Source organism: Canis lupus, chromosome 5 (genome assembly GCF_048164855.1).
Source record: "Canis lupus baileyi chromosome 5, mCanLup2.hap1, whole genome shotgun sequence".
Taxonomy (NCBI): domain Eukaryota; kingdom Metazoa; phylum Chordata; class Mammalia; order Carnivora; family Canidae; genus Canis; species Canis lupus.
Genome location: NC_132842.1, coordinates 65,158,743 through 65,398,534, shown reverse-complemented (window position 1 = coordinate 65,398,534; position 239,792 = coordinate 65,158,743). Strand labels below are relative to the sequence as shown.

The window sequence follows — 239,792 nt, the reverse complement described above, 5'->3', positions numbered from 1 at the left end:
AAGGAGGGTGGCACAGAAACGCGGGTCCAGGGAACGTTCAGGAGGATCTGCCCAATCTTCCAGCTCTCCACCCTCCATCCATCATCTCCTGAAGGACTGGGGCCGTGTCTGTCCTGTTTATGCCCATCCACATCCCATGCTGTGCCCAGTGCCCAGCTGTCAGTCCTTAGTGGGTGTTTTTGAGGAAACGAGGGATGCCACAGGAGGTGACAGAGTGGGCTGTGGCTGGGGGTGTCCAACAGGTAGGTAGCAGAGATATCTGTCGATCACCAACTCTCCACATGCTTCCTGTGTGTCCCAGGCCCCCTTGAAGCTGGTTGGGGCCACAAGGCTAGTTTTGGCCAGTGGACGACAAGGGTGCAAATGTTTAGTGTCTATGCGGGTTTCGTCTATGTGGGTCTTTCCAGTTCCCTCTGCCCCAGAAGGCTTGGACTGAGACAGCACACCCGTAAGAGCAAAGCAGCCTGGTCTGCTGAGACATTGCATTGTCCCAAAAGTCTCCCGACTTGCTCTGGGTTTTGTGAGAACAGGAAAGTTACGAGTCATATGTTAAGCTACTGAGATGTCAGATTCGTTTGTTACTGCCACAAAACCCAGCCTTATCCTGACTACCTCGAGGCGGAGTTACTGAACTTGAGTCAGGGACAGAGCTGCAGTCGGGGATCTGACTGGCATATGATCCTAGCGTGTCACGGTAAAGTCCACCTGGTGGACCTCTGCCCACCACTCACGCCCCTTGGGCCGTGCCTCCTCTCTCTGCCCATCCTGGCAGGCTGCTGCACGGGGTCCTCAGAAGGGGACTGAGGCAGATGAGCCCCGAGGAACTTGGCAGTGATGGCTACCCCTAGCCTTGCTCTCTGGCTCGGTGCGGGCCCATGGGAGAGGCGTGGAGGTCCCCGTACCAGCCTCCGTAGCTGCTGAAGGTCCCTGAGACACTTGTGAGCAGGAAAGATTAGTAGCTGGGTGCTGGGCTCCCCACATCTCTTCTTGATAGTAAATACCTTCCTCTCTTCACTGAGTATAGTTAATTTTTCGAAATGTCCAAACCAGTGGTGCTAAAGCTTTGTGCAGCATCAGAATCACCTGGAGGACTTACGAAAATAAGAATGCTGGCCCTACACCCAGGTTCTGATTCCGTATGTCTGAGGCAGAGCCTGAGAGGATGCATTTCTAACAAATTGCCAGGTGACCCTGATGCTGGCTCACAGACCACACTTTGAGAAACATTGGTCTGGGGTATCTATGGCCCTAGTTCCTAGAAGGCCAGGCCCTTTTCCAGGGGCACCTTGTCCTGGCATTTGTGCCCATCCCGTGCATGCTGTTTTTTTTTTTTTTTTTTTACCATGTCTCCACATTGCCAGTCTCCCCTCCCACTGCTTCTAGGGACTCTGACCCACCTGGATAACTGGGGAAGTCCATGGAATGCCTGAACTTTCCATGACAGGTCTTTTTCCTGCCTCTGGGGCTGGGTGGGTACAGTTGTTCCTTTTGTCCCATATACATGGCCCCTCAGAGATTTGAATGCAGCTATATAATCAGGGCTCTTTGGGTTGTGACAAAATCCTGAAATAAATCCTTTTTTAAAAAAAAGATTTTATTTATTCACAAGAGACAGAGAGAGAGGCAGAGACATAGGCAGAGGGAGAAGCAGGCTTCTCACAGGGAGCCCAATGCAGGACTCAATCCCAGAACCCTGGAGCCAAAAACAGATGCTCAACTGCTGAGCCACCCAGGTGTCCCCTGAGATAAATCTTGAAGGAGGATTTATTAGCTCTTGAAATTCCAAGAGGTAGATCTAAGGCATTCAGGCATGGCTGGATCCAGGATCACAATCAATGTTATGAGTGGTCAGTCTCCCTCTCTCCTAGCTAGAAGGTTAAGTGCTGAGTGTGTGTCAGGATAAGGAGATGAGAGTATCACATGTTCCTTGTCCCTGCTGCCTCAGTCTCTGAAACTATAAAATGGGATTGTTAAATTCTGGGAGAGTGATTATAGGTTATAGGAGTCACAAGGCTGTGAGGACTTTTGATCCATTCCTCTAGGCTGTCTCCTGGGTGGGAAGATACCCAGGCAGAGACAGCTCCAGGGGTGTGACTTATCCTAGAACTCTCTGTCTATAACCCACTTGAGTGAGCCTCAGTTTCCCCAACTGAACTTGCGCCCTCCAAAAGAAACACAGCAAAGTGTTGGTGTGTGATGAATGTGAATGGAGCTGAAATTGTGTTTAGAAATGTGATGGAAGAGGGGTGCCTGGGTGGCTCAGCAGTTGAGCATCTGCCTTCATTCAGCTCAGGACATGATTCCGCAGTCCCAGAATCGAGTCCCACGTCGGGCTCCCTGCACGGAGCCTGCTTCTCCCTCTGCCTGTGTTTCTGCCTCTCTCTCTCCTGTCTCTCATGAATAAATAAAGCCTTAAAGAAAAAAAGAAATGTGATGGAAGAAATTATATCTGTCAGATCCTTGGGGATAGGGAGGGGTCACGGTAGGGAGCAAGGCACCTGAAGACACATGTTCAGATGATGAAAGATGATCATGAAATGGCCGTCTTTTGTAACAATGAAAGAAAAAACTCAGCAGTTGAAGCAAAAAAAGGCGTTTCCTGTGTTCGTATTCAGGTGTGGTTTGATCTAGGAGCTTAAGCTCTTCACGACTCAGTGGGCCATTTCTCTCTCCAGTTTTGGGCTCTATTTCCTTAGTTCCTTTTGGGCAAACTCCCCGGCAGCTCCAGGCTTACATCCCCATCTCACCAAGACCGGTCACAAGTGCTGTCCTCCCTCCTAGCCCTCGGTCCCCTTGGAGCCCCATGATTCCCTCTCCATGGTTCTGATTGGTTCACATCCCCACTATGGGGCCAAATGAATAGAAGACTCCAGTGGGCCAGGTCTGAGTCACATACACAGTCCATAGCTCCGTGGAGCTGGGGCTGGAGCCATGCCTCCTGAACCAGATCATGGTGGAGGCAGGGTGGTTATTCTAAAGTGAAATTGGGATGCTCTGCCCAGAAGGGGAAACTCATGCTTGGGAGGCCCACCCAACTGATGTCAACCCCTGGCGCCAAATTATCAGCCTGCCTGAGGCCCCCTCCTCCATCCCTGCCCTAGCCTCTGCCCTTATCTCTCCCCTGCTTAAATCCTCAACGCCACCCAGCCCAAGAAGCTCTGCCCTGTGATCCTCCTTCTTCCGGGAGAGAGGAAGGGGGGTGGCAACCACATTCTCTCATTAGTCTTTCTGACATCTTTTGTCACCTATCAGGGGAACAAGCAGGTCCTTTGATCACAGCAAAAGGAGAAAGAGTATTTAAAACACGGCCTGTGAAGATTTGCTGAGCAGAAGGTGGGAAAGGCAGTCAGTGGCAGTTTTCAAAGCAGGAACATGATTTCCAGTCTCCAGACCTGCTTGTCTGAGGATTGCTAAGGAGGATGTGCCTGCAGCCTGGGTTTTTTAATGGGCCAAGGAGCCCTGATGTAAGGGGAGAGGGGTCCCTGAGGGACTTGGTGAAAGGGGGTTTCTGGGAGGAAAGTGACAGCCCAGCCTTTGATTCACCATGAGTCACAGGCGTTATGAGTGGTCAACTGGAGTCACCGAAGGCCCTCTGTGGGACTCCAGACACATCCCCACCCTGCTCTGAGCCTCAATGTCCCTTCTGTATGAGAGCCGGGACCAAAGTTCGGAAGTGCCCCTTTTCTCTCCGGAATCCCCTACAACTTTCGCCATAGCCACTGCCACCTTGCTACCATTTCCCTTTTCCTAACTTAAATGCTTTCAACTGAATAAGAAATATTTATGTCACCAATGTAAATGGGGAAAAAACCAAAACAATAGGTCCATAGTAAGAAAAAATAACCATGAAAAGAAATACAGTGACAAGCAACATGTCATCAAATCCTAGCTGGATCATGCTGCCTGCCGGAAGCAGCAAGACCACAGCAGCTCCTGCTCTTAAAATCAGAGCTTGGCAAGAGGGAGGTGGGTTTCGGGGAGGGTTGCTCCCGGCCATGATTAGAAGGAGAGAAAGGGGCTGACATTGCTTTCTGGGGTTCAGGTATTTTAAAGAATGAGTGGGCTGCACCCCACTCAGGGATACTAGACCCAGTGAGCTAGTGGCCCCTCCTACTGCTGGTGGCACAGGTGCACAAGTGTGCAGGCCTGCACCTGGCCATCCAGGTATGCCCTGCACAATGAGTGAGCTCATCATGTGGGTGCCTGAGGGGCCAGGGGAAAGTCAGGGGGGTTCCTGCAGCCCGTCTCCTCCTCCCCCTGTCCCACAGCCCTTCCTGGTTGCAGGGCGCTGTTATTGCTATTTCTGAGGTGTCTTCAGGGATCCAGGGGCAGAGGCTGGAGATTCAAGTGGGCTTTTTGTCCTACCCCGCTCCCTACCCCACCCTCCCCAACAATCTCCCCATTTCTGCTTCTCTGCTTAATTAAGATTGGATAGGATCTAGGCCTAGTCTCTAAGAAGGAGATTGGAGGTGGGGGTGGGGGTAGGGGAGGGCAAGGCACAAAGTCTTCCCGCCACCAAGGACTCCATTCAGTCATTATCTCCTGAGCACTTTCTATCTACCAGACACCAGGACAGGTTACATGATTTAAAAGGCCTGGTGCAAAATGAAAATATGGGACCCTCATTCAAAAAGTGTTGAGAATTCTGACAGTGACAGCGGAGCCTTATACCAAGCCTGGGGCCCTTCTAGGTAGGGGTCACATGGGACTATAGAGGTTGACCACTTATGACACCAACTCTGCCACATGCTCCTCTAGATACTGAGGGCCAGTGCCTGGTGGGCTGTGCCCCAGAGGGACTCCCTCACAGTAGGTAGAGACAGCAGACCCCAGGGTGATTTCCACGGGGATACAGGCTGTTAAAGAAATAAGCGGGAGATTAGTAGGGTCTCAAGACAGAGAGGTGGGCTTTGAGCCAGGGAGTGAGATGATCCATTTCTGTTTGGAAAGTTCTCTGTGATGACAGGAGGTGCCAGAACAGCCAAAGGGTGTTGGGGCCAGGCGGGAATTGTGGGGGCAGAGAAGGGGTAGGGTCCAGGGCATATTTGGAGGGCAAACCGAAAGGATTCCCAGATGGATTCAAGGCTTCTTGTCCACTCGCTCACCCCCCACCGCCCCCCGGAGTGGCCCCAGGTGCCCAGGGTGAGATAAGGAAGAGACAGACCCATCCCCATCAAGAGACTAGCACAAAGGACTAGAAACCTGCTTTTAGGGGGAGCCCACGTGGGTGCTGTGGGGTCCCCCGTGGTAGACCTAGTGGAGATGAAGCTGGTAGACTGTCATTTGGTTGGGTTTATTTCACATTCATTTCAAAAAAATCCCAGGAGGCCACTACCTAGTATGCACATAACTCATTTATGTTGGGGGGTTGAACTGCATCCCCTGGAAAGATATGTTCAAGTCCTAACCCCTGGCCCCTCTGAACGTGCCCTTGTTTGGAAATTGGGTCTTGGTGGGTATGATCAAGATGATATCTTACTGGACTGGGATGAGCCCTGATCCAATGAGCGGTGTCCTCCTAAGAGGAGGGGAATCTGGACATGGACACACACGTGACGGACAAGGCCATATGAAGATGGAGGCAGAGGTTGGAGTGATGTATGTATAAACCGAGGAAGCCCAAGGATTGCCACCAGAAGTCCAGGGACAGGCACTGCCCTGGTTCCTCAGCACTTCAGAGCGAGTGTGGCCCTGCTGACACGTCGATTCCAGACTTCTGGCCTCCAGTACTGTGAAAGAAGAGATTGCTGTGGTTTTAGCCATCCAGGTCATGGTGATTTGTTACAGCAGCCCTAGGCAATGAATACAACTTAGCAGCAGAGAACCTGAACCCCAGCAAGTGGACGGGGAGCCTCCAGGACAGCCGGTGCTCCAGCCCATCCAAACTTCATGGACTGCAATCGGGGATCAGCAGCCCCCCCAGAGAAGAATAACCAGCTGTTGTTTCCAGAAGGAGCCGGGCAGGCAAAACCCAGAGACATCCAGTGCCAGACTCTCAGCTCTGTCCCTGGTCCTCTCTGGCTCCCTCTGGACCTGGGGAACACTCCGGAGCATCTTCTCTCATCTGCAGACACCTGCAGCCTGTCCACCCCCCTAGGAGGTAGAGGAGGTCGTGAAGGCACCAGAGCAAAGCTGCTCACATGGGTAGCTGCTCTGCAGGGAGCTAGCTACACACAAGGACTGCGCAGCAGAGTGGGAGGGTAAGAGTCAAGGGAGATGATCCCAGGGAAAAGAGGGCAGGGTCCCAGGGGACCCCCAGCTAAACACAACAAATTGATAAAACAGAGTCTTGAAATTTCATGATTGAAACAATTCTGTCCTAGTGATGAGGTGAGAAGCCAAGTGTGCCATTTTGAAAAATGGATGTTAAAAAACATCTGGTTTATGCCTTTCTTTTTGGATTTTTTTTTTTTTTTTAATTCCTGAATGCTTGGAACAGAAGAGCAAGCCCAGGGATGGGAGGCAGGGAATCTGAGTTCAAGTCTTGGCTCTTCTATGCTAGTGCTCTATGACCTTTAGATTCTTACCCATCAGCACAATGACCTGACTGGCTCCTCAAAGTGGTTCTCAAATAGCTCTCCGTAGAACCCCAGGGGTACCCCCGGGTCTGAAGTAGAGCGCCCTGGCCTCCCAGCCTGAAGAGCTTGGCTTTGGTCTTCTTCATATATTGGGTTTCTGTATCAAATTTCATTTGAAAAAGACTCTATGGCTTTAAAAAAGACTCTGAAAGTTGAACTGGATTAGCTCTGAAGTCCCTTCCAAGCCAAATATTCCAAGATTCTCTGTCAGAATAACAAACTCTCTTTCCATAAACTTCAGCCTGTTTAGGAGTTATTGCAAAGCGTCCTTTATGCTGTTTCCTATAAATTGGCATCTTGTTTACCCATAGGAACCATGTTCTCCTGGGACATGATTGCTACTGAGCACAATCTTCATGCTAAGGTGTCCTGAAATTGGGAAAGTGCTCTTAGGGGCGCAGGTTGGGATGGGCAGGAGGATAGCACAGGTGAAGAAAGCACAGGCTCTGATGTCAGATTACAGCTCTCCCTTATGAGCCATGTGACCTGGCGCTAGCCAACTAACCACTTGTTCTCAGCCTTCTTACCGTAAAGCAGGGGTGGTAACAGCACCTACCTACCTCGTAGGGCTGTTGCAAGAGTTAAGTGGGTTAGGAGTGTACGATGCTAAACCAAGGGCCTGGCAGGAGTACTCTTTGCATACCAGGCATCAGTAGCCTCAGTGGTGATGATGAGGTGAAGGCTGCTTGGAGCCTGGAAGGGAATTCAGCAAAGCTGGGAGTGTTGGGCAGACTGGCACGGATCACTTCCCAGCCTGGGCATCTCCTTTCAGGACCCTCTTCCAGACCCCACAGCTATCTACAGACAGAGTATCAGTTAGCTATTTCTACATAACAAACAGCACCCAAATTCAGTACTTTAGAACAATTTATTATTCAAGTTCACAAATCACACGGATGAGGGTTGGCTGATCTTGACTGAGTTTGCCCACATATCTGGGAGTAGCTGGCTCTCCTTTGGTCTCAGCTGCCCTCAGCTCTGCATCTGGAATCTCTCATCCTCCAATAAGATAACGCAGGGCATGTTCTTCTCATGACAATGGCAGAAGCTCAAGAGCACGAACGAAGAACACCAGGTCTCTTGGGGCCAAGGCTTGGACCTGGCCTGCTGTCCCCTGTGCCACATCATACTGGCCAAAGCAAGTGTCCAAGGCTCAAGGGGTGGGGAAACTGACCCTGCGTCTGTACTGGGAGGAGCTGCAGTGTCATATAGTAACGGCATAGAGTCGGGGAGGGGAGATGAACGGGGCCATCCCCCCAGTTGACCCACACTATTATTTTAGTGAGGCACCTGTAGAGATCTCTCCAACCCACTGGCGGAGTTGTTGCTATTCCTGAGTGTCTACCTTTCTCGATTCCTCCCTGCGGCTTAGGGTGAGTGTAGACTTAAAGTCAGAGCATCCCACTAGCTGAGTGGGTGTGAAGGGTCTTAGCCTGTGCTGTTCATTAGTCTAAAGTCTGAAGTTCTCGTAATCACCCCACCCTCACCCCATGCCCAGTGGTTTAGCACAGGCTGGGGGTGGAAGCCTTGGGTTCAAATGCCAGCCCTATGTGCTACCATATTTGGTACTTAATAAATACCGAATCCATATTTGCTGCATACATCCATTCTTTTATTGAAATATTTTTATTGTGAAATATAATGCAAATGGAAAGCCCATAAATATAAGTGCACAGCTTAGCAAATTATTACAAAAAAAAATCCTTATAACCAGCATATAAGACTAAGAACAGAACACGACCCACAGGCTGAGATCCTCACTGTCCACCCCCATCCTCACCCCTGGAAGTAATAACCACTATCTTGACTTTCATATTAACCCCTTTTGCTTTTTTTTTTTTTTCTTTTAGGAGTTTTGTGATCTAACTAAGCATCCTTTTCTTTTTTTTTTTTTTTTAATCTTATTTATTTATTCATGAGAGACACAGAGGCAGAGATGCAGGTATGGGGAAGAGCAGGCTCCACGCAGGGAGCCCGGCTTGGGACTCCACCCCAGGACTGTGGGATCACACCCTGAGCCAAAGGCAGACGCTCAACTACTGAGCCACCGAGGCATCCCTAAGTAAGCATCTTTAACCATCATTTAGTTTGTCTTCTTCTTGAACTTCATCCAGTGGAGTCATACAGGCTGTATTCTTTTGTGTCTGGCTGCTCGCACTTGGCCCTGCTTGTGACATTCTGCTGCTTCATGGTGTATAAGTGCTATTTGTTTTCATGGGTATATAATAGTCCAGCTTACAAATATAAATATAAATACACCACCATCTACTGAACTATTTCACTGTTCGTGGACATTTGGGTTGTTTCTAGTTCAGGGATATCCCTGGGAGTAGTCCTGCTGGGAGATTCTGGTTCATGCTTGTGGTGAACTTGCTTGCCTCTCTATCTGTAGGGCATGCCCCTGAGAGCCTAATCGATAGATCCTCATGCAATAGTTTATGGTCAGCTTCAATCGATGGTCTTCCTTAGTGGTTGTACCCATTGCCACTCTAACAAGCAAGGTAGATTTCTCTTTTCTTTTTGCTCCCATTTTGTCTCCCTCTTCCTTCCCTTTACTTATCCATCCAAGTCATTGCATTACCCACCACGTCTGGTCGGGGCCCTGGGTAGGTATCTAATGCTAAAAAGAAGTCCAAGTGCCTGGCTCCTCTTCTCCCCTAGTTCAATAAGCAGATGGATGAGAACCCCTCCGCAGCCCCGCCCCCAGGTCTCCAAAGGTCAGAGGTGGCACCCAACCCTTCTCTCCTGGGAAGCCATGTGGCAAGGCTTCTGCGGGGGGGGGGGGGGGGGGGGGGGCCTGCACCCCCTCCCCTGATACTGGAGAAAGGGCCCTGCCCCCATACCAAGGAGGCTTACTCCAGCCCCCTCCCTCAGGAGCCAGCAGGTTAAACCTCTGACCACAGGGGGTGCATTCCTGGCCCCCCCTTGCTCCTGGAGCTTCTGCATGCTGCCCTGTATTTGTAGGTAGCAGGTGCATTTTCATTGGTTTCCTTCTGATAGCCCCTGGAGGTGGGGGGCGGCCGCAGGAGGCCTCCATCCGCGCCTTTGGGTCTGTGTACTGCGGAAAGAGGATGCGGGAGCACTAAAGGGAACCCCAAGTGGGGATCCGCCCTGGGACCCCCAACCAACAGTGGCACGGGGGCTGGAGGAGCGGGGAGACAGGTGGCCGCAGTAAAGAAGGCAGCGAAACGTCAGAGCCTTCCCAGCAAAACTTTCTTCTTAGTATTACTTCAAACCGCTTCAAACAGTTTTTTTTTCTAAGTCTTTTTTTTTTTTTTTTTGGAGAAATGCTCTCAATTTTCTCTTCTCGGCGCTCCGAGGAAGCTCCCGGAGCGGCCTGTGTGGCAGCGCCATCTGCTGGCCGCCTCTTAAATTGCGTCCTGAGATCCCGCCTAGGTCCTGCTCCCCCGCAAGTGCCTGATGCAAGCGGGGGACCGAAGAGGTCAGTGCCCTTCGGTACAGGAGTGACCAATAAGACTCTGGCCCATGTTCATTCTTACTAAGAACAGTGGAAGGTACTTTAAGCCGTGGACACCACGTCTGCTCTTTCCCAAGTGCAGTCGTTTCAAAGTGTTAACATCCCGGGGATACAGGAGGTTCCCAGAAATGGGCATCTCTGTGCTCAGCTGGGAGAGGAGGGACTTAGCTCTCCTGGAGAGAATTCAATAACATCAAAACCATGCAAAGTGTTTATGAATCCGGAACACCACAGTTAGTAATTGCCTCGAGGTTGTACACATACAAAAAGACACAGGATCCACGTTTGCAACAGCGCCGCCTGGAATGGGGAAAATGTGGAATGTTAGAAGATGGTTAAGAGAAATTAAAAACAATGTGGAAAAATATTATATATTATAGGGACGTGCTCATGACATAAAGACAGAATTGAATCATACTCCAGTCATACTTTAATTTTATTATACGCAGTATGACACTATCACGGTGGATACATGTCAAGGGGGGTTACGTTCAGCCAAAGCCATAGGAAGCACACCACGGCGAGGGAGCTGTAATGTCAGCTGTGGGCCCCGGGTGATGGCGATGGGACTGCACAGGTTCATCAGTTGTAACAGATGTATCAGGCTGGTGAAGGATGTGATCGTGGGGGGAAGCTATGTGCATGTGGGGACAGGGGCTATGTGGGAAATCTTGATTCTCTCCACTCCGTTTTGCTGTGAACTGAAAACTGATCTAAAAATAAAAGTCTATTTTAAAATTTGAAAAGCAGATTACAAAACAATATGTTAAGACTTATTTCTGTTGAAGGCTTGGGCAAACTAACTATGGTTGCCACACTTGGGGGGCAGGATGTGCCCTGCTGGCCCCTCAGGAAAGGCCCTGGGGGTGTTTCCTACGTATCCTGCAGATAAGGGGCTTCACGAGGCCCTGGGGGGTGTGGGGGGAGCCACTGGGGTTGCCAAGAAGGGCGCTTGCTGTGAGCCCAGTGTTGCTACAGCCATCTTGTCACCAGGAGGAGGGCTTGTCGGGAGGAAGCTGCGAAGCCAGGAAGCAGAACAGAGAAAGAGAGAAAGTGTAAGTGAGCGAGGGACCAGATGACAAGGTTTGATTCTTTGGATCCAAGTTGGCTTGGAGCTCGTCTATTCCTAGACTTTTCAGATAATAAATTCCTCCCCTGGGTTTCTGTTGCTTGTAACCAAAAGGGTCTGTGCTCCCTAAACACAGGCTCCCCGCTTGCTCACTTTGCAATGAGCCAGTCCCTGGAGATGGATGATGACACACAGGGGGCTGGCCGGGCATATCTGGCAGCCCTTGGAACCCTTTCTCACAGGGCAGCCCTGCCAGGGTGGCACATTGGGGAAGGGAGCGCCCTGGGCCTGCCCCCTTTCTGGGCCCGGGGCCTCAACTAAGGGTCCCCAGAGATGGAGGAGGCTCCTGCCACAGGAGAGCTTCTACTTTACCTCGGCCTAAAACTCTCGCCTCCCCACGCTCCAGTGACTTCCCCCTTGGCCTCTGCTGTGGCTCCTTTAAACACCTCCTCCTCTAAGGAGCCTTCCCTGATTATCTGGCTGAGTGAAACCAATCTGTCTCAGCTTCCTTTTACTCTGCTCGGTGAATGACTCCCTTCTAACCTCAGTGAGGTTAGCACTGGGGCTGTGCCGTTTCACTGCTGTGTCCCCAGTTCTCAGCAGGGTCTGACAAATAGTGAGAGTGTCATCAATTGCTGTTTACCAAGAAGATGAGACTAGGCACAGATTGATGGATAAGGATGATGGTAAGAGCCTATTCTGGGTGCAGGGCCTCTTTGGGGCAGCAGTATTTTCTTGCTCATACCAGGGGGAGCACGTTGACACCAACCAGAGGACATGCTGAAGGTTTGGGTTTTGACTGAGCTAGAATTTTCCTTCTAATTGAGGGTCTGACCTGAAATCGAGTATGAAGCCAGGGGCTGAAGCCTAGGTACTGCCTCCCCAGTGGGGTGTGGAGATCTGAGGATGTCAACCAAAGTCAAAACCAGGCCCCCCACTGAGGAGCTGGAAAGCCAGCAGGGCTAAACACAGGGCTGAGGGTGGGAGACCAGGGCCACTGGCCAAGCAGCAGGGAGCAAGACCCCAGAGGGTAGGGGCAAATGCACAGACAACATTGAATGATCCAGTCCACATGGTTAGAAACTTCTTTTCTTTCCTCCTGAGTCCATCAAAGAGAAGGCTCAACTTGGGGATAACGCGTCCCAAACACCCATCTCTCTGTCTCTTTTCACAAAGAACCTCTGGCAGCCTCACATTCAAGGCCGGCCTCAGACCAAGGCCTGTGAGGTGTACTAACAGCAATAGGTTTCATTGTGTTGATTTTTATAGCGATCTTTCTAACTATAGCAAGTGACTCTGAGTTTCCATTTAGAGTGGTAATCAGTAATCGGAAGAGTCTTTTTCAAATAAATTTACATAAGTGCAAGGGGGACTGCTACCAGGAAAGTAGCAAGTGGATGACAGCACAGGTGGCGGCATTGTGGGCCCCCAAAGGGTGGGGGTGTGTGGCTGAGTGGGGAGGATGCTGGGAAGGCAGCTCTTTGCAGTTGCTGCAGGAGGGACAGGAAGCATCTGGAAAGCTCCTGAGCAAGTACCCCTCCCCCACTGGCAGGTGGGCTTGGAACTGGTTTTGTAGCTCCAGGGCAGAGTTACAGCCAAGGGAACATCCAGAGGGAAGGGCATGCTGGCCCAGCCCACCGGAACTGAGCCTCCTGGCTCCCTGGCCCTGGCCCCAGCCTTGAGACTGACCCCATGCCGCCAGGTCCAGTGGGGTGACCTCCCCCACCAATGGTCTCTTGGAAACCCAGTCCGGGATCATTCTGTCTGCCCTTCCTGGAGCTGTCTCTGTCTCACTGCCTGTTTCCCACCTAGAAACAGAGAGGAGTGAAATGATCTCTAAGGGCCCTTTAAGGATGAGAGGACCAGGGACATATATCCCTACCCCCACCTCTCCCCTCTCCCCTCCAGAGTCAGGCTCAGGGAGGAAGACACAGGCTTGGGGTCATCACACAGGCCTGAGTTTAATTTCCTGCTCTCCACATTGTTAGTTGTGGGACCCTGGGCAAATCACTTCACCTATCAGGGGTCACTTGTAAAACGGGATGAGTATCTGCTGAACAGAGCCAGACAGGCAGTGATGAGGAGAGCCCTGGACACACAGTTGGGCTCCAGAAATGCTGAGGGACCTCTGGGTTTTTGTGCATGGGCAGCCACTGGCAGTGCTGTCTTCCCATCCTGGCTTGGGGTAGGGTGAGAGACCTGCATCCCAGGCACAGAGGCTCCTCAGGTCACCTGATCTCAGCTGATGGGAGGCCTTGCATGGAACAAGCCCCCTCCACTTAGGGCCCAAGTGCCCAGAGTGGGGTTCCTGGGTGTGGGTGAGGCTGGCATAGTGCTCCCACTCGGAGCTCCCTGGGTCCTGGGCTGGGGGGCACGTGGACAGGAAGAGGCCTGGGAAGGGAGAAGACAGGTGAGGCTTATGATCTCATGGACTCCTTCTACCCCATATTATAGGCTTTATTTTTTAAGATGTCATTTATTTGAGAGATAGCAAGAGAGTACAAACAGGGGGAGCAACAGAGAGGGAGAAGCAGACTCCCCACTGAGCAGGGAGCCCCATGTAGGGCTCAATCCCAGGACCCCAGGATCACTCCCTGAGCCAAATGCCGATGCTTCACTGACCGAGCCACCCAGGTGCCCCCATATTTTAGGCTTTTAAAAAACTTCTATGTACTACACACACATCAGGTATATGTGATCTTGAGACACATGCTCCCCCCATCCCACCCTGTTGCACCTCTGGAGTCAATGACTTTCTCCCTCAGTTGGCCTGAATCCATGTTGACTTCCCTCAGAGAGAACCTGTTTTTGAGGTGCCAGGTACAAGGAACACCTGTACTGGAGACCACTATACCATGACCTCTCTGCTTGAAGTACTTTGGGCCACACTGTGTGTGTTCAGATGCCAAGCCTTATAGTTCAAATCCTAGGAGGAAAGTCCCACCCCCTGCCTTGCACCAAATCTGATTTCCTCCATTTCCTGATTGTCCCTTTCTCTGTTTCTGGTTTCTTCCACATTGACCCTTACATTGGGAGCTGCCTCTTTTCTCTCCCAGCTTCTGACTGGAAATCCCTAGGAAACTTCCTGTGATGGGCATTTTTTCCCCTTCTGAGGGCATATTTGGGGCACCTGATAGTTGATGGTGTTTTTCCATTTGATGAAATGACTTACAAAATCAGCAAGGTTTCTTCACCATCAGAAATAGAGTCACAGCCTTTTATATTTCCACCGAACACTTTAATTTTCTCTATGCCCAGAGGTCCAGCATTTCCCATTCAAAGTGTCCTCCTCCCTGAGCAAATTGAGAGATCCCAGGCTTTCTCTGTCGCAAGTGTCAGGCTGTTTCTCGCCTCCAGGGTCAAGCCTGATTGCCACACAGCTGCTGCCACACAGTGTCGCTATTGAACTCATTCTGGTGCAGTTTGGTGACTGCCCAGTCACTGCTACAGCAATCTCCTTGCTGAGCTGGATCCCTGTACAGACCAAACTGGTGCTCCATTGCTAAGATGTCAAGTTACAGGCTCTTTATTTCACTCATAAGCTCAGCCAGATGGTTTAGGTCTTTAGGGACTTCTGGAGTCAAACACATATTGCCCCAAACCAGTCTGTACCATTAGCTCCAGTGTTGAACCTAGGTTATAGGTCCAGGCTCCTGGTGTCCTTTCCTGACAGTGGACTTCAGTCAAGGGCAACCCAACCCATCAGAGAGGTTCCAAGAACATTGCCCCTCAAATGGGGAGGCATTAAACATTCAGTCTCTGTTCTGTCCAGAGGCTCCACTGGGTATCATCTCCCACCTCCCTCCGAGGCTCTGTCTACATAACTCAAGGAGCCCCTTCAAGGGCCAGTGCCTTATAATTGAAAACACACCTGGACAATGAGTTATGGCATCCTAGCCAGAGAATTGTTGGCAACTTCCTTTCCTCAAAATGCCTTGTTTCACAGACTCTTATGACAGGATGCTGTTCTGGCCCAGCATCTTTCTACCCTTTCAAGGGTGACATACCTCCCATCCCAGGGATGAAGCTGGCTTTGAGGAGCAGTGGGTGAGCTTCTGCTTTGCTGAGCCAGGTCCACAGGCTAAGAGGAAGAGCTGGAATAGTTAGGATAATGATGGGGATCTTTGCAGGCAATGTCAAGGAAGGAGGAACAGAGAGGAAAGACAGGACAGCTGGAGAGAGCCATCTGTAGGAAGGGGGTTAAACTTTGTCCATGGCGTGCAGTGTAAACCTTCCCTCCAGCTACCCACAAAAGCATCAGAAAGCTGGAGCTTACTCTCCAGCATTTTGCCAGCTGGGTTTGTGGTTTTGCGGTGAAGTGAGCTTGGTATCAAAGGGACACAGGACACAAGCAGAGGCTTCCAAGTCCCCCAACCCCCCCGGGGAGGGGCACTTCTGTTCAACACAGATGGGGACATGGAGGACCAGGGGAGGGGCTGGGCCAAGGTCACTCAGCAAGTTAGAGCCCCAAGCGGCTCCTCCCACCAAACATGAACCCCCAAACAGCCCGCTGAGCCATGGTGAGCCCCAATCTCCAGCCTGCCTTCCCAAGGGGCTCAGTACAGATATTCCCGCACGGTGAGTTCCTTCAGGGTGAAGCCCCAGGGGCTGGGCTTGCGGAGCTGGCACTCCTGCAGCTTCTCCTGCAGCGACACGAAGTCCTTGCCCAGCCCATAGGCCAGGCGGATCATGGCCTCCAGCAGGGGCGCGTAGTAGCGGTGGCCCTCCCGGGCCTGCAGGCACTGCAGCGCCCTCTCCCCCGCCGCCAAGGCCTCGGCTGGCCGCTCAAGGTCGCGGTGGCACACCAGCATGGCACAGAGGGCCGGGACCACCATCACGGGGCAGTGGGCCGTCAGCTTCTCCTGCAGGGGCACGACGCGCACCAGGATGTCCAGGGCGCGGCCGTACTGGCCCCCGCGCAGGCAGCCGAAGGCCTCCCGGAGCTCGGGCCGCGTCAGGAAGTCGATGAACTCGCGGGAGCGCCGGACACAGCGGATGGCGTAGAGCAGGCTCAGGTACTCCTTGAAGGCCAGCTTGCGCTCGGAGATCATCTCCGCCGTGAAGTTGCCCATCAGGTGCTTCTTGGGGAAGACGATGTCTTCCATCTCTTCCCGGAACGTCTTGAGGAGGTTTTTCTGGAGCATCTCAAAGTCTGAATAGCGCCGTTCCAGCACAGCTTTGTTGCTGTCAAAACTCCCTGTCTGGATGACGACGATTTGGTACATCTGCGGTGCAGAGAGAGAGAGAGAGAGAGAGAGAGAATTTGACTACATCCTAATAGAAGGTTGTAACTGACAGAGTGAGCCCCGGCAAATAAAACTAATGATGATGATCATTTAAAGCAGATCGGAAAACAGGTTATCGTTACTTGCGATTCTGTTTTAAATTGCCACCAGCTGCTGCTGAGCTATAACTGCAGCTGGTGACAAGAGGCCGCCCGAGAATAACAAACAGGGCAGCATGGAGGCGTCTCGGGGGACCAAGACCACAGGAATAGGTGGTGCCGGGGGTCTGGGGGTGCTCCCGGCTTTCCATCATCAAAACTGGACCTCGGGTTCCTGTACCGGGGAGCTTAGGTTAGATCTGCATTTCCCGAGTGTGCGACACTTGAGGGGTGGTTTTAGGTGGTATGTTGGCGGTGATGTCCCGTGGTAAGAAAATGATTGCTTTTTCAGATCTCTTCCAGTTAGAGAATACTGGTTAAGGGCACAGGCTCTTTGGGTTATAATTCCAGTCCTGCCGCAGTCTAGCTGTGTGGTCTTAGGTACGTTAGCCACTATGGGCCTCGGTTTTTGCATCCATGAAATAGAGATAATAACAGTACCTCACTCCTCGGGGTGAGGATGCCATTATAGTTAATGCACTATAATGAGGGGGGCTCTGTTCAACACGCAGTCAGCACCCAGTGTCAGCTGTTGTTATTTCAGTCCCAGTTGAGGGAGCAACGCACAGAGAAGGGTTGAGCGTGGCTCCTACTTGGATGTGAATGCCTTGCCCCAGCACAGGTGGAAATTCTGTTTCAACAAAGAGAGTAGCCCCTAAGCCCAGCGCTTGCCACCAGCCGTGGCCTAACCAGCTGGAATCTAATGACAGCACTTAGCTTTCCTCGCATTTACTCTAACGATGACCTTCTCTTTATGCTATGAGATACCGGTTTCCTCTCAAAAGATACTTATTTCATGTTTTTAAAAGGTGATCTGATTTAAAGAAAAATAGGCTAATGATTATTATCTATCATTATGTTAGATAATATGTAATTATTAATAATATCAGTGATTGGTGGTATCAACTATCGTGTTGAAGGGACACATAGATGGCTAGTTCTGGATGACATGGAATTCATCTGGGTTAGTTCCTTCTCAGGATTAGGGACCGTGACTCACACATCTCTGATTGCCAGTACTTCACACAATACCCAGTGCAAAATCTTGCTTTTTGAAGCCTCTGTTAGAACTCTGTGGGTCCAAGGGCGTTGGGCCCATATCACAGTGGGGAAGGCTAAGGCTCCACCGACTCACCCAGAGTTGGGAGGGAGGTGGTGCAAGGCACACCATCCCCGCCTGATCTTACCACAAACTTGGAGACTTTTCTCTCCTCGATGCGGGCGGACGCGACCTCGAAGAGCAGCTTGACGCGCCTCCAGCAGCGCTTCTCCTTTCGCCAATACTCCTGCAGCTCCCCGGTGGTCATGCTGGAGTTGGGGCTGGGGCTGCTGTGGGCGTCTGCAGAGGACAGCACCCTTTAGGCACTTGCACCAGGTCAGTGCATTTTGGGGACAAGGGTCTGGGGAGACGGCTGGGTCTGTCTGGGATGGGGGTGTCCAAATCTGGAAAAGCCATCCTACCCCCTCCCCCACCCCGCCCCCGCCCGCCCAGACTCCTGCGCCCACCTGGCTGCAGCACAACCTGAGAGCCCATCCTCTCCCCCCCGCTGGATTCTCCATTGCGAGATGCGGTACATTTGTGTTGCACCATCCACTTCCAGCCTGCAGATTGGCCCCTGGTGAGACCCACGCTCCCGACACCCAGCACCCGAGGATGGAGGCTTGTTGCTTTCTGTACGCTCTGCTCCCTATGGCACTGACACGGTGTGGCCAGTGTGGCCGCCGGGCTCCTGAGCACACATCAGCGACCAGTGGAGGGAGCTAGTGAGGATGATGGGCTCCAGTCCCACCCCACCCCCCCACCCCACCCCCAACTCCCAACTCCCAGTGGGATCCTCCCTACTCTCCTCACCTTCTCGCCACCCCGTGCTCTTGCTTGCACCTGCTACTCTTTCTGCCTTTAATGCAACCTTCCTATTTGCTGACCTGGAAAACTGTGTTCCTTAGACCTCACTTGGCCATGTGCCGCTCTGATCATCTTGGGAAAGATTAGAATCCTTCCCCAGCGAAATGCACAGATCATTGTGCATTTTATTTTCAGGGAAATGGGCCCAGGGGCCCTTCTCCACTGTGTCCTTCAAAACACAGCCCTATGTCACTTTAACCCCTCACTTCAGAGTCAGGGCCTCCCACCTACCGGTTTTGTGACATCTCTAATCATTTCTCACAGAGCTGTTTCCCCACCACACCGAAGGGCAGCAGCATTGGATTTGTTTCCGTTTCCCCAGGGCCAAGGACAGAGCAGGACCTACTGAAGGGCTGCATGAATGAGTACATCAATCTGCTCCAGGAGATGACGCTACTGTGGCCACCGTCAGCGCTGGGCCGTGCTGCTTGGCACTCACTGCTCTGAAATGTCCCACTGGCTTCCTTCCATAACTCTCACTCCGAGGGCCTTCTCCAGCCAGAGCAGCCTGTTCTGGAGCTTCCCTTGGAGGATGAAGGATGGGACTGGTGGGTAGTAGTAGTCTGGCCTCCTTGCCTCTTGGATGGGACACCCCGAGATATGTTTCACACGTCTTGCAAAGGACCCCTGTGGGGACTGAGTCCAGTCACCCCACAGCAGTAATCAACACCTTGTCCTGGCCTCCTCCCCTTCTTTTCCTCGATTTACCACTCCCCTGCTATGATGCCTGGGACCATCTCCCAGAAAAATAATTGGCACCGAATTCTCGTGTCGTTAAGAAAGCTGCTCCCTCACCTGTGGCACCTCTCAAAATGCCCACATTTGTATTTCAAACATCTTCAAACCTCTATCTCTGACCAAGCCCCGAGCCTCAAGCCCACCTAAGTGCCCTTCAGATCCTGGACACGGGAAGTCTTGGCCAGCGGCTGATGCTTCCTGCGTGGCCCCCACAGTGCACTTGGCTATGGGTCCTGTCCGTTCAGGGCTCCCGGGGTGCTCAGGACTTGCCATGCTCCAAGGCTGCCAGGGGGACAAGAGACAACAGTGAGTTCCCAGTCACGTTGGGGTTCCTGGGGGGCCCTGGGGTGCTAGGGTCTATATCATAGTCCCTACTACCAAGCCCTCCACTGCTACACTTAGCAGTCCACCCAGCTGCCACACACGAGGCCTGGGTCTGCCCCTATACTGGACTGATTAGCCCAAGGCCTTCTCTTCTTGTTACGATGCTATCATCAAGTTTTCTGAATCTTAAATGTGGTGATTTCAAGCAAAGGTAGTGGCTTTAGGGATTACTCGGGAGAAAGCTGCCAGCTTGTCCTGAAGAGCATCCCAACACTCCATTTTATGTTCAGGTGTAGATAAAATCTCAGTGCCCATAGCAAGGGTACCAGGATGTATCCTTCCCATTTCCCTCTCCCTCTCTAAGCACACCCTTACTGACGACTTGTTGCACACACTTCATATTGCACCCAGGTTCTTCATATCCACTTATTTCACACCCACAAAAATCTGTCGTGACTCCTAATCACAGAAGAGGAAACTGAGGTTTAGTTGGCCCCAGGTGACACTGCTGATGAGCGTGTCCCACAAGCAGAGCCGAATGTCTGTGATGTGTCAGCTCGTGCGCTCAGCACTCAACACCCACTCTCTCACTTAACTGACTCTGTGTGCAGAAGGACTGTTATCTCCATCTTATGATAAAGCGACGGAGACTTGGAGCCACCCACGATCCGACGGCTAGGAGTTGGTGGGCAGGACGCAGAGGGAACCGTCCTCGGGGCCAGGGGGAGGGCAGCCAGCAGGAGTGCTGGGGCAGTTTATGCAGGAGCTCTGTCTGTGACCCAGATCCATGAACGGGATGACCTGGTGCTTGCACTTGAGTGTGCCTCAGTTTTCTATTAAGGTGGGTACAAGAACGGAACCTGCCTTCACAGGGCTGGCATGAGGGTTAAGTCGGGGAGACCACGCAAAGTAGCAGCAGCTCAGCACTCCGCACGTCCCAGGCGTGGTACAGTAGCCCCTGCTATTCATGCCTGACACAGGACAGTACTTTGAGAAATATTGGAAAAGGCAATGACTCCTCATGAGGGTGTGAGTTGGAATAGAATTTAACACGTCTGAGACAAATTGGAAACCGGGATGCTGGGAGCGCCTGGGTGGCTCAGGCGGTTGGTTCACCTGCCATTCAGCTCAGGTCGTGATCCTGAAATCCTGGGATCGAGGCCCACATGGGGTTCCCTGCTTAGTGGGGAGTCTGCTTCTCCCTCTGCCCCTTGCTCCTCTCTCGCTCACTCTCAAATAAAATTTTAAACATACATACACACACAGACACACACACACACAACAGGACGATGGAAATACTAGCTCAGGTGGAGTGAAGAGCTGGGGCACTGCTTTGGGACAGAAATTCAAGATTAGAAGGGTGCATGTGACCTTAACCCTCTTTTTTCACAAGATCTGAGGACACCGCATGGGGCACATGGGGCAGAGCTGGGACTTGAACCCTGGTCGCCTCAGTCTGCTGCATTCCCACCCTTGTCTGAATCCTTCTGCTGACTGTGGCCTAGAGGGGCAGGACTACTGCTGCTGTAAGAGCCCCAGCCCTGTCCCTGGGCTGAGGGCCTCCTGGACAGGCCTGGCCTGGGGAGAGCTGAGGTCATCTGGGAGCTCAGGTGAAAGGAACCCAGGGCCATTCTCTAGGTGGCTCTGTGCAGTTGCCCAGTGCATGTCTCTCCTCCGTCCAACCTTACTTTACACAGATGGGAAACTGAAGCGACCAGTGAAGTAGGGGCATGGCCCCGGGCTGCACACACTTGAGTCTGCTAGAGCCTACACACCTCATTTGCTGCTTCTCCCCTTAAAGAGTCAGGCCTTCCATCCTGACCAGTGGTGAGTCTGTCTGCAAGTTATTTAGTATCTCCAGGCCGCAGGGTCCCTACCTGAGAAGTAAGGCCATAAGCCCAGTCATGGCAACAAGACTATGGATGATGGGGGACGGTTTCTCTATATACTGGTAGGTGCCCAGGAAAGGTGGTGAGCGGTCTACATGCTCTCTTCCCTAATGTGTGCTGGGTGGCCAGGGTTTGTGGAAGCCCAGTGTTTCCTGTGGGCACTCCCATGTACCTGCCTCAGTTAGCTCATCTGTAGAATGGGTGATGGCGAGCCTCAATTGTCCCAGCCCTTCCAGCTCTGCTATCCTGATCAGGCCACACTAGTGCCAGGTCAGTAGCAGGGCACAGTTTACCCAGAGACCCAGTGAGAGCCCAGGAATCATGGTCTTGGCTGGGTGCAACAGCAAAGCTCTAGCAATGCTGAGTATGAACCCAGGGCTTTGGATAAAAATCAAATTCAGCAACCAAAGCCAGTTCCCTTATGTTTTCTCTTCCAGGGTTGGCTGGGAGTCACCATGGGTGGAGGGGGGGGGGGGGATGTGTGTGAAAAGAAGAATGGTAAGCATTGGTGCATGCGTGGAGTCTTGGGCATCTCTAGGCCTCAGTCTCCTCATCTCTGAAATGGGAAAAACAGTCTGTCACTCCAAAAGCTCTTTGGGGGCAGCCCGGGTGGCTCAGCAATTTAGCACCACCTTCAGCCCAGGGTGTGATCCTGGAGACAAGGGATCGAGTCCCACATTGGGCTCCCTGCATGGAGCCTGCTTCTCCCTCTGCCTGTGTCTCTGCCCCCCCCCCTCATGAATAAATAAAATCTTAAAAAAACAAAAACAAAACAAAAGCTCTTTGGAACAACCAGACATGAGGTTCTAAGGTTACTTCTCTCCCCTCTCCATACCCTGTATAGCAAAGGTTTCTAGATTTTATAAGAAAATCCTATACATGTTGGTGCTCTGAGGCGGGGGTCCCGTGCATGGCCCAGGAGACAGAGCGGCTTCCCAGCCCCCTCTCGGTCCAGCTGTGTACAGACATTCTGCTCCTTCCCTCTCGGGCCCTGAGCACCACTCCTCCCTCCGAGACCTGCCTGCCATGGCCAGGCCGGCTTCTGATAGCAACACTGAGCTGCCTTCAGAGCCCATGCTCCCTTCCTGGAAGGGCTCCACAGGACTTTCCATCAGAGTGAGACAGAAGATCCTGGACACTGTGGGTGGGCACACATTTGGGAATCTCCCAGGCGGGTTGGGGTGCCAGGAGCTTGTAACAAGCAGGTTTCCTGGCTCTTGACATCATAGACTCCCCTCTGGCCGGTCTGGGGATGGGCCCTGGATTCCACATTTTGCACAGGTTCCCCCAGGCTATGCTGACACAGGGGTTCCCTGGCACCACTTTTTGAGAAACGCAGGTGCTGTGATTCATTCCCCATCCTCAAGAGGAGTTGTAGAAATATCCCAAAAGAACTGAGGTGATGGAGGGTCAGGGAGCTGTTTTCTGCTCTATCCCAATGAGCTAAGGAGAGCTCCACACATCAAGGCTGTACGGACCCTTCTCTGTCCTGCCCTGCCCCCAACAGGTACTAGGGAGGGCCACAGGAGGAGGGTGCTCAGGCCTCAAAGGGCCGGGGCCCCACAGAGGTTAGGATCAAACACTGACCTGAGGCCTGTGGTCCTGTGTGGGTCCAGGGATCCGAGAGGAGTATCACATAGCTGCCTTCAGCTCTCCCCTCTCTTCTAGGCTCCAGCAAGGCTGCCGCTTCTAAGTTCCCCGTTTGAAAACAGGAAATAGGCTGTGTGACCTGCTCCTGGTGGCCCCAGCCCATTGGCTGGTGACAGATAGTATACTGAGCCCCACAGACAGGCGGGCCCCACGGGGCAGGGACAGGGCAGGATGGGGCAAGGCAGGGCCAGCCCCGAGGGATCCGGTTCTGAGGGATCCCGTTGGGCTTCACACAGCCTTGCAGCTAGCTTGGCTGTCCCTCAGAGTCCCAGATAATCTCTGGCATTCAAACAGCGTCTCCCACTCCTCTTTAACATTCAATATTCTACCCTATGAGCTAGGCCTGATGGGGGCCCTCATGCCCCATGAACGGATGGGGAGACTGAGCTTTGGAAAACAGGGCTGGTGGGATGCAGAGCCAGCATGTGATGTGGAAGAGAAATGGGGTAAACTCACAATTCCATTTGGTGCCTTTCTCTGGGCAAAGCTGCATTCAACACTCCCAACAGAAAGTACCAGGGAGGGACGCCAGGGTGGCTCAATGGTTGAGTGTCTGCCTTTGGCTCAGATCGTGATCCTGGGGTCCTGGGATCGAGTCCCAAATCAGGTTCCCTGCTGGAAGCTTGCTTCTCCCTCTGCCTGTGTCTCTGCCTCTTTCTTGGTGTTTTTCGTGAATAAATAAATCTTAAAAAAAAAAAAAGGAAAAGAAAAAGAAAGTACCAGGGAAGTCAGCCCAGAGGTCTGTGATGTGGTTCACAGCCACTAGGTGTGTATGGCGTGAGGGCAGGAGACTGGGACAAAAAAAAAAAAAAAAAAAAATAGAGCCTTGCCAGCCCCCAAGAAGGCCATCATGTTTTTCTTCTGATCTATGACCCCTTCTTCCCCATTAGAGACAGTCACACTCCTAATTCTGATGGGGGTCACTTCTTTGCTTTCCTTTGTAAATTTATGACCTATGAACAGGACACCTTTCCCACTGAAACAACAGAACTTAATTTTAATGATTTTGGAATGTTAGGTAAATTGAGCCATGCATAGTGTTTGTATGCTTTGGTGTCTTGTTTCCTTCATTCAACATTTCTGTGTATAAGATTCCTCAATTTGTGTGTGTGTGTGTGTAGCTGGAGATTTTCGTTTTCGTTGTTGTGTTGCTACATTATTTGAATACATCATTATTTCTCCTTTTTTGGGGTGTATGTGGGGGTCTGTGAATACACATTCGGGTTGTTTCTAGCTAGAGCCATTGTGATCGAGGCTGCTGGGAACATTCTTACACATTTATCCAAGTGCACATGTTCATGGAAGGTGAAATCCCTAGGTTTTAGAGTATGATGAGCTGAAGAGCTTTCAAGTGTGCTGGATTATAAAAAATGTTTCTCCCAGTGACCGTGTCTCTTCCTGCTTCCACCCACCGCAGCGCCTGGGTGTTCTAGGCACTCTACGTCCCCACCTACACTTGATGAGGTCAGTATTTTTTTTTTAATTATTGTAGCAATTCCAGTGGGTGTGTAAGTGGTGTCTCATCATGATTTTAAGTTGCATTTCCCTAATAAGAAATGATGTAGAGCATCTTTCCATAGTCTTATTTTCTGTCCTTATATCCTCTGTTCAAGTCCATTGCTTATTTTTTTAAAAAAAGATTTAATTAATTAATTTAGTAGAGGAGGGACAGAGGGAGAGGGAGGGGGAATCTCAAGCAGATTCCATGTTGAGCACAGAGCCTGATGTGGGACTCGATCTCACGACCCTGAGATCGTGATCTGAGCTGAACTCAAGAGTCGGATGCTTAACTGACTGAGCCACCCGTGTGCTCCCCATTGCTTGTTGTTTGGCTGCTTTTCTTCCTGGTTTGTAGGTGTTTTTCATACTTTCATTTGGGTCAATGTGGTTTCCAGTATTCTTTCCCAACCTGTGTGGCTCGCGTTGTACTCTCTAAATAGGGTCTTTGCATGAATAGAAGTTGCCAACTTTAAAGAATTCAACTGTATCAGTCTTGGCTTTCACAGCCCATGTCCTACCTTAAAACCACGGAGACTTCTCTTCCATTGTTCTTTCTCGTTGCTTCTGCAACAACTTTGCAAGCCACCGAGAGGCTTAAGCTGAGTCACTACATGCAAAGCACTTAGAACAGTGCTGGTCCCTAGCACCACACGAGTGCTGGGAATTCCTGGTGTTCTCAACGCCTTTCCAGTTTGCCTTTCTCATTTGGGGTTCTCTGATGCCTTAGAGTAGATTTTCATGTATGGTGTGAGGTAGGAGGCTCAGTATTTTTCCCTCCATGGTTACCCCCCGGCCTTGTTTGTTGAAATGGCCATCCAATTGCATGGCTCGGTAGTACCATCACTGTTAAAAGGGCATCCACGTATGTCAGGGTCTGGGGTGTGCCAGGGGAGTAGTCTGAGCAGTGTCCCTCTGGTCTGCTGGCCCGTGAGCTGGAGAGCAGGGGCCCTACCTCACTCACCCCTGCTCTGCCCCTCCCCGCAGATGGCCTGGCATGGCTGCGGGACGCTGGGTCTGTGTTGAGTGAGAATGAAAGTCCTTCTCCCATCTCCCCCGGCCTGGAGTCTTCAAGCCTCTCACCCAGCAGCCAGCGAATGGGGGGAGGGGTGTGTGGAAGCTACTGCTTCCTCTTCTGGGGGCAGGAGGTGTTCTTTGGAAACCCCCGAACATGTTGGGGTGTCTGGCTGGCGTGGGAAGGACCTAGCTGGACCAGAGTGACCGTGGCTGGCCACTTGCCAGGTGTCAGCTCCTCTGCCCAGTGCAGAACTGTGTATGGTAGAGGAGAACAGGCAAGGGCGAGCGGGGCCCCGCTGACATGAGTGGGGGGGCACAGACTGGGCTGTGCCAGAATGTAAGGAGGGGCCCCACAGGGAAATGCTGGCATCTCAGGGTCTGGGTGTCTCTTCCAGAATTCAAAGGGCTTGGACTTTTCAGTGATATCCTCCGGACTCCCTCTGGAGGCCTCCTGACCTGCCACTTGCTCGCTTCCTGACCTCTGTCTGTGCCACTCCCAGCATTGCCACACGCCAGCCAGCCCGGACTGTCTCTCTACCTCAGCCTGCCCTGTCCTGGCCTGTCCTTGCAGTTCCTCCAGCCAGCAACACCCCTCTCCTGGTACTTGCCACAGCTGGCTCTTTCTCATCCTGCAGCTCAGCGTGCCTCCTTGGTGCAGCCCCTGACCCCTCTGTTAAGACCTACCATTGTTTTGGCTTCTTTGTTTACTTGTTTATTGCCAGTCTCAAGTGCCATGGTGACGAGGACTCGCCTGTGTCAGCATTCTGGCCCCAGTGCCTACCGTAGTACCTGCCACACAGAGGGCGCCCGGCAATTGTGCAATGCACGAGTGAGTGGCTGTGTGCAGAGAAGGGGTGATTCGACCCATGACTCACCGTGTGACCTCAGCAGGCCACCACCCCTCTCTGAACGTGGTTTTCCTAATTGCACCATGAGATGAAATTCAGCATCCTCCTAGCACCACCGGGGCAAGTATCTTTTGAAGAGTGGCAAGTACTGCTCACCACTGCACTGGGTGTCTGACAAGCTTGAGAATCCAACACCAACCTACCCCCTTGGATAAAGTCAAGAAGTGATCACTCACGGGGGTGTCGCCACAAGTGTGGCAAAGAAAACCTATGAGGTGTTTGTTCATAGATGATGCCAAATCTGGTCATGTCAATCTTGTTTTTCCACAGCTGAGTGTACACACATAAACCCTTAAAAAATACTCAAAGGTCCTGGGGCACCTGGGTGGCTCAGTCGAGTATCTACCTCTTGGTTTTGGCTCAGGTTGTAATCTCAGGATGCTGAGATTGAGCCTCGAGTCCAGCTCTGCGCTCAGTGCAGAATCTGCTTGAGATTCTCTCCCTCTCCTTCTGCCCTTCCCCCCATTTGTAGGTGTGGTCTATAAATGAATGAATGAATGAATGAATGAATGAATAAATAAATAAATAAAAATCTTAAAAAAGAAAACCCAAACAACTCTCAAAGGTTCTGCTACCATACGATCCAGCAATTCCATTTCTGGGTATTTATCTGAAGACAATTAAAACACTAACTTGAGGGGATCCCTGAGTGGCTCAATGGTTTAGCGCCTGCCTTCAGCCCAGGGCATGATCCTGGAGTCCCGGGATTGGGCTCCTTGCAGGGAGCCTGCTTTTCTCTCTGCCTGTGTCTCTGCCTCTCTCTCTGTCTCTCATGAATAAATAAATAAAATCTTAAAAAATAAAAATAAAAAATAAAACACTAGCTTGAAAAAAGATCTGTGTCTCCATGTTCCCTGCAGCATTATTTACGACAGCCAAGACATGGAAACAACCTAAGTATCCATGGATGGATGAATAAAGAAAATGTGGTATCTACATACAGTACAATATTATTCAGTCACAAAGAAGAATGAAATCTTGCCATTTGCAGCAACATGAGTGGATCCTTCACATACAACATGGAATAGCTCAGCCAAACACTGCACTATCTCTCTTATATGTGGAATTATCGAGAAAAAAAAGCTCATAGATACAGAGAATGAACTGGTGGTCACCAGAACCAGAAGTTGGGTGGGTGAAATGAGTGAAGGGGGTCAAAAGGTACTAACTACCAGTTATAAAAGAAATATATCATGAAGATATAAAGCATAGCATGGTGACTTCTGTTAATAATACTGTATTATATATTGGAAAGTTGTTAAAAGAGTATATCTTAAAAGTTCTCATCACAAGAAAAACAAATCTTTGGCCATTTTTCATGACTAGATTTATCGCAGTGATCATTTCACAATATATATACAAACACTGAATCATTATATTGTGCACTTGAACCTAATATTATCATAAAAATTATTTTAAAAAATCCTTGAAGGTTAATACTGTGGGATTTTAAAGTTTGTTTGTTTATTTACTTACTTATGTAATCTCTACACTCAACATGGGGCTAGAACTCACCACCAGGAGATCAAGAGTCACATGCTCCTCTGACTGAGCCAGCTAGACACCCCAATACTGTGGGATTTTAAATTTTTTTTTTATTTTTTTTTTATTTATTTATGATAGTCACAGAGAGAGAGAGAGAGAGAGAGGCAGAGACACAGGCAGAGGGAGAAGCAGGCTCCATGCACCGGGAGCCTGACGTGGGATTCGATCCCGGGTCTCCAGGATCGCGCCCTGGGCCGAAGGCAGGCGCCAAACCGCTGCGCCACCCAGGGATCCCTACTGTGGGATTTTAAAATTGGGGCTACAGACAGAATGCATCAGGGAGGCACTGCTGTGGTTGTCCTGAGACATAACAGGTCATAAAGATCCACACCTATACTTACTTTCAAGAGTTTTTTATTTTAGCTCTTACATTTAGGTCTTTGATCCACTTTGAATTAATTTTTGTATAGATGAGGTGGGGGACCAAATTCATTCTCATGCATGTGGCTGTCCAATTTTCCCAGCACCATTTGTTGAAAAAATTACTTTCCTCCCTTACCCTGTCTTGGCATTCTTGTGGAAAAGCAACTTACTTTTAAAATTTAGCCATATATTATGGTGTCTTGCCATGCTGAAAAGCGTACCTCTGTAGCATCCTTTAAAAATAAATTTCTATTGAAATATAACAAGCGTAAAGGAAAATGCAAATGTCATAAGTGTTTAGCTTGATCAGTTTTCACAAGGTAGTCACATTCATGTAACTGCCACTCAGATAAAAAAAAAAAAAAATAGAACATTTACTAGCACCGCAGAAATCCCCTTTGTCCCCTTTCCTGGTCACTACCTCCAACTTCTTCCTTAGTTGTAACCCCTGTCCTGGCTCCTATCACTGTAACTTAGTTTTTCCTGCTTTTGAACTTTATATAAATGATATTCGACAGTATAATACTTCTGCATCTAGATCCTTTCACCCAACATGATGTTTATGAGGCTGCAGCTCTTGTGGTCTACAGTAGCTCAATCACTTTCCTTGGTTATTAGAATATAGCATTATTTTTGCTACATTCACGTAACAGATATTTACTGCACGCCAGGTCCTATTCTAGACCCTGGGACAAGACAGGAACCAAGACAGAAAGGTTTCTGTTACTTTGCAGTTTATATTCTTTTGGGTGAGAGACTAATAGCAAAGACAATAAATAAGGAAATATATTCCATAGGTTGTATACAGATAAGTGTGCTGGAGAAAAATATAAAATAAAGCAGGGAAAAGGATGTGGGGGGAGGGGTTGCCACTGTGCATAAGACTGGCAGGGAAGGCCTCACTGAGAAAGTTACATTTAAGCAAAGGCCTGAAAGAGGTGAAGAAGGGAGCTATGTAGATTTCTAGAAGAAAAGCATTCCAGGCAGAAGGGACAGCAAACAAGAAGGCCCGGCAGTGGCAGCAGGCCTGACATGTTCCAGGAACAGCCAGAAGACAAGTGTGGCTGGAGCAGAATGAATGAGGGGGTAGTTCAATTAGGGCTCTAGGTGCAAACATCAACTGTAAGGACCTCCACTGGGCTTTTACTTTGAGATGGGTCTCATCAGACAGGTTTCAGCAGAGGAGGAGTAATACAATCTCACTTTTTTTTTTTTTTTTTTTTAAACAGACCCACTGCAGCTACTGTGTTGAAGGAAGACTGTAGCTGGAATCATGGAGAATGCCTGGAAACTCTTGCCATAACCCAGGTGAGAGATGATGGTGATTTGCACCCAGGCGGTCATGGTGGATATAGTTAAGAAGTGACTGCATTCTGGATCTGTATTGAAGGTCAAGCTGGAAAATGTGCTCCCAGGTTGGATATAGGGTATAAGAGAAGATGAGTCAGTTCACTTCCAGGTTTAGTTACTCTGGCAATGTTCCTAAGTAATCTGCTATTAGCTGGCATTAGGCTCCCAGCTTTTCACTCTTACAGATAAGATAGTGGTGAACAGTCCTGTAGATAGATCTGTGCACCACCTGGAATGATCTCCCCGGGGTAGATACAGTTCTTTTAACTCAGCATTCCCCAACCTGGGCTACTGTGCACCATCAGTGCAGGTATTTACCTGGAGGCAAGGCGGGTAGTGGTGAGAGCCAGAACTTTGGTGCCGGATGCCTGAGGGCAAATCCTGGCTCTGCTGTCACTAGATAGATAACTTTTTCTGTGCCTCAGTTTCATCTATAAATTTTAAATAATGATAGCCAATGCCCTGTAGCTGAGATTAATTGGGCAAATGTAGGTAAAACCTGGCACATAATAAGCATCACGTAAAAATGTCAGTTATTTTCCTTTACATGAAAAAATTTCCAAATACCAGTGTTTTAGAAGGAACATTTCTATTAATACCTTCAGTGGAAAACCGGTGTCACTTGCTCAGGAGAATTGGAAACCATAAAATAAAATAAATTTAGTTTAATGGAAACAAAACAGTGCTGTTAGATTCTAGTTAGACACTGCGGCAGAGCCAAGTAGACCCGGCAGTGTTAGAGAGAGGCTCAAGGCCCATTAGTTCCACACAGAGAGGGCTTGCTTCAACTTAAACAGAAGGCTTGCAAGAAAAAGGAAAAAAAGAGGAACTTTAAACGCCCTGTCCACTCTCACCAAATATGAAACCCATCACACTCTGGAAAACACTGTTCTGGGACTTCACAGTATTAAGGCCTTAGATGACTATGGACTTACTGCTGTCAAAGGGCCCAGGGTTAACACCTGCTCCCACAGCTTTCTTAGCTTTTCCTTCCACAGGACGTCTGGGGCGTGTGTGTCTCCAGCGGGGGGCTTGCCCTGAGAGACTCTCTGGTTCCCTCCACCAGAAAGGTGGCTCGTTAAAAGTGGGACACACTTGGCCCAGGTCCTATTAGCGGGCCTCCCGGGCCTGTGCCTGCCCGTCCTAACCAGGCTCCTCGGCTGCCCAGGTGCGGGCTAGGGTAGGGCGCCCCGACCCAGGGCGTGAGGCCCGCTGCGCAGGGGCGGGGCGCCCGGGCCGGAGGGGCGTGGCCCGCCAGGCTGGGGAGGGTGGGCACAGCGCGGGGCGCCCGGGCCGAGGTTTGGGGCCCACTGGGTGGGCAGGGCGCGGGGGCGGGGCGCCCGGGCCGGAGCAGGGTGGCCCGCTGGGCGGGGTGGGTGGGCGCGGTGCGGGGGCGGGGCTGAGGCCCACGGGGGGTGCGTGGGCGCGCAGAGCGCGGGGGCGGGGCGCCCGGACAGGAGGGGCGGGGTCTGAGCGGATTCTGAGTGAGAGTCGGAGCCAGGATATTTGGGGCCAGACGGAGCGGAGGAATTGGGGCGCAATTGACTGTGCGGTGAGTGCCCTCCTGTACCCAGCACGGGGGCCGGGGAGGGCCTAGGCGCCGAGGGGAGCTGCCCCCCCCCCCCCCAGTCCCAGACACTTGGCTTTGGAGCCGTCCCGGGTGCCGGGCTTGGGGGTGGGGATCCCTTGGTTTTCCCTTTGGGAGTCCCGGGGTCTAAATAGAAGGTAGTAGGAAAGGGGGGCGGGAGCCGCGAGGTAGCGGACCCCCTCCTCCCGCGGGCAGGGGCTACAGAGGAGATTTAGGGGTGTGAGCAGAACTTCCTGCCCTCTGCCCCCCAGCCTTTGAGGTTTGGAGAGAGGTGATCCCGACGGATTTGGAGGGAGAGCCTGAAGGATGAGAAGTCCTGAGGCACGAGGCTGGCCTGGGAATGAGAATTCAGTTCTTAGAGGAGGCTGCACTCAGTCGAGGCTCCTCCTCTCTCTGGGCCTCAGTTTCCCCGTCTTCATCATGCCTGCAAATGGGGGGGAATAGGCGAGAGAGTGCGTGGATGATCTCTAACCCTGTTAAGACTTAGGGGGGCCTCCTGCGTCCTTCCCTCCCTTGGTGGGTATCCCCGTCCCTTCCCACACTGGCCAACAGCAGGGCCTGCCCAGCCGCGCATCCGCTGTGCCTTCTTCCCTCGCCTTTGGTCCTCCTGTTGAGGAGCAGCCATCTGGTCCTATTTGCTTTCTAGAAAACTAAAAAGCCTCCCCGAATCTTCCTCTCCCACGGGGGCCTCCTGGCTGTATGCCTGCTCTTGCTTCTCCCTTGTGTGGCATCAGTCTCCCTCTGGGCTGTTCTTGTCTCCATGTCCCCTGTCCCCTTGGTGAAGACCAGAGTGACACTCCCATTGCCTCTGTTCTCCTGTCCCAATCTCTCTGCCTCTTAAGTTTGTTCGTTGCTCAGATCCCCTTTGCCGGTCAGGGATCTGAGGCTGGAGGGGACCCTATCCAGTCCACCCACCTCCCACCTGGTGCAGGATCCCTCTGCTGCGTATATATGCTCGGTGATGGTGACTTACAGGGTACCTGTTCATTGTCCTGCAGCTCGTCACATTCATCTAAAATCAGCAGCTTGCAGATTTCCACTACTCTGTTCCACTGCTCTGTTCTGCCTTCTGGAGCCATGCAGAGTAAATTTATTCTTTTATTCATTCAAATGATCTTTATCGATACACTAGGTGAGAGACATCAGGCTATAGTAATAAATAATTAGACAAAACTTCCTGCCTTAATGGAGTTCATATGCTAGGCAGGAATAGGACAGCAATCAAATTTAAAGTATACACATGATCTCTCAGGCAGTGAGAAATTCTGTGGAGAAGAACAAAGCAGGAAAGGAGGGTGAGGGCTGGGGTTGGGTATTGCAGTTTTATATAGCATGGTCAGGGAGGGCCTCTTGGAGGTGGTGACAACTGAACAAAGCCTTGGAGGAGGTGAAAAGTAAGTTATGTGAGTATCTGAGGGGAAGGACAGTGCATCCCTAGAGGGAAGAGCACAGAGCATGTACAAAGGCCCTCAGGCAGGGGCATGCCTGGTGGGAGCAGGTCCAGCTTGTTCTGGGAACAAGGAGGAGGTCTGTGTAGCTGGAGCAGGGTGGATGAGGAGCCCATGAAGGGTTAGTAGGAGATGAGTGCAGAGAGGTAAGGGGTGGGAAGGTGGGGATCCATTGCATGGGGCCTTGAAGGTGGCTGTGAGGACTTGGCTTTGTACTCTGAGTGCAGTGAGAGCCACTGAGGAGTTTGAAGAGAGGAGTCACCTGCTCTGACTCAGGAGTTAGCTGACGAAGTCACACTGTAGGGAGGTCAGGGCAGAAGGTGGCGGGGGGCAGAGATGGGGTCACTGTTGTCATTCTGAGGAGGGACCCTGGGAGCTTGCACCCATGGCATAGAGGCTGTGGGAAAATATCGGATTTTCCGATTTGGGGTGTAATTTGAAGGTAGGGTTGGGAGGATTTGGATATGAGAGGTGGAGTCAGGGATGACTTTGAAGGTTTTTGGCCTGAGACTCTGAAAGTTTGGAGCTGGCCTCTCCTGAAATGGGAGCTGTTAGGGGGAAGATCTGGACTGCTGGTTTATGCTTGTTATGTTTGAGTGCCCATTAGGTGTCCACAGGAAGATGCCTAGTAAGCAGTTGGGAAAGTTTAGTGGGGAGGTTGGAGCAGGAAGTAAAATTTGGGGCTGGCATTTAGAGCTGTAAGAGCAGGTGGACTCCCTTAGGGGAGAGGGTGGTATGGAGGAGAGAGACCCAACCCAGGAGCCCTGTGGCTCCCAGCATCAGGAACCAGCCAAGGAGACAGAAGGAGCAGCCCCTGGGATGGGCGGAGGAATCAGAGTTGGGGTGCCCCCTACGGCAGTGAGGGGAGTGGTTCGGCGGGGGGGGGGGGGGGGAGCCGTTCTGAGAGAAGTTTTTGGCAGACCCAGCTAGTCCTGGGCTGAGAACCCAGCTGAGATAAGAGCAGTATGGGGGACCCCCCAGGGGGACACGCCTGGAGGGGATGGCAGGGAGGAATTGAGGAGTCCTGCCATGAAGGCAGTCAGAGAATTGGAGTTGGAGCCACCAGAGGAAGAGAGGGCTCTGCTCTCCTGATGGAGACAGTCCAGTCTGTGTGCTGGTGGGAAACGGTCTCCCAGAGAAAAGCTCAGGGAAGGAGGGGGAATGGAAGAGGCACAGGGATGGATCCAGTGCCTGGGCTCTGGAGTAAGGGAGGGCCCATGTGGGTTGCCCCCTTCCACTTGACTCTGTTTCATGCTTCATTCTTGGCATAGGCTTCACCTTCCTCAAGGAGAGAAGGCTGTGTGGACTCCAAAGTTGTAACTCAAGTAGAGAAGAAGACAGTGGATATGGACTGATTTAGTCAATCTGAAGAGGGGAGATCTGAACAGGTGATAAGGGGGCAGGAAGCAGGATTTTAGAGACAACATTTATGAAATAGGGGATGATTGGTCATCTGTTTTCTCTCATTCCCAATTGAAGCTATAGCAGGAGAAACTTAAGTTAGACATGATGAAGGACTTCCCAAGCTGTTTGTTTGAAGACCGCAGCGAGGCCAGGTTCTCCCCCTGGGTGTTTAGACTAAGAAAGGATAATGCCAGCTCAGAGACAGGGGTCAGACCAACTTTGTCCTTGAGGATTTTTCCTGCTCTGAGGTTTCTGGAAGGAGGCCAGGGGAAGAGCTGGGACTTTCCAGCTGCTGGTGGGGGGACAGAGCACCAACCCTTAAGGCTCCACAGATCCTTGATGTCACTTGTTGGGTGTGTGTGGCTCGAGCATGTGTCGGCTACTCTAGACTCGGTGTGTTTGGGAAGGGCCCCTCCTTACTCACAGTGTGGCCCCTTGTGGGTGAGCACAGCTGAGGGCATGTCTCAGGTCCAGGGCGTCTCTCGGTGCAGGTCACAGTGATGCACCAGGCTTTGCACCAGAACTGATGAAAATTTCCTAGTTCTGCACAGTAGCTTGGCCAACTCTGGCTTCCAGACCATCCTTTGGGGACTTCCCCGGAAGGTGGAGCCTGTGGGCAAACCTAGACCTGCCAGTCCCGTGCCTCTCGGCCTTTGCCGTCCTGCTCAAGGCCTGCCCACAGGTGACTTGGCTGTGCCTCCCCCACTCCAGCCTAATGATCTTTGCAGGGGGAGAGGGTGGTCTAGGTTCTCCCTAGAGAGGGGGCAGTGGTCCATCCTCAGGCATCCTCTGGGTGAGAGGTGTAGGTGTTGTGTAGTCTCATGCTAACTTCGGCCACACACATGCCCTCCAGGCTTTGGGTCAGAGGGAGAGCGCCCACCTCATATCTGGGCTGTTCCCAGAGGGAGGGGCTGGTGGCTCTTTTCCCCAGGTCCTGGGTGGGGATTGCAGGGGGGCTGGGGTTTCCAGAGCCAAGAGCCATGCCAGGGCCAAGTCCAGAGCTTTCCTACCTGTTCTCTCCTCTCCCCCTCCCCATATCTACCCTCCTGACTCCTCTGCCTGACAGTGGGCACAGGGCGGAGGCCTGCTTGGCCAGAGAGAACTGCCTTAGAGCAGCCTCTGCATCGGGGATGCCCTCATAAGCTGCCTGACATACAGGCGACCTTGCCTTGCCTTTGTCTCCTCACCTGGCCAGCCCAAGGCTTCCATCCTGAGTGCTGGCAGCAGTCTGAGTCGGAGATGTCTCCTTTCACTTCCTTTGGCTGGCACATGAGGGCAGGCACAGAATGTTCTAGCCCCTCCCTTTCCTTGGTGGATTTTTGATTCATGAGCATTCCCACCATGCCTCCCTGAGGCTCAGCCCTGTGCCAAGCTTAGGGATGCCAGGATGAGTAAGACCCAGGCTTCTACTTGGGCCAAGAAGGGGGAGAGACACATAAACAGCAAATAGGAGAGATGCAAAATCTCCAAGCGCCTTGGCATCTGCTCCCTTGAGTATTTCAGTGTGTCCGTATTTTATAAAAAGAAGGAGGTGTTCCTCTTTTTTTTTTTTTCCTTTTTGCTTTCACTTTCTCTGGGCACTGCACTTGTTCACCTCCCTGGGTCCTATGACAGTTGCAGAAGGGACTCTGCTGAGAGATTTTCTGTCCTGCTTGGGGACCCTCCTGGGGCTTCGAGCTTGCAGAAATCCCTTCCCCTCAAACTCCCAGAGCCCAGAGTCTGAAAGCTGAGCCTAGAGCAAGCCAATGACAGAGGTGACAGCATGTAAGCTCTAGTGGTGAGGGAGTGAGAGGGAAGTGTGGGCCTGGGGGCTGTTGGGAAGGAGGTAGTGACAATTGGGGTCTGTGCTCCCTTGAGCTTTGAAATGACTTAGGGTGCACTCTGATTTTTGCTTCACCTGGGTTGACATCTTTATAGCAATGATCTGGTCTGCCCTTGGGGGTCGCAGGGGGTTACCCTAGCAGGCATGGGCTTGGGGCCCCTGTGGGGGAACCCAAATATGGGGGAATTACGGGCATGCATTCTGGAATCGCACTGCTTGGGCTCAAACCCCGGCTCCACCTCATCTGGCTGAGAACCCTTGTACAAGTCACTTGGCCTCTCTGTGCCTTGGTTTCTTCATCTGTAAAATGGGACTGATCTAGTACCTATTTCAGAGTGGTTGGGAGGGTTGAATGAATTCTCATGTGGAAGCACTTAGAATGGGGCCAGCACGTTGCAGATGCTTCAGCTGTTACAGGAAAGCACATGGCCATCAGCCTGAATCTAACCAGCAGTGGGGAGCCCTCTCATGAGGTCCCAAAGAGAGTTAGTTTCCAGATCCTTTGGGAGACACTGCCCCGACTATCAGCTCAAGCCTTACTAATAAGCCTTTGTAAGCCAGGGATGAAGTGCGGATGTGGAAACCAGGAGCCTTGATTGAATTCCTGGCCACTTCAAACTCTCTGTGGGAGCTCAAGCCAATTTCTTTCTTTCTTTTTTTTTTTTTTTTTTTTTAAGATTTTATTTATTTATTGAGACACAGAGAGAGTCAGAGACACAGGCAGAGGGAGAAGCAGGCTCCATGCAGGAAGCCCGACGCAGGACTCGATCCTGAGTCCCCAGGATCACGCCCGGGGCTGCAGGCGGCGCTAAACCGCTGCACCACCGGGGCTGTCCCCGAGCCAATTTCTTGCCTTCTGTGGGCCTCAGTCTGAACATCATACAATGAGGAGCTTGGACTGGGGAATGTCCCAGTAGATCCATGGCCTCTTCAGACTTGGGGTGGGGCTGACTTGTTACTCACCCCCCTCCACTGCCCCTGCCTGCTTTCACTTTCTCTGGGCACTGCACTCATCTACCTCCCTGGGTCCTCCCTGGGTCCGGCACTGACCACACTCTCCTCCCCAGGTTATGAAATGTGCACACAGGAGGCTTTCCAAACTCAGAGGAGCCAGCTGGTGGGGCTCCTGGTCTCGGGGTCCCTGGAGGGCTTCGAGAGCATCCTGGACTGGCTGCTTTCCTGGGAAGTCCTCTCCTGGGAAGACTACGAGGGCCTCAGCCTCCTGGGGCAGCCCCTCTCCTACTTGGCCAGGCGCCTCCTGGACACCGTCTGGAATAAGGGCACTTGGGGCTGTGAACAGCTGGTCGCAGCTGTCCGGGAGGCCCAGACTGACTGCCAGGCTCTAGAGCTTTCCAGCTGCTGGGACCCCCACTCGCCCCACCCAGCCCGTGACCTGCAGAGTCACCGGCCAGCCATCGTCAGGAGACTCTACAGCCACGTGGAGGATGTGCTGAATCTGGCGTGGGAGCAGGGTTTCATCAGCCAGTACGAACGTGATGAAATCAGGTTGCCCATCTTCACATCCTCCCAGCGGGTAAGGCACTTCTGTCTTGGGTAATCAGAATTCACGGGAAAAAGGTGCTTAGTCACCAAGACTGGTTTGTTTTTGGGGAGTCAGCCCCATGGGGAGACAGAGGTGATGGCATTCCCCCTAACAAGATAACTGGCAGATACAAGTTGTTCAGGGTCTGCTCTCTGTGACTTTGGGGCTTCTCTATGGAAAATCTCCCTCCTTAATGTCCCCTGTCTCTTTTTCTCATCTGTGAAACATCAGTAAGGTTCTTGGGAGGAGTCAGGGGGTTGATTCATGTAAAACAACAGTGTCTAGCACAGAGGAACCACTCGTTCACATTCCCATTGGCCACCATCAGTTGTGTTATCAATGATATTCTGTATTTGTATGCTTTTTGGCGTCTTAAATTAACAGCTCAACAGATTAAATTGTATTTGTATTCCGTAAATAATTATTACATTGTTTTTATTTTTATTTTTTTTCTTTTTTTAAAGATTTTATTTATTTATTAGAACACACACACACACAGAGAGAGAGAGAGAGAGCGAGAGAGAGAGAGAGGCAGAGGGAGAAGCAGGCTCCATGCAGGGAGCCTGACGTGGGACTCGATCCCAAGTCTCCAGGATAACACCCTGGGCTGAACCCAGGCTAAACCGTTGAGCCACCAGGGCTGCCCTATTACATTGTTTTTAATAGATAACTTAACATTTATTTATTAATCATTAATAATTAGTATACCATGAACTAATGTTTAAATGTATGTCTTGGATTTTTGATACGAACTTGGATTGGCTCATAGACATTTCAGAGTTGGGGTATAACTCCCTCTAAAAATGCCATTCCATGAGACCAGGAAAGTGTCTGTTGGGTGGTTTTGAAACTCTTTATTAATTTTAGCCCAAACAGCCATCCACAGGGCTCTGTGATAAGATGAAACAGTCACTGACATTCCACTTTATATATTGGAGAACTGGTGCCCAGAAAAGTGGTTTGATGGCATGAAAGTGCCCTGTTGGACCCAGTACCTTGACTCATTCACTGTTAATTTATTCATTCATTTATTCAGTCAGAATCTATTTATTTATTTTCATGTTTTTAAAAGAGTATTTATTTGAGAGAGAGAGAGAATAAACAGAAGCAGGGCAGGGGGCAGAGGGAGAAGGAGAAGCAGACTCCCTGCTGAGCAGGGAGCCTGATGTGGAGCTTGATCCCAGGACCCTGAGATCATGACCTGAGCTGAAGGAAGATGCTTAACTGACTGAGCCACCCAGGTGCCCGTAGGTCAGAATCTATTGAGATACCTACCGTGTACCAAGCTCTTAAAGTTTCTTGTGCTCAATAAATAGGCACTCAATAAATACTTGTTTTTTGTTTTTTTTTAAGTTAATAAATACTTGTTAATGAAACACATCAGTTATTGAATGAATGAGTGAATGAATGAATTGGAATTAAATGGCAGTGTTAGGATGGGCTGGACTGGGGGACTTTCTAGTTTTTATTTGTCTATTAAAAAATGTATTTGGTGTTTAGGTGAGTCTACCTTGAGACAGAATAAGCTAGTGTGTCCTCAAGGCTGTTTTAAAGCTGACTCGAGGTGGTTGGGTATTTATAGAGCACACGTGATGTGGTCCCCTTTGTTACTCATTAGTGCACAGGAAGCTTACAGTTCTACCCTGAGCACCAGCTCCTTGAGCCTGGCCCTGTGGGGATTACAGAAAACATACTAGCTGTTACACCTACCCTGATGTCTTTTGTGATCTGTTGTGGAGATCAAATCAGCCCATATGGGAAGGTTAAGGATTGTGTCTTGTCATCTTTGATCAAGTGCTCAACAGTGTGGTCTGGTCTGGATGCTCTGAGCAGTTTAGGGAAGGCAGCCTCAGGCCTAGGGGCGATAGGGCATGCACAGAAGAGGTATTTGGATTAATGAAACAAGAAAATAGAGTAACGCATAGGCCAAAGAAGAAATCATAAAGGAAATCAGAAAATATTCAGAACCAAACAGGAATGAGAATCTGATTTATAAGAATTTATGGCATACAACTAGAGTAGGGAACATAGAGGAAAATTTGTAACCTTAAATACTTATATTAGGAAAGAAGAAAGGTTGCATTTCCATGAGATAAGACTCCATCTTAAGAAAGGGCTGGGTGGGGGGCACCTGGGTGGCTCAGTGGTTGAGCATCTGCCTTCAGCTCAGGGTGTGATCCTGGGTTCCTGGGATCAAGTCCCACATCGGGCTCCCCACGGGGAGCCTGCTTCTCCTTCTGCTTGTATCTCTGCCTCTCTGTGTCTCTCATGAATAAATAAATAAAATCTTAAAAAAAAATAAAGGTCCAGTGGATAGCAGAAGTGCCAATGCCTGGGGCTGTGAGCAGAGCATGTGGTAGGCAGTAGATCTGAAGGTTGCAGGGGTTTACAAAGGGACTGGGCTGGCTGAGGTTTACGTTTTTGGAATCCAGCTGTCTCTGAGCCTTTTTTGAGGTATTGTATGGTTCTCTGGCATCCTGTGGTTCTCTAACTTGATGGCTTTCCTTCAGTGGCTGAATTTCTGATTTAGTGTGGGTGGCCCTTGTGGTATGTCCAACTAACATATCCCCCCAACCCGGAACTGCTTTGTTTGCTCTCATAAACTGACCTTGTAATCTCCTATAAAGAGGTGGTTGTCATGGATTGGAAATTGGGGATTTAAAAATGCTGTGGAATGCAACAAAATGCAAGTTGAAGAACTATATCCCTAAAATCCCCACTGTTGCTATTTACTGAGTGAGTGCCTGCCACATGCCAGGCACTGCCGTAGCCCTTTACAGTTATCTCTAAGCCATACCACGACCTTCTAAGGGTGTAGTGTTGGCTATCCTGTTTCTTAACAATGAACAAACCACCCATCTGGGAGGTGGCCCAGCTAGAGTTTGAATCCAGGCCTGATTGTCTCCAGAGTGAATGAATGATCTTCTCTTTCTGACATGAAATGTGGGGATTCATGTGGCGAACTCTCACAGGTGGTGTAAGGGTTGCTAACAAACCTAAGGCTAATAAAACCAGCTGCCCTTCTGTTTCCTGCACCTGCTGAAGTTGTTAGGGCCAGGTATCAGACTGAATTGCTTGACTCTTCCAATATTCCCTCTAACACCTTTAACTTGGGAAATGTAGCATGCCTGCAGAAAAATGTAAAATTTCCTATGTTGTGGTATAAACATGTTCCCATCACTCACACGAACACATAGAATGTTACTAGTACTTTTCTCCATTGCCACCACTAGCCTGACCTTTGTGTTCAGTCATTTCTTTGCTTCTCATCATAGTTTTACCACCTTATGCAATAATTTTCCAAACAATGTGTTTTGTTTTTAAAAGCTTCTTACAAGCACTAGCATAATGGTGGCAGGAAAGGGTGGTCCTACCAATCTTTCTTGGATGCAGGCTCTGGGGAGCAGGGAAGCTGAACAGGGCCTCAGGGAGTTGGTCTTGGCTTTACCTTTTGGAGGCTTTATAAGGGCTCATGCTGGGAAGTCAGTGGGCAGGGTTATTGAGTGAGTCCTGAGAAATAGAGTATTCACTATAGCTGGAGGATCTGGTACAGTGAGTATGAGTCAGGGGCCGGATGTCCAGCAGGAATACAGTCAGAGGAAACGGGCCGCTCTGTATATTCAGTTGTAAGCTTGTCAAAGGCTCTCCAAACTCCCAGGAATAGGGCAAGGTCAAACACTTCTGTGGGATGAAATGGGTGTCCTCAGCTGACCTAGGCCACAGGGATTGAGAGAAAGAATGATATTAACCTGTGGTACAGACAAGCCAAATATAGATAAATATTAGAGCCAGGTCTACCTGGATATCTAGGAAATATTTGCCCTTGTCTGAGTCTTGAGTCACTTTGCTCCAGTCCACCTCGACTGACAGCCCTCTTATAATAGAGCAAACATACTGAGATTTCCCTTCATAATCCTTTTTTTTTTTTCACAAGATTTTATTTATTTGACAGAGAGAACAAGCAGGAGGAGTGGCAGGGAGAGGGAGAAACAGGCTCCCTGCTAAGGAGAGAGCCTGATGTTGGGCTTAATCTCAGGAGCCTAGGATCAAGACTTGAGCTGAAGGCAGATGCTTAACCAACTGAGCCAACCAGGTGCCCCTCCCTTCATAGTTCTCTTACATTGGTTTTCCTCTATCCTGAGTGATATGTCGTCCTTTTTCTTGATTTGTTGTTCTATTCTGGAAGATAATATCTCCCTCATACTGTAAAATGAGTATGTTGGAGCTAAAATTTTAAGCTAAAAGTTTCCTCATATTTGATCAGTTGTTTGGCTGGGTATAAAATTCTAGATTGGTCATCATTTTCCTTCAGAATTTTGAGATGATTACTCCCTTAACTACCTTCTTCCATGGAAGAATTGCTAGAATTCCAAAACTCTTTTTCTAACTCTTTCTGGAAACTTGTGAAATTTTCTTCTGGCCCCCTAACATTCTGAAATGTCACAGTGATGTGCTTTAATGTTTTTCCATTGTACTGGGCACTTGAGGGGTGCTTTCAATCTGAAAAATCAGATTCTCTTGTGTTCTGGAAATTTTTGATTACTCTATTGGTGATTTCTTTCTCTTTTCTCTTTTTTCTCTTTATGAAACAACTATTTGAATTTTAGGACTCCTGGACTGGTTCCCTAATTTTCTTCTCTTTCTCGTCCATTTTTTATCTCTGTTGTCTTTTTTGCATTACTTCGTCTATAACATCTTCAACGTAATCTTTAAACCCTTGCATTTTTCATATTTTCTATCACTTTTAATTTCTAATAACTATTTTTAGAAAATATTTTATGTTTTTATTCATGAGAGACACACACAGAGAGGCAGAGACACAGGCAGGGAGAGAAGCAGGCTCTCTATGGGGAGCCAATGGTGGGACTCGATTCTAGAACCCTAGGATCACACCCTGAGCAAAGTCAGACTTTCAACCACTGAGCCACCCAGGCATCCCACCAAGAGCTGTTTTTAAATGTTTCTTATTATAGCATTCTGTTCTTGTTTTATGGATGCAATTTCTTTTCTTACTTAAGGACCACACTGATACAGTATTGTTTGTTTGTAAGTGGAGGGCAGATTTTTTTCTACCTTGCATAACCTTTTTATCTTACAAGTTGCTTTCCCCTTCCTCACTTATTTGTCCTCAGTTTTCCATATAGATGCTTTCTTTGGGCATATGACCATCCTTAGTTGGCTGCTCATGACTGAAATAGACTCTCTGAAACTTACTGGAACTCAGAGCCTCAGGTAAAACTTGTCTACCTTGAGTTTGAATGTATACATTTCGGGAAGTAAGGGTATTTGTCTCCTAGGTCGGTCAAGTGACCAGTGCAGACTTCACAGACCTCCAGCCTGGAGGTAAAGGTCTGATTGCCAAAGTTGCAGGAGCCCAGTGAGTAAGAGGGCTGGGTGGTGGTAGTGGTGGGGAGAGGTCTCTGTGTTCAGCACTCATTTTGCACATGGTCATTTAAACCTTCTTTTGGGGAATGACACTCACTGCTTTTACTATGCTTGGTGCCTCCCAGTCCAGGGACCCTGTTTTAGCCTTTCCGGGATACAAATCTCCACACTTTGCCATGGCAGCACAGGGACAGTTGCTGTTGGCTTGGAGTGGGTAAAGGGAACCAGAGATCTGTATTATAAACCACTTTGACTCAGCCCTCCTTAATTTAATCATCCCCTTTGGTTCTGGAGGTACCCGATGCTCTTAATTCCAAAGATCTTTATAGATTATGAGATTATATTATGTGGTTTTCAGCCTGCCCATTTGTTGGTTTAGGATTTGGTTTTCTGGGCTCTTCTATTACTATTCATTCATTTATAAGTCCTTGAATGCATGCTCTGTGCCGTGCAGTCTTCTAGGTGTTGAGGGTATATCAGTGAACAAAACAGACAAATATCCTTGTCCTGAAGGTGGACAATAAGCAAAAGGAAGCAAATGACAGAGTACATTGGAAGGTGACAACGTGTGCTGTAGAAAATAAGTAGAGTGGATTTGGGGGTTGAAAGTTATAGGAGGTAGAGGTAGCGATCACAATTTTAAGTAGAGTAGTCAGGGAGTTCTCAAGTAGGTGATATTTAAGCAAAGGCTTAAAGGAGGTGAGGGAATGGGTCATGTGGATCGCTGGAGGAAGGGCATTCCAGGCGGCATTGAGGAGGGGACAGCCTCAGCAAAGGCCCAGAAGTGGGAGCATGCTTGATATTTCCAGAGAACCCAAGGCTGGTGTTCTGAGTAGAATGAGTTGGGGAAGAGCAATAGGATGTGAGGTCAGAGAAGCTAAGCAGAATCCTGATGGTCACAGACAGTACTTTTGTCTGTTTGGAGCCTTACTGTTGAACTTGGCTTTTTGCTCTGAGAAAATAAGGGAGGTGTTGGGCCATTTGTACACAGGGGAGGTATGATCTGGCTTTTATTTTTGAAGAATAACATTCTGCCTGCAGTGTTGAGAATAGATTATGGGGACAGAGACAGAAGCAGGGACACCAATTAGGCAGCCTTTGCTATTTTCCAGGTGAGCAATGATACTGGCTTGGATGGTGGCATAGAGGAGGTGACAAGAAGTGGCAGGGCTCTCTAGCTGTGCATTGAGTATGGTAGACACTGGCCACATGTGGCTCTTCAGCACTTGAAATGTGGCTGGTCCACATGGGATTCTCTCCCAAAGACTTAATATGAAAGAAATAATGTAAAATATCTCATTTTTTAATACTGGTTACCTGTTGAAATGGTCATATTCTGGCTTTTGGGCTAAATAAAGTATATGATTAAAATTGATTTCATTTATTTTTTACTTTAAAAATATGGCTACTAGAAGACTCAAAATTACAAATACATCTCTGGTTTTTGTGTCTTGCATTATCCTTCTATTGTGCTGTTCTGAAAATGTGTTCAAGCCAACAGGATTTGTTGGTGGATCGCAGAGGAAAGACTTCAAGGGTGATTCTGAGCAAGTGGAAGGGTGGAGGGTGGAGTTGACATTAACTCGAAGGAGGAAGGCTGCAAGTTGAGGGCTGGGTGTAGATTATGAGTTTGGTTTTGGGTACGTTAAGTGGGAGGTGATTAGGGGACATCTAAGTAGCGATGGTGGGTAGGCAGTTTTAGATGTGTATGTCCAAGTTTCAAGGGCAACTGTTCAGATTGGAGATGAAAATGTGAAAATGTGAGACTCGTGCTGGTATTTTAAGCCTTAGGGCTCCATGAAATCATCTCTCTTCCAAACGATTTCTAGCATCCAGCATTGTTTTTTCTAATTTTAGTATATGTGCTGCCGAAGCGAGCACCAGCATTGTTTTTTCTATCCTTGCAGGTTTATAGATTTATGTCTTTTTTTCTTCCTGTTTCAGTGGGAGCCAGACCAGGTAGGTGTGTACCACGCAACACCATGGTGACTTCTTCAAACTCATCTTGCTGTTTGGGTGTTTTTCTGTCCTTTTGTTGTGGTGGAAGGGAGATGAAATTGTAGTAATCGGTAGAAACCTTCCCACTTCATCTCCACCAGCTTTTCTGGAAAGATACTGACTCTTGATCTCCCCATAGGCAAGGAGGCTCCTCGATCTTGCCACAGTGAAGGCAAATGGGTTGGCTGCCTTCCTTCTACGACATGTTCAGGAATTGCCAGTCCCGTTGGCCATGCCTTCTGAAGGTATATATATATATATATGCATATATATGTTCTCAGTTCATCAGAAAGGGGAAGAAAGGCTATAGGGATTCACAGTGAAGAGCAAAACTCCAGAGCAAGATGCATCCATTAGAATTTCACTTACGGGCTGTTCAAGCCTCCCTAAGACTTAGTTTCCTGATTTCAAGGATAACGGCACCACTGACTCACTGGGCTATTGGGAGGATTGAAAGGATTACCATGTGTAATATTAGGGTTAGCTTTTATGACTTCCTGAGCTGCACAGTGATAACTGGAGCCGACTGCGCACTGAAGCTAATACAGCTGTTCCTCGCTAGCCAAACTCTTATTATCTGTCCTGAAAAGGATCCACTTTTGAGATAGGGTTGTTATCTCTTGATTTCTGTAATTTAGCTACTCACTATCAGAAACTCCAGGACCAAATGGATTTAGATAATGTGGTATCTCTCATTGCACATGGTCAGCAACCCAACCCAGGAATCGTGTGAGGTGGTGGTGGTGGGGGCTTGGATACCACAGCTAGAACATTGCAGGCATCCTGCCAGGTGCTTTATTCACGATATCTGTCCTTTGTGGCAACCTTGACAAATCGGTGTCATTTTTTTCCACTTTACAGTGGAAACTGGGGCAAGGAGGGTGGGCAACGAGGTGGGAGGATGGATCTGGTTTTATACTGTCTCCACTGCTGCTTTCCTTTTCTTGGGAGAAGAGATTGTCAGTTGTCAAGAGAAGGCGCAAGCCTGGCATATCTCACTCCTACATCTTTGTAGGGATTGCTTATTGGCAGTGGGCACCCCCCCGAGTTGTGGGTGGTGCTGGCAGGTAGATTTACCACCCTGGGCTCTACCCTCTGGGCAGCAAGCATGCCTGTGGGAAGGATGGCTAGAAGCCAGTGCTTGGCACTTTGGTGTGCACCACCTCCCTGAGAATAGAGCACAGACGTCAGTGTCCCAGCAGGGGCTCCGCAGCACAGAGCACAGCGCTTGGGTTGGCCCTTGGTTAAAGTTTGCTGTTGACATCATCAAGCACAGCCAGCTTTCATGTGTTGTAACTCTATGACACAGTGTCAGATTCCCCAGGGTGACCATTCCAAAATTGACAATTGACGTGTGCCTGTTTTTAAAATGAGAGAGATTTTTTTTTTTTTTTTGAGAATTTTATATTGGTGGTGGTGTCTGGAAAACCTGCATTAGAACTCAGGGTATTAGAAAGGAAAGTCTATATTTTATGGTATCCATTCAGGGCTCCTGGTATCTCCAGAGGGCATTAAGAGCAGTGATAATCATCAGCTCTGAGAACAGAAGATGAAACACAAACACAGGGCAGGTGCTTTGGATGACCATAAATATAGCTTTGGGATGTTGTGTGCTCTGTGAGAATTACTTGTTAGCTTTGAATATTTGTTTGGAAACAGTGAGGCCATGATGCTCTAAGGTCCCCCCCCCCCCACCCTGGGGGCTCTGGACTACCACTTCCCCATTCCTTAAAAGGGGAACTGAGCCCTGACACAGAAAGTGGTTTGCTCACATTGGTTATTAGGATGGTAAAGAAAAAACAGCAGCCCTGTGGACACACCCTGAGTGCAAGAAGGTTGCCGAGGGTTACACGAAGGAGATGGGGAAGTGAATCTGGATGCAGGACTCTTGTCCAAGTGCTTGACCCTGGCACCCTGGTGATCCTGAGACCAAACAGGGCTAGGTCGACCTGGATCATCCAGGATAATGTCCCTGTCTCTTTAGCTTAATCACATCTATCTAGTCCCTTTTTTTGCAAGTAAGGTAACATATTCACGGATCCTGAGGATTAAGACATGGCGCTGCTGTTGTGCCTACCAAACGTGTTAGTAATCATGATAATAAATACCATCTTTTGAGAGTTTACCACGTCAGACATTCTTCTAAATTCTATTTTATCTCATGTCTTTCTGTAACAGTCTTTTCAAGGTATGGATTGTCCCCAATTTTGGAGCTAAGTAAGTAGGAAGGAAAGGAAATGAGTGACTTGTGCAGGCTAATGACAGAGCCAGCTTTCAAACCCAGGCATATCTGACTTCAGAAACTGGGATGCTAGGCTTTCACACCTTCTGTTTTTCTTTAGAAAGACACAGTTGAGGTTGAGTGGTGAAGTGGCTTTACCTAAGGCCATCTAACCAGTATGGTGAGATGGGCATTGGCATGCAGGTCTTCTGATCCTAGCCTGGTGCTCCTTCTAATTTACAGCTGTTCTTGATGTCAGTAGTAATAATAATACCACTAGCTAACATTTAATCTAAATGCCTAAACACTGAATGAAGCACTTGACATGAATTATCTTAATTGATCCATGTAGAGACCACCATTTTTCCACTTCACAGTGGGGAATCCCAGGCTTAGGAATGTTATAGCTTATAAGTGGAGAGCCAGAACTCGCATGCACTGGCTTTTCTCTCCATGCCTAAGATCACATTTCCCCATGCAGCCCCCTCAGGTCCCGTCTTGCTTACCATCCTACCTCATTGGCCTCTTCTTCGGTCTTCCAGATGCCGCATGTAAGAAGTACATGTCCAAGCTGAGGACCACGATATCTTCTCAGTCTCGCTTTCTGAGCACCTATGATGGGGCAGAGAATCTTTGCCTGGAGGAAATATATACAGAGAATGTTCTGGAGATCCGAACAGAAATGGGTCTGGCCAGGTCCCCGCAGAAGAGCCCTGCTACCCTAAGCCTGGAGGAACTCTTCAGTACCTGTGGCCACCTCAATGAAGATGCAGACACTGTGCTGGTGGTGGGTGAGGCGGGCAGTGGTAAGAGCACATTGCTGCAGCGAATGCACCTGCTGTGGGCTTCAGGGCGCGACTTCCAGGAATTTCTCTTTGTCTTCCCATTCAGCTGTCGGCAGCTGCAGTGCGTGGCAAAGCCGCTCTCTGTGCAGATGCTGCTCTTTGAACACTGCTGTTGGCCTGACTTTGGCCAACAGGAAGTCTTTCAGTTCCTCCTTGACCACCCCAACCGTGTCCTCTTAACCTTCGATGGCTTTGATGAGTTCAGGTTCAGGTTCTCAGATCATGAGCGTCACTGCTCTCCGACCGACCCCACATCTGTCCAGAATCTGCTGTTCAACCTTCTGCAGGGCAACTTGCTAAAGAATGCCCGCAAGGTGTTGACCAGCCGTCCTGATGCAGTGTCGGCATTACTCAGGAAGTACCTGCGCTTGGAAATCAACCTGAAGGGCTTCTCAGAAGAGGGCATTGAGCTGTACCTGAGGAAGTGCCACCGTGAGCCAGGGGTGGCCGACCGCCTCATCCGCCTGCTCAAAACGACCTCAGCCCTGCATGGTTTGTGCCACCTTCCTGTTGTCTCATGGATGGTGTCCAAATGCCACCAGGAGCTGTTGTTGCATGGCGGGGGGTCCCCAAAGACCTCCACGGACATGTACCTGCTGATCCTGCAGCATTTTCTGCTGCATGCCTCCCCGCCAGACTCTGTCCCCCACAGTCTGGGATCCCGCTTGCTTCGAGGCAGGCTCCCCACCCTCCTGCACCTGGGCCGGCTGGCTCTCTGGGGTCTGGGCATGTGCTGCTACGTGTTCTCCGCCAAGCAGCTCCAGGCAGCACACATTGATGATGAGGACATTTCTCTTGGCTTCCTGGTGCATGCCAAGAGCGTGGGGCCTGGGAGCACCACCCCCCTGGAATTCCTGCACATCACCTTCCAGTGTTTTTTTGCAGCCCTGTACCTTGTGCTCAGCACTGACGTGTCACCGTCCTTGCTTAGACAACTCTTCATTTGTCATGGGCCGCGCAGCTCGCTGCTGGCCAGGCTTCTGCCTACAACGTGCGTGCCGCGCTCAGAGCACAAGGAGGGCAGCTTGGCAGCTTTGCTGCAGGAGGCTGAGCCGCACAACCTCCAGATCACGGCAGCCTTCCTGGCGGGGCTGCTGTCCCGGGAGCACCGGGGCCTGCTGGCTGAGTGCCAGGCCAATGAGGAGGCCCTGCTGCGGCTCCAGGGCCGGGCCCAGGGCTGTCTGTCCCGCAGCCTCCACCAGCACTTCCGCTCCATCCCACCAGCTGTGCCAGGGGAGGCCAAGAGCATGCATGCCATGCCCGGCTTCCTCTGGCTCATCCGGAGCCTGTACGAGATGCAGGAGGAGCGGCTGGCCCGGGAGGCGGTGCGTGGGCTAACGGTGGGGCACCTGAAGCTGACGTTCTGCGGCGTGGGCCCCCCCGAGTGCGCTGCCCTGGCCTTTGTGCTGCGGCACCTCCGGCGGCCTGTGGCCCTGCAGCTGGACCACAACTCTGTTGGTGACATTGGCGTGGAGCAGCTGCTGCCGTGCCTCAGTGTCTGCAAGGCTCTTTAGTGAGTGTCGCAGGGCAGTGCTGGTGGGGTGTGGTGGGCAGGCCGGCACTGAGGTGTGTGGTGGGAGCACGGTGCTGGGTTCCTGGGGTCTCGGCCTGGAGCCAGCCCCGCTGCCACCCCTTCCCTGGTCTGGGCCTTAGCTTCATGGCCATAGTGACAGCCAGGTTTATTGAGTGTCCTGTGTGTCAGGTGCTGTGTAACACACTTCCTGGAATTAATCCCTTTATTTTTTTATTTTTAAAGATTTTAAAAAAAATATTCGTTCAAGGGGGGGCGGGCGGGCGGGGAGGCAGAGATGGAGCAGGGAGCCTGATGTGGGACTCAATACCAGGACCCTGGGATCACAACCTGAGCCCAAGGCAGTTGCTTAACCGACTGAGTCACCCAGGCACCTGAAATTAATCCCTTTAATCTCTGCACACGCCCTGGGCCATTGGCAGGGACGTTATTCTCCCCGTGATCCTCGTTTGAGGCCCAGAGAAACAAAGTAACTGGTCTAGAGTGACACAGGAAATGGCAGACCTGGGATTAACATATATCTTTCTGGTGCCAGGTCCTTGTTCCCACCAGCAACCTGCCTGTGGCTAGGTTTCAAGCTCGATGAGGACCTTGAAGTGACGTGCAGAGTTTTGTGCAAATATGTGTGTGCGTGTTAGGAACCACCCCAAATTTAAAGGTGACTTGTGTCCCATGAGAGATTTTAAAATCCCAATGAGATGAGAATGTCAGGATGCAAGAGCTAGAAAGCAGCTGCAGACTTGCACCTACCCTTTCATCCCTCGTGCAGTGTGGCATCCACATGAGGTTTTGCCGTCACCTGTACTGCTTCTAGCACTGCATCTGAAGGTGTGAGGTTCCCCTCTTTGGAACATCTGTTCCAGCATCTGTGGAGGTCTCTCCACGTCTTGGGCCACAGAGGGTCTAGCAGCCAGCATGTTTCAGGCTCCTCAGCTTCCCTTCCTGCCTTGAAAGGGGGATGTCCTCCTCCCCATTTAAAACCTCAGAAAGCAGAAGGGGTCACTTAAAGTTAAAATCTACTCCCAGCCTTCTGGGGCTTTTGGTTTATCCCTTACTTGGCCCTCAACAAGAAACAAGCCTCTCCTTGAATATATTAGGATGGTATAGCTTCTTGGGGTGGAGCAGCAAGGTTTCTTTTTCTCTTTGGAACAAACATATGCATATCTTTTTTTTTTAAGATTTTATTTATTTATTCATGAGAGACAGAGAGAGAGAGAGAGGCAGAGACGTAGGCGGAGGGAGAAGCAGGCTCCATGCAGGGAGCCCAATGCGGGACTCGATCCCAGCAACCCGGGATCATGACCTGAGCCAAAGGCAGATGCTCAACCACTGAGTCATCCAGACGCCCCAAACATATGCGTATCTATTAGAAACTGTGATGGCCTGTGTTATCCCTTTTGTAAGGCCCATGGCTGTAAGTTTATAGATATAATGTAATAATAACATGTAGCATATTTCATATAGTTAATGTGGATATTATAAATAATATATGTTATGAAAATATCCAGAGGAAATAGTTGACACATTTAAGTTGGGTGATTTGCAGAGAGTTCAGTAAAGGGACTGTTTACAGAGGCTTCGGCAGTAGTAAGGAAGAGCGAGAAGGGACAGTGCAGGGTCCTGGGGCCAGTGACTGTGGTGTGGGGGTGGGAAGAGGGCTATCACTCTCCTTAGGCCTAGAGGGGCAGAGCTGGGGGGCAGGTGTGGAGAAGGTTGCCTGATAGGAACTGAGACTGCAGAAGGCTGGGAGAGTGTGGGAATAAACCCTGGTCCTGCCTCCCCTTCCTGCTCTTGCCTTGACCACCCAACAGTGGGCCAGGGTGCAGGATGCCTTCTGCTGTAGTCCATGGGCATCACCCGCTCAGGACAGAGATCCAGGTAGAGAGGGGAAAGTGGATCTGGCCTGGCAAACAGAAGATGGCCTGCACCATACTCTATTTCCCCAGGAAGGACAAAACACCATATTTTCACTCAGGAAGCCTGAGACCTGTCTGTGAGACATTTTCCTGACATTAATATGAACATGGGTTTCTCTGAATAGTGGACCTGTTGTTCCCAAAGGGGTCCTCGAGCCCCAAGAGGTCAGGAACCACTGGCCTGGGTGATCCTTACAGACCAGTCCATCCCTAGAATGAATGGACCCCCTCTCCTCAGAAAAGCCCAGGTCACTCTCAGGATGTGGCTGAGGGTTGTTTGGGGGAGGGGCTCGAGGTCTGTCTCTATTTTCAGAGGATGGTCTGCTTCCTGTGCTTGGCCTATAGGTGCAAAGGAGCTTGTAGAAATGCAGATTCTAGGGCCTGTCCCCAGGGATCCTCAGTCCCTGGGTCTGGGGAAGTTTGTGGGAACCAGCTTGATTTTCCATGAGCGACAGAAGGCCTTGAGCTCTCTATACCGAAATTGCCAGCAGTGGGAGGGAGGGGAAATGACTCGTAGCTTGCTGCTTGGGCATTTCCTGTGTGTGTGTGTGTGTGTGTGTGTGTGTGTGTGTGTGTGTGTGAGAGAGAGAGAAAGAGAGAGAGACAGAGACAGAGACTGGCAAGGGGGGCTCTTCTGCCCTAGAGCCATACTGCCTCTCCCACTTGAAATGTTTCCATGCCAACAGAAACCCTCAGCCCCCAGGAAACCTGTCTACAAAGTGCCCCCATACAGGTTTCTTCAGGCCCTGGCTCTGACTCTAGGGTGTTCGCTTTCAGAATGTTTTGACTGTGACCCAGCGTGAGAGAGAAGGTACAAGCGGGCACACAGGCATCTAAAACTGAAACAGAAGCTTCACAGAATGACTTTGCTGCGTAAACCCTGATGCATGATGCCATCCACTGTTCTTTTTCCCTTCTAAAAAAAGCTGCTAGCACCTTCAGAGTCGGTTTCCTGACCCACCTACCGGTCGCTGACCTGCAGCCTGAAAATCACAGCTCTCGAAGCCCGTAGAAGGCCTTGGGGGAGAGGCATCAGATGTGCCGTGCTTCGGGGTGGGCTTTGGAGCCAGACCTCCCAGGCCAGATGCTTTAGGCGCTGTGCAACCTTGGTGCGGCCACTTCACTTCTCTGTGCCTCAATTTCCTCCCTTTAATAGACATCATAATAGTACCTATGTGATGGGCTTTTGTGAGGACTAAATATCTTTACTATTGAGAAGTCCCTAAGTCTAGTGTCCACACAGCAGGTGCTCCATGCATGTGAGCAGTCGTGATTCCAGGTAGCTTTTACCTTTGCCAGGTGCTCTCAGGGCTTTCTGTGCACTGGCTCTTTAAATCTTACTCTCCAGAGCCAGGTGGGGTTGGAAAGACCATCCCCTCCTTTCTACAGATGAAGGGAGCAGCAAATAGCTGGGAAGGGGCTGCTAAAGACCAGAATTTCCACTGAGGGACTCCAGAGCCCACGTTGTTAAGCTTTAAGTTAGGGTCTTCCTGATGTCCTGCAAATGAGGAATCCGGGGCACAGCTGGTAATATACACAGATCCCCGGGCCCCGCCCCACACATACAGAATTGCCAGCTCCAGGGCAGAGGCCTGAGAATCTGTATTTTTTAAAAATCTTTTAAAAAGGGGATCCCTGGGTGGCGCAGCGGTTTGGCGCCTGCCTTTGGCCCAGGGCGCGATCCTGGAGACTCCGGATCGAATCCCACATCGGGCTCCCGGTGCATGGAGCCTGCTTCTCCCTCTGCCTGTGTCTCTGCCTCTCTCTCTCTCTCTCTGTCTCTGTGACTATCATAAATAAATAAAAATTAAAAAAAAAATCTTTTAAAAAGATTTTTATTTACTTATTCATGAGAGACACACAGAGAGAGAGAGAGAGACAGGCAGAGGGAGAAGCAGGCTCCATGCAGGGAGCCCAACGTGGGACTCGATCCCGGGTCTCCAGGATCACGCCCTGGGCTGAAGGCAGCACTAAACCACTGAGCCACCCAGGCTGCCCGAGAATCTGTATTTTAGAGATGCTTTCTGAAGATCTTGTGATCAGGTGTGTCTGGGAGAAGAGTGCTGGGCAGGGTCTGCCTGTGGGAGTGACGTCACTGGGGTGAAGTGCTGGACAGCAGGACGTCATTGACCACAGCCCACATGCTGGTTTTCCAGAGTCTTGGCCACTCTTATCTAACTGGTCTACCATCAGGTACCCACCATCCCCACCCAAGGGGGCGGGCGTACTGGCTAGTTCCCAAAACACCATCCCACCTTGGAACCTTCTGTGAGGCTGCTATGGTGATCCACTCTGTGTTAAAAATTGGAAACAGTGCCTCAGAGTAGGTCAGTGACCCCCGAGGATGCCAGTGTTCTCTAGCAGGAGCTCTGGGCCCCTGCTGGCTGAGCTGTCCCCCACCTAGGGCATGACATCAGCACTCTGACCAGGGATGGGGGTGTCTCCTCTTTTTCTGAGGTGCCCAGTCCTTGAGGTGTTTTCCAAACACACAGATGCTGGCACTTAGGGCATGAGTGAAAGTCTCTTTGGGGGGGGCCTTGTTTATTTGATTTTTCTCCCATCAGCTCCACTTTCAGATTTATTTATTTTGTGTTTTTTCAGCTTGCGAGATAACAATATCTCAGACCGAGGCATCTGTAAGCTCATCGAGCATGCTCTGCACTGCGAGCAGCTGCAGAAGTTAGCGTAAGTCGGGCTGGGGCTGCAGACATTGGGCCTTGCGTCCCCCCAGCCACTCTCCAGGTCATGCCACTTGGGCAGCAGCTTTGAGCTGGGCTGGGGATGTTTGTAGGGTCGGAGGTACGGGCAGTTCCTGTGCTGAGGGACCCGGCTACCCTGGACTCGGGTGGTCACTGACTGCTGTGCTCTGTCTCCATGGCTCCTCTCTTTCGGAACTTTCCAGGCTGTTCAACAACAAATTGACCGATGGCTGTGCACACTCCATGGCGAGGCTCCTTGCATGCAAGCAGAACTTCCTGGCGTTGAGGTGAGCCCGGGGCTTTCCTTTTCCCTGGAAGCTGTCTTCTGCGCAGCTGAGGCAGCTTGGTCTGGTCTGGGCCCTGGCTTGGCCTCTACTGGACTCGCCATCTCCTGGCTGCATATGGGGCCGGCATCTCCCTGGAGCAGGGTTGTGCCAGTGCTCTGACATCCCAGCAGACTCTGGACTGGCTCTGCTGAGGGCTGCCTGCCCTTTGGGCTTTAGCCCCCAGGGTTGAAGAGGGTCTCCAGGACCTTTTTCTTCCCGGTGTCTAAGTGTCATAAGCTCTCTGGGGTTACTGAGCTCCCTGATGTACACTGAGCAGGTGCTATGGGTGTAGGCATGCAGCAGTCACCTGCCACCGCAGCAGTGGCAGCCAGTCCCCGAAAAGCTCTCAGATGGTCCTTTCACCGCTTGGTGGGTGCCAGCTTTGTACTCCAGTCTGCCCAGCCTGCGTTTCTGCTGCTCCTGGTCCTCCTGGCTCAACTGGAATCTCCTATCTGACACCATTACGGCACTTCTCCTGCTGGGCCCTGGCTTGGCCTGGCCTCTCTGTGTGTGTGTGTGTGTGTCTCTCTCTAACCCTGGGATCATCTTGTCTCCTGGATTTATGTGGCAGTGAGAGAAGGCAAAGCGAACACTTGCTTTCATCCATTCTTTCTACCTGCTGGGCTGGGTTTGGGGATAGGAGCTGCCGTTTTTGCATTGCTAACCACGTAGCACATCTCAGGCAGAGCTGCTGCAGCCAACCCCAGAGGTGCCACGCTGTACAAAGGACCCGCTTCTGCCACCACCACCTGCTCACTTCCCCCAGACTCAGAATCTTGAGAGCGGCTGTGCCCAGAGAGGACTGTGTGGTAGTGAGAAGGTGCCACACTCAGAACTTGAGGCCTGCGTTTTGGACGAGCATAGCAGGATCGTTGAGAGCATGGGGCTCTGGGGCCAGACCAATCGAGGTTTGGGTCCAAGGTCCCTGCGATTCATTTGCTGTGTGACCGTGGGTCAGCCCGGTGTCTGTGACTCTATTTCCCCTCCGCAAAATGCAGATAGTAATTACAGCGTCCTCATAGGTTGTTGTGATGATTAAATGAGTTAATAACCTGCATAGAAAGCTGGCACAATGGAGTCAGTGCTTTATGTTGGGAGCGCAGTGGCTAAAAGATGGTGGATAATCAAGCAAGTTCTCAGTATGTTTGTCCAACAGGAGTTCAGACCTCTGAAGAGGGATTAGATGCACAAGAAATTTGTTGGGGAAGATGGTTATGAGGGGCACTGGGGGAGGGCGCTGGGGGAGGCTGGGAGCGTCAGCGGGCTGCTGGGCAGGTTTCACCCTAAGTGAGGGGGAGAGGGAAGCAGGGATGGCTGGGAGGAAGCATCATGGCCTTCAGTACAGTTCTGAGAGCACGGATGGCGGCGAGTTCCAGACAAGTTGGCCCAGCAGCATCTTGAGTCTCCCTGTCGCTGGCTGGAGCCACCTGTGGGAAGCTGGCCTCCAGACAGAGGCGACCTTGTGTTTCCCAGCACGGCAGCAGGGGCCCTTGGTTACATGGCCTGTGTGGTCAGAGGTATGAGAGGCCGCCACATTCCTTCTCGAAGGGGACCTGCCCTACAACATTGTGAGTTAGAGTAGCTTCAAGGATCTGAAAGTTCTCTAAAGAGAGGAAATTTCGTGTTATCCATTCCAGGAAGCCTGGGGCTGTAAGAGTTCTGGGGAGCTCTCTGAAACTCTCTGAGGTATCTGGATGTGGTTGGAGCCTCCTGCTTCCAGCTCTGGCTCAGCAGGATCCCCTCCCCTCTCCCAGTGGTGGGCCTGCCCTCTTTTGGAACAGGAGAATGCTCCTCGCACCAGTGGGGGGCCCAGGAAAGCTTCAGCGGAGCTAAAGCCTAGCACTAGCTGGTGGCTGACACAGGAGGAAAAGGTGTGCGAGTGACTCACCCTCCATCCCCTGGGGAAACCACCTCCTGAGACACCTGCCTATTTGCCTCCTGCCTGTACCTGTCACGCGGCTTTGCAAAATAGATTTCCCCACTTCTTTCCCTTTGCAACCGGGAAATGAAGTAGCGGGAGCAGGAATCATTACTGAGGAGGTTCCCCCAAGCAGGACTAGAAGAGCACACACTGAGCCTGTTGGGCGGGCAGGAGGGAGAGAATAGGCTCCTGCATCCTACAGAGAGGTCCTCAAAGCTTTTCTCCGTGTTTCTGTGTCTGGGACACACTTTCCCACCATCACCAGCCCCGGGCTCTCTGGGCACTCACATCTCCCTGTGCCTCACTGACTTGGTCTTCTGCCTTCCCTTCCAGGCTGGGGAATAACCATATCACTGCCGCAGGAGCCCAGGCGCTGGCTGAGGGGCTCAGAGCCAACACCTCCTTGCAGTTCTTGGGGTAGGTTGGATTCTGGGGCAGAGAGACCCGCATGGGGAGGTTGGGGGAGGTAGAGGTGGGTGAAATGTTTCAGCTGGAAGTTCCCCAGAGTCAGGGGCAGAGAGTGGGTGGCCCTTGGCTGCTTCGTGATTGCCTTTCACTCAATAAACAGGAAGTTCAGGATGTGGGGGGTTGGGGGCAGTGCCCATGAGCTGGTAGAAGGAAGCCCTCCAATCCTTGCTGGTGCTAGGGCTGTGCTTCTCACCTTCGTGTGCACCTCGGAACTATTTGGGAGCTTCTGAAGAATGCCATTGCCTGGGCCCCACCCTGAGGTGTGGGGCTTAGGAATCAGGCATTTTAAGAAGTCCCCCCAGAGGATATGCAGCTGCAGCCGAGGACAAGAAGCCAGAGAGGAGATGCAGGTGGCCCCGGGAGGGGAGGGGGCTTCACCAGGTCTTTCAGAGCGCTTGTTGCTGCAGGACTGTGCCAGGCCTTTCAGGGAGGGCAGCGATTCAGACACAGGGTGGAGGGCAGTCCCACAGACCACAGGTCCCCAGAGAGTGTTGGAGTGGGGGTGGAGGGGCGTCCTCTGGTTGCTGGGCTGAGTGACCATCCCCACAGTGGCAGCTGCCTCTCCTGTCCCTTCTCACCTGGTGTGAAGTACGGTCCCTTTGATGAGAAATGGGAGTTTGAGAACCCAAGACTGTAGGAAGACAGACTAACCTTAAGACTCAACCCATTTCACTGGTAGGCAAGCTGCCCTCAAGCTCCGTGTGAACCAGAGTGGGACCATGTTGCTTGAAAGGTCAGCACCTTTTCCAGGCTGCATTATCAGCAGCATAGAGTCCAGCACCAGGGTGGCCCAGCCCCACTAAGCTTTCTCCTGCTCGATTCACAACTAGTATATGGGGGGTGTTCTCTTTCAACACATGTTTATTAAGGCACCTTTCTAGACCAGGCACTGTGCTAAAACCTCCAGTTACTATTGTCTGATCCAAACTGTTCTGAGTATTGTTTTTTTCCTTCTTGCCTAACAATATATCTTTCGTACCATAATGACTTCCTTTTTCAGAGACAAGCTGCTTAGTATTCCACTGGCTGGCTGGCGGTCATCTATTTGAAGGGCCTCATGTTGAGGCACACTTAGGGTTCAGGTTTTTTTGCTGTTACATGGTTTTTTGCTCTCTCCCTGGGGCACAGAGCCATGTTGGTACATAGCCAGAACCCCATAAACATTTACCTAATGAATGAAAGTGCAGTGAACCTCATACCTCGACCAGCTTTGCTCACTTGTACACATACAGGTCCAGGCGAACTTCTTATGTGTAAACCAGCCCAGCCACAAGGTATGAGCTGGGTGCCACCTTTGCAAAGGGAAACATCCATCCAAACTGCAAGTGGGTCTGAAGGGGAAAACCCTGGAAGTGAAGGAGTTTGATGCCATGAAGGAATAGGGGATATTAGGGAGGAGCAAGAGAGAATGCTGGCTTGTGGAAAAAGAGTGACACTTGTTTCAGGTGGTCCCCAAGGGTAGCAGTTCCCCAGGAAGCAGATCTGACCTAAAGGTCAGGAAAAATGTCACAACTGCGTGAATTGCCATTGAGAGTGAGTTCCCTGAGCCTGAGGTCATGTGCTAGGTGGGCCTCTACTGTTCTGTAAACCTGACTGAAAAATATGAGTGCAGTATGGCTGTTCTTCCAAAAACGGGGAGGCAGGTCCACTTTGCTGGGACCTAGGAGATCCACTGAGACCTTTCTGGAATTGGGTGGTCCTGCCCCTCTGGTCTGGGACACAGAGAGGAAGGGCACTGTTAACACATGTCTAGGACATATAGCAGTAACTTACTGACCCAATTTGTTGGCCTTTTTAGGTTCTGGGGCAACAAGGTGGGTGATGAGGGGGCCCAGGCCTTGGCTGAAGCCTTGGGTGATCACCAGAGCTTGAGGTGGCTCAGGTAAGCTTCTGGGTCTGTTTGGCCACAGGGAGCCAGCAGGAGGGAGGAGCCTGGGCCAGTTTGGGAAGTCCTTCATTTGCTTGAACTTTGTTTTTACCCTGCTGTGTTAGGCAGTGGGGTGAAAGAAAGAGAGCCTTAGCTTTGGAGTCAGGACATTTGAGTCTTTCTGGGTTACTTTGGAGTGTCTCTTCTTCCTCTCAAGGATCTTGATTCCCAAGGGTGCCTAGGTGGCTCAGTCAGTGAAGCATCTGACTCTTGATTTCAACTCAGGTCATGATCTCAGGGTCCTGGGATCCAGCACCACATCAGGTTCCATGCACAGGGAGGAGTCTGCTTGAGATTCTCTCTCTCTCTCTCTCTCCCTTTTCCTCTACCCTCCCCTTTCTTTCCCCTCCTTCCCTCTCAACTCTCACTAAAAAAAAAAAAAAAAAAAAAAAAAAAAAACCAAAAAAATTCATTAAAAAGGTCTTGATTCCTATCTATAAATTGAAGATTTGTGGCTGGATCAGATATATTTTATCTCCAGGACCAACAGCAATCCATGAATAGTGGCTGCCCAGGGCATCATGCCAAGAAGGAGTTGAAGGCTGCTTCTGGGCTGAATGAAAAAGAGCACTGTGGTCAATTAGTAATGTCTGAAATGACACCCACTGTGTAGTTGGGCTCTAGGTGTTGTGCCTTTTGCCTTCCTTGGGTTAGCTTATCTCTGAGGACCCTCTGTGCCTTGACATGTTTTTGTTCCTTGATTCCATTCAGTCTGGTGGGAAACGACATTGGCAGTGTCGGGGCTCGAGCCTTAGCATTAATGTTGGAAAAGAACGTGGCACTGGAAGAACTCTGGTGAGTTGGGGGGATTCACAGCTCTTTCTTTATTCGCGGGCCTCATCTGTGGAAGCAGATAAAACAGGAGTGGATAATTGAGTGGTTGGCCTTTGAGTTTGTCTTTCTGTGTCCCAAGTGGCATGAAGCCTATCGAGCCTGGCGTGAAGGTCCTAATTCTTTTTGGGTAATTGTATTTGTGGGTTTGTATACTGCCTCCATACCGCATGATGGTTGAGAGCAGAGAGTCTGGAATCAAGCTGGCTGAGCTTCAAGGCCTGCTGTGATCTCTGGCAAGTCATATAATACTCTGTGAATCCTGGGTTTCTTACCCATAAAATGAGGGATGACTGCTTCCAACTGTAAAGCATACGTTACTCTATCAGAATGTTTTATTTCTAAGTCGAGTGCCCAAGAACACCAGAGAGTAGAGTGAGGGTCACCTTGGAAGGTGGAGTGGGGTTTGGAGGAACTGTAAAGGGGAACCATAAATTGTGCTTACGTTGTTGACCTGAAACTGATTCTCAGTTTCCCGTCCTTTAGATGCCTCTAGTCTGGTCTCCGTATGACATGTTCTGGGCAGTCCCTGATTCTATCAGGGAGATAAAATGTTGACTTCTCCATGAAGCAGGGGGGTGTTGAAACCCCTGATCATTGTCACAAAATGGATATTGTGGTGGCCTTGGCTGTCAGCAGGGCCCCCTGGCTCTGCCAATGTCCCATTGATTATGTCCTGCTTGGGCTTTACCACTTGGAAATTCTAGTTAGAGACACGTCTCCCCCGTGGGTCTATTGGTTATAAATACATTAGGCTGCAGATGATGGCGGGGGAACCTCCCATGTCCCGTGGCTCAAACCAGTAAAGGAGTTATTTCTTCCCGTTCAGCCGGTCTGCAGGCAGGCCGCGTGGGGTGGTGTAATGGCTCCATGAGGCCAGCAGGGGTCTGATACTGTCTCTGTCCCTTCACATGTCTGTGGCTTCACTGTCCTGGTTGGGTGCCTCCTGGTCCCAGATGGCCGCTATACCTGCAGTACTTCTGTGTCCCCACATTCAGTCTGTATATCCAGGAAGGGCAGGAGGTACAGGCCAGCGAGGCCTCTCTCTTTTAAAGAGCATTTCCAGGGCCCCCATCCGCCAATTTCCCCTTATGGGTTCACAGCTGAGTGGATGTTACTGGCCAACCCCGGCCAGAGTGGAGAGTGAGAAATGCAACTTTATTCCCCCCGCCCAAGCCCATGGTTGCCCAAATGGAATGAGACTTCCAATAGTAAGAAAGGGAACATGGATATTCAGTCCCTGGGACATGAGGAAACTTCTCATGTAGAGGAGGCCTGGGGTGAATTCTCTCCCAAAGACACCCCTGGAATTAAAAAATCTCACACCCTACTCTTCCAGTTCTCACTTTATCTGTAACTGTAGATTTTCATTTCAGATTTTCAGATGTTGGATTTTTCTAACTGGGGGTGCAAGCAGGTACATTCTTAGAATAATAAATGTTACCTCTTCCATAATAAATGTTACCACATCAACTGGATTTTCTCTCTTGTTCTTGCCAGCCTGGAGGAGAACCATCTCCAGGATGAAGGTGTGTGTTCTCTGGCCAAAGGACTTGAGAGGAATTCAAGTTTGAAAGTTCTGAAGTAAGGAGCCTATAAGCAGGAACCAGGATGATAATGATGTGCCCGGTGGGGGTGGGGCAGGGAGGGGCGAGGGGGTATATGTGGGCAGCTTCCTGCCTGGCTAACTCCCATAGGGTGACTTGGCAGTAGTGTCAGGGTTTCCTCCCAAGCACAGACGGAGATTCCAGGGCAAGCTGTTTACTCAGGAGGTGGTCCCAGCACACAGTGGTGAGAGGTCAGTGAAATGATGTAGGGGAGGACAGGGACCCAGTATCAGGTGTGGGGACAGTAACAGGTGTGTCATCAAGCATTATCACCCGGGGTATCACCCAGGGCAGCTGGGGCTCAGACCTGCTGGGAGGCTCCAGGAGCCTCTACCCAACTGGAGAGCGAGGCAGCAGGGGTATTTATCCACTAACTGCCTGTCCTCACTGGTGTGCCTGTGGGGATATGAATTTTCCAGCACTTCCAGTTTGCCCTGCACACAGCTGAGCACGCTCCTGGGGTCTGTAGCAGAGAGCAGAGGTTTTCCCAATGAGCAGCCCTCAGAGGTAGATGGGGAACCTGAGCACATGTGTGGGGGGTTGCTGATGGCATCTACTAATGGGGCTTCTGGGACATGTCCGCCCCCTTTCCAGGGGGCCATCTCTGGCTCCAGCAGACCTCTTCTGCCAATCATCTTTAGTTTCTCTCGTGTTATGCAGGCAGGCGTGCTTGCATTTATTCATGTGTGCATTCATTCATTTCTTTGTTGTGCATCCATGCGTGCATTCATCCATTTATGTATTGATGCAAGAAATATTTCTGGAGCACTCACTATGCCAGGCATTGTTGGATGACCCGAGGATAGAGTGGTGGAAAGAACAAAACAGGCCTCAGCCCCCTAGCTCTTAGATCTTAGGGGAGAGGCAGATAATGAACAAGTAAGCAGATATACAAGATTATTTATAATAAAGGCTCCAAAGAGAATTCAAGAGGGAGAGGTGTCAGGGAGTGTCTGGAGGGGCAGGGTTGCAGCTGCCTGGGCAAAAAAGCTGGCATTGGAATTGAAACCTGAATAACAAGAAAAGTTACTGTTCTCGTAATGTTGAGGTCTCAGGACCGCGCACTCCAGGTGGACCGAACTGCAAGTGCAAAAGCCCTGAGACAGAAGCAAGCTTGGTGGTTTTGGGAACAGTGGGCAGGGCCTGCGTGGTTAGACTGTAGGTAGGGAAGGGTAGAGGGAGAAAGGGGCAGGGTAAGGAGGCCACATAGGCCTCAGAGCCATGGGAAGGATTTGGGGCTTTTTTCTAGGGGCATTGAGATGCCTCTGGAAGATTTTAATCAGGGCAGTAACATGATCTGATTTATATCATAAAAAGATCATGCTTGCAGCTTTGTGCAGAACAGATGCGAGAGGGGTAAGATGGAAGTGGGGAGACCAGTCAGGAGCTCCTGCTGTCTTCCAGGCAGGAGATGAAGGAGACTTGGATCAGGCTGGTGGCAGTGGAGAAGGCTGGTGAAGGCGGGCAGGTGCTGGCTGGAGATTCTGGGGAGGGTCCAGGAGCCGGAGGGCTGGATAGTGGCAGTGTTGGGTGGAAGTTGTGGTGACCACTGCTGGCGGGCTCAGTGGGCTCAGTGGGCAGGTTCCCAGGCCACAGGGTCAGGGAGGGATAGCAGATGTGAGGAGGAGCCCAGCTAGTGATCATCATGGGCTTCTGTCCGGGCTCCCCAAGGCTGGCGCCACACCTGCCGGGGTGCCAGAGGTCTCACTTGAGAGGGACGTCAGGGCATCATCAGATGGTTCCTTGTGCTACAGGAAGGGTGGCATCTGCCCTGACAAATGTGGCCCCGGGGAAAACGCTTGCCTTCAGAGGCAGGCAGACAGCTGCCTCTAGGAGAGTGTCTGCTTTGCTGCCAGCCCGCCATCCACTCTGGCAACACTTGTTTGTGTTGCTTTGCAGGGGCGAGGAAGTTGCCAAATGTTTGGGGAAAACACTTCCACTCGTCATTTGGGTGAAATGGGGCTGGGAGGCCTGGGTGATGCCTGGATTGTCTAAGCTGGGATGCCAGGCTTTGCACACCGAGGCCTTTGGCAGTACCTGGTTTAGTATTAACCGAGTGTGGACGTGGCACATTTGTCCTCCCTCGCTGTTGCAGACTTACCCCAGTTGACCCGGCTGCCAGGTAATAGCAGCAGGTGCTGTCCCACGCTGCCTAGCCTCGAGTCTTATAATTAAGCACTCCTGAACTCTAGCATCCCTCACTGTTTCCCCATGAAAGCCAAGCTTGTTGGGGTGCTTGGGTGGCTCAATCAGTTAAGCATCTGCCTTTAGCTCAGGTCATGATCCCAGGGTCCTGGGATGGAGTCTCAAGTTGGGCTCCCTGCTCAGTGGGGAGTCTGCTTGTCCCTCGCCTTTCCCCTGCTTGTACTCTTTCTCTCTCAAATAAATGAATAAGATTTTTTTAAACCAAGCATCATATATATATATATATATATATGAATTCATATATATATATATATATATATATCCCCCTACATCTTTCTTTTTCTAGGCAGAGTGACTGCCAAACATTGCTTAAACGTGTGGGCTCTGAGGGATTGGGTTTGGACCCCAGCTCCACAATTACCCACCATTTCTCCTTGGATTTGTGCTCAAATAACCTGGAGTGTAAACAGGGGTAAAAAGGACCCTGCTTTTAGGGTTGCAAGCACCACTGAAATGATAGAGGTATCAAGCTGGCACGTAGTTGGATTTCAGCTAATATTGGCTGTTGTTATTATTAGTACTAGCTTAGGGTCAGCTTCCTGGATGTTCCTGAAATCATGGAGGGCAGACATGTACGTAGTGGAGCTGTCTCAAGAGCCAGGCTATGAGCTAAAGGACAGCATGGGGTGATGGCTCTTCCCCTGCTGTCCCTGACCAGGTGCTTCTCCCCGCCCAATTGCCAACCTTGTATTTTCTCAAATCCATATCCCTGTTCTCCCCCATCTCCCCCCAGATGAAAATATTACTCTTCATTGATTATTTCCCTTCAGTTGAGTATTGTGCCCAGTATACCACAGAATATGCCATCCTTTTGTTTAATTCTTAGACTCCGTGAGGTAGATACTTTTGTAGGTCTGTCTTACAGAGGAGGCAATTGGGACTAATTTGCCTGAGATTAAAAAGGAAGTGGAATACATTGGATTGGAACCCAGCAAGTAAAATGCACATACTTAACCCCCGTGCCATAGCAACTTCCTAAGGCAGTAGCTACTTAATTAGATACATGACTGTGGATAGCGGAGGGGACAAGTGTGAATTTCCCTTAAGGCCTTGAGCCTTTGTGGATGAGCTCGTTGGGAATCACAGGAGAGGGACATGTCAAGGGGACAGGTGGGCTTCTGTAGGCTGGCCAACTCCCAGAGCCTCCTTTAATGGGACAGGCCCAAGAGGAGAATCAAGCATCCTTGAAGCTCACCTGTCCATCTTACTCTCTAGGCTGTCCAACAACTGCATCACCTACCTTGGGGCAGAAGGCCTCCTGCAGGCCCTGGAAAAGAATGATACCATCCTGGAAGTCTGGTAAGGCCCCTGGGCAGGCCTCTTTACCTCTCTGAGCCTCACTTTTCCAATCTGTAAAATGGAGCCAGGAGAGAGGGATACCTGGGCATTTTCCCTCTGGGCCCTGACATTCTGTAGCATTCTGCATGCAATGGATCTAATCTCTCTCTGGGAAAGATGTTTTTATATCTCCAAGCATGGACCAAGTGGGTTTTTTTGTTGTTGTTGTTGTTGTTTTTTTCTTTTAAGTGATTTGTTTTTAAGTCCTGAGTATTCAGGAATACTTCAGTTCCAGGTAACAGTGTAAGGAGGGGGTGTGGCGGATGAGTGACACAGCCACAAGAACTCCGGGCCATTACACCTGCCTTCCTAGATCAAGGCTGTTGTATCAGAGCCTTTGGATGGAGGTGACATCGGCAGTGGGAAGCGGGTACTGTTGCACAGTGTTTCTAGATCTTTATAATTAAAAGCCATGTTCCTTCATGCATTTGAAAAAAGCAGTGAGTCACAACTTGAGAGATTGATCCTCCTTCTTTCCAGGGATGTATTTATCACTCACCGAGTTAGTAAAAAGATTTCCTCTGGCTTAACATGTTAAGAGTGAATGTCCCGCTATACCCATTTCAGGCTCTGGGCTAGAAGCCAGCCTTTTAAAAGTAGGAGATTTCCCCATGGAAATCTGTTTTTTTGAGGTTTCTCCTAAAAGCTTCCAACTCTGGGTTCCTACACAGAAAATGCTGGTAAGTAAGCAGAGTAGAGAAGGACTGATCCCACTCAGCTGGGCAGACTGGCTCATGCTGACCATAGCACGGCCACCAAGCCTGTCGTCTTGGACCGGCTACTTGGACTGCTACATATTACCTGTCTCATCCCTGCGAGCTTGTGACCCTTGCTTTGCATATGCAGATTGACTGCTCTCTCCCTCAAAAATCCTATCAAGACAGCAGCAACAATACAGATCGCAGGATGAAGTTAAAAATAAAGACTTGTAGGAGTCTGTCCTGGGAAGAGATTTTTTCCTTTCTGGATGATTGTGTAATCCCTGTAGGCCATGAGGTCCTCAGGGCCTGGGCAGTGTGTGGGTTTTTGTTTTTGCGTTTGTTTTAAACCATCGCATGGTTATAGGAAATGTCACATTCTTGTCCCCGGGGGAAGGAAGCCAAGATCAGGTTGATATTTTAAGGGTTCTGATGTTATTTGCTGCCTGTTGGCAGAGCATGGGAGGGCATCACGGCTTGCTCACTGCATTCTTGATGGATTCTGCTGTTGCCTTAAAAAGAATCGCTGGCCTTGGGGAGTCAGGGCCGGCTGGGTCTGGTGTGGATTTTCTCTGCAGAGTCACGGAGGCTTGCTTCATCACATACAGTGATTCACGAGCCACCTGGTGGACCGGTGGACCGAGCTAACACCCACATGGGAAGGCTGTGGCTGGGCTCAAGGGGCCAGGCCATTTAGGCCTGGGGCTTAGAAAGTAGCGGCTTCTAATGAAAAGTACCGCTCTGGCTCAGTGCTCATCGAAACCCCTCTTTGCTTTACCCCCTTTAGGCTCCGAGGCAACACTTTCTCCTTGGAGGAAATGGAGAGGCTCAGCCAGAAGGACACCAGACTGTTGCTCTGAAGCCGGGGGGCCAGCATTTATCTCAGTTTGTTTGCGAACAGGCTGTGGGTGTGGGTCCTAGAAGCTGGATTACATCTGGCAGCAGCCCATTAACGCAGAGCTGCATCCTGCCCAGGGCAGGGCTGGCACAGTGGGTCATCTTTGTTCTGGCAGAAGAAGGAGCGAAGGAGCGACAGTGCCCCTCAGAGTGAACATTTCTGCAGCCTACTTCTGCATCCAGTTGTTCCCAAGATTCCGTCCATGGAATGCAGAAGAGGGCCAGCTCCTCTCCACCTGCAGCTGGTCTGACTCGGGTCAGTGGGGCCCATGGGTGTTACTGCATCACCGTGTGCCTGTTGCTGTAGAGACCTAGATCCATATGAGAGGCCCCTTTCCACCTGCTTCACAATGAGGAGAGGGAGTCAGGAAGCAGCTTTCTGCTGTCTTAACTCGTGGGTCGTCATCTATCCAGGCCGTTCCCCACCTCTTGTCCCTCCACCCATCCTGGACCCCTGCACCTGGCACTTCCTTTGTGAGTAAGGATTCAGAATGCCGGTGTCGTCAGCTTTGATATTTTGAGCCTCCCTCTACCACACCCCTACCCCCACCCCTACACCTGCGCAGAGTGGGAAGGGCTCTAATTTACCTGCCATCCTTCCTAATACTTAAGACATTATTGAAAGGGGACACATGACAGCCATTTGTTCCCCAAGACATTTTGGATTGTCAAGAAAAATAAGACCATGCTACAGCTGATATCACACACACACACACACACACACACACACACACTTCCATTTCCAGTGAAGTCAATTAGTCTTCATTCAGTTAAGCCTTTGGAAACTACTCCCCACCAGAATGCAGTTTTTAGGATCAGTCTGGGCCAGAGTTTTGAGCAGTCCCACCAGGTCTCCTGTTGATGCCTGGGAGCTGGATTCTGACAGCCGACTTCCAAAAGACATGCATAAGAGACGGTCCAGTGTTATGTGACTTAAAGTTATGGATTAAACGTTTACAGGGGCAAAATCAAAGCCTTTTCCTTACAAGGCACATGTTTTTCTGGATTTTCTCCAAATGATGCGTGAGGCTTCAACCTCTGTAAACTCAGGTGCTCTGCAAGTGTTATTATTTAAACACTATTGTTTGGGATAACTGGTTAATATTTATAAACCGCTTTGTTATATTCACTCTGTTTTTTTTTTTTTTTTGTAAAAAACACAACCATGAATGTTATGCTGTAAATAGTCACAGAGAAGAAATCTGTGGAGTCCCCAAAGCTGTCTTCATTGTGACCAAACATTAAAAAACAAAACAAAACAAAACAAAACGAACATTCCTGAATGTTGTCAAATATCAAAGCACAATTTTCTACTTAGAGGGGGAAGAATGCTGTTTTGAGCAGAAAATTTATTGTTTGGGGCAAAAGCAATTCTTAGAAATGGGCTTGCGAACAAAACCCTTTGGGCTTCGGCTCAGAAAGGTTTAACCCTGCGTGAAATTTGAGGCTGTGCAGGGAGGAGCCTTGTGGTGCCCCACATGGCTGAATGGCAAGTGTGAGGAGGTCTTTGGGCCTCCTTTGATTCTCTCCCAGTGATTGCAAGAGTCTTTAGCAGGGGAGGGATGGAGAAGGTTCGAGAACAGCTCTCCTCAGTGGGCAGCCTCCTGGGTAGGCCTTATTGACCTCATTCTCAACTGCATTTAATGAGCAAGGGCTCAGGTGGCTACTCACTGAAGTGAGATCCGCTCCCTTGAAATGTTTTGCGTGGGCCTGGCTCACTAAATGGCTGCGGCATCTCCGTGGGCTCTCGGTGGTGGTGGTAGTTTCTGTCCAGACAACTGTTCTGATACAGAAGACTAGGAGGAAGGTGGAGATGGATGGGCTTGCTTTCCCCGAGGACCATACGCAGCAGTCCATTCGTGTGGTGGCGTCTTGGATTGTAAATTTCATTTTCCTTAAATTCATTCGTCAGTGATGTGTTGGCCAGATATGTTAGGACCGTCGGTGGATGAACAAAACAGACATGATCCCTGTCCTCAAGGCACTTGAGGAGGGAGGAGAGGCAGGAAGGATACTAGTGAACTGGAAGATATATAAAATAAGGTCCGCTGTGGTAAGTGGTAGGGAGGAAAGAAACAAAGGTTCAAAATAGAGGGGAACCTTCAAACTGGGGATTGGTCACAGACCCGTAAGCTGGGACCCCAAAATGAGAAGGGGCTGGCTTTGCCAAGAGTGGGGGGTCTTGTTCACTGTGGATGAGCTGCACGAAGACCCTGTCATGGGGAAGAGCTTGGTATGTGTACTAGGCTGAGTGATGGCCCCAAATATTTAGCTCATCATTCCTGGAGCCTCTGACTGTTGCCTTATGTGGCAAAAGGGACTTTATAAAGATGTGATTAAGTAGTGCCTGGGTGGCTCAGTTGGTTAAGCATCAGACTCTTGACTTTGGCTCAGGTCAGTATCTCAGGGTCAGGAGATGAAGCCCCACGTCTGCCAGGGTCTGTGCTCAGCAGGGAGTCTGCTTGAGATTTACTTCCCTCTCCTTTTGCCCCTCTCCCTCTCAAGCTCTCTCTCTTTCTCAAAATAATAATAATAATAATAATAATAATAATAATAATAATAAAAGATGTGATTAAGAGGAGGATCTTGGGATGGGGAGAGTTTCTTACATTATCTAGATAGACCCTAATTGCAACCACAGGTGACTTTGTAAGAGAAAGGCAGAGGGAGACTTGAAGGAAGAAGGTGGTGTGACCCCAAGTAAGATGCTAGATTGCTGGCTTCAAAGGTAGAGGAAGGGGCCCCCTGGGCCAGGACATGTAGCTCTGGAAGCTGGAGAAGTCAAGGACACAGATTTTCCCCTAGAACCTCCAGAGGGAGCACAGCCTTGCTGCCTCTTTGGTTCTAGCCCATTTTGGATTCTGGTCTCCAGGACTGTAAGAGAAAAATTTGTATCATTTTATGTCACCAAGTTTATGGTCATTTGTCACAGCAGCCACAGGAAACAAATATGGTATGTTTAAGGCAAGCTAAGGGGTGAGTATCACTACATGGGTTCGGGGAGGTAAATAGGGCCAGTTCATGAAGCACTGGGTTGACCATGTGACCATATGACCAAGGTTTGGGCTAGATCTTAGAATAATGGCAGGCCATTGGAGAGTTCTAAGCAGGGTCACAACATGAACCAATGATGTTTAAAGAAGACCAACTTCTGGTTGGAGAAGGGTCTGTAAGGCATAGGGGTGGGATGAGCAGAAAAACTAGAAGGACCACTGAGGAGCTATTGTGGGTGAGAGGCAATTGGCTGTTTTAATGTGGTGTCAGCAGAGGTGGAGAGAAGAGGATGGAGAGAAACATTTTAGGAATCGATTCCCAAAGGTTTACAAATGGAATGGATGAGAGAAGAGGGAGAGGGGAGACTGAAGGCTCATTTTTTAAAAAAAGATTTATTTATGAGAGACACACAGAGAGAGCCAGAGACAATAGGCAGAGGGAGAAACAGGATTCCTGCAGGCAGACTGGTGTGGGACTGGATCCCAGGACCCAGAGGCTCAACTGCTGAGCCACCCAGGTGTCCCAAGGCTTCTCGATTTTTGACTTGAGTAACTGGGGACAGCACTCTGGAAGTCAGGTGGGAACAAGTGTGGAAGCAGGAGGGACTTTGTTTCAATTGTCAAGTTTGGGACACCTAAGTGAAGTCCAGTGAAGACACTAAGTTGTGCTGTGAGTCTGAAGCTCATGAGAGAGGTCACTGCCAGGTTTAACAGCATGGGTGTCCTCAGCATCTAAAGGGGAATGGGGTCATTGGGCCTGGATGTTATAACCCAGGGAGAGATTATGGAGAAAGAAGAGTTCAAGAGGGCCCAGGGAAGGGTGCCACCAGGACCTGGATATGGACTTACTGTCAGAGCTCAGAGTAGAAGCTTCTTGAATTTCCAAAGTCCAACAGATCCACCAAAAGCATTCTAGGCCTGGGCAGGTAACTTGCAACCAAGTTAGCAGACTTCCAATAATCACTTTGCAGATTTCAGAAATCACTTCCAGAACAGAAACAGACACATTCCAGATCTGTGGCTGAGAATACATAATTCTTATGTGCAGAGGAAAAAAAAGGTACCAGCAGCAAGATAATTTTTTAAAGGAGCTTCAGACTTTAATTATATTCACCATCATCCTAGAAGAAAAAAAAAATGTCAATCTGAGTGCTCCCCCCCACATCCCCCCCCCCCCAACATAGCGCCAAAACCAGATACTGGAATGAATATACCCCGCAGAAGTGTGGGAGGTGGAATCACATTCTAAGCAGGCTGAGTTGAGACTACATACAGCATCATTTCATTATTGCACCAACACATCTTCACGCCTCCATCCCCACTCAGGAGATGGGTGCAGCCCAGCGGGTGAAGCACAGAGCGGTGGGGCACACCCTCTGATGTGCCCAGGCGAGGGAATGCATAGGCTCCGGCCCTGGGTGGCAGCTCTCAGGTGAACAGCAAGGTCGTGAGGACCATCAGGGCCATCTCGGGCAGTTCCCCTTGGAGAATTACATGGGGAGAGCCTGCAGCTGTGCGGATGGCAATCCAGAATCTAAGGAATCTTGTTTTATTTTTTCTCTTCTTTAATCCTTCCTTCCTTCCTTCCTTCCTTCCTTCCTTCCTTCCTTCCTTCCTTCCTTCCTTCCTTCCTTCCTTCCTTCCTTCCTCCTTTCCTTCCTCTAAATATCATCTCATCTATCATCATTTCCGGAACAGTCCAGAAATCCAAAATCCCCTAAGCATCACCCCTCCCTTATCACTCATCCTGAAAATCCCTCCTCTCCCTTTTTTACTTGGAACAACTTTTTTCTTGACATCTTCAGTTCCACATCCCCCACCTCCAGCAAACAAGGGCCTCCTTAGGGCCCCACCCCTTGCCGGGCTTACTGCCATCAGTGTCTTAACTGGCCTCACTGCTGCTGCCCTTGCCCCACAGCGTGAGCCTGTGAAAAGGTAAATCAGATGAGGAACTGCTCTGATTGAAATTCTCCAGAATTTCCCAATCTGGCTCAGGGTGAAAGTCAAAGTCCCCTGCTGGCCTGGCCCAGCCCCGTGTTTTCACTGTCCTCCCCTTTGCCACTCACCGCCACCCCCCCCCCCCCACCTCCCCCTGTGCTCCAGCCACACAGCTTCTTGATGGCTCCTTGATAATGCAAACTGCTTCCAGACCTTTGCATTTGCCTATTTCCTCTTACAGGAACAGTCCTCCCCAGACATTGGCATGGCTAGCTTCCTCATTTACTATAGATCTTTGTTCAAGTGTCAGCTCAAGGGAGTCCTTGCCTGAACTATCTACCTAAAATAGCAGTCCCCAACCACTCTCTTCTCCCCAGCCCTGCTTCATAGTGTCTTCTCAGTATGCACCACCCGACATACATGTGTTTCTTCCTTCCCCTAGAATGTTAGTTAGCTCCATGAGCACAAGAGCCATGAGAACAAGAGTCCTTTGGGTCTAGAGTGTGCCTAATGCATAGTCGATGCTCAAATATTTGTTAATCGAATGGAGAGTCATCCTGCTTAAAGGAGGAAGAACATAAAAGTTGGGGAAGATTATAAAAATGAATCACCTTTTCCCCAATACTATTGGTGTCTCCTTCCTAAGAGAGGAAGGCCTCCTGCCACATGGCATCATTCCTGATGTATTTACTGTCCCAAGTGGGATTCCAGATGCAGCACAAAGGTCCTAATGAAGAGCATTAGACCCTTTTCTCTGTGGGTGTGTTTTTCAAATCACACAGAAATAAATCATTTGCCATTGATAATAGCAAATAGCTCAAACAGGGGAAGCATGGATTTATAGTTCAGCAGGATTAGGGTAAAGATCATTAAAGTAATTCCTTTTATCTTATCAAAAAGAGCTTTTGGGTGACCAGAGTAAAAGCCCCCAGACAGAATGTTCAGTAGCACCTGGAGCCTCCCCCCATACCCCAACTGCCAAAAGACAAGCATATCCCTGGTACGGTGGACTCTCCACTCATCCATTGATTAAAACACCACACTGGGCTGTATGGAGAAAGAGTCTGTGCAGTATCCCTGCCTCTGAGGCTGCCTGGTCCAGCTGACCCCATCATTTAGAGCTTATTCATTAGCCCCATGGTTTAGAGCTTATTCTAAATGCTCCTATTCACAGGAGGGGTGGAGAGTTGGCTGGAAGCATGGGAGGCTGGATGAACTACTGGAATTGCCATTTCCTGGGAGGGAAAAGGCAGGACTGTGGTAGGAGTGGAGGAGTGTCAGGAGCTCACTTTTGGCTGTGTCAGGAGGAGAAGTTGAATCGGCAGTAGGATATAAAATACTGATTTTGGTGAGGCTGGAAGTAGGAGGTTGCCTGTGGTAGCCATTTGGGGAGCATGGGGCGGGGCCGAAGAACTAACCATTACTAGTGCTGCTGAGAAGCTTTGTTTGGGTCCTGCCTAGGTGTTAGTCCAAGCCACAGGTCCCTACCAGGCGATCAGATTTCCAGCTCTTGGGGGAGGGAGCTCCTTTCAATTCAATGGCTTTTTGTTGGGTTCCTGCTGCGTATAATGAGAGCTATGTGCACAACAGTTTAGAATCAGAGTGAAATTATTAAGACCCTTCCTTGGGATCCTGCTCTTAAGTTAAAGACCAAAACTTGACCCTGGCTTCCAAGGTTCTGCCTCAAGGGCTCTTTTTGCCCACATTTACTGTGCTCTGTCCCTTTCAGTTTCTTCAACACGTCACGCATAGTCTTCTTTCCTTTGCTAAAGTGCTCCCTCCCCCGCTCTGCCCCTAGTCATCTTTCCTTCATCTTACAGGTGACTTCCTCAAACAGGCCGCCCTAACCCAAGCGCCCAGCCACCATTTATGTGTGCACAGAACAGTTCTCCTTCTGGGGCTTCCTCCGCCCTCCGTAATTCAGTAAGTGATCTTGTAGCTAGTCATTTAAGGTTGGCTCTTCCTTGCCAGAGGGCAAGGGTGGGATCTCCTCTCCCTCTGTGTGTCTCGGTACCTGCTCGGTAGCTCCACCAGCAGTTGTGTGAATCTTGGCTGGGCTGAGTGGAACACGCTGTGTCAGGTGGTGGATACACAGAGGTGAACAAGCAGGGCCTGGAGCTTTCTGCAAAGACCCTTGGAAGAAGGTGGACTTCGCTTAGGCCTGAAACAGAGGGAGGATTGGAAGGTAGAGGGGAGAGGCATTTCAGCTGGAGGATCTGTTTAAACAGAGCTGGAAAGAGTCCTGACTCGAAATCAGGAGAATCAGGGTCTCACTCAGCTCACCTCTTAGGTGACCTGGGACAAGTTATTCTCCCTCTCTGGACCTTAATCTCTTGTCTGTAAAAGGAGAGGCTGGTATATCAAGAATTGCAAATAATTGCACCATGACACTATTCCCCCACCTTATCCCCTGGCAGACATCTCTTTCACCCCGAGAGCCTGAACAGAGTTTTAGAATTGTTTTCAACACAAAGTCCTGGGCAGCCATTACCAATTGATAGGAGATGGTAAATGAGATAAGCCCTATTTATCAGACGTGGCTTGGGAGACTATCTCTTGAATGAAGTCGGGCTTTGACAGTGTCTGGTTCAAGGAATGGGTCACAGGAGGACAGAGCGAGGGTTCTGACAGCTATGGGTAGAGCAGAAAGCCCCACTGAAGCAGAGGGCTCAGCAGCACCAAACACCACCATCAGAAAAGGCTTGAAGATGTCCTAGTTCAGTGGTGGCAAACTGGCCTATAGGGGCCAGGAGATAATATAAAGGAGACAAATGTGCCGTGAGAATAAACTAGGGAATGGTGAGCAGTGTGGCGAGTGGGGGAAGGGGAGACTGCCTGCCTTTTCTCAAAGGTTTCAATTCAAACTCTTTCCCTCCCACTGCACTTCTACTTCTCCCTCCTCCTCCTCACTGTATAGGTCAAGCGAAAACAGTCTTCAGGCTGAATTGCTTGCCCAGACAGCCAGACGATGACCTCTGAGTCCTCCTGACTTTACTGGAGAATCTAGATCTGGGAGGGAAGAGTATCACTGAAGGCCACACTGTGAGCCAGGCCTGTTGATTTCTTTATTGCTTTCTACTGCATTGTGGTTCAGGAAGCTTGGGACCCAGCATAAGGATGAACTAAGGAGAGACAAGAGTAGATTGAGGCTTAGGTTTTCAAAAGCTGTCCACTGCATCCTGGGTGCTTATGGCAAGGGAGGTGGGTGGCCCGTTTACTAGTACTATTAGCGATCACTCATGTGACTTCTTTTATGTGCTCACTGGTTTAAACTGCCCAGATCTTCAGAAATGTCACTTTCCACTGGGGAAATGTTCCCTCTCATGATTAAACACACACACACACACACACACACACACACACACACACACACATACCTCTTCTATCCTCAGTATTAATCACCTTCTCCTATAATTGGTATTTAAAATGTCAAAGGAGAAGGAATTAATTAACAGGAGTATCCAGTGCAGCAAGGCATGCTATGCTGCAAGGCTCTGGGACTGATTATAAAAAGCACTTCCTTAAATATTTTGAGCACTTTTGGGAATCTGAAACCTCCCTTCTAATTGAGAGATCCTTAACTACACCCCAAGTCCTGGCTGGTGGCCAGGGGTGCAGAGCCGAGTGAGGCAGCGAGTGGAAATCCCTTCCTCGCGCCACCCTAGGGAGACCTCCCTGCAAACTGGGATAGGTGGCAACAGAGGTTTCGAAACAGCAGAGGTCCCTGGGTGGATTCTGAGGGAGGAGAAGAGATTCAGCATGACTGAGCTCCGGCGGTGTGTCGGGAACTCAACCCGCGGCCTTTCACAACAGTTCTGTAGGACAGGTGCTGACGGTTATCTCCATTTTACAGATGAGCATATCGAGGCTTAGCGTGGTGGCGAGATCCTCAGGTCACGAGGCTCTCAGTTGAAAGCGCAAAGGATTCAAACTTAAGTCTGATTCTAAAGCTTTGCTTTTTTTCGTGGAATCTTGAAATCCTGCGCCCAGCTCGCGTCACCCCAGTCCCAAACTCCCTGCAGGAGTTTTGACAGCTACGCCAAGAGCCCAGACCCGGGCCTGGGAGGTGCAGCGGCGAGCAGCCCAGCGCCCCGCCCCGGCTCCGGTGCCGACCAATGGCAATGCGGCACCCGCAGCCTTTTGTCCAATCAGCTGGAGCTCCCCGCCCACCTCCCCCGCTCCGCCCCCCCCTCCGCTTTCCCTTTGGCTCGACCGAGCTTGACGGAGCGGAAAGTCCCTTCAGCCGGCTCCGGGCCGGCAGCCATTGGAGGAAGGTCTGTCAGAGGGCCGCCCAATCAGAGCGCGCACAGAGACGGGTCTCGGGCTGTGATTGGCCAGCGCGGCAGCCGCCCCTCCCCCCGCTCCCCTCTTCCCCCCCCGGGGCGGCTCGGAGGCGGGGCAGGTGGGGGCGGGCCCAGGTAGCAGGTTCGGCTGCGCCGCGGCCGCGCGTCGGAGGTAAATATTAAGGCGGTGGGTGTGGGGCGCTGGGGCCGGACCGGGACGCGGGCTAGCGACCCCGGGAAGGGGCGACGCCCGGCCGCCGAGGTGAGTGAGCGAGCGGGCGGGCGGCTGCGCCCCCAGGCGTCCCTCCCCGGCCTCGGGGCGCCTCCAGCTGCCGCCGCGGCCGTCGGGCCCTCGGCGCCGGCCCGTTAGTTGCCCTGGCCCGGAGCCGGCCAGGCCCGCGGGGTGCTGAGCCCGCTGACGTCAGCCCGGGCTCCCCCCCCGGGGCTCCCCCCCACCCCTCCCCGCCCCCGGCTTCCCGAGAGGGCTGCCGAGCCGGGGGAGCGTGGTCGCCGCCGCCGGGACCTCCGAACAGAGAGGACCTGCCGTGGGAGCCGCGGGGGAGACCTTTACAGATGGGGAAACTGAGGCACGGGCCGCCGGCCGGCCCCCGACGGCCCCGAGAGCCCCGGCTGTCCGTCTCGATCGCTCGGCCTCGGGGTGCTGGTGGCTCCCGTCCAGGAAAGGCAGTCGGGGCTCTGGCCTCGTTAATGGCGTGTTCTGCTTTTTCTTTCAGTTTCCCCCTTTCCAGGGTGAGGATGGTTTCCTACGACCCGGAGTTCTTTAGTTGAAAGGTGCGCTCGCTCTGTCGAAACAAGGTATTCTTTTCCTTCCTTTTGTTTTTCTTTGTAATCGTGTTGAAGATCTGCCCCGGGGGCGGGGGGAATTGGGGAGTCTTGAGAGAAGATAGTGTTTCCTGGATTTGTTTCTCGGCTGGGTCAGCTGCCCGGTTATTCATGTACTTGGCATCTTTTCTATTCCACCCTGTGGCATTTGCATGTTTTAGGGTGGTTGTCATCTTCCAGCCACCCAGCCTTTTAGGCTGTTCAGCCCCCGACGTCCCTGCCCCCCATCCTCTCCCTCTCCCGGGTCTCCCTGCAAAGTTGTGTCCTTGGCTCCGCGGAGGAGCGTTCCCTGCCTCGCTTTTGAATTCGGGCTAATAGAGATCTTAATAAGACTGTTCCTTTTGCAGTCATTGGCTCCGGGAAAAAAAAAAAAAAATCCAGGCCTTGAGGGAGGGTGTTCATTCAAGGGTTGGTGTTCTGCACACCCCCTCACGCCCGGAGTACACTGAATGGCCCCGAGCATTAGGCTGCCAGGCCCCCACCGGGTAGTGGGTGGATTTGAGCGAGAACAGTATTGGGAGAAAATGACTTGCTGCGATTTCTTGTGGAAGTTCGTGTACTGTGAATGTCGGCATCACCCAGAACATTCTCCAGTGTTCTGCTGCAAAATGTTACTTACAGTTATTCCCGTGAAGAAGCCTTCCTGTGGATGATAACTTTTGCGAAGAGCTGATGAGACCAGGGCTGTATTACATAAAACAAACATCATTCAGCAGCAGTCATCTCTTGTGGTCTGGCACGCCTCGACTGTGATTTCTTTCTTTCTTTCTTTTTTTTTTTTTTTGCTTGACTTAATGGAAGTCTTTATCACAAGAAGAGAGAAAGGAAAATCACCCTGCTCATCAAACGATTAGTATTTTGTTCCTGGTTTCCACACTTTGACCTTAAATTTGTCAAGGTATCCTCATCAGTTACAATTTATAGGCATCGAACATGGTGTGAAGGTCTAGGAAACCAGTTTCAAGTGAACCTCAAAAACAACTTGTTTTTATGATTGTGAATTTTTTATTTGTTTCTTCCCACGTGTGTGACAATGCAGTAGGATGAACATTAGCTGTGACTTCATTTATTCTGAGAAGTAGTATAGTATACTTTCCCCCCCCCCTTTTAACCTGGAGGATGCTTTTGATCACTTCAACACCTAGGATGAGGAAATGGCATTTTGATCTTCACTTTTCTCACCTGGGTTAACCAAATTGTTGGTTCGTTTCGCACGTACTGAATGCCCATCACGCGTGAGGCACTGGTTTGGCATGGGAGATACAAGATGAAGGGCTTGGGGAGTTCCCGGTTTGGAAGTGGAGGGGCTGGGTTTAACCCTAGGGAGACTGCAGGGTTCCTTGTTCTTCTGCCATGAATATACATGAATATACATGAATATATATGCAGGAGCCAGACTCTTTTTTTTATTGTATAAATCCCGCTTGTTTTAGGGACTGATGACTCGTGCACTTGGGTTGCAAGTTAGAATGTGGGGAAAGATAAAACTGACTCTTTTCTGATCATGGAATCTCTGTTTTTCTGTTGGTAGCTGTTCAGTAGTATAACAACTTGTTCTTTTAGTGACAGAGATTATTCCTTAAAACGGTGATTATTCTAACTATCCAGAAGCTTTTGGGAAAAGTCCTGTATGTCTTCTTTCTTTGGTATTTGTGATGACTTTCCTGTCTCTTTGCCATTTATAATTGAGGGCAGTATTTGAGTATTGTAAGTTTTATTCTGATTTAGGTAGCCTCCTGTGGTTTTTAGAACAAGTCGGGATATTTGAGAAGATGCAAAAAGGTTCTTGAATTCGATCTTTGTTTTCTGTAGTGAGGTTCTTTGAATAGTATAACCTGATAGCTTGAGAATTGAAAAGACATTGCATTTTCTAGACAACCGTTGTCAATTGTACGTAGTTAATGCTGTTCATCTGTACTATATATTATCTTTTAGAATGTGGTGATTCTGACCTTTAATATTTCTGTATAAAACATATTTCCTGACTATCTTTTTTATTGGATTGACAGAACACTGATAAATATTTGTCTTTCAACCTCTGTCTTGGTCTAATGAATTTATTTTAATACAGTTAAACTCCTGTTTGTTCAGAATCCAGAACCTCAACAAGCTCAGATAACCAGAAATATTTTCAGAATCTCTGTGACTCTGAACCATTCCCTCTTCTCGAATGTTGTCAAAAGAAAGGCTTCCGGTATGGTTTAGGGTTAAATATATCATTGCACTCCACCTCTTTGGTCATCTTCACTCAGTGTTTAGAGTAATTATCGGGATATTCGAAATCACTCAATTTTCCAGTCTGAGATAAGTACGAAGGCATTTAGATGAATCATTTGTGATATATTTACACTCAAAGTGAAGTATACTATTAGAGGCAGTTTTAAGCCAATTAGACCTGAAAGGTAGTAAGAGAACATAAAGTAGGGCAGTTATCATATCTTAAATCTGTCATACCTCTTAGTATCTAACACCGTGCTGAGTGCACAAAAATGTTAAATAAACAAACCTTGATTGATAAAGAACTCATTGACAATGTCATTTAAATCTTTCCCATATAGTCTTTAGGTTTTATTGCTTGGCGTCCTTAAGACTTAATTTAACTGTTACGCATATTCCAGTGAAAGAAGAACGTAGTCGTTCTATTTATTTCTATGGTGGAGTAAAGTCTCTTTATTAACCTGTTTCTGCTGTAATGGCAGTATGTGAGATATTCACAATCATTAAATTTATTATCTTGTATAGCTTTGGAGTCATAAAGTTCCCCATTCACCTTTCTCTAACTATCTGTTGCAATCAAGAGAATCAGTGTTTAATATGGCAATTCCAAACTTACTCTTTCTTAATCTGTGCTTTCTAAAAAAGGAAAGGCACAGCCTTTTTATTTTTGGATAATGCTTTTTAAATATTTTATAAACTTTTGTTCTGGCTGTTTTAGTGGTCTAACATGGTCTAACATGACCCCCGCTTTTATTGAGTTGAAACTCATTCCATTACCCCTTGTGCTAATGCAGGTTAGAGCAAAGCTGCTTCTGTGTGTTCACTATAAAATATGGTTCTTAATAGTGATTGTTAAATTGCCTTCCACCCCTTTTTTTAAAACCATAGGAGTTACATATTAAAGTTTCTGTAGATACTCTCTTAAATGATTAGCAAAAAACATTTCTGTAACCAAATTCATATGAAACATAGCATCCTAATGAATTACATATAATAATCTAATTTTGTCTTGGTAATATATCATGGTGGCCTTTTTAAAAATCATGACATGGGGATCCCTCGGTGGCTCAGCAGTTTAGCGCCTGCCTTCGGCTCAGGGCGTGATCCTGGAGTCCTGGGATCGAATCCCGCATTGGGCTCCCTGCATGGAGCCTGCTTCTCCCTCTGCCTGTGTCTCCACCTCCCTCTCTTTCTCTCTCTCTCTCTCTCTTTCTCTCTCTCTGTTTCTCATGAATAAATAAAATAAAATAAAAATAAAAAAATAAAAATCATTACATGACTTGTTAAGCTAGAGACCCAATAGAGTAGGAATTGTGGGTATATAATATTAAGATTCAAGGATGTTCTTAATTTTAATATTTGAAGGTATAATTTTTAAAAATTCTAAATAGAATCATCATACTTGAAAAGCAGTTTTTGACCAAAAATATTTAAATACATTTATAAAGAGAACAAAGCAACTCACTTTTTTAGAATTTGCTTTTTGACTATCTCAACCTTCTGAAAGTAACCCAGTGTCCATGCAGTAAAGCCTCTGCGCTTTACTCCTAAAGGCCATTCAGAATTTATACATACTTCTTTGAGCTATTGTTGCTGTTTTTTTTTTTTTTTTTAAACACAAAGACATATTTCATCCCCTGGCTTCTCAGAATTGATTAGAAACAGTAAGTTGGAAAGCAACAAGGCCATAAAATGAGTCAAATGCACACTGTAGAAAACCACAGAAAATGGCTGATTGCAAGGGAAAACCAGGTACTGTAAATCTATAGAAAGGAGACAGAGGACCTCAGCAAGTATAACATCAAGCCTTTGAACACAGTAACAAACATCTTGGTGTAATGAAAATTACATTCATATTGATAATTTGATGATCTAGAAAAGCATATTTCCTTGTTGACATTGGAGAAGAAGTTTATTCAGAAATCACAAATACTTCATTTTGGTACTTTAGAGGAATACAGCCAAATTAAGGCTTTGGGTGACTGGGTAGCCTTCATGAGGGGTTTTGTTTATAATGATGCCAAGATAGGGGTTTCCACAGGTGTCTTATGTAAGTGGCAAATATAAACTGATTCTACTCCTGCTGAAGTAGATAGTGCCCTCAAGTGGAATTAAGACAACACATTATAAAGAAAGGAGAGAAAGAGAGAACTACTTTACACTAACTCTGTCCCTTTACTGAATGTTGTGTAGATATTTCAGTAATGTTGGTTTAAAGGGATGCCAAACTCTATCCTGTCTTGGGTAACTTACATGTCTCGTTCTGGGTTGTAGAGGGACAGATTTGTATAAAAAACTTGACCAATTCTGGAGTACTTCATTATCTAATGATAACCTTCCTTGTATAGATTTGCCAGGTTAGTCATTAAGTTAAATTATTAAATTTAATTTGGTTCTTTAATTAGGAATATTTATTTTTAAAGTCCCAGAATAAAATGGATAAATATGATGCTACTCTCAACTGCTGTTGTTACTCAGAATGGAAATGGATACCTCTACCTCAAAGAAGGATGGAGGGGCACCTGGGTGGCTCAGTCAATTAAGCATCTGACTCTTGATTTCAGCTCGGGTCATGATCTCAGGGTTGTGAGACCAAGTCCTGCACTGGACTCTGTGCTGGGCATGGAGCCTGCTTGAGGTTCTCTTTCTCTCCCTCTCCCTGTGGGCCCCCCCCAAATAAGGATGGAATAAGTAACTGTATTTAGAAACCCAGTGGCCACGTTCATGTGACAGAAAATACATAAGAACTTTCTTTTTCAGTAAAATAATTAAGATAATGTACTAAATCTTCATTTGATTTAATGAAATTGTATCATTTTTAACCATTGGTTAAAGTAGGGTTGAGAAGGCTATTTTAATTGTGACAGATTAGTATTGTAAAAATTTTAAATGAAAATTTGAAACTGAGAAAGAAATAATCTTTTTGTATTCCTTTCTAGTATAACATAGTTAAAATTGTGGTATAAAAATGTTTTGTTACTGAATTACAGTTATGTTCCTTGTTATGTAGTCCAAGTTTTAGTGGCTACAAAATTGATATTTTTTAAAAGATTTTACTTATTTATTCATGAGAAACAGAGAGAGAGAGAGAGAGAGAGGCAGAGACACAAGCAGAGGGAGAAGCAGGCTCCATGCAGGGAGCTTGACATGGGACTCAGACTCCGGGTCTCCAGGATCATGCCCAGGGCCGAAGGTGGCACTAAACTGCTGAGCCACCCAGACTGCCCCATACAAAATTGATTTTTAAAGACACTTTTGCTATAATCAGATTTATATTATCTGACTGAAATTTTGAGAAATTAAATGATGGCTCTGATTAATATGATTAACATTTGCCTAAGGACAAAATGTACATGATGAAGAAAATGAAACTGGATCATAGAGTAAATAAATGATCCATTATCAAAATATGGAACACAGATATGAATTGTGCTTAAAGTTTCAGAATATGACTCATCATTTTTTTAATAGAAGATGTTCATCATAATAATTATGGTGGGGGTAACTTTTTACTTAAACTGTGTGTACAGAAGTAACAGCCTTTTTGGTTTATGTGTGTTTTGCCAAAATACAGCAACTTATTCATTTAAGTTAGGCAGGATCTATTAAAAATGCTACTTTTTAAAGTTTAAAAAATGTACATATATATATATACACACGCACATATATATTTAAATATGTATATAATGTTATCTGTTATTAGAATTTGATTTTGTAAATTTCATTGCCTTGGAAACAAACATTATTGTATTATGTTTGAAGATACTTTACAATTGGATCTCCTTAATTGAAGATGCAAAAATGATGATAGATACAAATAATGTATGTCTTTTAACCTTTTTAGGTACTTTTGGAAGTATTTCACGTATGTGTGTGTTTTTATTAATAGAATGAGATCTTAAGTCTTTAATCTTAATTTTAGCTCATGTAGAATAAAGTGTAAAGTTTCTTTTTGCTTGTCCTCTAGGCATTTTGCTTTGCTGTCTTTTTACAGCATGGACACCAAATTGCTAAAAACGTGCTTTGGGACTGCCAGTGAATTTATCTTTTGCGGTTTTACTACAAACTTAGTAGTTTCCTTTTTTTTGAGTTAATATTTTGGAGTTAATGTCACAATGAGTTCAGGCTTATGGAGCCAAGAAAAAGTTACTTCACCCTACTGGGAAGAGCGGATTTTTTATTTGCTTCTTCAAGAATGCAGTGTTACAGACAAACAAACACAAAAGCTCCTTAAAGTACCAAAGGGGAGTATAGGACAGTATATCCAAGATCGTTCTGTGGGTCACTCGAGGATTCCTTCTGCAAAAGGCAAGAAAAATCAGATTGGATTAAAAATTTTAGAGCAACCACATGCAGTTCTCTTTGTTGATGAAAAGGATGTTGTAGAAATAAATGAAAAATTCACAGAATTGCTTTTGGCAATTACCAATTGTGAAGAGAGGTTCAGCCTGTTTAAGAACAAAAACAGACTAAGTAAAGGCCTCCAGATAGATGTGGGCTGCCCTGTGAAAGTACAGCTGAGATCTGGGGAAGAAAAATTTCCAGGAGTTGTGCGCTTCAGAGGACCCTTATTAGCAGAGAGGACAGTGTCGGGAATATTCTTTGGAGTAGAATTACTGGTAAGTTTGATAAACTATTTTAGTGAGCTCTGTGTGTGTGTGTTTCTGTGTATATTTGTATGCACACATGTATTCCCCCCCCCCCTTAAATACAATAAAGAAGTTTTTCTAGAAATCTGTAATTTTGATGCTTGTAATTCTTAGGATTTACTTTCTAATGATAAATTGAGATGATGCAAAGATAATACATTGAAAACTTTATAAAAATGACCTATTATAGTAGGAAATACACATCATGTAATTATTCAAGGCTTTCAAATCTTAGAAATTTTAAGTGTGCTAAAAATGAACTCTACCAATTATAATTGAATTATCCTACAAAATTATTAATTACCTTGTGTCATTAGCATATGTAGGTTTCTCAGTTTTTTTGTAGTGTGTGCTCTTAAGTAATGAAATGTAGCTATAAGATTTTTAAAAAGGTCCAGCAATTTCAACTTGCTTATAGTCGTCCCTCATGACATATGTGAAACTCATCTTGGAATTTATTTCTCCTGAAGATAGAACCAAGAACTCTGTGACACATTTCTGAAATTAATATTAATTCTCAAGAACTTAAATGTCAGTTACATTTTTACATTCTTGTATATAGAATTTCATGCCTTATTAGTAATTAAAGTTTTTAAAGCAGTGATTGTAAAACAATTGGAGATTTGAATCTCAGTTATGGTATTTACTAGATGGATTGCCAAATTACTTAACCAAGCTACTTCTCTAAATCTGCTTCTTCATCTGTAAAATAGTGAAACCAGTACATAGCTTGAAGTATTTTTGTTATACACTGATTGAAGAGTTAGCGTGGTGGCTGGCATATAGTAAGTTCTCAGTAAGCAGAGCTAACATGATCATTATTTTAAAGTGATCAAATTTTATGACAAAATTATTGTTCAAATCACAGTGCAGAATCTAGCCAGGCTCTCCCACAGTGGAATTATGATGTAAATTTAATTAATTAATTAATTAATTATATTTCAGCATCAGGTACAGCTTCTTCTTTATTCTTTTCTAGACACTGGAAATTGAGCAGCAGCTGCTAATAATTCTATTTGTTGTGTGTGTCATTTAGAATTTTCCCAGTGATTTCCCCCAAATCCCCAGAGTGGATCATTTTTTCTTATGGATCATCTTTCTCCATCTCTTTATCTATCAATCATTTTTGTCCCTTCTCATTTGAAAACTAGGAAGAAGGTCGCGGCCAAGGTTTCACTGATGGGATATATCAAGGGAAACAACTTTTTCAGTGCGATGAAGACTGTGGAGTATTTGTTGCGTTGGACAAGCTAGAAATCCTAGAAGATGATGACAATGGATTGGAAAGTGATTATGCAGGTCCAGGGGACACAATGCAGATGGAACTTCCCCCTCTGGAAATAAACTCCAGAGTTTCTTTGAAGCTTGGAGAAACTATAGAGTCTGGCACAGTCATATTCTGTGATGTCTTGCCAGGAAAAGAAAGCTTAGGATATTTTGTTGGTGTGGACATGGTAAGAAACTTTTGGAGAATATTATCTTTGTGGATATATCTTATTAGTTTTATGACCAATTTTAGGTACAAATTAAACACTTTGAATATTTAAAATGGACTAATTTGGAATAACTTAAAAAACATCTTCTAATTTATCTTTGGTAAAGGAACATATCAGTATATGGGACAGGAGTCTAGAGAGTTACATTTACTCTTTTTATCCAATTTGAATAAACTGGAATAATGTTTTAATCCTTAAATATGCTCTATGATAGCTGACCAATAAACAGAAAAAAAAAAAAAAAAAACCAAACCAAACCACCCGAATGTATTACATTATGTCTTATTTTTCCTTATTTGAAAGGTTTTTAATCCCTTAATCTGTGATTCTCTTTTTATAATATTTTGCAAAATCCTATTGGCCTATCTGATTTTAATGAATAGTGTAAAAATCATGTATGGAAAATACCTGCATAGAGGAGGAACACATTACTTCTTCTTCTTCTTCTTCTTCTTTTTTTTTTTTTTTTTTTGAACACATTATTTCTTAAAGGAAAAGTATCTCCTTAGGATGTAACTCACTCCAAAAATTCTTTTTTTCATTATGGTAAAATATATGTAACATAAAATTTACCATTTTAACCATTTTTAAATTTATAGTTGCGTGGCATTTAATTACATTCACATTGTTTTGCAACCATCACCACTATCTTTCTCCAGAACTTTTCATCACTCCAAACTGGAATTTTGTGTACTTTAAATGCTAACTCCCCATTACTCACTCCTCTCAGCTAGTATTCTACTGGTAGCCAGTATTCCACTTTCTGTCTCTGTAATTTGCCTTTTCTCTAGGTACCTCATATAAGTGGAATCCTACAGTATTTTTCCTTTTGTTCATTGTTTTGTGTCATTTTTAACGTTAGCTTACAATCATATTTGTTCATAATGGAAATATCCCAATATGGCAAGTGGAATGTTACCTGTGGATGTTAAGAAGAGGAGAAGAGAGAGCCTGAGAAGAAGATGTTTATCATAGATTGGAACTATGGATAAGAATTTGTTAGGTAGAAAGAAGTAACTCATACAGAATTATTAAACACTAGAATGAGTTCGGACAGTTTGTGACTAACAGGCTCTTGTACTCACGATGTTTTTAGTGATTATTTTTTCCTCTCTTCAGGGATACTTTTTGGTAGGGGATGAATGTTCTAGCATAAATTTATCTTGTGCTTAGAAATTCTGGGAAATTCTGTTTGATACCCATTAGTTAGACAAACATTACTGTTTAGACAAACATTTGCTGAACATTTGCCATGTAAAAAGTTAGAGCCAGAGTATAAAATGTGTGGGCCCCTCGGGATAGCTAATGATAAAGCACACCTTTAATATTTATTTAGAGGAGAGAGTGTGAGGTGGGTGGAGAGGGGCTGGAGAAAGAAGGCTATTGGTCATGGTTAGTTTCTCTTGCTTCAGATCATTTGGGCCTCATACTTGGTAAAAGCCCTGTAGGCCTTCCCCCCTCCTTAGATGGCAGTCAGGATCATCTTGTTTATTTGGGGCAGGCTGCCTAGAACTTTTCCCCATCAGCTTCTCCTCTTGCCTCTATCTTTCAGTTGGCCTGTGCAAGTGTACATTCCAAACCCCTCTAGTGTGCTCTTTGAAAGGAAAGTTCTGGCCAATGCAATATTTTTCATCTATTTCCATTGTTGTTCATGTGGTGCTCAGGGCAGTTGTCTGACTGGCCCATCTCCTAATCTAGCTGTGTGAACAGCACTGATCTACGTGGTGCAACATTGGAACATAAAAAAATTAAATGTCTTCCTATGAAGATGGGTGTTACCATATAGACTAGGGTTTTACTTTCAATTTCTTGCTCATCTATGGGCTTCCTATAACTTGGTTATTCTTGGATCTCATTTTTACCAAAATAAAAAACAAACCAAAAACTTTATTACTGTGGTAATTATTTCTGATATATATATTTTTTCTTTTAGGAGAAATAAACTTGGCCAGTGTAAAATCTTTGGGAAGATCCTTTTCTGGAAAATATAGATTTTCATATTCATGTTTTATTGAGAAGGGCTTAAAATTTTATTCTATTACTTACTTTCTAGGATAATCCTATTGGCAATTGGGATGGCAGATTTGATGGAGTGCAGCTGTGTAGTTTTGCAAGTGTTGAAAGTACAATTCTCTTGCACATCAATGATATCATCCCAGGTATGTTTTCTTGTGTTTATATATATTTTATATATATCAATATAAGGCAGAGTTTCTAAGCTGTGTTTGTTATGAAGATATAAATATAAGCTTCAAGATGCTTTTTGGAACTTGACTTTTTATATTTTGGTATTGTTATTAAATAGAATATCCTTTCTTACCCCCAAATGAAAACAACACTTAAATATTTTTATTTCTGAAAGTAGGGGAGTGTGGAGTGGTATTTATATATTACTAAATTTTCATCTCCCACCTCAGTGGGAGAATAAAAACCCTTTCTGATCATTGGAAGGGTTAGATAATATGATTGAGAACCTGGTTTAAACTAGAAGCCTCTAAGCAGAAGTTGGTCATGTAATATGACCTGATCTACTTGGGGAGAATTCTTGCCGAATGCGCTATGAAATTTCTTCCAGTTTTGAGATGGTGTAATTGATCAGGCTTCGTGTCTGTATAGTCAGAAACAGATCATTCAACTTTACACCTTATACCTTAAAAAAAACCCTTTAACCCTTTAACCCTGGGTGGTGTGGTTGGTTAAGTGTGTCTGACTCTTGGTCTCGGCTCAGGCCATGAGATACAGCCCTATATCGGGCTGTGCGCTCAGCATGGAGTCTAATTGAGGTTCTCTCTCCCTCTGCCCCTCCTGCTTATGCTCTCTCTCTCTCTCTCTCTGTCTCTCACTTTCACATAAGTAAATCTAAAAAAGAAAAAAAAGCCAAAAAACATTAAGCAACCTTTTATTTTTACCTCAAACAAGTAGCACCTAATAGCTGTTGTCAGCGAATGGATAAATGCCTATTGATGGTGAAATCAACAGCATTTTGCCCCTGCTCTTAGTAGAATTGCAGTTACAGCCTAGTCAGCTGATAGTAGGTTAATCATGAAACTGACAGGCATTCAGAGGTGGTGCTTTTTATTGAGCATTAGGCAACTATGAATAAATGTCAGAAAGCCCACATCCAGTAGCCACCAATGTATGAATCCATGAATTAGATGACTTGTACTTCTTCACATTCTTGACAAATTTATAAGGTCTTAATTATTTCCGTTTTGCTGATAAAAAACAGGGGTTTAGCTAGGGCTGAGATTGGCGAGGATCAACTAAGTGGTAGAGCCAGAATTCAAATCCAGACCTGTCTGATTATAAAGCTCTGCTCAGTTCAGTACCTCTTCACTCCACATCCTGTGTGTACTCTTTGGATGTGAAGATTTGCATAGAAAAGCATACTCCTCAGCCTCAGAAGGATGCTTGGGAATATTGTTTCCATGGAGATGTATTTTGTCTCTAATTCCATAAAAGCTGGATTTTACTATAGCAGGGATCATAACTGAACAAAAATGATTTTTCTACTTCCAGTATTTTGTTTTTCTCTTCTTCCTGAATTTGACACAGAACACTTTTGAGTTCCTCACAGGTCATTTCAGGTCCTCGGTATCTTTTTTGTAAAAATGAAGGGGCTAATGTTAGATGATCCTTAGGAGTCCTTCTAGCCTGCACTGTTTGCCCTTCCTTTCCCTGTTGGCCTGGCAAGTAATAAGTGCTTGTTTTGCCGAGTTGAGAAATGCTTTCTACTTTAGCTTTTAGCTTTGCAGCATGAGTATGTTAATTTAATTGGAGGTATGGGATTCAAATAATAGCTTTATTTCGATTTCGCTTTGTAAAAGTCTGGCATACTTGGCTTTTCTTGAATTTTAGACTGAACATTCGTATACCTACCACCAAGATTCTACAGTGAACATTTTATTTTACTTGTGTTTCTCATGTATCCATCCCTCTATCCATGCACTAATCCACCTTATTTTTGTATACATTTCAGAATAAGTTACAGACATCTGTATATTTCCTCTTAAAAACTTCACACATATAATTAACTAGAGAGAAGTTTAGGGTATTTTTCCTTTTGAGATAAAAGACATACATGTAGTGAAATGCATGTTGTGTCATTTGAGTTTTGACTAACACATTTACCCTTGGATTAAAAACCCTTATGAAGTCACTAAAATGACATCTAATAAGAAAGATATTTGTATCTCTCAAATCAAAATAATAAAAAACTACAGTAAGATACCTCATTTCCATTCTGTCTCCCGACTTCAGTTGCTTCCTTACCCCATCTCTCACCTCCCACTATTTTTATTAGTTTTTTGAATATCTTTCCAGAATTTCTTTGTACAATATAAATACATATTTTCCCTTCTCTTTTTATATAAAAAACATACTATTTACAGTGTTTTGCACCTTGTTTTATTCTCTTAAATTTGTATCTTGGAACTCTTTGTATATTTGACTAGAGAAGTTCTTGATTTTTTTTTTTTTTTTACAGTGTATAACTTTCCATTGTATTTATTTAATCAGATTCCTACTGATATACATTTGGGTTGTTTCTAACCTTTACAAACAATGCTGTGATACCCTTGTCCATATATGTTTCCCACATGTGCCAGCAAATCGATAGGACAAATTCCCAGAAGTGGGGTTGTTTGTTGGAAAAGTCCATACATTTGTATTGTTCTAGATACTACTGAATTGCCTTAAGCCATTCATTCTTACATTCAATTACATTCTTACCAGCGGAATATGAGAGTGACTTTTTTTTATATCCTTACCATGAGAATATGTTGTTAAATTTTTCTCCCAGTCTGAGAGGTGAAAAATATATTTCAGTATAGTTTTAATTTCCATTTCTCTTATGAATGAGGTTAAGCATCTTTTCATATGATTAAGGGCAATTAGTATTTTTCTTTCTGTGAACTGTGTATGCATACCTTTGTCTTTTTTTTTTAGATGGGATTGTTGGTCTTTTTTTTCCCCAATTTCTTTTTTTATGTGTTAGGGAATTAAACTCTTTTGTAATAGGAGATGTGAATGTTCCCTACTTGGAACTCTAATTTGTCATTAGTCCTTTTTTATCTGGCTGCCCTCATTTTTCAAAATTGTGGTAAGATAAATGTAACAATATTTGCCATTTTAACCATTTGTAGGTGTACAGTTCAGTGACATTAAATACATTTACTGTAATGTGATACCATCACCACTATCTTTTTCAAGACCTTTTCATCATCTCAAATAGAAACTCTATACCCATTAAGAAATCACTCCCTTCCCTCAGCCTTTGGTAACATCTATTCTCTACTTCTTGTCTTTATGAATACTTTATATAAGTGGAATCATATAATATTTGCCCTTTGTAAATGTCTTATTTCACTTAGTGTAATATATTTTGACTTGGATTTAGGTGGGTTTTTTTGGCATGCAGAATTTTAAAATTTTTACATAAGTGAATTATCAGATTTGTTTAATGGGCTGTATATTTATAACTCCAAGGTTATAAAGGAATTCCCCCATGCCTTCTTCCAGTACTCTTGTGATTTTGGATCACAAATATATACATATATATATATATTATATATATATATTTGATCCATTTTTATTTCATGTAGTGTATAATGTGATATATGGATTGGCCTTAGTCTCCCCTCCCCCAGATAGCTATCCAGTTGTCCCAACATTTTTTAATTAAAAAGGTCATATTTTTCCTGCTCCTTTGCGATGCCACTTTTACCATATTCAGTGCCCACATATGCTATGGTGTATTTCTAGACTTTCTGTTCTGTCTGTTTATGCTTCAGTACCAAATCATTTTTAATGATTCTTTATAATCTGTTTCAGTATGAGTGCTAGTCCTCATTGCTCTTCTGAATTTTCCTGCTATGCCACATTATCATCTAAAAGGTTAATAGACATATTTAAATCTATAATCCACCTAGATTTGATTTTGTGTAGGATGTGAGGTACATTAATCCAATTTGATCCACCATGCTTGCTGTGTATAAATCAAGTTTCAACACAGGTATATACACAGGTATATATGGATCTCTTTCTAGGCTCTACTCTTTTCCTACACTAAGACTTACAGGCCTTCATTATCCTAGCTTTACGAGAAGCCTTCTAGCTGGAAGAGTACCTTTCCCCTTATGTTTTTTTTCGCAATGAGTGTCTTGGTTGTTGTTGGCCCATGCCTCTCCATTGTCAATTTAACAATCGGCTTCTTAAATATTATAGGAGAATTCAATGGGATTTTGATTGGAAATGTAGTTAAGCTGTAGAGTCATTAGAGAAGAATTTTTATCTACATGAACATTGCATTTCCCTTTCAGTACATTTCTCCATTTCTTGCATGCATTCTGATATGTTATAAAGTAAAACATATTTTCTAACAATTTTTTGTGGTATATAGAAATACAGTCAACTTTAGAAAGAACAGTTGTATTGAAATCTAATTCACATACCATATAATTCCTTCATTTAAGGTGTACCATTCAGTGTGTTTTAGCATATTTACAGATACATGCAGTCATCACTATAGTTAGTTGTAGAACATTTCCATCACCTCACAAAAAAACCCTCTACCTTTTAGCTATCCCTCCACTATCCCTTCCTCCTCCTTAGTCCTAACCAAATGCTGATCCACTTTCTATCTCTATGTTTATCTGGACATTTGGACATTTCATGGAAATAGAATCATATAATATGTGGTTTTTTTGTGATTGGCTTCCTTCACTTAGCATAATGTTTTCACGGTTCATCCATATTGTAGCACGTGTCAGTACTTTATTCCTTTTTATGCCTGCATAACATCCCATCATATGGGTGTACTACATTTTGTGTATCCATTTGTTGATGGACACTTGAGTCCCTTCCATCTTTTGCTATATACAGTGCTGCTACAACATTTATATACACATTTTTGAGTAGATGTATGCTTTTATTTTTCTGGGCATATATCTAGGAATGGAATCGCTGGGTCATTTGGTAACTCTGTGTTTAATCATTTGTGGAACTGGCCGACTGTTTTCCAAAGCAGCCCTACCACTTTACATTCTTACCAGCACTGTATGAGAGTTCTGATTTTTTCACATCCTTGCCAACATTGATTATTATCTGAGTTTTTGGCTCTAGCCATCCTAGCAGGTGTGTTAACTCAGTTGACTTTTGTGTGCTGAGTTTTGTTGCAAACAATCTTACTGAAGTCTCATTAAATTTTCAATTTATCCACATAGATTCGTTTTTTTAGTAATCAGTCATTATCCTCTGCAAATACTAGTAGTTTAACTCTTCCTTCTAATCCTTATATCTTTTATTTTTAAAATCTAGTTTCTTACCTTAATGTCCTAGCTCCAAGAACCTTTTTCTACATACTGAGTAGAAGTCGTCATATCAGCCATCTTGGTCTTACTCCTGCTCTCAGAGGGAGTGCTTTCAGCATTTCACTATTAAGTGTGATCTTTGCCCTAGGATTTTATTGTTGCAGTTGTCACTTATCAGGTTTGAGAGGTTACCTACCATTCCCTGTTTTCTAAGAGTTTTATCCTGAATGGATGTTGAAGTTTATCAAACTTTTTTGTCTACCTATTGACATAATCCTGTATTTCTTTTCTTTTAATCAAGTTTCCTAATATTAAATCAGCCTTACTTTTCTGATCTAAGTCTAGCTTCATCCTAGTCATACATTTCTTGGTCCAGTTTGCTAAACTGCACATTTTAAAATTTTTGAACAAATTTGCATTGCATGCTTAATTTTTTTTTAATTGTAAAAATAGCATGTGTTTAAATTTAAAATGGTCTTTTTCCATAGTGGCAAAGTGCATATAACATTTACCATCTTCACCATTTTTAAGTATACAGTTCAGTGGCATTAAGCACATTCATCTTGTTATACAGCCCTTATTACCATTCATCTCTGCAACAGTTTTCATCTTGTAAAACTGAAACCCTACACCCTCAACAGTAACTCCCTAATGCCCACCCTTAGCCTCTCTGCAAACACTTATCCTACTTTCTCTCTTTCTGATTTTGACTATTCTGAGTACCTCATATAAGTGGAATCATGCAGTATTTGCCTTTTTATGACAGGCTTTTTTCACTTAGTGTAACGTCCTCAAGGTTCCTCTGTGTTGATACACGAGTCAGAATTTCCTTCATTTTTAGGCTATGTAGTATTCCATTATGTATTATATACCACATTTGTTTATCTGCTTATCTCTTGATGGATACTTGAGTTGCTTTCATGTTTTAGCTATTGAAAATAATGTTGCTCTGAACATGGGTGTAAAAATAATCTCTTTGAGACCCTGCCTTCAGTTCTTTCGGGGATATACCAAGAAGTGGAATTACCATTATATGGTAGCTTGATTTCTAATTTTTTGAGGAGCTACCAAGGTTTTCCACAGTGCCTGACCATTTGGCATTCCTACCAACAATGCACAAGTTTTCCGGTTTCTCCACATCTTTACCAACATTTATTTTGTTTTCCTGATAATAGCTATTTTAATGGGTGTGAGGGTGTGAGGGTGGTTCCTTGAATTATGGTGGTTTCTTAAATTATGTAGAAAACAAAATGTAGAGTTACCAACCAAAGTTACAATAATACGAGCTTTTAGACTAATTGTTTTTTTTTTTTAATGGATTAGTTTCTCTCTCTCTTTTTAAAGATTTTATTTATTTATTTATGAGAGACCCAGAGAGAGAGAGAGGCAGAGACATAGGCAGAGGGAGAAGCAGGCTCCCTGCAGGGAGCTCCATGAGGGACTTGATCCCAGGACTCTGGGATCATGCCCTGAGCCAAAGGCAGATGCTCAACCACTGAGCCACCCAGGCATCCCAATGGATTAGTCTCTTAAAGCATGTAAAGAACAAAAGGTAGTGTTATAAACTGTTGTTTACAGTAATACTAGTTTTTATAATTGCCAATGTATTTACCTTTATTGAGATCTTTATTTTCTTCATATGCCTTAAGGTTACTGTCTAATGTCCTTTGATTTCACCGTGCATGGCTTCCTTGAATATTTCTTGTAGGATAGATGTAGTGGAAACAAATTCCCTCTGTTTATGTTTATCTGGAAATATCTTAATTTTTCCCTCACTTCTGAAGGACAGTTTTGCCCGATATAGGATTCTTGGTTCACAGTATTTTTCTTTTATCCCTTTGAATACCTTGGCCTACTGTCTACTGGCCCCCAAAGTGTTTCATGAGAAATCTGTATATGTCTTTATTGAGGGTCCCCTTGTATATGACAAGTTGATGCTCTCTTGCTACTTTTAAGAGTCTGTGTTTGTCTTTGGAAAGTTTGATTCTAATGTGAGAATCTCTTTAATTCCTCTTACTTGGTGTTTGTTGAGCATGTTGGATGTTATTATTTTTGCTCTCGTCAAGTTTGGGAAGTTTTTATCCAGTATTCTTCAGCTAGTCTCTGTCTCTGTCTCTTTTTCTGGGACTCCCACAGTGTTCATGTTGATCTGCTTCAGGGTGTTCCACAGGTCCCTTGGGTTCTTAATTTGCATTTCCCTCATAACTATGGATGTTGAACACCTTTTCATGTCACCTGTTGACCATATGTATGCATTCTTTTGAAAACTGTTTAGTTGCTTTGCCCATTTTTAAATCAGGATGTTAGTTTTTTGCTATTGAGTTGTATGAAATCTTAATCTTACATATTTTGGATATTAATGCCTTAATAGTTCTATTATTTCCAAATATTTTCTCCCATCCTGTAGGTTGCCTTTTTACTTACCAATGAAGCTGTGCAGAAGCTTTTTAGTTTGGTGTAGTCTCATTAATTTATTTTTGCTTCTGTAGCTTGTGCTTCTCTTGTCCTACCCGGTAGTTGTGAAGGGTAGTTTGCAGTCAGGAAGTATAATGCTTCTGCCTTTGCTCTTCTTTCTCAGGATTGCTTTTACTATTCAAAGTCTTTAATGGAAGTGTTATTTTTTAATGATTTTTTTCCACTGAATCTTTGTTTTTAAAGGTTTTGGCATAACATTCTTAAGATCTCTTATTTTCTGTTAAATCTCAGCAGTATCTGCAGTTGTGTTCTTCTTTTCATTCAAAAAATTGGTCTATATTTAGGCTTTCTTAATCCTTTCTAGACATTTGTTTTCTATTTTAGGAATTTCTGTTCTTCAAATTATTTTTTTGGATCTGTTGTTTTTCTAACTCCTTTAAATAGTTTATTAATTTTTAGTTTTTTCTAGTGTAAAGCATCTAAGGATATAGGTTCTTTGTACCTACATTCCACAAAACTTAATATGTGATTATCTTGTTATCATTAAATTGAAGCATTTTGTAATTTCCCATGATTATTTTAATGTAACTCATGTGCCCTTTTAAAATATGATTTTAAATTTTTAAGTGACTTTTTAGTCATTACGATTTTTTAAAATTCAATTGCTTTATGATAAAAGAATATGATACCAATCCTTTGACATTTGTTGAGGCTGACTTTATGGCCTAGTACATGATCAGTTTACAGGATATTCTGTGTGGACTTGAAAAGACTGTGTTTGCTCCAATTGTAGCTGCATGCATTGCATGCATATTTTATATGTCCCTTAGACCAAGCTAATTTATTATGCTATTCAAATTTTATGGATCATTCTTGAGTTTTTAATTGCTGGATCTATCAGTTACTGAACAAGGTATGTTAAAACTTCCTAACACAATGATGGATTTGTTAATTTCTTCTTAATTCTATAAGGGTTTGCTTAAATTTTGAAATAGTTATTTGCTGCATACAAGTTTAGAATTTTTAAGTACCTAGAGTCTGGAATTGTTATATCTTCCAGGTAATTTGAACTATTTATGGTTATATAATCTGTCTATATAGAGAGAAAAAGAGAGGGAGAGGGGAAAAAGGCACTACTGATTCTTTTTGCCTTAAATTCTTTTATATGGAGTGGATAGATTTTCTTTTGGTTTGTATTTTCCAGGTGTTTCTCTTTTCAGTCACTTATTTGTTTGTTTCAATCGCTTATTTGTTTTAGGTATGTCCCTTATGATAGTGTATAGTGAGAAATCACTTAACTATAAAGAGCAAACCAACGGAGAGATGCTGGAGGGAAGGTGGGCAGGGGAGGATGGGCTAGATGGGTGGTGGGGACTAAGCATTTTTTTCTTAACTAGTTTGGCAATTTTTGTACTTTACCTGAAGATTTAATCTATTAATACTTATCATTACTGATAATTGGATTTATTTCTACTATCTTATTGTTTTCTATTTGCCCTAATTTTCTGCTTTATACCTACTGTGTTATTGGATTGAGATGTTTTCTCTCCTTTTCTTCATTTTATCCCACTTCCTTTTTTTAAAACAGCATATAATTTTAAAAAATCTATACTGATGATCTTTGTCTTTTCTTTGTTGTGTAATCTATTAACATTTAATGTAATTATTGGTATTATTGAGTTTAGAACTATAATTTTATTATCTGTTTTTTATTTGTCCCTGGTTTTCTTTCCTCTTATATTATTTTTTACCTTTTTTGCAGATTATTTGAAAAATTTTAAGAATTCTGTGTTAAATTTGTTGGCTTCTTAGCTGCATTTCATTGTCATATTGCTTTTAGTACTTTCTCCAAGGATTAGAATAGATATCCTTAATATTTTAGTGTTGTTAGGGTTGTACAACCTTATGTAAAATGTAGATGACTTGCTACTATGTCAGTTTTTACCTCTTCCCCATTTCTTTATGCTATTGTCATGTACATTACATCTATGTACATTAAAAACTCACAAGAAAATGTTCTATATATCATCATATATATTTTAAAGAAATTGAAAGATCCAGGTATCCACCTTTTAACATTTTCATTCATCCTGAAGAACTTCTTTTATTGTTTACTGAATTACAGTTCAGTAAACAAAATTTACTGTATTTATTGTGCCTTCATATTTGAAGGATATTTTGAGTGTATATAGAACTCTAGTTTGGTATTTTTTCTTTTCATTCTGTTTTCCAGCATTTTCTGACCTCCATAGTTTCTGGTGAACGTCAGTTGTCATTTAAATCATCCCCCTTTATGTAATGCAATATGTTGTTTTTCTCCGGGAGCTTTGATGATTTCTCCTTATATTTAGCTTAACAACTGTTTAATTGTGATGTCCTTTGCATAGTTTTCTTCATATTTATCCTGCTTGGAGTTTACTAAACTTCTTGGATATGTAAATTTATATCTTTTAACAAAGTAGGAAATATTCTGATCATTATTTCTTCAAGTGCTTTCTTTGTCTCTTTCAATCTTCCTTCCTTCTGTGGCTTCATATTGATACATGTTGGAATATTTGGTATTGTGCCTACAGTCCTTGAGGCTCTTATTATTTTTTTCATACTTTTATGTATCTGTTCTTTACATAATTTCTACTGTTCTATCTTGAATTTTACAGATTTCCCCTTCTCTTGTCTACATTGTGTTTTTAGGGATAAAATTCATTCATCCAATGAAATATTTTTTCAGATATTGCCTTTTATGTTTCTAGAAGTGTTTTTAAGACATCCATCTTGTTCTTTTTCATTTGTTTCTTTAAATAGTTTTAATTTCTCTGGTGAGATATTGCTGTCTTCTTCACTGTGAACATATTTTCTTTTTCCTCATTAAGCATAGTTATAATAGTTCCTTTAAAATTCTTCTTCACTGCCAATTCCAACATCAAAATAGTCTATGGATTGGTATCCATTGTGGTTTTTTCTTTTGAGAATGGGTCACAATTTCCTTTTTTAAAGTATGTTGAGCAGTTTTGGATTATATCCTTGTATTGTCCCCTTCTTTTAAATTTTGAGTCTCCTTCATAATCTGCCTGTTTTGCTTTCTTTTTTCTTTCTTTTTTTTCTTCTTCACTCTCCAGTGCCTGTAGGTAGTTTTTATGTGTTTTGTCAAAGTTTAAATCTATTATTTCAGTAGAAGAGGCCTGGTATGAGCTTACTCCATCATAACAGCTTTATTTTTAAATATATATTTTGGAATATGGAGCACATTTATTCAAGAAAAAGGGGGATTTCTCTGGGTAGGTATGATGGGTTTTATGATTGATTATATTTTATAGTTTTTTCCCCTTATTTTCAAGTTTTTATGTAAATTTCAGTTAGTTAACATACAGTGTACTATTAGTTTCAGGTGATTCATCATTTACATACAATACCCAGTGCTCATCACAAAGGGCTCTCCTTAGTAATACCCATCACCCATTTAAGTTTTTGATTCAAATACAAATACAGTGTTGTTTCATACTAGAACTATTGAATTTTTAAGTTTTTTAAAAAATTGTTTTTAAGCTTTAATACAAAAGCTTAGGTCAGCTTTAGGTCATTTCATTTCTAAGCCAAGTAGGTCTCAACCTTGGGTGATTTTGACCCCGGGGAATGTTTTGCAATCTCTGGAGACATTTTTGATTATCATATTTGGGGTGGGAGTATACTACTTGAACTGAGTAGGTGGAGACAGAGATGCTGCTAAGTAAACATCCTACAATGCAGTAGAGCAGCCCCCACAACAGAACATGATCTGGTCCAACATGGCAGTATTGCTGAAGTTGAAAAATCCTGTCCTAAACAAATTCTGTGAATTATGCTACTTTTATAATGTTAACTTGCTGGATGGCTAAGGGGAATCATTTGTAAAATAAAGTTTCTTTCATTATTAGAGTGTTCTTATGGGGGTAGCCAATTCTGTGCTAATGTTGTTTCTCCAAAATCACATGGATAATTGTAATTTAACTTGTCTGACCAAATAAGATACGTTTGTGGGTTTCCATAAAACAGACTCTTAACTATAAAGAGCAAACCAACGGAGAGATGCTAGAGGGAAGGTGGGCAGGGGAGGATGGGCTAGATGGGTGATGGGGACTAAGGAGGGCACTTTTGATGAGCACTGGGTGTTGTATGTAAGTGGCAAATCACTAAATTCTATACATGAAGCCAATATTACACTTTATGTTAACTAACTGGAATTTAAAAAAAAATAATAAGGCTACAAAAAAAGTTTCCAAAGGGTGCTTTTGAAAAACTCAAAACCTTATTAGTGTAATCGTCCTTTTTTACCTACCTTCATTGAATTTCTTTGAATTTTGCATTTTACAAGTGAATATAATTCATTACACTGAGTAACTTGGGAGACTAGAGAGAATACTAGTTTAGTATTATAATTTTAGAAAGGAAAAGATACCTGAAATATGAGGTTGGCTTCTGTATAATTGATTGTGTTTCTCTTAGTCTGCAGTAGAATAAAGACTTGAAATACCTCCCTACCGCTCCCCCCCCTCCCCCAGCCAAACTCTAGAGCTGTATTTCTGTATGTTTTTTTCCATGTCTCAGTCTGGTTTGAAATGTAAATGATCTTGGGTTCTACAGTAGCACTTAAAAAGAAATGAAAGGAAAAGCTACCATTTCTATTTTTCCTATGATGGAATTCTATATGACCTGACAAAGGAATTCTTTAATAGTATTTATCTTCAAAAACATTTACAATTCTGTTTTGTTTAAATACTAATGTAGGATTAAAATAATAAAAATTAGTTACACGAATCTCTTGGGAATCACCTGTCAGGCACACTTTGATCTTCTAGATCAGTGGCTCTCATTGTCATTATTCTTGGCTCTCAGAGCAGCGACAAGAAAGGAAATAATGCTTTATTTTTTCCTTTTAAAGCTTAGTTTCATAAACCTTGAATAGAAGATAATTAAGAATGATACCAGCTTTTATAATGTAATACACAAATTATACTTTTTGCCAACAAAATAAAGCTCATAAATAGACTTAAAAAGTAAAGTTGTCTACATGAAAATTAGTTGCTTTGAGTGAATCTTCATCTGTATTTCATGTCATCATTAACATCCCTTTCTGGGGAGACAAGAGAGTCATAGTGGCTCCTTTAGTTCCTTAGTTTCTTTTTCTTGCCCAATTACCTTCATTTGTAGGACAAAATTAATATTCCCAGCAGTTAAAACTGTTTTGAAGCAGTTCAACAGCTGCTGAGATTAGGAAAGAATTCATCTCCATCAATTACTTGTTATGGTGGGCTTTGGAAGAATATCTTTGATTAAAAGAGGCAAGGGTCTTCGATCTGTTTTAAAGTTTTTCCCTCTTCATTTCTGCTTCAAATGTTAACAACTCTAACATAGCTAATTTGACGTGTTCACGTTCTTAAAGCTGTTGTGATGGAGCATATCGTTTAGCGCCACCCTGAAATTATACATTTCTGCTTTTTCTAGTCCAGTCTGTGTCTTCTTTTTTTAGTGTTGGAGGTTGGGAATGTAATGCAAATTTTCCTTTTTAGATTATGCAGTGCATGCACATTTACACAGAAATTGAAAAGGGTATGTGAGATCTTCCCCTCCCAACACTGACCCCCAACTACCTACTTTTCTTCTATGTCTTTCTTTTTTTTTTTAAGTTTTTATTTAAATTCCAGGTAACACAGTGTAATATTAGTTTCAGGTGTACAATTTAGTAATTCAGCATTTCCATACAGCACCTGGTGCTTGTCACAAGTGCCCTCTTCCACCCTCTTCACCTATTTTACCCATCCCACCACCTACCTCCCCTCTGGTAACCCTCAATTTGTTCTCTACCTCTTCAGTTAAAAAAGAGTCTGTTTCCTGGTTTGCTTCTCTCTTTTTTTCTCCCTTTGCTTATTTGTTTTGTTTCTTAAATTCACTGCAATCAAGATAGCATATCTATTACCTACAAGGATGCCCTTTGTGATTATTTCCTCCCACTTCCACTGCCTGCCCTGCTCCACCCCCCACACCCCGCATATTCAGGCAATCACTGATCATCTTCATGTTAGCATACATTTGTCCACATTTTTTGGAATTTTATAGATGTGCAGTAACTCAAGCTGTACTCTTTTTTTGGTCTGACTTCTTTCATTCATTATAATTCATTTTGACTCATCCATGTGTCTTTTTTATTCCTGAAAACTATTTCATTCTTGATGGTCTATAATTTTATATGTATGTTTTATAAGTATATTATTTAATGTATGTTAATATGTAATATATAGTTTATATATTACTTAATATATATTAATATAACTATTAAATATATTTTACATATATCCTCAGTTCTTGCTAATGTTTAGTCTTTGACCCAAATTCCTGACACAGAGTTCCTAAATCCCTTAGAATGTCCTGGGTGATAGGAATGTCTTCTTTTCTAATGAGGTGATTCTTGGTGGGCTCCTGGATGGGGGCTGGTCACTGGAAAGACCAAGCTATGATTAGAAGCTTCAACTTTCAGCTCCAGTCCCCATCTTCTAGAGAGGGGAAAAGGGTGAGAGGCTGGAAATGGAGTCAATAATTGATCATTCCTGCTTGATGGGGTCTCTATAGAAATCCCTAAAGTACAAGGTTTGGACAGCTTTCAGGATGCTTGAACCACATGGAGAAGCCAGGAGGGTTTTGCTCTGGGAAAGGGCATGGTAGCTCTGTGCCCCTTCTTTCCCCACAGCCTTACCCTAAGTCTCTCTCTTTTTTAAAAAAATATTTTATTTATTTATTCATGAGAGACAGAGAGAGAGAGAGAGAGAGAGAGAGGCAGAGACACAGGCAGAGGGAGAAGTAGGCTCCTTGCAGGGAGCCTGACTTGGGACTCAATCCAGGGACTCCAGGATCATGCCCTGGGCCAAAGGCAGGCGCTAAACCACTGAGCCACCCAAGCGTCCTACCCTTAACCTATTTATCTGGTTTTTAGTCTGTATAATTTATTATGTCCCTTATAATAAAATGGTAAATAAAATGCCGTTAGTTCTATGAACCATTTTAGCAAATTATGTAACCCAAGGAGGGAGTCCTAGGAACCCTGGTTTGTAGTTGATCAGTCGGTAGTACTATAGACAACCTGGAACTTGTGACTGGTGTTGCAGTGAGGACAGTCTTTGGGACTGAGCTCTTAAGGTATGGGATTTGCCTCTGGCTCCAGATAGTGTCAGAATTGAATTTTAAGACACCCAGTTGGTGTGGGAAAACTCCCTACACGCTTGGTGACCAGAAGTGTCAAAAGTGTCGTATGAGAGTAAAGGAAAAGACACTGTATGTTTTTCCCTTTAAACATATGGATATACCAGTTGATTTATCTGTTCACTCGTTGATGGACATCTGGATTGTTCCTAGTTTTTGGCTATTAGGAATAATGCTGTGAAAATTCATGTGAGGTCTTGGTATGGACATAGGTCTTCATTTCTTTTGGGTAAATACCTAGATGTAGAATGGCTGGTACTATTGTAGGTAATTGTTTAATTTGGATAAAAACAAAAACGAAAAAACCACCAAACCTGTCAAACTGCCTTTCCAGAGTGGTTGTGCTATTTTACATTCCCGGTAGCAGCTTGGTAGAATTCTAGTTCTCCCACACAAGTTGCCAACACTGTGTATGGTCAGTTGTATAGATTTTAGCTGTTCTGATAATTGTATCTAATTATGGTTTAATTTTGCATTTCCTCAATGACATCTTTTCATGTGTTTATTTGTCATCTTATGTATCTTTCTTGGTAGAGTATCAGTGCACATCTTTTGCTAGGCTTTAAAAATTGTTGAATCTAAAAAATAAAAATAAATAAAAATATGATTGAATCTTGTGAATTCTTTATAAATTCTGATTATAAGCCCTTTAACACATATATGGTAGAAAATATTTATATTATTATAGATTTGCATGCATATGCGAGAAGTAATACAGAGAGATTCTGTGTACCCTTTACAAAGTTTTCCCCAATGGTAACATTTTGTAAAACTAGAGTACAGTATCACAACCAGGATGTTGATATGCCAAGATGCAGAACATTCCTATTACCATAAGGATCTTTTGTGTTGCCCTTTTATCACCATACTCTTTCCCTCCTTAACCCTCTCCTTAACCTTTGGCAGCCACTAATGTATTTTCCATTTATGTAATTCTGTTATTTTAAGAATATTATGTAGATGGAATTGTACAGTATGTAACCTTTTAAGATTGGCTTTTTTCTCAGAGTAATTCTCTGGAAATTTGTCAATGTGTGTGTATCACTGGTTTAGTCTTTCTTACTGCTGAGTAATATTTTCCATGTAATGGAGGTGCCGCTGTTTGTTTTATTATTTACCCATCAAAGGACATCTGGTTTGTTTCCAGTTTTGGACTATTTTGTATAAATGCTCTTATAAACATTTGTGTACAGTGGATGCAAGTGAACCTAAGTCTTCATTTCTCTAGTGTAAATGTCCAGGTTCGTGATTGTCAGTTGTATGCTATTTGTATGTTTCATTTTTTTAAACAACTACCAAACCATCTTCCAGAGTGGCTATACAATTTTTTCTTACTACCAGCAATAGATGAGTGGTCCATGTTTTCCACATTTTCACCAACATTTAGTGTTGTCACTATTTTTTATTTTAGCCATCCTGAGATGTGTATAGTAATATCTCATTATGGTTTTTTTTTTTTTACATTTTTCAAATTTAAATTCAATTTGCCAACATAAAGTCTAACACCCAGTGCTCATCCTATCAAGTGTCCTCCTTAGTACCCATCAGCCAGTTATCCCATCCCCCCCCTCTTTCTGCAACCCTTTGTGTATTTCCCAGAGTTAGGAGTCTCTCATGGTTTGTCTCCCTCCCTAATTTTTCCCACTCAGTTCCCCTCCTTTCTTTTATAATCCCTTTCACTATTTCTTATATTCCACATATGAGTGAAACCATATGATATGGTCCTTCTTCAATTGACTTATTTCTTTTATTTATTTATTTATTTATTCTTTTTTTTTTTTTTCCCAACTGACTTACTTCACTCAACATAATACCCTCCAATTTCATCCACATTGAAGCAAATGGTGGGTATTCATCTCTTCTGATGGCTGAGTAATATTCCATTGTATATATATGCCACATCTTCTTTATCCATCCATTCATCTGTCGAAGAACATCAAGGCTCCTTCCACAGTTTGGCTATTGTAGACATTGCTGCTATGAACATTGGAGTGCAGGTGTCCTGGCGTTTCACTACATCAGTATCTTTGGGGTAAATACCCAGTAGTGCAATTGCTGGGTCGTAGGGTAGCTGTATATTTAACTCCCTGAGGAACCTCCACACTGTTTTCCAGAGTGGGTATACCAGTTCACATTCTCACCAAAAGTGCAAGAAGGTTCCCCTTTCTCCACATCCTCTCCAATATTTGTGGTTTCCTGTCTTGTTAATTTTCCCCATTCTCACTGGTGTGAGATGGTATCTCATTGTGGTTTTGATTTGTATTTCCTTGATGGCCAGTGATGCGGAGCATTTTCTCATGTGCTTGTTGGCCATATGTATGTCTTCTTTGGATAAATTTACATTCATGTCATCTACCTATATCATGATTGGAGTTTTTGTTTCTTGGGTGTTGAGTTTGATAAGTTCTTTATAGATTGTGGATACTAACCCTTTATCTGATACGTCATTTGCAAATATCTTCCCCCATTCTGTAGGTTATCTTTTAGTTTTATTGACTCTTTCTTTTGCTGTGCAGAAGCTTTTTATCTTGATGAAGTCCCAGTAGTTCATTTTTGCTTTTGTTTCCCTTGCCTTCATAGATGTATCTTGCAAGAAGTTAATGTGGCCAAGTTCGAAAAGGTTGTTGCCTGTGTTCTCTTCTAGAATTTTGATGGATTCTTGTCTCACATTTAGATCTTTCATCCATTTTGAGTTTATCTTTGTATATGGTGTTAGAGAATGGTCTAGTTTCATTCTTCTGCACGTGGCTGTCCAATTTTCCCAACACCATTTATTGAAGAGACTGTCCTTTTTTCAAGTGGATAGTCTTTCCTGCTTTCTCGAATATTAGTTGAGCATAGAATTGAGGGCCCATTTCTGGGTTCTCTATTCTGTTCCATTGATCTGTGTGTCTGTTTTTGTGCCAGTACCATACTGTCTTGATGATCACAGCTTTGTAACACAGCTTGAAATCTGATATTGTGATGCCCTCGGCATTAGTTTTCTTTTTAAATATTCCTCTGGCTATTCGGGATCTTTTCTGATTCCTTACAAATCTTAAGATTATTTGTTCCAACTCTGTGAAGAAAGTCCATGGTATTTTGATAGGGATTGCATTGAACGTGTAAATTGCCCTGGGTAGCATAGACATTTTCATAATATTTATTCTTCCAAACCATGAGCATGGAATGTTTTTCCATCTCTTTGTGTCTTCCTCAGCTTCTTTCAGAACTGTTCTGTAGTTGATCCTTTACCTCTTTGGTTAGGTTTATTCCTAGATATCTTATGCTTTTGGGTGCAATTGTAAAAAGGATTGATTCCTCAATTTCTCTTTCTTCGGTCTCATTGTTAGTGTATAAAAATGCCACTGATTTCCGTGCATTGATTTTGTATCCTGCCACATTGCCCAATTGCTGAATGAGTTGTAGCAATCTTGGGCTATGTAGAGTCTTTGGGTTTTCTATATACAGTATCATGTCATTGGTGAAAAGGGAGAGTTTGACTTCTTCTTTGCCAATTTGTATGCCTTTTATTTCTTTTTGTTGTCTGATTGCTGATACTAGGACTTCTAGTATTATGTTGAATAGCAGTGGTGAGAGTGGACATCCCTGTCATGTTCTTGATCTTAAGGGAAAGGCTCTCAGTTTTTCCCCACTGAGAATGGTATTCGCTGTGAGCTTTTCATAAATGGCTTTTAAGATATTGAGGAATGCTCCCTCTATCCCTACACTTTGAAGAGTTTTAATCAGAAATGGATGCTGTATTTTGTCAAATGCTTTCTCTGCATCTAACAAAAGGATCATATGGTTCTAGTTTTTTCTCTTATTGATGTGATCTATCACATTGATTGTTTTACAAGTGTTGAACCAATCTTGCATCCCGGGGATAAATCCCACTTGGTCATGGTGAATAATCCTCTTAATATACTGTTGGATCCTACTGGCTAGTATCTTGGTGAGAATTTTTGTGTACATGTTCATCAAGGATATTGGTCTATAATTCTCCTTTTTGTTGGGGTCTTTGTCTGATTTTGGAATCAAGGTAATGCTGGCCTCATAAAATGGGTTTGGGGCAGCCCGGGTGGCTCAGCAGTTTAGTGCTGCCTTCAGCCCACGTTGTGATCCCGGAGACCCGGGATCCAGTCCCTCATCGGGCTCCCTGCATGGAGCCTGCTTCTCCCTCTGCCTGTGTCTCTGCCTCTCTCTCTCTCTCTCTCTCTCTCTCTCCCCCCCACCTCCGTCTTTCATGAATAAATAAATAAATAATTAAAAAAAAAATGGGTTTGGAAGTATTCCCTCCCCTTCTATCCTTTGAAACAGCTTTAGTAGAATAGATATTATTTCTTCTTTAAACATTTGGTAGAATTCCCCTGGGAAGCCTTCTGGCCCTGGACTTTTGTGTGTTGGGTGGCTTTTGATGACTGCTGCAATTTTCTCCCTGGTTATCGGCCTGTTCGGATCTTCTGTTTCTTCCTATTCCAGTTTTGGTAATTTGTGGGTTTCCAGAAATGCATCCATTTCTTCTAGATTGCCTAATTTGTTGGCATATAGCTGCTCATAATACATTTTTAAAATCATTTGTATTTCCTTGGTATTGGTTGTGATCTCTCCTCTTTCACTCGTGATTTTATTAATTTGAGTCTTTTCTACTTTCTTTTTAATAAGGCTGGCTAGGGGTTTACCTATCTTATTATTTTTTTTCAAAGAACCGGCTCCTGGTTTTGTTGATCTGTTCCATGTTCTTCTGGTCTGTATTTCATTGAGTTCTGCTTTAATCTTTATTAATCTCTCTTCTGCTTGATGTAGACTTTATTTGCTTTTCTTTCTCCAATTTCTTTAGGTGAAAGATTAGCTTCTGTATTTTAGTTTTTTCCAACTTTTTGAGGGATGCTTGTATTGCATTGTATTTCCCTCTTAGGACCGCTTTTGCTGTATCCCAAAGATTTTGAATGGTTGTATTTTCATTTTTATTAGTATCCATGAATCCTTTTAATTCTTCTCTAATTTCCTGGTTGACCCATTCATTTTTTAGTAGGATGCTCTTTAACCTCCATGGTGTTTGAATTTCTTCCAAATTTCTTCTTGTGATTGAATTCTGGTTTCAAAGCATTCTGGTCTGAAAATATTTAGGGGACAATCCTAATCTTTTCATATTGATTGAGACCTGATTTGTGACCCAGTATAGGTCTATTCTAGAGAAAGTTCTGTGTGCACTTAAGAAAGTGTATTCATTTACATTCAGATGGAATGTTCTGTATGTATCTGTGAAATCTATTTGGTCCAGTGTATCATCCAAGGCCTTGTTTCTTTGGTGATGTTCTGCTTAGAATATCTGTCATTTGCTGAAAGTGCCATGTTGAAGTCTCCTACTATTAGTGCATTATTATCTAAGTATCTCTTTACTTTGGTTATTAATTGATATACTTGGGGGTTCCCACATTAGGGGCATAAAAATTCATGATTGTTAGGTCTTCTTGTTGGATATAGTGTGATATAGTGGGATATAAGTATGATAGAGTGTCCCTCTTCATCTCTTACTACAGTCTTTGGTATAAACTCTAATTTATCTGATGAGGATTGCTACCCCAACTTTCTTTTGAGGACCATTTGAATGGTAAATGGTTCTCCACCTCGTCATTTTTAGTCTGGAGGTGTTCTGAGGTCTAAAATCAGTCTCTTGTAGACTGCTTATAGACGGGTCTTGCTTTTTTATCCAGTCTGATACCCTGCATCTTTTGATGGGATCATTTAGCCCATTCACATTCAGAGTAACTATTGAAAGATATGAATTTAGTGTCATCGTATTACCTTTTCAGTTCCTATTTTTGTATATTGTTTCTTTGGACTTCCTCTTTCTTTTATAGGGTCCCTCTTAATATTTCTTGCAGAGCCAGTTTGGTGGTCACATAGTCTTCCAATTTCTGCCTATCTTGGAAGCTCTATATCTCTTCTATTCTGATTGACAGCCTTGCTGGATAAAATATTGTTGGCTGCATGTTTTTCTCATTTAGTACCTTGAATATATCATGCCAGCCCTTTCTGGCCTGCCAGGTCTCTGTAAAGAGGTCTGCTGTTAATTTGATATTTCTCCCAATATAAGTTAAGAATCTCTTGTCTCTTGCCTCTTTAAGGATTATCTCTTTATCTTTGAAATTTGCAAGTTTCACTATTAAATCTTGAGGTGTTGCATGTTTTTTAATTGATTTTTTTGGGGGAGTCCTCTCTTTCTCTTGGATCTGAATGCCTCTTTCCTTCCCCAGATTAGAGAAATTCTCAGCTATGATTTGTTCAAATATACTTTGTGGTCCTCTCTCTCTCAGCCTCTTTTGGAATCCCAATTAGACATAGATTATTCCTTCTCAAGCTATCATTTATTTCCCCAATAAGCCTTTCCTCATGAATTCTTAGTTTTTCTCTTTTTTTTTTCCTCAGCTTCCTTCCTTTCCATCAACTCACTCTCTCTTCCACCTCATTAACCCTAGCAATTAGAGCATCCAGTTTGGATTGCAGCTCAGTTCATCTGTTTTTAATAGATTAAAATTCTGTAGTAATTAGATCTCAATTGTGTACTAATGAAGTCTCTAGAGTCCTTTACTCTTTTTGCCAGAGCCACCAGTAACTTTATAATTATACTTCTGAATTGAATTTCTGACATTGTATTTAAATCCAAATTCTGTACCTCTGTGGCAGAGAGTATTGCTTCTGGTTCTTTCTTTTGTGGTGAATTCTTCCTTCTAGTCATTTTGTCTGGTGTAGAGTGGCTGTATGAGTGATCTGAGTCAAAAATATCAACCATGACCTTGTTAGAAGCGAAAACTTTTCTCTCTTTACCATTCCAGCGGTTCTCTCTTTACATCTCAGGTCGAATTCATAGGTGTTCAGGATGTTTTGAAAGTTATCTAGGTAAGTTTGTGGGACCAGATGAGTAGGACCCCTACTCTTCCACCATCTTGCCCTGGTCTCCTCCCTCATTGTGGTTTTAATTTGAATTTCTCTGATGGTTCATGATGTCGAACATCTATCTTTCATGTGCCTTTTGCGATCTGTCTTCTTTACTGAAATGTCTCTTTGTTTCTTTTGCCTGTATTTTATTTGGATTGTTGCTGTTTTACCTTTGAGTTGGGAATTCTTTATATATTCTGGATACTAGTCCTTTTTTGAATATGTGGTTTGTGAATATTTTCTCTCAGAGTGTGGCTTGTCTTCTCATCCTCTTAACAGGGCCTCTCACAAAGCAAAATATTTGACTTTTATTAAGGTGAAGGTACGATTTTTTAAAAAATGGAATATGCTTTTGGTGTTAGGTCTAACAATTTTTGCCTAGCTTTGGATATTGAAGACTTTCTCCTAAGTTTTTAAAAATCAAAATATAATTCACACAGAAGAATATTTACCCATTTAAAATGTACAATTCAGTGACGTTAAAAACATTCACAGTGTTGTGCAATTATCACCACTATCTAGTTGCAGAACTTTTTTATCACACCAAATGGAAACTCTCTACTCATTAAGCAGTCACTTCTCTCAGGGCCTAGCAAACACTGATCTTCTCTATGTCAGTATGATTTGCCTCTGGACATATGGACTATATGCTGCTTTATGGACATTTCATATGAATGGAAAAAAATATGGCCTTAAAAAATATGGCCTTTTTAAGGGGGGCTCCTTTCATGTAAGCATAATCTTTACAAGGTTCACCCATGCCATAGAAAGAGTCAGTATTTGAGTCCTTATGGGTGCACAATATTCCATTATATAGGCATAGTACCTAATTGACCCTTGAACAACATGGGTTTGAACTGCATGGGTCCATGGATTTTTTTTTTGTAGTACAGTAGTATAAATGTGTTTTTCCCTTCCTTATGATTTTCTTAATAATATTTTCCTTTCTCTAACTTACTTCATTGTAACAATACAGTATATAATACATATAACATACAAAAGGTGTTTTACGTTGTTAACATTGACCATGTTATTGGTAAGGCTTCCAGTCATCAGTAGGCTATTAGTAGTTAAGTTTTGGGGGAGTCAGAAGTTCTATGCAGATTTTCAGCTGGGGGAGTCAGTGCCCCAAACCCTCCTGGTATTCAAGGGTCAACTGTATTTTATTTACCCATTCATCAGTTGATGGCCATTTGTAGTTATAATTTTTGACTGTTTACAAAAATGCTGCTGTGAACATTCATATTATAAGTTTTCGTGTGGACACCCTTTTCAGTTCTCTTGGGTCTATGCCTAGGAATGGAATTTCTAGGTCATATGGTAACTGTATATTTAATCATTTGTAGAACTGCCAGACTGTTTTCCAGAGTGGCTACACATTTGATGTTCCCACCAGCAATATATGAGAATTCTGACTTCTTCACATTCTTGTTCTTTCTTTTCATTTTTTAAAAGTTTTATAGTTTTTCATTTTGTGTTTAAGTCCATTTAAGTTCTTTTTTATTTTAAAGATTTTATTTATTTATTCATGACAGACAGAGAGGCAGAGACATAGGCAGAGGGAGAAGCAGGCTCCCTGTGTGGAGCCTGATGCAGGACTTGATCCCAGGACCCCGGGATCATGAGCTGAGCCAAAGGTAGATGCTCAACCACTGAGCCACCCAGGTGTTTGTTTTGTTTTGTTTTGTTTTGTTTTGTTTTGTTTTGTTTTGTTTTCTTTTCTTTTTCTTTTCTTTTCTCTTCTCTTCTCTTTTCTTTTTTCTTTTCTTTTCTCTTTTCTTCTCTTTTCTTTCTTTTCCCTTTCCTTTCCTTTCCTTTCTTTCCTTTCTTTCTTTTCTGTCTAATTGTCCCACCACCATTTGTTGATAAAGACCTCTTTCTTCCATTGAATTGCTTTTGTACCTTTGTCAAAAATCAGTTGGGTATATTTGTATTGGGCCTATTTTTCGATAATTTTTTTCTTTTGAGAACTTTCTTTAGATCTGCTGGTGACAAAGTATCTTAGTTGCCCCTCAACTGAGAATGTCCTGCTTTCCTCTTCAATCCTGAAGGATATTTTCACTGATTATAAGGTTATGGGTCAAGAGTTCTTTTCTCTCAGCACCTGAAAAATACTGTGCTACTTCCTTTGGGCCTCTCTGATTTCTTATGAGAATCTGCTCTCATTTGAATTGATTTTTCCACCCCCATACTTTTTTTTTTTTTCTGGTCTCTTTCAGTTTCTCTTTGCCTTTAAGCTTTCTAAAGTTTAATTATGATGTCTCTTGGCATAGAATTGCTTTGGGTTTATCCTGTTTGATGTTTGCTCAGCTTCTTGGGTTGGTAAATTGATGTCTCTTGCCACATTTGGTGAGTTTCAGCCTTTCTTTCTTTTGAGTACTTTTTCCAGGCCTGCCCCCTCTTTCTCCTTTCCTTTTAGGATTCTGATGAACTAAATGTTAGATCTTTTGTGAAGTCCCACAAGTCCCTTGAGTCTCTCTTCTTTTTCTGTTTCTTTCTTTCTATCTTTTTTTAAAGTTTATTTTCTCTGAGGTCTTCCTATTGGGTAATTTGTATTGTTTTATCTTCAGGTTCACTCATGATTTCCTGTGTTTCCTCCATTTTGCTATTGAGCCCATCCACTGAGCTTTGTATTTGAGTGGTTGTTTTTTTTTCATTTCTAAGATTTCCATTTCACTCTTCTTTATATATTCCGTTTCTTTGCTGAGACTTTCTATTTCTTTGATGAGGTTTCTGTTCTATCATTTTTTTTCCCAAGTGTGTTTGTAATTGCTTGTCCAACATTTTTACATGGCTGTTTAAAATCTTTGTCAGATAATTCTAACCTCTCTATCATGTCATCTCAGTGTTGGCATTTATTTTAAAATTCTTCGTGGGATTTTCCTGGTTCTTAGTATAATGAGTGACTTTTGTTTGAAACCTGGACAGTTGGGTATTATGTTTTGAGACCCTAGGTCTTACTAGCTTTTAGCCAGCTTTCTTTGACATTGCTCTGGCCAGGGAAGCGGGAGGTACATGCCACCTCATTATTACCAGGAGGAGGCAGAACTTTGTTCCTTCCTTGGCCTCTGTTGATACATGGGATGGAAGCTCCTCATTCCTGCTGGGTAGAGGATTGCATTGTGGCTTTCTACACGGTCTGCAGTGACATCTGGGGTGAGAGTGGCCTCATCACTACTGGGCTATGGTGAAAGTTATGACTCTTCACTAGACCTCCTCTGGAACTACCCCAGTAGGTAGACAGAGGTGGAAATCTAGGCTCTCCATGTGGTCTCCACTGACACCATAGGGGTGGGAGAGCTTGGTTATCAGGTGGTGGCTCCAGATTTGGCTTCCTCTGACATCATGCAACTGGTGTGTTGGAGCACTTCGTAATACCCTCAATGAGTGGAAGTCTAGGCTCCCTAGTTGGCCTTTGTTGGAGTGGGTGGGGCCACTGTTTTTCTCTATGGTGTTTGGCTAGTGATGAGTGATTATTATCTAATATTTTTCTGTCTTACTAGGTTTCCTCTTTCTCATCCTTTGACTAGAGAGAGCTGACTTGTTGGGGCTTTCTTTTGTCTATCCATTGGTGTTTCCAGTTTGCTGGCTTCTTCAGGCTCTAAGAGGGATATATGAGGCAAGAAGAAAATCCAGGGAATTCTCCACCATGTTGTTCCTTAGGTCTGGAGCTCCACACCTGGTCTGCCTTCTCTCCACCTTTCAGTCTTCTAATTTTTGTTTTGTATGTTATGTCCAGAATTTTTAGTTGTACTTATCAGGAGGAATAGAAAAAGGTATGTCTACTCATCTTTCCAGAAGTGGAAGTTGCACCTGTTGTAAGTTAACAATCATAGATCGTAGGTAGCATTTTACATTAGTACAGGAATTGTAGACTTAATCTTTTGTTTAAATTATACATTGTATTTCATTTTATTAATGTTCCCTACTTTTTTTTAACCAGTCTCCTACTGATGGGCATTTCAGTTGTTTTCAACTTTTGCTATTACAAACAGTGCTTCAGTGAATAACTTCATATATATATGTATCAGTTTGCAGGTGTCCCAGTATAGCTAAAAGATAGCTTCCTGTCTTATTTTCCGTATCTTCTTAGAGAGCTGTGTATTCATTTGATAGTGACTGTCATCTGAAGGAAATCAGATTATTTCATTTTAGACAGATCTGATTGTGAAAAAGTCACTCCTCATATGATGTGTGCTTAGATCTACTTTCCTATAACTTCATGCATTGATTGTAGTTCTGTGCCAGTGATCAAAATAGGACAAATCCAGCTAGTTCCTCTTTCTTATAACAACCCTTAGATATTAAGAGTTGAGTGTCTTTGTAACGTTCATCTTCTGTTCTCCATCCTAGAAGTGTCATTTTAGCTGTTTTCCTGTGGCATGATTTCCAGATACTCTGAATGAGACCTAGTTTGTTGAAGATGTTTTTTTTACGCTTGGGCATCTTAAGGGAAGTGGAATAGTGTAATCCATGTGTGGGCTAATGGTTGCCAATGACAAAAAAATTGACCAAAAAATTTGGGGGACAGCCCTTTCACAGTCTGAATTATATTGCCAGAGACCATTGTAATGCCTTTCTTGCATTATGGATGAATGGATGCATCTTTAAATCGATGAATTAACAAATATTCTGAGCTTACTCTTGACTTAAATTTCCAGTTTTGTTCATGTATACTTCTGCTTCTGATTCTGTGCTTGTATGGTTGATTTGGAGGGCATCAGCAAGACTTTGCATTTGTCCCTGTTAAACTTATATCATCAGAGCTATCTAGTCTTTCAGCATTTTAAGATCATTTTGGATGCTAATTCTGTCCTTGCATGGATTGTTTCTCTCTCTCAACACCATGCCATCTGTACTCATCCAATTATTTAAGTGGGATATATTTTGCTCGCATTCATACAAAATATTCATAAGATATTTTTAAAAAGGTAACTTCCTGGTAATAGAGTTGCGGGTCAAAGGGTATGTGTATTTTACATTCTGATACGTAATGCTAAGTGGCCTTCCACAGAGATTGATTGCTAGTCTGAATCACCTTGAATGTTGTTTATGTGGACAGAACTTCTGCTCCTATGAGATAGAGCCCAAAAGAAGGCACTAGATATAAGTATACAACCCTGATGTCATCTGAGGGACCTATGTTTTTCCAACAAATTTTCATTTCAAATGATCTAATATATAAGGAAAACATTTATTTTGATCAGTAGTCGTCCCTCATAGAGATCTTTGTGTAGTTGCTATGTACAGTATGTTTGATATCTGTTTTTATAATACTTCAGTTTCTCTAAGTATTTTCTCTAGTAGCTTTCTTTGTGGATATTAAACTCTCATTTGGGTCTAAATTAGCTTTTGTGGCTGATGATGTTAAGCAGTACATCAGTTAAGTGATTTTTCTTAATTTAATGGTTCATTCAAATTCAAAGACATTTCTTGTGGTTTAATTGTTATTGTTCACTAGTTTATTGTTATGATTTTCAACCTAAGATTCTCCAAGAGATTTTTGTTTTTCTGATTAAATTAACAAGAATGATGAATGAGCTGCTGTTTTTATAAATTTTTATTGAATTATAATTGGTATAGAATATTATATTAGTTTTAGTTGTATAAGATAGTGATTCAGTATTTTTTTATACATTACCAAAAAAAAAATGATTGCCATGATAGGTCTAGTTACCATCTGTCACCAAATTTATTTTAATATTATTCACTATATTCTCTATGCTGTACATTACATCTCTGCAGTTTTTTTTTTTTAACATCTGGAAATTTGTACTTCTTTATCCCTTTTACCTATTTTGTCTACCTACCACCCCCTACCCTTGGCCACTGCTAGTTTGTTCTCTGTATCTAGGAGTCTATTTCTTGTTTGTTTTTTTAGGTTCTATATATAAGTGAAATCATATAGTATTTGTCTTTCTCTATCTGACGTATTTAACTTAGCATAGTACCTTCTAGGTCTATTCATGTTGTTGCAGGTGGCAAGATTTCATTCTTTTTTTTTAATGATGAGTAATCCTGTATGTGTGTGTGAGTGTGTGTGTATTACATCTTTATCCATTCATCTACTGGTAGACACTTAGGCTGCTTCCAGATCTTGGCTATTGTGGGGATATGTATATACTTTCATCATTTTGAATGTAGTTCTGCTCTGTATATGTAATAGATACTCTTCATCTGGTTTCTTTTACTCAAGCCAGTGTCCATGTTGTGTATATCAGCATTTGCTCTTTTCTTATTACTATGTAGTATTCTGTATGAACAGATTACAGTTTGTTTATTTTGCTGTAGAATGGATTATTTCAGCTTTTGGTTATTCTGAATAAGGCTGCTGTGCACATTTTTGTACATGCCATTTGGTGAACATATCATGCTATCTCTCTTAATATCTCTTAAGCAGAATTGTTTTAATCTCACAGAATTGTCTGCTGGATGTATTCATTGTTTACTATTCCATACTGTTCTCACTTTGGCAGCATTTATACTTTCCCATACTTAACCTTTTCTTGTGGTGTGGTGATCTTTTAAAATTCATTAAAGGTAGAAGGCTTTGGTTTTAGATCTTGAACATAGTAGTGACAAAGAAACAAAATGGATATGTCATTGCTGGAGGGCAAGTTAAATGTGGCATGTGACCCATCATCTGCATAGAATTCTGTAGGAATATCTATTCCTCAAAATTAGCATTTGACATTCCCTCAAAGTCTTTGGCAGAGGATAACCACTGTTTACAACTCCAGTGCTCTCTGCATTCTCAGTCTTTGGAGCCCTCCCCTAATCACCAGCAGAATGGTCACCAGAGGCTTATCCATGTGGCCCCCTGGTACTGCTAGGCTGCCTCAGTTAAGACCATTTGCTGCCTTTGTTATAATCACCACTAACTGCATCGCATATGTAGGCTATAGTATGCATGTGCATATCTTTTTAACATGGACTTACATGTAGCTAGTTACAGTTAATAGTGGGAATTGGTTTTCTTTAGTCAACTTATATGCTATCATTTGAGAACTTTTACCAGTGACTAAAAAATTTTACCTTCCACAATAACTGTCATCTATACCTGGAGACACTTGAATAGCAACATCATTAAAGTATTAGTAAATAGCTTAACTATTATATCACTTGGTTGCAATCATGGTTACTTAGTGTAATTTTTTAATTAAAATAATTTTTCATTTGATCATATTCTGACACATTTAAGATATAGTTTGACACTGCAATCTTTTTCCCCTCCACCTGTGATTTATATACATTACCAAGCATGATTTATATATAATTAATTCAGTATTATTTCCTTTTTCTGAAAAAGTAGCCTTTTCCTTGTGTTTAAAATGTAAAAATGTTCCTATTTTTTTCCTTCTGTTCTCAAAAATCCACTGTGGGTGCTATCGTTTTTGCTGATACACAGCTTTATCAGGTATGATTTCTGAGTGTCATGTTGGACTTTATAGATGTGTTGTTAAAATTTCCAGGGGAAAAACATTCCAGATTGACTTTCCACATTTGCTTGATCAGTATTTGTGAATATCTTACAAAAATTGCTGGCCTTTAAGGTTGAGAGTGGTCTGTATATTAAAAACAACTCTGCCAAATTTATTACACCTGTATTCCAAAAAGAAGATTTGAGTGTTTTCTTCAGAAATATTACTCCTTCATTAATCTATGCATAGTTCTCTGCATTTTTCCTGTTTATATGTGTACATGTTTGTATACTCGTCAGTGTTATTCTTAACTTACATGATTTTTAAAAACTGCTACATATTTCTAAATAGATTTTTTCCAGACTGTGTTCCATGAAATACATTAATCTGAGATGCTTAGGAGAATGGGACAAAAAATATTATAAAATAAGTTTACTGTATTCCTCTTTGAGAGGTTCATAATGCACATTAGCATATTAAAGGATCTGGTATTATGCAGTAAAGAAATTTGTGTACCTTTGTCTATCTCAACATCTTCTGGAAATATGAGTGTAGAACACTTATAACCCCCTGGGTGTTCTCGGGATACCAATTGGGAAACTCTTGCAAAAGGCTGAGTAGAGTATTCTCTGTAGTGTTTTAACACATCAAATAATGCTGACTAAAAGTGATTAAATTTTCAAGAAGTTAAAATACTTAGCTGAATTGTATTCGGGTTGTATTTTCTTGTAGAAATTGCATTTTAAAGTACAGCATTGATTTTTTTTTTTCTTCTGGTATACTCTCAATCCTTGGGTTGACCTTTAAAAATTCATAAATCTACTGTGAAAATGCTGCTTTTTTGTAGGAAAGAGGTTTTTTTTGGTTGTCGTTGTCCTTGTTTGCTCACTTGTTTCTCTTCTATAAGAATTTGCTTTTATCCTTAAAAAATATGTTTACTGTTTCAGATAGCGTGACACAGGAAAGGAGGCCTCCCAAACTTGCCTTTATGTCAAGAGGTGTTGGGGACAAAGGTTCCTCCAGTCATAATAAACCAAAGGCCACAGGTATGGGTCAGTATATGATATGAGATTTGCCATAGCACTGAAAGAAGGTTGAAAGGCTTTACTCCTTAATGTAGATGTAGGCTTTCTTCTTCCATACAGTTCTAGTATTTTACTTAAAAATTTTTATAGGTGCTCTGACTTAAGTCAAAAAGTTCCCAACCATTTGCAGTTGATGAAAAGTTTTCTGTAAGGACCTGTGTCTTTTGTTGGTTTGTATCAGCTGGTTTTTGGACACCCCCCCCCCCCCCCCCCCCGCGAATTGCAACATTTGTATGTAAAGTTTAGAGTTCCAACTGTGCAAAAGAATTGTATCTGGATAATGTTATAGAGGGTTAAGTATATAGAGAGTAATTATGTGGATTTTGCTAACAAAATATGGCACAAGATAAATTCCAAACTGCTAAGCAAAAAATTCTGTCTCTCTTCCAAAAACTCCCTCACAATGCATGTGGAGTTCTTAGCTTTTTTTCTTTAGCTTCTACATATTTCATAGTTTTAACGGATGGTAGTTATACAAGCTAAACAGCTCATTTAAAAAACTGTAAGAATGTTTGTTAACTCAGATGTGGGTTAGGAGCAGGATATTTTTTCCTCAGTTATCTGGTGAACAAAACTACTTTGGCTCGTTTTAAAGAAAATTGTATTTTAAGAAGTAGTTTATGTGACACTGGACCCTGGGAGATTTAGGATTAAATAGGATACACAAGTAAAAGTTATGTTTTATGTTAACTTATGGATCTAGCTAGATAGGGTAGCTCACACTTGTTATTCTCACTTAAATATAAATAGCTTACAGATTTTCTGAAGACATGTACATTACTTGTGTTGTAGCAGATCCTAGTTATAAGCATAAAATATAGAACTATCTACTTTAAATTGGAAAAATAAATCAGATTTTGTATGGGTTCTAGAAATCCCCTGTTTTCACCTACATTGTGTCTTCTTAAGTACTGAGGCAGGGTAAGGTCTAGAAATGTCTGTGACAGGGCTACACTAACTCTTTCTTACTTTAATAAGTCTAATGTAAAAAAAAATAATACTGCTTCATGTTTTAAAAGACATGAAACGAAGCAAGAAATTTGATGACCAAGAATTCCAAACTCTTTAAATTTTTTAAACTTAATTTGTGCACTGATTTATGCATACAACATTTGAAGATTACCCTCTTCTGAAAGGAACTATTTTAAAATAACAGGTTAAATTTGGGAGCCAACAGGTTCATCACATGAAATTGGGGAATGCTGATGTTGAACATTTGGAAATAAGTCATAATAGATGAAATAATTTTTAAAAGCTGTTTGTCTTTTAAAAAAACAACAGCAGACTTTTCTTTTTGTTTTTAACAGACTTTTAACTTCCTCCTGTTCCTTTCCTATATTGATTCTTGGGTGGAAGAATTTTTTCACATTGCCAAAATGGTTATCTATTTTTTGGACGTTGCCAAAGTGGTTGAAAACGCTAATAAAATACATCGTGTTTTATACATGTGTTGCTTTCTTAAGCAATTGTTAACACTGTATGCATGTTAATTTCTCTTAGGGAAAAGCTTTCACACCATATTGACTTTATTTTTAAAAGGAACTTTTCTTGATCCATAGGATCTACCTCAGACCCTGGAAATAGAAACAGATCTGAATTATTTTATACTTTAAATGGATCTTCTGTTGACTCACAACCACAATCCAAATCAAAAAACACATGGTACATTGATGAAGGTAATCTATAATTTTAGTGCTCTTTATAATGATCCTCTCCCTTTAACTCATCAGGAAAAAAAAGAAAAAAGGCTTTTCACCAGAATATCTAATTTTTGGAAACAAAATGAGTATGCCATTTTTTTAGTAATGTGGCTGAACTAAAATATTGTATACAATTAGAACTGCACTGCTTGAATTAAGATAACATTCAGAAAATGTATTAGTAGCTCGTTTTCTTCTCTTAGCTGATCTTTAGGGTAGATCTCTCAAATCAGTTGAATCATTTAAAGTCTTTCCTGTCTGGGTCTTTCTTACCTCTTTAAACACTCCTTTTTTGCCTTTCCTTGGTTTAGGAACATCTTTTTCTTCTGGTTATTTTCTTTGTTCATCTCTTCAGTAAATATTTATTGAGTGCTTACTATGTGCCAGACAGTCTTCTAGGCACAGGGGTTACGATGGTGAGTGAAAAATAGATACGGTCCTTGCCCATTCTGAATTTACGATCAAGTTATTAAAGCAAACATTAATCAGACCATGACAGAACAGAGAATTGCAATCAGGATGAGTGCAGTGAAGTCACATGATGCCATTAAAGTGTATTAAAGGTGGATTTTACTTACAGGGGCTCAAGGATGTTTCTCTGAGGAAGCAGCACAGTTTCAGTTTTCCAGAGGAGCGTAGGATAACACAGTGAAAAGGGACAAAGAACCTTTTCGGCAGAGGGAATAGCATATGTAAAGGTCTTGTGGAAAAATGGAATCTGTGTTTGCCAAGGACTAAAAAGAGCCAGAGTAGCTAGAACAAAGAGAGAAGCATAACATTTTATGAGAAAGGCTTACAGGGCCAGGGCATGTGGAGCCTGGTGTGCCCTATTTAAAGGGAATGGGGAGCCACTGAAGGATTTTCAGCAAGGGGTGACATGACCAAGTTTGCCTTTTGAAAATCATTCTGGCTGCATGGGGGACAGTGGCTTGAAACAGGGACCATGTGGGTATGAGGGCACCATTGAAGGTTGTTGCAGGGCTCAGAAATAGATTATAGCAGCTAGGGCGAGGCTTGTTGGGGAAGGGATGGGGGGAAGTGGATGGTGTCAGACATCTTTAGGAAGTGAATTGATAAGACTCAGGCTGAAAGTGAGAGCTGAGGAAGAAAGAGGCATTGATGATACTCCTGGTTTTCTGGCTTGCAGACCTCAGCAATTGTAGTGGAAGGTAATGAATTTGATTTTGACAATGTTGAGCTCCAGGGACCTCTTAAATATCCAGAGTTGATCTGGAGTCAAGTAGATAGTTGGATATGTAGGTCCAGAGCTTAGAAGAGTTAAGAGCTAGAGAAGTAAATATGCAAGTTGCCCCCACATATCTGGTGATTAAAGTCCTGTGAATACTATGGCCCGAATAGAGAGTGGTGGGGGGCGAGTGTGGGAATGAGACTGAGTCCCAAGGAATTTAGTGGCTGGGAGACAGAGGAGACAGAGAAAAAGCCACTGGAAGGAACTGAGGAAAACCAGCAGGTTGTTGGGTCAAGAAGCCAAGGAGCTAGTGGACAGCAGTATTGAATGCTCCTGGGAGGGGAAGTAAGAGGAAGACCATACAGGTACCCGCTGGATTTAGCCAAAGGAAGCTATCAGTGACCTCGGTTGGTTATGCTTCTGTGGAGTGAGGAAATGGAGACATGTTTGGTTGCCAAAAATGGAAGTTTGGGTTTCATCTTGGACTTCTCTCTCTCATTAGTCACATCCACTAGTCACCAAGTTTCCTGGAGCTTCTCCTCTTCAGTATCACTAGAATCTTTCTCATATTCTTCATTTATGTAAGCACTGCCTTAGTTCAGATCTGTTATTGCTGTCTAGTTAATATAATGGCCTTTCAGCTGGTTCATCTGCTTCACCCTTTTTCCTTCTGAGTTTATTCTGAATAACTGTCATCACCATCATCCTTATCATCACTACCATCATCACTGAAGTTGACGTTTCTTGATGACTTACAGTATACACTAGACATGGTGTTACATGCTTTGTATGCATTACTTTGTCCTCATACCAATTTTGTGAGGTAGATATTTTTGCTTTTTATTTTGTTACAGTGGTTAGATACCTTGCCCAAGGCCACACAGCTAGTTGTAGTGGTGCCAGTGTTCCAACCCAAGTCTGCTTGACGCCAGAGCTGACACTTTTGATCACTACACTGTGTTTCTCTTCACATTACTTTCTGGTTGATTTTTCTGCAGATGTATCTGCTTGTGTCTCTCCTTTGCTTTATGTCTATTAATTTTCTCCTAGCCCTTGAACATAAAAATCCATATTCCTTACTTTAGCTTGTTGGACCCTTTTATGGCATGACTTCTTACTTGTCTCTGTCATTTGTCCTGCATCCCTGCTCTAGCCATGCTTGGAGTGGGGCCATTTTGGAACGTGCCATACTTTCTCTTTTCTTGGCGCCTGTTGTACCTCTTGCCTGGAAATCCTTCTTCCTGTTCCTCCCACTCCGTGCTTAGGCTTACTTGTATCCATCTGTTCAATCTCAGCTTGGGTATTATTTTCTCCTGGAAGCCTTTCCTGCCTCTCCTTGGTTAGGTGAGGTGCCATCATAATTGTTTGTCGCCTGTTTCCTCTGCCAGACTGGAGTTCCAAGTGCCTCGCACAGGGCTTGGCATGGAGTCCATTTAGTAATTGTGTGCAAATTAAATCTAAATAAGAAGTTACAAGAACTGTAGGACTCTATAGTGACTTTTAAGCTATTGCCTGGATTATTTAGGTTATATACACATAAATGTATATTATACATACACCAATGTCCAAGTCTACTGTTTCATCACTTGGGCTTAAATACTCATGGGAAATGATTTGAGTGAGATCTCTGATTTTGTCTTCTTGTACCTTCGTTTCTGCTTGGGTAGGATGTTGTGAGGGTAGACAGGGCCTTATCCCCAAGAATTCTTTCTAGCCGTAGAGCAGGAAGCTTCCTTAAATGGTGCTTCTTCAGGAGATTCTGTCTCCCAGTAGACTAGTTGTGTTAAGATTTGGCCCATATGTTAGCAGGTACCAGCTCTCTCAAGTATCTTGGCAGGCAACCATCCACAGTGGCCGTGGGGCAGCCCCACTCTGTCCCCCTGTTGTTACTGGTAGCTTTGTGAATCCTTTTCCTATGAACTGCTTTCTTTCTAAGGAAAGGAAACTAGTAATACCGAGGGTTTGTCATAACCTAGGTGACATTAATTCTTCAAGTTTAGGCAATAACTTTACTTTCATACAGTTTCTGTAGTAGTAGAATATTTTTAAGGTCTTGATTCTAGTCTGATGTTGTATACTAAGTGTTTGTAAGTATGTGGGTCCTAAATGGGATCTATAAAGTCATGAGATCTATATGGAGTAGGCCTTCATCTTTAAATTAGAAAATAGAAGTAATTTCAGTGTGAAAGAACATTTCTTTTCTATAATTTCATTGATATATTTAAAAAGCTTTTTTTCCTACAACATTTGATTTGTGTATTCACTTTTTTTCTTAAACCTTGAGTATTTTCTTGTGTTAGCGGCTATACCAAGTGCTGCAGATTCACCCGTGAAGCCTCATGAAAAAACATGAAAAAGCCTACCGAATTCCTCCTCTTGCTTATGTTCTGGTTGGTATGACAGATAGTAAATATATAGACAAGATAATAATTGATTGTGACACATGCAGTGAAGGAAATGAAGCAACCGGTGGGGAGCCAGCTACCATAGTGTTTTGGAGAAGTCCCTTTGAGGGAAAGGTATTTGGGTTGAGATCAGGATGATGTGAATGAACCTGTCGGGGAAAGAAGTAGGAAGAGCATTCAAGGCAGAGGAGAGAGGAAAAGCAAAGACCTGAGGAAAGGAAAGTAGGCCAGAGTGGCTACAGCATGGTGAGCAAGGAAAATAGGTGTGGAAATGAATTTGGATCGGTAGGTGGGAGCTAGGTCATCTAGGACTTTGTTGATATCAGTGAGAAATGTAGTATTTATCATAAAAACTCTGGGAAACCATTGGAAGTTTTTAAATAGGGGAGTGATATAAGATCATGTAAAATCTTTAATTTTAAAAAGATCTCTCTTAGAGTTGTATGGTGATTAGTTTGGAGAGGGACAAGGGGGGACAGACCAGGAGAGACACTGGTTACACGGTGAAAGACAATGGTGGCTTGAATTAGGGAGATAATAGAGGTGAAGAAGAGAGGATGGATTTGAAATATGTTTTGGAGATAGAACCCAATGCTTTACAGATTTGGGTTTTGGGCTTGAGGAGTTGAGTGTTTAAGAAAGAAAAGAATAACTTAAAATCCCTATATTAAATATCACTTCCAAAGAATTTTAAATAGATGAAGTATATAGAACAATAAGGTACAAAGCACAGCAAACACCCATATAGTCACGACTCACTTGAAGAAAAAAATCATTATTATTACCTTTGAAATTCCCTTGGTGCTGCTTCCTAGAACCCTTTCCTTCATGCTCTCCTCTGAGCTTCTGTCACCTTTAATTTACTGTTCATCATTCTCTTGGTTTTCATGATAGTCTTATGAGTTTGTTTATTTAAACAGTATACTGTTAGTTGTGCATGTTTCTGAGCTTCATATAAAAGAATCAGATTCTATGTATTTTGTGATATCCCCTCAGTGTTATGTTCTAGAGATTCACCACACTAGTAATAGGTTATAATTTATTTGTTTTCATTGCTCTATAGTGTTCCATTATGTTTCATTCCATTACTGTCTAAATATACCATAATATACATCTCTAATCAACCACCAATGGGCATATTTGAATTCTTATTTTCCTGCCATTATTAACAGCCCTGCTATTAACATTCTTACGTGTCTAGGCTGTATACCTAGGAATGCATTTACTGGGTCATGTCATATGGACATCTTTCCTTTACTGAATCATGCTACATGTTCCCAGAGTAGTTGTACCAGTTTATACTCCCATCAACATTGTGTGAGGGTATCAGTTGCTCTTCATCCTTACCATTAGTTAATGTTCTAAAACCTTGAACTTTTGAAATGGTATCTCACGTTGCTTTTGACTTCTTTTATCCACTTGTGAGGGCAAGAATCTTTTCACTGATGTGTCAATTATTTGGGTATCTTCTTCTGAGTTTCCTTTTCAAGCCCTTTATTCATCTTTCCTAGTTTTTTTAATCTTTTTTATATTGATTTATAGCCTTTTGTCCAATTTTAATCCTTTATCAGATATATATAAGTGTTTTCTATTTGTTCAGTTCATGTTTTCACTCTTGCTAAGGTGCCTTTTAATGAATAAGTAGCTCCATTTTAATGTGGTCATATTCGATATCTTTTCCTTTACGGCTTATATACTTATGTTCAAGAAATTTCTCTCTGCCCTAAAATCATAAAGAACATTCTTCTATATTGCCTTCTAGAAGTTTATGGTTTTACCTTTCACATTTGTCTTTAAGCCACCCGAAAGTGATTTTTGTATGGAGCATGCAGTACAAGTCCAATTTAATTTTTTTTGAAGTACTGATAACTGATTATCTCAATATTATTTATTGAAAAGTTCATTCTTTCCCCACTGATCTGCAGTGCCTGCCTGGCATCTGTTTTCATTATCTTAAGGAAATAAATTTTGGCTTTGGTTCTCTTTGTGTGTGTGTGTTTTCTTTTAAATTATTTTCTGCTTTTGTAAATTTATTCTGGTTTTGATCCTCTTTACTGTGTTTATCTTCTCTTTAATTAATTTCTGTTTTGTATTTATTCTTTCCTCTTGACTGCTTTTTGGGAGGTTACTCTGTTCTAACTTCCTCAGTTGTATTTTGAGTTCTTTAATGTTCTTTCCTAAACTATTACATCTATAAATTTCCTTTGTAAGTACTGTTCCACAAACATTTGTTGCTTCTTTATTTCTCTCTTTTTTTATTTTAAAAATTTACATCATTGGGGCACCTGGATGGTTTAGTCGGTTAAGCTCAGGCCATGATCCCAGGATCCTGGGATTGAGCCCCACATTGGGCTCCCTGCTCAGCAGGGAGTCTCCTTCTCCCTCTATCCCTTCCCCCTGATTGTACTCTCTCTCTGTCTCTCTCCCAAATAAATAAATTTACGTAATCATTTCTGTTTTGATTCTTTAGTTATTTAGAAGTGTCTTTCTAAATCTTTTGGTATTTTTATTTGTATTGTTTTCTAACTATTGTATTATGGACAAAAAGTATCACCTATTTAATACTAATCAATAATAGTTTTTTGGTTTGAGCAGTTGGGTGCTATTTACTGATGTAGAAAAATCTGGAGGTGGGAGGAGAATGTAGATTACTGCTTTGGAGAGATTAAGTATGCAATGCTTATAAGAATCCTAAAGTCAAATGGACAGCTGGTCTAGATGTGTATATTAATTCTTAGAGATGTGGATGTATTTAATATTCTTGAATACATTTCTCTAAATAAGGATAATTTTTTTATAGTTGCTGAAGACCCTGCAAAATCGCTTACAGAGATATCTCCAGACTTTGGACACGCTTCACCACCACTGCAACCTCCTTCTATGAACTCATTATCCACCGAAAACAGATTTCACTCTTTACCGTTCAGTTTGACAAAGATGCCCAATACCAATGGAAGTATTGGCCACAGTCCACTCTCTCTGTCAGTTCAGTCCGTGATGGGAGAGCTAAACAATGCACCTGTCCAGGAGAGTCCCCCCTTGGCCATGACTTCTGGGAACTCACATGGTCTGGAAGTGGGCTCTCTGGCTGAAGTTAAAGAGAATCCCCCTTTCTATGGGGTAATCCGTTGGATTGGTCAGCCACCAGGACTCAATGAAGTGCTAGCTGGACTGGAACTGGTAATTTAATTTGACTTAAAAATCACAATTCTTCTCTATCTGGAGTTTTGTGTAGTTTTTTCCCCCCTTTTATGCTTTTTTTTTGGTCAAAATGTTTTATTTGTCAAAAAAGGCATCACTAGAGAAAAATGTTATTACCGTGTCATCTGGCTTCTTTGCCACCCCTGAAGCAGCTGACCCACTTGTTCCCCATGATAATTGATCTATGTTCAAGTAATGGAAACAGATTTTTAGGACACTGTGTTTAGGCTCATTATATTCAACAGAATACAGTAAGGAAAACAAATCTATTATTGACTGTCTTTTTCTTCCTCAATCTCTCTCCATCAGTCAGTTCTAATACTTATTTCATCGGTTTTAAGATTAATTGCCATTTTTAGAGATTTTTTTTGAGATCTTTTTAGAGGGAAAAGTTTTCCCTTTGGAGATTGGGAAAGCGTATCATTTGGCCTTTCATGATCTGGAGAGCATAATTTGAGTACAATTAACTTTTACTTATAAAATATATTTCTTAAAAATTCATTTGTCTGCTAGCAAAGGCTACTTTTGGGGAAGGGGGAGGTTGTTAAATAAATCACCCGTGCCCCTTAGTTTTTAGTACTTGTGGAAATGGTGCAGGAGAGCCTGTTAACCAGGGAAGGCATAAGCCTACATTCTGGAAGAAAATACATTGAGGACTTCAGGCTGGATTAAAGAATTAATCTCTTAAATGATGAGTTGTGAGCTGAAGCACTGGTTAGTTGATCTCCTCTTTCCTGATGGAGTTCTTGGGACGAGCGTGATGAGGGAATTCTGAGAAAGAGTGAGCCATGGAATAGAAACCTCTATTCCTTGTGTACTCAGGTGCATGGTGCAGAATAGCACATCCTGAAGCATTTCTTTTTCAGGAAGATGAGTGTGCAGGCTGTACAGATGGAACCTTCAGGGGCACCCGGTACTTCACCTGTGCCCTGAAGAAGGCACTGTTTGTTAAACTGAAGAGCTGCAGGCCAGACTCCAGGTTTGCGTCTCTGCAGCCGGTTTCCAATCAGATCGAGCGCTGCAACTCTCTAGGTATGGGACACCTTTCATTTACTCACCTGCTTCTGATCTCAGGCCATTCTGCAGTAGGCGGCAGTAACATACATTAAAATGTATTTTTCCTGGATGTTCATTGGCCAGTCAATCAGCAAAAATTGCTACTTAGTAACAAGAAAGTTACAGTTGTCCCAAGAGGGGACTTTTGGACAAAGTATCAGGCAGGAAAAAAAATGAGATTTGGAAAGTGAAAAATAGTGAGACTTACTTTTTTCCCTTCTTATTGGCCACTAACATTTAATTTTTAAAAACACAGAGGTAAAAATTGAAATGGGGCCTTCCTTGGGCACGGACTACCCTCTCTTGAAGGATTAAGTACACCAATAAGCATATCTTACAAAATCAGCATTATTATATGATGTAGTCCTAGATTGATTGATAGAGGACAGGTCCCCTCAACATTCATAACGGGTGACAGTTTCCTGAAGTTGTCTCTTTCCAGTTTTGGGTAAGAGTTGTGAAGCATTTTGACAGTTAAGTGACTATCAACAGGAAAGCCATCTTTATGGAAAATATTTTTTCATTACAGTTGAAGTAGTATGTGAAATTTTTTGTTTTCTGACTTAAAGATGAAACATCTCAGACAAATAAAATATTTGGGGAACAAAGTATTTTAACTTGGCAGATTCTTTTTATACATTACTTAATACTCTAACGTCTTTTTTAAATGGTGGAGGGAGTGAGGTTGAAATGAACATTTTTACAAGCCAAGCTGAAGAGCAGTGAACCCAAACCTAGTTTTAACTTGGTTTTAAGTCATGAAACAAGTTTCACCTCAGAATACAAAAATGTATTTTAAAATGATGAAATACATGGGAATACATATTGTAATAATTAAAAAGGGAACTTAGCATTTTCATTTTTATGTTTGCAGCATTTGGCGGCTACTTGAGTGAAGTAGTGGAAGAAAATACCCCACCCAAAATGGAAAAAGAAGGTTTAGAGATAATGATTGGAAAGAAGAAGGGTATCCAGGGGCATTACAATTCTTGTTACTTAGACTCAACCTTATTCTGGTAAGTTTCAAATAAATGCAATAAGACTATAGTTCTGTGGGGGCAGAGATGTGTGTATGAGCATCCATGTGTGTGCCTGTTGCATGTGCATGAAAGAAACTGCTAATTGCCTTTGAATAAAGAAACTGGGTAGCTGGGGAACAAGAAAGAAAGGGAGATTTACATTTCATTATAGCCTTTGGCAGCTTTTGAACATGGTCGGTCTCATGTGCTCATATCCAAAAAATTAATACAAAAGTAATGTGGTGAGTAAGGAGTAACAGTGATAATGTTATGGGGGCAGATGTTTTGAGGGTGTCTGGGAAATCAGGGATTGAATGAATTAAAAGAAAATAATTGCCGTCGTATATGTAGTTTATTCCAAAGTTGAATGACTTAACATGGCAAGAGGCTTTACATTGAGATCAAGCCACATACGCTGCCAGTTGAGTGTAACTAGCCAGCTCTATACAGTCACGTTGTAAGAGTTAGGAAGTTAATGGGGTGTTCAAATTTTAAAAGTGGGGAGAAGAATAAAAATGGTGGGCCATTCTTTTGGGCAGGATACTGTACATCTCTTAGGTGTGTGGACAAAAACAAGCCCTACTGAACTGATATGAGACTTTGTAGATTTCCTGATAAAAATTTGTATTAGCCAAAATTCCTTGGTCTTTGATCCCAGCTAGTCACCAGTGTTAGTCCTTCACAAGTGACTTTGGCATTTAAAGAAATTTCCATCTCTGTAAAGGGGTGTGGGGAGAGAGAAGTATGATATCTGGAGTGGATTTTATATTGTGTCCTGTGTCTGCATTGGGAAGTAGTTTCAAACTTCCTCCTCTGCTGTCTGCTTGTACTTTGACTCAGATTTGTAGGCCCCTTTTCAGCTTTTGCAAAGTTCTCTTGATATACTCAAGGCTTATTTTTATCCTTTAACACTGTCAATCTGGAGTTTGCTTTCTCAGTATTGGTCTTTTAATCTTGAAGGAGCTCTAGACCCTGATGATTCAACCATGGGAACCTTAAGAGGGGTGTCTCTGGTACCTGTGTTAGCACAAAGCATGCGTTTGTATGTTCCTTGTTCTGCAGACTTTGTGTTTTTTCTCTTCTCATTCTTTTTAGTCTTCTGTTTCCCAGAAACTATCATTTTAGTATCTGTTTGGTATTTTTGTAGTATTCTGTTTAGTGTCTGTAATATGTGTACAGCATGAGGAAAAATATTCCTTTTATTTTACAGCTTGTTTGCTTTTAGTTCTGTTCTGGACACTGTGTTACTTAGACCTAAAGAAAAGAATGATGTAGGATATTATAGTGAAACTCAGGAGCTACTGAGGACAGAAATTGTTAATCCTCTGCGAATGTAAGTAGAAGATCTATCATTATTTTGCCTTTAGATGATGTCCTATTTATGGTTTTTCGAGGTAGTAATTAACTTATACCTGTTTTCATGGGTGAAAAATTGTTCTCTTGATGAAGTAGGATGACTGAACCTTTGCTGCCGTAACTTTTTAACCTTTACTGCCTTTACTTATTTAATTTATTAAATCTGGTTAAGGTGTAGTATATACTGTATGCCATAAAATGATGAAACCATTTTGGTAGAGTATTGTCCAATTTAGTGATTGCAGCAGGTTTAGAAAAGTTGATAAAAAGTGCAAGGTACTCTTATTTTCTATGATAGTTCATTCTAGCAGTATCCCTAACAACGGTCATGCTCTCTGGTCTAATTGTGGAGTTTGGCTTCTGAAACTTAATTTTATCTGAAAAAAAAAAGCAAAAGAAAATTTTAATTTGTAGAATAGCTAGTATTTAATAGTCTTGCATTAGAAACAGATGAAATATATTTTATTAACACATTTCTTGGTTAAAGGAATATAGTTAGGCCTCCCTGCACATTCCTTTAAAAATGATATTTTGATCATTTCTTAGTTTATGAATTACAAATGTGTTGTTCTTTGGTCACGAAGAAGTGATTTGTGATGATATAAGGTTAAGTTACGAGACCTCTAGTAAAGACATTTCATAAGTGGTAGTAGTGAATGTGGGATAATATCACAGTTTAAAATTTAAACTATGAAGAGTTAGGTCCCTAGACTATGAAAGAAATCTGTTCACTCAAGAATATAGAGAGCAAACTATGCAATTTAAAGTCCACATTAAGTCTGTACTCATTTAAATCTTGAGACCCTTTTCTTATTTAATGATTAAAATTTAAAAATAGTTTGATGTGAACTTTTGATGACAGAATGCAGAAGATTGAACAATAAAGGGCATGCAGAATAGCCTACTGTATCACATGGCTAGGAAAGTCAATTATAAGCAAATAAATCTCCCTCCTTATATCTTTTCTTTACATTCTGTAATGATGAAAATGACTTGAGTTTTCACCCCATAAGATAATTATGAGTCTTGATTTTGACATCAGTTATTTTATCTGATGCAGATTTTTAAATTTACTGTCCATTTCTTCCTCCAAGTAATTGAAAATGGAATAAGATAGATCAAATTCAAAACTCTAGGCCATGTGACCACTTCCTTCTTCCTTCCCAAATACCATCAGACCATTAATAGACGTTATTTGGATACTGTTGTCCAACCAGTTAAGAATCACGATTAACCGGGCTGTTGTCCTGTCCACAACAAGGACCTTGGCAGATTCCCTGTGTCTGCAGCATTCCTATCTATTAAAGCTGACTGGTTTTATTTGGTACTGAAACCTCTGTTTTCTCTGTCTCAAACTCCTCAAAGGCAGAGACCCTGTTTTATCACCTAATTCATTTTTGTATTCCCAGTGGCTGACAGGTTAGATTACTGTGTAAGTGGTGGATGCTCAGTGTATGTTGGTTGCAGAGAGTTGATGAGTGAATGAATAGTCAATATACAAAATGGATATTAGATTAGCTACTTTTGACTTGCTCTTGTTAAACCTGCGTGGACTTCTCATGTTTCTTCCAAAGGCATTTTTAGCTTTAGAATTTTGTCAGGGATCACTGTGGAACGTACTGAATGTGTCCTGTATTCAAAGATGAGAGACAATGTCATATACGTGATGACTGTTTTGATTGTACCTTTTCCATTTTCAGTTTCTTATCAAGGCCCTTTAGCATTCCCTTTGGCGATTTTTTTCCTCCGTTAGTATTAAAATGACTTGTTCTCAAAGTTTTTTTTCTAAGTAAATAATTTCTTAAGCATATAGAATCAGAAGACTAGTCATCGTAATTTAAAACGTAATTTAAAAATGCTTTCTCTTAGATTAGTATATGACAGCTATTACTTTGATGTAGTAGTGTCTAGGGTAATTCTGATGCTAGATTTTTAATTTGCAAACCTCAAGCAGCCTATAACTGTGATTTTCAAAATGATTGGCTAGCCTATTAATTTATGTATGACATGTTGGGATTATATAAGAATTCTGTGATTATCAAAATGTGTTATACTAATGTAATATATATGCCAGTATTAATTAATTGTTTTTTGCTAATGTAGATATGGATATGTGTGTGCAACAAAGATTATGAAACTGAGGAAAATACTTGAAAAAGTTGAGGCTGCATCAGGATTTACCTCTGAAGAAAAAGGTGGCTCCTAATTTATAGGATATGCATTAAAAATAACTTGAAAACATATGTGAAATTATTAGAAATGTGTGTCTGTGTAGCTTGGGGGGTTTTATTTTAAGCTAGAAATTCCTTTCTGTGTGACGTACAATTTTTTTAAGTCCTTTTTTTAAAGTTTTCATTTAAATTCCAGTTAGTTAACATACAGTGCAATATTAGTTTCTATGTGATGGACAATTTTGTCCCCTTTTTGTAAATGCTTTATCTCTTCTAAAGGTGAGTGATATGTGGGAAAATGAACCCCTTTAAGAAGCTGTCTGGTAGTAGTACATTAAGTGAATAAATAGTTTTTGTCTTTCTTCCAGCAGTGGTATTTGGCATTGTTTTCCTTCTAGGGGTAAAGGGTTGCATTGGGTTCATCCCCCATTTTCCAGTTAGCTTTCCAGTTATAAAGGGAGCTAACATGGGCAATTAGAATTAAGTTTATGATCAGAGATCATATATTAATCTATTCTTAGCTACTGGATTTACTCAGAGATTCAGCTCCTGACTCTGAACATGCGAGCAGCATATCATAACCAGTAATGGTGTTTAGAGACTTGCTAATTATTCAAAAACAGGAAAAAACAAGGTTTTATTTCCAATTTTATTCTACTTAACCCCCTCAGAAGAAATTGGAATTACTTCATTATACATGAATTACTATATCTTTTCAAAAACAGTTAAGTTATAACAAAATTGGACTGTCCTTTATCATAACTTTATCATAACTATGGTTTTCATTAGGCAGGAAAACTTGAGAACTATGCTTTTAATTGAAAAAGTGTCAGTTATGAAAGTGAATTCAGAATAAGAATGTAACTATTATAAATTTAAAAAATAGAATGATTTAAAAATTTTGTCTGTGACTTACTTTTCAATTTTCTCCTAGATCCTGAAGAATTCTTGAATATCCTATTTCATCAAATTTTAAGGGTAGAACCATTGTTGAAAATAAGGTAACTTTTAAATTGTTACAGAAGCATTGGAAAAAATAGGCAATCTTCATATTCTCTACCATCATTGGATAGAAAGATGTCTTTAGTGATTACATAATATTGTATTTGTTTAGTTAATATGCTAGGTTCCAGTGCCTGGGTGGCTCAGTCAGTTAAGGGTCTGCCTTCAGCTCAGGTCATGATCCCACAGTCCTGCTCAGCAGAGAGTCTGCTTCTGCCTCTGCCTATGCCCCTCCCTTTGCTTGTGTGTGCACACGCTTCTCTCTCTTCTCTCACTGTTTCTCAAATAAATAAATTTTTTTAAAAATCTAAAAAAAAAAGAAAAAAATGTGTTAGGTTTCTACAATGCAAATTAATTAAGCTATTTAATTACATGATTAATTTAATCATTGTCCTCGCTAGAGTATTGTACTTAACTGGAACACTGAATTTGGTGTAAATTTGTGCTTTTAATTTTAACCCTAGTTGTAAATATTATTGCAAATCATTTTCTTATAAAACTGTACATAAATATTCTTATAATTTAATTAATGAAAGCTTCCAAGGGAAATTAAAGAGTAAGAGAGTCTTATTCTATGGGTGCTTGGGTGGCTCAGTTAGTTGAGCATACAAGCTCTTGATTTTGGGTCGTGTCAAGGTCTTGGGGTCAAGTCCCATATTGGGCTGTCTGCTCAGCAGGAAGTCTGCCTGAGATTCTGTCCCTCTGTCCATCCCTCTGCTCGTGTGTGCACTCTCTCTCTTTCAAATGAATAGATTAATCTTTTAAAAAAAGAGAGAGAATCTTATTCCAACCCGATTAAATACCTTGAGAACACTGTTTTTTTTTTTTTAAGATTTTAGTCATTTATTCATAGACACAGAGAGAGAGAGGCAGAGACACAGGCAGAGGAAGAAGCAGGCTCCATGCAGGGAGCCCAATGTGGGACTCGATCCCGGGTCCCCAGGATCACATCCCAGGCTGCAGGTGGCGCCCAACCGCTGCGCCACTAGGGCTGCCCGAGAACACCGTTTTTGATGATCCATCACTCAGAGAATCACTTAGCCTCACATTAGCTTTTTTTTCCCCAGTTTTGTGATTAGCCTTTTTTTTCTCCTCCATCTTAAATGAAAGTCTCGAATCTAATGCACTGAAGTTCTTAGGGAGATATTCTAAATGGATGAACTTTTCAGGTAGTTAAATGTTTACAGTCTAAATCCTGGACCCTTTTACACTTTACACTTGGGTTTCTCTATTCGAAATCTTGCCAATTTACCGTTTGCTTTCCTAAGAGCTATTACAGACAAATATTCTTATTATCTTGTGTCATAAGTGAGGTGTGATGCCAGCATTGAATTGACGGATAGAAGGAAGGGAACGGAGAACAGTACCACAATTACAGTTTGATATTGTTTTCGATGTTCTAACTAATGAAATAAGACATGATACATAAACATCAAGAATACATACTTATTCTCTGTTCAAAGATGATGATAGCTGTATGTATACCTAGAAAATCCTGGCAAATTGTTCAGAAACTACTGGATTACACAAGAATTTATAAATTGACCACATAGAAAGTAATCATGGAGAAATCACTAGCATTTCTATATACCTTCTAACAAATATGTAAAAGGGATGCTTTCATACTTCATGACAGTATAAAATGCCAAGAAATAAATTTTATTGAGATGTGTTTTTTAAAAATTTGTGCAGAGCTCCAAAGGCGATTTGATTAATTAGTGAGAAAGATTGTGTTCCAGGTAAGAACAGTAAATTACTTAAAGATGTTAATATTTTATAGGATTACTTACATGGAAGCAAGATCCTAACTTTTTTTTGAACTCTATAAAGTGATTTTAGAGTTCTTTATAGGATGAAATGGGTGAAAACATTGAAGTTTGAAGGTTTTTTTTTAAAAAAGAGTTCTATTATAAGCTATAAGGCAAAGCTATAGACATTAAACAGTGTGATACTGTATAAAAGTGGATCAACAGACTTGAATAGAAAGCTCAAAAATAGAATCTCAGTATCTTATAAGTCAACTCTCAGACACAAATGAGGAAAGAAAGCTGTGTTTAATACATGTTGTAGGAAATCTAACAGGCAATTTGGGAGAAAAGAGTCACTTTTGTATTTCCTCTGGAAGAGATAAATTTCAGATGATTAAAAAAATTTTCTTCTTCTTCTTTTTTTTTTTTTTTTTTGTAGCCCAACAACCCTTGGCGATGTCCTAGACTCCCAGTAATAACATAGGATGAAAACAGCTGTGATTCTCAGGGGGTGAGGAGGGCTGGACAGATGTAGGAGTGCATCTCAGTGCTTGTAGGTCTTGTGGGTTTTGGAGAGGGCCCTGGGAAGTTCTGGGAATTTCTGCCACCCCTTGAAGGGGTCACTGCTCCCCAACCCTTTCAGCAGCCTCTTCATATGGGGAATTTCTGATTTAAAGATTACAAGAAGATATAAAAAGATACTTCAAACGTTAACTTTTCTTTTTCAAGTGTCATTCTTCACCTGCATGAGCCTTGCTCTCTCAGAGAGTCTGCCGATATAAAAACTAGGAGGAGGAGTACCGTAAACTCTGAAATAGTGGAACAGTCTGAGAGACTGCACTGAAGTCTTACAGGACTGATGAGACAAAGGACTAGCCACCTAGGAGGATAAATGAGAATTTGATAACAGACTAAATAGAGTAAACAAAAATTGAATTCCCAGAAATAGAAGTTAAAAAGGTCTATCTCCATGTATATGCTGTACAGCTGGGAGAGGGAGCATCACTAGATATAGTATGTAGAGCTGAAGAGAGAATTGCTTATTTGGAAGATAGATTGGAAGAAAGTACCTGAAATGCAGCCCTAAGGGAAGAGAAGTTGGAAAACAAGAGAAGGTAAGAGGCGTGGAAGACCAGATTCCTAAGTGCAGTTCTAGGAGATATTGGAAAGAATAGGGAAGAAATAATATTTTGATTGATAATAGCTAAATATTTTCCAGGCTTTTTGTAGACTTAAATCCTAATAAGAAATATGCACAGGATTTCTGAGCAGGAAGAACTGGGACTAAATCACCTAACCCAGAGACTTATTACAGGATGTACTTTACTTTAGAAGGACAAAGGTGAACTTAAAGTAAGAAAGTAGTATGCTAGGAACAAGGAAGAAACAAGGTTTAAATGTGGGTAAATTAAAGCCTTCATTTTCTAAAAACAACAATAATGATAGTACTGGTAATGAAAGGTGAAACTGAAGTCCCAGCCACTAACTTGAGAGGATAGTGCTCAGGGGCAAAGATGGAAAAATTCTAAGAAAAACAATTGAATAAAATCAGCAATCAAGAAGCAAAGACACAGGGCAATTTTCAGGTTGTGTAAACTGAGTACTTCCCATTATAGAATATGGTCTGGGTATTCTTATTACATGGGTATATTATATTCCACAGTGCTAGATAATCAAGAAATCTGTAAAGAATTTTAGTGGCTACCCATTCAGGATTGTATTACAAAGGTAGACAGACCAATGTTACACAATTCCATGAATGTTTTGATCTTCGTAGATGTATGTTTTCTTCTAAGGTTAATGCAGCATTTGTACTCTTCTGCTTCTAGATTTTCTTAGTGGGAAATGGCAATCTAAATTGTACAGTTCTCTACCATAGCACCAGCTTTGTTGTGATTCTTGTATATGTGTGCCTTCATGACCAGCTAATTTGCTCTAGGGTTTAAGCCTTCTAAAATTGTAGTCATCAGATTGGAGTGCTTGTGTCCCACCCCTGCCACCCAAGCTCCTAATCCCTCTGCCTCAATATCACAGAGGTGTTGGTCTTCATCCTTATTTCTGGTTCTCTTCATTCCATGTGTGCCACTTGGGTTCGCATCAACTATGATTCCCTTTCCCTGTCACCATTGTTATTTCTAATTGTTGCAACTAGTGACCTCTACCACTTTAAGCTTTCTTAGTTTCCTATCCTATTTTTTTTCCTGTTACCTGTTAAAGATTTTTTATGCTTTTGCTTTCGCAGAAAAAATGCTGGTCTTTTGCAGTCATCAACAACCATGTAAAATATTGATAGAGCATAATCTTCAGGCTTTTTGATTATCATTTGTTTTTATTTGTTGTGAGTTCTCCTGAATCTCCTGGTTTTATTAAGTAAGTTTTGTGTATTTCAGGGTATAAGTTGCTTTGGAAAGCAGAGGGCTTCTGAAGGTTGGTCTGTGAATAGCTGTTTCATTATGAAAACTGTTAATAATTTTCCATAAAAATCTTGAAATCTGCCTATAAATAGGCTGATTCTTTACAGAAATTCTGCCGAAAAGGTAAATATTACACTTAAACATTATTAATCCTTTTGGCAGAGTTAGTTTTAAAGATTAATGACATTCTATAGTAAAATATTTATTTTAAAATTTTCTTTATTTATTTTAGAGACAGAGAGAGCACATAGGTGGGGGGAAGATACAGAGGGAGGGGCAGAGTCTCAAGCAGGCTCTGCCCTGAAGTGTGGAGCCTGATGCGGGCCTTGATCTCACCATTCTGAGATCATGACTTGCTCCAAAATCAAGAGTCAGACTCCCAACCAAATGAGCCACCCAGATGCCCCTGTAGCAAAATATTTATGGTTTAATATAATGGTAACACTGTGATGGGTATATAGTAGGAGCTTACTGGTATTTGTTGAATAGATGACCATCTAAAGAGACAGCATGCTTTCATGGAAAGAATAGTAAGTGATTAATAGGATACCTGATTTCTGCACCTAGCTCTGCTTTAAGTTGCTGGGAAGCTATGATTATTCTTCCCTAGAACTCAGGGCCTTCATTTCAGAAGTGAAAAGTTGGGTCTGGAAGGTATCTAAGGGTCTGTCCCATGCAGAGACATAAGAATTCATTCTCCTTTTTCAAGCATTAAATGCATTTTGGATTTTGAACAGTCAATCAGTATTTTAATGAATTGTTGATTAAAAATACTTTTTAGATTTGGACAGTGACATTAAACCAAGTGATTTTAGCTTCTGGTATTGTTCACATAGTGCTTCTTGACTGTAGATTTTACTCCATTATTTTTCTGCTGATCATTAGGGAACTTTTGGATATAAAAACTAAAATAAGAACTCATTTTTAAGGTCTTATGCAAAGTACATTTAATGAATTAATCTACATTATTGTCTTTCACCCATTTTTCTGATGACCAAGGGGTACCGTCCATGTCATCTTTTTTTTTTTTAAGATTTTATTAATTTATTCATGAGATACACACACACACACACACACACACAGAGCAGAGACACAGGCAGAGGGAGAAGCAGGTTCCATACAGGGAGCCTGACGTGAGACTCGATCCCAGGTCTCCAGGATCATGCCCTGGGCTGAAAGCAGCACTAAACCACTGAGCTACTACTGGGGCTGCCCTGTCATTGGTTTTTCTGTCCTCAACTACTGCTGGGTTAGCTTCCCGTTCTGACTTTAGCATTTCATAGAGAAATCATGTGTTTTTTTCTGCATATTTTTAGATCAGCAGGTCAAAAAGTACAAGATTGTTACTTCTATCAAATTTTTATGGAAAAAAATGAGAAAGTTGGAGTTCCTACAATTCAGCAGTTATTAGAATGGTCTTTTATCAACAGTAACCTGAAATTTGCAGAGGTTAGTGATTATTGTATTTTATGTGACAGTGCTTTGGAATCTTGAGACTACTACTAGATTCAATAACTGTTAATTTTACCCCACTGAGAACACACTGACTGTTAACAAAACTCAAATTAAAAAAAAAAAAAAAGTTCAGTGTTTCAGTTGTGTCCATGTAGAAAATGCCTTAGAATTAAGATTGAACTGTTTGAATTTTTGGTGCCAAAGAAAATATCAAGCAGATTTGTAACTTGAAAACTTAAGTAGTATTTGAGCAAAAGGAAGAAGTACTAAAAAACACGAAAACAAAACAAAAAAACCCCGTCATTTTAGCAATTTTAACATTTTACCTAAGCATATTAGCCAAACATAGCAAAAAAAGAATGTTTATTTTTCCTTCAACAAGAGACAAAATAAATTCACTTATTTATATTCATTTGTTAGTGAACAAGTGATAGAAATTATTTTTCTTTTACTGTTTACTGTGTCTTCATGATCTTAGTAGTACACGCTTATGGTTTATTTTTATTGTATTTATTTCTGAAGGAAAGCTTTTAATGGCTATAATTATTTGTTGAAGTATAAGGAATGGTGTCCTTCAGTGACCACAGTTTCTTTATTATACTTGCCAAAACAATTTTTCTAAAACGTTTATTTTAAATATAAACCCACCATGGAGTGTTACTCTAGATTGTCATCATAGTTTAGAGACCCAGGGTTGTTGACCTGCCTGACCTCTGGGTGTCCATGGAATGGATCCTGGACCACTTGAAAATTTGTGGCTCATTGGTGCTCTACCTCCCTGCTCCATATTCACACTCAGATTCTGCGTACAGGCCATTAGTGTTACGGCAGAAACACAGCTTGGTGTGGCAACTGTCACTGCTTCAGTTTCATAGGGAAAATTTTTTTCAGCACTTTGATTCTAAAAATATATGTATCTTGTTTTTAGGCACCATCGTGCCTGATTATTCAGATGCCTCGATTTGGAAAAGACTTTAAACTGTTTAAAAAAATTTTTCCTTCTTTGGAGTTAAATATAACAGATTTACTTGAAGACAGTAAGTATAAGATTTTTTAGTTTGTTTTGTTTGTTTTTCACAAATAAGCCCATCTCATTAATTATGAGTCAGAGTCTAACAGGATATGGTTCTTCAAAAAGGCAATTGAGTATCTGAAGGGCCTGGCAATATTAAGCTGGTACTTTCAGTTCTGAGTATTCTAAGAAAATAATCAGAGATGAAAATAAATATTCTATATGCAAATGTATTTATTGTCACATGATTAAGAAATTAGGAACAATCTCTATGAGAGGAGAGTAGTTAAATGAATTATGGTGTATCTGTACAATGAAACTACTGCCATTAAAATTCATGTCTGTGAGGACCAAAATGTACAAAACTGGTTATGACCTAATGTAAGTGAAAAGGTATTTGGTCCTTTCTCTAAGAGGACCCCTCCCCCACACGCACATGCAAGCACACACACACAGGGTTACGTAAATCGGCAGATATAAAATTTTTGGAGGAAATTCACAGCAGTACTGACAGTGGTTATCTCGTACTAACTGAAATTGTAGATGCTTGCAGTTTTCTTCTTTATACCATCTTGTATGTTTGAATTTTCATCTATAGACATTTTGTAATTATGTGAAAACACTCGAGAATATACTGTTTTTTTAAAAAATTGTCACTTGATCAGAGAAAATGTCTTTTTAAAGATATCCTGAGCCCACAGAGATACAACATAACATTTATGGGGATGGGGAGGGATGCACATGTTGAGTCCAAGTTCTCAGTAAAGCTTACCTTTTCCTTTTAGTCATGTTAATGGAAGAATGCATATTTAAAGACCCCATAATCTCTCCTCCCCCTCATCGTTTTAGCCCCCAGGCAGTGCCGGATATGCGGGGGGCTTGCCATGTATGAATGTAGAGAATGTTATGATGACCCTGACATCTCCGCTGGAAACATCAAGCAGTTTTGTAAAACCTGCAACACTCAAGTAAGCCTGATGTTACTAACTGGATATTCTCTTTTTGAATAGGAAATAATTTGTAGTTGAAAATATTTCAGGTTTTGAAAAGCTTTCAAAACCATTATTAACTTGAGTTCATAATCAAGTGGTACTGCTTATGTGTCTTCTGTGTTCCCTGGTGGACTGTTGAGAAGTACTCAGTTACTGTTTATAGGGTTGAATTCAGTTAGAGTAACTGGGGCTGCCTCACCAGAAACACAGTGTTTGGCTCGTCAGTGACATTCTCTCCCTGCTCTGTTTCAGGTCCACCTTCATCCCAAGAGACTGAACCATAAATATAACCCGGTGTCACTTCCCAAAGATTTACCTGACTGGGACTGGAGGCATGGCTGCATCCCCTGCCAGAAGATGGAATTATTTGCTGTTCTCTGCATAGAAACAAGCCACTATGTTGCTTTTGTGAAGTATGGGAAGGACGACTCTGCCTGGCTCTTCTTTGACAGCATGGCTGATCGGGATGGTATTTTATTTTATTTTATTAAAGATTTTATTTATTTATTGGAGAGAGAGAGAATGAGCAGGGGGAGAGGCAGAAGGAGAGGGAGACACAGACTCCCCGCTAAGGAGGGGGCCTGATGGGGGGGCTTGATCCCAGGACACTGGGATCATGACCTGAGCCGAAGGCAGATTCTTAACTGATTGAGCTACCCAGACACCCTCAGGATGGTATTTTAAAAACTTTTCTTCTATGTATAGCACTGTTTTAGTTTGTAGTAGCATAGTTCATAGTGGATAGGCTGTTCTGAATAATAGAAGAGCGTATATGAAAAGCCTCCCAGGTGTATCTTGGTGACCCCATCTTCACATCTTAAAATGCATATACATCCCTGTTACTAAATTAAGGAATAATATCGTTGTGATATTTTGACACACATGTGGGTTTTATTAAAAGAAGAATCCTTTTTAAAAATCCTTATTTTAGGGCTCAGAGGTTTTCCTTTCAGCTTTTGTCTTCTCTTACTTTCAAGGTCCTCTCCTTTTCTATATGATCCATAATCACTATTTATTAAGTGCTTATGCATGCACCGAGCTCTCTGGGAAGCACACTGAGTCATTATACTGAAATCCCTGCAACATGGAGATTACTGCTCTTTTCCCGTTATTAAAGCTGAAGTTGAGGTGCCTGAGGTCCCATAGCTTGTATTTAACTCCGTCTTTCTGACCTCAGTGCTTATGTTTTTTTATACTACACTATGTTGTCTTCTAAATGACAAAGCAAAGAATAGAAATAAGTACCTTCTTGGAAAAATAAGCCTATTCTGCATATAATGTGCTTCTTCCTGAAATGGGGAGGATGCTGCACCTGCTAGGCCACATTCGAAGATGCTTAGGCATTATTTAACAAATATGTAACGAGCACACGTGCAGTATCACAGGCTCTCGTGTTAACTGAAAAGCATCTGGGGGTCGGACACTTGGAAAAACGATTGAGAGGCTGGACCAGGAGAGCCTTTCTGGGAGTGCCCCAAACCATACCAGCATCCTTATTCAGTCTGTGAGGCAAAGCCTTGCAAGACTTGCACAAATACACATTTAAAATTTAGAGAAGTGAAAATAGTACTCATTTTGCTAGGTGTGCTCTAAACTGAACGATCTCATGGTGAAGGTGTACAGGGGTGCTTCTGTCTGGAAAGGGACATGGGATATGAAGAGATGGATATTGTTCGATTACGTATATGGAACACTATTCCCTCACTGAAAACAGAGAAGCCTAAAAATCAGGGTTTGGATTTTGCTCAGGATATGCTTTCTCTTACCGGTTTTATTCCATTGGCCCCAGAATCCTTTCAGAAACCAAGAAATGAGAACACTGTCAAGACTTAAAAAGAGGCTTGAACTTCTAGGAATCAGAAGTGACATAAGGTCCTTCAGATCTTGGAAATCAGCCTCCTCTAAATTTAGAGTTGTAAAATCGCTTTGGTAGGGCAGGGCAGCAAAGGGGGTTAGATCTCAACTGCCCTAAATAGAGCTCGTCCTCTTTTCTTCAGGCGGCCAAAATGGCTTCAACATTCCTCAAGTTACCCCATGCCCAGAAGTAGGAGAGTACTTGAAAATGTCTCCAGAGGACCTGCATTCCTTGGACTCCAGAAGAATCCAAGGCTGCGCACGAAGACTTCTTTGTGATGCCTACATGTGCATGTACCAGAGTCCGACAATGAGTTTGTACAAATAAACGGGGTCATCTGGGCAGGGGCAGCAACCGATGGCAAGATCTTAATGTTGCATTTTACCCGAGCTGGCAGTTTTGTTCAGCGTCCATTGCCGGCAATGGATGTCTTTGTGGTGGTGATCCTTCTGAAAAGGATTCCTATGTTTAAAAAACAAATTGCTTTTGTGTTCCTGAAGTATTTAATAAGAAGCATTTTGCACTCTAGAAAGTATGTTTGTGTTGGTTTTTTAAGAAGTCTAAATGAAGTTATTAATACCTGAAGCTTTAAGTTAAGTGCATTGATCATATGATATTTTTGGAAGCATAAAATTTTAATTGTGACAGTTTAAAACCTCTTCTAGTCCATTGAGAATGTAAATAAATGTGTCTTCTTTATGGACCAAGGATATGAAATCATTTCTCCTTTTAGCTAATGGTTGCCTTGAGGAAGAAATATGTTGGTTTTATTAAGAGTCTACTTTTAATCCAGTTATGAAAATTGTACTGAGTTTGATTTGTTAATTCTCTCCTCTATAGTGCCAACCCCTGCATGTCTGCAACCCGCTGAGCTCCCGTGTTTCCGCAGTAGTGGCCAGAAAAGTACTTAAATTCCATTACTGGTGTTGTTTTCTATTTGTTCTGGTTTTGAGATATCTCAGTGATCTTGTCATAAGACGTCTATTTTTGATGTAATTTTCCTGGGGGATTCGAACAGACAGCAACTGAAGCTCTTCATTCACATTAGTAACTGTCAGCTGAGAGGTTTGTTTGTTTGTTTGTTTGTTTTGTTAAGGCTCTCTAACTATTTTACGGAACAGGGCATAATGAATTTTATTAAATGGTTGGGGTGATAAATAGATTTCTATACAAATATATGGCCCATCAGAAAATAAATTTGAATCTGCAATACTCATTAAAATCTCCCTGAAGAGATGTTGGCTTTTCTAAACCTCTCCCATTGTGAGGAAGACCGTCCAGAACTTCAGTGAGGTCAGCTAGTCTGCTCACTAAAAATCCAGCTTGATTTCACAGGAGATCATGGCAGTTACAAATCAGACACTTGATTGACATGTTTGCAGCAGCTTCATCCTCCTCTAAATAAGTAAAACATGGATGTTTCCTTAGCTCATGTCCACAGTGCGTGTCTGGACCACAAGTGGATGTTGTAGCCTAGAACCACAGATTATAAATGTCAGTGACGTGGAATGTGCCGTGGCCTGTGTTTTCTCTGAGTGTCCCTTTGTGGTATTGTTGTCCTTCTGGAAAGACTTCCTAACCGTAGAGAAAGACAGAAGAGTTGTCATGTGTATATAGCATATGACTTCATAAAACATTCAATGTCAAAAAAAGCGGAGAGAATCTTTACAAACCCTGCAATTAGTTGTTTTAAAGTCACATTTACCTTTGGTTCTATCATTCCATTTTGCTAATATTTATTAGTTTTATAAATTATAGTAAGGTATAAAAACTCAGCTTGTAATTTTTTCATTTTTAAAATGAGAAAGTACCTAAATTTTGCATGAGGTTTTGCTAAGTGCTTGGGTACAACAGGGAGGTGGACACGAGATCAAGGGTTGAGGGTGAGGAACCCAGGCTGTGGGGCTGGCACTGCCCCTGTCTACCTTGGGTAACAAGGGAGGGGCCTGGGTTGCACGGTACCTGAGGTCTCCTCTGGCTGTGAACTACAAGACCGGTCACCCCTTAGTAAAGAGGTGTTGAGTGAATAAATGGATGAATGAGCTTATCAGTGTTTTTTAAGAGATCTGGAGGAATGACCAAGAATCTCTTTTTAGGTAAGACTGTATTTAACAGTTAAAAAAGAAGGGAAAGATCCTTTTCTTTTGAACAAAATACAAGTTCAAGGTCTGTCCTGCCTGGCCTCTTATGGCAGAAGGCTTGAAGAGGACCCATCTGGATGCATGCACAGGTTTCCTCCCAGGGTGTGGAGGCTCTTTGGGAGGGATGGGGGGGGGGAGTCACTTCCATAAATTATTTCTGAGGACATTTCCTTCAAGTAGAACCTTCTGTCCTCTTTCTCAATAAGGGGTTGCCAGAGCCAGCCGGGGTGCTCTCTGTGGAGGCGTGGGGCTCTTCCCCTGGCCCTGGGTGGTCCCTCCTTGTCCCCGTCCCAGGAGAGCTTGTGTGGCAAGTGGGCACCCTCAGGGCTGGGCTGTATGGCACTGGTGGCTCATGTACCTGTTGACTTATTTATTTTTTAGCCGTAAATTTCCTTTAATATTTTCCTGTTGGCTTTTTAAATGTTTTGGTTATCCCCTTTTCCATATTCTAGCTAAAATCAAGATGGCAATGGAGTAGAATTATTTATAACATGGCTTATGATTCATCGCTACAAATAGAAAATATAACCAGTCCTGTTCACCCACCTCCCAACTAAATTCACACTTGTAAGTGTGTGTGTGTGTGCATGCGCGTGCGTAGGGGGAGGGAGGGAAGAAGTGATGTAGAGCCTAAGTGTGTATAGTCCCTCACAGTCAGCTTTATAAAGGAGTTATAGTTTGACTCCATCCCTGAAAGAATGTTTTCTAAGACTGAGAAAACACATGGGAAACCAAGAGAAACAGTAACAAAAGTCAGTAATATACAGTTGTTACAATTGCTAAGGATGGTCTCCTTAGAATAGTTTAGGATTTTTGTAATTCACATTTGCCAAATGTTATAGGTAAATGGCTTCTTTCTATCCCTTGGATTCACTTATTTTTTTCATCTAACACATAATTCAGGAACAAGAAGAAGATACAGTGATTAATCTTATGCAACTTGTATTGTCACACAAAGTCCTGCTGTTTGAACGTGGCGTCTTCATAAGTTCAGGCTTTCCTCCCTCCTCAGGTAGATCTCCACATGCAGCTAGATAATTTCATACCCACTTGGCTAATCAGAGACAGGTGAGCTGAGAATACAGTGTAGGCCTCAGCTGAGCAACTGCCCACCGACGAGTATTTATTGGACATTTATCACCAAGGACTATGTCAGAAGGAATAGGAGACGTGGTCCCTGCTTTTGAACAGCTTAGCACCTACTTCTGACAGCAGAATCCCTACTAATGGTTGCTTCAGCGTCAGAGCTTCCAGTCTCAGGGAAAGCTCTGGGACTCAGTAACAGGAAAAGTAGTGTAGGGGATGAGAGACCTGGTTCCACCCCTCTCTCTGGCACTTGCTCTGTTGGCCTTAGATGACTTCTTTGCTACTTTCATGTCCTCTGTATAAGAAGGGGGTTGGAATGTCAAATTTTATAGAAAAAAAATATAAGCTTCTGGGTCCCAGGTCATACCTGCTGGATCTGAGTCTTCATGAGTGGAGCTTAGGAAATTTGTTAGTAAAAGGCTCCACCAGGTGAGCCCGATGACCAGCCCGATTTGAAAACTACTGAACTAAAAGATCTCAAAAATATCTTTTATGTGATTGTGTGATTGTGTAATGTTATCGCATTAATTACTTTACATAAATATGGGTAATTGGATGTTTATTACATTATTTATCTGTGTTTACATAGGAATTTATATAAGGAATGCATTTGAGTATACATACCTCAACCCACTGTTTCCTAGAGGTTTTAGCAGTCTTTGGAACACATACAGATCTTAAGAGGATATTTGATAATATTTACCTGGATATTTGTCTTCCATTTTCTTTCTCTGGGGGAAATTGAGGCTCGCCCTGGGCACCAAAAAAGTGGAAAAACAAAACTGTTATGCAAAATTGAAGCATTATTTCATACTGTCTGCTACTTTATGATGAAAATTTTAACATCATTTGAGAAGATTTTCCTCATGAAGTAAAATGTCCTTGTTATAGTAGGTGGAGTATATGTTTCAAATTAAAAATAAGATCTCCTTCTCTGGCAGTTAGTGATGTTAACAACACACCCACGATTCCCCTTCAATGAAAATAATACTTGAATCCCCCAAGGCGAGTGGGGGGAGTGGAGGAGGAGAGTGTATGAAAATGGAAACCCGTGTGCGGAGGAGAGGGTAAAGTCCTCACAGCGGATGTGGTGTGGGGTGTGGGGGGCTCCATGAAGGCAGGGTTTCCGTGTGCCCCCTGAGGTCATGTCACTTGGCCAAGACCAGGCTCGTAGTGGTTGAGGCTTCCTGCAGGGAGTTTCCATGGCACTTGTCTATCCTTCCAGAAGTTTTATTGGAGGGAAAAGAGAAGAAAGGACTCTTCATCTTATTCTGCACGCTGGGGCAGCTGCAGGGTCTCTGTCGAGTCAGGGAGCAGTGTTGGACCCCTACCCAGCAAATGTGGCCAAAGAGTGGAAACGTGGAGAGGGAGCTATTCCTTCCTCCCTATCACAGTCAACGCCAGCATTTGCAGGAGGTCGCTTGGGAGCCCTGCTTGATTTCCTGACCCGCGTTGTTGGGCCATTTGTGTTTGACCATATGTCTCTCATTCTCTCATAGAGGTCCAGGCCTGGGTGGGGTTGGGGTGAAGAAAGGCCAGTTATGGGGAGGGTGGTCCTTCCAGGCACCACAAGCCTCAGATCTCTCTTGCAATCTTAAACACTGTCCACTTTTGCTGTGTACTTTTTCTGGAGAGATTATGTTGGAGACTCCACTGTCTTTGGTTTTATTTTGTGAAATGGCCTGTAGTACTGTCAAAGTTTAATTCCACAAAAGTCTAGTGTCCTGTCACAAACATTCACTTTTTTTTTTTTTCCCAATCCCATTTGAAACTTCCCAGGGAAGTTGTGGTTATTCATAAATTGGTATAAAGGAGCACATTTTGTACTGCATTTTGCATATCTGGTATCTTGTTGAGTTTTTTTTTTTTTTTTTTTGGCCTGAAGAACATCCTGTATTTATGAAGATATTCTTTAAAAATAACACCCCATAAAATAACCCTTTACTATCAGATTGCTCTGATTTAGCCTTAATTTTGTTAAATTTTTTAGAGATGAATGAAGTGCTGCTGTGGAAAGAAATGTACTATATACTATTTCTGTATCATTAAAATTAAATTTTTATGGTTCCTTTTGCTTGATTTCTTTGGGGAAGGGTTTTGGCTTACAGGAAAACTAGGATTGAGTACAACTTCTTGCATTGTCACAGGTGCCAGGGAAGAAGGTACCTTTGTGGGAAAAGCCTTACCTGAAAGCACATACGTTTTGTCCAGCCTCTGCCATCATTACGAGCATTCTAGAAAACCTCGCAGAATTCTGCTCTGGGTGATGTGCCAGTGGCCTCTGGGTTACCTCCCGGCATCGTGGTTCCCTGTCGTTTCTTGAAGTAACTGGGCATTTCCAAGCTCTGGCCCTGATTAAAGCACAGTTCTGCAAGTCTCTAAACCACTCCAACTAGAAGTTGCCCTCCTGTGCTCCATCGTCTCTAGACATGGGCACAAAGCTGTCGACTAGAATAGTGTGTCCCAGTCCCCTACAGCTGCCAGGGAGGCGGTTCAACACTTTGCTGTTCTGTATAATCCAGAGAAGTGATTACAGGATGTTACAAGGGCTGACACTTCATCTTCTTCTAGATACTGATAAAAACAAGTCTTCCTCAAGAACTACTTGGAGTTCAGGTCACTTTATGCCAACGTAGGGAAGCCAGAGTGGTTTAAGCGATACTGATGATAATAGTACATATAAGGGGCGCCTGGGCGCGTGTGCCTACGGCTCAGGTCATGATCCCGGGGTCCTGGGATTGAGCTCAGCGGGGAGCCAGCTTCTCCCTGCCCCTCCCCACTGCTTGTGCTCTTTCTCAAATAAAATCTTTTTAAAAAGTATATTCGAGAACCCTTTTGTTTCAAAAACCTACAGCTGAACCAACACATTGGTGATAAACATTGCTATTTTCAGACTCAAGGGTTTGTGTCCTTTCTCATAGATGTCATTCTTTGGGAGTCTTACGTTAATGTGGCAGTGAGGGTTTATGTTCTTGTGTCCACCTGTGGCTGGGGACCACCCAGTGAAAATGAGTCCTGGTCAGAGGAGAGCTGACCGGCTTGGCAGAAAAACCACCAGCCCATTCTAAGCCTCCCTTCCTGGGGCCAAGCTTGGTGTTCTTCTGACTCTCGGAGGCACGTCGTCCCCCATGAAAGCCTGCAGGGTGGGTGTACGGCCTAGAGCAACAGTCATCAATCCTGGCTGTTTGCTGAATTCAAGCACAGAGACTTCAGACATACAATGCCTGTGCCTGCCCAAGCTATTGGTATCTGCAGACAGGGCCAGCCAGGCATGTGGTATTTTTCGAAGCTCTTTGTCCAATGTGCAGCATGATTGGGAGCCACTTGTCAGGAGGAATGGAGTTTTTTTGAGAGATGTAATCTTGTCATTCCCTGCTGGAACTTTCTGCTTTGGAGAAGACAGAGGATCGTGGACTTGGACAAACTCCCAAGGGGAAGTGGAAAATATATTGTAGAGCTCCTGGCCTAGGCTCTTGAGAAAAGGCCTTGGGGACGTATGTTGGACATGTTTGGCAGTCAGGAGAAGAGCATTTGGAAGCAGAATGAATTTCACTGCTTTTGAAGAGGACTTGAATAGAGATACCAAAGGGCAAGATGAAGATGCTCTTCTCTCCATTCAGGAAATATTCCAAATGGTGTATAAACAGATGTTGTAAAACAAGAAGACCCACCAGTCTGATTAGGTAAGAAGTAAGAGGAGTTCTCTGGAAGAGACTCGGTTTTGCGGGGCAGCCATGATGCTGAACTGTGGACAATCACGCCTGTGTGAGTTGCCAGCTGTGGTGGACTGTTGTGCAATGCTGAATGTCATTGGAGGGGGAAGTAGTTCCTGAGGCCTAAGCAAAAAGTTCGATGAGTGAAGACTGATCTGGACAGCATGAACAGACTGGAATCCACCCAGTGGTGACCATCACAGATGCCCAACTAAATTTGCAGATTGTGTCCACTATTTGGACCTCACTGCTTTCCTAGGAGTTCATGCAGGCTCTTGAATCTCATGCGTGAAACCGTTCCCTTATCAATAACCCTCAAGTCTGTTTTAAATGCTGCCTTTTCCAAAGAAGTTTGTGGTAACACTCGGGGTTGAAGAGTCGAATTGGAAGGTGACTTTGCCTGGGGTGCATTCTAAGTCCTTGCCCCCAACCCCTCCCCACTTTGTGAGGTGTCGAATGGGACCTCGGAGGTCGAGGCTTGCAGGTGCCAGTCAGTGGCAGGCAGGGTCTTGCCAGCCTGTGGAATGAATGAGATCAGGCCTTGGACCATGATGTGTGGCTTCTTAGCTGCCCGTTCTAAATAGCTACAGAGAGGCAAAGCTGCTCCCTGGAGTGTGGCAAGGTGGGGTTATGATCTTGCCATCTATACATTTTAAACCAGTGTGTGTTTTACTCTTTCTGGCCATCCTGCAAACGTTAGACTAGTAGACGTATTTCCAAACTGTGCCCGGTAGGTCTCCCCCTGTGGGCGGGATGGGGTGCTGCAGGTGGAAAGATAAAGTGCAGTTCCAGCTTCCAGCTCAGAGGTCACTTCTCTGCACACCAGGATAGCTGGTGGTGTGCTGGTAAAAGTTTAACCACCAGCTCTCTAGGGAGAAGAAGAGCCGTGATCTGTAGCCTCTGCTGATTTTGTGGTGTAAATACTCTCACCATGGCCAATGGTGAGCCACCAGTGTGCCTTTGCTACAGGTGGATTTGGAAGGAGATGCAAATATGATTGCACGTAAGTATGTAGCATTTCCTTCGTGGGTATAGAGAGACATAAATACCTGAGCCCAGACCAAGGTCAGCTCCGCCTGTTTTTGGAAATACTGTATTGGAGCACTGTCCTTTTTCATTCACATCACATATCTACGGCTGCTTTTGTGCTCTCGTGGCAGAGCTGAGTGGTTACTACAGAAACTTTCTGCCCCACTCAGCCTAAATTATTTACTGTCCAGTCCTTAACAGAAAAAGTTTGCTTTAAAAAAAAAGTTTGCCTACCCCCAGTATAGATAATTGTAAAATATAAGACAATTTGGAAGTGATGAGTTTTAAATAGAACTTATTTAATCAAATTTAATGATAACTTTTAAATATAACCTGTTAACTGTAAGCTTCCATAATTTAAGAATAGATGTGTTTAAGAACTGGCTCTCACAATTCTTGACAATGTAGCAAATCGCCTCCTGAGAGTCCCGGGGTTACCAGTGACGTCATTGAAGATGCACCTGTGCGCACGGTGTGGGCCCTGCACTGTTCATTCACTCCAGGGCCCCTCTGGTGTAGGACCTCATGGTGAATTGTGGTCTCTTTGTGGTAGAAGCAGGGGCTTCCTCTAGGTCCCTCGGACCTTGCCCAGCACAAAGTAGGTGCTCAAACATTTGCAGAATGAAAGAGGGAAAATTTTAGCCTTGGATGCATGGAAGCCACCTCATCACTTGTTGATGTGGCCAGAATTAGGTCACTGTCCCTTCATCTTTTGAGATAATGCAAGAGGTCCCGGCCTCTGGCTCCCCACATAATGTTTCTGCTGAGAAGTGGAGACCTCAGAGAACTTCCCTCATGAATCTCTTGAGATGAACCCAGGCACGCCCGGTGCTGAGCGCACCCTGGTGCTCAGCAGCCCCTGAGTGAATGGTGGCCCCCACAGCGCAAGCAGGAGTGGAGTATGTATAATCGTGAATTTGAGAGACAGGTTGCAAGCCCAAGCCACCCGTCTCTCTCCACCTCGCTTCTCTCTCCCGATCGCGTTTTCAGGTCCCTCTCATGTCTTCAGATTGCTTTTCCAGAGCTGGACTTGCCTGTGCAAACGTGTCCTCTTGGCGCAGCACCGCCATCCTGTGGTCCTAGTGGGTTGTGGCATCGTCCCGGCCCCTCACGCCCAGCTCGCAGCCGCAGGCAGGCCCAGGTTTGGGAAGCCGCAGGTGATTTTTGAAAGCCAATGCGGCAAGGAGTCAGGGCTACACGGCAGGTCCCGGATTACGTCCAGGAGGGTGCAGGCTTCGTCTGTGTCATTTCAGGACAGCTGGCCGGTGTGGGGCGTTGCTGCTTGTGCCTGTCCTCTGCAGCTCTTTCCCTCTCCTGCCGTCTCTCCGTCTACCTTGAGCTCTCAGGTGGATTGGATTTCTGCTTATTTCAAACGAGTTAGTGCCATCTACTGGACGAAGGCTGTAAGGTCGGATGTGAGGTCTCCAGGATCTGCGGAGGAATGAATTACAAACCCGTGGCTTTATGGGAAGAACGCGAGCAAATAATAGGATCATGATGTCAAGCCCCTTAATTGTTGCACATTTCTCTCTTCACTAGAAACATTCTTCTAAGAGGGAAGGTGGTGCGAGGGAGACTGTTCGTGTGGGCCTAGTGGCTACTGTACTAAGGTTAGTACACCTACAATTGCCAGCGTCTCCGTGAAAACTGGTCACACTCTCATCAAATTTTCCTAAAGGGTGGGCTGCAGACCACCTGCATCTGGGTCGCCCGGGGCCTTAAGAAGGCAGGCTCAGGGTCGCCTGTGGCCCCAAACCGTACAGAACCATACAGATTCTCAGAGCCGGGCTCTGGAATCTGCATTTTGAGCACCTAACCCTTTTCTTCACCAAGTGAATCTTATATGCATTAAGTTTGAGAACCACTGCCCTAGACCCTGCCTTTGGAAAAAGACTTTTCTTTCATCAAAATCTGGAAAGAATTTGCACTTGGATTAAAGCTTTAATCAGCTGCTTTTTGTGCTAGGGAGAGCATGCATCTCTTACAGAGCCGCGGTTCCCACCTTCGCTCATCCTGTGCGGTGGATGGTTACAGACCCAAAGCCCCTGGGCCAGCACCTGGCATGTCACAGGTGCTCACACCGACACTGCTGCCCCTGCCAGCCGCGTCTCGCCCACCCCCTCTCACTCCTGCTCTGCTCCGCAGGCGGGGTCAGGCCAGGCCGCACACCTGTACCCAGGCTCAGCACAGGGCTGTTGGAAAGATCCTGGCACTGGTCGTCACCACCTACCTGGGTGGCTTCTCTCTGAGCCTCGTTTCTCCATCCCTAATACAGCAGCAGCGTGCAGGACCGTGTGTCCTGGACAGCCAGAACAGGGAACCCGGATGGAAGTGTGGGGTTGATTGCATTCCTGTGGGTGGCCCAGTGGCCTGGGGTTGGGGGACTTGAGGGTGGGGGCTGAGGTGCAGAAGGAGCCTCACAGACCCCTGTAGCCATGGGTCCCGACAGGAAAAAGGCACGGCTCTGCCCTGAGTGAAGCACGTCTGCACCCTGGGCCTTGGTTTCCCCACTTGGTGACCATCCGGCCCTGGGTTAGGTGCTTCCTATGTGCACTCTCTTGTGCTTACCAGAGCCTCCTCCCCAGGTCCCAGATGAAGACCTCGAGGCCCAGGCGGGGCCAATGGGACTTGAACTCGGGGCCGCCTGGCTCCAGAGGCCTGGCAGTGACTCTAAAGTGGGGGTAGTGTTGGGGAGTTGGTCCCAAGACAGTTCCCATGCTCCTGCTGCATGCCTGCGGGATGGGGCTCCATCCAGCTGCCCCTCCAACAGGGTGCCCCTGTCTGCCAGATGAGGGCTCAATCTGACGCTCTCTAGGTGCAGCCTGAGGTTTGGAACCATTCTCCGTGAGGTGCAGGGAACCTGCCACCACGCTGCCAAGGACAAGGGGGCCAAGGACCACCCCCCCTTCATGGCAGCTCTGAGCTGGGGTGGGATTTCGGGATCCCCAGGCCACCTGCTGCAGGCAAGGCTCTGCGTGGCAGCCGAGAGCGGGAGCCCAGGCCCCCAGACCTGTGCGGGGCCCTGGAGACACTTTGCTGCCCGCCCCACCCGCTGGGCACGTCTCCACGGGCTCCGTGAACATCACGTGCGGATGCATCATCCTTCCTGTCAACTTCAGGGAACCTTCCAGCACCAGGCCGCCTCCCTCTGCTCCACCCAGTTCTTCCTCCTGACCCCAGTGACAACCACTATTTTGACTTCAGTCCCCGTGGCTTCATTTTGCCAGGTTTTGGACCTCATGTAAAGGGAGACGCAGCTCCTGTACACTTAACGTAGCGTCTGCAATTTTCACTCATTCTATGTCATGGCCAGGGAGCAGCCCGTTAGACAAACACCCCATCATTTGTTTATCGGGTCTCCTGCTGGTGGACTTCTGGGGTGTTTCCAGTCTGGGGCTACGATGGCTACGTGGCTGTGAACTTCCCGAGCATGTTGTTGGGGGGCACTCACGTAAGTCTTTCCTGTGAATGCCTGGTGGGGGATCCGCAGGTCGCGGGAGACAGGCGTGTGTTGAACCAGCAGACCCTGCCACACGGCTTCTCAGGGTGACTTTCCCATTGGCACGGCCTCATTTCCTTATTTTCTTAGCCAACATTGTGGCAGTGAAACAAAGAGGCCATTAGACGGGGACGGCTCTAAGCCCTGGCGGCCTCAGTGAGCAAGCCAGAGCCCAAGCCGGACACTGTGTGCTGGGTTTGGAGGACACGAGACCCAAGATGTGACCTGTCGATGACAAACAGCCAGAGGCTCCCCCAAACAAGGCAGCTGCCCAAGCTAAGCTCCAGCGATCACAGCAGGTCCCCGCTCTGCCTCTGCACCGTCTCCAGGAAGCTCTCCTGGGTTGGAGCGCCCCTAACCACTTCTGTTTTGGCGCGGCCAGATTCGAATTGCTGGACGCTCAAGTAAACCCTTCACAATTGTTATGTGCCTCAGTTTACCACCTAGCACCAACTTCACTGAGCTACTGTTTACACACAGTATTTTAAGGGAACAGATGAGTTTTGATAAACTTTGTGTTAAAGTTCGGTTCCTTTGTTCAGTTACCTCCAGCGCAAAGGGTGTGTGTGGTGGGAGATGGGGGGGTGTTTCTTCCCTTTTTTTGTAAACCCAGGCCCAGCGCAGAATGAGAAAACTCTTTAGAAGTTCAAGTTGGCAAGCATGTCTCGTCTTCAATACCATTAGCATCTGGGGCCCGGGCCTTTGGAGCAGTAGAGATTGGGTCCAACCCTTCGTTTTAAAGCTGGGGAGCCTACAGCCTACGCCACGGGGCCTCCCAGTGCTCCCAGGGGCATCGAGTTCATGCGGTGGGTTGGAGACAGAGCTGGATTAGAACCTAGACGTGGACCAGGCCCTTTTACCCTGGGATGCTGTGTTTGCACCCAATGGTGGGAAAAGGCTGAGTGGGGTGGGGGTCTGATCCCGGCCCTGCAGGCTGTGGCTGGTGGAGGCCGATCTGCCCCTGGGCGCAAGCTGGCCTTCCCCATGTGGCAGGGCATGGGGTGGCCTGAGTGCTGACCTTCCCTGGGATTCTGGGGCTGTCAGGTTTCCCAAGCCTGACAGAGTGGCCTCAGAGGCTCCCCTGTGGCCAGGCCGTCTGTCCCCAGCTCCTGGTTTGATCACACTATCCTTCATCTGGAGCCTCCCACGTCCTCAGGAGCAAGGCCTTCCGGGCTCAGACCAGCCGCATCCCTACCCTTCTCTCCTCACCCACCTGGTGCTGGTCTCAGGTTAACACAGGCAGGAAGGATTCAAGACTTCTGCTGAAAGGATGCTGTTCCCACTTTCCTGAGCGAAGAGGAAGGCCCGGGCTCCCCTCTAGGCCTTCAAACGGCCTTACCCCCCAGGTGACCACACCCCCAGACACCCCAGTCTCCTGGAGCTGTCCTCAGCTCGAGTAGTGAGGCCACCAGAAGGTGTGTGGCGGCCATCCCTGAGCCCCCTCACAGGACGCCCCGAGGTGGCTATGGTCCCTGGAAGACTGAGTGATTCACGGAAGGTCATTCTTCACGAGCACGTCCCAGCCGAAGGTTCTTCTGTGCACCGTCAGGATGTTCGGTTGTCAGGACCTTCCTCCCTGGTGTCCCTTTATCCACAGGCCCATGTGGATTAGGGAATTTCCCCCAACTTTCTCCAGCCTGACCTGAAGAATCTGGGCTCAGCAGGACTCAGCCTGTTGTTTTCAACTGCAAACATCACACCCGGGGGTGTGGGTCCATCAATATCCCAATGTTCCAGGGGCCCCAGAGCCTTGATTAGTCGCACACGGTCTCCTCCTGCCAGGCCTCACCCGGCTACAGCAGGGAGAGTGTCCCCTCGTGGACAGGTCACCACCCCTGGGGCCCCTAACTCGGCCTGGGTGCTCTGCAAAGCCAGCCACCCTCAGGTGCTTGGAGCCTGTTCACCCTATGCGCCTTGCTGGGCCTCAGTTTCCCCACGTATACAATGAGGAGGTGTCCCAGACCAGGGCTCCTCAGGGACCAGGCAGGTAACAGGAGGCAGGGCAGCGGGTTGGTGCTGTGCAGGGAACGTGAGAAGCAGAGGCAGGCCAGGGTATTCAGATTTTCCAAATAAAGGCAGGAATTTCCCAAAGCAGTGAGTTATCCCAGTTTGTGAAATGCTGGCAAAAATTGAGTTTTGGGGTTTGTTTCTACAACGCTTTATGGTGCACGATATGGGAGCACTGGCCCAGACTCGGTCCCAGCCCCTCTGGATCTACCGCGTTCCTTCTCTACGGGGCACTGGCGGCGGTGGCGGGCTGCAAAACCCCGAGACTGGGAGCTTGAATCCTGACCGTCCCTCGCCGCCCCGCACCCCCAGCATGCCAGCTGTCACACCATAGCATCCCCGGAGCAGGATCACCTTCCTCTCAGGGCGCCTGAGCTGGCATATGAAATTTTGATCAGATTGCCTTTTGAATGAGTTGACTGTCATGAATAATAGGGCAAAGGGCGCCAGCATTGTGTCCTAACTATAACTGTTCCAATTAATTATGGGTTTAATTAGCATACAGCGGGAACAGCCCTGGAAAATCATACTTCATGCGTTACAGATGCCCTGGCAGCTGTTACATGAAGGGTGATACCGGGCTGGGGTAGAGATAGTTATTAATAAATTACTCCCATTGTCAGAGACCCTTATTTATACAAATTAGCAGGGGATACATAATCAACTTTAACTGTATAATTTATAATAATTGATTTCGTTTTGACTGACCACTAGTCGGTTACCAAATACCCTCGGAAGAAAAATTGCCCTATTAGGGTAAGTTTAATCCTAAACATAGCTAATGAATCCTATTACTTTAAGGTCATATTTGAAGCTTTTGTTAATTGTCAGAACCATTTTAAATTGATTAGAGTTAAATTAAATCAATGTAATGTTTAGAAAAACAATATTTCTAATGGATGAGGCCAGGCTGACCTCGAATAAACATATTTATCAACCGATTCCCGGTGACGAGAAGGGGAACAGCTGGCCCCATAATTCACATTTGTCTATAATATGGGAAATGTCACCAGGCAATTAGTTATGTCAGGTAATGAATAGGGAGCGTGGGGACTCCCCTCTGGCAGCTGGGGTGGATGGGGGTAGAATGTTCCGGACACAAGCGGCTGCTCACCTCTCGATGGCTTCCTGTCCCCCTACCTCAGCGCAGTGCTTCCTAGCTTCCTCAGTGGCTCATTCCCCAGAGGTCGCCTGGCCCCCTGGGCCACTCCATCCCCTCCACCTCCCACTCTGCAGACTCTCTGGTCTCCCTCCAGGAGCTGGGATGCTGCCCTTGGCCTGGACCACACCTCTCACTCCTCCTCACCCCTTCCCACCCCTCAGGATTCACTTAAGCGTTGTTGCTGCAGGGAAACCTCACTTGACCCCGCAGACTCCATCAAGTCCCCCAAGTACGAGCTCTCAGGGCAGCAGGGGCACCCGTCCCAGCTGTCAGACTATGTGACTCTCCAAGGGCCGTCTGGCTCCCGCACCAGGTTGCAAGCCCTGCAGGAGCCACCGTGTGGCTTCCCTTGCACGGGGCGCCCACATGCTGCCTGCTAAGAGGTATCCGTGAGGACTTGCAGAGTCAATGAAGGAATGAATGATACAGGATGCCAGCCTGCTGCTCTGCAAGTCCTGGCTGGAAGGAGGAGGGTGCCATTGAGCACTCTCTCAACATTGACCAAGGCCAAGTGCTTTCCACGCATGCCACTGGCTTTTGTGCCTTCGCACCAGGTGGATGCTGGTTCCCATGTTGTACAAAGTGGGCAAGTCACCCACGTTGTCTCGGCCAGAGATCCAGAGCCCTTTCTGGGTCCAGTCAGCAGGGCTGCCCGCAGAAGGTGGTGTGGGGAGGGTTGAGGTCCTGAGGGGCCGGAGGATGCTCTAAGCCCATTCCTGAGGGAACAAGATCAGGTCCTGGGAAGAGCAGAGGTGGAGGACAGGAAAGAGATGGCTTATTCCCAGCGGCCCCTGCGTATTTGCCCAGCCCTGAGGGATGGTATCCGAGGTGGGATGGTGGGCAGGCTGGAGATCCTGGGTGAGGTCCAGACCTGGAGTGAGTCCCTGATCAGAAACGTATTCAAAGTGTTGACTTGGGCCGTTCACTCTGGCCTCCGTTTCCAGGGCGGTGGAATGGGCTCCTGCCCACTCACTGCCCAGAGGAAGGGCCTGGAAGGCAGCCCTGCTTCCGCCACCCTGGCCAGACAGATGCCAACCACAGGCCAAGCCCGTTGGTTGGGACGGTGGGGATCTCCTGCTTCGTTCGGCTTCTGCTTGGGACCCTGGGGCAGAGGGGAGGATGCAGGCAGGCTGGGATCCTTGGAGCCTGCTGAAGCCTGAAAGAGGCCAGAGACCCTTGGATACACAGGGGTGCCGGGAGGCCGAAGCACCCAGACTCCCTGCGTGGGGAGCCCCCCGGCCGCAGAGCCAGGGATGGCTGTGCCAGAGGTCAGCCTCCTGCCTCCCATCTTTCTAACACTGCCAGGGCTCCCCTCTCCTCAGGGTGTGGCCAACTCTGGCTGATGGCCAGATTCACGGGGGCAGGCCAGTGTGCAAGGCACCCCACAGCCACCCGGCCCCCAGCAAGCCAACAACGTGTACCCCACTTGTGCCAATGACAACCACAACGGGTGGTACCGAGTGCTCTCCTTGGGCCAAGCAGTTTTTTCTAAATGTTTCCCAGGGGCACCCGGGTGGCTCAGTCAGTTGAATGCCTTCAGCTCAGGTCATGATCCCAGGGGTCCTGGTACCGAGCCCCGTGTGGGGTTCTCTGCTCAGCGGGGAGCCTGCTTCTCCCTCTGCCTCTGCCCCTCCCCCTGCCTGTGCTCTCTCTCTGTCTCTGTCTCTCTCTCAAATAAACAAATAAAATCATTTTTTAAAAAAAGCTTTTCAGAGCAGCCCTGGTGGCCCAGTGGTTTAGCACCGCCTTCAAGCCGGGGTGTGATCCTGGAGACTCGGGATCGAGTCCCGCATCAGGCCCCCTGCATGGAGCCTGCTTCTCCCTCTGCCTGTGTCTCTGCCTCTCTCTCTGTGTCTGCCATGAATAAATAAATAAAATCTTAAAAAAAAAAAAAAAGCTTTTCAGATACTGTGGTAATTAATTCTCACAAAAATTAGGAAGTAGGAAGTGTTTTTATCATAACCATCCCGTTTTTTGGATGTTCCGACTGAGGCACCGACAGGTTAACACCTTGCTGGAAGTGCCACAGCTCATAGGTAGCAGAGTTGGGATTTGAACCCGCGGTCTCGCTGGGGGGCCTGAGCTCATCCTCACTCTTTCTCCTCTGGTTGGGAAGATGGAGAGCCTGGAATAATTTCCGATGACCTCCAGCAACCTTATTTTCGATCACAGCTTCCTTAAATGGCTGTAGATTTTTTAATCTTTTTTTTTTTTTTACATTTTTATTTATTTGTGATAGTCACAGAGAGAGAGAGAGAGGCAGAGACACAGGCAGAGGGAGAAGCAGGCTCCATGCACCGGAAGCCCGACGTGGGATTCGATCCCGGGTCTCCAGGATCGCGCCCTGGGCCAAAGGCAGGCGCCAAACCGCTGCGCCATCCAGGGATCCCTGGCTGTAGATTTTTATCACTGAAATCCATTTTTAAAAAGCTAATACAGCTCAAGCTGGAATAATTCGGCAACAAACGAATCCGCTGCAGTGTGGGGATTATAACCCAAAGAATGAAGTCAATACCCTTGAGTCCAGACTGATATACAAAAATGATTGAATAAATGTAAAAGAAGGGACAGATCCCCCTTTGTGAAAGTGACCAACATCATGCAGCTGGGAGGTGGAGCGTCCGTCCCTCCGAGTCGGGGCTGGACTCAGGGACTGGCTTCTGAGGAGCAGAGTGTAGACGGGAGAGAACAGCAATCCCAGCGGGAGGCTGGCGGACGCTGCGGGCTGTGACCAGGGTCGCTATCGCCCGTGTTGAGTCTCGGGCTCCCGTGTCCCCGACATGGTGTGGGGGGAAGGCGCGTCACCTCTGTGCTGTTCTTCCCTGATACTTGGCCTCATCTAATCATGAGAAGACATTAGAGACGCAAACACCCGACTACTACTCGTCGAAAGTGGTCATGTCACCAAAATACAAGGAAAGTCTGAGAAAGTGTCATGTGCATAGGAGACACGCTGATTCAACGCCCTGGGGGATCCCGCCTGGGGACCCGGAGCAGAGAGAGGACATCTGTGTGACACCTGGTGACCTCTGGTTAAAGTCTCCAGTTGACTTAATAGGATTGTGCCCGTGTTGATGTTTTCTCTTGCACCAGTGTACCCTAGTTATGCTGACGTCCAGGGAGATGGGATGCAGGGTATGTGGGAACTATATTATCTTCACCAACCATTTGTAAACCTAAAAATATTTCCAAACAAAAACGAATTCATTGAGAAATTACTGATACAACCATATGGTTAAAAAAGATGTTCAAAAGCACCAAAGTAGAAAGTGAACCTCCCTCCACCTGTGCTTCTCAGTTTCTAATTCCCTTCCCTAGGGTTAGGCATTTTTACCGGTTTCTTCTTTTTTTTTTTTAATTTTTATTTATGATAGTCACACAGAGAAAGAGAGAGAGAGAGGCAGAGACATAGGCAGAGGGAGAAGCAGGCTCCATGCACCGGGAGCCCGACGTGGGATTCGATCCCAGGTATTTTTACCGGTTTCTTATTTCCTTCCAGAAATCTTTCCATGAATAGACACAGGCAAATATCTCCCTGCCTTTTCGGGGCACAAATGGGACACAGTCTGTCCTTGGTCCCGTGCTTTGCTCTCTTTGCCGAACCACGCGGCATCTTAGTCTCTGTACACCGCTGCTGTTTTCTACTGTTTGGTTGTCTAGCATTATCTTTGACTTTTAGGTTGCTTCCAATCTGTAGGGGTATTTTTTCCCTCCTTTTTTTATTTTTAAAATTTTATTTATTTAGTTTTTAAAGATTTTATTTATTCAAGAGACACACACACAGAGGGGCAGAGACACAGGCAGAGGAGAAACAGGCTCCCCGCTGAGCAGGGAGCCTGATGCGGGACTCGATCCCAGGAACTCGGGATCATGAGCTGAGCCGAAGGCAGATGCTCAACCGCTGAGCCATCCAGGAGCCCCTCTCCTTTTTTTTAAAAAAATAAGCACTGGTATATGGTAAGACAGAAACTTTCTAGGGGCATTTATCATGTAATAAGCTGTCTCCTGGCTGTCTTGAGGGCCTGGCCAGATGCCAAGTGGTCATTGAGGGGAGAGAGAGCTTTCCTTTATGGGCTCCGAGTCCTCTGCCCCCGCACCTCTGTCACTGGACGGCCCGAGTGTCGCTCTGAGCAGAGGTGGCTGCGTGGCCAGGAGTGTGACTGGTGCTCGGGGCTGTGGGCAGGTGGGCGGCCTCGGGGGACGGGGTCCCATTTGTTGTAAGTGGCTCTCACACGTGGCAGGCGCTTGGTAGCCCCGTATCGATCTGTGTCTCCGGCAAAGGAAGGGCACTTTGATCAACATACTCCAGAGGCAGAAAAAGCTGGAGTCTGACATTTCGTTCCGGGGGAGGGAGGGCGTGCGGAGCGGTGGCAGACGTAAAGGCAGACCGTTGAGGACTGACGGCACTCTGGTGGGTGTGCAGGGTGGGCCCCGGCCGCTGCGGGGTGGGTGGGCTTGCTCTGTGTCTCTGAAAGCTCTACACCTGCGGGGGGGGGGGGGGGGGGCTGGCGGCTGTGAACCGCAGCCTTTTCTCTGCTTTGTGGAGGTTGCAATTTTGCGGGCTGCGTGTCGTTTGGAAACAATTGGGAAAGGTTGCCAGTGTTTTTTTTTGTTTTTTTTGTTTTTTTTAAATGGAAGATTTCACATAAAATCTAGATATTCAGCTTTTCTTGAAAAACTGGAAGAGCAGGCATGTTGGGGCCTGTTTTCCAGAACGGCGACCAGGGGCTGGAGCAGACAGCGGAGGACTCTGGGTGACAAGCCCTGTGCTCCGCAGTTCTGCATGTCCCGACCTGGCCCCTTGTCCGAGGCCTGGACACCAGAGATAACGGAGTTTGCAACCCCGCGCATAAAGAGAGGGGCCTCTGGGGTCCACGTATCCTACCTCCAGGGAAGGTCAAGACTTGTCTTACTCTAAGCAGAAGGAGATCCTGCTGTCTCACATGTGAATAGGAAGAGAAGGAGGCAGAGAAGTGGCATTTCCTGGGCACTGACTCTGTGCCAGGCACCACCCAAGGCACTTCAGAGACACACAACCGATTCTCCCTACGACCGTGTTGGTAGGTTCTAGTTCCATTTTACAGATGGGAATACAAAGGCTCAGAGAGGTTACGATCGTGCCTATACCTAACACGTGGCGCTGGGTCTGGCCCTGGGCAGCCCTTCTGGAAGCGCTTCTCGGGATGAGCGAGTGAATGAATATCTGAGTGCATGAATTGTATGGCAGTGGAACACGTCCAGTCCTGGGACCTTCCCTCTGCGCCTGTGTCTGTGTCCAAATGTCCCCTTTTCGTAAGGACACCGGTTGTACTAGATGAGGCCCGCCCCAACCTGATTACCTCTGGAAAGGTGCCACCTCCAAATAAAGTCACATTCGAAGGTGCTGGGGGTTAGGAGTCTCACAAATTGTTTCGGGGAAGGCAGGATTCCACTCCCAACAGGTGGCTTTAGGACTCCACTTCATTTGGCCAAATGGATTCCTGTTCCCTGGCTTTCTCCTAGGCGCCACGCCATTCTGTTGACGATTCTGTTGACCTCCTAGGTCAGGGATGGCTTGCATGTCACTGTCCTGCTTTCCTGCTCTATCGATTAGAGAACTTTTGCCTGAGCCCGGCTGGGTCTCAGAATCCTACCACGGTTCTCCTGGTGCTGCTCCTGCTCTATTCATTAAGTCTGACCTCGGCCTTCAATTTGCTTGATTCCATTCCGCCTGCTGTGCTTGGATGAACCTCAAAGCCCAGTGCAGACATCTGCCCTCCCCTCTGTGAAGCTTTCCCTGATTACCCATGCAGAGAGTATCTCTTCTTCCATGTGCCCTAGCAGCATGAGTTCTGGAATATTCTCTGCAGGTAAAACTCTTGTTGGGAGGAGGGGACCTGGGGATGGATTTATACCACCTTTGCTCAGGAATCAGAGAAGCTCCATCGTTTACCTCAAAATAGGGGAGACAAGTTGATTGGGATGCAAGGAGGGCCCACATCCCTCGTTCCTTTGTCAGTCCTGGGTTTGCATAACTTAGTACTCACCTCAGTTACTTCCTTCATTGTGTCTGACAATGATCTGTTTGCCTGTGTAGTCGATGAGAACGTCTGCGTGATGGACAATGACAAGTCAACCTGTTTTGCCTTTGAAGGAAGACTGTGGCCTGTTCCGGGGGAGGGGGGCGGGGGGGTTGAGGGGAGGGTGGGTCTTATCCAGGTTCGAAGGGGAACATCCCCTTCTCCTTTAGGATCTGCAGATCCAGGAGTTAAGACCAGGTCCTCCCTGCTCTGAAGAAATGAGGGGATTTTAGCTTTGGCTTGCTAATGTTTTAGGCTCTAGGTTTCAGTATCAGATGGAGATTCTTCCAGAATGGCTATGCAGAGGAGGGGTGGACAAAAGGATGGGGGGGCAGATCCCTCTGAGCCCATTCAGCAAAAGTAGAGCCTGGGCATAAAGAGCTCAGAGGTGGCTCCCCAAAGAGCTTTTCCACCCTGAACCTTTTTTGGAAAAAGGGTCTTTGTAGATGTGTCAAGGTAAGGCTTTGAGGTGAGATTGTCTTCTATTAGAGAGGGACCTAAATCCTGTGAGGAGTGTCCTTAAAGAGACAGAAAAGAGAAGACACAGAGAGCCACCCAGGGAGAAGACCACGTTCAGGCAGAGGCCAAGATGAGAGTACAGCGTTCGTAAGCCAAGGAGCGCTGGCTGCCAGAAGATGCTGGAAGACACAGGAAAGTGTTCTCCTTCAGCCACAGAAGGAGCATGGCCCTCCTGATACCTCCATTAGGACTTCTGGCCTCCAGAACGTGAGAGAAGACATTTCTGCTGTTTAAGCCACTAAGTCTGGGGCAATTTAGGCAACCTTAGGAAATGAATGCACCAGCAGCAATTTTTGTTGCCCTGAGAGTTGTTAAGACCATGACGGGAAGACTTCCTGTGAGGGAGAACATGAGATTCATAGCAGACGTCTGTAAAGGGTGCTGCATTGTATTTTGTGTCTCTTCACAGCTTCCCAAGAAGACCTGGACCCCAACTTGCACCAAGCCTTCTCTGCCACCCACCGTGTCAGCCCCCGGCGTGGCCTCAGTCTAAGGACCTCTGTGAGAGAACATAAAAGCACACCCCTTTGGCAGAAGGCTTGGGGTGGGGGGCAGTTCAAGGAGTTGGCAGGAAGCAGTGGAGTGGTGGTTGGGACGAGAATAGAGGGCTGGAGCTCTGAAGCCTGGGGTCCCCCAGAGTGAGGCTGCCATTCTTGTGGGGTGGGGTGGTAGGCCCGGAGAAAATCTGTGAATGGTGCTGCCTTGAGACTGGTTCGATGGGGAGTTCCCTGGGTTGGCCACAGACCCCAAAATCCCACTGTTGAGTCCTCAGAAGAGCTGGGAGGGGTGAATCCTCCAGCAGTTACATCCCAGGTCCTGTCTTCCTCTTATAAATTGCATCTGTGATGGATAATTGGCGACATCCAATTTCTTTTAAAAAATATTTTATTTATTTATCTAAGTGGGGCAGGGTGCACAGAGGGAGAGGGAGAAGCAGACTCCCTACTGAGCAGGGAACCTCATGCAGGGCTTGATCCCAGGACCCTAAGATCATGACCTGGGCCAAAGGCAGATGCTTAACTAGCTGAGACACCCAGGCGCCGACCCCCACCCCCCCAATTTCTAAAGGCACAGTGAGAATGGAATTGCTTGTGGAGCACTCTGAATAGACAAACCTAGATTTCTATGAGATTTTCTCTTAATCTTTCATAGTTGCGTTGCCAGCACCCATTCCCACAGCAATGTTTACAGCAAATCACCACTATGGAGTCTTTGCATTAGTCACATTCAAATTCTGTTCAAAGTTTTTTCTGCTCGTCTTTCATGGGTTGGATACTGTGTAAGTCCTTTTACAGGAACACCGACATAATGGGTTTGAGAGCAGACACAAGTGACAGTGACAACCCAAACTGGGGGTGGGGGCGGAAGCGCAAGTGAGTGTGTGACCAGCTGAGACCTTCTCACACTTCCACGTGCAAAGGAATTATCCGGGGGTCTGGTGAGAATGCAGGTCTGACTCCGAGGGAGGGCGTGAGCTGGGGTGTGGGATTCCTCATTTCTGCCTGGCCTCCCCACAGGCACGCTGATCCTGCCGGCCTGGGGTCGATGCATCCAGAAGGCGGAGAGAGCGGCATCTCAGCCTTGGCTGACAGTCACTGGGCTCCACGGTGCAGAAAGAGCCTCCACTACCCAGACAGGCCTGGGGGGCCGGGGCTGCAGCACGGAGCTGCTTTCTGCACTCCTATGCGGCCCCATCCACGGAGTCCAGTCCCCAGCCGGCAACCAACCACGTGGGGTAAATCGCTAAGTAACTGTAAGCTTCGTGGGAGCCGTGTCAGCTCAGTGCTTAGCATGTACTTGGAGCTCCTGAAATCTTTTATTTTTGTCAGGTTTATTGAGATATAACATATGGTAAAAAGCACTTTAAAAAGTGAGCAGTTGCATGAGTAGTTTTGACAATACACAGTCATGTATATCAGCCACCACCGGGATGCGGAACATTTGCTGCAGCCAAAAACCTTCCCTCATCAATTTCCTCCCCAACCCTAGCTCCTGGCAACCGCTGATTTGATTTCTGTTCTTACACTTTTGTCTTTTCTTGAGAATCATATAAATAAAAATCTTACAAATTGGGTCTGGTTTCTTTCACTTACCGTAATGCTTTTGAGATTCATTCCTATTATTGCAAAGAACAGTGGCTCATTCCTTTTATTCTATTACATCCATTCATTGGTTAATAGATTTTGGGGTTGTTTCTAGTTTAGGCCCATAAAAGTAATACTGCCACAAACATTTGAATATAGGACTTTGTGTGGACGTGTTTTCACTTCCTCCAGGCGTGGAGGTGCTAGATCATAAGGTAAGAGTACGTACCATGACCTTATCAAAGGCTGGCAAGAGGTTTTCCAAGAGAGTTCTGCTTGCCTCACATTCTTACCACCACATGGATCGTCAGTCTTTTTAATTTTAGCCATTCTAGGAGGGGTTAGTAGTATCTTATTGTGGTTTTGTTTTTTTAAGATTTTGTTCATGAAAGAGAGGGGAGAGAGAGAGAGAGAGAGAGAGAGAGAGAGATTGAGAGTTCTAGCAGAGGGGAGAGGCAGAGGGAGAGAAGCAGATTCCCTGCTGAGTAGGGAGCCCCATGTAGGGGTCAATCCCGGGGTCCTGGGATCATGACTTGAGCCAAAGGCAGATGCTTAACCAATTGAGCCACCCAGTTGGTTAAGCATCTGCCTTATTGTGGTTTTAATTTGCATTTTTTTAATGAGTAATAATCGTGTGTATCTTTTCATGAGCTTATTTGCCATCCATATATCTTTCTTGATGTAGTATCTGTTCTTATTTTTGCCCATTTTTTTTCTTGGAATTTTTTGTCTTATTGAGTTGGAAAAGAGTTCTCTGTGTATTCCAGACTCAAACATTTTATCCAGTGTTTCTCAATGTATTTTAGTATTGTCCACCCCACACTTCACTTCTCAGAGGGCTTCTTAGACATTTTTTTCTTAACACCACATCAAGAAATGGACATATTGTGGGATCCCTGGGTCGTGCAGCGGTTTAGCGCCTGCCTTTGGCCCAGGGTGCGATCCTGGAGACCCGGGATCGAATCCCACGTTGGGCTCCCGGTGCATGGAGCCTGCTTCTCCCTCTGCCTATGTCTCTGCCTCTCTCTCTCTCTCTCTCTCTCTCTCTCTGTGACTATCATAAATAAATAAAAATTAAAAAAAAAGAAATGGATATATTGTATATTTGCTTATGCACTATTGCTATTTGGAGGGCCACACACCATTGTGATGTTTAAAAGTTTTTTAGTTCCCCAGAAACCTATTTTTGCTTCCTTGAAGGTGATATCTCCTCAATTTAAGAATGTGTGCTGTAACCAGATATGTGTTTTGCAAATATTTGCTCTTGACCTGTGGCGTGTCTTTTTATTTTCTTAACACTATCTTTTGAAGAGCAGAATTTTTAATTTTGAAGAACTCCAATTATTGCTTTTTATGATTTGAGGTTTTTGTTTTCTAACAATGATTTGTCTAAACCCAGATCACAAACATTTCTCTTATATTTTCTTTTAGAAGTTTTATATTTTTAGCTCTTACATCTCGGTTTATGATCCATTTCAAGTTACTTTTTGTATTTGGTACAACAGTTGAGGCTTTTTTCTCTTGAAAGGAATGCCCAATTTTTTAGCACCATTTATTAAAAATACTATTATTTCCCCATTCCATTACCTCTGGCACTTTGTTAGAAATAAATCGATCATTATGTATTGGTCTATTTCTGGACTCTTTGTTCTGTTCCATTGATCTATCATTATGCAAATACAATACCATCTTGGTTATAGTAGATAGCCTTATAAGAAGCCTGAAATTAGTATGTTTCCACTAAAGATTAAAATATTTGACTTTATTTTCAAAATTGTTTTGGCTATTCTAGGATCTTTATCTTCCATGTAATTATTTTCCATGTAAATATAAAATCAGCTTGACAATTTCCACAAAAAAACCTGCTGGAATTTTGACTGGGATTTAATTGGATGTCTAGAAATATTTGAAGGAATACTGACATTTTAACAATATTGAGTCTTCTGATCCACGAACATGGCATGTCTCTGCGATTATTTTGGTTATAAATTTTTTATCTTTCAGCAATTTTTTATGGTTTTAAAAACACAAGATAGCTAGGTTGATTGATAACTATTTCACATTTTTTGAAGTTATTGTAGATGGTATTTACATTTTTTAATTTCCAATTGTCCATTTCCAACACATAGAGATATAGATTATTTTTTTGTATATTGATTTTTTATCCTGTGAGTGTGCTGAACTCATAATAGTTCTAATAGCTTTTTGGTAGATTTTAGGGCAGAAAAAAATATATGGTAGAATTTTTTTTTAACATAGATGATCATATTGGATGTGAAAAAGATGTATTTTATTTCTTTTGCTTTCTTTATTGCACTGGGCAGCCCCCAATACAAAGTTGAAGAGAAGTGGTGTGGATCTTCGTTATTAGATCTATTGACATGACCGTTTCATTTTTCTTTTCTCAGTCTGTTGATATGACATATTTATACACTTTTGAGTGCTAATCCGATTTTTCATTTCTGGGATAAAACCCACTTAGTCATGATGTAGTAGTCCATATATTGCTGAATTTCATTTGCTTGTTTTAAAAAGTATTTTTGAGTCTATGTTCATGAGGGACATTTATCTCTAGTTTTCTTTTCTTAAAATATCTTTGCTGGTTTTGGTATCTGGGCAATGCCAGCCTCATAAAATAAGTTGGGAAGTATTATCTCTTCTATTTTCTGGAGCAGTATTATTGTTTCCCTCAATGTTCAGTATATTTTATCAGTGAAGCCTGGAGTTTGATTATGGGAGGGTTTTAAACTATGAATCAGATTTCTTTATGGAAAATTATCTGTTCCTATTCAAATAAGCTTTGGTAGTTTTTGCATTTGTCCATTTCATCTAAGTTATCAACTTTATAGGCATCAAGTCACTCTTAATACTAGTTTATCATTTTAATTTCCATAGAATCTGTGGTTATGTCCCTACTTTCATTACTAATCTTTCCATTTGTACTCTTTCCCTTTTATCTTGATCATTCTGCCTGGAGGTTTATTGGTTTTATGGATCTTTTCAAAGAATTATATTTTTGTTTTCTTAATTTTTTTCTATTGTTTTTCTGTTTTCTATTGTATGGATTTCTGCCTTAATCTTTATTATTTCCTTCTTTATTCCTTGGTTTAACTTCCTTTCTTCTAGTTCTTTAAGGTAGAGCTGAGACCACAAGGTCTCAGTAATTTGAGACCATGCTTCTTTTCTAATGTCAGCACCATGGGGTCTACTGAGTCATATGGCTCCCGATGCAGGGCTTGTAGCACAGACTGGACTTGTCCATCAAGCCCCTTTTTGCTTTGAGTCTCACTTAGGACTGGCAATCTTCCATATAACTCAAGGAATAGGCAGGAGCAGTCCTCCCTAATGTGGGAGTATCTGCCTCCGAAATCTAAATGGGTCCTGCAAACATTGGGCTTCTTTCTTAGTGGTAGGAAGTGCACAATATAATCCTTTGTGCTTTATTTTGGAGGAGATGTTCTACTGCTCCAGATAACTGGATCCTTCTTTTTTGAAGGAATCATTTTTCTGAATCATTTACTGACCATCCTTTGGAGAGCATGGATCTTACCGAGACATCCAGAAGACTTACCTCTTCTTGTTTATCTGGTCCAATTAACATGATGTCATTGAGACAAGGAACTAATGTCAGGTTTTGTAAAGTGTCCAGATGGTCCAAGTCACTTCAGATTATATTATGATATAAACCAGTATTACTGTATTCCAGAGCTGGTTGCAAATGAATGCTATTTTCCATTGGATGTAAATGCAAACAACTTGTGATTCTCATTTGTGATGGGCATGTGTGGTGGCTTGAATGATGGGGTCCCCCCGCTTCTAAAGATATATCCATCTGGAACCTATAATTGTGATCTTACTTGGAATAAGCGTGTTTGCAGATATAATTAAGTTAAGGATTTCAAGCTAAGATCATTTGGATTAGGGTAAATCCTAAATCCAATGATCAGTGTCCTTAGAAAAGAAGGGAAAACTGACACACAGGGAAGAAGGCATGTGAAGAGGGAGGGAGAGGTTGAAGGGATGTGTCCACAAGCCCAGGATTGTGGGCAGCCACCAGAATCTGAAGTGGCAGGGAAGGATTTTCCCTTAGAGTCTTCAGAGGCAGAGTGGCCCTGCCTGAACCTTGATTTCAGACTTTGGTCTCCAGAACTGAGAAAATATGTTTCTATTGTTATTAGCTACCCAGTTTGTAGTTGTGCATCATGGCAGCCTCAGGAAACCCATCCAGTATGGACAAGGACAGTTTTGCCAGATCAGAAATTGCAAACCACAGCCTGAGGCTGGATTGATCTGCTCTAGTAAATGTACCACCTCTGGCACAAGGACCGAGGTTCAGCTACTGCTTGGTTGAAACTTTCCTCCACCTTCTGCAGCCAGAGCTCTGGCATCTCATCTCTACTTCACTGAATGTAAGCAATCATTTTCCCCATTCTGCTAGGAGCCATCCCAGCTATGTATTGGATCCATTTCCTGGGTGTTAAATCCTGTGTCAAAGGAGAGGGCTTCCTTGTCAACAAATGTTGCCTTAGCCAGCATCTCATTCTGTCCACCTTGGCCCAGCACCCTCAGGATCCGCCCCTGGGCAGACTCTCCCAGTCTTGCGGGATGTGTTCACCAGGTCCTGTGACTTCCGTGCCTTATAAACCCTCCGGTCCCTTAGCAGGCCTAGCACAGCTGACTCATGCTGAGATCTGAAATGTGCCTGGTGGCTGGGGGGGGCGGGGGAGATCCTGAGGAGGGGCCAGCGCTGCGTCAGAAGCCCCAGCTGAGGCTTCTTGGGTAGTCTTCTTCAAGGCAGGGAGGGCCACATCTGCAGACCCAGAGAAAATCGGAGCTCTCAAGGGCACAGAATCCACTGACTCCTTCCTTCTCAGGGCCCCGACTTGGGTGTAGAACACTTGCTTATGCCAAGGATTGAGATTCTCGATGGTTCTGTTCCCAGTGGTCAGCTCAAACACCAGAGCTCTGGCATAAGGCAGTGCACCCCTTCCACCTGTATTCCATGCCACAGGTGTACCACAGGTAGAAGTCATAGCAACCATGCTGCTACTGCATGCCACAGATGTATCCACCTGCCAGTGATGGGTTGTCATTTCTAGCCAGCAGTGACTTCAGAATCCCATCCCCTGTGTTTGTTTCCTGGGACCACTCCTGGTACCAACTATATTAGCTCAGGTGCCCTAGAGGCAGAGGAGTGCATGGTCTGGAAAATACGTTGCTAAAAAAAATTCACTATCAGTATGGAGTTGTGCTTTCCAGGAATATAATATATACCACCTCATGGAAGATTCGTCTTGAATTCTGCTAGTTTTATGGGGTCCTCTCCCAGTGCTCCTTCCTGGACCTCTGCTGCACAGTTGGCTGGTAGTGGCCCCCAGACACCCCTTCCCTGGTGCAGTGCCCTCAGCTGATGGGAGTTAAACCCCAGCACATGGCAAGGGCAGCCCGCAGCCCATGATGGGCTGATGAGGGGCTCCAAGAGACTCTGGCTTCAAGGGGACAGCTGCAATGTGAGATTTAGGCTCCAGAGCTCCCTACCTTTGCCATGGCTTAGACAGAACTGGGCTCTGCTGGGGTGACATTTATGCCCTGCCATTTTGTCTCTCTTATCCTGTTTTATTCTCTCCCTTACGGCCTTTCCCTGAAGAGAGAAACTTCTCAGTTAAGCACGTGTTCCTGATGCACATCATGGTGGTTGTTTGGTCTCCTCCAAAATAACTTTACTCTCTACATTCTCTGGCCCAGAGTTATGGGCCAGATGTGTAGGGGCGGGTGTGTGCACATGCATGTGTGCATGAACGTGCATGGATTTTGACACAAATTCTAACATTACTACCATCCTTGGATACATCCTTGCATATTATTGTTAAAAGATTGAAATATGTTTTGAACCACAAGATCAGGTAATAATAATGCACATTAGCCACCAAACTTACTGTGAGAATCTGTGATGAGGAAGCAACTGCATGAGTCACCCGGTAATGACAAAGGACAGAAGACCCCTCTTTCCACTGGCTGGAGAGGCATTGCCATGTTGTGGTAACAGAAATGCAGTCTCAGCTCGCATGGCCTACTAGCTTTGAAATTACACAATTCCTGAAGACTTGTTTTCCTTTTAGGGGGGAGGGGACCTTAAATTTTTCATGTTACATGGAGACATTGTTCTTATGTGACATGATTTCAAAATCACTTCATTCAATTTCACATCAAATACAACACTCGGTATCTTCTAATACTTTTCTACATTTGTCTTCTCTATTTAGCTTCTTGATCATGTAGGAATTTACTTTTATATGTGATGTGAGGTAGGGATTGAGTTTTTTTTTTTTTTTTTCAAATGGAGGGCCCGATGTCACAGTTTCATGTTTCGAAAATGCCATCATTTCCCTTATTTTTCCTACCATCACGTGTCTCTCTCTGGACTTTCAATTCTGCTTTTCTGGTTTCTTTGCTTAATCCTATCTACTTCATGTGATTTTAAATATTTTATGGTCTGTTTAATATTTGGCAGAACAGATGCCCAAGTAATTGTTTTTCTTTTTTGAATCTTTTTCTTGGCTATTCTCCTGCATTTTGTTTTCTGGGTAATACCGGACATTGTCTTGTCTGGTTCCACAAAAAATCCTGTAGAGATAGTGATTGGGGTGGTAGTGAATTTATAGTTTAGTTTGAGGAGATTTGACATCTTTACAATACTGAGTGTTTCCATCCAGGTCTATGGTTGTGCCTTCCCATTCATTCAGGTCTTCTTTTATGTCCCACTGTAAATTTTTATAGTTTTCTTCTCAAAGATCCTGAGCATTTCTTGGTAGGCTTATTCCCAGGTGTGTATATATATATATATATATATATATATATATATATATTTTTTTTTTTTTTTTTTTTTTTTACCATGAATGAGCCTGGAGGGTTTCTGGAATTGTGCTTACATCACAACAGGATTCTTGAGGCTTGAACGATGAAGAAATGTTTCTAGCTCCTGAGCGAAGGAGGCTGTATCTCCACTCAACGAGTCAGAAGATAAAAGTGACCGAAGACGTGGGTTTGCTTTCTTTGGCATGCAGTCAGTCCTTGGGTTCTGACTTGGGTTCCACTGCAGCCCCCTGTCTGGTGTATGGCGGGGGTGGTGGGGTGGTGGGGGGCGCGGGCAGGTGGTCTCCATCGGCGCCCATGAAGCCCGATGCTGAACACGGTTATTTTACTCATCCCTTTGCCAGGCGCTGTGAACACAAGGTTACTTTGGGTCTTCTCTTCCTTTCTCAGCAGCTCTGGCTCTGGTGGTTTTCACTGTGATTTCCTCTGCTCCTGCCAACCCCTTCCCATCTGCTCCCTGTCTTCCAAGAATCCTGGGCAACTTCTCCAGCATGGTTCACTCTGTCTCTTTCAAATACGGCTTCTCTTTCCAGAGGCCTGGGGCAAGAGGACAGGGAGATGGGAACACCTAGTGATGTTGTGTGTCTTCATTTCTCTTAGGTCCGGAGAGTCTCAGATGTGTTTTTGCGGCAGTGCAGGGAAAGCTGAAGATCAGGTAAGAGGGTACAGGGAAAGCTGAAGATCAGGGAAGAGGTGCTAAAGAGATGCGGTGCGGTCCCTGGAGGTGGAGCAGGAGGGGCCGGGCCCAAAGGTCGGGGGTAGGGCTGGCTTAGACAGCAGCCCAGATCAAGGGCAGGCACAGGTGCAGGTGCATTCCCGTTAGAACATGAACCGTGTTCCCATTTGTCCCTTCTGTGTTCTCACGAGGCAGGACAGATGTGAGGTTACCATGCATTTTTGTTCCAGGCAGGGAAGGTTCCCTGTACAGGCTGACTGGAGGACCACAGATTCCACTTGTCCCCAGCTGGGTGGGTGCCTGTGCAGGGAGTGGGGGTGTGCCCCTGAGCGCCCCCAGACAGGCCCTGGCTGCGTGTGGACCTCGCTCCCAGAGAAGCGGGAGCAGTTTGCACAGCAGTGGTTGTCACCCGCAGGGGAACCAGGGATTTGGGGCGGCCCACGCCTCGGCTTCCCCCGCTGGCTCCGAGCTGGTGCCGCTCTGTCTGCGCTGAGCCGGACCACGGGGAGGGCAGGACTCCCGGGAGCGTCCCACGGGAGCCAAGGCTCCGGTTAGAGACTCGAGAAACCTGTTCCCAGGGCGGGCAAGTTGGGGAACTTCAGTGTGTGACTCGTTCTTTTCCAAAATTCCTCTTTCCCTCTTATTTAATTTTTTTTTCCAGAAAACGTGTGATTTTATATGCTTTTCTCTGCATGTATTAAACAAATTGCACAGCTGAATAGCTTTTCTTAAAACCTGGACATTCACCAAAAAGAAGTTTGCCAGCACAGACAATTAAGCTTTCTTCTTTGAACAATGGAGTGACTGACTGGCACATTTGAAATGCAAGCGTGTTTTTTTATTCCACTGTTCATCCTTCAAGCTGATAAACAGCAACAATGGGGAACAGCTGGGACAGGACAACATTTGAGTTTGTATTTTCAAAGCAAGCAAGAAAGAAACCCGTCAGTGTGGGCCAGATCCCGTCTTCCGCCTGAGGGCGAGCCGGCATTTGGGGAGGGAAAAATACTATACATATTTCTAATCAAACATTACATATTTATTAATGTGCAGCTGGTGCATTGTATTCCGAGGCTTGGGTGTGTGTGGGGGGGTGTCTTCCCCCACCCCCACCCCATCCGCCTTGTTCTTATAATGTGTCTTGTCTGGCAGCCTGGCATTGTTCTATAACTGACGTTACTTTATAAGAACCCAGAGCCGCGTACATTTAATAGGAGTCATGGAGACAATTGCTCTCGAAGCGGCTCGGGTCCCTGTGATGTAGGTGCCATCTGAACCTCAGTTACTGTCCTGAGAGCAGGACGGGTGGACGATGGAGGTCGTTTTGGACAGGCGCCCTGGGGATACGGTATATGGGCAAGTCCCCGGCACCTTAGCTGCCACCCCCGCACCGCACACTGGGGCCCTTTCGATGAAGGACACGCCTCCTGCCCGTGCCCTTTCGGGACGTGGGAGCAAATTTATTTTGATGCTTATTGAGATTACACTTGCCGTGCATTTCGTTGGGAGCAAGGGTTGCATCTGTTCATTAGGTGGGGAGGCTCACCTTGTCAATTTCCATCGAGCGCTGGCACGAGCGATCACTTTATCATCATTTGTCAGCAGCCTGGACAGGTTTTACTCAGCTCTGATTCCTCCCGGGCCCTGCTGTCATAACTTCATTGGCTTTATGGTCGCAGCTGAGCTCCCCTGTGCAATTGTCTAATACATCTACTTTACCTTAATATTGGTAATATGTTAAATGTGAAAGAACGCAGAAGAGAGACGGAAAGATCAAGCTTCGGGCAAAGCCACACAGTCCTGCGACGACCCCAGGCCCACCCTAAACTAGTGTCTCCATCCGTCTTTGGAAATCCCATTATAATGGGGAAGGGATGGGATCCGTCTCCTAGAGCCTGGAAGAATTGGAACCGAGACTTCAGCCTCCCTCAGGTCCTGTGGACCCGGAGTGTTTAGTGGGGGAGGCTGGAAAGGGTGCTGGGCCAGAGAGTGGGGGCACTTGGCTGCGGGGGCAGAGGATGAGGCCTGCGTCCCTTTCGGGCTTCAGCCTTCCCCTCCTTTACTCAGGGGAGCAGGCAGGAGGCCAAGGCTTTCGCACCCAGGTTCCCCCTGGGGCTGGGTGAGAATTGAGGAGCAAGTGGGCAGACCCAGGCATATGGATTTTTTTTTAAAGAGAATTTGTATGTCAACCAGTTTCACTTTTTAAAAAAGATTTTATTTATTTATTTATTTATTTATTTATTTATTTATTTATTCATGATAGACACAGAGAGAGAGAGAGAGAGAGAGGCAGAGACACAGGAGGAGGGAGAAGCAGGCTCCATGCCGGGATCCCAACGCGGGACTCGATCCTGGGACTCCAGGATTGCGCCCTGGGCCAAAGGCAGGTGCCAAACCGCTGAGCCACCCAGGGACCCCCAACCAGTTTAATTTTTAGTGTTGGCACTGAATTATATTTTTAGCCCCCTTTGTTGATAAAATGAAATGTCTGCTGACTTTGATTAATGATGAAGATGAGGAGGAGGAGGAGGATGGTTAATGATGGCTAACATTGCTGAGTGCCCATCACGGACCGGGGACTTCTGGGGCGGGTGTTACCCTCACAATGATGCTGTAGGACAGGTACCACGTTATCCCTGTTTTACAGGTAAAGAAGTGGAAGCCTCATAAGTAACTTGCCCAAGGTCACTACCCTTGCTGTCCGCTGGTCAGGTCATTTACTTCCAGGACTTTGGAGATCTGCTGACAAGGGCCTCTGGGCCTCTGTGGGAAATGTGGCTCGTGTCTGAAGATAGATTTGCCAGCAAAGGCCAACTTCTTGCAACCTTCTGTGTAGAAAAAAAAAATCTATGCTGCATTTCAAAATCCTGGGTATTCCCTAAGTAGCCGGGAATAATCCTGTTCATGTCTAAGTTATAAGGCAGAGGTAAAGGACGTGGCTTGGATTTTCTGACTTTTCCACAATGACCTTCCTTCATATATATATATTTTTAAAGATTTTATTTATTTATTCATGAGAGACACAGAGAGGGGGACGGAGGGAGGGAGAGAGAGAGAGAGAGAGAAAGAGAGTGAGAGAGAGAGAGGCAGACTCCATGCAGGGAACCTGATGTGGTACTTGATCCCAGGACCCCAGGATCACGCCCTGGGCCGAAGACAGGTGCTAAACTGCTGAGCTACCCAGGGATCCCCCCCCCCCCCGCCTTCCTTCATATATTAATGAAATGTGTGAAAACCCAAGCTATGTCCTCCACTCCCTACAACTCTGCCCTCAGGCCTCCAGACTGGGAATTTACCTGAAACTTATTAGCTCCTTAACAAGCATTTGTGAGATGAATGTTTGGTGAATTAAATATTTGAGAGTAGGGTGTTATGAACACCTACTTTCCTTCTTCTCCCCTCCCTTCCTTCCTTTCTTTCCCTTCAACTGTGTTTGATTTTTCCCGTCATTATCTCTGGTTTTCACAGACTCTCAAAGACCAACACACACTATGTACACACTTACCTGTTACATGTACCTGTGTACATGCAATGCTCATCTGTGGCCCAACATATACCTGTGCACATGCTTGCATATGGTCCAACACAACTGTGTGCACACTTATATATGGCCCAGCACACACACATGAATGCATATACTTACATATGCAAATGCACACACATGTGATTTGACATACGTGTGTACACATGATGTTGTGGTTCAGACACCCTGCGGGGTGGGAGCTGCATTGTGTCCCTGAGTGATCCTGAATCCCGCCCAGGCTTGGAAGTGACCAAGTATGTTTCCTGTGCCCTAGCCTCAGGGAGAAGGATGAGGATCTGTTCCTGCTTCCCACCTGAGCCGGGATCTGCGACTGCCCCAGTGAGGGCTGACATTGGCACCCAACAGCCTCAGGAGGTAATGGACGATGTTCACTGGTCAGCGTAACATTCCCCAGAGACCGCTGGCTGAAGCAGTTCCACCCGGGGAGTCCATCAGGGAAGATCTGTCCCGCCTGCCCTTGCAGGTGGGGTGATAAAGGGAGGTGGTTTTCTGGGGTGTAATGCACAGTGAGTGTCCTCTGTGCATGAATGTGCGTGTACACGCAGGCACCCAGTGCAGTGGGTGCTCCCGCAGGTGTGCGGGCCGTTATGGGATGTCTCAGGTCCCTGTCCTGCACCTGCCCAGGAGCAGTGTGCCCTCTGCTGGCTGGACCAGGGAACGGCAGCTCCTGCTGAACCGGGTCGCCGTGTTCCTGTAAACCCTGGGGAAAGGTGTTCTCTCCTGGGGGAGGTGGAGGCCCAGCATGGTCAGGCCCAGGCGTTAACCTTTCACCCGGACTCGGGCTGGTATTTCATTCCAGGGGCTTTGTGGAGGTCTTGCCCTTTTGTGGAGACGCGGTGACTATTCGGGCAGGTGGCGGGAGAGTCTGGTGGGGCCCTGCAAGGTCACCGGGTGGGGAGTGGACGGACTCCCCCTGTCCCTCTGAACCCACTTCCAATGCAAGGATGGAGAAACAGAAGGAGGGGCGGATAATAACAAAGCAGCCCGAGCACTTACTCTATACCTGTTTCCGCGCTAAGTGCTTTTCATAGATAATTTCTAATCCTGACAACGACTCCGAGGGCTGATAGCTGTACCGTCTAAGCCCATTTCTCAGAAGTGATAACTGAGGCTCAGAGATGCAAACTTCCAATAGCATGTTCGTGCCCAGTGGCTCCTGAACCCGGGACTAAATGACCTCAGAGCCCCTTCCTGTCCCCACAAGCACACCAGCCCCCAGGCTCCCCACCTCTGAGAGGGCTTGAGGCTGTCCCCCCGCCCCCCCAGGGCCGGCCACTCGGGGGCCAGGATGCCCAAGGCCCAGCGGAAAAGGAAAGGTAGCTGGGTGACCGGCCTGGCCTGCGGGCCCAGCCGAAGCCGCGGCGGGTGGGGGCGCGGGCGCACCTGTCGGGCTCTCGGCCGCGGTCAAGGTTGCCCGGAGGCGCGGGCCTCGTGCGCAGGCGGCGCCGAGCGAATGCCAAGCAGGCGGCCGGGGGCGCGCAGATAAGGTCTGCAGGCCCAAGTTTCGGGTTGTACTTGCATTATCACGGGCTTCCTTAAGCTCGGATGAATATGTAAATCTCTCGCCGCCGCCTCCTGGTTCCGCAGTAATGGGGGCCCGCCTCCGCCCCAGCAATTCCGAGGGTAAAATTGATTAATATTTGTTTTCAAAATGACACGCGGTGATGTATGGGCCCTTTTACAACTTAAATTAATACTTTAAAGAGATGAATGGTCTCTACAGAGGGTGTTAAAGTTCAAGCCCAGGGAATTTGCATATTTATATTACAGCCAACTGATAGTAATTGTGGGAACGGGCTGTAATGCTGTTCGTTTGTCATTTTCAGCAGGGTTGCTTCAGCCTGGGACCTCATTAACTCCCGGAGCCTCAGCCCCTCCACCCCGCAGGACACGGGCTGGGGCTGGGCACCGGCAGTGTCCAGGCCACACTTCTGCCTCTTGATCCCCAGGAGGCTGAACCTCCCCCCGCCCCGGTCTGGGCACCTATTTTGTGGGGGGCAAGGCATGTGGGCAGGGGTGCAGGCAGATGCCTTGAGCTTGCAGACTCCACATTCTGTTTGTCTTCAATCCCTCTCTCTTACCATCGGTGAAGCCCCTCCCAGCCCCCTCCCAGCCTCACCAGGGTCCCCCCATCCTTCTGTCTTCCTGAAGGTTGTCCCCCATCTGAGACAAGGGTCCGAGGGCAAATGGTTTCCTTAGGAAGTGATCCCAAGAGGAAATGGTAGAGAAGAGATGGGAGACCAGAGAGGGGCATCATCAAGCAGGTGGGGCGCATCCTGCGGGAGACCTGGGGCGAGGCTGTAGGGCGGCTTTGTCCTACGCAAAGGTGAGGAAGCTGGGGTACTTCATTTTCTTCTTCTTTTTGATTTTATTTATTAATTTGACAGAAAGAAAGAGAGAGCACAGGCAGGAGGAGTGGCAGGCAGAGGGAGCGGGAGAAGCAGGCTCTCCCCTAAGCAGGGAGCCTGATGCTGGGCTCGATCCCAGGACCCCGGGATCATGACCTGAGCCATGAGCCAAAGGCAGATGCTCAACTGACTGAGCCACCCAGGTGCCCTGTACTTCATTTTCTTTTTTTTTTTTTATTTTTTTAAAATTTTTATGTATTTATGATAGTCACACAGAGAGAGAGAGAGAGAGGCAGAGACACAGGCAGAGGGAGACGCAGGCTCCATGCACCGAGAGCCCGACGTGTGACTCGATCCCAGGACTCCAAGATTGCGCCCTGGGCCAAAGGCAGGCGCTAAACCGCTGTGCCACCCAGGGATCCCCCTGTACTTCATTTTCAACTGCATTTGTCATTGGCTGAGGGCTGCTCCTTGGGGGCTAATCCCAAGCACCTGCTGCAAGTGCCGGCTGCAGAAGCCTACCAGCAGGAGTCACACACACTGCCACTGGGCCGGATGGCCTGGACTAGAATGGCGTGTGGTGCGGGGAGGCCAGTGTCTCCTAACCAGCCTCCTGCTTCTGCCTTTGCCTCTGTAACCTCGGTCTACCTTCCCCTCAGCAGCCAGACCAATCCTTTTTTTTTTTTTTTTTTCAGACCAATCCTTTTGAAGCGTAAGTCAGGCTGAGTCATTATGCTCAAAACCCTGCCCTGGCTCCTCCTGTCTCTTTGGAGACAAACAAACTCCACACCACGACCAACAAGACCCTACAAGTCGGACCTGCCTCTTAATCTCACCTCCTTGCTCCTTCTGCAGCCATATGGCTTTCTGTTGTTCCATGAAGATGCCAGACATGTTCCTGCCTCAGGGCCTTTGCACGAACCATCTTCTTTCCCTGAAATGTCCCCCACCTGTTCTCTGGGCATGACTCAGTCCCTCAATTCCTTCAGATCCTTAATCAAATGTCACCTTCTCAGTGAAGCTTTCTCTGCTCACTCTAGTTGTTATTCCTCCCCCTTCCCAGTTCCCTGGGCCTCTGTCCCACACTTGGTATGACTCTTCCTGCTTTGTTTCTTCTGGATAGCTCTGCGCACTCTCTGACATATGACATACCTCTACTGTTTATTATTTGTTTTTTCACTCTAGAATGTAAGCTCTGTGAGGGCTGGGACTTGTCTGCTCACAGCTACACCCCCCCAGCACTTGGAACAATTCTTGGGGTGTAGTAGACACACAATAAGTCCGTATTGGATGAATGAATGAAGGCAGGCCCAGGAGCAGCCACATGGTGGGTCCCACTGCCCAGGTGGATAGCTAGGGTCAGTCCAGGTGAGGAGGTCCTCAGGCAGGGAGGGCGAGCCTCATGAGTTTGGGACCTGTTCAGCCCCCTGCTTAGCAGGGCTCCATCCTTGGGCTAATGCTCTGCTGTAGCTGTCTTGAACATTTTAATTATCTTAGGATAAGGAATCCTGCATTGGGTCCCACGAATTATGGAGCCAGCTCCACTGGCAAATTGCCAGAGCTTAATTCATTCTATAGCTGCTGGCATGGGGTCTGGGCAGGGACTCTGCAGGGAGTTTTTAGGTAATACTGCCACCAGTGATGGTGGTGTGCCCCTCAGAGGTGTTTGGGGGGACAGAGGGCCTGGAGTTACCCATCCCCGAGCGAGAGAAGCCTGCTCTGTGGTAAACACAGAGTTTCTTTATTTCTCATGGGCATGCACCCTCCACAGGCCCACGTGTTCAGACAGGCGCACATGGACAGACCCAGGAGCATGCATTTTAATATAGATGTATTTTAAAATATTCTACATTTTTGGGTAGATTACTTGCAAAATTGGCCCGGTTCTCCACCCCTCCCTGTATCCAGGACACTGTGAGTTTGCAGCCCCTCCTATTACGGAGTGGAGTCTGTTTATTCCCCCAACCCTTCAACCTGTGCGTTGCTTTGGCCAGTGAGTGGAAGTGCCCAGTGCTGGTTCGGATCCTGTCTGTCTTTTTTTTTTTTTTTTTTGGATCCTGTCTGTCTTGAGTGTTGTCCCCACAAGAGAACAAGCGTGGGCTGGTGGCCTGGAGGGTGAGGGGCCAGGAGAGTCGGCCAGGCTCTTCTAGTGGAGATCTCAGGAGGAAGCCCAGGCGCGGCAAGCCAAGCAGCCACCCTGCAGAGGACGCCAGGAGCGTCCGGGAGTCCTGCCCTGCCTGGCTTGGATCAGAAGTGCCCTTTTGACCTGCAGAATCATGAACAATAATAAACGGCTGTTAGATAAGCCACTGCATTTTGGGGACAGTTTGTTGTAAATCAGTATTGTGGCAATGGGTAATCAATACGCAGCTCGTACTTAACTAGGCAATTGCTTGCACGGGAGCAAATGGCCACGTGCTTGTGCATCCTTACTGAACCCCGGTGGGTGGTGTGGGCAGATTAAGGGGCCAGAGGCGAGGGGGGGAGGCTGGTCCCCCCCTGTGCTTGCTTTTCTAAGGGGAAGAAACGCATAGAGTGTGTGTGCTGTTGACCTCTGTCCCCTGGCCCTGGGGCCTGGGGCATCCACGCAGAGAGGGATGGGCTGCTTCCTGCCTGAGGCATTGGCAGGGTGTGTGAGGCAGAGGGGCTCCAATGCAGCCCCTTCCCAGTTCAAGGAGAGGAAATGCAGATTTGGAAAAACAGGTGGGGAGCAGGTGGGAGAAGGCAGGCTAGATTGAAACCTGGAGCTTCCTGGACAGGGGAGCCTGGGCGCCCACAACCCTTAGCACCTGCCAATTTGGACAGGATGAGCCAGTCGTCAAAGGGGTGGCTGCTGGGTGAGGACTGCACATGGCACTAGCCAGGTGGTGCACACACACACACACACACACACACACACACACACACACATCATGAACAGGACAGAAGGTAGATGGCACTTTTATTAAAGAATTACTTTTTGGGAGGCGGCCTGAGTGGCCCAGTGGGTTAAACGTCTGCCTTTGGCTCAGGTCAGGATCCTGGGGTCCTGGGATAGAGCCCCACATCTGCTCAGCGGGGAGTCCGCTTCTGCCTCTGCCCCTCCCTCTGCCCCCATCTTGTTCCCTCTTTCTCTCTCAAATAAATAAATGAAATCCTTAGAAAAATTAACTTTTTTTGCGGGGGAGAAATTTCCAACTTAGACAAAGTTGCAAGAACAGTGCAGTGAATGCCTGTTCACCGTCACCTCTGGTCACCAATCGCTAGCATTTTGCCCCATTGGCTTTATGTCTCTTCCCTGGTGCATATAGTATAGCTAGGATTCCTGCTGCCTGCTTTGAGAGAAAGCATGACCCTTCACACACCTACATATTTCAGAGAGATCGAAAGATAGATGTTTACCCTGACATCCTGTAGTATACTAATCACATTTAGGAAAGTTAACATTGACACAATACTATTATCTTTTTTTAAATAAAGATTTTTATTTATTTGAGAGAGAGATTACTAGCGAGGGGGCTGGGGTGGGGGGGAGAAGGGAAGAGGGAGAGGAAGAAGCAGACTCCCCACTGAGCAGGGAACCTGATGCAAGGCTTGATCCCATGACCCCAGGATTGTGACCTGAGCTGAGGGCAGACACTTAACCAACTGAGCCACCCAGGGACCCCTAATATTTTTATCTAATATACAGTCTCCATTTAAAGTTGACTGACTGCCTCCGTAAAGCATCCCCCCGGCGCCCCCACCCCCACCCCCCAGAGAGATAGTATCCAGCTGAGAATCCAGGGTTGCATTTCCATGTCCTCTCCCCTTTAATGAGGGACAGTGCCTCAGGCCCCTGCCCTGTCTCCCCCTTTTGCCTCTTATAACACTGATGCTGTCGGGTCGGGTCGTTCATGGCAGTTCTAGAGAATGGCCCTCCATCTGGGTTTACATGACAGTTTCCTCCGGATTATGTTTAGGGTTTAGGCAGCACACTCAGCATCATTTATGATTACAGAATGTGTGTCTTGACAGAGGTCAGGCTTTTTGACCTCCAGCTCAAACATCACCCCTCCAGAGCTCCCTCCTGCCCCCAGGTCCCCAAGAGGATTTCTTCCTTTGAGTTCATTCAGTGGAGAGACGCAACGAAGAGACTAGAGTCCAGAACCAGTGTTCTGGGCTCAAACTCCAGTTCGAACACTTACTCTGTGACCTTGGGTATATTATTCAACCTCTCTGAACCTCACTTTCCTCACTGATATATATAACGGGATCATAGTTCCTACCTCTTATGTGAATTAATGAGTGAAGGTATGGGATGCATTTGGACAGTACCTGGAATAGGGTTTATGGCAGTGATTAATATGGCTTCGTAAATAATTTTGGCTCCCTGTCTTGCAGAAGCGTGATAGAATTGCATGTCCTGCCCTCTTGAAAGTGGGTGTATGGAAGTAGCCTTGGCCAGTGAAGTATTTGCAGAAACTGTGGGTGCCACTTCCTGGGCCAGAGTGGTGGATGGCGGGTGTAAGACTCCCCTGAACTCTCTCTCTGGCACAGTGAGCAGCAACTTTTGAGATGCTGGCTGCTTCACTTGCCAGAGGCTTTTAGTAACTATAATAAGCAGAATCTCTTTCTCCCTCTGCCTCCATGCCAACCTGCAATGAACAGTAGCATGCTCAGGCAGTAAACCTCGGCCGTTTTAAGCTACCGAGATTGTGGGCTTATCTGTTACTACAGCGTAGCCTGGCTTATCCTGACTAGTACGCTGGTACATGAATGTTGGACATCATCCCCACCATTATTCTTCTTAATATCATCATTATTATTTCGTGTGTGCCTCTCTTTCAAAGCTTTTCTATTATGTTGTGATGATGGGTTTAGATTCTAGCTCTCTCTTCTCACCCCCAATTGTGAGTTTCTCAAGCATAATTATTATATCTTTCTATCTCTGGAACCCTAAAATCCCAGCCTAGGGCCAGTCACAGACTTGGCACTCAGTGTTCAGTGGGTGATTGTTTAAGTATCACTAGAGAAATCTGAGTTTATATGTAGCCTTTGACAACTTGGCTTCGATTTCAGTGGTTTTAATTGCACAAACAATATTGTAGCACGACCATAAAAATAAAAGGCAAAAAAAAAAAAAGTCATTTATAATCCCTCTAAATTTAAGGCCTTGTCCACGTTTTTCACGTCCCTCCCCATAAATGTACGAGTTTTGTAGAGGCATTTTCAGCCAGAGAGCATTTGTTTACTCCCTGCCCCCTCCCATCTAAAATCCTACTGTCAGGGGGACACATTTCCATAGGGTTTTTAAAATATTTTATTTAGTTTTAGAGAGATAGATGGGGAGTGGGGAGAGGGGTAGAGGGAGATGGACAGAGAATCTCAAGAAGACTCTGAGCTGAACCCAGAGCCTGACTTGGGGCTCAATCTCACAACCCTGAGAGCATGACTTGAGCCAAAACCAAGAGTCAGACACTCAACCAACTGAGCCACCCAGGCGCCCCTCCATATAATCTATGAGACCTTTATTTTACAGTTCGCATGTATTCCATGGGGGCAGATGAGCCCTGTAGCTTACTTAGAAAGGCTTTAACATTTTGGACATTTAAACATTTTCCAATGCTTTGCTGGTTCAGCCAACCCCTTCTTCCCCATTACAACTCCAGGAAGGAGGCGCCTCAAGATCCACTCGGACCCCCATTTAAGTACAACATCCGAGCACATTATGCTGCCCCCTCCACCACCTTAATAAAAAACAAAAGAGGCACTTATGTGATTGCTTTGGTTGCAAAACAACCGAATAACAGTATTAAACCAAGTTCTGCCACTTTTAAACTTTGCCTGAAGTTTTCCTTCTCATCTGATGAGCCATCTCCCCGTCTTTTGAGCCCTTCACAAAAAACAGTCTTGTGATTTGTTTTCCTTGTTCCCATTCGGAGGGATGGGGACCCCACCGCTGCTTCCTGCCCCATTAATGAAACGTTGTGTCTTTCAAAGTTCCCCATTCTTTGCTTTCTTAAACCGCTTCTTGCTCTCTCTCCGGCATTAGCAGTGGGCTTCTTTTCTTGGGACTCTTTGTCATGGAGAAACAAGCTTTTATCTTTTCAGGGGCATTATCTTGGGGGTAAATGGCAAGTGTCCTGGGGGTGCCTGCTGCTTGCTCTGTCCCCCTCCTGCTCTGCCTGCTGGGTGACACAGGAGGCCTCTTTGTGACTCATCCAAACGGCAAATCAGCCACTTCATGGCTCCTGGCCGATCACCCCAGTGGCAGGTGGTGAGTCGTGCTGCCCTGGAAGCACAGAGCAGAGCATGCATCGTGGGGGGAAAGGCGAGGCCTGCTGGACTATGAGCACTCTGAGCCCAGGGCCCGTGTTTGTCCTGCTTTTTACCATGTCCCCAGCACCCAGCTCCTCGCTTGGCCTAGAGCAGAGGCTCAAAGATTGATTGTTGAGTGGATCCTTGAAAGATATGAAGAGGCTTCTGGAAAGAGGGGGGCCTGGGTACTGGGTCTTGTCAGGTGGAGTCTGGGGAACGGGGTCGGAAGGGGGATGAAGAGAAAAAGGGATTGTCAGTAGGAGCTTTGTTCAGCCCACAGTAGAGATGGTTGTGCATGCATGTGTGTGTGCGTGTGTGCGTGCGTGTCTTGGTTGCAGTTTCACTTGGGTTTGCATAGAGAGATCATTCATTCATTCATTCATTCATTCGGTATATATCATTGAAGTGGCTAATATGTACTCGGCTTTATCCTAGGCAAACATTGCAGCCCTCATGAGGCTGACGTTCTGGGGCGGGGAGGAGGGGAGCGGATTAAGGCAATAAAAATTCAGCATAGATAAGTGAAATAAGTCAGCCAAAGAAAGACAGATACCATATGATCTCACTCACACATGGAATTTAAGGAACAAAACAGATGAACAGAGGGGAAGGGAAGGAAAAATAAAATAAGATGAAAATTGAGAGAGAGGCAAACCATGAGAGATGCTGAACTCTAGGAAACGAACTGAGGGTCACTGGAGGGGAGGGATGGGCATTAAGGAGGGCACGTGATGGACTGAGCACTGAGTGTTGCAAGCGACTGATGGGTCACTGAATCCTACCTCTGAAATTAATAAAACCAATCCAGCATAGAACATGTTAAGTAATGAAAAGTGCATGAAGAAAATGAAGCCGACACTAGCCATGCTCCCACTCCTCACTTCGTTTTCTTCTTTGCATTTTGGTTTGTTAAAAAAATTATACAGGAAAGAGAAAGAATCCATTTGCACTGTAAAGAATTCATACAATACAGAAAGAGTATAGAGGCCACTCAAGGAAAGCCCCTTCAGCATCCCTGCTTCGATCCACCCTCTGCCCCAGAGTTCAGGTGTATGTGTCCATGTTTCCAGACTCTTCTTTGTGCATATGTAGAGAGTTTTTATTTTAATTCCAGTTAGTTTACAGACAGTGCTATATTAGTTTCAGGTGTACAATATAGTGATTCAATACTTCCCTACTTCACACGGTGCTCATCACAAGTGCCCTCCTTCATCCCGCATCCCCCACCCAACTCTCCTCTGGTACTTACCAGTTTGTTCTCTATTTTCTGTGCGTTTGTATCAGATCTATATATGTATTAACCATCTGTCTTCTGTACATATGTCCCTATTCTTCCAACACAAATGTGATTACGCTAGATGTATTGTTCTTGCTCTTTTTTCTAACATAACAATACTGCGAGGATCTCCTTTCGGGGCATATGAACCCACCCTTTCCTTGTGAAATGCTGCAGAGGGTTTCAGAGCGGGATTGTTCTGCAACTGACTTAACCACTTCCCCACTGAGGGACCTCTAGGGTGTTTTCAGCTTGCTGAGACTACGGATGATGATTGTTGCAGTGAACACGTTGGCTGCGTCTTGGTGGGCATGTGAGAGCATTTTGGTAGGATGCTCAAAGGGGAATCAGTGGGTTCCAGCTTCAGGGGGTCTTACATTTTGACACATGCTGCAAAATCGTACTCCAAGTGAACTGCTCTAATTTCCACCCAGAGGGTCTGTTTGCCTAGACAACAGCCTGTCCCTCTTCATTCCCCCGTGAGTTGTCCTGCCAACTCAGCTTTGTTTCTCACAGGTCAAGGTGGAACAGTCCCCTGCTAACAGGGACTGCTATGTCCCCAGTGGCTTATGTGGTCTTGTATGTACCACACAGAAGGTCAGAATAGAAAAGCCCCTGTCAGACCACCCAGCCCAGCCTGCTTACTTTTGGGATGGGGAAACCGAGTTCCAGAGAGGAGACAGGACTTCCTCTGAATGCGTAGCATGTTAAGGGCAGCTTGGAACTGAGCCTGGATCTCTTCTCTTTGCTCAGAGGATCCTTGATTCCTCCTAGGACACATCTAGACAGTCTGTCCAGATTAATATTTTTGTGAGAAGTGGTTAGAATATAATGATCGAGAGAGCATGGGCCCCAGAATTAGATGGCCTGGAGTCAAATTCTGACTGTCCTTTAGAGCTGTGCTACCTGGAGCAAGTTACTGAACTCCTCTGGACTTAAGTGTCTTCAGTGAAATGGGTCCAACTGCAGCGTCTATCTTGAGGGCTTTTGTGTTGGCTAAGATCACATGTTGGGGCAGGTAGATGGACACTGTAGGTTCTATTCAGTAATCTTCTTCCTGGAAGGAAAATTCTGTTCATTCCATATTGATCCTCCTGGTACTTATCCCATGTCATGCACTGTGCTAGAGCACAGCTATCAGAAATTGTGAGATGGTGAGAAAGGCCAGGAAGTGCCAAATCCAAGGTTCTAAGTATTTATCCCATATTTTCTTCTAAGAGTTTTATAACATTAGCTCTTACATTGAGGTCTTTGATCCATTTCCATTTCATTTTTGTATGTGGTGTGAGGCAAGGGTCTAATTTCATTCTTTTGCATGTAGCTATCTAATTGTCTAACACCATTTGTTGAGAAGACTACTCTTTTCCCATTGGATGGTCTTGGCACCCTTGTTAAAAATCAGTTGACCATGGATGTGTAGATATTTCTGGATTCTCAATTCTATTCTGTTGATTTATAGGTCTATCCTTGTACCAGTGTTACACTCTCTGGATTGCTGCTGTGTTGTAGTAAGTTTGAAATAAGTAAATGTGAGTCCTCCTACTTAGTTCTTCTTTTTCAAGATTGTTTTGGCGATCCATCTTGGTCTCTTGAAATTCTACAAGAATTTTACAATTGGTTCATCAATTTATATAAAGAAGGCATCTGGGATTCTGACGGAGATTGCACTGAATCTATAGATGAGTTTGAGGAATATTGCCATCCTAGCACTACTATGTCTTCTAATCCATGAATATGGGATGTTTCCTCAATTATGGAGATCTTTTTAAATTCCTCTCAACATACTTTGTAATTTTAATGTGAAAGTCTTGCATTTCTTTAATTTATTTCTATTTTGCTCTTTTTGGTGTTATTATTAATATAATTGTTTTAAAAATTCCATTTTCAGATTGTTCATTGCAAGTATATAACATTACAATTGGTATATATATATATATATATTGATCTTGTCCCCTGCAACCTTGCTGAACTTTATTAGTTCTAAGCTTTTTAGTAGATTCCTTAGGATTTTCTATGTGCAAGATGATGTCATTTGTGAATAGAGATAATTTTCTTTCTTTCTTTCTAAATACCTTTCTTTCCTTTCTCTCTCTTTCTTTCTTTCTTTCTTTCTTTCTTTCTTTCTTTCTTTCTTTCTTCTTTCCTTTCTTTCTTTCCTTCTTTCCTTCCTCCCTTCCTCCCTCCCTTCCTCCTTTCTTTCTTTCTTTCTTTCTTTCTTTCTTTCTTTCTTTCTTTCTTTCTTTCTTTCTTTCTTTCTTTCTTCTTTCTTTTTCTTTCTTTTCTTTCTTTCTTCTTTCTTTCCTTCCTTCTATTTTTTGCCTAATTGTCCTGGCTAGAACCTCCAGTACAATGTTGAATAGAAGTGGTGAAAACAGATGTCCCTTGTTTTTGTTCTTGATTTTAAGGAGAACATAACCAATCTTGTACCACTTTAAGTCTGTTTTTAAGTGTTGTGTTTTAACATCATTTTTAGATGCTAGCAGTGGAGTTTTTATAGATGCCGTTTAGCAGATGAGGAAATTCTCTTCTCTTCTTACTTTGTTGAGTGTTTGTATCATGAAAGGGTGCTGGGTTTTGTCAAATGCTTATCCTGTGTCAATTGAGATGATTATGTGATTTTTCTTTTTTATTCTATTGATACAATGTATTACATTAATTGATTTTCAGATGCTGACTCAACCTTGCATTGGGATAAATCCCACTTCGTCATGCTGTACCGTTCTTTTTTTTTTTTTTTTAAAGATTTTATTTATTTATTCATGAGAGACACAGAGAGAGAGGCAGAGACATAGGCAGAGGGAGAAGCAGGCTTCTTGCAGGGAATCCAGTGTGGGACTTGATCCCCCGACCCAGGATCATGCCCTAAGCTGAAGGCAGACACTCAACCACTGGGCCACCCAGGAGTCCCCCACACCCCTTTTTTAAAAAGATCTTTACAATTCTTCTTATATGTTGCTGTGTTCCGTTTGCTAATATTTTTGTTGAGGAATTTTACATCTATATTCATATGAGGTATAAGTTTGTAGTTTTCTTGTGATGTTCTCTTTGCCTCTAGCCTTCTGAAGATCCCTCAGAATTTGGATCAGCATCTGGGCTCCCATACTTGGGCCAAGTTATTGGCTACCTCCTGGGAAGGGCACCAAAGCACATCTTCGCAAACATTTGTACAAATGCCTGGGGAGACAGGACCCATTGGACATTGGCTGAGTACTGAGCCTTTGCACACGTATTCTCTCCTTTGACCTTCTCAAAAAAATGTTGTGAGTACTATCATTTATGTCCATTGACGGATAGGGAACCGTCCCTGGTAGATCTATGGGCTTGACTTCCTCCATAACAGATCCTTGATGATATCACATTTTATCATGAATGTGCAATGGACTGAACATTTATGTCCTCCTGCAAATCCATGTGTTGAAATTCTAACTTCCAGTAATGATATTAGGAGGTGGGGCCTTTGGGAGGTGATCCTGGGAGTTGGAGCCCTCAGGAATGGGATTACAAAAGAGTCCTCACGAACGTCCTTATCCCTTCTGCCAGGTGAAGAGACAGTACAAGGACAGCCGCCAGCGATCCAGGAAGCAGGCTCTCTTCAGGCACTGAATCTGCTGGTGACTTGATCTTGGACTTCCAACCTTCAGGACTGTGAGGAATAAATTTCTGTTGTTTATAAGCCACGAGGTCTATGGTATTTGGTTGTAGCAACCTGAATGAACGAAAACAAAATGTACAGTCAGATTTAATTCACTTTCTTGTTTTTATTTCAAAGGATAATGTAATAAATATCCCTACTCCCCGTCCTCGGCTCTTGCAGGTTTTCATATTTGCTTCCAGTTGGTTTTTCCTCAAAGAAATAAAGCATTAGAAATTAAACTAAAACCCATTTAACCACTTCCTCCTCAACTCCACAGAGACCATGACTCACACTAGTTTTGGTGGTTAATCTTTTAGAGAGACCAATTTAATACTTCTTCATGTGTAATCATGTATCTAAAAATTGCATATACCTTTTCGCACGTATGTTTTAAATATTTTTATTTCAAACATTCAAATATTTACATAGCTGCATGAATTTGGAGTTTTTAGGCTATTATTTAATTTACAGAAATGGGATAGTTTTATACATACTTTTCTGCTTTTGCTTTTCTTACTCACCGTCATCTTAAGGGTAAATTAGAATTCAGAATTAGAATTAGAATCCTTCCAATTCTGGTATGACTCTAATTCATTCTTTTTAATGGCTGCATAACTTGGATATTATCCATCCATTTGCCTTTCGATGGACATCTGGTGTCCTGTCACAGTGACCAATTGCATGACAAGCACATATGTATTCTTAGGTAACAGTGTTTTTATTTTTGTATGATATATTTCCAGGAAAAAGAGTGCCAGGTCAAAGAATACATGTAATTATATATATATAATTGTAATTATAATTATAATATGATAATTATATATAATAATATATTAATAATAATTAATTATTATATTATAATTATAATTACTATTATATATATATAATTACAATGACTATTTCTTAAATGCACCCCCAAAAGCCTGAAATAATTCCCATTTCTTTTAGATTTGAACAACAGTAACCACTTCCCCACCTCTCCCCTGGCAGCAGATATCACCTCACTTCAAATTTTTGTGAGTTTGGGACACCTGGGTGGCTCAGTGGTTAGGCACCTGCCTTCAGCTCAGGTCAGATCAAGTCCCACATCAGGATCCCTGCATGGAGCCTGCTTCTCCCTCTCCCTATATCTCTGCCTCTCTCTCTTAGTCTGTGTCGCTCATGAATAAATGAATAAATCTTTAAAAAAATTTTTTTTTGCGAGTTTGACAATTGAAAAGTATCTCATTGTTATTTCAGTTTGGGTGGCCCTGAGTTTGAACATTATTTCATACATTTATTGACCTTCTGGATTTGCTCTTCTGTGGTTCATTTATTCACATCCTTATTCTAATTTAAAATTTAAAAAATAATTTTTTCTAAAAAATAGAAATAAAAAATAATTTCTTCTATTTTCTTCTAACAAAAAAAGAATGTTATTTATTTAACACAAAAAAAAAAAGGGGAGAGAGAGAGGGCACAAGCAGGGGGAGTGGTAGGCAGAGAGAGTGAGAAGCAGGCTCCCTGCTGAGCAGGGAGCCCGTGTGGGGCTTGATCCCAGGACCCAGGGATCAGGACCTGAGCTGAAGGCAGATGCTTGACCAACTGAGCCACCCAGAAACCCCTCATTTCTTCTATTTTTAACAGCCCATTAGTATATTGTAAATACTAGCCTTCTGCTCTTTGGATGGCAAATATTTCTCTAAATCTATTACTTGCCTAAACTGATTGTGTCATCTAAGCCAAAAATGAATTTTAATTTTTATATCATCGAAAGATTTTTGATGATAAAAATTCATTTTTCTTTTATGGCTTTGGATTTTTTCAATTTAAGAAAATTGCCGATATTTATGTTTGCAGTGGTTAAAAAGCCCAACCGAGCAGTGGACTGCTGGGTTTGTTATGTCAGCAATTACCAATCTATTTTGATGTGTTAGGGTCAATTCAAAAATAATAATAATAACGCTATAACGCTAATAATTCCTTGGTAAATATTCGGGCCTTGGTATTTATCAGGCTCCATAGAACCATACATACATTATTTGGCTGACCCTCAATACACACAGTGAGATGGGTGCCATTTTTATTTCCAATGTATAGATAAGGAAATTGAGAGGTACAGAGAGGTTGAGCATGTTTCCCTAGATCACATAGCAGCTACAAGGCAGAGCTGGCTTCCAGATCCTTGCCCCCCTCCTCTGGAGCCCATGCTCATGACCACTGGGCATGTTGTTACAGAGGGAAGTTGGGTTTGCACAGGGCTCAGAAACAGCCTCTGGTAGAAAACAGGCCTGCTGTGGGCACAGGGACCTGGAGGGTGGCCAGTGTGGGCTCATTAAGAAGCCTGCCCCTCCCAGGGAGGCAAGCTGTACCTAGGATGTGTATAGCTAAGCCCAGATAGGAACTTCCCCTATGACATGGGACACAGAGGCAGGGGTGGTGGTTGGGGGCATATGTCCATACAGATCAATGGTCCAGTGGTAACTATTGGCTGGTTAGCTAGCAGCCCACACTGTACCTGCGTGTGCTGACTAAAGTTATGCATCAATTCTACAGGGCCATGGGGTGACCAGTTATTTGACCATGAGTTATTCTGGGTATTTCTAGGAGGATTTTTTTTTTTTTAATGACATGAACATTTTAATTGGTAAAGTAGATTGCCCTCTATAATGTGGGTGGTCCACATTCAATCAGCTGAAGGCCTGAACAGAACAAAAAGATGGATGCTTTCCCAAGTAAGGTGTGATTCTCCAGCAGAGTACCTAAGGACTCTGTACCTGGGCTCTACCTGCTGGTCCACACTGCAGATCCGGGCTTGCAGTCCCCATAATTACACGAGGCAATTCCTTATAATAAATCTTTTTCTGTATATGCACACCAGTCCTTTTGGTGCTGTTTCTTTGGAGACCCCGACTAATACACAGTGAGATTGAAAATATTTGCCATGCTCCTTGCATAGTATGCAGGGGAATACCAACTCTGAGGGGGAGAACATATGTGAAGTTTCTTCTCTGTTGGGCAGAGGCTACTGATACATGGAAGCAAAGACTTTTTCTCTGGCAACAGCATGAGAGATTTGGACTAGACGTGTGAAGAACTTCCAGAAGGTGAAAGATGCTAAGACACATTCAAGGGGAAGGATAAAAGGAGTTCTGTTTCCTTGAGGACAGGGGCATTGAGACTAAAGAGTAGAAGAAAGAGCTTTCCAGAGCTTTTCTGGGTCTTTGAGAATGACCCAGAAGGCGTAATTGTTGTCCCTAAAAATGTGGCCATCTGGAAAGGATCATGTTTTCTCCCAATGCTCAAGACTGAACACTCCCACTAAATTCCAGGGATGGTGAGGGGTTTCCAGGGTGTGATGTGTGGGCCTCCTGGGGCAGACCCTTCCTTAGTCTTCAGATGCTGTGGACATTGGGACGGACATGGGGCTGCAGAGGGCCTGTGTCTTTTGTTTCCAATATCAACCCTCTGGTAGGCTGTTCTGTAGACCTTAGAGAATCTCAGGACAAGGACAAGGGAAGGAAGGGATTTGCTGTTCCTAGAGGGTTCCAGGCCCAGGAGAGGTGCTTTGCCTTTAGCGAGGCTGTTAATCCTTACATCCTCTTTGAGGTGGGTGCTGCTGCCTCCATTTAAAAAACACACATTTGGGGACGCCTGGGTGGCTCAGTGGCTGAGCATCTGCCTTCGACTCAGGTCATGATCCGGAGTCCAAGATCGAGTCCCACATCAGGCTCCCTGCAGGGAGCCTGCTTCTCCTCTGCCTGTGTCTCTGCCTCTCTCTCTCTCTGTCTCTCATGAATAAATAAGTAAAATCTTTAAAACAAACACACATTTGGGGGCACCTGGGTGGCTCAGTTGGTGAAATGTCCAACTCTTGATTTTTGCTCAGGTCATGATCTCAGGGTCATGAGACCGAGCCCTGTGGTGGGATCCACACTCAGCAGAGTTTACATCTCTCTCTCTCTCTCTCTTTCCCCCCTCTGCCCCTCCCTCCCACATGCTCGCACATGTGCACTCTCTCTCTCTCTCTAAAATAAATAAATAAATCTTAAAAACCCCTCAATTTGTATTATTGTTGCAAATTTACTGCTGTTCTTTGTGCGATGGTTAAACAACACATAGGCATATAAAGTAAAAGGTGAAATCCCTCCTGCTCACCCTTTCTTCCCATCCTTGACAGTGTAGAAGGTGTCCTTTTAAACTTTCTGTAATATAGGTGCAAGCATACACACATGGGGTTTAAAAAAATCTTTTGGTACAATCTCTCTAACATAAAATTCACCATCTTAGCCATTTTTGAGTGTACAGTTCAGCGGCATTAAGTACATTTTGCAACCATCCCCACCACTCATTTCTAGAACTTTTTCATCTTCCCAGACTGAAGCTCTGTCCCCATTGCACACTCCCCTTCCCCTCATTCTACTTTCTGTCCCTAGGATAGAGATTTGATTCCTCTAAAAAACTCATGTAAGTGGAATCACATAGCACCTGCCTTTGTGACTGGCTTATCTCACTGAGCATCATGTCCTCGAGGTTCATCCTTGATCTAGCAGGTGTCAGGATGTCCTTCCTTTTGAAGACTGGACGGCATTCCCTTGCATGGGACAGGCCACATTTTATTTATCCATTCATCTGAGGGTGGACACTTGGGCTGCTTCTCTCAGCTATTGTGAATCATGCTGCCATGAACATGTGTCTACAACTATCTGCTCCAATCCCTGCTTTCAGTTCTTTTGGGTCTATACCCAGAAGAGGAATCGATGAATCATGTGGTAGTTCTATGTTTAATTTTTCAGAGTGGCGGCACAATTTTACATTCCTGTGAAGAGTGCACAAGTGTTCTAATTTCTCCACATCCCTGCTAACTCCTACTCCTCCCCCTGCTCCTCCTCCTCTTCTTTTTGGATAATAGCTACCCTAATGGGTGTGAAGTGATACCGCATCATGGAACACATCATGGAACACAGAAGGTTTTAATTTTATAAAAGTGACATCTCACAATGCAAATCAGTCATCAGTCATCACATTTTCCCTTAAAAACAGCATGGCACCTTTTAGGGGGCACATACCCGTTGCTTCTTTCGTTGTCACTATTCTTCTGTCACAGATGAAGAAACTGCAGTTTGGTGAGTTCAGAGAGGATAGGGGGTTCCTCTGGGAAAGGGCTGGAGAAGCCTCCCGTTCCAGCTACGAGGGCTGCATAATAACAAACCACCCCAATGGGGGGCCATAGAACAACCCTCTCTAATGGCTTCTGTGGATCAGGAAAGGGGACATTTTGTCTCTGCTCTGTGATGTCTGGGACCTGAAGTTGCTGTATTTTCTACTGCTACGGTAACAAACAATCACGAACTTCAAGGTTTAAAATCACACATATTCGTGATCTTACAGTTCTCACAGGTCCTAAGTCCAGCGGGCCAGGCTGGATCTGTGTTTGGAGTGTCACAAAGCTGACATCAAGGGACCCGCAGGGCTGTCTGTGATCTTGGGAGACTCCAGGGGAGAATCCGTGTTCTTGCTCATTCAGGTCGTTGAGAAGATTCAGTCCCCTTTGACTGTAGCACTGAGGTCTCCTTTCCTTGCTGGAGTTCCCAACCTCCAGAGGCAGCCTGTATTCCTTGGCTGGTAGCTCTGTTCCTCTACTTCTAAAGCCAGCAACAGGATTTGATATCTCTCCTGCCTCTTCCCGTGCCGTGTCTCTCCCACAGTCTCTGTCTGATGGGGCTCCAGCTGCCGGGGAAAGTGCTTTGCTGGTACAGGTGCATGTGATTACAGTGGGCCCACCTGCGTAGTCCAGGCTGCTCTCCTGTCTCAGAGTTCACACCCTTGATTCCACCTGCCGTCCTTTATGTCATGCCACAGACGTTTTCCCAGGCTCTGGGGATTAGCATGCAGAGACCTTTGGGGGCCGTTATTCTGCTGGGGCCTGGACTCACTGGAAGGTTCACTCACACATGTCTGCTGGTTGATGTTGGCTGTTTGGCAGACACCTTACAGGGGCAGCCAAGTAGGATACCCCAATGATCCCCCATGCGACCTGGGCTTCCTTACAGCATGGTGCCCACATTCCAAGGTTAAGTGAGGAGAGAGAGAGAATGGTGGAGGGGCCTGGGGTGGGGGAAGAGGGAAAGAGTGAGGAAGAAGGGGAGGGAGAGAGAGAGAGAGAGAGGAGCCATATCATTTTTGTGTCCTAGTCCTAGCAGCCACTTCTCTGTCTTCCATCCCCTGATAAGAAGTGACAAGGTTCTTCAAGAGCACGGGATTGAATATATTTTATAAAATCTGGCCATACTCTCCTAGTTAGCAGTAGTAGCAATGATGATGATGATAATAATAATAATAATAATACAAGTAGTGGTAGTATTTATTGAGTTCTTACAAAACCCCTGGCTGTGTTCTAGGCATTTTACCTGCATGACGTCATTTTAATCGTCACAAGCACTCTGTGATATAGATACTCTCATTATGCACATTTGCAGATGGAAACTGAAATGGGACTCCAGGGGAAACTGAGGCACAGACGGGGACTTCGAGAGAGCTCAGGTAATAGACAGGTTTGGGGGAACAGATCTTTGAAGCTATAGAATGGGTGCTGGGAGCTGGGCTCAGGAAGTAGAGGGAAGAAAAGACCTGGGAGAGTCTGGGTGAGAGCGCCGGGTCAGCCCTGGCGGCCCCACACTTTGAAGGCTGGCTCGGGGGGACAGCAGTAGTGCTAGTGCGAAGGATGTCCCGCATTTGGGGCACAGGCTCAGCAGAGGTGTGGAGGCCAGGCATCCCACAGTGACGGGGGAGGTGTGGGTTCTTTTGCCTGGAAGAGAGGGGGCGATGCGATGTTGGGAGAGGCGGGGAGGGCGTGAAGTCAGCTGGGACGTGCAGATTTCTGCGGGGGACTGGGGAGCTCTGGCAGGTGTGAGAGCAGGGAGGACGGCAGTAGGAGGTCCCATGGGAGCATCACGGACGGCCCCTCCTCCACGGGATTCTGCTGGGACAGCAGAAGGATTTAAGACAACACGATGGTGCCGCGTGGCTTCGCCTGCAAAGTGCGGCCTCCTCGCTGGCTTCCCAGGGCCGCCTGGTCCCCTGACCACTGCCCTCTCTCTAAATAATGCGCGTCTGCCACGATTTCCTGATTCATCAGTTTTAGACATTATCTATTGACTTTCTGCTGTGATAGATGAGGATGCCCCTCACATTCACCACGGCCTCCCCTCACTAATGCTTCTGCTAGTTCTTCTTTCCAACTTTGAAGACTCTACCTCCCCTCTGTTTCCTGAGGGGAAGCATTCCGCAATGCTGGCTGCCCCCTCCCTGGACTCCCAAAGCCCTCCCTGGTCATGCGAGGCTCCCCGGCCCTGCCTCCCCTGCAGCAACGCAGACACCCGTCTCCTGATGTCCCAAGTGCATACCTGTGGGGACCTGTGGGTTACCAATGTCATAGGATCCTGGGTCTTGAGTTCCTTTTCCCATCACTCTGTTCTTCCTCTTGTGTTCTGTCCCTCAGTCTTGGCTCTGCCACAATCCCCTGCAAAGAGTGGGGGTGTCAGCCTAGCCAGGAGTCCTGCAGCCTTCCTGGCGACATTCAGCTTCCTGGGGTCCTGTGGCTACCTGTCTCAGACACCGCCCCCCATCTTCCCCATCAGCACTTTGAAACAAATGGGGGTCTCCAGGGGTTTTTCTCTGATTATGAAATTGGCTTCATTTTTTAAAAAAGATTTTATTTATTTATTTGGCTTCATTATGTCATTAGAAAAAGAGAGCACCAAAACACACCCAGGCCAGACAGGCAAATGACAGGTGTCAGCAGCCAGAGCCCGAACATGCTCTCTGAGTTTGCAATTGCTTAGCACCCACCCCTTACCTTTAAAATATGAACAATGGGGCCTTTTGTGAGGGTTGTCGCTTCTGCTGGGCTCTTCTGAGTCACTGCATATTTTTATGCGTTCAGTAATATACAGTGTGAGTCATTCCCCAGCTTGGGGGTATTTTGGGACTTGTGTTGTTTTCCTTACAATTGCAGAAAAATCAAATATTACAGAGGTGATAAAAAATACAGCAAATTCATATGACCCAGCTCAGCGTGCGTACAATCCCAGGGCTGGGAAAGGAGCTGCGACATGAAGTCATTGTGAAGGGTTCTTTGGGGAGGATGGGTAAGATGGAAGGCCAGGCATGACCCCTTTTTGCTGAAGTCAGAGAAGACGCTGAGTATGACACCCTAAGAAATCTTCTTAGGCCAAAGCCAGAATGTGCCAGCCTCTTGATCCAGTTCCTGAAGGTCTAGGGAGCAAGGGAATTCTTCTCTCAGTGGGAACTGGTGCCTTGAGAATTCTCTACTCTTTAGACTGGGTGTGTTGGGGTGCACAGCGGTTGGATGGAGGGGGGATGGGAAGGACAGAGCTGATGTTCCACTTCCTCCAATGGGCCAACACAGTGTGCCTTGACCCAGCCCTCTTCTCCTGGAGTTGGGGACTAAAGTGGCTGGCTCTAGCTGGGGAAAGGGCCGAAGTGGGTGCGTTTGATTGGATAAGATTGATAGGGACAGGAGAGGGTGTGGAGTGGACCCACGGGCCTCTGCAATAATGGAGAAACCGAGTCACAGTGTTGGAGGCTCCTGAGAGATGTCCTGGGGGCAGCATTGGACACCGGGGTTAGCCTCACCTCCCTCCACCTCCATGTCCTTCCTGTTGCCCTACTGCCTGTTTCGTGCCACTGACCTTGAGGAAGTCACTTCCCCTCTGTGAGCCTCAGTTTCCCCCAACCTGGGACTTAGATGATCAGTAAAGGCTGATTCAGCCCAGACCTCTGCTTCTCTGAGGGGCGTCTGCTTATCAGGCTCCGGCCCACCGAGGTCAGGGCCCCGGTCCTTTGGGAGTGTGAGTCTGCAGGGCGCGGGCAGGTCCTAGGGAGCCAGGTGTGGCCCAGGTACCAGGGGTTCCAGCATTAATTGCATTCTGAGCACATGTGTACCTCTCCGAGCTGCGGGGCCTGTCTCTTTCTATTAGTTTAACAAGCCCTGGTATTAATGAGATTGCTCTATAATTGAACCTTTTCACGGGTCCCTCGGTAATGAAATTATGCTAATTTGCATTCAGCACCACCAGGCATCCATCACGCGGGATCAGCCGGGAGCGGCCGGTGAGGCGGCGGGAAGGCGCCGCTAATTATCACCGAAATGAACAAACCCGGCAGTACTATTATTTCATCTCCTGCCCCTTCCCTGCCCGCTGCCCACCTCCCGGCCCCAGCCAGTTTGGTCTTCGCAGCCACGTGACCGCGGCCGGAGGGCTGGGCTGGCGGGCGGGCGGGGGCGCGGGAGGACGCCGCGTCTCCACTGTGTGGCAGCACGGGCCCGGGAACCGAGCTGCGGCTGCCGCCTGCGTGTGTGTGTGTGTGTGTGTGTGTGTGTGTGTGTGCGCGCGCGCGCGTGCACACGTGCGGGGCGGAGCGCGCGGCTGCTCTGCGCCTGGGATGCTCGCGTCTGCGTGTGCAAGCACCTCTGCTGGTGCGCTCTCGAGCCGGCTCCGTGCCCGTGAGCGCCTGCAGGTCTGGCGCGCGTGCAGGAGTGTGCGTGCCCGTGGCAGCCTGGTGGCCGGCGGTGAGGGTGGATGTCTTTGAGGTCTGGCTGAGGACGTGTGTCTGAGTCCCTGCGTGCACCTACCAGAGTGGGAACCTCAGCAAAGATCTGTGCCCGCGCGGATTGCGTGTGAGCGTGTGGGGTCCACATCAGTATACGTCTGTGCATGGGTCCAGGGGTATCACCGCGTGTCCAGAGGTGTGTGCGGTGTATGCCTGGTGTGCAGGGCACATGTATCAGGGTGAATGGGGCCGCCCTGTGTGTCTTTCTGTGCCTGTGCCAGTGTGTGAATTTCTGGGACTGCCTAGGGGTGTGTGAACGTGTGTGTGTGTGTGTCTCGGGCCACGTGTCTGGGAGCTCCCAGCTTTTCCTGGGAGACCCAGGGGCCTGGGAATGGTGGCTCTTGAAGGATCTACACCCAGAGCGGCTCACAATGAAGCTGCCCGGAAACTATGGGGAGGAAGAGACAACAGGATGGTTCTCCCCATTTTCTGGGCCCCAGGAACTCCTCCTGCGCTCTTGGGTGAATCGAGAACGAGTTGAGACTGATTTTCAGGCCAGGCCTCCTGGATGGCGGCTAGGAAGAGGAGTTTGATTTGCTTTAGAGAAAAGGATTTGATGTTCCTTGCTAACCTAGGCCTGTGCTGTAAGACCACTCCAGCTTCATGGGAAATATGACTCAGGTGTCCCTCTGTGCCAGGCCCCCTGGCCGGGGCTTGGGGGCTAGTGGGCTGGGAGGGGAGCAGTCCACTGAGCCCCTCCCTCCCCGTCTACACGGGCAGGCCATGTTCAGCTGTGCCACCAATTGGTCATCCACTTTGGGTGAGACTCTCTCTTCTCTGAGACTCACTTTTCCCTGATGTAAAATGAGAATAGGAGAGACATTGGCTAATGTGATTTCTGAGATCTTTCTAGAAATGAAATGCTATGGCTCTAAGAGATTATGAACTCTGTTTCATAGCAGAGTGCTCTTACTGTGTGATGGATAAAGTCCAGGCGTTGGAGACAGTCATCTCTGACCTGCAGCAAGTTACTTAACTCTCTGAGCCTCTTCTTTCCTTGAAAAAGATATACTAATATTTCCATCTTACATATTTGTGTTGAGGCTAAAGGAGAATAGGAAATGGGCTGGTAAATGTTTAATAACTAGCTTGATGAAAACAAGTGTGTGTGTGTGTGTGTGTGTGTGTGTGTGTATCTGCATATATATGTAAAATAGGATTTACTTATACCAAGGACTGCAGCACACAATTTACAAATAATAATAGAACATATGGTACCTTTATTGTAAATTCCAGATAATCAATTGATTCTCCCCGAATGCTCTTGTTAGTTTTTGCCAAACTCTCCCATTCACAAATAACCTGTGCTTGCAATTGACAAATGAGTTTAGTTCTGGAAAGTTGGAACAACTAAAATGTGTATCAAAACCTTACTCCTTTGTCAATGACTCAGCTGACTTCTTGCTGAGTTGAGTAACAGTTTTTGAGTATTTGAAGACTATGTCTTCAATGTTTTGTGCTACTAGAAATATAGGGGCTGCAAGCATGGCACACTTTTAAATTTAATGTGCATTATTAACATTTTCTTCATCAGTTCCTCAGGTTGAGGCAATCAACAAAACGACAAATCAGTCCCTGCTTTGTAGTGTTTGCCAATTCCCATGATATAAATAAATATTCCCACTATGAAAAAAAAATTCCCACCATGGCCCATCCCAGACGTGACGTTACTAAACTGCAGTTGGGAAGAGGTACACATTAGCACACACGTGTGTAGCATTTTCACCATAAAGATCCAATAGAGATGAATAACCTCAAAAGCACAGACAACAGTAAAATTATTAGAAACTGATTAATTTGAGTATGATTATCTCTGTTTTTAGTTTAAATATAATATATAATATAATTCAATATAATTTATTTATATTTTACTATAATTCAATATAAATTTTTAACTGTAAATTATTTTAATTTCGTTGTAATGATGGTGGTGTTGAACAATCTGCTCACAATTTTGGGGCAAAGTTTAATAATTGACTCTTAAAAGCTAGTGTGAGCCAGGTCCCACACGAGTAATGAACGAAATAAAATAATGCACAGATGGCTGTATTTTATTTTTTTTAAAAGATTTTATTTATTTATTCATGAGAGACATAGAGAGAGAAGCAGAGACACAGGCAGAGGGAGAAGCAGGCTCCCTGCAGGGAGGCAGATGCGGGACTCAATCCCAGCACTCCAGGATCATGCCCTGAGTTGAAGGCAGACGGTCAACTGCTGAGCCACCCAGGCATCCAATTTATTTTATTTTTGTAAAGATTTATTTATTTTGGGGGGCAGAGAGAATGAAGGAGGGGCAGAGAGGGAGGGAGAGAGAGCATTTCAAGCAGACTCCCTGCTCACCGTGGAGCCAATGTAGGGCTTCATTTCATGACCCTGAGATCACAACCTGAGACAAAACTAAGAGTCAGGCTGTCAACCTACTGAGCCATCTAGGTGCCCGCAGGTGGCTCTATTTTAATCACCCATTTTAAAGCAGCCAGCTCTAAGTATTAACATCTCTGCTACTGCTGCTTATTAGCCACCCTCAGATACCTTCACGGTAGCACGCTGATTTTGTCACTAGCTCTTCATTTGTGAAACAGAGTTCACGATCTCCTCTATTTTCTAGAAGTCTGAGTGAAACCTGTGGATTCTATGGTTCTGGAAACTGGGGAGGGCCACGTAGGGCCACAGAAAAGGTAGCAAGCATAAGTAGCATATACCCCTGGTATACAGGTGTGTTTAGTTTAATAAATGCTTTTAAAACATTGAGATGAAATTTCTGATACTGAAACGCATAGATCTTAAGTCTACAATTTGAAGAATTTTCCCAATCAAGACAGAACATCTCCTTGGAAAATTTCCTGATGTCCCCTCCTGGTTCAATCCCCTTTTCTCCCACCATAGGCAGAGTTCACATTCCTATCAACACAGATTTGTTTTTGCCTGTTTTTGAACTTCATATAAACGTAATCGTATATCTATATGCAGTCTTTGGTATCTGGCTTTCTTTGCCCAGCATCGTTTTGTTTGAGATCCATCCGTGTTTAGAGACAGTGTTTACTTAGCTTCGCTTGCTGCATATTCCACAATACGTTTATAATTCACCTGTTAATGGACATTTGAATAGTTTCTGATTTGGGGCTATTATGACTAAAATTTCTATAAACATTCTTATATATGTATTTGGGGGGCATGTATCTTCATCTACCTTGGTTAAGCACTCCCTTGGATTAGTATTCCTTGGTCATTGGGTAGTATATGCTTACTTCAGACATTCATCTAGAGTGGTTGTACTGGTCTACACTCCCCACCAACAAGGTGTGAGACTTCTAGTTGTTCCAGATTTTTACCAGATTTGGTGTTGTCAGTCTTTAATTTTAGCCATTACAGTGAGTGTGTCATGGTATCTCATTGGGCTTTCAGTTTGTATTTCCCTGTAAGTCAGTGATATCGAGCACTTTTTAGTATGCTTATTGGCTGTTCATACACGATCTTTTGCAAAGTATCTATTCAAATCCTAAGTCTATTGTTTACTGGATTGTTTATATTTTTATTACTGAGCTGTAGTTCTTTATATATCATGGCTACCAGTCCTTCATTGGTTATGCTTTCCAAATACTGTTCCCAGTCCATGATTGCCTATTAACATTCTTTTTTTTTTTTTTTTAAGATTTTATTTATCTATTCAGGAGAGACACAGAGAGAGAGGCAGAGACATAGACAGAGGGAGAAGCTGGCTCCATGCAGGGTGCCTGATGTGGGACTCTGCCCTGAGCCGAAGGCAGACACTCAACCACTGAGCCACCCAGGCATCCTGCCTATTAACATTCTTAATGATACCTTTTGGTGACCAGGTTTTTTTTTTTTTTTTTTTATGTGATGGAGTCTAAGTTATTATTCCTTTCTTCTAATGCTATTACTTTCTGGATCTTGTCAAATAAAACTTTGCCTACCCCAAGTTAGTGAAGATATTCTCCTATGCTTTCTTCTACATTTTTATGGTTTTGCTTTTACATTTAGGACTATCCTCTCAGTTTTTGTGTGTAGTGTGAGGCAGGGGTTGGAGTTTTTTTATTCTATGTGTTTATCCTATTGTCTCAGCGCTCTTTGTTGAAAACATTTTCCTTTCTCCATTAAATTGCCTTGATAACTTTATTGAGAATCAAATGATGGTATATGTGCAAGTCAATTTCTGCACTCTATAGTCTATTCCACTGATCTATTTGGATATGCTTTTCATGACCATTCTGTCTTGATTACTGCAGATTTATAGTAAATCTTGAAATGACATACTATGAGTTCTTCAATTTTGGTCTTTTTTCCTCAAGATGATTCTGGCTATTTGAGGTCCTTTGAATTGCCATTTAATTTCAGAATCAACTCATAGATTTATACGAAAATAAACTTCCTATAATTTTGATTGATATTGTGTTGAATCTTTATATTAATTTGGGGATAACAGATATCTTAGAAATATTGATTTTTCTACCCCAGAACATGGGGTATATCTCTCCACTTACTTAGGTCTTCTTTCATTTCTCTCAAAATTTTTGTACTTTTCAGTTCAGAGATTTTGTCCATATTTTGTTACATTTATTTCTAATTGTATATGTTTTTATATTACTGCAAAAATATGATATGACATTTTTATTTTACAACTGCAGTATTTTATTTACTGCTATATAAAAATATAATTAGTTTTTATATATCAATCTTACATCTGGAGCCTTACTAAATTCCTTTATCAGTTTTAACAGTTTTTGGTGGATTCCTTAGGGTTTTTCTATATAAACTATTATGTAATCTGTAAATAAATGCAGTTTTTCCTTTCCAATATGTTTATCCTCCAATTATTTTTCTTATCTTATTGTACTGACTAGGGTCTCCAGTAAAATGTTGAATAGAAATACTGACAGCAGACATACTTGCTTTATTCTTGATCTCAGGAAGGAAGTATTCAATACTTCATTATTAAGTATGATGTGTGTTCTAGAGTTTTTTTTTTTTTTAAGTTTCTCTTTATTAGAGGACGTTATTTTTGTAGTTTGCTACTTTGCTGCAAAACTCTTGAGTGGGTATTAAGTTTTGTCAAGTGCTTCTTGTGAATCTATGATTTTTCTCCCTTATTTTATTAATGTGGTATGCATTTCAAATACTAAATCAATCTGGCATACAGAGATAAATCTTACTTCTTTGCCATGGTGTATCATCCTTATTAAATATTGCTGACTTCTATTTGCTAGCACTTGTTAATTACTTCAGCGTATAAGAAGGAGATTGTAACATTGCACAATTTTCTTTTATTGTAATAACTATGTCTTGGTATTTTGGTGCTTATTTATTTATTTATTTATTTATTTATTTATTTATTTATTTATTTGAAAGAGAGAGAAAGTGCACAAGCAGGGGGTATGGCAGGAGAGGAAGAAGCAGGCTGCCTAGATCCAGGACTCAATCTAGGCCCTTGGTATTATGACTGAGCCAAAGGCAGATGCTTAACTGAACTGAGCCACTCAGGCACCCCAATATCTTATCTTTTTTAACTATTAAAATGTACATAGCATAAATTTCATCATTTTAACCATTTTAAGGTAAACAATTCAGTAGCATATACAATGTTGTGTGACCATTACAACTATCTAGTTCCAAAGTATTTTCATTACCCCAAATGAAAATTCATATCTATTAAGCAGCCACTTCCTATCCCCTCCTGCCCCCTGGTCCCTAACAACAAGTAATCTCTTTTACGTTTCTATGGATTTGCCTATTCTTGATATTTCATATAAATGGATTAAACAACACGTGACCTTTTGTGCCTGCTTTTCCTACTTAGCATAACATTTTCAAAGTTCATCTATATTCTAGTGTGGCTAAGTACTTCACTCTTTGTTATGGCTGAATAATATCCATATTGTATGGATATCCAGTATTGTATGGATATGCTATATTTTGTTTATCCATTCATTGGATAAATGTCCAAATTAATGGACATTTGGCTATTTCTACACTTTGGCTATCATGAATCATGCTACTATGAACATATATTTACAAGATTTTGTATAAAGACCTGTTTTCAATTCTCTTAGTATATACATAGGAATGGAATTTCTGCATCATATGGTTATTTGATGTTTAACTTATTAAAGAACTGCCACACAGCTTTCCAAAATGGCCCTTGTTACGTTCTCACCAGAGATGTGTGAGGGCTCCAAATACTTTACAACATCACCATCACTTGTTACTGTCCACTTACAAAAGAGTTGTAGTCAAGCTAGTGGGTATGAAGTGCTATCTTACTGTGATTTTGATTTGCATTTCCCTACGCTAATGACACTGAGCTTAATTTCATGTGATTATTGGTAACTTGAGTTCTTTGGAGAAATGTCAATTTGAGTCTGCCCACATTGGAATTGGGTTGTTTATCTTTCAGTTGTTGAATTATAAGATAATAGATATTGGAAACCAGATCCTAATCAGATATATAATTTGTAAATCTTGTCTTTTATTTTGTAGGTTGTCTTTTTCACTCTTTTGATAGCGTTCTTTGATGCATGAAAGTTTCTAATCTTTTTTGTGGATTCTTTAGTTTTCCATATATAAGATCATCTCAGCTATAAATAGATACAGTTTTACTTCCTCTTTTTAATTTTGAATTCTGTATTTCTTTTTCTTGATTAGAACTATTTTAGTGTTCAGTAGAAGTGGTGAAAGCAGAATCCTTATCTTGTTCCTTAGGGAAATAGTTGTCAGTGATTATGATGTTAGCTGTATGTTTTTCATAAATGTCCTTTCCCATGTTGAGGAAGTTCCCTTCTCATTTTAGTTTGTATCATGGAAGTGTGTTGGTGTGTTAAATGCTCTTTTCTGTATCATTCTATTAATGAGGTGCATTATATCCATTGATTTTTTAAAGGTTGAATCATCCTTGCATTTCTGTGTTAAATTTCACATGGTCATGGTGCATGATCCTCTCAATGGGTTGCTGGATTTGATTTTGCTAGTGTTTTATTTAAAAATTCGCATCTATATTCATAAGGTATTAGTCTATAGTTTCTTGGATTATTTTTGTCTAGCTTTGGTATCAGGGTAACACTGCATAAAATGCATAAGGAAGTATTCCTTCTTCACATTTTTGTAAAAATTTAAGAAGATTGTTATTAATTCCTCTTTGTATACTTAACAGTGAGTCTATCTGGTACTAGACTTTTCTTTGTCCAGAGGTTTTAATTACTCATTCATTATCTTTACATGTAAGTCTACTGAGATTTCTATTTCCTCTTGAATCAGTTTAGGTATTTCATATGTTTATAAGAATTTGCCCATTTTATCTGGATTTGCTGGTATGTAATTGTTCACAGTATCCTCTTTTAATTCTTTTTATTTCTGTAAGTAATAATGTCAGTAGTAATGTCTCAACTTTCTTCTTTTTTTTATATAACCTCCTCTATTTTTTTGTTAAAGATTTTTTATTTATTCATGATAGACATAGAGAGAGAGAGAGAGGCAGAGACACAGGCAGAGGGAGAAGCAGGCTCCATGCAGGAAACCTGATGCGGGACTCAATCCTGGGACTCCAGGATCATGCCCTGGGCTAAACGTCCTGGGCCAAAGGCAGGCGCTAAACCGCTGAGCCACCCAGGGATCCCCCTCAACTTTCATTTTTAATCGTAATTATTTATATGTTTTCTTTCTTTTCTGTCATTCTAGCTAAAACTTTGTCAATTTTGTTGATCTTTTTAAAGAACCAACTTTTGTTCTTACTGATTCTATTGCATTTTTATTTCTTACTTAATTTAGCTGACTCTAATTTTTATTATTTTATTTCTTCAGCTAGCTTTGGTTTAGTTTGCTCTTTTTTTTCTGCTTCCTTAATGTGTTAGTTTACGTTTCTGAGTTGGGATCTTTCTTCTTTTTAAATATGGGCATTGAGGGCTGCCCAGGTGGTTCAACTGATTAAGAGCCTGACTCTTGATTCAGCTCAGGTCATTATCTCAGGGTAGTGAGATTGAGCCTCACATGGGCTCATCCACTGGGTGTGAAACTTGCTTAAGGTTCTCTCTCCCTCTGCTCCCCACTCTTAAGAAAAAAAAAAAAAAAAAGAAAACAAAACAAAATGTGGGCATTGAAATCTATACACTTCCCTCCAGGCTGCTTTTGCCACATCCCATAACATTATGTATGCTGTGTTTTCATTTTCACATGTCTCAGAATATTTTCTAATCTCCCTTGTAATTTACTTTTTGATTTATTAGTTATTTGAGTGCATTGCTTCATTGCAAGATGTTTGTGGATTTCCACTTGTCCTTTGTTACTGATTTGTAGTTTCATTCTCCTTAATGGATGGAGCCTTTTACTAATATATAGTGTCCTTTGTTGTCTCCTGTAAAAAAAAAATTTTGACTTGAAGTCTATTAAGTCTGATGCTAGTCTGGTCACCTCAGCTGTCATTTTGTTATTATTTGCATAATTTTCTTCCTTTCACTTTTCACCTATTTGAGCATTTGTATTAAAGTTAGTGTCACATGCACAGCATAGGGTTAGATCATATTTTCTTAATTGATTATGTCAATCTCTTCCTTTTAATGAAAAGATTTCATCCATATACATTTATAGTGATTATTCATAAGGAAGGACTAACTTCCAACAACTTGCTATTTGATTTCTGTATGTTCCTCAATTCCTCCTTAATGCTTTCCTTTCTGTTTATTTTTCCTAATTATTCTTTTGATTTCCTTCTCATTGCCTTTTGTGTAAATTTTGCAAGTTATTTTCTTAGCAGTTACCATGGGGATTGCAATTAACATCCTAGACTTAAAATAGTCTAACTTGAATAGATGCTGACTCAGCATCAATGGTATACAAACCTCTTCTCTTATACAGCTCCATCACCTCTCTCCTATATGCTGTTATTGTCAGGAAAATATCTTTATGCATCATGTACCTATTACCATAAATTTATAATCATTGTTTTATAGATTTATCTTTTAAGTCATATAGGAAAGAAAAAGAAAAAGAAGCATAAGTCAAATATACAATAATATTGACATTTATATTTTCCTATGTAGTTACCTTTACTGTGGTTGTTTATTTTTTCAAATGGCTTCAAGTTACTCTCTAGTGTCCTTTCATTTCAACCTGAAGAAATCACTTTAGGATTTCTTGTAAGATGCTTTATAAATGACATCATTAACTTTTGTTTATCTGAGAATATCTTAATTGCTATCTCATTTTTGAAAGGTGTCTTTGCCAGGTATCGAACCCTATCTTGGGAGACAGAGTTTTTTGTTTTTTTTTTGTTTTTTTTTTTTTTCTTTCAGCACTTTAAATATGTTATTCCACTGCTTTCTGACCATCAGGGTTTCGGAAAGAAATCTGCTGCTAATCTCGTTGAAGACCTTTCATATGTGATGTCACTTTTTAAAAAAGATTGTATTTATTTATTCATGAGAGACACACAGAGAGAGGCAAAAACATAGGCAGAGGGAGAAGCAGGCTCCCTGCAGGGAGCCTGATGTGGGACTCGATCCCAGGACCCCAGGGTCACATCCTGAGCTGAAACCAGACAGATGCTCAACCACTGATCCATTCAGGCACCTCAAGTCACTTCTTTCTTACTGCTTTTGAGTCTTTTCATCTTTTGACAGTTTGATTATAATATGCGTTGGTGGATCTTTTGGAGTTTATCCTATTTGGGGTTTATTAAGATACTTGGATGTGTAGATTCCTGTAGTGTCATTAAATTGGGGGAGTTTTAGATCATTCTTCCTATTCCTTTCCTTTCTTTCTTTCTTCTTCTGAAGCACCCAGTATGTGTTTGTTGATGTGCGTGGTGATGACCTACAGGACTCATAGTCCCTGTCATTTTTCTTCATTCTTTTTCCTTTCTGCCCTTCAGACAGAATAATCTCAATAGACCAATCTTCAGGTTCACTGTTTTTCTTTTGCTTGCTCAAACCTGTTGTTGAATCCCTCTAGTGAATTTTTTCTTTCAGCTGTACTTTCAGCTTCAGAATTTCTGTTTGGTTCCTTTTCCAATCATTTAAATCTCTTTATTGATATGTTAAAACATTATTATCTTGGTTTCCTTTAGCTCTTTGAGCATATTTAAGAGAGTTGATTTAAAGTCTGTCTATTAAGCCAATGTCTGTTCTTTCTCAGGGAGAAAGTCTTCTAATTTCTTTTTTTTTTTTTCCCCTATCAATCAGCCAGATGTTCTTGTTTCTTTCCACATATATTTCATTGTTGTTGAAACCAGACATTTTGAACATTAAAATGCATACCTCTGGAAATCAGATCCTCCTGTTCTCTTGAGTTTATTGTTGCTGCTTGTGGTTTTAGTTGTTTGTTTAGTGCCTTTTCTAAACTATTTTTATAAAGATTGTATTCCTTGTCCTCTGCAGTCACTGAAATCTTTGTTCTGTTAGATTAGTAGTCAGGTAGTGATTTGACAGAGATGTCCTTAAATGCCTGGAATAAACAAACATACACACATACTCACGCAAATTCATAGATTGGATCTGTGTTGGGGCATTTCTTCATTATTTAGTCATGTTTTTTCCTCCCTCTCTGTTCATTTCTAATTCTTCAGTAGCCTTCAGGCTTCTATGGAGCCTAAATGTCAGCCAGAATTAAAAGCTTTAAGTCTTATCAAGTCTTTTCTAACATGCATCCAGCCCTGGGCATATGTGTAGCCTTCTAAATGCTCCAGTATAATGCTTTTATTCTCCCTTGTAATACATTCCTCAGCCTCTTTGTTCCCAGGCTATTTGGTTTGTTTGCCACTTTATCTGTTTGTTATCCTTTGTCCTAGGATGTATTTGCCTTTAAGTGCTTTTGATGGTACCACCCTGAGAAAGTTTTGAGTTGGGCATAACAAAGGCAAGCCCCTGAACTGATCCCTCAGGGAGTCACAGGATAGGTCAACACACATAACAACAATTTTTTGAAAACCAAGTCTGTATTTCCCTTTCTGGTACCAGAAAGCCACGGCAGAATGTGGGCTTGTGTCCCCATGGCGGCTGCTGAGTTGGTGATTGCGGGGGGTGGGGAGTTGGCAAGTGAAACTGCCATAATTTCTCTTATTAAAATTTAGCAGTTTACTTCTTCATTAAGCATTCCTCTGCTTAAGTTTTTATGTCTGGTTTTGAAATTACAATAATCTTGGCCTCATAAAACATCTCGGGAAGTATTTCCTCTATCTACATATTCTGGAAGATTTTGTGTAATACTGGCACCCTCCTTCCCCTCCACTGTTTAATAGCATTTATCATTGATACCATCTAGGCTTAGAGTTTTCTCCGTGGAAAATTTTGGTGATGAATTTAATTTAGTTAATAGGTAAAAGGATATTCAGATTTTTTTCTATTTTATTTTGTGTCCATTTGGATAAGTTTTGTTTTTAAAGAAATGTTTGCATTTCACTTAAGTTGTTATATTTATTTTGCATAGTTGTTTATTCCCTTATTAGTCTTTTAATGTCAGTAGGATTTGTAGTAATGTTGCCTTTTCACTCCTGATATTGGTTGTTTCTGTTTTATCTCCTTTTTCTTCTTAATCATTCTGCTAGGGTTTATCAATTTTATTATAAATCTTTTCAAAGTGCCACCTTTTTTTTTTTTGTTTTGTTTTGCTCTATTATCTGTTTTCTTTTTCAGTAACTTTTGTTCTCATTTCTATCATTTCCTGCCTTCTACTTATTTGGGGCTTAATTTGCTCTTGTCTACCTATCGTGTACATATGTTACGAAGTCCATGAAGTACTGAAAAGCCAATTGTCTATTACAAAGCCAAAGAGAAGAAAAAATTTATCTTTTATATTTATTCATACGTTTATCATTTCCAATCCTCTTCATTTTTTCTTCCAGATCTGAGTTGCTATCTTACTTAATTAGTCCTTAGCCTAAAGAATGTCTAAAAGCATTCCTTTGTGGGGGTTTAGGGCTGAATTCTGTAAATGTTTGTTTTACCTTTAAAAAATATTTTTGCTAAATATATAATTCTGGATTGATACTTCTTTTTTCCTTTTAGCATCTTCAAGACATCATTCCTTTTTGTTTTTTTCTCATCTCCATATTTTCTGGTGTGATGACCCATCAATTATATCATTATTCCCTTGCATATATTGTCTTTTTCTCTGACTGCTTTTTTTTTTAAAAGATATACATCTCTGACTGAACATCTTTTTTTTTTTTTTTAAAGATTTTATTTACTTATTCATGAGAGACACGGGCAGAGGGAGAAGCAGGCTCCATGCAGGGAGCCCGATGTGGGACTCAATCCTGGGTCTCCAGGATCACACCCTGGGCTGAAGGCAGGCGCCAAACCACTGAGCCACCCAGGGATCCCTCTGACTGCTTTTTAGATGTATCTTTTACTTTTTTTTTTCAGTATTTTGACTAAAAATGCCTACAAGTGGTTTTCTTTATATTTATCATATTTATCACAATGTCTGCTGAGCAACTTGAATCTCTCAGATGATACTTTTCATCAAATTATAGATATATTCCTTTAAATATATTTTTCTCCCTCTATTCTCTCTTATCCCTCTGAGACTCTAGCAGCACCTATTTTAGATCACTTAATATTGTGCCACATTGGCTGAGGCTCTGCAAATTTTTTGTCTACCACTCCCCCCCCCCCGCCCCGTTCTTAGAATTGGGTAATTTCTACTGACCCATCTTCAAGTTCACTGGCTTTTTTTCTGCCACCTCCCCTCTGATTTTAAGGCCATCTAGAGAATATTTTATTTCGGTGATGATGCTTGTCAGTTCCAGATTTTCCATTTGGTTCTTTTTTGTGGTTTGTATTTGAAACTATCCATTTTTTTCATTCACTGTGTTCATGTTTGCCTTTAAGTTCTTTAACATTTATGAACGCTGTCGTAAAGTCCTCAGTTGTTAATTTCAACTTGTGAACATCTCAAGGTCTGTTTCTATTATCTGCTTTGCCCTCCCCCTTGGATTTTATTTGATTTTATTGTTTGTTTGTTTTTGAGGTTTAGAAATTTTTATGTGTCATATTCTAGATATTCTAGATTTTTCTGTCTTCTTTTAAGTGGTGTTGACTTTTGTTCTGGCAGGCAGTATAATTACTGGTGAATTCTCTTGATTCTATGAGGCTGGATTATATTTTTTGCTGAAGTAGCTTTATTAAGGTTTTGTCCTTAATCTGAGGACAGGACCCTCACTCTAGGTTATGGTCCTTTCTTTTAATGCATAAAGTTCCTTTTTTCTCAGTTGAATGCCTGAGGTGCCCAATGAGGGTCTCTTCATTCCAACTGCACTGGATCCTCCTCCATATTATACCTCTGCTATCCAGCAATCAACCTTCAGCAGCAGCTCCCAACCAGCCTTGCAGAATCTCACTCCCCACATGTATAGCACATCAATTGGCCAAAGATCTTCAGGGGATCCCAACAGAAATTGCTGGGTCCCAGCTTTTAAGCAATCCTCTGTACTCTAATACCCTTCCTTGAAAACCTGGAGGCATTCAGGCAAGTAAAGTGTTGAAGGGAAGAACTTGAGAAGAGACTTCTACAATGTGTTCCTTACTACTTTTCAGCTATGTGATCAGAGTGACTTGCCTAATTTCCCCTGCCTCAGTTTCATCATCTGCAAAATTGGGACAACTAGCAGTTCCCAACTGATAAGGTTAGATTGAGGATTAAATGAGGTAATAACATATAAAGTGTTTAGAACAGTGCCTACTATGTGGTGGGTTTATATAAGAATCATCTGCTATTTTTCCTCCTAGCTCCATAGAGCTGGTATGTGGCTCAGGCCTAAGGTGGCAACACTTAGAATATGGTGAGAGAAAGGGTCACTCTCTGCTCCTTTGCCAGAGAGCAGGAAGGTGATCACATTCTAGAAGAATCCTGTTGCATATATGTGTTCTTCCAAAGAACCAGCTACAGGACTGCCTTTGAGAGAGAAATACCACCATTTATAAATACTCTACACACTGACACTGCTTCTGTGAAGCCCTCTATGATTTCATCAACCCAGGAATGACTTGGCATGGGTGGTGGCTACCTAGAATGGAAAAGTGAAGAGTCTAGGTGCTTTGTGGTACTTGGCAGCCACTGCTGCCTCAAGGTATCCGTTTTCATGAGGGGCTATTGATGTCCAGCCTATTCTTGGATTATCTGAAGATTCTTCTTTAAAACCTGGAATGGGGAGGCCTGGGTGGCTCAGTGGTTTGGCGCTGCCTTCAGCCCAGGGTGTGATCCTGGAGACCCAGGATCAAGTCCCATGTCAGGCTCCCTACATGGAGCCTGCTTCTCCCTCTGCCTGTGTCTCTGCCTCTCTCTCTCTCTCTGTCTCTGTCTCTCTCTCTATCTCTCATGAATAAATAAATAAAACCTTTATAAAATAAAAAAATAAAACGTGGAATATTATGAAGGCAATAAAAGAATGCATTGCAAATAATTCATCAAAGTGAAGCAAGGGCTGTCAACTACCCATCCCTTCTCAAGAGAATAGAATGGGAGCTTCTGTTTGAATCCCATGTGGATCACCTTCTCTTCCTGCTGACTCCACATTTTGCATCCAGGTGGACAGGCTTTTGCTGGTGTGTGCTGTCCATCCCCCTATTCCTGGGAACACACTCATGATTAATCTTCATTTCTTGCTGGACCACTTGAAAATATTGTCTTTCCTGAAGCCAAAGTCAGGCAAACTCATGGCAATTTCACCAATGTTTTGCTAAAAGCTGCTCAAAGTTAGGCCTCCGATTCACTAGACCTCATTAACGAGGTGTCTGTATACCTTTGTCTGGTCCAGTCTGTGCTTTGTCGACCACTAGTTCCAAAGACTCTCAGTGGAGTTCTGCGGTCAAAGAGCTTTGAGAGCTACAGGTTAAATTGGGTAAAACAGGATTATGGGTTGCAGGGATTATTTATTATGGGATTATTTTACTCTGCTCACTTGTGACTCTCCAATATGCAGGAATTGGTGTTCCCTTGTGTATCCATATTTTCACCAAGCATCTTCCCACAGAATTAGTGTTCTTGCCCAACCCACCCGGAAAAATGCTGGATTTAAGCACAACAGTAACAGGAATTGCCATTTACCTTTGGGGAAGTTGAATGCTGGTGGCTTCTGTGCATGTGTGCGCACATGCGTGTGTGTGTGTGTGTGTGTGTGTTGCTCTTAAACCCTTTTATTTCCAATAAATGGTTCCCTGTTGGTTCCTAAAGTACTTTGAGGGCAAGGAGCAGTTAGTTGTCTTCCTCTTATGCTTTTTATTCTGCAGCACTGGGGCCAGGCCTGCACACATAGGAGCGGATACAAACATCGTTTGGCAGAGAAAAAAAGGGTAGAAGCAGCCTTGCTTTCCCTCATGCTTCAGACACTGTCAGCGTGCCAAGCTCTGGAGTGATTCCAGTCCAAAGGAAACAGAGAACTGGGAGGGCCTTGGAGGCCGCTGCTTTCAATGCTTTCATTTTGGAAAATAGGGAAACTGAGCCCCAGAGAGAAGAAGCCCTTCCACCAGGCTGGGCATAATCTTAGGAGCCCGTAGGTAGCCCCTCTCAACTGTGGCTGCACTTTAGCATCACTCAGGGAAATGTAAAATATCCTGGTGTCCAAGCTGCCTCCTGAGCCAAGGAAATCAAGACCTCTGGAGTAGCACTCAGGTATCCACTGTTTTTAAATCTCCCCCATGAATCCCTGGTGGGGCTGAACTGGAGACACAGGCAGAAAACCTAAAAGTTCACAGAGGTACCCTAGAAGGTGCTGGAGAGGTGGGATAAGGCAGGGGGCCTTCATCAAAGCAGCTCTGCTGTGTCCCTTTTATCTACTGCTCCCCTGTAAACTGTCACTTGAGGGAAAGCCCCCATGACACCTCTGGAAGTGAACTCTTCCAACGGCACAGACAGCAAAGGAGGTGACCTGCTCAGAACCACCGTAAGCCCTGACATAACCAGGATTCAGACCCCATGTCCTGACGCCCAGCGCCTGATTCTTCAGCCACCCTGTGCCCTCAAATTCTTTTTAAATGATTCGACACCCCGCAAGCTGTCCTCTTGAGAGTCCACATGTTTCCTCTTAATCCCGAGGCACAGCCATCCTCTCCTGTGGACCAAATCTTTTGTTTTGGGTTCTGCAGATTAATCAAGGATGGCCGGTGGTCATAGGGCATTTTGGGTATAGGGGGCCGTGAGTTGGAGGGGGGAGCCTCTGACATCAAATTAGCCTTCATTTTAAGTCTCGATGCAGCAATTATGACTTTTGAATAGCAGTGGTTGTTACCGAGGATGGTCGCCTAAGCAGTGCACATAATTATTATAATTACTGTGTACCTAATGATGCCTAATAAGGAGCAACATCACAGAGAGGCACGGTGGCTGCTCAGCCTGGTGGTCTGGGCTCCAGGAGGGGGGCGGCTGGGGTTCTAATGCCTGCGTGGGGCTGTTTTACAGGGACGCCAGGCTGCCTGTCTCCTGGCGACCAGGGGCTGCAGAGTGTGCAGGAAGAGAAAACTCTCAGAAAGAATGTGCTGGCATCAGCTCAGAGACAATGAGTGTGGAAGTGGTAATCCGGAGCCGTCCTTCCTCAGCTGTCAACTTCAAGGTCTCAGGTTCATGCTAATTCCAGGCCCTATGTGGAACTGGGTCCAGGAAGACGGAAATGGATAACACTTCATGGACTGGGCATGTGGATGTGTTGGTGTGTATATTTATAAAAAATAATCACTGATATTTATAGAGGGCTATATGACCAGCAATTTATATTCATCATCTCATTTAATTCTTGCCACAACCTCATTTCACAGATGGAGAAATTGAGGCCCTATAGTCATCCCAAAGCTCAACATACCTGCTACGTATTAAGCACTTCAATATCTACCAGGTACTGTACATGGATTATCTCATCTGACCCCCACAACAATCTCATCAGATAGGTATTATTATTATTATGACATTCTTATTTATTTCTATTCTGTAGATGAGAATTTGAGACATGGGAAGGGAAAATGATTTGTTCAAGGTCAGACAACTGTTACATGGCAGAGCCAGGCAGCCTAACACCTGTTTTCCTTCTTTCATCAATACATATTAAATCACTAGTAGATGCCAGACACAGGTCAAAGCCTATGACATTCTATTTGGGAAAGATCAAACAAAAATCATATAAGCAGATAAATATATAATTCACTGTCAGTAGCAGGATAGATAGCAAGAGAGCAGAACAAGGGAATGGGCAGGAAGCGGGAGGCAAAAAGGAATCTATTCTAAGGACAATAGACAGTGAAGACTTCACTAATCACGTCAAATGAGAATCAAGGCTTGCATGCACTGAGAGGAGGAGCCATATAGATCTTTCCGGAACAGTGGTCTAAGCAAGTGCCACAGCCAGTGCAAAGGCCCTGAGGCATGACCGCCTGTGCAGAGTCCAACAAATAGCCAGGAGGCCAGGGTGGTGGGGCACAGTGAGCGAAAGGGGGTGTGTTTCAGGAAGAGAGCAGAGGAGTGGTCAAGAGCCAGGTCTTGTAAGGCCTTTTAGACCTGGTGAAGGACTTGGAATTTTATTCTAAATATGATGGAAAGCCCCAGGAGGGTTAGCACGGGAGGACTTGGCCTGAGTTGGTTTTGTTTGATTGTTGTGTGTGGAGAAAGGAGCATAAGGGCCCCAGAGACCACTGTGGCTTTGGGCAGGGGGAAAACAGTGAGAAGCCGCGGGGTCCTCCAGGTATTTTGAAGGAGGGGCCGAGCTGCTCCCAGCCCGGGTGTGGGGCAAGAGAGTAAGAGAAGCATCACTGATTCCTACGTGTCCTAGTTGGGTTCAGGAGCTCCTGAGAGTAGGATCCCGGTGTCAGTGGTTCATGTGAGAGGCGCTCCCAGGAGGTACCCACAGGGGACAGCAGTAAGTCAGGGAGGCCCTGGAGGTGCAACCTAAAGGAGTGACCATTGTGGGCATCTTGAATTTATTCCTACGAGGACTTGGGGCAGATAGGGTGCAGCGCACATCTCGGCTCTGGGGGGCGGGGGAGCCGGGGCCCCAGCTGGCCGCACCGTGCATTGGGGGCCAGAGCCGCTCGACTTTGTCACAAGCAGCCTCCAGGGCCAGGGAGGCCAGTGCCCAAGGCAGAGGGGTGGGGCATTGCCTGGCCAGCGACACCCCAGGTTTCTGACCAGACACCTGGGTAAAAGGCCCTGCTATCTCCTGAGGCACAAGAACTTGTGTTTGGGCAGATGCTGGACACTGGGCCCAGGCTTTATGGGAATCGGGGTGGGGGGGGTCAGTGGACACAGCCCGTGGGCCAAATTCTGCTTTCTGTGCCTTTTGGCCTTTCAAGCTTTCTGGGCCCCAGTCATGCTCCTTCATCTCAGTGTCTACAGCTGCTTTCCTGCTGCCGCCGCAGCCAAGTCACACGGTTGGGGTGCAGCCTGAGACCTCAGAACCCTCAACATTCACTATCAGACCCTTTACAGGACACGCTTGCTGACCTCAGGTTTAGATGCAGAGGACAAAGCCACACCCGAACTCCAAGGCTCCAGGGTTCCATGGCAGCAAGGTGCAGGGAGTGAGGCCTTGGAGGACCAGTGGTGGCAGGGACCGTCACTCCCTCCAGGGCTGTGCGACAGGTCAGGGGCTCCCGCCTCCATCTGGACTCAGTGCCTCTCCAGGTTTGCAGGGTTGGACCTTCCCTCACTTCTGACTGCCCTTGGCTTTGCCTACCAGGTCAGACCAGGATGCAGCAGGATGCAGCTCCCCGGGGGCCCAGCTCCCCACGATCCCACCACACACTTTCTGTCCTGATTTCCAGTTCCTTCGAGAGAGGTTCTTATTGGCTCATCTTCCAGCTATAAGTAAGCGGCAGATGCTGACAGGAGGGGTGTGGCAGGGTGAGGGGGTTCCAGCAGGTTCTTCAGGGGGCTGGGAGCCCCTGAGGTTACCAACTCCCCATCTGGCACTTGCTCTGTGCTTTGCTCACAGTAGGTACTTAGTGAAAACCATACTTCAGATAATCGGAGTTCCTGCCTCTATTTCCCCATCTACCACCTGGATGACCTTGGGCAAATCCCCAGATTTCTCTTAGCCTCAGTTTCTGCACCTGTGATACCAGAACAATCCACCATCCCCCAGAAATCGGCAGGAGGAGGCATCTCAGCAGGGATGCGAGTAAAGCATGAGCCCTCGCGTACTGGGCATCTAGATGGAGAGACTTAAGTCCGTGTTGTCTTAATTATAACAATTAGTGCCAAGAACCCCACTCCCCTCCCAGGATGGCTCTGGCCCCGCCCTGTTTCCCGCCCTCTCCCTCCACAACATCCCGCCCTCCCCCCCCGTCCCCCCCCCCCCCCCCCCGTTAATGGCATATTGTCCCTGCCTGGGGGGAACAAGGCGAGCTCAGCTGGCCTTAGTCACAGGTCAATTGCTTCATACAAATCCTCAGGGACTCACGGATGCAGAGATGAAGGGCGGGTGCCGAGGGCTCCACTTGGGGTGCGGCCGCAGCTCCAGGTGCTGGGATCTGCAAAGGTGGGGGGACGGATGCTGGTCAGCCGTGATTTGTGCAGCCCTAGGAGCCACATTATCTGGGACTGCAGAGCTCACCCTCCTGGAAAAACAGGTGTCTCCTGAAAGCATGGTTTCTCTCCCTCCGCACTGAGGATATTTTGAGCTAGGTAAGTCTTCCTTGGAGGGGGCCCTATGCATTGTGGGGTGTTTAGCATCCTCCCTGGCCCCTACCTACTACATGACAGTGGCACACTGCCCACTACTCCTCTTGCGACACCAATAATGTCTCCAGATGATGCCAAATGCCTCCTGTGGGGACAGGGAGGGGGTAAAATCACACCCACTTGAGAACCACTGTCCTAGAGGAGCTGCCTCCTGGAGCAAATCCATCAGAGAGCCCGCAAGCACACCAAAGCAAGGCTATGAAAAAGGGGGAGTGTTTAGACTTAACCAAAGAGCACTTCACCCCGGGCAGAGGAGATGAGCCCCCTGAAAGTGGTGAGGGGCAGCCACTGTGTGGATGGTGGGGCACGCGCTAGCTGTGCCCAGGGCTTCCTGGAGGAGGTGGGCAGTGGGCTGGCACAGGCTGGATTAGGGGGTGGCATTGAGGGGTACTCTAGGTGGATGGAGAAAGTCCAAGCAAGGGTCCTGGGGGATGAAATGAGATCCTCAAATACCCTTTGTGAGGTGGATTTCATGACTCTTCCCACCCCGTAGGGGAGGAAACCAAGGCGCCATGTGTCGTGGGGTTTGTCTAGGTCACACAGCCCGTGTAGGCAGGTTCAAACTTCAAGCCCGGGCTGTTGACCGTCTGGCCTCACTCAGCTCTGTTCTTCTCTGTCCCTGGAGCCACCACCATGCTGGGTGGGGTTGAGGGATGAACACAGAAGGCTGCCCCAATGCCTCAAAGGTAGAGCCAGGGCTGTGCCACCAAGTGAATGGGTGGGACACAAATAGATAAATGAATGCACAGAATAAGGTCTGGTCCACTGAGGCAGAAACCGCCTTCTCGTGGGACTCCTGGCTTGGCCCACCAGCCCCAGGCCCTCCCTGGCTGCTCCTTACCTTTGGGGGCATCACGTGGCACATCCTAGTGGGCTCTTGCTTGGAGGGTGCTCTGGGCGTGGGTGCACCATAAGATGCTGGGCCCCTTTTCCTCCTGGGCCAGAGCATGTTTGAAGAAAGGAGAGAAAAGCAGCCAGACATTGGGAAGAACTTCCAAGGGATATGAAACTGGGGTGGGGGGGGCCTCAGTGAGTGGCTGGATGCCTGTGAGGCCTGGAGCAGGGGTGTGGGGCCAGAAAGAGCTTTGCCACATCCCTCAACCCGCTCCCTGGCTGGGCCTAGGTCCCTTGGCCCCAGGACTGGCCCCATGGGACACGCTTTCCTCAGCCTGGAGGCTCAGGGACAGCAGGGCAGGTGCATGAGGTTCTCCTGTCTTCTTGCCCACGAGCCTTCTATTTTCTCCTGATTTACCCCTCGCCGCCCGCCCTGTGCCCTTGGCGGCTCTGGTGCCGCGTGCCCTCCGCATGTGGGGGCCCTGCGTTCCCCTGCTTCTCCTGCAGATTCCGGCCCGTGCCTCCTTTGGGTCTCCAGGGAACTTTCTGATTCAGATTCCATTTGATTCAAATTCTGCGAGTGTGTCTTGCCAGGACCCTGGTCTGCAGTCCTATTATGCTTAGACGCCAGGAATGGTGGCGGGAGGGGGGGGGGACGGTCAGAAAGTCCCAGGGGTCTCATTTGGTGACAGATGCTGCCATAAGCCTCTGCTGTGTGCCGCACTTCCTATCACACCACATGAGAGCTCTGAGTCGGGTCTTCCCAGGCAGAGCCATACATCGGGCAGCATTTTAGATCTGAGCCCCGGGGTGGGGTGGGGGAGCTGGCCTCAGTTTCCTCATCTGCAGAATGGAAATCACAGGTAGTTTTATCTCCAGGATGAAGAGATGCTTTCATGCGTTTCTCAGACTTTAGTCCATTGCTACTCTTCATGAGTTTTCCTACAGCCACATACCACCTGTGCGGTAGTTATTTAGTATTTTTTAAAAATTTTTTTATTTATTTATGATAGTCACACACAGAGAGAGAGAGAGAGAGGCAGAGACATAGGCAGAGGGAGAAGCAGGCTCTATGCACCGGGAGCCCGACGTGGGATTCGATCCCGGGTCTCCAGGATAGCGCCCTGGGCCAAAGGCAGGAGCTAAACCACTGCGCCACCCAGGGTTCCCCTAGTTATTTAGTATTAGTTATTATTTATACAGTCATTTATTTAGTCTGTTTTAATAAAAATATTTATTTATGTAATTATTCTTTCTTTAAATTCGCCTACCCTTGAAGGCCCTAGATCGATCTATTTCAAAAGGAGACTTTTACATTATTCCTGCAGGAGGAAAAGTGATTCTCACCTATCACAAAGGCAAAGCAATAAAAGCAAACTGAAAGGGCCGTACGATAACTATCCTTACGCGTACCAACCAAGATCCTCATGATGAAAAGCCACGCTGTGCCTCCTGTATTTTTCGAAGCACACGGATGTGTGCTGGTCTGACATGTGATAAGTACTCAATAAATGATCTGCTAGGGAGAAAATGAAGTCAATGTGGCATCTGCCCCTTGGGAACGTTCCTCTGAATTGGTCAAGGGGAATGATTTTGCCCCCCTACAGCCCTATTTCTTCCTCTCTGATAATTACAGCTACGTGGTCAGTCATTGTGGTAGACTGCAAAAATAGCAACAATCCTTTATCCTCCCAGTTAAGAGCTGAGGTCTGTTTCCCCGCCTCTTAAATCTGCGCTGGCCTCATGACCTGCCCTGGCCCAGGGGATGTGGCAGGTGTGGTGGCATGCCAGTGGACTTAAAGGAAGAAGTGCTCCAAGAGAACTTGTATCTTGCATTCTCTTGGGTCTTAGACCGTGTGCCAGGTCTTAAACGGGTCTCCATACATTAAAAAAATTGAAATCATGCCACTGCTTGGTGAACAAGACCAGGCCAGCCAACTGGAGGATGAGAGACCTCATGGAACAGGGTGGAGGTGTCCCAGTCAAGGTCATCTCAGAGCCACCAGCAATGTGCCATCTGACCCCAGATGCATGAGTGAGCCCAGCCCAGAGCAGCCTACCTGGCCCAGAGCCGCGGAGGTGTCCAGCTGAGCCATCGATCTGTGAGGAGTAACAGGTGGTGCTTTAAGCTACGTGGGGTTGGGCTGGCTTGTTAGCCACGGTAGACTTCCCTGACCCATCTGTTGGGGGGGTTAATGGGGGTGCGATGCCCAGGCATGGCAGCTCTGGTAATTCTTGGGTTCCATTGCTCCTGTTTTCTCTTAATTCTCTTTGCTTCCCTTTTTATTCCTTTGTGTGTGCATGTGTGCGCGCACACCTGTGCATTTTTAAAATACATCTTTGGGAAAGGAGCAGAGAAGAGATAACGAGTTAAAAATCCAGCAGAGACTTGGCCTGAGTGTCCCTTACATTCTTGAGGTCAGCCGAAGGGGGACAAGGAAGCAGAGAAGATGGAGAACATTGGAGCCGTGAGCAGTAAAGGAGATCATTGCTCTGCGCTGCCCCTCTTTGCTCACATCTAGTTGTGTCTCCGCCACGACGGGCCAAGGGAGGTGTTATTATCAACCTTATGCTTCAGGGTGAAGAGACCAAGTCTCAGAGAAGATACGTGACTTTCCCTGGGTCACACAGCAGGTCCCTGTTAGAGCCAGGACCAGAAGGCAACATTGGGATTCCACATCTCATGCTTGCTCCACAGCGTGATCAGCCATCGGCAGGGGCAAAGTGGTTTGTTGGGTAGTGATCATGGGGTGGCAGGATGGGGTCGGCTCCCAGTGAGGCCAGGCTTTTTCTATACCCTGTGCACAGATGGCCTCTCACACCAAGACTCAGATTTCCCTCTTAGGATTTACCCACCTTTCTTTCCTGCAGCAGCTTAGACTGACGTGCTGGGGTTTTCTCCACGTCCCACATCCACTCCATCAGCAAACCCCTTAGCTCCACAGCACCTCACCTGTTCCACCTCTGTTCCCTTAATTTCTCCTGGAAGGCTGACATTCCATTACCTGCATGGAATCCCTGCTTCTGCCCTTTCCTCCCTGGGAGGCCCTTCCAGGGCTCTGAGGTTGGCCAAGGAAAAGCCCAAGTCCCTTACTGTGTCCTGCAAGCTTCCACATCCGGGGCACTTGGGGTTTTCAGGCCTGGCCTCCTTTTCCTCTTTTTCTTTTTAAAATCATGCATACATTGAAATGCTCCTTACGCTGGGCTGAAATGTAATTCATAGGTAATACAACCTTTCTATACCTACGGTTTAAATAAATCCATGTAAATCATATAATGTCCTAACTATACCCTAGAGGAGAAATAAAAGGAAACTAACTTATAATAAAATAACAGTTACCTGAATATGTAAATACTGCAGCCCAACTCTTCCTGCAAGGCACAGTGAGGTTGTCAGAGCTCACACCCAGGCCGGTGGACTCTGAGAATATGAGGCTGCAGATGCAGGTGGATACTTTGGCAGTAAGTCGAGCCCCCTACCCCAGTGGTGAGGTCCCCCCAGAAGTGACCAATTCCTGTTAAAGTGCCCAGAAGAATAGAGCATGACCTCCCCTTGATTTATTCACAGGCAGCAATCCTAGGAAGTCCAGAATTTAATAAAATTGTCCAAAGATAAAATCTTTTGCGTTGAATATGAAATAAAGTTAGATTCTAGTCTCCAAGCATTATAACTAGGTTTTCACGTTGGTTTGGTAGATGACTCTTTGTGTGGGGGGCTGTCTGCACATTGCAGGGGGTATGCTGGGCCTGCTGGGTCTTTTAGAGACCGAGTGCAGTTAACACTCCCACCCCGATCTTTGTGATGAGCAAAACCATTACTGTACAGTTTTAACCTCCTCTCTCCCCAGCTATAGACTGGCTGCTCTGGGTTCCTCTCGGGCTTTCTTCTGTGCCACATCCCTTCTCACCTACCGTACTCCAGCGACACTGGCCTCCCAAATTGTGGGCTTATCTAGGAGAAGAATGCTCCAGGCAGAGGGAATGGCCACTGCAAAAGTCCTGGGGCAGGAATGGGTCTGGCACAGTCTCCAAATAGTAAAGAGGCCAGTGTGGCCAGAACAGGATGAGTGAAAAGTAGAGAAGTAAGAGACGAAATCAGAAACAGTGGAGGCCAGAAAACAGAACCTTTGAGTCATTAAAAAGACCAAACTTTTAAAATCCTTATTCTAAATAAAGTTTGTTTTTTTTTAAATGACTGGCTTCTTCTGAAATGTCAGAACACCTGGCAACACTGGGCCTCCATTCCTCCATTCCTGCATAATAACCATTAGCCAGCTTTGTCCCCTGTGGGAGGACATTTGCTCCTCAATTTACCACAAGCCTCACCCGTCCCTATTGCCTCAAACATCCACCTGTGTTGCACATTACATTGCCCAGCTGCCTCTATAGGCATTTGAGTATGTAACACTCGTGGGGAGAGGGTGCCATGGAACACAGTGGGGGTGGCGGTGGGGGCAGAAAGTACTTTCTCCCTTTCCTACTCCAGGGAAAAGGACCCCAGGCTTCTCCGGGAAGGGGCTCTGGGAGCCTGTGGGTGAGGTTCCCCCCACCACTGCTCTGCATGCTCTCTACTCTCAGGCCGCCTGCTGAGAAAGCGTCTCAGCAGGGGAGGAGGCCAAGGCAGGGGCACCCGTGGGGACGCCTCGAAGACATAGTGAAAATATTTTCCCAGGGAAAGCCAACACTGCTATTTGTTTTAGTTGCTTAAATTATACGTGTTATTTATTTTTTATGTGGCCTGTCATTATTGGTGAATGGGGAAGGCACCCGGCCTCACAATGCAACCAAAATTTTAGATATTGCTATGTAGTTATTAACAAATGGGCTTTTCATCTTTGGAAAATGTGCTGTATGAGAAGCCCTCAGGGGTCGGGTTTCTTGATATTGGGTAATTACAGCCCACGAGGAGGGGGTGGCCTGGATCTGGGGAAGCAGACGGGGTGGGGGGGTGCCTTTTCAGACCCCCTGCCTCTTGGCTCATCCATCCATTTGTATATTCATTCAAAAATATGTATCAGGTGCCTGCTGTGTACAAGACGCTGTTCCAGATGCTGAGAACAAAGCAATTGATGATCGTATGAAAATAAATGAATATAAATGTAAAACCCTTCATGTATATGGTACCTACTATGGTGCCATCACTGTTCTGAGTGATGTCTTCTACACCTGTCAACTAATTGAATCACTCCAAGAGTCTTATGAGGGGAAACTATCCCAATTTACAGTTATGGAAACTGAGGCACAGAGAGACACAAGAACCACTTCCTTCAAAAGAGACGATATACAGGAAAACTCAGGCTGTGGAAAGGAGCAGAGGTACATGACAGAGAGCACCTGAGAGGGGTCACCTGCAGGTAAGACAGTCAGAGAAGGCCTCAGTGAGGAGGTGGTTGTTGAAAGGAACCAACTTCTGAAGGACGAACTTCTGTGGTAAGAATAAGCTTGGCATGCATGAAGAAGCAAAAAGAAAGGGGCTGGCAGAGGGAGTGTGGTTTTGCTGCACACCCAGACCTTGGGCTTTCCAACAGGCCCCCTGAGAGTCCTGGGCTGGGGGCCTCAGCTTCCAAGGCATGAGGTGGGAGGACAGCTGGAGGTGATGGAGAGAGGGTCTCCCAGGGTGAGGAGAGGACACATGGGTATTTGAATTGACTCTCACAGGGTGGCTCAGTTGGTTAAGAGTCCAACTCTTGATTTTGACTCAGATCATGATCTCAGGATTGTGAGTTTGAGACCTGCATTGGGCTTCGTGCTGGGTGTGGAATCTGCTTGGGATTCTCTCTCTCCCTCTCCCTCTGTACTCCCACTTGCTCTGTCTCTGTCTCTGTCTCTCTCTCTTTCTTCTTTTTTTTTTTTTTTTTAAGATTTTTATTATTCATGAGAGACACACACACAGAGAGAGAGAGAGAGAGGCAGAGACACAGGCAGAGGGAGAAGCAGGCTCCCTGCAGGGAACCCGACGTGGGACTCAATCCCCGGTCTCCAGGATCACGCCCTGGGCTGAAGGTGGCGCTAAACCGCTGAGCTACCCAGGGATCCCTCTCTCCTTTAAAGCAAAAACAACCACACTGAACCCTTATAAGTGGGTGTCTGGCCAAGAAAGTGCTAGAATCTCAGGCTGTTTCTCAAAGTAGAGTCGAGGGACCTCTTCCTCCACACTCCTACCCTTTCCACTTAGAAGTCACTATTAGAACTCTTTCCACTTAGAAGCTCTTTCCACTTAGAAGCTCACTTTTCTTCTCACATATGCAGATCCTTGAGTTTATCATGTCCTCCTAATGCCAAATGTGTGGATGTGGAGCCCAGGAATCTGCATGTTTGGCCTAGAAGAATCTGAAACATAGAATTTCAGGAATGATGTAGCCAAGAATTCTTGATTAGAGATGGAGTATCCAGGAAGGGTAGAGACGATGTTCTTCCTTCTGCCACAGCAGCTTGCTCTGTGTATCAGGTGTCCCTGTTGAGAGGGCTTTCACATGCTGGGGAGAGCCCAGAGGAGGATGACAAGGGTGGAGGGAACTCCTTACCTCATGGCCTAGGAGGGTGCAGAGGGAGAGGGAGAGAGAGAATCTCACAGGTAATGGCATTTTCAGGATGGAAGCCAGGAGCAGGAGTAGGGAGAGGGAGGCACCCACCGGCAGGGGCGTCTCACTGGAGGAAAGATGACTTTGTCAGAGAGGCCGCTTAGGGGAGAACCAGGGTTGAGTGGCACCAAGTCCAGGAGAAGGATTTTAGTTCAAGACAAGAAAGAACTTTGTATTGGCTGGAGCTGTCCAACAGCTGGAGAGGTAGACTCCAGGGTCAGACAGACCAGGGTGGAGTCTTAGCTTGGCTGCCTCTTGGTTGTCAGGCCTTGGGCCAGAGGCTTCGTCTCCTGCTGTCTAAAATGGGATTGATTTATCTTCAGAAACATGGGAACAATAATAGCAGGCCCTCCTGAAGACGAAATAAGTTAATGCATGGACAGTGCATTCAGCAAGCACCCAGTAAATGCCAGCTGCTTATGTTCCTACTACTGAGAATGGAAGGACTTGCCTTTGTGGGCTGACTAACCTCCTGTGATGACATAGGTGGACTGTAATACTCTTATGATTTGGGGGGCATCTGGAAGACTCTTCCACCCTGAAATAAAGGTTCCACCTGCCTACGATTGTCACAGGTCAAAATGGCAGTGGCTGGGTTCTGTTTGGAGGCTGCAATGGCAGTTTAAGACCTGAGAATGATGATGAAGATGCAAAAGAAGGAGAAGAAGATGATGAAGACGGTACCATCACCACTGTTACTGCTTCCTTAATGGATACAGCCTGCGCTGTTCCACCACATTCTGCCAGCAGAGCCTTGAAGAAACCATGGGAGGGAGGGGTAGTGCTGCCAACCCTACTTGGCTTCCAAGGGAACCAAGCCTCATAGAGTTGAAGCTCCATTTTCAAGGCTACCAGACAAACAAGAGGTAGAGGCAGGACTAGAACTTTGAAAGTTGTTCTGGGTGTCTATGCCCTTAACCAGTGAGCCACCCCAGTGACCTTGGTCCATTGGGGAGGATCATTGGTAAAGTGATACCGGTGTGGCATTCATGCTTGGTGCCAATGGAGTGAGCCTGAGAGAGAGGCCCTGGAGAAAGAAGGGAAAGCCTTCCCAGTGCAGGCTGCCTCAAAGGAGAGGCCCCTACCTTATCAAGATGAGACCAAGCTATATCCTTGGCATTTCACACTCCCTCTGTATTGCAAGACAAGGCAGTGGTAACCACCCGATTTCAACTGAAATCACTTGTTTTTCGCCCCCTTCCCAACCGGGCTCTCCCGTGAGACCCAGGTGTTAATGAAATCAAACAAAATGAAAATGGGTAAATTATTGTGAAGCTATGAACACCTCTGCCGGGCCATGCCTCACTAGTTTCCAATACCACCTCATTCAGGAGGCTGCCGGAGAAGCTGAAGCAATTTTGTCCCATGGGCGAGGTAGTGGAAGGGAGGGACAAAAGAGACAAGATATTGCAATCAGGAGGTCGCTGACCCAGGCTTTTGTATAATTATAGAATTTCATTTCGGGCCAACTGGACTGACGGCTGAGCTTGTTGGCAAATTAGTGGCGAAAAATAAAGCAATTTTTAGCATCCTCAAAAGAGTCACCACTCCAATGGGGTGTCAGGGGCCCAGGGTGGGGGAGGACGGCAAGGATGGGGAAGAGAGGCCCAGGTGGGAAGCAGCTAGTCAGCTGGACTCACAAGGCAGATATGTTTTAATTTGGGACCTGGGAGAATGTGTCCCTGGTGGGGATGAGCATGGCCACCTTTGGGGTTTGTCTTGAAAGCAGAAGGGGCTGAAGCAAGACTGTGGCCCACACTGTCCTCTTTCTAGAATGATTCTCCCAGAATCAGAGGGTGTGAGGTTTTTGTTTGTTTGTTTGTTTTTGTTTTTGTTTTTGTTTTGCCAAAGAGTGTCCAGACCAGTGTGACTTCTGTTCCTGCCTAAGCCTTAGTTATTTCTGCCTTTGTAAAATGGGGAGCAGGAACATTCACTTTCTAAGGTTATTAACAGCCCCCTCTATCATCATTGGGCATGTACTCTGCACATTTAATTGAAATATGGTATTGCCTGCTCTTACGCCTCCCATGCTTTCATTATGAAGCTTGCCTTTAACTTTTAGTACATACATTCAGCACTGAATACTGCTCCTCACCCTTATTACATATCACCTTTATTATTATTTTTTTTGCTACATCTGCTCAGGTACCAAATGTACAATTATTTTATTGCCATTCTTCTTTAGATGACCTTACATTTAAGGGTTTTACTTAAATACCCTTGCTCACTTCATGCTACTTCAAAGCATCCATGAACTCGTAGGTTTAATGGGCCAGTCTTTTATTTTCTAAAATAGGTAAAAATAAGTATTATTATTAAAAAGTACTCTTCATTAAACTTTTTCAAATACCACTCAGATCCACAAAACAACATGTGTTAAGTTCCCTGGGCTGAGGAACAGTGTCCTTCCTTCTCCCTGGGTCACCTTGGGTCGATGGCTGGCCTCTTGCAGGAGACTTCCATTCAACTCCTGCCACGTACTACGGGACACCCAAGTGGTGCAGCTGTTCACAGAAGTGGGTCCACCGACTGTGCATGTGGATATTGTGGCAATTCCACAGCTGCTGGCACCTCCAATAACATTTTCTAAACATTTACCCTCCATTTCTATCCTTGATGCCAATTCATAAGGAGTAGTTCATGGACCAGCCCTGACAGTGAGCCATACTTGGAGCACCCCAGGTGTTTGAACACCTTGGAACACATCAACCCTGCAGAACAAGGATAAAAACAAGATTCTGTTAGTGGGGATTTACAATTTCTTGGCCTTAGTTTCTTGATCTGTAAAATGGGTCAAGGTCATACCCTCATGCTGCTCCCAGACAACCAACTGACATTCCCTGTTCTGTACGAAAGGGCTTCACCCATCCTGGCAACACCTCTGCTTTGGGCCCAGAATAGGGGAGCAAATGAAGCTTCGGGTGAAGTCCAGAATATTAAACAGATGCACATAACATTTAGGAGGTAACTGCACAGTATCTCTGGCTGCTCAAGAAGCAGTAGGAAGCCCAAAGCTTGCTTTCAGCCCATAGCAATCTGGGGGTGCCCCTGACAAACCCTGGGACTCCTTGGAACTGCTGAGCAAGTGGAGAGACATTCCAAGGTCTTCCCCCCTTTAACAAAAAAATAGTATAAGTGGGTATGGCACAGGAATTCCCATTCTACTCACTTATTTGGAAATATTGAATCATTGGCAGGTCTTGGAGGGTCTCCTGGGTTGGGATGGTGGACAGCTCCTTCCTTTACCTGGGCACCAGGTGAGAGAGTCATGGTGCTCTGACTCCAGCTCCTATAGGGATGGTGATGGAGGCAGACTTGAAAGGTTTCCCTTTCGGAGGTGCTTGGTGTGTGGCTATAAGAGCGAGGATGAGGGAAGCTGGGGTTTGCTTAATCAGCATGGAGGTTTGGTGCTCCTGAAACAGGATTACAAAGAAAAGGCTGAAAGCCTCAGGATGTAGAGGAAGTCACAGTCTACAGAGCCCCATACCATATGACATCTTCCTTGGGCCTCAAAATCCCACTCACCTTGCAGGGTTATAAAGTCCTCATCTTAAAGTAAAAGTCTGCAAGGACTGGACACAGGGCAAGACTTGCCTGAAGACATACAGCCAGGCACGGGCAGAGTTAGGACTTGCACCCAGAGCCGTGGGAATGTTAAAGTGTTGTGACCATGAATGATTCAGTCCACGGTAGCTGGGACTCTCCTGTCATTTACGATTTGGAAGGTGAAGCAGACAGCAAAGCTGGACCAGGCACCAAGGGTTTACATTGCCCTTAGCCCATTCCAAGTTTTCTACTCATATCCATTGGTGAGGACACTGGGTGACCCCCGAGAAGTGATGTGGTTCTTGATGTTTCCAGGAAAGTCTAGAAGGGGCTTGTGATGTGTCTGGATTTTAGGATAAGACTGGGGAGAAAATTGTAGCTGTGCTTATAGGTCTCTAGAGTAGTTATGTGTGGACACCTGGGATTAGGAAGATCACCTGTTGTTAGCCTGATGATGGTTTGATCAAAGATGGCTGCCTCTGGGAGGGTCCCAGAGTCATTTGGGACATAAGAACAACCCCAAAAACATTCTCAGGGAGCATCCCTGCCCTCCAGAAGTTGGACTATCATGGGGGAAACCATGAAGTGTTTAGAGAATATTATGAGATGGCATGTGAGAGAGTAATAGAAAATGTTCTAAAATCCTGGGTGCAGCTGGCATTGTGAGGAGGGAGAGATTGCAAAGTTGGAGTAATCTGGGAGGACTCCCTGGAGAAGATGAGACTTGATCAGGGCCAGAAGAGGGTGTATCAGCCAAGACTCTGAGCTGCAAATCTCAGAAAGCCCATCTCAACCTGGTTAAGGCAAATTAAAAAAAAAGAAAAAAAAAAAAGAATGGGGGTGTGGCCTCATATAACCAAAAAGTTCAGAGTAAAGCACAGGAACCCAGGTGCTCCAACAACGTCGTCCCAGCCATATTTCTGTCTGCCCATTGCTCAGCTCTGCATCCCTCTGTGTTGGTGTCTTTGCTTAGTAGCTCCCTACATGGGGCTGGAAAGGTGCCCCTGGCAGCCCCAGGCTGTAGGGTCCTTGTACACTGTGCCTCAGAATGTACCTGTAGGATTTTAAGTTATGGAGGTGACAGGAGAGGTCAATGCCATTGAAAGAAGATGTTTATTATTTACAGTTCTTAAAAGGAGGGGGCATGCCTCGCCACATGGGGTCACAGAGGGAAGCATGTTTTGATCAGGAGGCAGAAGGAGTGAGAAAAAAACCTAAGCCAGTGCCTTTACTAGGTTTTCCACAGGAAGGGCAAGGCAAGGCAGGGAACCAGCTTGGGGTTAGTTACTTTGAATAATTTTAGTGGCTTTGGGGTGTCAGACTGCTCCTACTTTTCTGATTTAGGGCAGGGGAAATGTTGGCTTGGTGGCTGCGAGTTGGATGAAGGTGGTATGAGCTTGGGATTGGTTGGGTATATATGCAAGGTGTATTTGCAGGTTTGTTCATTATCTCTAGGAATAATAGAGATGAGCCCATCTCTCCCCAATCAGTGAAGAAAAATGCCAGACTATCAAGAACATAGAAAATAACATACGGTGTTCTATCAGTTTCAGGTGTACAATATAGGGATTCAGCACTTTCATACAACACCTGGTGCTCATCACACAGGTGGACCCCTCCATCCCCGTCACCTATTTCCTCCACCCCCACCACCTCCCCTCCTGCAACCATCAGTTTGTTTTCCATGATTAAGAGTCCATTTCTTAGTTCATCTCTTTCTGATTTTTTTCCCTTTGCTTGCTTTTGTTTTGTTTCTTAAATTCCATGTATGAATGAAATCGTTAAGCCCTTCTCTGGTGGACTTACTTTGTGTTGAATCACTGTATGTACACCTGAAACTAATCTAACACTATTGACTAACTGGAAAGAAAATTAAAACAAAAAAATGGATACCAAAAATGAGTAAATATTAATATTTATATTAATACAGTTGGCTTTGTGATGAACGGATGTTCAGTCAACAAATATAGAATTTAAGAAAACACAATGAAATGCCCGGGAGCAGCTTTTTCTTGACGGCTCAGTGAAGTGACCTCAGACTGGTGGGGCCCGAGAGACGTGCGTCTCCCTGGGAGGCCAGCTGAACCCCATCGGGACTCAAGAAGGAGCTGCTATGATAGTTGGGACCGATGCCTCCCGAGATGGAGGACACTTGGGGTAAAGCAGCAGGGGCATTTCTGACCCAAGGATGGAGGAGCAGGACCACAGTGCTACCAGCTTACAGAGCAATCTTCACCCAGTCCTGCTTTCCAACTCTGTTGTAGCTCCCTTCTCCTGTCAAAACCTCAGGTAGATGGTTTTGCTTTCGTGTTAAATTTTGTAATTAAGACTCTTTTTCAGGTATGAAGCTGTCTAGCCCTGTTTCTATAAAATTTAGCCTCACAGCTAGAATTTCTTCCCTGTTGGGAGCTAGAAACCCCACCGTAGGGAAAGCTGGGGAGCAGCATCTATCTGGCCCTCTCTATCCCTTGGGTGCTGCTTTGGATGTCCTGTGTGGGGCCCTGGGGTGGAAGGACAGATGTCATACTCCATGGGCTGCTATAAAGCAGTCACCGATACCATCAAGTGAATGGTACATAGTGCAGGCTTTTGTGGGGCATTGTGGCTTTCTTGGGAGGGATCTTGGCATGATGACGCTTCTGGATTTGGGCTGCTGGCTCTCTGACTGCCCTCATGGGGCCTTCCTTTTGCTCCTTTTCCTCAAAGGACACCTCACAAGTGGCAGACATGGTACCATCAAGACCTATGGAGTCTGGCTACCTGTCAGAGCATAGATTTGACTCACAGAAAACTCATACCATCCTGTTGCAGCAAACCGAGGTGGGGTAGATTGCTTGCTGCTGCTCTTTCTCCTCATCTTGCTATTGAGGGCTGCCCCAGAGTGACCCAGAGTTTTTTGGGGTAAGAGGCAGGTCTGAAAAAAAAAAGAAGCAGGTCTGAGCCTCTGGGTACATTTATGCTGTCACAGGCAAATACGTAGTCTTGCTGGAAACTTTCTGCATCTATGGGCTAGCACCTTTGACCAATGTTGGTAGTGTGCCAGGGGAATCCACACCCCTGAGGGCAGACCTCAACCAGAGGCAAATAGGAGATAAATCTCCCAGCTTCCTTGCCCTCAGGTGGGGCATGGCGTGATGTCAGGTGGTCCTCAATGGCATTGAGCTGAGGCCCACAGCAGTAAACTGCTCATTAATGCATCTGTACTGGCTGCCTTCCCATTCCTCTCTCATTTCCCCACTCCATTCCGGTGCTTCCTGGGATCATTTCTCAAACTGCTTCTGGGGGCGCCCAGCCTATGACATGTGTGTGTAAACTCCCAAGTACACACTTCCAGGATGAGGTTAGTAGGGGGTTAACATGGGGCTCCCAGCTCCATGGCTCAACCAGTAGCCAGCCTGATGTGTAAGACTGGTCTCTGCACCCAACCTCTTGAGCAAACTCCCTGGCTCAGTGGCTGGTGGGCCCTCCATGCCCCATCACTCTTCACGAGTCAAAGCTGATGATTCTCCTACTTCTGGATGATCTTCCCAAACAATTAATCTTCTCCTCATATAGACTGGACTGAGACATGCTGATGCTCATAGGACCTATTAAGACTCCCTTTAAAGAGTCTGAAGAGGTGTCCTGCTGCTCTTCTATAAAATATGGGAGCACTTATCACCTCTTATAAGATAGCTCAGCTCTGGGGCTTTAGTGAGAGAGAAAAGTCCTATTTGCTAGCTTGTTTCAAAAATATAGTTGATGTACATACATCTTCTCCCATGACCTGGGAATTTTGCTCCTGGGTTGGCACCTAGCAGAAATGTGCTCATATGTTCACCAAAGGACATGTACAAAAATGTTCATGGCAACATAATTTGTAATAGCTCTAAACTGGAAATAAACTTTTGTCTATAAGCAGTAAAAGAGATATAATCATACTGTGGATACTACACAGCATTGAGAATAAGTAAACTACAACCTCACTTAACAATATGGATGAAACTCATGTAGTGTTAAGCCAAAGAAGCCAGACATGGGGAAGACATACTGCATGATCCTACTAGTGCCATGCCCAAAATCATGGTGTAGAACTCAGGCTCTTGCTTGTCTTTGGGAGGCTGACTGTGACTGGAAGCTGCCAGAAAGGGGATTATGAAGAACTGGTCATGTTCTATTTCTTGATCTGGGTGCTGATTGGCTGTGTTCATTTCTTGAAAATTAATTCATCTGTACATTCAGGATTTGTGCACCTCTATTATGTATGATATACTTCAATTTCTGTATAAATATATTAACATCATCCCAATAAAAACCTGCTGGGGGCATGCTGGGCCTCATAAAAGAGGGCAAAGATTGCATTCTGAAGGAGCTGCATGAGTTAGCAAGCATTTACTGGCAGGAGTTAGGAGGGTACTCCTGGAATAGGATTTCTGGAGTTTTTGATCAAGGGGGGACCAGAACATAAACTGAATAAGCAAGAATTCATTGAATTAGGGGCATTTTCTTGGGATGTAGGATTTTATGCCCTGGCAAAGGCCCTGGGAGGTGGGGCAAACTCACTGCTAAGGAGACTTTTAGAAGTCTGGGGAAAGGAATAGCCCATGCTGAGGTAAAGTAGAAATACTTAGTTGCCCTGGCAAAAGGCAGAGAAAGGAAAAGGTCGAGGGAAACGGACATGCATGTGAGGCCAGAAGAATACTCACCAGAAATTATGTTGCACTGGGGGGCCCAGAGGACACACTGTTCACATGTCATCAGGAATGCACTACCAAGAAAGAAAAAGAAGGGCATTAGGATCAGTAAGAAACTCTGTGAAGGTTCTTCTCTGCAGACCAAAACTACTGGCAGAAATTAGTTACTGGGCTCTCTAACAGCCACGGGAGTGGTGGATTTCTGAAGTATCAGAAGCCAGGGGCCTGCAATTATCATAACAATTGACAAGGCCAGGGGAAGTTGTGGTATCTGGATCTGCAGGGAAGTGTGAAAATGAATTACAGAACATGATGTCCTTAGAGGCAAAATAGGCAGCCAATAAGGCTGCTGCTTAACACCTACAAGTAGAAGAAAGCTAAAATAAAGGAACAGGTCTAGAGAATGCTTGCTTCCAGCCAAGATGGAGTAGCAAGTCTCAGATTTTCTCTTGGGTCTGAAACAATAAAAAAAATGGACAAAATATATGAAACAATGATTTCAAGACACTGGACTGCAGGAAACCAAGAAAAACAAACCCTGAGAAATGGGAATCAAATGAAGTGAGCCTTGTGGATAATTTCCAGCCATGGCATAGGAAGGGGGAAGTAGGGCAGACCCTTACACTGAGAAGACAAAGTTGAGAGTCTAGGGAGATTAAGGAAGCTGGGGTTTGCAGGATTGAGTACTGGAGAGGAGAGGTGCACAAAGGGAGAACTCCAGACATCTGAAATGGACCTCTCCAGTATTCAGCACAGATCTAATTAGCACATGTGTGTGATGAAATACCCCCATGCAGGGGATGGAGCCATCTGATGGGATTATAGGGAACCCACTCCATACTCAAACAGGGTTGGAAATAGTGCCTGCTCCTCCTAGTCAGAATGGAAAATCTCAAGATTCAGAGGACATTGGGTAGAATACATAGAAGGGTCTTGGCTTAGTAGAGTGGAATAATCAGCCCTAGACTGAGCATTGCCCTGGCCCTGCCTCTGAAATCTTAAAAGCAAGACCCAAAAGGATCAAACTATTCCAAGTAACTTAACTATATCCCAAACAAAACTCGATAATATTTTTTAGGAACACAATAATATCCCGCATACTCTAAGTAAAATTCATAATGTTTGCTATCTAATCAAAGACTATGAGGCATGCCAAAAAAGGCATGAAAAGAATGTCCAACATGAGATTAATAAATCAAAAGTAATTGAATTGAACTGACACAGAACTTAAAGTTAGCAGATCAAGATATTAACATAGTTAATATAACTGTATTCCACATATTGCAAAAGTTATGTAGTGAAATAGAAAATATTAAAAAAGATCCAAATTAAACTCCTAGATCTCACACTACAATGTGTGAGATGAAAGATGCATTGGGTAAGAGAATGGCAGACTCTACATTGCAGAAAGATAGATGAGAGACACAGCAATAGAAACTAAACTGAAGCACAAAGGAGAAAGACAACAACAAAAGGACAGGATATCAGTAATCTGTGGGGCAATTTCATGTGGTCAAATATATACAGTGTCCTCAGAGGACAGAGGAGAGGACAAAAATTTTTTGAATAAATAATGGTTTAAGTATTTTCCAAATTATGATTTAAAAAAGCATAAATCTACAAATCCAAGAAACTCAACAAGACAGAAGCACAGGAAGCATGAAGAAAAGCACACCAAGGCACATCAGAATGAAACTACTCAAAGACAGTTATAAAAAAGAAAATCTCAAAAGCAACCCATGGCAGGAGGTGGGCGGTGTGGGCATGTTACACACAGATGAAGTTAAGGATGAGAGTACATTTCTTTTTGAAATGTTTTAAATGGGAAGACACTGAAGTAACAACATTTTTAATTGAGCAAAAGATTGAAAAAATCAATTTAGAATTCTATACCCAGCAAAATTATCCATCGAAAACAGTAGCCTGAGTTGAGAGTATATGAGGTTTCCTGGGTAGAGGCCAATGGCCTGACTGATTGGTCAGTGTTCTGGAAGGAAATAGCCTGTAGGATCAGAAACAAGGATGCCTGGGGTAGAGGCATGTAGATGAACATATGTGAGTGGGCGTGAACTCTGAAGATTTTCATACTGCACATTAATTGCCAGCAGAAGCTATCCACCACAGAAGAAGCACTGAACAACAAAGGAGACAAAGTAGCTTAGCCAGTTGACTTTAACCATCGTTCATCATTGGCCACCCCAGAACTGGCACTCTGAGCAAAAAATGCACAGAGTAGCCAAAATGGTAGAGATGAAGGTTAGTATGGGCCGGCATGGACTCTCAGTTAGGGAGGCTGACTTAGTTACTGCTGTCACTGAATGTCTAACTTGCCAGCACCATAGAGGAAGGCTGAGTCCCTTGCTATAGCCATGTTCCTCAGAGAGACCAATCGGCTACTTAGTAGCAAGTTGGTTACAGTGGGCCCCTTCTATCCTGGAAGGACAAGGTCATGTCATAAGAACCCCTATTCCAGATATAAGTCTGTCTTTTATGCCTGCAGAGTCTCAGCCAACACAATTGTCTGGAGGTTTAAGTAAGGATTGAGCTACAGGCATGGAATCCTACATAACCCTGCATCTGTTCAGGGGACCCACTTCATAGTGACAGAGGGGTGAAATTACACCCATGACCATAGGATCTACTGATTGTATCATATACCACACTATCCAGAAATAGCTGCCTTATAGATGTTAGAAGGGCTATTAAAATCACATCTGAGTACCAGGTTGGAAGCAAGGATCAGGTGCCATCCTTCAGAAAGCAATATATGTACGATGGCAGAGATCTCTGATGGCACTGGGTCCTTGATAGGAAGAATATGTGACCCAGGAACCAAGGGATGGAAGCAGGAGTAGACTCCACTTACCATTACTGTCAATGATCCATCAGGGGAGTTTGTTCTTCCCATTCTCCCAACTCTAGGCTTTGTTAGGATTAAAATTTCTGTTTCCCAAAGATAGGATATACCCTCACAAGAGGACAGAAAGAGTCCCATTGAATTATAAGCTGCAGCTTCCAAAAGGATGCTTTAGATACCTCATGTCCAAGAATCTCGAGTCCAGGAACAAACAGGGCTAACTGACCCCATCACCAGGAAGGTCTAGGGCTGTTGCTGAGCAGCGGGACAAAGAAAAATATGTGTGGATCCCGGTGACCTACTTGAGAGTCTGTTAGTATTCCCTGCCCCACAGTAAGCCTTGCAGGAGACTCCTCAGTGGTGATGAGTAGAGTCATACCACCAAGCAAGGGTTTAAGACCTACCAAAGATGGAGGGAATTTTGAAAGGAGAGAGAAAGAAGGAGAGGATGGGTACCATCGTTAGCACGGAGACCCAATTGCGGTGATGTGACTACCTTCACGCAGAAAGGAGGCCCAGTGGACCTATGCTTGCTGCTCCACCAACGTTCATGGAAAAATGAATCTGTGGAGCCAAGGAGTGAACCGTGGTGGCCATGGATTTACCTCCATCTGTCTCCTCAAGGGGACCTCTAGCTGCCACACCATTCATGTTGAGTCCATGCCCCCCTGAGGTTACTCTGAGCTGTGACTGGACACATGATGGTGGAGGGTCTCCAGTGCTGGACCATTCCTGCCTAATGTGCATGCTGCTTTGTTCAGAACCTACCCATCAACCTAAGCAAGACTTTATCTGAACTCTGCAGCAGGCTGAGACACCTCCGATGCATTCCCTCCCCATTCTGCTTTCTTAGACTCAGACCCACAGCAATCTAGGTTCTCCCCACCTCCTCCTCTTGCTCCTTCCTCCTTTATCCTTCACAGGCAATTTGCCTGGTAAATCTCCTACACGCCTGCTCCTGTCTAGACACCTGCTTCTCAGGAGACCTAACTGGCATGCCTTCTCTTCCCATCTCGCCTTAAACACCTTCCTGTCTCTGTTTCTGCACTCCAACTTTCCCTTTTTGCCCATTCATGGCTCTGATCTGAATTTGTCATCATTTTATGTTTGCATTTGATTGTTTGTGGTCTGCCTCTCCCTCTGGGCCAGGAAATTCATGCAGGCAGTGTGCTGTGAAAGATCCCTGTAGAGTTTGCTGCTGTGCTCCAGTGACTGGCACATGACGGACACTGTACGGATTCTTGTGAAATGAACGTTCAATAAGTTGTGGGGAAATTGGGCAAGCATTAAACATATGAAAATGCTTTGGAAAATGCTAAATAGTCCACTTTTCAGAATTGCCTTCTTATGGCTTGATGTTATGTGCAGTGCTGGTCAATGGGGACTCTCCATAGCTGTTGGGAGCGCATGCCCAGTCCCCGCACAGACAAGCAGATGCTGAAGCATCCTGGCTGCATCCCCCTGGAAGCCAGGTACAAGTTCCTAAGTTTGGCATGATGAGTCACCATCTCACGGGAGTGGGCACTCTAGTAACATTACTCCTTGAAAGGCATCTCACTGGGATAAATACTGAACAGGATGTTTATCTCCAAAATGCGAAATGTATGAAATGGTGTAATTAAACCAGCAGGGGTGGGGACGGAGCGCTAGCTCCAAACGGTTTCTTTGAAGATGAAAGTCATTAGATTTCAATGAAAATCTAGGATGCAACATCCCACCGACACAAGAATATTTAACCTACATCCTAGAGCGGGGCAAGCAATTGATAGTGTGATTGATAATAACTTGATTGCAGTAATTGTAAAGGGGAATTTGAAAATGGTGAGATTAGCAGGAAGCAGGCAACGAGTCGATGGTATCTTTGTTGAGCCAAATTTCCTTAGAATGTTGAAGTTTCTCCCATTCCTTTTTTTTTTTTTTTTTGGCCAGGAAAATGCTGAAATTGCTCTGTGAGTAGGCATGCCACGAGCCAGAGTCATAGAATCCCCAAACAAACCATCCAGAGAAAACATAGCCAGAGTGTCCTCCTTTTGGTAAATCTCTGTGATTGGGGGTACCCAACCACCTGGTAAATAATTTTGCCATGCCACGCACTGAGTTTTCACTGTGGCAGCAGACTTTGTCAGCACTGCCCACCCCTGCAGTGGGTTGCTCAGTGCACACCACCAGCTTCCTGCTCATGCGCCTCTCTGCCTGCCCTGTAGACTTCCACAGCTGAGCACAGGACAGACCAGAAGTGCCAAAGAGTCACCGCACCTGGGAGCAGCCCTCTACCAATGACAAATGGGAGTCTGGGGGGTAAATTCTCAGCTTCCTTTGCTCTCAGGTGGAACAGCTCTCAGATGAGTCCATGCAGTCTCTTGGGAGTGCCCGAGGTAGTCACCTGTTCGTTAACATGCTGTG

General features: G+C 44.8%; 3 protein-coding genes and 1 long non-coding RNA gene across 15 annotated transcripts; 2 read left to right on the top strand and 2 right to left on the bottom strand.

The window, feature by feature from the left end:
• Positions 1-14,341: 14,341 nt before the first annotated feature.
• On the bottom strand, positions 14,342-23,097 carry SNX20 (sorting nexin 20). Its single transcript, XM_072827098.1, has 4 exons — positions 22,953-23,097; positions 19,296-19,434; positions 17,696-17,847; positions 14,342-16,350 (listed from the first exon to the last, which is right to left on the bottom strand). Exons 2-4 carry the CDS (start codon positions 19,423-19,425, stop codon positions 15,682-15,684), a joined length of 951 nt encoding a protein of 316 aa, XP_072683199.1. The 5' UTR covers positions 19,426-19,434; positions 22,953-23,097; the 3' UTR covers positions 14,342-15,681.
• An 8,042-nt stretch (positions 23,098-31,139) lies between these two features.
• NOD2 (nucleotide binding oligomerization domain containing 2) lies at positions 31,140-67,582 on the top strand. 6 transcript variants are annotated; one of them, XM_072827092.1, is made up of 12 exons: positions 31,140-31,247; positions 37,025-37,491; positions 45,023-45,128; positions 47,647-49,462; positions 53,998-54,081; positions 54,299-54,382; positions 56,676-56,759; positions 58,609-58,692; positions 59,449-59,532; positions 61,069-61,152; positions 64,596-64,679; positions 66,204-67,582. In XM_072827092.1, exons 2-12 carry the CDS (start codon positions 37,033-37,035, stop codon positions 66,274-66,276), a joined length of 3,042 nt encoding a protein of 1,013 aa, XP_072683193.1. In that variant the 5' UTR covers positions 31,140-31,247; positions 37,025-37,032; the 3' UTR covers positions 66,277-67,582. The 6 variants fall into 6 exon arrangements, with proteins under 6 accessions (XP_072683193.1, XP_072683194.1, XP_072683195.1 ...); XM_072827095.1 differs by lacking the exon at positions 31,140-31,247 and adding an exon at positions 42,633-42,732 and having other exon boundaries at positions 37,368-37,491; XM_072827093.1 differs by lacking the exon at positions 56,676-56,759.
• Positions 67,583-67,649: 67 nt separating this feature from the next.
• On the bottom strand, positions 67,650-75,364 carry LOC140633032 (uncharacterized). Of its 2 annotated transcripts, XR_012030674.1 has the most exons (4): positions 73,528-75,364; positions 73,259-73,405; positions 70,156-70,327; positions 67,650-68,335 (listed from the first exon to the last, which is right to left on the bottom strand). It is a non-coding gene; the product is annotated as an uncharacterized lncRNA (long non-coding RNA). The 2 variants fall into 2 exon arrangements; XR_012030673.1 differs by having other exon boundaries at positions 73,259-75,364.
• A 259-nt stretch (positions 75,365-75,623) lies between these two features.
• Positions 75,624-143,461, top strand: CYLD (CYLD lysine 63 deubiquitinase). Of its 6 annotated transcripts, none has more exons than XM_072827087.1 (18): positions 75,624-75,699; positions 76,262-76,343; positions 82,555-83,206; positions 84,388-84,690; positions 86,786-86,891; positions 116,974-117,072; positions 118,671-118,787; positions 125,206-125,585; positions 126,473-126,638; positions 127,537-127,678; positions 128,892-129,014; positions 131,141-131,232; positions 132,143-132,209; positions 137,689-137,821; positions 138,756-138,864; positions 139,689-139,807; positions 140,084-140,300; positions 141,829-143,461. In XM_072827087.1, exons 3-18 carry the CDS (start codon positions 82,703-82,705, stop codon positions 142,011-142,013), a joined length of 2,862 nt encoding a protein of 953 aa, XP_072683188.1. In that variant the 5' UTR covers positions 75,624-75,699; positions 76,262-76,343; positions 82,555-82,702; the 3' UTR covers positions 142,014-143,461. The 6 variants fall into 6 exon arrangements, with proteins under 6 accessions (XP_072683188.1, XP_072683190.1, XP_072683192.1 ...); XM_072827086.1 differs by having other exon boundaries at positions 75,666-75,789; XM_072827091.1 differs by lacking the exon at positions 82,555-83,206 and having other exon boundaries at positions 75,630-75,699.
• The last annotated feature ends 96,331 nt before the right edge of the window (positions 143,462-239,792 follow it).

Bases quoted from the DNA above. Each gene is read 5' to 3' on its own strand.
- CYLD (XM_072827087.1), top strand. From the start codon at position 82,703: ATGAGTTCAGGCTTATGGAGCCAAGAAAAAGTTACTTCACCCTACTGG. The intron at 83,207-84,387 runs GTAAGTTTGATA...TTTGAAAACTAG, and splicing joins TCTTTGGAGTAGAATTACTG to GAAGAAGGTCGCGGCCAAGG. The intron at 84,691-86,785 runs GTAAGAAACTTT...CTTACTTTCTAG, and splicing joins ATTTTGTTGGTGTGGACATG to GATAATCCTATTGGCAATTG.
- NOD2 (XM_072827092.1), top strand. From the start codon at position 37,033: ATGTGCACACAGGAGGCTTTCCAAACTCAGAGGAGCCAGCTGGTGGGG. The intron at 54,082-54,298 runs GTAAGTCGGGCT...GGAACTTTCCAG, and splicing joins GAGCAGCTGCAGAAGTTAGC to GCTGTTCAACAACAAATTGA. The intron at 59,533-61,068 runs GTGAGTTGGGGG...TGTTCTTGCCAG, and splicing joins GTGGCACTGGAAGAACTCTG to CCTGGAGGAGAACCATCTCC.
- SNX20 (XM_072827098.1), bottom strand. From the start codon at position 19,425: ATGGCAAGTCCTGAGCACCCCGGGAGCCCTGAACGGACAGGACCCATA. The intron at 17,848-19,295 runs GTGGGCTTGAGG...TGTCCTCTGCAG, and splicing joins AGGATCTGAAGGGCACTTAG to ACGCCCACAGCAGCCCCAGC. The intron at 16,351-17,695 runs GTAAGATCAGGC...TCTGCACCGCAG, and splicing joins GAAAAGTCTCCAAGTTTGTG to ATGTACCAAATCGTCGTCAT.